Source organism: Achroia grisella, unplaced genomic scaffold (assembly GCF_030625045.1).
Source record: "Achroia grisella isolate CSIRO2021 unplaced genomic scaffold, CSIRO_AGI_Agris_v1 utg640, whole genome shotgun sequence".
Lineage (NCBI taxonomy): Eukaryota > Metazoa > Arthropoda > Insecta > Lepidoptera > Pyralidae > Achroia > Achroia grisella.
This window is the reverse complement of record NW_026712977.1, coordinates 3,599,718-3,888,075: the sequence shown is the minus strand read 5'-3', so window position 1 is coordinate 3,888,075 and position 288,358 is coordinate 3,599,718. Positions and strand designations below refer to the sequence as shown.

Genomic DNA, 288,358 nt, shown 5'->3' with positions numbered 1-288,358 from the left:
ACTTGTCGTAGTATCTATGGTAGTTTAATGTACTTTTTTTAATTTATTTTAATGCAAAATGAAATAATTTTTATGGATTTATTAGGTAACAAATATTTGGTAAACTCTTTCCAAAATATTTGGTATACCCTATATTTTCATTTGTTATATGTATCTTGCTTTGTATCAATATATAATATGTACGTAAGCTTTAATAAAATTACTCTAAAAAAGGTAATATAACTTTATTCAAGCTTTTAATTACTTGAAGAACTTTATTTTATAATCATTTCGGTCTATTATACCTGGCAGAAGTAAAAACATTCTGTAGTAGGAGATTATTTAAATATTTCTGTTGATATTATCAATAGTGTTTTATATACATTTAATTATAATTTATCTATAGTTAAAGCCAATTAAATAAAAAAGTAATTAGTATATTAAAATACAAAAACATTTAAACGCCTTCGGAAACACAATAGCAATAAACATATCTAGCCACCTTGAACTGAAGTAACCAAAATATAGATATTTTCACGAAATAATCAATAATACTATATTATCAATGATCGTATGACGGCGTAGGCAGACAGAATCGAGTGCCAAATATCTCTATTTTCTAGCAATAAGTTACATTACAATACTATTCTAATTTATTGATATTTATTTTTTAATTTTAATACTGCGATCCCGTTAATCTCATTATTGCAACAAAAATATGTTAATTTAATGAAAAGTATTATTTTTCAATCACATTATACTAATTAAAATTATGTTACGAACCAATTAATAAATCTGATTACCTCTTAAGAAGTTGTATCAGGAATATTTATTTATCCATCTGGTAAATATAAAAATAATCTTCATGTAATATATTTATTAATTGCGTATTTTTGAAGCCAACATAGCTTATTGGGTATTAGTAGTTTTATTAATAAACAACATAAACAAGGTATCGTTATATTCTTCTACTTTACAGTTGAAGAGTATATGTAACGAATTTGAGATAAAGCAAAAACTTTCGATAAATAGTTTATTTTATATATTTAACAGTAGCATTGTATGCGTTTTACGTCCATTTGTTGCCGCACACATATACATCCATTCTTAATATTTCCGTCCTAGGGTCACCTTATTGGTTTAATAGGTTATTTAGTATTCAAAATATGCGCATTTTAAACGAATTTCAATTGACTTTCAATTTCCTATATACTTACAATATAAAATAGATACTTATACATATGCACATAATACGTAGGTGTTATAAAGTTGCACATTAATATACTCATAGATATTAAATACTTACTTAATATGATAATATACGTATTTCATGAAATTGATAACCTAATAGCAGCTTGGTAATGTCAAATTCATTTTATAAAGCTGTTTACACAATTTACCTTTGCTTGCTGAATTTATTACGCCTTCACACTTCGCCTGCAAATTTAAGTATAACATAGATACAAGCGTATAATGGAAGACTGTTATTGGAAATTATACATATATAATATATTTATTATATTGTAAACTAAGTAATTTCCATATAAATATTATTATTGGACCAGGATAATTATAATTGGCTATAAATTTTGTATTGTTAAAATTTAAAATTAAAACAATCCTTAGTCGCGTATTGGCAGAGTGATCATGTACAGTCGGCAATGTAAAATCATGATATTTTAGTTCTCGATGTTACAGAAGTTTTACTATTGTTTACCTACGTCGTTAATATAATATTACACTGCCGGTTATCTGCGATTATTCATGATTATTGACGATAGTACATGTATCGATGTTACAGCGACTGAATGCGACGAAAGACTGCGACCATTGTCGATAATATTTAATTCTCGAGGGTTCCCAATTTTGAAAAGAATTAAAAGTATTCTATACTTCATGTTAAATTAATTCAATAATACAGTCATTTCTGAAAAAAAGTCTGAAATAAATCGTTCTTATACAAGACTTTTATTTAAGTATAAATTTTAATTTAAATTTAATTTAAAAATTAAATCACTTTGTTTTATATTTAGTAAAAATATATATTGTTTTTTGTTTAGTATAATGAATGGAACCCTTGGGATAAGAATCCGACTGATATATACATGCCGGATTTTTGAAGTATTTTTAAAAGTCTGTCAAATTATTATTAAATAGAAAAATGTGAATCAAATCCAATCCGGACCACTACAATATTCACAACATACCTACCTATTTTTAGGCCTATAGGAATAATATATTGAGAGTTAGGAATTTCTTATGTAGTAAATGTTTGCAATAGATGTTATGGCGATAATCTCCTTTTATAGTACAGTCACATGTAATAATTAATAATACTTCATGCTATTATATAAATAAAAGTATACGAGTGACAATTACAAAAAATATTTCCATAAATAGTGCGAACATAAATAAAAAATGCATATTATTCCAAGTGACTGTACATGCAACTATAAATGTTATAAAATTAATAATAAATTTTAATCTCTTTAGTAGTTAATAAAACTGTATTACGCATATTTCAAATAGGTACTAATAAAAATAATTGTTCAAGCAATAATTACTACTCCCTTACTTAAAGATCACTAAACTTGAAATTCCATTATATATTTGACGGCTAATGTTTAACTATCAGAAATAAGCTAATATATCGCAAGAGAATAGATATGTTTAGTGATTTTTAAGTAAGAGGGTCATCTCAGATAGCATGTTACAGTATTCAGAATAGTATCAAGCACAGCTCTAAATAATGCCCTATGTACCTTACTATGTATATTATATTATATCCTAACGGATTCTATTAACTGTACTTATCTCACAATACAATATATACTGAGTGTCTAATACAAGCGTTTTTTATTTCTTTCCATATTTTAAGCGAAGTAGACTAAGTACATAGTGCTCTCAACCGAAACAAAGTAGATGAGACAAAGACGAAGAGGATGATGGAGGGACGACGGTAAGATATGGCAGTGAAATTACTGAGTATTCCTCTAGATTGGTACGCATGAGGCCTGCTAATGAGGTACATGAAATGGTGTCCGTGGTGCTATTCATGAATGAGAATATAAACGACTAGTTGACCCGCTCAACTTCGTCTACGTCACATTTCCCGTTTTACAACACTTTTCATTGCACCTCCTTTTATTTGCCGTAGTGTTGTTACATCTCCTGTATCCTGGATAAATGGGCTAAAACAATTCAACACTAAAACCAACTTTCAAAATCGGTTCTGTAGGTACAGAGATTACTCTTTATAATATTAGAATAGATTATCAGGTGGGCCGTAAGCTTATTGGCCATTTCCAATAAAATCAATGCTGTCAAAAAAACATGAATATAAAATCCTAAAACACCTACTGGTGTAGATTTTATATAGTCGCCTTTTTGCCAACAAGACACGAGAAATTAATGGTTATGTAACAATATAATTCTCATCGATTGCGGGAAGGAGATTATTAGTGAACCCATTGCTACAAATACATATACGATACCAGCTCGATCTCCACGAGGTCTCCGTAGAAACCATAGTGATTAACTCCTAGAAAGTTTGTTATGATGAGCTAAGAGACCAATCAATGAGCAACATAGGTGTTTTCTATACCTACTTCAGAAGTAAGGAACTTCTTAAATTATCTGTACAAATAATATGAAATAAATAAATTACTAAATTAATGAATTAATATCATCCTCCAGTGGTGGGGTGCCAGCGTATACCATTAGCAAGGCTAGTGTACTTTTTCATTATCATAAAAAAATCCTCAGGGTGAAAACTTAGTACTCATGCATACCACAGACATAGAATTTTGTGATATTCATGGTGCTGTCTATGTCTATGGATACAAATAACTGCTATTAAAATTGGCATCAGAGCGATACATCAAAGTATTAGCTATTTTATTCGTTTAAGAGACGTCAATTGTACTACAAAACACTTGTACTAAATAAAAATACTAACGAAATCTGTTACATTCGTTCAATTTGGTTAGAACCTAGTATTTAAACATAGAATTTTGTACATTGCCTTAATTTAGAATATTATTTATTTATGCTTTTGTTGATGACGATTTCGATTCCTCGCACGGCAGAAATACTTATTTGTATTGATGAATATGTCATATATTCATAAGTCTGTATGTATTTATAAAAATAATGTATCTAAGTATTTCTATCAGTTGTCTAGTACCCACAGCTTAGCTTGGTACTAGAAGGCGCAGTGTGGATTGTCCAGGATTATATAATTTTGACCAATTTATAAATAAATGCTTTAAAAGTATACAAAAAATACCTCAAAAATATCGTATTTATTCTAGGATCCTCATACGGTTGATATCCCTGCTAAAAAATTACAAGTGCAAAAATATGGCTCCTATATGAGGAGAATCTAGGACGGATTAATAAGGATAGACATTTATAAAAATAGTAGATGAATTTAAAAGACGTTTCAGAATAAATTTTAATCTACTTAATTTAGGAACTGGAATAATTTTATCGCATACGTCCGACTGTGCCATGAATAGCCTCGGCTTAATATGGAAGCTATTGTCAATTAGTGACCCGAGCAGATTTACAGTGCATTTAAAATGCAAACTGATAGGTGACAGTGCAGTGGTATGAGGTAGATTCGAAATAGAAATAAGATTTATTCGTATTTATAAGTATTTGACTTGTAATAGTTTTTTTTTTATCTATTTACTAGATAATTTGATGACTAGAGAATATTTTGTAGTCTTAGTACAAAGTTGACTGCAGAAACTGAGCACAGGTCAAGCTGCCAAGATTGCTTTGTAAGATCTGTTTTGATTGAAGAGTAAGGCAGATAAATTATACATTATTGGTATTATATTATCCTAGTTATTCTAGTACTTTATTTTTTTTCATACTACTGATGGCTATTATAAAAACTTTATAGAAAAATATAAATTGCAAAATATAAAAAATTATATAAATATAAATTGTTGATGTCTCTGCGGTCGGTACTGACGACTGCAATGTGCTACGGTGTCGCCGATACCGCCGTACCATCCCCGGTGGCCAGTCCTCCTTCATGTTAATGGGGACCCGGGCCACAAACATCTTGAAACTCGCGTTATGACTAGACTCAAGCTGCGTCTAAGTTGTCGTGCTCCTTGGTGGCATAGTGTAGACGGAATTGGTATATTATCGTGGTCAGTGTTGCAATATGCAACCATAAGTTGGGTCCGGTGGGTGTAGTGCCCCAGTGGTTCCGATTGGCTCTCTTCGTGCGCCTCTTCTTTTGTCACACGATAAAGCCATCATCGTCTCGGTTACCAGTAGTAACGCATCTGTTGTATTATGGATGTCACTTGATGATGAATTATGTAACTAGGGTGATAAATTACGTAGTGATATTTTACACGCAATATGATGTTGAGGTTTTTTTTATTCTATTTTTTTTAAATAGAGTATATCGTATTTTTTGTGTATGCGTATCTTTAGTAATTTTTCAATAAACAGTTTTAAAAAAATATTATGTTTCTGTTCAACTTTTATATTAGTTATTTTCCTTTCCTAAAATAAGCTGTCCACAAAGAAGATAATTAACGTATAGACAATGGCTGCTCATTTTAAATGTGGACAGCTAATGAATGATTTGTCATTAAAAATAATACTGTATTTTTAACTAGAGATTCTCTGAAGATCTCAGATTAACATGATTAGAGTTAAGAAGAATGTTATGGAGAAGGGAAAGCATATAGAGAGTAGGCTGGTGCTTTTTAAAATATATTCTATATACAAGTTTAGATGCTTACGATATGGTGTTAATACAAACTACCAAACAGCGAGTGAACAAGTCGGTCGTGGGCGTATGTATATCTCTGAATGCGTTCATCGACCATACTGAGAGTGTTATAAGGGCAAGCTCGCCTTATTATAGTATTATGAGTACATACAACAGACGTGGGGAAAGATGATGGATGTAAATCATGATAGGAGAGAAAATACAGAAAACAGAATTATAGAAATTTTTATAAGTTATTATTTAACTTACCGTCTTATTATTGATCACGTCTTTCAATTGAAAATTAAGACTGTAATTTCAACCGACTGAACTTGAATTTGGAATATATGAAAGGGGTGTTGCTGGCAGCTTGTCCACCATTCTTTTTATATTATATAGTATTTTTGATATCTGTTTTATATATGTCTACATTCCTGCTTCGCTGTGAGTTCCCTTTTGGGTAATATACAGGTTTATTACTGATATTCTGATTTCCAATAAAATAGTTGTTGTGTTCTCGCTCCAGTCACAAGGGGAATGACTGTATTTGGTAACAATCAGTTGGCTTATGTAGCTAGTAGATAGCCATCGGAACTCTGGAACTAAACAATGTAACTCCATCGAGCACATCAAGTGCACTTGATGTCAATGGGAAATTGGTTGGCAAATCTGAAAATGCTTGATCATTGTCATTGTGACAAATTATAACATATATATTTTTTAACATATAAAATATAACACATAACGTTGTTTTAGAAACAAATTCTTATCTGATATCATTCTAGCTGTGTCCGCGACTGCGTCCGCGTGGCGTGTTTATTTGAATTGACCTTGACAAAATAAAGAAAAAAAAATAGTCTCACCCAAAATCTCTAAAGAAAAAAGTTTATTTGCTTCAAAGGATCTGTTTTACTTTATATTATGTATATGTTTGTGTGGAGAAATATAAATATATTATTATTATTACAGTTCTAGCTTCAAAAACAACGTATTTATTTTTACAAAGTTTGAATGTAATTTTTAAGCATCAGCCTAAAAAATAAATTTTAAGCTTTGGAGGTATCGTCATTTTTAAAACCAGAAGGTTTTAAAAACGAGGACCTCCATTCAATATTTTGTCTCCTCTTTAAACCCTTACAACCCTTTTTTCGCATTAAAAAGTAGCCTATGTCCTTATTATCCTTATATTATTGTCCTCCAGGGTCTAGGCTAAATGTTTTTCTGCAAAATCTTTATAATATTAGTAATGTAAAGTTTATTGCGGTGTTATTTGCGGATAGTGTTACACAAGGATTTCGTAACAAAATTGTATAGTAAAACACTTCTTCGACTTCGCCCGTTCATATATCTATCAATTATAACTACTGAAGGATCTATAGAACTATCGATTAAAAATTTGAGATAGTATTAAAATAAAACAATAAACAACTTTTTTAATAACGTATTTGTTAAGAAAACATATTAGTTTATTCTTTGTTTCATAAATTATTATAATAAAATATAATATATCATAACTATCCAATTCCATCTTTTATTTTACTCATATCGTTGAACACTTAACTACCCACACTTCACATAATTTAATCAAACATTAACCTTCTACTCTACTTCGAACAAGCAAACACGACCTTATTCAGTCCGAAATCTCCCAGGACTATTTCCGTACTCGATGGCCCGTTTTTGTTGAATGTCAGTCATCGTAGAGCCTTGCTCAACACTCAACAGTCTTTAAACTGTAACGGTGAAAGGCAGCTTGCGGTGGGGGCACACTGGCTCTTGCCAGTCTGCCGCGGACGTTCAACACCACACGACACCCAAGCTTTGACCACCAGAGTCAACGGCCGATGGCAAACTTTTACTTTCGCGCACTTTTTTGAATATCCATGTGTAGTGGGTGATGTGATGAATCTAAACGAGTGATTACATGTGCTAGTTGAGGACAATTACAATATGTTACTGTGTATTTCACTTATTGTTTGGATGGCTGCTCAAGCGCCGGCTACGGCTCAAGGTGAGTGGAACAATGGTTGTGCGAAAAATCGATTTGTAAGTGAGCGAATGTTAATCGAGAATGCTCAACGGACAGTTTCAACCTCGAATGTGGTATTTGTATCGCTTGTACTATTTGGAGCAATCGAATTGACATTTCTATTGTAACTTATAGTGTGCAACCGCCCTAAATTTTATCATTTACAATCAGATTGAAAAAAGTTATGACAGCATTACAGCTTATTGAATTGGTACAGAAAATCTTCGTCGTAACCTGATTAGTCAATCTCTCTGTAATCCGCAATAAATGTTAATATTTACGTGTATATTCCGAATACATGTTATTACTTATTCAGCAGGTTTAAACATATAGGAAAATAAAACACCGCTATACCTACTTAGTCATTTATTAAAATTCGAAAAGGATGTGTGACTCTGAGTCACCTTTGAAATTACAATGTAGGTATTTTATTTGGTATTCATTCATATTATTATTGCCACATTGTGTTTGTGCATAAAATGTCGCATACAAAAATGATAATATTTAAATTTAAATGTAAGTCAAATATAAAAATTATTTTTTTTATTTAAATCATAGATGCTATTAAATTAAATATATATCAAACCGTTGATATTATATACATCAGTATCAAATTATATTACCACATAACTTGAAACCAAGTATAGCCTAGAAAACTCCGATATATTAGTATCCTATATAACAATTAAATCCATGCTTTTGCGCATGGATTTAATATGTTCTGGGGTAAAAGTTATAAAAATTTATATTTTTCTATCACCAATCACAAAATAGCAATCATAACAATTATATTACGATATAATTGTTATGATTGCTACTATAAAAGTAATAAACATCCATATTCACAAATTATCGCGTTTATAATATTATTGAAAATACTACATGTATATTATAACTTAATTTACGTTTTATATCTACAACATAAAAGGTTAACCATATGACAAGTACATAGTAGCTACATATAAAATTTGCCTCATCTGAAAGTTTATTAATTAACATAAAGTCGTTAATAACAATTTCTTACGACTCTTTCACTTTTGAAAGCTTACTTATCAGACTTGCAAAATGAATATGATCAATAAGTTATCTAACTTATTCGATATCCGATAGGTAAGTTATAAATTTTATATTTATACGCAGACAATACTTATTTAATATTTTATGGTGATATTTTTATATATTTTTTAATTTCATTTAATTAAGAACATGTTATTTTATATGTACACGCCACTTCAGGTACGGATGAACTTATATAACATTTTATTTGTGAATCAATAGAAATAAATCAGGCAAAAAATTTTAAACGAAGCTTAAACAACAACACAACAATCAGTGAATACCGCACTTAATTTAGTTATGCCGTTTCTGATGTTAAAGCGAACAAATGCATGGTTTAAAAATCATTGTATTCAGTCCTCATACAATGGTCATATTCATAATGATAGTTTTTTATCATTACCATATATCTAACAGAAAATGATCGATAATATTTTTATTTTTCGTAATTGTAACATTTATTAATTTTTAACTAGTACATTTTGTAGGATTGAATTTCTCAAAAAAAAAATGTACGTTCAATGTATTAATGAATAAATAAATTACATATATAACTAAATTGATGTATTCATTACGACCTAATTAAATATTTAAACGTTCACTCTTTACCCCATTCGCATAAATTTATAGATGTATGTGTATAACATATCGTATTAAATATATTGACAATGACAATTATAAAAAGATCTCATAATTATAAAATTTTAATATGTAACGTACGTAGTTATAAACTTTTTGTACGTGCTAGCATATAAATAAACCTAAAATTTATAATTCGAACATATTCCGAAATTAAAGGCTGGCTGGCAGGTTGAGCATGACCTGAATTAATAATAGGATGCATTTGTAACCATTCATTACTATTTTATACGATGAAACTGAGGTTAAATATCTATATAATAAAATACATGTTTAAATAACCTTAGCTAACGAGCCTATTGCAAAATTACAACGAAAAACTGGAAATAAGTGCGTTAAAAACACCTTTTGATACCTACTCTAATTAGCTAACTTCATTGTCTGCTAATGACTGCGATACTAGTTACTGATGCGGTTAAATAAAATACATAACTTGTCAAGCGTAAACCACCAGGATTTCTACGTCGTTATAGTAAATTTTAACAGCATTAGGTACCAACCATTTCCAGTATTACCAAAAAACTTTGTGTTAAATTTATGATATATCATAGTAGGAAAATATTTAAAGAATAATACTTACGTATTTTTAAAGTTTCGTATTTATTATATACCTATTATTTTACAGTTAACTGTTTTTACACCATTTACCCACTATTACAATGTTTAAATCTCGAATTTGTTATCGCAACGATAATTATATTTTTAATTATGAATAATGTAATGTCAAGAAATAGTTTATCACATTCGTAAATCCTCGAAATGTACTTGATTGGTCAAATACTAAATTGATTTTGAGTGATAAAGTAAAAAAAATATTATTAGTTAATTATTTACATGTAATTTTTAAAAATATGTAATAATACGCTTATTAGGTATATAAGAGACAAAATGTAAAATTTGATAATGATTATAAGCAAATACCTTTTTAAAAATTTCTTAACGATATATGAAGTAGATATAACAATTTTAGTGGTAGATATATTTGTATATATTTTACTTGGAATCACTTATTAACTACCATAATTCATGTTATTTAATATTATAAATACTAAACTGTACATCCAAATGGTTATTTTAGCCTACTAATGTGAAATTTAACGTTAAAATGTATTTTATTATAAATCGGACACAGATTATGTTTTATTAAAAAAGCGGATGAAATAAAAAGATATTAATAGTTGTTAACTAACCAATAATTATTATTAAATATTTCGAAAATAGACACTATAACGTTTCAGAAATTCGATAATAAACGCTTTTAATAATAACTTTGCATTGAAAATAAAAGAAGTAGCTAGGGTGAATAGTGTTTATAGTGAAACTGTGGTGTCTTACATACAGTGAAAAGAGGGAACGCCGCAGGAACCGGTTACTTATTTAGATCTTATGTCAGTGGAACAAGGCTCATACTAGGTTATGTAGTTGATTTTGAGCACGATTAATCGAGATTAATCGATGCGCTCAACTTTTTATCAAATGAGAGTGAATTTCGATTTAGTCATTGTTATATTGGATGTTTGATAATCTCTTATTGTATTTATACAATAGCATAGACTAAATGAGTAACAAACCATCGAAAGTGAACTCCTAAATGTTTTGATAACGGCCGACATGTTTATGATTTATCGAATAATTGATAATTAATATTTATAGTAAAAGCAGCTTGATAATCATTTTAAATAAATCCGTCAACAACAACTTATTGTCCAATCAATTGGAATTTAAAATATATACATTATTGTATATTTTGTGGACTATTTATCTACTTGGATGGATTAAACAGAATAACTAATGAATAGAATAGTGAACTGAAAAATAGATAGTGACGGGTAATAAACAGTTTAATTCAGTAATTTATGTATATCATCTCCAGACGACAGCAAAATAACGTCAAGACAGAACACTAGGTACCATTGAGGAATTAATTATTATTTTTATCCGGATAATAAAAGGTAAAGTTTTTATCTAGTAAATGTTGTATAAATCTGTGATGATGTGGTGTAGAAATAAATTAGTGAAGAAAAATTTAAAAAAATATTAAGAAAATGTAAACCTAATCAAAGTTATACTCTTTATTTATAATTAGTATGACAAATAGCAGACGGCCACTTGACGGTAAATGTTAACTGTAACCTGTATACATGTACAAGGATATACGAGGAGACAAATAATAGTAACCTTAAAAAAATTTGAGTTTTGGCTTTCGTTTCGTAACTTTTTATAAAATAAGATTTCGTCATTACAAAGCCATAGGTCACTTAGAGAAAGTTACTACATTATAATAGAGAAACACGTAGTTGGCCAACTGTGGACATTCTTAGAAGATAATCGATTTTCATCAAAATGCTAATGTCTTTTTTAGTATCGATTCTAAAATAATATCTACCAAATAAGATTAGTGATTGGGAAGCCATCTTATGCAAGAGTATGCAATTTAATGGCCGCTTGCAATCTGCTATAAGCTTTTATTGCCGTAACCGAAATTTATAAGCATTAAATGGATAAAGTTGTAAGTGTTATTTCATTGTATTTTTTCTTACACCATTCAAAATACAATAAGTACCTAATAAATATACATATATTCAGGGAATATTTATTTGTATAATACTATCAAACTCATCAGACGTCGTTCTCTTCCAATAGTGTAATATATCTTACCTGTGGTGTAAAAGTACAGTTACCAAATGTACCAAATAAATGTCCCGCTCGTACAAATTCATTTCGGAATAGTCGCGAACCTGATGGCCTTTTTATTTTTTATTGTACGTTGCACGTTGTACATCAATTCTTTTTTTATGTTCCTATAGCGTCGTGCTCAGGACGACCGTTGCTAGGACGTTTGTTTTTAGTTAGGTTCCGCTTTCAACAAAAAAATGCCGCAACTTTTACTGAATATATTTCAAAATTCTACTTTGCCTACACAAAATCTGACAACGTTATTTAGGAGTGTAATATGTACAATACATATATTATACTCTTTATATATGTATGCACCTATTATTATTATACTATAATTATTAGATAAAATGTTAGTACAAATATTATCTGACTATATTCAATAATAAATACGTTGTTTGTGGAATAAATTATTCATACTATCCCGGGTTATGTAAATAATTTTAAATGTCTACCTACTGTCGCTTTAATTATGCAAATGCTCCGCCACTAACTTCCACTCGTAATACTTTATCCATTTATGTAATTATTTTCGTAAATAAATTATAAAGCATTCCGAATTAAATAAAGTAACAAAGTTGAAGCAGACTAAATCACTTTATATTAAAAACATTATTATACCTTTGTAAAAACTCGTCTGCGTGGGTACCTCAGTCTCACCTATTTCATCTGCCAGCCAACTTGTTTTGTAAGCTATGTTCGGTTGCAGAATTAAATGTGCCAGCGAAATTACAGGATAAGAGGTATGACATCGTATACCTCCGAAATGCAATGTATGAGTGGTGTCATGAGCTACACATGGTACGCATGATGATGGTAGTTCTGTTCATGAACGTGGTGACGTTTACCATTTACTCTCAGGTGAGCAATCAGTTTATTTGTCATTCTAATTGAATTATTAAATTATCTTTTTAATAAATAATATTGTGAATTATTTTTTACCTAAAGACTGTTATTAATACGGATTTAAAAACACCAAAATAACACCCCAAACGAACCAGGGCAGACCGTACTGGCGAACATTGGCCAGACGGGCTAACCCCAAATAAATGGGACTAAGGCCAAACAAAAGAAGATTTTTTTCAACATTCACAGAAAATATTATATATTCTTAGTTATTACACATGATGAGAATCTAAACTAAACAAAACACGTGACTATATAGACTGAAACAGGTTGCGTCATTTCAGACGGCACATAATGCATATCACGGATATATGCATATGTTCAGTGCTACGCTACGATATAATAATTTGAGGTAACTCCGCCGAGAACTGTTGGAACTATTTTCAAAGTTAATAAAATATATACGAGCTCTATATAATTTAGGTTTATGCCACCAATGTATCAAAAACTAAAAATTATACCTTTGCAGTGTTTATGGATACTTTTATTTTTACGTGAAACAGAATTTATATGCTGTATGAAGAATTGCCCAAAAGTAACTTAACATTATTTAAAAAAATGTAATTTACATTTATAGAATATCCATATATTTGATAGAATTGACGGGACATATTATTAAACATAAATTGATGAAAAGATTTTCGTGCACCGTTTCGACTCTTAATAATTTTGAATTCTAAATACTATAATTAAATATAAAAATAACTGTTTCGACTTTATTACGATTATTTAAATTATAAATAAAATAACGAAATAATGAGAATGATAATTGTAATGAAGATGATAGTAATAATTGTGAAAATATTATAATGATAAATTTTACATTTTCGTATATCGAATAGGTAGGTACCTACTAGAGTATACCGGAATTAATTATTTTTAATATAATTAAGAGAAGTTGAAAGGCATATTACAGCGCTGCCTGTTGATATCACTGTGCATTACTTATATGAATACATATTGGTATATAACTGTCTATAGTTCAAATAAATAACTTACTTATAGAGTTAAAGTGCATTGATACACAAGTGCATGACTTTAATATACGAAATTGATCCGTTGCAAAATGTTTATGCTTATTACAACATTAGTCGTACCTACCGACCATAATGATATTTTGAAAGGTCACGGAAGATGTAAAACTGTATACTGACCGTATTTGTACAGAGAATTTTAGCGCAATCTATTATAAAATTTTTAGTATCTTCTTCAGTAATTATACCTTAATTCAATTTTAATCCACTTTGAATTATATTTTACAATACAGTTTATAAAGAGAAGTAGACATGACAGACAGTGATTGTTTTTAATATTCTATTATAAATTTAAAACTTACTAACTTTAAGTCTTAGTATTTAGCTATTACATATTGATTACAAATATTTAAAATAAGTAGGATAATAGTTATTACGTCTTCAGAAAATGAAAAATTTTTTTATCTGTTTTTCTAATACAAGAATATATATATAAAGATATAATGAAGCTGCGAGTACATGATACATTTCTGATTAGCCAGTACAGCATATAACAAATCATAATATTAGAAATGTATCTATAGGGCTAGAGGCTAATAAATCGTGTTAAATCACAAATGAACGATCCGATGGCGGCATATGAGAGAAAGTTTGCTTACAGATTAAGGTTGTGAGATGTGATTTATAAACACTTTATAATTACGTACCGGTTTCAACGTTGCCACTCACATAATTGCTAATATGTATTTAATAAAATGTATTAAAGCACCCAAACTTAAATATTTTTTATACAGTACATTTCGATGTACTATATAAAAAATACTTAAGTTTGGAATATCATTAGTAGTGACATTAATGCAAGTATTCTGCAGAGTACACTTTCTTTCTGCCATATAGTTACCTGTTACATCCCTAATTAGTGATCACTATAAATAATCAATCTACCTTAAATATAGAAATATTGAATGTTCTCTTCAATTATGATCATATTGACATGTTCACACAATGAACTATTTGCTGAAACGTTCGACGGCCCACATGCTGACGTCACCTGTCCAACCGGTTTCGAACACACTGACACTTTGCCTTTTCCATATAAATGACAACATTTTTAATAATTAAAATCGTAGTTAAATATAAAACGAAATAAGAATAAATTCATAATTTGTGGGCCTTTCCGAATAATAATGTCAAATTCCAAATTATGCTTAATCTATCTTTACAATTTTGATTATTTTAATGGTTTGTCAAAATCAAACCATTAGAATAATCGCAATTATTCGAAGTAGATGTAGAACTTCAAACATTAAATATTAAATATAGTTAGGTCCAACCGAATAAGAAATCCAGACAAACCAAATTGAATTAAGTTCGTAGTAGAAAACGTCAAAACTTTCTGGCGAAACTTCGGATTTGTCATTTGGTAGCAACTGAAACAGATCACTGTCTAACCCACTTATTTAAATTAACAATTACATCGCTAAAGGTAGGCTTTAAAAGGTATAAAAAATGTAACATGCACTTGAAATTTCGGAAAATATCACAAACCTTTTCGTTGCTAATCGAGTTACAGTAGTCACGAACACTCGTGAGGTAATTTTTTTATTAATAATGTTAAGAGAGACCCAATTCTTATAGTCGTGAATTGGCTAAAAATCTCAATTCAATTTTTTATTCAATTGTAGTTTACGTGACCGTACAAAATTCAAAGAATGGGAAGTCTCATAGCCTACTAACAAGAGTAAAGTAAAAAAAGTAGGTACAAAGTGATTGTTATGATTGCCATAAAATTTAGAATACGACCGAGTGAATAACATTTTAAAAAGTTAAAATTAATTTCATATGTAAACTTAAAAGACATGGTGGTATTATATATATATATATAAGTCTTAAATCGAGAAGATATCCCACTTGCAACCGTAGTCTTTATTGTTCGCAGTGCTAGCGCTACAATTTATTCAATCGCATCTTTTATACTGTATACAATATCGTAACATATGTATATTATATACTGTAGAAATAAAAAAAGAAGAGAATTCAAAACTGAAGAAGAGTGCAAATGAACAAATCCTATCCATTTTATTTTTATTTTACTTCAATTTAAACTATTAGGTAATTATGATTCACGATTGTAGAGTTATAGATTTACGACGTCTTCTCTATACACATAATGTTGGTATAATATTTGTATCAGTGAGAACAAATACAATGGGGCGTTGTAATCGACATGTATAGTAAACTGTATTCTCCAATTTCAAAAGTAAGTACCGCAACAGATTGCTTTAAGTTCCGCAATGGTCCAAAATGTGTGAATGATATCCAGCAAATATATATAACGATATAACTACCACAGTAAATCTTTAACAGAGAAATATTGCATAATAACTAATCCTATCTCTGGAAATGTAAGTTGTTGTTGTACTTTATATTCGCACTATAAGCAGTCTGTAAGCTTTCTAGACCATACAACCATTGCTTTATGAAAATATGATATTTCTCGTATGACGTTTTATTGATGGATGAATACGCAATATTGGTATATGCTCCTATTCAATTTTAGTGGGTATAATCATCGTATTAACAAAATAGTAGGAATATTAAAATACAGGTATTTGTTATAGGTGTTTTCATCACCAGAGAGTGAATAAGAATTGAAAAATGCAATAATTTTGGTGTAAGTTAGATTAGAACTGACGACTTTGGGATTTAAGATATCAAACAATTAAGCCATGATTTGTAATAAGCTTATAATTATAAAAACAGACAGTACATGATGACATTATAATTATCTGTATTATGTGGTCATGTGGATTTGAATCAGGTTACAAAATGACTCTGTAGGCGGCCCTCGTGTTTTGTGAACTGGCCACGACTCCACGAGCAATGACGATATACTTGTAGATCTTTATCTGCGGCCGGTATTGTGCCCAACAAGGTACTATAATGAGGCCTTTTGCAAACGCGCTCGACCCTATGAAAAGCGGTGGACGTTTTCTTGTTACAACACACTTAAAATGTCTGCATTTATGAATCGTTACTAACGTGAATGTTTATATCAGCTAATATACTCACAGGAAATGAACATGTATCAGCTTGTATTTGTCTATTTACTACATATATACATACGTTTTCAAGAGATAGGACACGTATTTTATTACTAGGAAAGTAAACTCTGGAATCACTGCAATTGCGACTGAGCCTTTTACTTATTTAAAGGTAAGTTTCCAGAATACATAATTAGACCTAAAATACATATAATTATCATGGTTCTATATATAAAAGTCACAAAGTTACCAACGAGTTATTGCGTTAGTATTTTATAATGAAATTGGCTACTACTACGCATAGTCTTGTTCATGTGTGAAAATTAATCTAATCATTTGAAATTTCACGAATTATTTCACAACGATGACTCTTTTGAGATTATTTAGCCCTGTATTCTATATTTATCGAAGGTGCCTTTTATTCTAAATGGACCTTCTTCAACCTTCTTTCAGACATTACATAATTTCTAATGAATGTAGTAAATCTCTATTACACAACTCTCAGGTGATTTTGAATATAAATTTTATTTACAAATAATAATGGCTAACTTTCTTGTCCGTTCTCGCATGTAAAAGTTTTTTGTTATAGTAAAATAAAAATAAATACTATGTATACTAAAAAAAATCTGTTTTTTTATTAATTTAGTCATTAATCAGTTTACAACTGTTTTCGATTACGGCATAAATAGCAAATAGCATATTTCTTTTATTTTAGATAGTAAATATTATGGCATTTTGCCAATATAAACTAATAGACAGATCACAAGCAATCTTATCTATCCTGAATCTATAATACCTATAAGTGAATTTAAACTATATCTATTTATACTAGCAAGCTTATTTCTCCGTTAATCATTTTCCAATAGATAATGCACAGCGATTTTAGTTACTCTATCTAGTTTAGCCTCTTTTGTAAATAACATCATTCTATAGTAATAATATTTTAAATATTTATGAGTACTTTTGTTGAACTACTTTATTTACATACTTTAAACATTGTATTACAATATTTTAGATGTTTTTATACAATACATGTATTTTGTTATAACAATTTCTTACATACACAAAATGGTAAACATGCATATGGCCATTTGATGGTAAACAGTTAACATAGCCCATGGACAGGACTGAAACACTAAAGCTGCCACTTAAGAAACGTTATGAAACCTTTCTTGACATTGGTAGTACACAGATGGTAGAAAAATTTCTGGCAATAGGGTCTAGTACTTTTACTGCAACAGTGTAACACATAAATCGACCACTATTGCAGTAGACTAAATAACCCCACACTACCTACCTACCTACTTCGTGAAAAAAGTAAAAGCATTATATTGTCATGAATAAAAAACTGAGCGGCCTGAGAGAAACTCTATGTGTTTCTCACATAGATAATGTGTAAGTTATTTACTTAGAACACATAGAGTTTCCCTCTGGACTCTATGTAACGCGTCTAAAAAGGATAGTGAAGGTAGATTCCCAGCGCCAAGCCCCGCTCACAATGAGGCGAAGCCTTAAAATGGTCGTTAGTTTGCTACCAGTCGACCTTCGACCACTCACCAGGGTCGCGCGGACTGCCAGCCATTTACAAATGTGTAATATCAAGCGCCTATAATTATGTTAGTTTAATTACCAATATAGTTATATACCTCATAATTGATAATATTCCATAATGAACATTTTATTTGACTTCTATAAAACTGAAGGCCAAACTCAAATTGAAAATGGGATCGAAGGAGTAAACACTTTTGGATAGAGAATGTAAAATTTATAATCGTTATCTGTTTCATTTTTGCGGACATAATATGTAACAAATAGAGGATAAAGTTTACAATCTAATAACCATTTAATAATTGCTAGGAAAAGACTTCGATATCTGTTCAATCACTACTATATCGCATACAGAAGTAAATTTAAAAACCGATCCAAAACGAGCGCAGGTTTAGTATTAACAGAATCAGTCAACTAAAACTTAATTGTCTTGTATTGTTCGTGTAAGTCTATAACAGGATAACAAGTTAGACAAATATTGCCTACCATTCATTCATCGGTTATATAGTAACTACTATATAATAATTCAAACTGAAACAGCCTCTGTATTTTGCTGGTATTGTAGATGGCGGTATAATGATGGTATGAGATGCAATAAAAAATCTATCGAAGTGTACAATTGAAGTTAGTGGAACAGTTCGTCTGATCAATGTCAAGAGTTTATAAAGCTACACTTAAAGTATGCACCTAACCTTATATTATGACTATAATGACCACAGTAGGTACAGTACTGTTGCGCTCGAATGTATTGATTCTTTATAAATTAAGTTAATACGATGGAATAGCGCTCATAAATAGAAACTAGAGTATTTGGTAGTTGTTTTTTTTTCTGTACTATTTACACACAAGATTTGTGTACAATTCACATAGAGCCTTATTATTATATTGTATATAATATATTGTAATAATATTGTCTCTAATATATTCATTTAAACTAAGCAAACTTTGTATTGTGGGTACTAGACAACTGCTAGAAAATATCCAATAAATAAAGACAATCATCAAATATAAAATTTGAAATAGTATATATTTTTGTATATATATATATATATATGTATACTAACTAGTATGAAAAACCTTACAAAACATTCGGCAGTTAAATAAAACCAGTGGTGGCCCCGGGGTCGAGCGAAAGGCGGCCGTCCAACGTGAGTGCCAGGAAAAAATCTGAACACAAATTGGCAGTGTCCAACCGCACTTTCGGTTTCAAATAGGTAGTTTTTGCGCAAATTCAGAGTTTCGAGTTTCTAGTAGATTGGCTGAAACCGAATATGCTTATTAGTAGCCAATATTTACTTAATCGCCATTGCCGTATTAATATTACCATTGAAATGTTGACTATAATTAACAGTCTATTACAATAATGAGTATCATAATGGACTGATATTAAGTGCTTTATTATTTGTAATCAGATTTAAAGCCATAAAAATATGACAAGTTATTTTTAGCATATTATTTTTTAAGCATACACTACTTACAGTAATCACAGAGTAGTTACCGACAAAACTTTCCAAAACTAAAGACATAGTTTTTGGTCTTAGGTCCAAAGTACAACAATTGCCGACATGTTTCGTAATAATATATAATCTTCATTTATCAAATAATTTAATACCTGAATAAAACCTTAAATTTGATTTCACTAAACAGGTATGTAAATAGAAGTATTTTAAAGATATGCCTGTAAAAAAATCCTCTCGATTTAAGCAGAACAGAAATAGAATTTGTAATTGGATATCGATTTCCGATGTAGTTTCGGTCAGGCACTAGAAATTGCGAGCGAAAAATAAATAGAGTTCAGTATTTACTTATCTAATTGAGGTATTTCTAAGATTCACGGTGACACAGGTGTATACTTTTACTTTGTGATGTAGGAGTACTTAGAATTAAGTAAACACAGGACATAATATTGATATTTGTTTAAGTTTACTTGCATTATTTACCTGTAGGTAGTAGGTACCTACTGGTAGGTCAATATTGGTGCTCAACAATATGAAATTATTATTAGATTGTAACTTTGACAAATATAGAAGGTATATGTTTATTACCTATATGTTTATTCCCAAGGAGAAAACCTTGTCGATTGAAAGTAATCAACAAATTCTGTCCAAAATTACGGAGTAGGTATATTGAATTAAAGACAAATAAAAAAATTTAGTAGAAAATTTTTCTTCTAGTAATATCGCTAGAAAATATAATTATAAATCAGAATGTTTGCTAGACCCATCTTATTGATCCAACCGATTGATTGAATAATAGAGTCGTGTGTAGATACTGTTAGCTGTTCTTAATTGAATAATGTTTGTTGATGAATATTATTATTTTGTATAAACAACTTAATATAATAAAATCACGGTAAACAATAAAACTTCATCAGATGACTTAAAAATATAATGATTTCAGTCTCGTCTGACTAACAGTCGGTAATTGATGCTGGATAACGGTTATATGACCGTTTACCATTTTGCGTTATTAACACCTGCGCAGTTCACTACGCGAAAAGATATTTATAACTGTGATTTCTGTTTTTTGTTTATGAATGCGTATGATCCGAAATGTTTGATTTCTATTTGCATTTTTTTGGTAATTGGAATGGTAAACGATCTTCTGGCTCGCCTGATGGTGTGAGTGCCGACTGTCGCATGTATTTATACGATATATGAATATCATAACAACACTACGGAGATTACATCGCATGTGACGGTTCCCGCATGCATGCGATGTCTGAGGACAAAGGTGGGCTTTTGTATTCATCTATAATATTACTAACACATATCTCCTCCTTCAAACCGAAGTACAGTAGACAGAGCATCTTAGTAGCGGAAACTAGATGAGACAAAGGTTCTTCTGCAAATAATTCGTAACAAGGTCTACCTCGATAATTTTATATTAGTATTAAACGAATAAAATACTGCAAGGAAACAGATTCTCCTATAAATTCTAATTTGAGTGCATTATATGGTTTGCTACATCTATGCAAACAGACGAGATCCTCCGTGATTCATGAATACACAGCGTGCAAGCAGCAGTAGGTAACTAATTTATGCGCCTGCATGGTTTGTGCAGTGAAGTATAGAGCTTCAGGGTAGCTACTAATGTTTCTCGCTTGAAACCTCTTTAAGGGGATTGGTTTACATAAGAATGCTATTTTTATATAAAATACACTACAGTTTTTATATTTACTTATTTTATATTGTTCCTTTACATTGCTGTTATTAAATATTTAAGGAATGAATACGAACTCATTTTACAGTGTGATAATAGTCAAGATGGACTAAAAACAAAGCAGAGATAATTAGCATTGTCTCTATATTTAAGTCCATGTTGATTTAATAACGATTGAGAAATTATAAGAAAAATATTTAAAATTCACAGTGCACAAGAAAACATAGAGATCGTCACTTGCTATCTGTGAAGAAAATTACATTTGAGCTTGTGTACTATCTTTAGAAACTTTTGCATTAATAATATTAGAAGATAACATAATGATCTCGTAGATTAACAGGCAAATCGTTTAGAACAAAATCTCATATGTTGGATCATCACTCCAGTTAAGTACCTACACACACTTATGTGATTCATGCTATGACACAAGTGTCTGCAAGATTATTTGGTGACACAGTTTTCTTTTCACTTCCTGATGTAAATATATTATGTACTTATAGTTAAAATACGAAAATAAATTATACCATTTATATGACATGTATATATTCTATCATACTTTTACAATCTGACTCTTTAAGTGATTGATGAGCCATATTTTGAGTAAGCTTCTTCCGTCTTTCATACTTAGCAATAATAAAGATCCAATATTCCTACTTCCAAATAATCCGAAACGTCGGGCCTATTATACTAAAATCCAATTAAATATGTAAGATATTTAAATGTATTAGGCTTTCTTGATTTCAAATAAAATCCTAGAACTGCCAGTACTCCTAACTGGAGACACAAACGCATTTATTATTTAAAAAAGTAATCTCTACTAACTCCGAAACCTTCTTACTTGTGTAATCTGCTAATTAAAATTAACTTTTGTAATAATTACAAGTGCCAGGAGTTAAGACGTGGAACAGACAGCGGCTAATTCAGAAGAAGTTTTGATTCCATTATCTTGAAAACTTGTAACAGAATCCAAAATCATGTGCCTAGATCTTCACGATAAGTTTCTAATAGAACAGATGAATAAGTATTAGGATTGTGTTCATTAATATGTACATATTATATGATATTATAACTCTTCGGAGTAAGTTTTTGTTCCTGCGGCTTTTTATTTTTACATCATCGTTAATCATTAACTTATTCTTCGATGATTAACTTTCACCAGTAAAACTATGAGAAATGGTGTGGTTACCTTCTACCATTATTATTATTACCATATATTCAAATCTTAATCGATAAAACATACAAAATTGTTTAATATTTTTTAAATGTTATATAATAGCAGTTTATGATTTTATCGACAATTTCTAAGTAAATAAAAATAGACATCTAAATTGTTTGCCACGCAAGTCATTATTTATTGTAAATTAAGAGAAATTCAACAAATATAATAAATGTTCAAACATATAACTCATAAATGTTCTCTACCATAAACTGGTTTAGATTTTATAATAATATCGGCAGTATAAAAAGCCCTTTCTAAAATTTCTTTCCGTTACCTTTTACGGTTTCGTATTTAGTTACTTTTTAGTATAAGATGTCCAGAAGTTAATGCGAACATTTATTTAGTAGACTTGGATAGAATAACAGTGAGTCCCATGAAATGTTGTCATAACAGAAATAAATGTCACTTACATCACTTCTTTTCGCACTGAAATATTATAGGGGTTCAGGTTGATCTGGTACCGATATATCTAAATGTTCCACATTTGGATAAAATAACTACTATTGCTATTATTAGAAATTTTGGTACAATACTGTGTGTATATAATTTGGCAGTTAGTCGTTTTCGTGTGTCAATGTTCTCAAAGCCTGCAATTTGTTTGGGTATAAATAAATACCAGCCTACAGTCTGTTACGCTCATCTTCCGCCAACGCGATGCGAATTCCTAAATGTAATGCTTGTTGTTGAAACTTAATACGTACAATGTTAAGTTCAATTTAGCATAACAAAACATACGTTCAACTTGAACTTGAGTTGAACACATACTTGTTGTATTAATTGATTAATACGTTTCGCTTTTGTTGTAACACTTTACGTCATAGAACTCATTCTTATCAGGCAATCACTTTTAGTATATAAAACTTATTGTAATCTTACCATCTATATAGCATTGTCTTAGATATCCGGTGTAGATATGGGTTATTATACAGCTGCTTTTCGCACCAGTCTTTAAACTGAAATTTTGTAATCTATATATAATACATGGATATCTACATCCCATATTGACGTCTTTAATATAAGCACACTAGAATTAATTGCACAACTTTGTTTATAATAATTGGGAAGAACATTGTGTTAAACACTTATAAAAAAATAACATCAAATGAAAACACCGTATCGATGGATATTTTTCTAAAATACTTATATAATAGTGAATGAAATAATTTATAGTAATAATTATTAACTTGATAACTACATGCCAATTATAAAGTTCAGAAGCGACACCTTGGATATCGTAAATAATTAAATTTAAGAGTTAGATTGGCACAGCTATTTATTGTTCTATCAAATATTACAGATTATTCCAGTAATTCTCAGAAGTCCCATTTCTGCTATAGTTATACAAGTACCTACTACTACCTATAAATATAATAATAATATATACATTACAATGGGTGCTAATTAGTATGATTTATTTATAAAACATTTACAACTTTTTCCTCATACTCTGAATCGAAAAAGTGTAAGAACATTGTTTTAGACATGAATACAATACCTAAATCATAGTTTACTCCGTCATGTCTAAGAATATTGCAAACAAGTACTATAACTGGTTTCACATGATAATTGACACAACGTCCGTGACATTTTCTTAATAACTCGTCAAATTTTATACGCAACAGTCAGTACAATTTAAAATGTGCATCCGAATTAATAGTCTAATAAATTGAACTTTTGTACAATTTGTTTTCGTTCAACAGATGCACATAATGCATCTTTCTCTGACGGCCTCGGTGGTCTTGTGGTTTAGCACACCGCCTTACTTCTGAAGGTCACGGGTTTGATTCCTCGTACGGTACAAACATTTGTATTCATGATTATGAATGTGTTTATAATAAAATATCTATGTAATTATATCAGTTGTATTATAACACATGCAAAAATTATTCCGTGATATAATTTATTTTAACATTAAAGACGAACATTAGCATTAATTTACTAATGATGTACTAATGTGTCCATACTAGGTACTACATATTCTGGTATCCCAACTTAGTATAGACTTTTGTAATAGCACTAGTAATGACTCTTATTCAGCCTAAAGACTGAATGCTAAAAAGCAAGTGTGAGGTAAATTTACGTAATGTTAGTAAGAAAGTACAAAAGACGTATTGGTAGAAGTAATATTTTATAGACAAACTGGATTTAGTTGGTGTAACCTATTTAAATTTTCCTTCTTTTCTCATGCACTGGTGCCTGTAATGTAGTCTGCGTATTCTGTAGTCCGTAGTCTGTAGTCTACTTTATTCGTTATCTGCAATTCAGTGAATTTTATTGCACATCCTGTCAACTCCTGTTCGCAATAGTTCGTTGATAAAGTTTCAGTGAATCTCCTTAATGTTCATTGTTTACACTGAACGGATACTGTTGTATTCATACATAGTAAATTATATTCCGTTACAAGTTAATAATATAGATTTAATATTGATATATTTTTAGCATTTAGCTAAATCCAATAAAGGAAAATATGTAGTTCTGTCGTACCTGGTATTTTGCTATTAAACTATTCTAACTTTATTGGTATTCTATTAATTTATATACACGTTTCAGGAAATATAGAGCACATATATACAGAAGTGTCGAAAAATGTAAACACGTAAATATGTCTTTTGTTATATTAGTTATCAAATACTAGCGGGCCCAGCGTACTTCGCGGGCTAATTGCAATTTCAAACAATTCAGGAATGAATTGAAATATATACAGCAATTTTCATGTCGATACGATCGAGCCGTTTAAAAGGAATTATGTGACCAATAATGTAATAATGTATTTATTAATAATGATGATATAGAGTCTTAATTCAACCAAACAAACTATAGCTATATTATTCTGTTCTTTATATATATCTAGGTACATGTTATTTACACTATTTAGCCCTATACAAGGCCCGCGTAGGTGGTGGTCTTGTTTGGAGGGTGCTAAAATAATTCCTGCAAACTGAGTCATCACAATACGGATAGCATCCTTTAAAACGTGTTCCTACAATATCACACTCCACTTTCAGCACTGACCTAGTTTCTAGGTTCTCAGTTGTTTTTATGAGGTCATGCAACAATTTTTTAAGGTTTTAATTGTCACAATTATTTGCTTGTTAATTGCAGAAACATATGAACTACAGTGTTAGACTGAAGCTATAATTAGAGCAACAAGTCCAAGATAAAGTGTTGTCTAAATATTGTGACTAATGACCCAAAAACCTTAGTATCTATGTCACATGGGTATGTGTGTGTATTTTTGTAATAGTCCAATCGTTTTGAACGCTCATAGATTCGGTTATTCACTCTCAGCAAATAGTTGTAATTTTGTTGAGACCGGGTTAACTGGATAATTAGTTTAGACACTCTAATTCAACATTTATCTATTGAATTAGAATGTCTAAACTGATCATGCATTACAAATATGGAATATAACATTTCCAACAACACTGATCTGATTTTTTTGATAATAAACAAATCTTTTGCGCCTTTGGATTAATCAAGAATGATTAAAATTGAATTAAAAATTTAATAAGATATTTTATAATCTAAATACTATATGAGAACTTGAAATGAATATATACCCACTGTATATACATAGGTAATACCTAAAGTCGAAGAAAGAACCTTTGACATTTTAAGATCGATTGAAAATAATTTTTTAATACTTGAAACAAAACTTTGTATTCGTTTTTACTAAAAAAGCCTGTAGTTTACGAACATATGAAGTTTCGTATACTTATAGTTTCTATAGAGAAGGAGCATATGCATAAAACACATTTAATCAATAAAATCAAAACATTACACACACTACCATGTATTAGAATGTAAAAATATATAACATAGCACAGATTACAAATAGAAAAACAATCAGTACTTAAAAAGTATCTAACTCGTTCCATTCTATGAAAATTGTACTACAAGCTATTGAGTGTTTAGTTGTTTAGTTCGTTTTATTTGTCACAATGGTAACTATAAAAGGACTTACAAACATGCTCACTAAAACTGCCAATGCGTGACTGTCAGATTTTGAAAGCCTCGGCTAGGCCTCGAGACATCAGAGGCAATCTATCATAGATCATAATGTACGTGACAGAGATAATGTTCAACGATTATTATATTCTTTATATGTGCAAATATAGGGCTGTCTCTAAAATGATACTCTCGCAATATTTTTTAACATAATTTTTAAAATACAATATCAATATATCATACCTAGACGACACCAGATCATTTTTTTATTGTACACAATTAATTGAAAGCTTTTCTTGTGCGCTTTTCACAGAACATTGATAGGTAATATTATTCCAAACTGTGCGGCAGAATAAGAAAAATGAATACTTTAGGGTAATTGATAAAAATACTCCCAATAAACTCGTAATTATTTAATTGAAATGAGCGTACAATCGACACGGGTGTAACCTAATACAGAATAATCGCGACTGGCTATGACCGAGCGGCAGCGGACGCTGCACGGTGCAGCAAAGCGATGCGTTACAAAACTTGTTAGACAACTCTCAGGTAAGTACATCACAGAAAGTCCGGCCAACCGCATACTACGGGTTTCGCTCGAGTATGCTCATGAATTAAATTAATGTTGTACTATAATGATTGTATGTGTATATAAGTATAGTGTATGTATATAATAAGAGTATAAATGTATATATATTTATATTATTATAGTTATATATGTAAATATATTTTAATAAAATATAAAATGTATTAATCTGTAAATATGAACTTTAAGTCACCTACAGCACTCCCCCCCAGAGGCCGTGTCTACGGACGATAGAAATCTGGAAACCTGACACGTCTCCCTGATTTAGTTGTACGTGTAAAATTTGGAGCTGTGTTATGAGATTGGGTGGGTTCTGTAGGAGATATGTTCTGTGGAGGAGTTATATCAGACAGTATAAAGGCCGGTTTAAGACGGTCGATGGATACTGTCACGTTATTACCTCGGACACGAATTTTATAAAATTTTGGGTTACGCTCAAGAACTTCATATGGACCACTATAAGCAAACTGGAGTGCACCGCGTAACGACTCTTCCCTGAGGAATACGTGGCTACATGTGGCAAGGTCCTTGAAAATGAATGTTTTGAGTGTAGAATGGTGCTGAGTAGGAACTGGACGAATAGAATCTGCGAACGATTTAATTCGAGCTGAGAAATCGGTGATGTCAGTTGTGTAGTTGCTGACTTGGTCACCAAAGAATTCGCCCGGTAGTCTGAGTGGTTCACCATACACCAGTTCTGCTGATGAAGACTTAAGGTCTTCTTTAAACGAACTTCTTATGCCCAGGAGTACTAATGGTAACGATTCAGTCCAGTTTGGATCAGCGTGGCAGGTTATTGCGGCTTTCAGTTGTCGATGAAAACGCTCAACCAAACCGTTACACTGGGGATGATAAGCAGTTGTCCTACGATGCTTAAAACCAATGGACCTGGCCAACTGTTGGAACAGCGCCGACTCAAATTGCCTACCTTGGTCTGTAACGATATCGGTAGGGCAACCGAATCGGGCTATCCAATTGGATATAAATGCTTTGGCCACTGTTTCTGCGGTCATGTCAGGTAAAGGAACAGCTTCCGGCCATCGCGTGAAGCGATCGACGGCTGTCAAACAGTACCTGTAAATACCGGAAAGAGGTAGGGGTCCGACTAGGTCTATATGGACGTATTTAAATCTAGCAGAAGGCAAGTCGTGTGTACCTAAAGGAGATGAAACGTGCCGGGTTACCTTCGTGCGCTGGCAGGCTAAACATGCCTTAGCCCATTCACGGCATTCTTTCCGCATGGTGGGCCAGACGTAACGTTGAGCAATAAGTTTGGCTGTAGCATTTGCACCTGGATGACTCAGCGAATGCATACAGTCAAAGATTTGCCTACGGAGGTTTCTGGGGACGAATGGCCTGGGTGTCGGTGTACTGATATCACAATACAGTTCGGCACGACTCCCAGGTATATTCATTTTGCTAAGACGAAGGGATGATTCGCCCTGGAGACATTCCGCGAGTTCAGTATCTGTTGTCTGTTCCTGAGCTAGTAATTCAAAATCGACTGGTTTTTGCAATTCACCAACACGGGACAGAGTATCTGCAACGACGTTATCTTTCCCTGAGATATGTTGGATATCGCTGGTGAATTGCGAAATAAAGTCGAGATGCCTATACTGACGGGGTGTGCAGTTACTTTTCCGCTGATGGAATGCATAACAGAGTGGTTTATGGTCAGTATAAACAGTGAAGTGTGTAGCCTCTAACATATAGCGAAAGTACTTAATGCTCTCATAAACAGCAAGGAGCTCCCGGTCATACGGAGAGTATTTTCTTTGTGACGGGCTTAATTTGCGGGAGAAGAATGCTAGAGGTTGCCAATGTCCGTTCTTTAGCTGTTGTAAAACACCACCTATTGCAGTGTCAGATGCATCAGTGACTAGTCCTAACTTAGCCTGAGAGTCAGGATGTGCTAACAGCGTTGCCGTGCAGAGACTATTTTTGCAATCTGTGAATGCTTGTAATGAATCTCCCTTCAAGGCAATGGGGTGCGAAGCTTTGATGGACCCTGTAAGAAGAGCGTTAAGAGGAGCTTGAATTTTGGCGGCATTAGGTATGAAGCGTCTGTAATAATTGATCATACCCAAAAACCGCCTGAGTTCTCTCACCGTCTTAGGCGTGGGGAAGTCAGAGATCGCCTGTACCTTACCTTCCAGGGGCCTGGTACCTGTTTCAGATATACTGTAACCTAGAAATGTTACTTCTTTAGCACCAAAAATGCATTTAGAAGTATTTATTAGCACTCCGTAGTCTCTCATTCGGGCTAGAATTTGGTGTAGGTGTTTTTCATGTTCTTCTTCTGTTCTAGAAAATATCAAGAAGTCATCTAGAAAAGGATAACAAAATTCTAGGTCACGGGTCATCTCATCAACAAATCTCTGGAAAGTTTGGCCTGCATTTCGCAACCCAAATGTCATGAAAGGAAATTCATACAGTCCGAAAGGCGTAGTAATAGCGGTTTTTGATATATCCTCTTCAGCCACCGGGATCTGATTATAGGCTTTTACCAGATCTATGGTTGAGAAGTACCTACACCCTGATAAGTTATGGGAAAAGTCGTGAATGTGGCGGATGGGATATTTATCAGGGACAGTTCTGGCGTTGAGCAACCTATAATCGCCGCAAGGACGCCATCCGTTGTCTTTTTTAGATACAAGGTGTAAAGGAGAGGCCCATGGACTGTCAGATGGACGTGCAGTACCATTACCTAACATTATCTTAAATTCCTGCTTGGCAATTTTAAGTTTGTCAGGGGCGAGTCGGCGAGGTTGGCACGAAACTGGGGGACCTGGTGTGGTACGGATGTGGTGTTTAGTGTGGTGTTTAACGAAACCCGGGGTACCAGCTGGGCGTGTAATTTCTGGGTATTGAGCTAATATAGATAGATACTTACAGAAACTACCGTTCGTCATACCAGTCAATATTTTAACACTAGACACTAAACTGTTACGTTTTGCAACATTAGCTACTGTGCTGGTGTTAGTTATGCTATCGAGAAGTCTACGGTTCCCAATATCGACAATGAGTTTATAATGATTTAAAAAATCAACTCCGATTATAGCCTTTGTAACATTGGCAACAATAAATCGCCAAGGAAAATCGCGGCGTAACCCTAAATTCAAATTTAGCTGAATGTAACCGTAGGTATCGATAACAGAACCATTAGCAGCACTAAGTTTGTATTCCGTTATAACACGACGTTCACGAATCACTGATATTGGATAAACACAAACGTCACTTCCAGTATCCACCAAAAATTCCATATTGGATCCGTGATCGGTGATGAACAGACGGCCGACGGAGCTCTGGCAATCATTCGCGGCCATCACTGACTGCCTAGGTCGTTTCCCGTTTTGAAGTCGCATGGCTTGATACATTTCTTCGCCTGCGTACCGAATTGTTTGTGGTACCAACAGATTGGAAACTTTCTGTAACTGGAATTTGATCTGCGTGATGTCGATCGGTGTCGTTGATCACCTTGACGTCTATCCTTCGGTCGGGGCGTATGGTTAATTTGAGCACTAAGGGCACTAACTTGTCTCGTCAGTGCGGCTACCTGCTTGGTTAACTCCTCGATTGGTGAAGGTGCAGGCGCTGTAGCTGCTGCCACCTGGTGTGAAACTGGTGCTATGTCGTGAATACGGTCGGCGAGCTCAGCCAAGGCGTCCAAGGATAGGGTAGGCTGCGACGCGATGATCGGTTGCATTCCCGCAGGTAGTCTGCTAGACCAAATCGTCCTGACAAAATCTTCAGGAACCTGGGGTCCAGCCAGATGTTGCAAGTGCCGAAGGAACTGCGATGGTTTACGGTTTCCAAGTTCTTCGTGCATCAACAGCTGCTTCACCTTATTCTCGCGTGAAACCGACAGTCGTTTTATCAGCTCCGCTTTCAGACGCTGGTAGTCTGGAGGTCCGACGAGTATGTCTTCTACCTCCGACGCGTATTGCCTGTCCAGATTACCAAGAATGTGGAAGAATTTGGTCGCGTCTTCAGTTATACCGCATGCTAAAAATTGACATTCCACCTGCGCAAACCAAATTGCTGGTTTTTCGGCCCAGAATGGCGGTATTCTCACTTGGGGCGGATAAAATTTACTCGTCTTTAAACTATGTCGACGTTTTGTATTAATATTTTGTTTCTGGGATTCTCCCGAATCACTGCCACTGCTCATTTTAATGTCTTGTGTTCTCGGGGTCACCACTTTAGGGTAATTGATAAAAATACTCCCAATAAACTCGTAATTATTTAATTGAAATGAGCGTACAATCGACACGGGTGTAACCTAATACAGAATAATCGCGACTGGCTATGACCGAGCGGCAGCGGACGCTGCACGGTGCAGCAAAGCGATGCGTTACAAAACTTGTTAGACAACTCTCAGGTAAGTACATCACAGAAAGTCCGGCCAACCGCATACTACGGGTTTCGCTCGAGTATGCTCATGAATTAAATTAATGTTGTACTATAATGATTGTATGTGTATATAAGTATAGTGTATGTATATAATAAGAGTATAAATGTATATATATTTATATTATTATAGTTATATATGTAAATATATTTTAATAAAATATAAAATGTATTAATCTGTAAATATGAACTTTAAGTCACCTACAATGAATATAGAATAAAACCTACAATAGGGTTTGAAGTGCTTGTAAACAATTCTATTGAAACGAAGATTATTTCTCTTTATATTGATATTTCTTTGTCCATTTCAAAAATATATACATGCGTACACAGGTAAGAAACCAGAGCTTTACTATGGATTTCATCTAAAATATTTGTGAACAATATTTTTTTTAATGGAAATACGTGTCTTCCCATTTAATTCATTGTTATTTTAGTATCATAGAAATGTTAGAACGTAATGTAAGTAATAAATAATATGTTTAATATAAATTAATAAATATAATGTTATTTTTATGTTCTATTTGTTACGAATTCATCTGGTCAAGTCACGCTCGTATTACTCGGTACACGAGTTACTTTGTAGATAGAGAGTATCTACGCACTTACCACTTGCAACAATTCTATCAGCATTACTTTGGAGAGACAGTTACAGCGTAACGGACTTGAGATACTCCTTCACATTTCGCTCTAATAATGACGCTCTATCCATCCCGAACTGAGTAACATAATAATACACTGTCCTGCTCCTTGTACAAGCTATAACGTCTACCGGGGGACATATAAGGGTAAACAAAATGAAATTCCACCTGTGTGGTATTATGATTAGATAAATCGTATCGCACATGTCTAAGGGAATCAAGTATGAGCTAAATATGAATATATCAAAGGAAAAGGCTATAGGCACTCAATGTATGTTCGAAACGCATCGAACAACAAGATGCTAAATTCTTCGGTGAGTATATTGTCATTAAAATTCTTAAGATATTAATTTCATTCTTTGAATGCATTAATATAAACTAGCTGTGTCCGCGAACTCCGTGTGCTTGTGTATATTTGCAGCGATAATGATAAGTGTATCGATTATTATATTTATTAATTGAATTTATAATTTGAATAATATAATAAAAATATTCAAGCAAATGATTAAAAATAATAATAACACTGGACGATTCATACAGCGCCATCTAGTCCCATGCGAAGTAGAACTTATATTATGGGTAACATACACATTGTAGAATAGAATACATACTTAGATATATATTTTTATTCAATACATACATAATACAAAAAGCACTAAGACCAAGACAGGTTATATCATTCTTTTGGGAGATATTTTTAGCATGCCATTTTGAAGCCTGTTATGTTAAAATATCATCACAATTGTAAAATTTTAAACAAACAGACGGTTTTCGTCTCACGTCAAACTCATAGTCGCATCTTGATTTTATACTTTTTCTTACATATTAAGAACATAAAATTAGCTTTAAATAATATTTAATCATTTATTTTTACCCATAATTTAATCATTTATGTCATTTACTGTAATTCATTATTATTGTTCTTAAAATAATTTAGGTAGTTATAACTAATCTCTATGCACACAATCCTCTTCAAATATTCAAATCATCGTTTAAAATTAGTTCAAGTAGTAATATATTATAATAAATTGTATACTAATCGCAATTAACTCACCCGTTGTCATATTGTTTCTAATTTAAATACTTGAAATCACGTTGGTTGATATTACAGGCTGTGGGGTCATAACAATTTAGTACTCCCGATTGGCAAGGTATGAGTGATATCACGGCCATCACATGATAACTTGATGTTCATGGTACTATTCATGTATATAGGCGATGGTCACCGCTTAGCATCAAGTGGGCCTTAAGCCTGTATGGTATAGTCAATCATTACCTCATTTATTTTTTCATAATAATTATTTAGACAGTGAGTTGAGTTGTTTGGCAACCCTATATTATGAATAAAGTTGCCCACGCGCATACCATTTTCGCTAGCTTCCTCAACGGGTATGACAAAAATGCACATTCGTGTGTTAAGTGGCGACCAAATTCGGAATGTTCATTTGATATTAAGAAAACGAGGTTTGTTTGCAATGTACAGTTTCAGTTTGTTGCTTCATAGATTTTATTAAGTGATATCACAAAGAGGGAGGTGCTCAATTAGAAACGATTATATGTATTTATGAAATAAATTGTAATACAATTTCTTTTACATAAGATCAGAGTAAAAACCAACAGAAAAATGTGTATGTGTGTGTAAGATAATCAATACTATTATAAAAAGAACCATAGAAGAAATAAGCATCAAATAATTAAATTAGCTATTCTTTAAAATTTTAAATACATTACAAGATTATTTATTTTTATTAATTAATAACTAGCGACACGTCCCGGCTTTTTTAATTTCTCGGGTTATTCTATACTATAACACATAAACCTTCCTATTAAATAACTCTATCTATTACTGAAAACTGCATTTTAAAATCCGTTGCGTAATTTAAAATATTTATGAGAACAAACGACGGTGGTGATTGCTGTTTTATATAAAGATGTTTGGTATATAAGGCGAGAGATTATATATTGTATGAAATAGATAAATACGGATCCAGTTTGCTGCAAGTGTATGGTTGGCGCCATTTTAGCTGCCCACTAAGGTATGGGGAACTGAATATAATACGTGGGTGAACATGTTACATTGCACTCGGTATAAATGGAACCTTGACTTTATAAAATATAGACTTTACATCAATTTAAACAATATAAATTATTAGGCATGGTAATAGTCAGAAACTTTTGAGGGTTATCCTGGAAGTTCCGGAGTATTTTTCAATACAATACACGTATAATCAAGTAACTGTTTCCAAGTTATAGGTATCTAGTTTATTATTCAACTCGTAATGATGTAAAGATAGGTTAGTTGCGCAGTACTAAATTAGTATAAAGGCTAGGCTATACATTTGCGTTTGTAAAAATTCAATATAAGTTGGTGTATCTCAAATTCATAGCATAAAAGAGAATCGTAATATTATTGTACGAACTACGGCAGTGAATATACGAGTATGTACAACAAAGAGATAACAAAGATGCATTCATAAAAAAATAAACGCACTAAGGGAACATAATAGAGTTAAAAATGTTTATTGTGTTAACGTTAATTATTATTTTCGTATAAACATTATTTCTTTTGTCCTGCCTTTAAATGTACGTAATACTAGATTTGCGTATACGATGAGTATATTTAAACCCAACGTTCAGCAGGCGGTCTACCACGGTCTTTCGAATTAATTGTTAGTTTATTATCGATGTTTTGATCATATATCAGTAAAGCTAGTCAGAAATATAAATTAGGACACAATGTCTTGATGTCAGACAAATTTGCTCTCAAAACCTTTCGATCTATGTCCGGGTAATTAGACTAGGATGCTCTCAAACTATTCTTAACTTAAAGTTCAGCTTAATTTTTCAAAGTTGGAATAATAAACACCTTCGTAGAATTGTCTATAACATGTGGCGATTCGTCACACCATTTATTTGAGAAATGGTCAAACAGCCACATGTGCTGGTTACAATTTTTTGTAAAAATTCCAAGACAAAGAAACCAACATCCTGCTATGAATGAAAGATACCGACGAAGCAAGAAGGTTTTTATATTTTAATTCTGTATTAATACTCTTATAATATTATGAATGCGAAAATTTGACTGTACGTTTGTTACTCTTTTACAACTAAACGTCTAAACGATATTAATGAAATATTGGCGTAAAGATGTTTATGTCCGTTTTCATTATGCAACCTGCATAATGAGAACGGACATAAACAATCTATTATTTTATTATTATTATTTCAAAAACACCGACATAAATAAATATTTACTTATGTATTATAAAGAGGAGATATTTGTATATTTGCAGTTTTGTAAATTTCTATCGAATTAACTGCTGGACTGATTTTAAATATCAAATACTTCTTCTATTGAAAGGATACATTAACCCAAAGTAATAGACTATTTTTATTTCTATAAAAAATAGAAATGCCTACTAAAACTTCAATAATGAATTTCAAGATATATAAAAAATCTATCCATACGAAACTGCGTCCCAGTTTCGTATGGATTAGTTTAGCCGGGTAGTTTAATTATAAAACAAATTCTACAATTGATTCGATTGTTGATTGAATTTGAAAAGCGTTTCAAAATATAATACTAAGTTAAAAACACGTTCTCAGGAAGAAAATAAAACATATCCAGTTTGCGAACTTTCATTTGATCACGGTACGGTGTTCAATAACTGTATGCTATTCATAAACAATGCACCCCTTTCCTGCTACCGTTACTGCTTCCTGTAGGGGTAAACACGAGGGGAACTTGACTCTAATTTGCGAGTGCATGCAATTCTTGCACGTTATTAGTATTTATTATTACTCATATAAACCTATAGGACCAAAATATCATGGAACTGATTGTATTCTCGATACGAAACTTTCGTTCATATTACTTGTATACGTTACAATGTTGCAACAACACTTAAATTAACGAGGTATTACGGCAATACTTTGTACTATTATTCAGTATACACTAAAGAGTATAATTTAAAATATTTTTTTATTAATTGCCAATTCAAAGTTAAACTAATGAGCAAAACTTTTAACATTAGACAATACCTACTATGACTCATAAGGCAAATCTAAGTTGTGAATATAGAAAGTTGACAATTTATACAGTGACAATATATAAATCAGTGAAACGCAGAATAGAATTTATTCTGTTAATTTAATTAAAACAAAAATCATCAATTCACTTTATTGATAATGTAACTAGTATCTATTTTTTTACTGTCTTACTTCCAAACAACTACTTCTTGCAAACCGGTAGCTCGATAGTTTTTACAGTTAGTTAGTTAGTTAGTCAGTATTTTTAACAATTTCTGACTACTTTGAGTATGTCCATAAATAGTAGATGTTATTTATATCAATACTGTCATTATTATGGAATAAGGATTGGAAAGTATCATTATATATTAATTATTAATCCTTTTTCTTATACTCCATACTTAATTGTTTCAATAGAGCTAGATTTCTAAAGAGAACATACACAATACAAGTTTACGACCAATATAAAAAACTTCCTGTGTTAAAAAATCCTAAACCTTCAGGCCATATGACCCAAGTGGCCAATAAATCAATCGGCAAGTGATCCTTTAACAACATCTGTAAAACAGGCGCATGCGCCGGTGACTGGGGTGGCCACAGTGTTAAGGATTGCAGGATTTGTATAAACAATAGAACATGCTGTACATTTGCGACTCATAGTTTGTTTACTTAGAAACAATGCTAGGAAGAACAAAAATCTATGTGTGAATTAGATATACTGTTAACATTATATTACAATACAATAAACATACAACCGTTACTGCTATTGAATTAAATTATTTTTGATGCCTTATATAGAAATAGAATAGAATAGAAAATAATTTATACAAGTAAACTTACATTGAAGCACTTTTGAATAGTTCATTCGGAAAGAGAGCTTTGATAAGAATCTTGCGTGATGCTCTTTTAAATAATTTGATTGTTATTTTGCATTTTTAAGTTGAAGTATGTGAATACAATGCAACTAGCACTATTTCATTTAAATATATACTCAAATAGAGAAAGTATTGTACACATGTACAATACTTTTAGTAATCTTTAACGTACATATATAGACGTACATTATTTGAGTAAGTAGAAAAATATGGCTAGGAAACAATATTTCGATGACAATTTAATTCCAGAGTTACTTCAAGCCTGCATATTAAAACAGATAGTAACTTAATTCATATTTGTCAAGACGGCTTTTCGAGCCAGGAATGGTTTTAAAAGGACGATAAGGTAAACCGTCTGCTTCGCAGTATAAAATACGCCCGGGATTAAATTTTTATACAACTATATTCTATTTATTTAAAGAAGTTGCTATTACTTATATCGTATTTAGTGACAATTGTTTTGAGGTAATCAGGAAGTCTTCTTCAGAGCGAGTGCGGCGTATTTATCATAACATCTCAACATACACTGGCTTAAAAAATTCCCGTAAATAGTTCTAAGATATTAGTGTAACGTAAGTTTTAAAACTAAAGTAATGAAATAAAAATTGTGCTCTCAAGACAATAAAAGCGAGCTAATCTAGACTGGTGACATAAGTACAGCAGCTGACGAACAGTCGCTGTTGTCCAAAAAATAGGTTACTGAGTTTACAGGCGACCTAATTAGTCTGAAATGGTTACAGAATAGGGCCAACTGTTTAATTGCTTTACTTGACCTTGCAACGGGGTCTAGCACTAGCACTATGTTTATATAATTCAAAATGTAATTATTTTTTATCACTCATTTAACTTTAGTTTGGTTTTTAATATACATGCGGTATCAATTCCTGTGTTAACTAAAAATAAGTTTAGCTATAAAGATTTACTAGGATAAAATTTTCTTTCCATTGCTAGAACTAAATCTTATCACGGATAGGTAGGTACTGCCACCCGGTCTCCGTGGAAATCACTGTAGACAATTCCTAGCTAACTGGCACGGTGGACTAAGTAACCTAATTTAATTCTCAACCTTTCATTCTAGATTTTCTACAAACCCAGTGGTGTTTTTTACAGAGCCAGTAATTCGGACGGGAAAGCCATTTTAATTATTAAATGAAAAGATTTCATTACAACTAAAATCACTTTCATTCGAATGAAGAAAATAGCATTAAAGGAGAGGAAAAATAATAGAAAAATAAATAATTTAAATAATTATAAGTAAACCGCGAATAAAACAACGCTCACGGCACGAGACAGCAGCATTCGTAGAAAAAAACCGCATCATAATCGGTCTACTTTTTTAGGAGCTGTGATGCTACAGACAGACACACAGACACGTAGATACATTAAAATTATACCACTGCTCTTTTTACGTCGTTTTACTCTTTAACGAATGAGGCGGTAAAATTATAACTCACTAGTGTCTTCATAAGCATTAGTATTTTGTAAAAATAAATAGTAATTAAAAGTACACAAAGAAATATGTCACTCAAGAAAATCCAAAGTTCAAACATTAAAGAAAATTAAAGTAATGTGAGACCCTTTCTATGAAGCTTTCTTTGGGTTTGATTGGCAGACTTCTCAATTTCATGTCCATTCGTACACATACGTAGTTGTTAACTTATGTAGTGACTGTACTAAATTATATATTTTTAATGTAACTCCATTACTGTCTACTAACAAGCTGTCTATAATCTTGATGGTATGCGGGAACCCTTGCTTATATACATAAATAAAACCACGGACATTACGTTATGAAATAAAAATCTGAAATAAGTGAGATAGAGATAGTTTTTGCTATTTTGAAAGTACTTATACCTGAATTCTTAAACAAAAGTGTAGCTTTCACACATAAATAAAAATGTATCTGCGCTTTATCTCCAGTTGATGACACAAATTTATGCCAGGCACGCCACTACTCGTGTTGGGTACTCGTGACGGGCGATGTCTGGTGTTATTTTATCTGTACAGCTACTGTTGTCTTTTTTTTAATAACAACAATGTCAATAGCTTTAAAATAAACATCTTTTGACGACCTTGTGGTCTACTTATTCAGTGCATTGTTTTACTATTCACGGGTAGCGGTTTCGACAGATGAATACCTATATTTGTATTCAGTTAATAGTTATTACCATGGACAATTCACACAACGCCACCTAATCCTAAGCTTAGCAGAGCTTCTGTTGTGGGTACTAGACAACTGATAGAAATACTTAACTGTATTTTTTGTATGTACATGCGTAAATATACATAGGAATATCTAAACCAGTACATAAAATTATAATCATAAATACGAATTGTTTATAAGTATTGTGGGATGAATCGAATCCGCGATTGTCAGAAGTAAAGTAGTATGTTAAACTGCTCGACTACTAAAGCCATCTATGGTCTAATTGTTATATCCAAGTATACTATAGCTATTTACAAAATAATATGTAATGTCCATTAATGGTCTAGTAAGTACATAGATAATAAGCTGTTCTTTGTTCGTGGCTAGACAGCGCTCTGTGAATTATCCAGGGTTATTTATTTATTTAGACGTGTTTCTGTCGCGTCGTGCTATGGGTGATTACTGTAATAGTTCTATCAATAATCCATGGGATGACAGAGTAAGATATAATCAGGCATTCTGTCTCATTCTCTGAAGCACTGTACACTAGCGAAAACACTATATAATTTACTTTATAAACCAGCAGACCTAGAAAGCGCCCGGCTTTAAATTTAGCGCCAGTAAAAAGAATCTGCATCGTTTTTTTAGATGGAATATGCTCGTAATTCAACTAAAAGCAACTGGATTTTTCAAGCTCTGAAATGAAATAGGTTAGACGAGGTTTATTCCACGGAATATTTATTACAGGAGAGGCAACTTCGAATAGAGCTAAATATTTATATTTTTTTCTATTCATACAATTTTTTTATACCTTTTTTAATTGGATGTTAAAATTCAATAATACTGTTTACATTTCTGACCAGTCAGACATTAAAATATGGTAATATACGTTCTTGAAGGCTATTGGGTGCGTTCCATTGCGTAACCCATTGTGAAGATTTTTCCCATAGTTATGAGTTGCAATTTAACCGTTGATCATTTTATTGTTTTACGTTAAGTGCCCACAGAGTACTAATTATTTTTTAGGAAGTAGATATAAATAATGACTTCCATACAAAAGATTCAATTATAATATTTAAGTGGCAATTCCATGGTTAGACTATGGTTTAGCCTTAATATGTAGTAATGGTGATATACGAGTATTAAAAGATTTACTCGTATACTTTATACTGTGTATGTGCAAAATAAAGTACCTACTGCGTAATGCAGTGGCGATGGCGTTTTTAGTATATTAAAAGTAGGTATCGAATATCTAACTCTAAATAACAATTATTAAATTAGAATTCATAACAATGGAACATTATGTCCCTCCGATCGATCCTTTTCTAATGGAACTGAAATTAAGACAGTTTGAGCCGAGGTTTAAACCCCTAGTGGTGCTCTCGTAGCAAAGTCGTATCTGTCAGACGGTAAGCCTGCGGCCGCTTCATATATGCTTCTACGGATTAGGAGAGCCTATCAGTGTAGGTTACCATTTGCGCCCGGCGTAGGTGTTAGGTCCAGTTACGGCCAATTACAGTACATTACAGTAGTTTAAAAAATAAATATTGTAATTTAGAAATACAAATTGATTTATAAACTAGTTGAGCCCGCGACTTCGTACCCATATAGCTTTTGTTTTATATGTATAGGTAATATAAAATAAACGGAGTATGCAGAAAAATGAATAAGATAGATATTCTACTGATAGTTCTACTGAACTGTTTATAAAAAATATTAGGTATAATGACTAGGCTATAAATGGTCATAACAATATTTTTTTTATTATTTGCTTCCTTTCAGTCTTCCGCTCATATGGATCGCTAAGCGCGTAACTTATAAATATGTATGTGAATGAGTACATATACAACCATTAAAGGGTGTTAATGGATTTAAGCCTGTATAAATAATAGTATTCAGCCCCGATTTCATCAATTTGAATTTTATCTCTCGCTTCACAATATGAATTACTAGCTGACCCGAGCAACTTTGTCTGTGTCACATTTTCCCGGATTTTGCAACATTTTTCATTGCTGCTAGGTTAGTACTGGTCGTAGTGGGTTGTTTTATCGCCTGTATATATTACTGCATATAAATGCAGTAAATAGTAATAAAAGAAGGCTTAGATTAATAAATAATAATACTCTATATTAAAAACTCGGTTATTTTGAAATCCGATAAATAGCAGGAGATTACTCCGAGCGTTCAAATTCAGAGAGAAAAATTCTTGGTGGATTGGAATTTACAAATTCTGAGCTTTACACTATGTCAGGTTGGTCTCCACACTGATAATCTTGAATTATGATTTCCCTTGATAACCATTGGTAAAACCAATGGTCAAGTCTTGGTAAATTTGTCACGACGGGCTTTCTTTATATAATCGTCTACATGTGTGACCTGTCAGTGTAAACTGCTAGCGCAAAGGGGTGCATCATTCCAAGTTTTACCTCTTTCTAATATTACGATAAAGTAGTTGTTGGTCGCAACTTAAATTGCTTTTCAAATGACACAATCTATCTTCGTATCAAATTTCATTAAGATTGGATAACTTTTTGTACATAAAAAGGAAGTGCCAGACAGACACACTTCCGAATTTATAATAATACACGTAGTATGGACTTATTATTTGTATGCATACATAAATCATAATGTAGAAAATGTACTATTCGATTCTATTTTTGCTGTGCAATACATATGTATGAGTTAATAGTTTATTTTATATAGTAACATGTATTATATGGCCAAATAATAAAAAGCTACATTTGTAGGATATCGTTTTCTACACAGGGATACGATCAATGATCTAGGTACATGTTTTTGTCGACAAAATAGCCCGAGTTTATCTGTCGGCACGTTTAGCGATAAATAAAAATGGTTTCTCCGTATTATTCATTATTTTTGAACAGTGCCTATATTTTATTATATTTTCCTATTTTTCCTTATAAATTCAATCACGAACTGAGGCACCATTTTAGAGGTTTCCTTTGATTTTCTTTGAAGCCAGAAAATATATAATCATAAATGTTATGTTAAATGTATGAAAGAGAAATGGTGTTGTGGCGCGTCGTAGTTGCTAAGCAGACTTACGCCGAAAGACCAAAATTTCTAATTTGGCAGAAAACCTAAAAAAGTAAATCAATTTATATTTCTCAGAGAATTTCTGGTGATGGATGATAACAAGCCAGCCCGAGAGATAGCACCAACGCCACGTTGATTCAAATTAATAATAATATTTCAGGACAATTAACACATCGCCCTCTAATCCTAAACTAAGCAGAGCTTGTGTTATGGGTACATACATAAATATATTTTTTTTTTTTATAAATATAATATAATATACATAGGAAACAAACAAGACAGATATAAAGAATCTTACTTATAAATACAAATGTTTGTGCCGTGCGAGGAATCGAACCCGCGACTATCGTATCATGTCGTAAAGCATTGTGCGAAACCGCTAGATCACTCAGATTGTCAAATGCCCCTATAAACCACATCTGAACTAATGTCTACAAAAAGTCATGAAGTTTATTATTAGCTATTTTGTTGAATGTTATAATACCGTCCAGTACCTAGAAATGGAACTCATCCTGAGTGTTTTATCGTTTTATTATAATGGTTTAATATAAATTTGTTATAAACACTATTATAAGAAACACTAAATAATAAAATTGATAATTTATAATGAATACTAAATAATTTATTATAAATTATCAATCTTATTATTTACAGTCTATATCCTCTTAAAAAGTCTTTGCTACGAGTTATTTTTGTTTCCATTTTATTTCAAGCCGCAACAGTTGCTATATTGTTTTGCTCAATGATTGATTAGTATTCACCATGAATATAATTTCACTCTTTGTCCTTGGAGACATATATGGAGCCGGAGTTATTTGTTTATAACGCAACCTCGTTTACAAAGGGAAGGTATTTAAAGTATATATATATATATATATATAAACACCTCTTTGGGCACTTTGTTGATCACGCCACAACCTAAACACTTGCCGATTCCACCTTTTGCTCTGAATAACTTGACTCCTATCGCGTATATCTCAGGCGGTATGGCAACGTCGCATTCTATTTTGCGATGTGGCCATATATATTCGTCGATAGTACGATATACTCGACACTTTTTTTACTAATAATTCGTGACTGACTGGCTCCGAACGGCTAAATTTTTGGTATACACAAAGACTTTTTGGCTCTGAATATATTTCAAAAATCAATTAATTATGTTGATCACTTTATATACTCGTCCTTACTGCAATACTTACTTTCATCCGAATATATACAGATACCGTAACGGTCTATCAATTATGAATTTATTAATTTACTAATGTAGATATTTTATATTCGCAATGCTCCATACATAGTAACTCCACCGTTGCAGGGGGAGCACCGTACACCGCACCCCGCGCACACAAACAAATTAGATATTTTTTGAATACACAAAGACTTTTTGGCTCTGTATATATATTTCAAAAATCAATTAATTGTGTTGATCACTTTATATACTGGTCCTTACTGCGATACTTATTTTAATCCGAATATATATAGATACCGTAACGGTCTATCAATTATGAATTTATTAATTTACTAATCTAGATATTTTATATTCGTAATGCTCCATACATGCAAGCTCCAGCAACGGTGGAGGCAGGGGGGAGCACCGTACACCGCACCCCGCGCACACAAACAAATTAGAATAAATTAAATTCATAAGATTATTTATATATTTCGACTGCCTCGGTGGTCACACCGCTTTACATCCGATGGTCGCGGGTTCGATTTCTCGCACGGTGCAAACATTTGTACTCATCGGTCATCGATTGTTTTCATCGGTCTGGGTGTTTTATATGTATATTATATATGTATTTACAAAATAAAAATATCTATTTATATCAGTTCAGTATCAGTCTGTGTTAATTGTCCAGGGCTATTTATTATATTTTTATAAACGGTTATCTTTTTCCATCGCACCGCTCGCTATCGACAGTGAATTCATAGAAATGTCACTCTAAAAACAAAAATAGTTTTGTGTTTTGTATTTCAAATACTAAATGCAAAATAGGTATTTTCAAAATACTTTTTCAAAATAAAGTACCTTTTGAATTTTTGTCTAAACCTCAGATATTTTATTTATTTTAGGTATATCAATCATTACATAGTGTAGTATAAAACAAAGTCGATGTCGCATCTAACAGTACATAAATAAAGAAAGAAGACTTTTTGGCTCTGATACCGTAACGGCCTATCAATTATGAATTTATTATACCTAATCTAGATATTTTATATTCGCAATGCTACATACATTGTAATATCCGCCTCCATTCATTGTAACGGTGGAGGGACTAAATAGTTGAATAAAACTGAATAAGCACTTGCTCCACTCTATAGGTACTGCGTCGTCGTCGTATGCTGTTCATTTTTTTACTCGTTTTGGCGCCAAGAGAGGGTCACATAGTCGTGGTCAAGTTAAGAACTTATAATTTAATTTTGATAACAATAGATACAAGTAAAAAGTAGGCATTATATTAATGTACGTAAGTACTGAACTTAAAAATATTTATTCTTTATTGTACATTTGAAAAACTTAACACTTAAGGACTTGTACATATACACGTACATACTGCCATTTTCTCTTAAAGACATCCAGAGAAGCACTATTTATCAAATACGCGGGGTGCACCGACCTTTGACCTTATAACAACTGATTCGCGCGTAACGAATTACATTGCTACTTTTTGGTATTTTATAGTGGATATGTCACTATAAAATATTATTATTTCTTTAGATTATGACATAATAACATAGTTTACATGATTTTAAGGGAAACATACGATAAAAAAAATTCTCGTAAAATGTAAAAGATAAAAAATGGTTATTGTTGGTTATCCTTAAGAGATAGACATATACCATCATGGACTTTTTTGTTGACCTTATTTTGATACATCTCTAAGCACTAGACAATACGCATTTTCATTAAACAGTATTGTATTTTTTTTATTTCTTTAACTTTAATGCACAAACAAATTTGTACATGTGGCGGACTTAATATTTTGCCGCGTTATTTACCAGGCAACCATGAGTGGTGCAGCGAAAGATTATTGGCGGTGCACTAATATAAATAAGAAATGTCAAAAAAAGATATATAAATACAAAGCAAAATATACATTTCTATAAAAAAATAACAATATACATACATAAATATATAACCCATAAATGTATAAATAAATACATAATGATCCGATAATCAAATTATAAGTACAGTCTCAAATTGAAAGTAAGAAAAACAGAAAATATAGAGAGAACTATAGGGATATAACAGAAAGATGTGAAAAAAGGAGAAGGACAGTAAAAAAGTTACAAATTTAAATAATGTTGCCGCAATTTCTGTTTAAATGAATTTATTACATTATTATATATATTAGGCATACGACTAGCCTTATGACTGTTACTTTTTTTTTAATCTATACATCTATACATGTAAATAAAATTGGAGTGTCTGTTTGTAATATTGAAATAACCGTTTTTTACTACTTGCATATGAATATAAATACGGTACATACACCAAAATAACATATTTTACAAGTTTTGTCTGTCTGTCTGTCTGTTTGTTCCGGCTAATCTCTGAAATAGCTGGACCGATTTTGACGGGACTTTTTTTGGCAAGTAGCTGATGTAATAAGGAGTAACTTACGCTACTGTTATTTTAGAAAAATAAAATAAAATTTCACGCGGACGAAGTCGCTGGGGCCAGCTAGTCTATAGATATACCAAGATTTAATATTTAAGTTGCTATTATGTTGGTGACAAAATTATACTGTAATGTTACTACTACGTTATCCTACACAATTTGTATTATTTTGGATGAATAAATAAATAAATAATAATCTATACATCTATACATTTAATAAAAATTGGAGTGTCTGTTTGTAATATTGAAATAACCGTTTTTTACTACATGCATATGAATATATATAAGGTACATATACCAAAATAACAATTTTTATAATTTTTGTCTGTCTGTCTGTCGGTCTGTTTGTTCCGGCTAATCTCTGAAATGGCTGGACCGATTTTGACGGTACTTTTTTTGGCAGGTAGCTGATTTATAAGGAGTAACTTAGGCTACTTTTATTTTAGAAAAATAAAGTTAAATTCCACGCGGACGAAGTCGCTGTTCCCAGCTTGTTTTTAATAAAAACGGTTTATTTGATAGAAAAAACATCTTTTTTGTGGTACTTGAGAATGTTGAAGCATGTTGTTTGTAATATTGAAATAACCGTTTTTTACTACTTGCATATGAATATAAATACGGTACATATACTAAAATTTATTTTTATACAATTTTTGTCTGTCTGTCTGTCTGTTTGTTCCGGCTAATCTCTGAAATAGCTGGACCGATTTTAATGGGATCTTTTTTGACAGGTAGCTGATGTAATAAGGAGTAACTTAGGCTACTTTTATTTTAGAAAAATAAAGTTAACAACCACGCGGACGAAGTCGCGGGAATAGCTAGTGTATAATATATTAGAGATACCTACGTGTTTTTTTTTTATTGATGACTAGCTGTACACGGGATTTCGTCCGTGTGTAATTTAACTTTATTTTACTAAAATATAAGAAGTTACATTCCACGCGAACGAAGTCGCGTGTACAGCTAGTTGTCGGTAGTCTAGCGATTTAGCTAGTACACCGCTTTGATTCCTGCTTGGTGGTCGAGGGTTCGATTCCTCGCACGCTGCAAACATTTGTATTCATGAGTATGATTGTTTGTAACGGTCTGGGTGTTTTCTATGTATAGATAATATATATTAATTTACGAAAAAAATCTTTGTATTTGTATCAGTTATCTGGTACCCATAACACAATGTTCAGCTAGCTTAACTTGGGTCTAGATGAAGCTGTGTGAATTGTCCTGAGATTACTATTATTACTATAATAAATCTTTTCAAATCAGCCGATGTTTATTTTTGCCATAATACGTGCTGTTACCATGTGATAATATTACGTAGTTACTGTTTGATAATGTGATAATATTACGTACTTATTACTGTTTTAAATGTGATGTGTTCATTATTTATATTTCCTTTGAATTAAAGACAAGTGTATATATATATATATACGCGCACTTAGTTGTACACTTTGTTGATCCAGCCACGACCCGTAGATACATTTGCTGGTTCCACTGTCTATCTCTTTCTACCACTATAACGGTATCGTGGCGGAACGGCAACATGTTGCCGTTCCGCGTTCCCGCGTGTTCCCTAGATAAAGTATTCGTCGATAGTACCTGTACTCGATATATATTTTTTCAACAATTTCCTGCAATAGTGACTCCGTATCAGCAAATTTTTTTAAATGCACAAAAACTTTTTGGCTCTGAATATATTTAAAAAATCATTTACTTGTGTGTTGATGAATTTATATACTAGTACATGAAGTACCTAAAATACTTGTTTTGATTCGAATAGGTAGCGATATTATGAATTTATTGTACGTAATCTAAAGATTTTGACGAAATAAGAGTAATTAGTTATCTATCTATCTGTTAACCTTGACTTCATACTGGCACCAGTATTATCAGATGATGAACATACTCTTCGAAAACTTACAGCAGAAATATCGTGTTTGGACTCATTAGATTGGTCTCGATGAATAGAGTTTAAAAAACTTAAAATAAATGGTAAATTAGAAATAACGTATAAAAACACTCTACGCAAAATTCAACCACTTTAAAACTTAATAATAATAATTAGGAAAAGATCAAAGCTATAAGTGCACTGAAAGTAATTGATGGCTTCCACACAATATTTTCAGTACTAAACAACTCTGTTTGTTCAGTAAAAGTGTAAATACACTGGTAACCTTTAATCATATTTTATATGCAAACATTACATATACAAACCCTAAAGTTTTATTTCAAGTAAATAACTAGTTTATTAGCATACAACGTTATAATTTAATTTTCTCATTGCTTTCTTGATTTAATTGATTGATTTTAGAAACATGAAAGCGTAGCGGTTTTTGTATTGATTGCCGCATGCATTCTTATGTAAAATGTGAATACTATAACTATCAGATGGCAATTGTAAGTAGCTTTGACGTAGTCTAGTGTTTTGAGTAGTCATGCTCACTAAAATGTCCAGACTTGTGGCGGCGTGGTGGGCCGGGTCATTGGGCTCCCTAAAATATGGTCGAGCGCAGTGATGGCTGGCTCATCCGTCATACTCGTGAACGGGTGCTGCTTGTAGGGACTGGTCTGCTCTAATCACTATGACTGATTTTCTCTTATTAATTGTTTAACCAGTTGGTTATATATTCAATATTTTTTCTATTTGAGTATTTAATTGAATTAGTGCTAATTGTTGGTTTGTATTCACACACTTAAACTTAAAAATGTAAAGTAATAATAAAATTATTTAAAAGAGCAACACGCAAGTTTCTTGCTCGTTCTTCTTGTGATGAGACAGCTTTCCGAACGAGCGGTAGATTAAAAAATGTAATGACTATTCAAAAGTGCTTCAATGTAAGTTTATTTGAATAAATGATTTTCTATTTCTATTTCAGAATGGCCAGTAGTTTTCAAGAAATAAGTCTTTGAAATTGTACGTGTAACTTATATATATACTAGTTTTTTCACCACAGCAAACAACACCAATATGGCCTATTTAGTAGTGTACCTGTTTACCAATTTACCACATAGATACTCCGAGTTCGAATCCTACACTTTTTTTTCATTATTTATTTTTTTGTTTTTTTTTTATTTTATATTTTAATAATTAATTTATGATTATATACGATTATGAATTTATAATAAAAACGTAGTTAAGTATTAAATTAATTTTACTAGTTAGGAGTGTACCTGTGTACCAACTTACCACACAGACACCCCGGGTTCGATTCCCACCATTGACTATTGTTATTTACTCCTTTTTGTTTTTTTTTAATTTAATATTTTAATAATTAAATTAATTTATACGAGAAAAACGTAGTTAAGTATTAAATTAATTTTACTAGTTAGGAGTGTACCTGTGTACCAACTTACCACACAGACATCCCGGGTTCGATTCCCACCATTGACTATTGTTATTTACTTCTTTTTGTTTTTTTTTTATTTATTATTTGAAAAATTAAATTAATTTATACGAGAAAAACGTAGTTAAGTATTAAATTAATTTTACTAGTTAGGAGTGTACCTGTGTACCAACTTACCACACAGACACCCCGGGTTCGATTCCCACCATTGACTTTTTTTTTTTTTTTTTTTTAAAGTAATATTTAAAATTAACTATTTTAATAATTAAATGAATTTAATCGATAAAAACGTTGTTTAATATTAAATAAATTTTAAGTGACATTAACTATTATAGCATGCACAAAAAATATTTTGTAATAATAAAGAAAATACATTTGAAATGTTGTTGTGTTCATTATTTATAAGATCTTACTATAATTGTTAGCTGCTTTACAATTTAGAAAGTATAATAGTTAATGTAAATTAAAATTAATTTAATACTTGACAACTTTTTGTTCGATTAAATTCATTTAATTATTAAAATAGTTAATTTAAAATATAACATAAAGTCAGAACAAAAAAAATTCTATGGCGGGAATCGAACCTTGAGCGTCCGTTTGGTAAGTTGATTTGAAATTCAAAGGCTTATTTCTTCGAAATTACTGGTCATTTTGTAATAATACTTAGGGTTCGCATACCCTTATCGGATAATACTAATACACGGAGTTTCGTCACAATAAAATATCTAGGTTAGGTATAATAAATTCATAATTAATAGACCGTTACGGTATCTGTATATATTCGGATCAAAACAAGTACTATGAAATAAGAAAGAGTATATAAATTGATTAACACAAGTAAATGATTTTTGAAATATATTCAGAGCCAAAAAGTCTTCTTTCTTTATTTATGTACTTGTTAGATGCGACAGCGACTTTTTTTATACTATACTATACTATACTATGTAATGATTGATATACCTAAAATAAATAAAATATCTGAGGTTTGGACAAAAACTCAAAGGGTAATTTATTTTGAAAAAGTATTTTGAAAATACCTATTTTGCTTTTAGTGTTATAGTACTTTAACTGTTATGTTTTAAGTAACAATGTTTAATTATAATTAATACTACTGCACCAACATTCCGATCGTGCAAAAAAATTTGCTGTTTCATTATTTTTTAGTTCAATTAGTGGTCTACCTAAGTCCTGGGCTAAGGGGGGAAAGTCATGACGCCCCCATGACTCCCATGACCTCCATGACGCTCCCCCTGGATCCGCCGTTGCGTCTTCTTTTTATTCGCTCAGTAACGTTGTTACAAAAGAAAAGATTCCCGTCCAAAAAATAACAAGTATTGAGGTTTGATCTGGAGTCACGTTACTCCAGACTGATTTCTATAAATATTTAGATTAGATAGACTATTATTCTTGAAATACTAGCTAGACATTATTAAGTTACTGTAGCCATAATGTAGTAGCCCAAACGTGCCAATGAGGAAGCCCTTGGCAAATGCTGCATCCTGATTGGCCCGTTTGAATTGGATCAAGAAGTGGTCGTATGCCAAAAAGGTGGATTTGTATAAAATCGTGTATAAATCGCTTAATTATTATTATTACTCGTCTTGACAGTTGTGGCTCAAAACGGATCAACATTTATATATGGTCATCTGGCATTAGATCAACAAAAGGCCTCCGGATCAACAAGTGAAAAAGGATCAACAAAAAACTACCTATACGGCACGTCTGAGCCACAAAGTGCCCAAGGGGATATTTATATATATATATATATATATATATATATATATATATATATATATATATATATGAGATTAATAAGATTTGTTTCTTGTTGATATATATATATGTATAGATATCAACAAGAAACGAATCTTAGGGTTAGTGCGCTGTCAGTATTAAAATTTGATACATTTAAGGCGAATACTTTTTAGGCCACAATAGTTCTTAATTTAGAACTGTGTTTGGTATCTTCTATCTTTTAATTTTAAGTATTGTTTTTTAGTTCTTTTAATACTAAATATGTAAAAAATATTTAAATGTATGGATGGATGTTTGTTACTATATCACGCAAAAACAGCTGCATGGATTTTGGATAGAACTTTACAGTAATATCACTTATACATTATAGCTACCTTTTAAAAATGTTTGTGTAAGTTTAGGCGAAATAGAACAATAATAAGTATGCGTAATGAGTACATTGCATAGTGATAAATTATATATGGAGTTCTTTCCTTAAGCAACAAATAAACTTAATCTTTTATGCTAATTTGTAGTTAAAAAGATAGTAGATGAGTTAGATAGTTATGATGATGAGAAGCGACGCGTTAGGGTATTATGCATTTAAGAATTGTCAGGCGATCCTAACTAACATAAGAAAGCAAAAGTTCTGCCGTGTGTCATACAGTCATTGATTTGCAACAAATATATCTTTGGCCTACTATTGTATCACGAGAAAGAGAATAAACCATTTTTAAATCAAACAAAAAGCAGACAGCTCACTAGTTATAGTTAGTTAAATATAATCCTCGCACATAACCACATTTTCTGAAAATTCACTTGTCCATCTACAGTTATACGGATAGGTAGGTACGCAAATTGCTCTCGAACGGTCTACGTAATCACCTAATCGTGTATTGTTCGACAGATGTGAACGAACTCATAAAACCGGTAGGTATTAGCTGAATCAGGAACGCCGTCTGTTTATCACGTATCAAAGATAGACGTGGCTATTTATATTAATGAAAATGTCTTGAACTAGTTCTTTGTTTTCATAATTAAAAAAAAATCTTAGTGTTATAAGTGGGAGAGTTCTAAAAGTTTGGTACAAAGAATTCATAATGTTTTTCACTGTTTAACATTTAGATATTACCTAGTTGCTACTAAAATATATATAATTATGTAGATATAGTAATTTAGTAGAAGAAAATTTTGTATTAGTAGTGCTACAATACATAGGATTAAAATAATATCGAGTAGCCTTAAAAAATAATAATCATCTACAAATTAGGGACAACTCTGCCTACTTAAAATACCTAAATATATGTATAAATATATATATATATATAAAATACTGTTACTATTATAACCTTATTTTTACGATACATAATTACATGTCAATAAAATTACACAATCATCATCTCTGTAATAGAAATAAGATGTTATTTGAACAGTTAATAAAATGTATACTAATATAATATAATATTATCTGTGCTAATATTATAATTGCGAAAGAGTCTACCTGTTTGTTTGTTTATTATATGACTAAAGCTGAACGGAACTGATATGGAGACAGGTAATATCACGATAACGGGCATATATATATAAAACATATACATACACATACATATATAAAAATAACAACATGTTTAGGTTGAAAATGATATACATATATCTGTGTAAAAGTTGTACACTTTCACAAAATATAACATAGAATTTCTTATTGTTAAATGAATAAAACTGTCAGTTCAGATCTCGGATTTGAAGGTACGAACGACCTCAGTGGTTTCCTGGTAGCCGAAGGTCTGCAAGTGTGTCACAGCACCGGTGTCTCGTGTAGGCGATTGTACCTACTCGTATCGTGTGAACAGCAGATACCCGTGGCTTACTAGCCTCGACCAACACACACATTCTTGACCACTTTAGACGGTGGAACAAGACATAAGCGAAACCATGAAATTGAAAGTATCTCTTAGAAGCTAACAATATTAACCTACTTTATATGTCACCTAAATTAATAATCTGTAAATCGTTTTAAATAAGTTCATTGGTAACCAACATGTATATTTTGAATATCATAATATAATATAAGAAATGAATATTACTATAAAGTATTCAATAAATTTCCCTTCTAATTAAAATTAAATAATATTACAAAGTATTTAAAGTACCATAAAGAATATAATAAAAAAATATTGCTAGAAAATTGGGAACATAAACTCTATTTATTAGTGTTTTCTAGTGTTTGCGTTGGGTTAGCGTATACAACTCTTATTTTTATTCTTTGTGTATTAGCATATTTGATATTATTAAATTTTCAATTAACGTTGCGTATAAAATCGCTTTTGGCCGCAACTCGGACCGCATCAGAAAGTGGGGCACGCATGTCTCCCTGCATGGGTTTTTGTGTTTAGAACAATCGGTCACCGTTACTCCGACCTCAGTTGGTACACGGTGGCCTCAACCCGTACTGAATTTGTAAACATGTGCGATGCACGTGGAACAACGAGGTATGCAAATATTCTTCTACGGACTTCAAAATGAATGAGGTTCTCATTTCAAATGCATTTCTATACGTACAATACGAAGATACATAAAATGCGGAGTCTTGCTATTCTGAATAGATTTTGTTGAATAAGTCAAAATATTTCTACTTTAAAATGGCGGTATTTCCTAATTAGTTTCGTAATGTAGACTACGCGATATATCCTTGTAAATGGATTTGGACAATACCTCTTCATCATTAGGGGTTTTACGCGTATTTTCGCATTATTTTTTTTTTGTTAAAATCTTTCTTAATTACAGAATATACTATGACTCATGGGCTTCCCCTAATGCATCGATATGGTAACAAACTTATTATAGCAAAAGAAATAATCAAATTCAGTATAAAATTCGTGTGACGTCATTTAGATGAAACCACTGAGCAAATAACAAGAGTTTATACCTTCCTTATAAGAATAGAACCAAAATTGAATCTACATATGTAGCAACTTGTAATAATTCAATAAAAGAACGGCTTGCACAGTTTCACACGAATCTTGATTTATTCTATGTGAGGCGGACTAGTACATGCGGAAAGCCTTAAAATAGTATCCGTTTAAACAAGTGCTTGTAAATATACCATTCAATAAAACAATTACAACAGAATAGTTTTGTTCCTAGTGACACGAGCTTGGATAAAACAATTAAATAAATAAATACTTAAATAACTTTGAACAATTAACACAGCGCCATCTAGCCCCAGGGTAAGCAAAGCTTGTATTATGGATACCTACTAGACAACTAACATAAGTATCTACTTAGATATAAATACTTAAACCAGCGAGGCCGTCTCTGAATTGCACTGAATATTCAAAATTTGAATAGCTAAATGTGCAAATAACTCTCTCAGATAGGTACGTCTGAATAGGTACTAAATGACGAAGCTTGTACAGTTAACGAACTGCAGCAAGTTGCAGTGCGGGCCATTGCCTTTGAACGCTCCCGAAATCTCGCTTCCGTGTAGAGACTTATGTCGGCTGAAAGCAGTGGAAATTCATCGCATTTTATATTTTAAACTACATTAGATTACCTGCCTCTTTTTAAATTGATATTAAGATCCCCTATTTTAGACAAATTATTCTAAATTATAAAATCTTTTGTATTTGATTACTTAGTCCTCATTTAAACTCACTAAACGATAATAAAATTACCATTAAGTTCTTAGTACTAAATAATGATGTAATGGTTATCATGTATTCCGCGATTTTACACATTATTTAAAGATACTATATTACATAAAAACTACTTAATTATTAGTCATTTATAATAATAATTCGAAGCTCCATTTCAATATCATTCATGTAGGATTCTTATGCAGTTATGCCCGCAGATTTATATACATATGTACATTAGTAGCTACGTTACCGCTTTGTCTGCTTTTTTAAATTAAAACACAATCTATATTCTCTTTCCTCATAATACAATATTAACTACGATATATTGAGTTGGCAAATTTTATAAAGATATTATTCAAATTTTATTCACTCTACGTAAAAAGTAACAAATCAGACTGACAAACTTATGCATTTATAATATTAGACTGCATTATTTATTATTAACCAGGCAGCAGTTTCAGTCGAGAAGTACTACAAGATACTTAACTGTTTCACGTATTAAAGTGAACCTAAAAGTAAAGTATTTTCGTATTTAATTTTAAGTCCTGAGATGTTATGACAGCCCATTTACCCTATGCTTCGTTAATACCTAGTCTTCCTTTTTGCTACAGCGACGTTGTGGTTTTGTTTGTATGGAAAGACAAGCTTGTAAAGCTTTTACGAAAATGTCGTTCAATTTCCTAGGAAATAGTTGGCATTTGACATGCAAGTAAATCGAAAATGTTTCATGCAGAGCAGAGCTATTGCTTCGCTGCCAACATATTGTGAAAGCGCTTTTTGTGGTATAAAACCGCTTTCAAGCTGTCTGTACCGTAGTGGTCAGCCAGAGCAAAGATGTGAACCTTTTGTGCACAGGAAAATGATAAATTATTTACCATACTCTATTTATTTGTACTATGTATTTGAATTCGTGGATATTGGAGTAGAAAAGAATTTTAGTATAATAAATTAAAATAAGTATATTGTTTTTATATCTACATTCTTCTATGTAAACACATATAACATAATACCTTTTTTCTAAGCGCCCATCTTTATATTAAAAAATAGTTACGGTACATACATGAAGTCTTATTACCATGTTTTGGATACGTGCACCATGAAAAATGTATTCTTTAATGTATACCTCTACATAATGGATTGAATTGACCTCGTTCTTTTAATTAAGATCTACGAGATAATATTGTATTAATAAATAGTCTTGTTGAGTAAAAAAAACACATAACAATGTTGTACAACCGCGAGTTTAGACGAAGGTCTTACTCATATAAAGGCGAAAGTACTATTATGAACATTTGTATTCGTGATATATTTTTTTTATTAAATATTATTCTGATCTGTCTCAGTTTCATTCTAATTCATATCGATGAAAACGAAATACACATATTGTGAGAAGAATTTTTAAGGGAAACGGCGTCACATCACGATAATACTGTGTACTGAAAAACGTTTTACGAAATTAGCTTTAGAAAAAGCAGACCGATTTTGACTCTCTTCTTTTTTGAAGTAGTAAATATACAGTACTATTAAGAAGCGTTAGAGAAATTCCTACGTCGACTCCACAAAAATAATAACAAGATAAATACTAAGTTAATAACCAACGTACAAATATTACCGGTATTGAACAGATACCACCTTAATGTAATATTTGACGAAAGAACACTTGGTGATTTTTTACATTAAATTCTCTCTTAAAAATCTCATGTTTATTATACATTTTGCCTGTTCGCGAACTTAAACACAAATTTATTAAATTTGATTAAACTGCCAGTCTGTGGCGATACGATAGTGGTAATTTTTTTTTGTTAACCCACACAAATGCCAGCATAAGGGCTTTTCTATGTCTGTCTGGTTAGGTGATAATATATAAATTCTGTTATTTATCTCAGTGCAACACAATGAATTGACGCCAGTGTAGATCTGGTTGTAAACTGGTTTCCACTGCATGAAGGCCGCCGCTCTAACCTCAATTTGTTCGTGATGCTGCGGCTGTATCTTTTTCCTGCTCACAATAGCCCGTTTACTCTCATTTTTCCACTCTACTGGTCATTAATCAATAATTTTGTAGCAATCATATTCTGTAGATTCATTGTGGATCATAAGTTTTACTTAGTGTTGCTTTTAGTACTTGTTACTATAATTGTTACTGTTAATATAATTATGTATATTTTATACTTATGTAAAATTTTATGGGTTCTGCTAAGTAAGTCTGTTTTCTGTAATATAATTTATAACATTTGCTTATACTGTTGATAGTGTACAGAAAATTTGAGGTCTACATAATTCGCGAATTAAAAAAAATCTCAATATTGTGATTATGTTTTTTTATATCGATATTATATATTTTTTTATTATTAAAATCCTAAGACAGAAGTCACGAGCGGTAGCGGTTTCACGTTACTTGATTGAGTAATTGAATGAATGAATGAATGAATGACTGAAACTCTTTATTGTTCCTCTCACAGAAAATACAGTTACATATACAATTATGTATAAAATGATAAAAACACTATAATACACAAGACTCAGCGATAACAACGGGCGGCCTTATCGCTAAAAAGTTTCCAGGTACTTGTCCCAGTTAAGGCTATATTGAAGTGACACGATATTCGTCACGCTTGATCACCGTAAACCGTACGTGACTATTTTAGCCTGGTTTTTTACAACTCAATTTATTGAGTACATGCGATATTGATATCGTAATTATCGAAGCTCTCTCTCATCTTCTTTTACCGTTAATATGTTCTACGGTTGTTGTTTTGAAAATTTATTACAAATGTAGATGTGTAATAATTTTTATTACTTATGATTAAAATTATTCATACATATTATTAATTAATAATATTTCTATATTATAACAAAATAACATAGGAGGAAAATAATAGGAAAAATCTTCACATTTAAAAACGTTCCTAATTAATATCTTTATCCAAATATTAATAAATAACCCTGGACAATTAGCACAACGCCATGTTGGACTAGCCCACTGTTACTAGACAACTGATATAAATATAACACTTAGATATATATACAGTTAGTATACATAGAAAACACCCCGACCGAAACTAACAATCTTATCTATGAATACAAATGTTTGCACCATGCGATGAAACGAACCTGCGCCCTCGGAAGTAGAGCTAAGTGTTTAGGTGCTAGACCACCGAGGCCGTCAGATTTATTTTAGAAATTATTATTATAATCATTTTTTATTATAAACTGATATGATATTATATGAAAGAATTTATATATTTTTAGAATAATAATCACTAATCGCTAATGTAATGTCACTTATACTGTATTGTAGTTCCTACAGAGTTACTTTGCTGTTGAAAATTGAATATTAACTTATGAATAGGCATTGTGTTATTGTTGTTTTGTACTTACCGTTTCCGAAGTTAAGCTAACTTTACAAGCAGACTCCTTCCTATCCAGATAGAACCCCTAAAAGATAAAATTTAAACAAGTCATTCATACATACCTATATTATTCTAAATTTTATTTTACCACCAAGATATACAACTAGTAATATATGTAATTTTTGCCATGATCTAGCGGTTTACCATACTACTTTACTTCCAACTGTCGCGATTTGATTCCTCGCACGATGTAAACATTTATATATTTTACTGTACTTATGATATATGTGATTATATATATACTTATGATAGATGTTGACTTTATAATCATAAGAAAAAAATTCTTTTTTTAATTAAAGAAAACTTATTAAACTAGGCTGATGAAATCTATCAATTGAATGTATTACATGCCTATAATTTACTATGAATTCTTTGTGTGTTATTATTGATGTTATTATTTTTATAATGAAAATAGATATAAAATAGAGATACTTTTTCAGTGTATATTTTAAACATGTCGTATTTTTTCATGCCTGTGGTCAGATAAAGCCAGACGCCATTGATAGATATTGCTCTATTTTTTAAAATTTGTAAACACGTGCCGTCCATTCCGCAGTTGCTAACCAAACATAGCTGGATTTGTAACTCTAAAATTGTTTTTAGCAAAAGGGTTTACAAACGTATCTATTAACTGTATTTGGGAAGGGGAAGGAAGATTTTTAGTGATGGGGTAGGGGCCCACTGATATACCATGTTAGATCTTTCTGAGGTCCTCTGTGGAAACCGTTTTAATTATTTCCTGATGAATTTTCCACGACCCCCAGGCGGGCATTATCATCTAGTGAAAAATAAATGCTTCAATTGAGAATTATTAGTGAGAGCGTTGCATAATTAAGCGCATGGTCGCTCCACATGGAACTGTCGTAGTTTCATAAGTTTTCTATATCGACGTAACCGCTGCACTGGAATTGGTCGCGCTTGTTATTTCACGTGCGTTCGCGCATTGTGAAATGTCTTCGTATTGTTATCTAAGCGACCGCTTTGTATTATTATGGAGTTGTTGTACAGATAAAAGAAATTGGAAACATTACGTTCAAGGCCTGTTTTACACGAATTTTAAATGGTATTAAATGCAATAAAGTCCAAAATTGTTTGTCGCGTACATGAGTTAGGAATAGAAAGAAATTAAGCATTGTAATTAGTTTCTCCTAGTCTATTCGGGAAGGTGTTGATACAAATCAGTAACTAACGTTTATGAGCAATATCACAGATAACATAATATTACATAATAATACTAATTTATCAATCATTATTATAGATGCCTATGACAGTTGCGATAATGTCACATAATTTTCCTATAATACATTACATAGGCATATTATTTCAACATTTACAAGAACTTTTGTTAAAAATTTATCATCGACTCTTTACTCTGACATTGCTACAAAATCTACCGTGACTTTTTGATGGACGTAATAAAATTAAGAAAATAGAAGTATACAATAATTAATATATATTTATATAGTTTTCAAAAATAACAAAATTAAAACAGAAACTTATGTATTAAAAATATTATGACATCCATATTGATACAGTTCCCTCATAATCTATTAATCTGGTATGGAATGTAAGAACTAATAATAGAAGTGTATACATATCGAAGGTACACGTTATAGACGAGCTTGATAAAATAAAGCAATGTAAAGAAAGAAATAGATTTCTACAAATTGGAGCGTAGTTCATTGTATTTGCAGTGGGCGACAGGTATTAAAAAAGTCTTCCAACAAATGAATTCAACGCGCTTACTTATGATAATCAATGTACAACTAAACATAAGTCGAGTTGCGACACATCGAACTACATAAGATACATACACGTTGAACTATGGATTCAGCAAAATATACTACGAATATAAACCTTGTCGTTGTATATTCAAACTTAGTAAAAGTCATTAAATAAAATAGTTACGGGAATAATGTCTGGGAGTATTTACCAATGATTATAAGAAATAACATTACGATTATCTTCATTATTACGTATATTCTACTACGTATAGTTACGCGTATTAAAATGATATAATTACATTGTTATTACGCAATTATGAAAAACCACAAATCTTTTTGTGGGTTTTGACCAACTTCCCAAAGCCACAGTTCTCAAACCATTGTGTGGACATGAGAAATCCACCTTGTATCCGTATCACCATTCAAAATTTAGAATTGCATAACACCGAGCATAGAATGGGTTTCGTAATGAATATTTTAAATAATATAAACAAAATGTCAGTTCGTCCTTCACTCGGCATATCTGACCGGAGTTCACTACAGCACTACAATATTCGGATATTGCAATATTGCCTTGTAGCAACGAGATATAACAATCAAATGTTCTCGTGCATTCGTCTCACACTAATTTGGTGGAACGAAATTAATTTTCGAAAGAAGTATCAAATTATTAACATGGGAGTCCATTTGTAATGGTAGTATAATACTAAACTATACAATTGAAATATCGGGACTTCCTACTATAGACAACAATTTCTAAAAAAATACTTTTTTTAACTATCCATACAACAGACTTAATAGACATTGAAGTATCCTGTAACTAGATATCATATCTAGGCTTTCTCATTTCGAAGAACTGAAATGTATTCGAATTTAAGTATTCATTATAATATGTATAGCAATGTCTCCCTTTTCAAAACTACAATTGGCTTTGTTAAAGTATAATGTATACGTATAAAGGATAACGCTACTTGAATTGAATAAAATAGCCAGAGCTACAAGACGTCAGGATCAACATTATCTGGTATTTCACTAGAATACCTAACTACGACTACTTGGAATGTAGATACCTCCGTAGTAAAAGATTTAGTTCAACATTTTCGAGAAAATTCTGAGACGAGAATGTCTTTGGCGCAGTTTGCATGGAATATGCAAATAACAGTTGTCGTTTGTACGGACGGTTGGAGGTAAATATTAGAATTTCCGCGTTGCGGTTACCTCTTTCACTAGGTAGATAGTTTTATTATAAAATGCTTGTATTCTATAAATTCTCCAGTTACTAATTAAATTATCAGGGTCTGTGTTGTTCAATATCGACTTTGATGTAACTATATATAAGGACATAAAATTCGGAATGACTCTATAATAAAATTTCATTGTTTCATTTCAAAGACAAATACACAAATATACAAACGAGGCTCTACAGAAGAATGTAGAATTTCACCAGTTTCCGATTAATGTGTATGTTAATTAAAATTATTACCAATAATATTAATACCGAGGACGTACATAAACCTTATGCACACACAAACCTGTCAATAACAATGCTCCAAACGTTAGATGAAAAGCGACAGATAACTGCATTTCCAATGATACTATGCCTGCACAAAGAGCGCTTTGTGCATAGTCTCTTCAAAGCTGTCTCGTTATATCACCTGTCAATATAAAAGCCTATGTTAAACGCATGTATCTGTTCAATTCTCGTTACACCAACTGTCGTATCGTGAATTACTTTACCGTTTTAATTATCGTACTATATCATATAATTTTCTATTCTAAATTTATTTCCTATTTCTATATATTACTTACATAAAAAAATATATAGATTCTATAACTTGCTGAGTGGTTACGAAAAGTGCAATATAAGCCGCTATTACTTGGTAGGTATATCATTAATCATCTTATCTGAGAATACTATTTTATATATTTTTATTATGGACATTTTGGTTTTTTTAAGTATAAGCATGTTTAGATACAAAATTACATCAATTCTTATTGTAATTATCTCTAGTACTTGTTACTATGTTCCAGTAGTATGGCCAATTTAACACATTATGCACGTGTAACCATACATTATATTACCTAACTGTGGTAAGCGTGACCACGAATTTGTATTCCATTTCACCACTACAATTGTTATACTTTGAGCGATTGGAACTAAACCAGCAATATGACATACGCGTTGCGATATAGTCGTCTACACATTATGCAATTATTGATACCCAACACACTAGTTTCCGCATTTCTTTTGGCGTAGAATACCTGTTACGATATTCAATAAAGACAACTATTTCACGTTCACATTATATTATCAAATGTGATTTACAATACCGATTTGTATGCAGTAAAATTACTAGGAACAGAGTCATCAGGAATGACATCAATGGATACCTCGGAATATCATAATGTAACGTGTGACGTCTATTATCGTGGCCCGACAGCTTCTTTGCCATTTCCATTACATAAAAAAAATTATATTTAGACGACTAAATGAAAGCCATACTTATTATTCAAGAAGTAAATAAAATAGTATCATAATAATATCTACATTTTTCTATATGGTTACATTCTATACCTATGTACATAAATTAAAGATTTATGAATAACTAATGACTCGGCCTAACTTCGTCCATTTTGAGTGTTACACACGATATATAGACTGTATGCACCTCAAATGTACTTTACTTTAAAATAATGTGAGAACTTTTGAAATATGTGCAGCAGTTCCGGAGATTACAGTGTAAAATTTCCTACTCTCTGCAATGTTAGTGAACATTTAACACAAGTTGAAACAATACCGTAATGCCACTGAAATAATTTTGAATAATATTGCACGGTAATTATTGAATGAGTAACAATATTATGTAGGTAAGGCGTGCATACATGGATGGTTTATATGAACTATGCACATAATAATATATATATATATATATATATAATTTATTTCTAGTAATGTATTCATAAAATTTTAGATTGATTAATTGGATTGAATTTGGTTGATATTTTTATATAATTGGAATTACCTCTCCAACGAAGGCTAAAAAGTTATGCAGCCGGTAACTTCACTGTCATATGGCTCCCTATAACATATAAAGTAAATAGATGAGACAGAGGTACCCACTTAAACGAAAGTCTATTTAGTAAAACTTGAGATAATTACATTAATTTAATTAGACGTAGTGTCAAAACGTTTTCTTCTACGAGTTTCTCTAAATGTTTTTCTAAGAAATCACGATTATATATAAGGCGACGCGTCGCGTAGTTAGGTCGCCTAATTTACTGAGTTTCATGTGTCCAATTAGTGCATTATTAGTAAGGGTAACCTATGTAGTTAGTAATGGCCTGTATGATAGAATGTAGTATATAACTCTCAATTAACAATAAGGGCGACTAGTACCCAACTAGTCGCTCTTATTGTTAATTGAAAATTGAAAAAAAGTAAGTGTTGTAAATTAGGTCAGTAATAAATAATACGAGTAAGAAATTGTTCTGGCTCATTATTATTACTTTTTACCTAGTATAAGCATAGTCTACCGAGGACGGGATACAACTAATAGAAACAACGAGCCTTATTACTTGTTGTTTAATGATAATGTGATGCTGCATTACGTCCTCCGGTACCCCGGTAGCGTATATGGTTAGCGCTAGTGGAGACATAATTATATTATCGACCATTAAAATTAAAACACGGACTATAACAGGAGTTATGTCTACGTTCATATTTAAAGTACTGTTTTTTTTACAGTAGAGCGTCGTTGTGGCCACCCCGCAGTCCCGCCGAACGCTCGTGTGTCCTTGCCGACCCAAGACATCGTCCCAGGGACAGTAGCCAAGTACGAGTGTGATGATGGATATGAGCTTTTCGGAGCCCACCAGAGAGAATGCACGCTGAGAGGCGAGTGGACTACAGAGCCACCATTTTGTGGTCAGTACATATGTTTGTCCTATCTTTGAAGAGCTTAGTTCTGTAGCGGCTTAACACACCATCTTCTAATGATGATTACAATTAGACGTATTAGATTTATTTGTCTGTTTGTATAAAAAAAGTTGTATCGAGTGTATCCATTAGTAGTCTAGTCCAAGCTCTGTTTAGTTTGGTGCTAAAATGTTCTGTAATACCATTAAACTTCAGATAGCACTGTTAAACCCAGTGTAAATAAGTAATACCCTCTCAGATAATGTGCGAAATGGGAAGATTTCCTAAATAAATAGTCGGCAGGCAATAGAAATTGTTATTTTAGATTGATCCTTAATTACTTAAGATACAAGCCTTGAAGTAAAGTGGATTGTATCTAACAATTAACAAAACTAATCGACGATTATTACAGATACCAGAAATAGGAATAATTTTTGAATGATTTTTATTCTAAAATACTATTTCGTAGCAAAGGACAAATAAAAGTCTATACCATACTTCTTATGTCATACTGCGTTTCTCAAATACTCACTAGCCGTTTTTAAAATCATCTTTGTTTCCAGGCACGAACGTGGCCTTTCGAAAACCAGCGAACCAATCCACCACCGTACGAGGTGGAGGTGCAGGCAACGGTAACGATGGTGAGAAGACAACTGAACACGATGGCAAGAGGTGTACAGAAACACAACGAGAAGCTTCACCTTGGTGGCAAGTGGATCTGCTCAGGCATTACGCAGTCAAAGTAGTCAGAGTCACGACTAGAGGATGTTGTGGTGAGTTTTGAAAGACCCTTACCTTAACCATTATATTACATTATAGTACATTCCTGCGCTTCAAGTATATACCACAAAAGACCTAAAAACACTTAATTTATCCTACCTCTTATATTGATTTTCCCTAGACTCAGATATTCCACCTGCCAAGCTACAAAGTTACGAGCAAAAAGTTTGTACCAAAAAGGATCAAGTCAAGTCGCAGATAGCGGATATTGTAGAAAGCATTGCAGAATCGGTATTTAATATTAGATACAGACTGAAATACCGATATGAAAGATACTTGATTCAGACTTAATAAATACGGAAATGACAAATATACACTTTAAATAAAATAAATATGAAATTAAAGAAACACGCACACACAATGCATACTCATATATAGATGCTTACCACTTTGTCTCTTAGCCTGTTCTTAGTTTTTTTAAGTTTAACTTTAATAAATTGCTTGAGCGATAAGATTGGCTTATATCGTTCACTCTATTAAATGTAATTCTTGTATTACATACTTTGTGCAAGAGTGAATAAATAAATAATGACAAATAAACAAAACATATCAGTCTTAATAACGACAAAAGTTAGACAGTTTTAGATAATTTGCCATGCAAGCGCTATCCTAACCGATTTGTGTCCAATTGTGCATCAATATTAAACTGGCATTTTTTTTAATATGTCCATTAATTAAAGTAAAGTATTGATCAGCTCATTACAGATAGAATTTGTGAATATTTTAAAAAAAGCACTTGTTTAATATTCCTCGCATCCGTGCACAATTGGTCACAAATTGGTCACATTTTGCAACAGCCGTCTTCGGCCGACATTGTCGCTTTGTTACTGCAATGATTGCTAAATATTGTTGTTAGCATTGTAGGTGGCAAATGAATATTCCACGATATTTTATGAGCAGATGTCAACCTCTTTTCTAAATAATATTTTCTATTATGTATAGTGATAATTTGACAAATAATACAACAGAGAGAAATATAAAGAGTTTTTTTTTTGCTACAACATACTACAACTACAAACCAGCATCGATTTTATTTAACTTTTCAATTGCCACTACTGACATCAAAGTGAATCCGTGCCAAATTAAAAGGCTCGACATGACATGTCCAATTAGTAGGTACAGAATTTATTGACATATCTCTTCTTTATTTATGCATCAAAACGAAATTTACAAAACGACTATTTTTAAAAGCATTTCACCTATATTTTTTCCAATAATAAAAAAAGATGCACCCGTTTTAGTTATATATCCTTTTTGATCAAGTTACAGTTGGTTTTTTTAAGTGATTTTACGATAGTGTTAATTAATTATTATCTGTATTAATTATTCTGTATCATTATTAACTTAACTTTTTTAATTACAGGGCATCAACCACTTCAAGATCTGGAGATTCGGGTGGGTAACAGTAGCTCAGACCTGCAACGAAACCCACTGTGTGCCTGGTTTCCCGGCACAATCGGTAAGTACCTAGGTACTATGTTTTATTTATATACAGTAAATCATTTTAGTATTTATTTATTGGACTAGAAAATGTAATACCACATAATAAATACGATCAACATTTGAAGTATAAATTTGTAATAAAAAAATGAACATCGTAATCGTTTTTCTTTGTAGCAATAAAATTAATAACAAGAATATTTTTTTATAAATAACTAAGAAACACCGACTAGTTTGAATCAATAAACACAAGATCAATTTGCAAACGTTTTTAACTATAAAGGCTTTATTTTTATTTCTACTTTGACGTCAAAGTAGAGAGAAAAATAAAATATGTTACAAATTGAAGTGTATATTCCCGCTTTCTCTTACTCAGCGAAGCCTAAAATGTATCAACGTACCTACTCGTAAATGTTAAAATATTTCAGTTACTGGTCTAAAAACGAATCTCTTAATTGGGACAACTACCGCTTTATTTTGGTCGTATTTTACTGTTGTTAACAGTGAAATTCTAGTTTTAGTAGCTGTAGCCGAGTATTCATTCAGTTCAAGCAGATTTAAAATAAAACACAAAGAGCATAAAACTGTTCATTTATATCACGTCCAGTGTTCTAAATAATTGTTCGAATTAATATTAAATGCTAATTTTCACCATCGTACTACCTGCCTGGACTAAAATGTCATCCTGCTTATATGGATTAATGATCATCCTCCACCATGCTATAATCCAAAATCTTTTTGCCTCGCATATCCACATTGTGGAATCACCTTCCAGCCATGATACGATATTAAAACCTTCAATAGAGCCGATTCAGACGGTTCAGCAACGACGCTATGCTATAAAAAAAATATACAGATTTAAGATCGTACGATATGCTGTAATAGGTATTGTATAGATCATATAAATAGTACTTAATGACACTGCTAACTTTTTTAGTTAATTTTTGCTACAAAGTAAATTTAAATGACTGAGAGAATCATGTAATTACTAAAATCTTATACGTGTAAAAATTAACAGATGTGTATTAAAATTCATGTAAATTATTGTAATGAAAATGAATACTGTACAGTAGACAACTCTTAGCAATAGCTCTTAGAAAATTAAAGAATGTTCGAACAATGCTTGGTACTAATCTATTAACACAGAGAAAATTGTATGACATGGAAAAGACCAGGTATCTTGGTCTGTGTTTAAACAAATAAGACTGTTGATTTTTTATTTATTATTTTAACTGGAATAACAAGCAGTGATAAAATAGACATGTTGAATGCACATGTTTTGAGAAATAATTCTTACTCACGTGTTAAATGTAAACATTGTGGAACTTATCGACAATTCATGGTGTATAAAGTAGGTCACTGAAGGGTTTCAATACCTATATTATTGTAATCGTCCTACTTTAAAAAAAATAGGTCAAAACAAAGGCGATGAAAGAAAAACCGCAATCTTTATGGAGCAAGTTCTTGTTAACTTATTCATAGACAACAAATTTGATTTTACAGTCTATCTATAAATCTTTTATGTTTTGAGTATCTATTATTTTCACACTCAATAATACTGTAATACTAATATCGGATGCTTGTAATGATTACAATCTCAATTTTAGTAGCTGATTTGATAAATTACCTACTAAATAGGTCAGGACCAGTTTCTACTATTATAAACTGGAATTTTGTATAGGTAATCATAGCATCTCTATGTTTACGTTTATGTTTTGTTAATAAATATAAAACAGCAATAAATTAAAATACTTTATCCTGTCATATACCACTATACAATGTTGCGAACATTAATAATTGTATCATAACAACAGTTAAGCTATTAGAAATTTTGCCAATAAACAATTATTTACCAGCAGAATTAAAAATGTACAAAAACAGTTTAAGTTTCCGTCATAAAACAATAATTGCAAATGTATTTATTTATTTGCACCACTATCATTGCAATCCTAAGCTCAATGCAATAGTCTATAATATTATATTATAACATATGTTAGGTATATCCAATACTATAATGTAACATATAACGTAATAACAAAGTTTAATGTAATTGAAGAAATTGGAGATAATTATGTCAGGAATATTGTAAAAATAATATGACCTACTTCAGTATTCGTTTTCCAAACTGTAATCTTGTATGAATCATAATAATTCCTAAATATAACTATTTCGATTAGAATTCTCTTATTAAAATCGCTGGAAAACATTACAAATCTCTGTATAGCAATTACCAGCTTGTAGCACAAACACGCAACCTCCTTTTTATAAGTCGATTTACAACATGTATTTATGTATCTCGTCGCTGCGTATAGCCCCAACTAGGGTCCCCGCTTTCCACTGGTTCCCATGATCACATGGTATACAAAGTGTGCAAGAGTCTGTGAATACAGCAACATGTTTTCCACTTTCTTTACGTCGTTGATAACTCTCACATATTTCTCACATTTTATTTCATATCCAACGAATTCAAATTTATATATGTCTATATGTATCTTAATAAATATTTTTATGGGGTTATATTTTATTTCATAAAATAATGTGGATGGGGTATATAGGGGTTGAAACTGTATGTAGATGAATTGGTTGGTAACTGCTATAAATAATAGTCGATTGCATTATGTATGCATCATTTAGCGCATCCATTAGTACAGAACTGCTGCACCTCTTTGACTAATTTTGATTTTTTTAACGCTGTAAGCATAATGTTTCCATGAAAACTAAACAGGTATAAAAGTATAACAAAAATGGACGGAAAGATAGGGACGAGGTTTCGGTAGTCTTGATTAATTTTGGTTTATATCGGTGTTATCCATAACTATATAGGAGAGTTACACAGAAATATAAATTATAACATTTTATGGATCTCTACTCAGTGTGAGTGGTATTGATATATTTCAAGTCATAAATAATGTAAATATATCAGGATATCCGGACAATTTACAAATATGTATTATATTTGTACATTACTTATAAGAACAAGTTGGTACTTCTCATCGACAATATACTTACAGTTATTTACTGAAGCACTCAGTATTGTTAACACGAAAGTATATTTATAGCAATGGACGCACGGATCATAGGAGATAATTAACTATTGGTGTACAGGATATGATATTATCTTATTCTGTAGAGAACTAGTTAGCAAGAATTGATACATTATATTAATAGAATATTCAATAGCAATTCAAGTATTTACTTCCAAACATTTACAAGATGGGAATATAAAAGAAATGTTTTTAGAGTATCATCTATTTTAAAAGAAGTATAAAAGTATCGTAAACAATAAATAGATAATATCAATAATTTTATTTTTATATTTCTTAATATTTACTATTTATTTACGCAAGAGGCGCTCTAGGAAGCTATCTAGGGCCCTCACTAATACTATTCCACTATTGCCACTAGTTTTAAGACCGTGCGTGTACATAATTTTACTCATACTTTAACTGTTCTTCGAATTTAGATGAAATTTGACCAGCAGCAGACTGGAATCCGCCACTGTATATCATAAGCCACAAATAATAGGTGGAAGGATATAAAAATATATTCTAACATTAGCTACGAATGAAAATAATGGAACATATATTTAATATTATTCTGCAACTTGTTATCAATTTCCATTTAGGTTGTTCCATTAGTTGAAAACATTGATATACACCCAAAAAGTTTCACATTCTACATGTATTCCATCCAATAGACTACTAGTGTACTAATTACAGTAATAACACCGAAATTATCCATTCACTCATTAATAAAAACATAAAGTGTGATATCCGCCATTAACCGGCAGTGGACAGCGCATCAAACGATTATATCGCGAAAGTTAAATTCAACTTGCACTTTCTAAACACGCCGCTCGTTTTCTATGATCGTTGTCAACAATTGATAATTCAAAACATTCCCACACCTAATAAAAGTGTTCGTGGTGTTAATAAGTTAGTTATGCGGACCAACTGTTACACCGTCGCGTAACGATGTTGTAATTATAATTGTTGCATCTCACGCTTGTGCCCGCGAACGACTCGACAAAGGTGTCGCGTTTGAGTAACGCTGTGATTATACCGTTTTTATTTCAAATTTACACATAATTATGTGTTTGTCTAAGTTTGTGTTTTACTACAACTAATTAATACTTTTATCAGTTAGATCTGCAATGTTATACAACGCTGGTTATATAGGTAATTATTGGAGTCAGTAGACCAAAATTGTATTATCTGTCGGAATCTGGAGCTGAATATAAAAACTTGACTCGGGCACTTGACTTGATTTATAAATATATATACATTCATGTATGTAACAACTTTATGTTAATACTGTATTATATAATTTAAAAAACTTATAATAAAATAAGGCTAGGAGTTACTCTAAAATTTAGAGACTATATGGTAATAAATGTTGATATATTAAATTTAATTTTACTTTAAATTTCGATTTATAAGTTATGTACATGTAATTTTAATTAAGTTGAGATCAATAAATATAATGTGTGCTGTTCATTCTCAGCTTGTTACTTCGTAAAAGTCAATATGGAAAAAAGCCTAGTACACCGGATAAAACAGAAACAAAATTGTTGTTGATCAACATAGTAATAATCGAGCATCCGGGTTCCAGCCCCGGATGTCACCATCTGAGAGGATATTATATTAAGTCATACATATATAATATCCTGCGATATATCCTCCTACGTGGTGACATCCGGCCCCAGATACGAACAACAATAATTAGATGCAATGTTAATGACAACAAAATCGTATACTTAATTGCTATCGATGTTGCAATGCTTAGCAAAGAATAAATTCGCAAATGTTAGCTTACCACACCTCTTTAGTGTTACAATTATTAAAAATTAATTTAATAACCATATAGACATATATAATTAGTTTTGTGAACCTACTACGAAACAGAACTGTTTTTCAAAGTGAGAATATTTTAATTTAATAAAATGTTACGTCATATCTTTATAAGATAAAAAATATTGGTTATCATATATTGTGTAAAGGGAGGACGACACATTTATTAGTGTGGCATGATAGGAGATAAACTCATGCACGCTATGCAGTTATGAGAAAAATGCAATAACAATAATGTATAATTCTCGTGTAGGAAGCTGTTGTAAGTTATATTGCATATAAGACGGCACGTTCTATAAACATGATTAGTGATGTTTCTTAGTCCTAGTGAAGGATCTTTTACTTTGCTGTAAAAAAACAGTTATGTAAATATTGCTGAAAGCAAACTTATACACTTATTATATATTTTATAGACAGATGTCAGGTGCACTTGTAACCGTTGGAAATCTGAAATTGACATGATACTAAGTAGCTATGAAAATACCTAGAAGTTAAAATTATTTATTGCGTAAGTATACTACTTACGTATCGATTTAAGTCAATTTTAATGGCTGCATACTTTGCACTGCTGTTACGCCAGACATAGTAACAACCTGAAATCTTTCAATTCTATATGAACGAAATAATTTTTCAAAAGCAATTGTGCAACAATCTGCAAAAAAATAAAACAAATACATAAAATATAAAGGGTTCAATGTTGATATTAATATTACCATACGTCAAACTATACATATAAATTCCTAGAGGTACAATATATAAAAATCCACTACAAAGTGAATATAACTAAGCTCACTGATAATATCTTAGCTATATGTAGCAACAAAGGTTTAGGTTAATAAGCCTTACTGGTCTTACATACATGTATCGGTTTTTTTAATCCGGGATTTGACCAGAGTAAGGCGTATTTATTCCTTTGAACGTCGTAGCCTAAGACATTTCAATGACTTCTAAGAACAATAATAAAGCAGTTTAATATCGTTTGACGACTTGTTCTAAAATGCTAATTAGTTCCATTGTCAAGCATCATGAAAATAATCCTTGTTCTGAATTCGTTCTGAATATTTTTATGTGTACATAATACGGTGCTTCACTAGTAGGTTAGTAGGTACTTAGCAGATTTTTTTTTATTTTAATATTCAGCTAAGGATTCGTTTACATTAATTACAATGTTGTTTATAACTTATTTTTAAACATATAATTGATTATGATTATAATGTGAATGATAATATATGGTTGCTTGATACAGATGAAGGAGTGACGAAAACATTTACATGCGCCAGGCCGTTAATAGGGCAGCACGTGTTCCTGCAGCTGGTCGGCGTGGAGGGCTCACTGTCACTCTGCGAAGTTGAGGTTTTCACCACTGAAGGTTAGTACTCCCAACATATTGCAGTCATCATTATATTCCTTCGCAATGGCAACGCATTACGAATACTACGGGCGTTACAAAAGGCGTGATATCCGCGGCTTACCTATATGGCAATCTAGTTACAAAATATATATTTGAAGGCACTCTTTTGTTATAGGTAATTAAACAAACAAGATTTGTATGCCATTGAATTAATAAGCCGGCTAAACTAAAAAATATCTACCAATACGAAGGTTTTTAATTGGGTTAATAATATTAATAAAGCATAAAAATTCACACAGCACGATTCACATAGTACACAACTAAATACAGCTTGAACTTAGTATTTAACAACTGATAAAAATATTTTTAATAAATATTTAAGCAAAATGTTTAATTAAATTAGGAACTATTAAATTCATTCATCTATTTCTACAGCCAAAAATATACTTTCTGAGGTATAATCACACATTTTAATAGTGACTTTTTCCCCAAGAATTCTCAAACGACCGTTGCGCGCCCACCAGTGCACCAGCCGACATCGAACTAGCAGCTTTCTCCAGAAATTGTTATGAATTCAACGTAGCCAAGGGAGGCTCTTTCGAGGATGCTCGCAAACAGTGTCAGTCCCACGGGGGTGATTTAATTCACGGTTTTCAGGTAACAATCAATTTACATGACTATATAATTAATTCTAATAATGCAGCATATGTTTCAAAGTTGCTAGAATTTGAGCAAAACGTAAAATGCTTAGGCACCAGCTACATTATCTCAGCTACGTCTACCGCATAGCAGCTTGCTTTGTAACCTTTATATTACGTTTAATAAGGTATTATGAGAATTTGAGAAATGACAGTGAAATTGTAGGGTAAGTACAAAAATAACTCTACATATGCCACAAAGACATGTGCGGATTTAATACCCACGATGCTATTTGTAATAATACATTGCAGACGATTCAGTTTCCATAAGATGGCCAATTATTAAGAATCCAATTACGAAAACAAAAAGTTTGCCTAGCAATATTTATTTGTACTATAATGAAATAATAAAAAATAAATGTTTAAGTTTTGAAATCCATTAAGCTACCTTAATTTTAATACAATACATGGGAAAATAATCTCCCATGAATAGTATACCTAGTGATATATATACAGCATCATTGAATGTGGAAAGCCGACTTTCCTCTCATTGTGATCTGATGAATGTTTTGCATAACAATAGGAACTGTATATCACAATGGACGGTGCTAATTGGAATATATTATATATACAAGTACAATGACAGTATCATGTTTTTATGTGAATAAATAATTGTTATAGGGTGCCACGTCAAGTTTTCTGATACAAGAACTAGAGAGGCGTAAAGCACAATTGAAGACACAACTGGTGTGGATTGGAGCGCAGAAAGAACCAGGCATTACTTCCAGGACTTGGAAATGGGTTAATGGTAAGCCATATCGTAAATAACCAACTCCTACTCTATTTTCATAAGATTTCATGATTTTTTTTATTTAATTAATTACGATCCTCATCAATGGATTTTTAACTAACATAAAAAAGCATTATTAGTGTACTTTTAATATGTGATACCTCAGAAGTATTCATTCGGATAATCGATAGAATGATTCTTTTTTTATTGAGCTTCTCATGTGGCCCCGTAAGAAGTTGATCAAGATTTTCAGTTATTCTTAATAATGCGACTAGAGTCCGTTTTTTCGTGACATTAACTGTCTTGTAATTTATTTATTATATATCTCTATAATACTCTACCAATTGTGTGCCAATTTCTCTACCCAGAGATGCAAGTATCCGTGAATGCGGAATGTTCACTATGCTTCAAACAACATACAGCTATGATGACCGAATTGCCGCGTGAATTTTCATAATCCGTGATTCATTTGCGCGTAAAATGGCAAAAAGCTTCGTGTTGTTGGTTTATACAATGTTCAAAGTGGTTATTTTACTCTGTTTTTATAAATCTATCCGTATTAAAAGTGTACTATTTGCTAGTAAATGTAAAACTAAGATAGTTTCTTGAGAGTCACCAACATATTAATATACTTGCCTTACTACATTTTTTTTAAAATAAGCTGATAAAGTTTTATTAAATTTGTAAGTTCATATATTAAAACATTTTTCAGGTGATTAAATAGAGAACAGAATGTTATGTTAATTCTATATAACTTCTGTAAAATCGGTTTGGTATTGATGAGCCAGTCAGTGACGATTTTAATAGGTATAATAATATAATTTAATTTAATGTACCAGGCGACGTGGTCTCCAAACCAACCTGGGGCAAGGACCAACCAAACAATTACAACGGCGAACAAAACTGCGTAGTGCTGGACGGTGGAAGGGCGTGGCTGTGGAATGACGTTGGCTGCAAACTGGACTATCTCCACTGGATCTGCCAGTACCGTGAGTGTCACCTTCATAGGTACATATCGTCCTTATTCTGATTGCCACGTGCGAATTTGCCATGCTGTGTAGTTGGGGATTCTCCATATATTTTTCTAAAATACTTCACTGGTGGCTACCCTTATTTTAATCACCAAGCACTCTGTTTCGTAAAATATGTTTAGGATAAAGGGTGATAAGGCAGTGAGTAGAATAAGGGAGCATGACTCGAAGTTTTTGGAGTGGCAACACATGGTATTTTCATATATTTATCATTTTTATAAATCATTATGTCATGTTAGGTTCAGCCTAATTTTTAATTTTTTAATTTTTAAGTTAATTAAAATCAGTTATTGTATTAAGAAGTAATAATTAAAAATGTATTATTACTGAATTCTTCTCTTTACGGAACTATAATTTACTGTAGGAATTTTGTTTCAAACTTTAACAATCTAAATACGGTCTTGTTATAATGTGTTTTTAATTTTCTGTGAAATATTTTCATAAATACTTAATCTAGTACTTACGCAATTTGCTAAACTATATTGTTTTCTACAATTTTCTTCACTAAGATTTATAATTGCCCTGCGAGAAATTATTATTACTTGAGCGTATCTTTCATTTTATTAACGAGCTAACTCATCGGAACAATTTTGTACATTTCGCTTGTTATTTCTGCCTTCATAGAACAATGTTTTACGATCTAGTCTAAGTATTAGGTATTAATTCAAATATTTTTAGAAATGGCAACACATCGCTGCAACACACATTGCCATTAGAATTTAATTCGATGTTTTTCATTAAAGAAGATTTACTATTCTTAGAAAGACGACTTAGTCTATTTATTCTTTGTAACATGAAAAACATATTCCATAATCCTTCTTATGGGATAAGTTCGCCATCATCTTAATTAAGAGCCTTTGTCTTTTAGTTTCTTTACTGTAGGCACTGTAACGTAGTACAAAGAAACATAAGCTACTTTTGTTTTAACGAAAGAACGAATGTTAACTAAACCAAACTATACGCATTCTAATATTGAATAAAGCCAACTCAAACGTGCTGGCTTTCTACGCGTATTAGACACGTCAGTACTCTCACGAATTTGCTGTGAGCAGATCATTAGCATTTAGCATTTATAATTTATTAATTATAAATTCTAAATGCTAACGATATGAAACGCGACAACATTTCTCTATGTAAATTAAAGGTAAATCGCCCTTAATGCTTATTGGTATTGCATCACTAAACTTGTTGAAGAAACACAATTTGAGCTGGTATAACGAAATATGTATTTATTTATTTATTTATTCTTTTGCACACAAAATTGTATACATGGCGGACTTAATGCCTGATGGCATTCTCTACCAGTCAACCGACGCGTTGATCAGAGATAGTATAGCGGTGCAATTTTACAAGTATTAAATAGCTTAATTCAGAAAAAATAAATATATATATATATATAAACGTACAAATATACTTCTAAAATTATATAATTACATAAAAAAAAGCGAAATATATATAAGCTTAATAATTATCATACAATTTAAATATAATATTAAACTATAATAAATATACAATATATATGATTTCATGACATATATCTTGAGACAGTGGTTTGTGTGAATATTGATACAAGAATTTCGAGTAGTGTTCACGCAAGGATCTCTTTAAGGAAAATTTGGTTTGACATCTTCTGAGGCCAACAGGAAGTGCATTCTAAAGATTAATAGCAGAAATAGTGAAGGATTGGGATGAGAAGTTAGAACGATGAGAAGGAGTATACAGCAAGAGATTAGAAGATGAGCGAAGATCACGAGAGTGTGATGAACTTAGAAATAGAAATCTATCTTTGAGATACCGAGGAGCTAGTGGATCGTATAGGACAGAAAAGAGTTGACAGAGAATTCTAACACTCCTGCGCTGGCGGATAGAAAGCCATTTCAGCTCAGAGCGGAAGTGTGAGATATGGTCATACTTACGAAGACCAAATATGAAGCGTATGCAATTATTGAGTAAACGACCCATTTTATTTAGAAGGTCTTGGTTAAGATTCGGATAGCACACATCACCATAGTCAATTATAGGCAATATCAGTGACTGCATGTATCTATGTGGATAACATTTAAACACGGATTAAAACCAAATACGGGGAACTACGTTAGACGGATAATGTATAAGTTATAATTATAAAGCGAAATGATTTGTTTGTATCCAATACAAATGCAAAAGCAACAATAATATTAAACGAATTTTTTTAATTTTCTTAATTTCTTAATTATTTTACAATTAAATAATTGCGTTATCGGTGAAAATAGTTTCGTAACCTATTATAACTCGATATATCCGTGGTCTATAGTTAGTGTAGTATGAATATATGTAGGTATGTGATCTAATTGACGTAATATGTATAAGATGGTGGACAGAAATGTTATACATTTTAAATGACGAAGCGAGTACTTCGTCTATTCCTTGGGTTTTCACTTTACTACACGAACTTTCCGGATTAATCTTATCAGAAATTATCTTATCCTAGCTGGCGTCTAAAGTTTTTAATTCCAAGAGCTTCTTTTATTAACTGTCGTAATCTTTTATGCCAATATAATATTTTAATAATGAAACATTAATTTCTATTAATCTCTCTCTTTCCTGTCGATAAGGTATACTTACATACATATGTAGATGTTTGTGGGAAGTACTTAAATGTAGCAAACTTTAGTATAAGTTCCTTTTACAATCCTAAAAGCCAATATACTTAATATCAGACACACATAATAACTACGTACCTACTACATTTTGAATTTAGAATGCAGTGTAGATACTGTGTAACAATAAAAGAAGTGATTACCAGCACTTCTTTTGTTTCTAAATAAAATCTATGTTTCATTGCTTACCTACAGTTGTTTATTTATTATGTTGCAACACCATTCCCTTCATACTTCTGAAATGGGAGCGTGTCATGGTCGTATAAACTTTACCAACACTGCCAAAGCGAAATATAAACAAAAAAAGCATATCGATTGATTTACAGATTGCTGGCATGTACTGATATGGTACGAATATATCGATACATTCTCAGCGTTGCGACTGTACTCGGTTTCGAGATATAATAACAATTTTACACCATTCGCCTTTCAATATAAGATGTATTCTTGTTCAACAGTGCCCTCGTCTTGCGGGAGTCCAGATAAACTTCTAAACACTACCATCGAGGGTACAAATTACCACGTGGGTTCTTCAATACAGTACAAGTGTCCTGAGGGTCATATGTTGTTGGGAGATGAGTCGAGGGAGTGCAAATCTGATGGATTTTGGTCGGGGTCAGCACCCAGCTGTAAATGTAAGTAAAAGTAAACCATCTTCTGTAGAATAAACTTATATTACATCATTAAGTAATGACACAATTTTATAACTTTACCAACAGAGATATATACAACGCTTAGATGTGTAAATAAGTTAATAGTATACGGAACTACTAGAAATAATCTATCATATTTATTGTTACCTAACCAATATTGGCTACATAATTCACTGTTTGTGAGAGTATGGTATATGGTGTTGAAACTGCCGTATTCACTATTATTTTGTATATTTATGGTCGTAGGTACAATATCAGTCAGACACCTACTAGGTATAAGTACAATTTAAATAAAAGTACGTGAACGTACTTCTGTAGTGCGCATCAAAAATATATTTAATATAATATTATGATTTATTAAGAAACAAAAACGATTAAATAATAAACAGTTTCGCTTAAATGGTGTTCTTGACCTGATGTCATTATGAAATACTTTTTACAGATGTAAACTGTGGTAGCATAACTCCGATACAAGATGGCGATCTCACCTTAGTGAATAGTCGAACGACACACGGCGCCAAAGCTCTGTACACGTGCAGAGAAAATTATACGTTAGTTGGAGAACCGGAGAGAGTATGTGGCAACGAAGGTTTATGGACTGGGGAGCCGCCAAAATGTTTGTTCGACTGGTGTCCGGACCCACCACCTGTAGCAGGAGCCGTTGTCGCAGTTGGTGGTCACAAGGCAGGCGATCTCGCCACTTATGCGTGTCAAAATGGATTCATACTCTTCGGATCACCGGTAAGTTATTTGAAAACTCCAAATAGGTAACCTATTTGGGTTAACATTATGATGAGACGCAACAAACCGTTTTAGTAGCATATAGTAAAAACTTCGATCTTCCCTTCATAGTGATTTGTAGGTGGCGCGTGCCTTTAAACCATTTTATACAATTTCGTGAGAGCAATAACCAAAAATATAATTGAAATTTTAGAATCAACACAGACAATCCTCTCCTCAATAAATATTCAACAAAAGTGTAACATTGTTATTTGGTTTCATTTTTTATGTAATTGGAATAGCAAACAACAAGCCGATCTGATTGAAAGTGTTAACCATCGCACAGGTATTTACATAAATAGAATCACGAACTTTGCAAAATATATTGTGACCGTCATAGTTTTGCCATTCCTGATATAAAAACAAAAACCGACGTCTAAATTGCGCTGTGTTACACAAGAAATCGACTACATAAGATCGTTCTCATTCCTGATGATTATATTGACATGCCTTCTTACCTTGTAACTTCTCTGCTATATCATATCTGTTGCTTCATTTATCCTGGAAACACTGAATACAATGTAAGCTGTTAGCGGTAAATAAATATAAAGATATTTCAAACAATAGGTGCAGACTACAGACCACTTTCACTTGTAATTCTGTCCCGTGACCTTCGTGAACGCTGCACGAGATCTGTTAATTTCTACAAGGTCGCTTTTTATGCGCCTTTTTTTATCTCAAGATTTATTTTACTTTTCAAGTATTTATTATTACAATTAACTATTTATAAATAATTAAACTGTTTGTAGAATTCTTAAATTTGAATATACTAACTACTATATGTATACTAAACATTAAAATATGATTAAATAACTCTTTAATTTATTAATATTCAACAGATATTAAAGAAAAATAAAATATTGTTTTGAGAAGCCAGACGTTTGTACTCAATAGAATACTAAAACTTTTGCTTTTTTTCTAAAACTAATTAATTTCTAACATAGTTTAATTAACATTACAGAGTGTAACGTGCACACTCGGAGGGCTGTGGTCAGGCACACCTCCATCTTGCAAATACGTAGACTGCGGGACACCAGCTCAAGTCCACAAGGGGTCCTTCAGGCTTCTAAATGGTACCACGACTTACGGCTCGGTGGTGCAGTTCAGCTGCGAAACTGATTACTGGCTAGATGGCGCTGAATCCCTCACTTGTAACCGCGACGGAAAATGGTCACACGACATACCTTCCTGCGAATGTGAGTTTTATAATTTATATATATATATTGTATCAATATAATAAAATATATATTCAATTCGGTAGAACCGCTGACACTTTGGGATACCCAGCTTATGTAAGATGATCACACACTTCAGTCTTTGTGAAAAGATCCGGCTATATGCAAGTAGTGCTTGGTCTATACCTACTACTATACCAAGAACTACTTACGTATAGTCGGATCGTCATTGTAAAAGACATATTTATAAACTACTTGATTTCGTAACAAACAACACTTATTAATTTTTTTGAACAGCTATTAACCTTCTTTTGTTTATTAACTAATTGTAATTAAACGAATATAAAATTTCAAATTAAGACAAAAGTATTCAAAATTAAGGATTTATTTTATCAGATCAGTTACATTTTTATTCTACATATATAATATAGATAGTATTATTAGTGTTATAGCAAGGTTGATATAGTTTCAAGGATTGAACCTTTTTGGTCAAGAAAACAAAAAAAATGAATGTGAAATTTATTTTCAATTATATCTTTTTGACCAATCCTGCATAATTAATTAAATGCTTTATTATCTTTGTATTAATTTAGTATTTCGTATATATTTATTTCATGTTCCGTGCAGAGTTATTATAATCATCACATCACGCCGTAACTTCTTTACGATTATAATCGATTTAATTTATCTTTTGTAAGTAACTTTTCCATGTACAATTTTAATATATTTTCCAATGAGTTTCTAGGTTTTACAGAACGAATAATATCAAGAAAATTGTGCAGACAATTGGAAATTTTTCAGAGAACTTAAGGACTGTTTTAACAGTTCGCTTTAGCTAGACGACTTTAACTATTCCGCTTTTGTCAGTTTGCATATTTGCTGACAATTCGCGCATTCAATAAGACAGCACGTCTATCGGAACAGCTAGTTTTCAATAGTTTCAACCGATCGTTGGACATAAAATGTCTTTTTAATTCATGTATCTTCTTTGATTTATAGTAACAAAAATGATGTCAGGATGTACTTGTTTACAGTGATATCTTGCCTGGACCCTGAAGTACCAGCTGGTGGTTACATGGAGGGGTACGACTATAATGTCCACTCTACGGTCTACTTCCACTGCGAGAAAGGTCACAAACTGATAGGTCATCAGAGGCTGACTTGTCAACAAGATGGGGAGTGGTCAGGCGACTATCCACTATGCGAATGTAAGTATTTGATATCCTAACTACGAACTTTGTTATCCTACCATGCCGTAGCTTAAACAATCATCATAAAATTTGGAACATGTATGTGATTAAGAAGCATTTACGATCTAGATCTAGTTCTCAGCCTGCTTCGCACGGTAAAAACATTTATTCATTAATATAATTGATTTAATTTATTTAAGTGTTTTCTATGTATGTTGTATTTAAAAAAAAATATTCAGTTTTTCTACCAGTTGTCCAGTACCCATAACACAAGCTCTGCTTATCTTGGGACTAGAAGGCGCCGTGTGAATTGGCCTGTGTTATTATTATTGCTTAGGCTACTTTAGACTATAGTTACATAGAAGAACTCACGATTAAATCTAACGTGTATTATATAACTACCTGAAACCTGCGAACTAGTCGCTTTTTTTTAAATAAAAGTGCTCACGACGACGGACTCTGCTACAAAACATATCTTCATTATTATTATATAGTAAATTTCAATAAGATGGGATGTGAAAATTTTAAAAATACATTTTTGCATATATAATATTAGTAGGCATGGCATGATTTTGCCGTGATTGATGATTCTTATGACATAACGATGTTAATACGTATCATACAAGTAAGAATGAAAATAATACTGAATACTGGGGTATCTTATTTGCTTCAGGCATGGTGATCAATCTATTAAGTCTGGCTACGAGATTTTTTACTTAGAGTTTTTTTAATATATCATATCGATCACAATTGAATAGTTTATTAGTAGTAGACATAATTGATCGATGTGACAAATAATTATTCTATCGAGTGATAAACTCGATTTTAATGAAATATAGAAATGTGGTCTTTTAATCTTATATTTTAAGATGGAAGACGGATGTTATAACGCCATTCTCTATATGTATAATTGATTTATGGATCAGATTGAAAAATATATGATTTTTATATAAATACTTACTAAGGCCACTAATGTGAAACTGTGTTTGTTCGTCTCTCCTATCTACTACTATATATCTTATGAAACTGCTTCTTACCTGCGATTTTGTCCGCTTTTTTGAGATAAAAGGTAATCTATATCCATCAAAGTGATACAATCGATTTTCACGCCAAATTACATTAACAGCCGTTTACTCATGAAGAGACAATAAACATGTAGACAGACACACTTCTGCATTTATAAAATTGGTATAGATACGATTGTATGTATACTTATTAGAAGAATAGGTGCTTTTGTCTCAGCGCTAAACGCTTAGGAAACTGTATATGAAAGATGAGATAAGACTGTGAATTCAGTGGTTCGAAACTAACTAAACTTAGGTATACAACAACAAAGGAACCAGTGATTATAGTTGTAATTTGTAATATCCGTGATATTCGTCAAACAAAATTTTTGATTCAATTTATTTATCAAATTACAATATTTTTAAAACAGATGTGGATTGTGGGAAACTACCTCCATTACCATACGGAACGGCGGAGTTATTGAATGCAACCACCCATCTTGGCAGCATCATACAGTACTCCTGTACTACCAATTACCGTCTCGTGGGCCCCGTGAGAAGGGTCTGTACAGAGGACCACCAGTGGAGTGAGAGCTCACCAAGATGCGAGGGTAACATACATTAAAAAAACCATCGAATAAGACCACAATTTTATAAAGTATTTACATGAGTGATAATCTAACCTTTAATGTCAGTTCTCATTCCAATCCATAATTATTCAGTCAAAAAACGAAGACTTTCATATTTTTGCAGACGTACCGTTATAGCATATTTACAATATTTTCCAGAAATTCGCTGTCCCGATCCCGTAGTAGCCGAGAACAGCATTGTGTCGGTCACAGGCAATGATAGAATGCACGGACGCACCCTTATAAGGACTTCAGTCAGTACCAATTCCGGCAACACTTATCGTATCGGAGCTCTTGTCAAGTACAGATGCGAGAGAGGCTACAAAGTTGTTGGGGAGAGTCTCTCCACCTGCGAAGATGGTCAATGGAGCGGAGTCACGCCTCGATGTCAATGTAAATATTTTTCAGTCAATTAGCATTATGGTACAGTGGTTTACTATTTTAACTATTAAACAAAGGTCTTTCAAATTCAAATTCGAATTCAAAAATCATTTATATATTATCTGCTTATGAACGTCAAATGTATTGTATGTATTGTATTTTTGAGAGTTAATAACATATTATGTTTAACAGATGTGGACTGCGGTAATCCTGGTCGCCTGGAGAACGGCAAGGTGACGCTGGCTACCAATGCAACATACTACGGTGCCACAGCCCTATATGAATGCGAGGAACATTGGCAGTTGAACGGTGTCTCTAGGCGACTTTGTCAGGATAATGGCACGTGGAGTTCTGAAGCGCCAGTCTGTAATGGTTAGTGTACTTATTTCATTTCTCAAAGCCAGAACCTCTCCTTGTACTATGTTCTGAAAATTTATTCTCCTACATATTCATTTATTTTATCTCACATATTCATAATTTTATTTCTTATGTTTGTTTGATATTTTGTTCTAGCTGATTTTTGCATTTTAGACAATTTCACTTTCTTTATTGTATACAATTTATCTCGGCCATATTGTATAATATTCAAAATGCAAATTCATACAAAGGCATTTCATAATTAGTTTTAGACTCAAATTTTTCTTTGTACGTAATGTAAAAATTTATTATTTAATTTAGCCAAATTTATTAGGTATATAATAAATGTAAAAATGATTTATGTATAACCATGTTATTCTAAAAAAAATACGTAAAATTGTTTCGTAACTTTTTTCCCTTAACTTTGAAAATTATTATTTATTTTTCAGAAATCACGTGCGTGGATCCTTCTATCCAAATCAAGGGAAGCACAGGCCTTATAGTAGTGACATCAACACTCAGCATAGGTGGTGAGGCACACTACCGCTGTGAGCGAGGTTACAGCCTGAAAGGAAACCAAACGAGGACTTGCTTGCCTCGCGGACAGTGGAATGGCGCACCACCTGTATGCATTCGTAAGTTATATGAAAAATCTTTATAACAAACAAATAATTATAAACCTGAACAAATCACATAACGCTATATATTACCCATAACACAAACTCTGCTTGACGTGGGTTGTTAAACAGACGTGAGATGTTTTCTAGTACCCATAAGGGAAAGAAAAATAAAATTCTATCAGTTGTCAGTATACCCCCATACAACTAATAGAAATTTATTTTTTAACTGATTCTAATACAATGTCTGTGAATCCATATATATGCTATATATAGTAAATTACATACAGTTTAGTTTTTATAAACAAGTGATCATGGATTAATGCTCCTGTTTATGCACCCTATACGGTAGCGAAGTAGTCCTCTATACTGATAGGATGACAAATAACTTAATTATGTTCTTTCATGACTATACGGCTCAACGAATCATGAAATTTGATGTGTAGGTAGATTGTATTAAGAGGATGGACATATGCGTCCATAATTACAAAAGAAGTCGCGAGATAGAGCTCTTTTATTATTTATTACTGTTACCCGTTACTTCGTTTGCTAATCGGATGCTGATGCTATCATGTATTCATCCTCTATTTCACACCCTTCTTAATTATTTTTAGAGATAATAGACAGCGTATATTCGTCGTCGTATTCTATCTTCGTCTATCTATTCTGATGTCTAATTTCATTATTAGCCGTTCAACCGTAAAGAGATAACCAGTCAGTCACACTTTAGATTTTATAATATTATTATGAAGTATAAATAATAACTAGAAGTGTACTTATCTGTGATTTAAATGTATTATTAATGTTCACAGCTATCGACTGCAAATCTCCAGGCCAGATCGACAATGGACGCATAATAATATCAAACAGTTCAACTCTCTTTGGTAGCTCTATAGAATATCACTGTCTACCTCAATACCAGAGAGTCGGGCCTTTCCTTCGCAAGTGTCTGGATGATGGTAGATGGTCCGGTGAAGAGCCAAGCTGCGAACTGGCTACAAATGAAGCGGCTGAGAGTGGCACTCTGCCACTGAGCGTCGGGGTCGGATGTGGAGTGGTTCTGTTCTTACTCTTGTTATTGGGAATCATCTATTTAAGACTGTAAGTAATATATTGCTTTCATGGCTTTGGTAAATACAATTTAGTTTTTACAGACATCTTTGTTTTTTGGAATCCCATCGCATGAAAAAATGATGTTTGGAATCCCATCGCATGAAAAAATGATAACTAATTGATTACTATTTTTCAGGCGAAAAGCAACACCAGTTAAAAACACTGAAAACATTGAAGGCGCAGAGCGGAAAGAGGACGCGAATGCTGCCGTAATGAGTTATGCGACGCTTCACGACACAAACGGCCGCCATATTTACGACCACGTGACTGACAATGTATACGACTCGCCGTATAGCGAGAGAATAGCCGACAACGCCGAGTATGGCCGGAGGAGCGACACGGATTCCGCCTACGAACCAGAGCCAACAGGGCCGAACGCTGTCGTCACGATCAACGGCGTTGCTGTCCGTTGATTACAGTGCAATTGTTTTGGTGCAGTGAATAAACATTGAGTCATACTGCTTAAGGAATAACGAGCCTGTTATTTTTTTTCATTCTAAGCGTGTACATAGGTGACCATACAATATGGTGTATTAGAGACAATAAATTATGTCCTGTGTCATAAACCTTATTGATGTTATATTTAGGTTCCTGTGAATTGAGTCAATATTGCAATTTGCACTCGTTACTAAATTTGTCACAGCGGTTACCATTTTGTCTTAAACTCCAATGTTCAAACTGACAAATATGAGTAGTATTAAGTGTAGATTTTTTAATTGGTTAAGTGTTTAAATTAAGACATGTCGACGGTAATGATGCATCCCACATCACATCACCAACACTTACTAGGTATTGAACCAAAGATGTAAATGAGTTGGAATTGTACTTTTTAGATATGTGTATTTAATACTTGAGGTTGCAATTCTTTGCTTTAATAATTACATTAAATTATATAATTTTTTTAGTTTCCGATCAAGAATTATTAATTAACGATATTTTATTAAATAGCAAAAAGAATTGCAGCCTTAGTCAATAATGCTTTTAATTCATAATAAAAATATTACATGTTCTGAATTGAGAGTAAATGTTGTAGTTTAAGAAAAAACATATATACCTACAATGTATTTATTTTGTTCGGTGTAGCTTTCTAATTTTTTATTTAATGTAGTAATTGATACCAAATCTGCTACTGCTTCGCTATTAATATCAATAAGCAAATATAAATATTGTTCCTTTTTTATTGTTCTACTGGCACATTTATTTATACATATATCTTATTTTTACACGTTTCTTCTAACTTTATCTTCTCTTTATGCCAATTATATTTTACTTCTTCGCTTTTTTTTACATATTTATTTATACATTCTACTTTTGACTGCTTCGGTTTAAATTCCAATATGTAACAATATTATGTATGAATTTTCTTTATTCATATTTTTATACACTTACATTTTTTAAATATTTTCAATCAAACAGATTCTGGATATAGTTTACATACGTATTTAATTTAGGTAACTTATTTATAATTTAATCGATTTGTGATTTTAAGTACCTATTAGGGTCGAATATGAAATTTTATAAAATATTATTCTTATCACCCATATTATTATCATGAAATTAACAATGAAATATCAACATTACATGTTTACTTAATTTTTGGGTCGGCAACGCGCACGTATTTCAGGCGTTTAGGCTACGGTAAACATTTACCATCAGATGGGCCGTATGCTTGATTGCCACCATCGTAGTATAAAAAAATACTATATTTAATGTATGTAATTAATATGGTACGAAGAGGACAATATTACTTATAATACCTGAAATAACATTATATCTATAACAACAAAATCCTTTGCATTTCATTGAGAAAATAAGTATATGCATAATATTAACTGATATTTTTATTTGATTTATTAAATAAGGTGATATCGTTCCATTTTATCTATGCTTTGGTTTGTAAATATAATTAGAAACTATTTAGCTACTTAATATTAGATATATTTTTACCAGGTTTCACTGCCAAAATTTTATAACTATCATGTTTATTCAAATACTATATACCAACATCTAACAGATATATTAGGATAATCATTGTGTTTATACTGAAAGTATTGATGTGTGTAAATGAGTTATAGTGATTACAAATCTACTGACTGTATGTATTTTAGAAACTAAATTGCATTTCGTAAATTATAAATCCGATTAATATCAGTATACAAAAAAATTTGTAGATAAAACAAATTATAATTGAAATAGTTATATTTATCAATCATGACGATTTTAACTCATAACCAGTATATAACAAAATTAGAAATAATTTACATATATCTATTATTTTCAATAACAAAAATATTAATGTATGTTTCGTATGTGCCTTAATTATTCTTGAGTCTGTCATTTGTATTTCCTTGTTAAAATTAAGTTATGTATATAAATAATTAGCGTAGTAGTTCTGATTTTCAAATGCAGCGAACATTAAAATGTGATTATAATAAAAATGTATTATGTTCAATGTCTAGAACAATATATTATAGAATATTATTATTTTGTTATACTTTTGTATATGTACAATATAAAACTTATACTTATCACTTTCGTTAAATAAATGTCTCAAATGTAATGGTATTTTTTAACAGACCTTTCAGATTGAGTGGCTCAGAATTATAGAGTTTAAAACTTAGTCTCTGAACCAACTATTCTTGGTAGATATCAACCATAAATAATTGGTTGATATCTGTGATCGTTTAACGATGGTCAAAATCACCGATACATTTACTTTCTTTCGATTTCATAAGTTACAGAATAAGGTATGAGGAAGTAAATGTACAATATATAGTCCAACTAATGTAATATTACTAATAAAGAAAACAGTATTTTCCCAACTTCATTTATTGTATAAAATTGACATAAGACACCGAAAGACAAAATAACATGATACAAGTTTTGACTCGCTTTACAGTGATATATATATATATATATTTACAAATTTAATAAATACATTGTTATCTATTATTTTTTTAATCTGTAGCAACTTGAACGATATGCACTGCGTTTAGCAGGATCAAGTAAAATAAATATTCTGAATAATAATTAATATTTTTAATAGACGTCTATGTAATTTATCCATGATATTAATCTTGATTAAGTTTTAACAAAAGTAGGCCCCATACATAGTATCTACTTATTTATACTTAGTAGATTGGTTTAGGACATATATCGTATTTAATATACCTACAAGTTTTGGATGTATTCGAGCTTAGTTATTACAATAAATAGACTTGTATTAAATTTTACTATAATATTTCAACTATTTCACATTAAACTAATTTATGAATACGATATAGGCCATGGACATTTTATAGATTACGTTCAACACTATCGATATTTACGCAGTATAAATTTATAGTTAACTAATTTAATTTACACAATTTAAATTATATATACGAGATACCTATATATGAGTCAACATCAATTACGTTCTACCTAGCTAATGCTTCCAATAATGTAATAGAATAATTCTTATATTTTTATTATTGTTCTCGTCCCATTAGTGAGACGAATGAGACATCATTCGTCTCATTAGGTATATATTATTGTTCTCGTCCAATAACTACCGATCACAAATTCATCATTCTTTTAAACAGTACAATATATTTATACACATATCTAGTTAATTGTAAATAATATATAAAAAAGAGCTTAGATGTTAAATTAAAAAGTGTAATTTGTGGGATCACACTTTAGACAAAAATATATTTGGGTTTGGTCTCATATCTTCAAATAGTATATATATATATTCTATATCCATTTATATTTTAACAGATAGACATGATTATGAGTAATCATATCTATCACTTTCTCTCTATTTATTGAGGGACTCGGTTACAATATTGGCAATGTTTTTGGAAACGTACATATGTAAGTATTATAAACGTATGTATTTTTCAATATATCGATGTTATTTATGTGATACCAACAATAAAAAAAATTACCGCTAATTCATTGTAATACGACACCATAATATTTATGAGAGCTGTTACAGTAAAAAATCGAATACTTTCAACTTAAACCTTCGATAATGGCGTAAAAGATAAAACTATCGAACAAAGTGGAAACCATGGGATACCACGATTCAAGATATTTTTAACAATTCATTTAACACATCTGATATCAACTATGTGATGCGGCTTTGTTGTGATCTCGCATCGCATTCGCTTTTTAAATCAGACTATAGATATAATACAGATTATAATGCAGTGAAGTTAATAAAGAACAGAGACTATAAATTAGTTCGTAACAATAGAGTCGTAAAGGACTGTAGTAATAGCTGAATACATATATAAAAAGGATCTAATGTTCTATTAGATATCTATACAACGTAATAATTACATATAATCTTACTAAATTCATCAAGATTAGGCCACAAAATGCGCTTATTCTTATATCTATAACGCTTTATTTAGGTAATAAACTTTTATAGTCTTCTCTTATAATATAAGGGAAGACTATAGCAGGCTTATACGAACCTAGCTTTCCTATATCAAATTATTTATTTCCAAAGTTATCAATTTTATATGCAATGAATGGATAACTAACAACATAAAATAACTGAAACAAACTAATGGGAATAGAAAACAAATATCTAAAAAAAGGTATAAGAACAAAAAGAAACGAACAAATAAATTAATGAAGAAGTTTATTTTAACTCTTACGTGTCGAAATAAATAAAAACTTTATTGAACATAATTTTAGGACCGCTAAGTCAAGCAGACAACAAAATTACAAAATACTTTACTTTACAAAATAGTTTACGAAGATCATTCCACATCTATATAAAAATTAACATCGCATTATAAATCTAAGTAATATTTGATCAAAAGCATGCATTTGTTGACGTTCATTTGAGATTATAACTCAATAATTTACAAGGCCTAATATATGTAGTAACTCCATTATTTAGCACATAAGGTAACAACGCATTTACCCCTGCAACAAACGAGGTAAATCATGTTTTAACATCACACGCCACCGTCTGGTGTGCATTGTGCTTAACTATTTAGGAAATATTGTGACTGTCGTAGGATTTCTAGGAAAGGTATGTTAAGATAGCATTCCGAAAACAGAAACAGTTAGTCTACAAGATAAAACAATGCTGTTAATTTGCACAGATTTATGTGCAAGTGAGTAAGTACGCACCCGCACGCTAGTACAAGTGCGTACTCACACGCTGTCACTATGTTTGGAATGCTGCCTTAATTTTTATTTCATAGTCTTCTAATATGCGACCTATATAAAGTTAACTACAACGCATAGGTACTAGACAAATACAATTAAACCTATTGGGGCATTTACATTTGCAGTGAGGAACAAATCATGGGCACATTGAGTTATTGAATAAAATATACTTATACGTAATAATATATATATATTTTTTAACCTCTAAGGACCTATAAATAAATAATAGAACTCCATTTCTAGGCCTCAATATATTAAGATTCGGTTGTAAATATTAATATCAACTAGTTTCTGCTCGTGAATTAGCATAAACAAAACATCATTATGTTCGCAATCCAATGAATATTTAGGGGATTTATGGGACAAACTTTAAGAATGGCAAGCACACTTATAAGCCACGTGATTGGAAGTCATAACGTCGTCGTCTGTAACGTTATGAATCATATGAAGAAATCCATGGAAACCATGATACGGTATTCATGGTTCTCCTCATACTATGCCACTCCTCTTAACTAAGCAGATTAAAGTCTGCTATGTTTTTAATTGACTTACAATGCTCTTATATAAGTACAATTACATTCAAATACGTTAACACGTTTCGTTACCTATACGTTATTAAATAATATCTTTGCATTTTAAATATGATATTCCTTCTCAAAAATGCAATTTTCATACTGTTGTCAATATATTTTTTAAAAATTAGCTGGTTACAATAATAGTGTTATAATCAGGGTTCGAAAGTCCAGATATTATTTATATATTTTGATGATTCTCTTCAATCAAAAAGCTTTAACCAGGTCAAAGTACATTAATGTACATGCATATGATGAGAAATCATAAGACTTAGGTTTGGTTTAAAGTTTCCCGTGCTAAAACGAATCTACTAACGTACAAACAGAAAATAAATTGTTTAGTATAACCTATAACTATCCTTCAAGACATTTCATATAATTATTTCATCATTCCATAATACATTGCAATTATTATATAACAAGTCTTCTAGTTTCCAATTATATTAATTTTCATAACAATTGTCAATTGATTGAACATAAAATATAATTCAAAATTAATCCATTATTTGGTCAGAGGTCTATATATGAAAAAAAAAACGAATATTGGCAATCTTGGATCTACTTTTTACTAATAAAGGCATTTCAAATTGTTAATCAAATAGAATCAATGTACAAGATTATGGCAACCAACTGCTATTCTTTGAAATTACTTCAATAGTAAGTATTGTTGTCCATTGTTTCAAGTCTCTATTTATAAAAATCATGTTATTTAGCGAATAATGACTAATTTGACATCACGTCAAACATGAGGTCAAATCCACACAAAATATTGATTTTTACAAATTAAATACAGACCGAACATATTCATTCATAAATATACAATACAGGGGAACTGTCCAAAAGTAAATAATTTATCGCGCACGAGACACAAGATACACGGTACAAATTTTTTTCAAGTCAAGTTGTAAAAATATATTGCTATTATAGAAATAACAAAATTAATAATTCATCATAATTTATTGTTAAATATATTAATTAGTAAAATATGATAATAATTGTGTCTTATTACATTAATCCTTACTAACATAAAAGCCGAACTTAACTTTGCCTGTCTGTCTAGCTTTCACACCTATACAATTGAATCTATTTAAATGAAATTTGGTACACAAATATTCTAGACCCTGAGAAGGGACACATATTGGCTTTCAATCATTGAATGAGAAAAAAATGTTGTAATGGGTTGAAAGGGGAGATGAAAGATTGTATGTAAGAATCTTAATTTTCAAAGCTAGAAGCTTGAAAATTATATTTTAGGATGTTGATTAAATATAAATAAATAAAAAAGGATTGTAATTAATTGAAAGGGGTGATGATAGATTTTTAAAACTACAAGCTTGAAAATGATGTTTTATGCCGTTGATTAAATATAAATAAATATGACATTCAAAGTTTGTATAAATGCTATCCTTAAGGGGGTAATATAAAACAGGGGACGAAAGTTTGTATGGAAAATCGTCATTATTGAAGCTAGTACTTTGAAACTTTCTTCTTTGTATTTTTGGGTTAGATTATTGAATATTTTATTTTTATTTGGTCAAGGTAACTATAACACGCGGACGAAGTAGAAGGATGTAATGAATATTCAATTATTATCATATTCTTCTCATTTGAGTAGAATATATGACAATTTATATAAATGTTTAAAAATATAAACCTTTATATGTACATGTATAAATAATGTGCGTGATGTAAAAATCTATAATATGAACATCCATTGCATTTTGCATGCATATGTAAACTTCATTCTATAACATGGCCCCGATATTAAGAACGTACAAAGCAATATTGTTCTAACAGGAAACATAATAACTTAAGTTTATTAAATGATTCCATAGTGACGTAAAAATCCATATCACATTTCCAATTCGTTCACGCATGAAGCTTATGAAAAACTATACATAAGACATAAATATATATTAGTAATTCGAGATATATATAACTACACGAAATGGCGGACGGCGAGCCCGGTACAAAGGTTCCATATTAACTAGACTACATTACATTAACCATTTAGGAATACATCAAAATATCAACACAAAGGAAACCACGAGAATATGAATATTTTTTTAAACACAATAAATATATTCTCATTATTTGGCAATACGAAAGAGTCCATCTCTAATGATCATCGTCCATAAGTACAGTTGACGAGATAAATAAGTACATAATACTTTATATTAAACGAAGGCACGTTAAATGAAGAATCGGAATAACACCACTAATTACTATACTATAAATACAAACTTCATTATAATATATAGCGTGCACAGTCAGTGGCAACTTATTATAGTAGTAGTATATAAAAATAACTATTCAAATTATATGCACTTTATATGTGTTGCTCTTTTAAATGTTACCGCTCTGATCAAAAATGAAATGTATTTAAAGAAAAAATTTAAAAATTTAAAGTAAAAATAAATTATTTTTACTTATCATCTTATATTGTATGTATAAGTAGAAATTAATTAGAATTATTTCAAATATGTTTCCTTGTAGACTAGTGTATATATTAATTTGATTTGATTCAATATGTATCTGACTGTACATCAATAAATTGTAGAATAAATTGTTAAAACTCTGTATGGCCTAGTTTTTCACTTTGACAGTTTGCTGATCACTCGGATCAGCGCACCGTTTTCATCCTTTAAGCGCTGGTTCTCCGCTTGCAGCAATTGTTGGCACTGAAAATTATAAAAAGTAAATTAGCATAGCATTATAACTAAATTAGCATTAAACTCTGTAACTGACAAAAGGTACAAACATCAATTCTATATTTATTTAGTACAAAAATATAAAATAAATAACATACATTTCATACACTGTTACAAGTCAATACCAATGATAAAGGGATTTAAACAACTAAGAGTCTACTTAAGGGATAAACACGTAATAATCTGATAAACACATAATTTGTTTATAAGTTTTGAAATCACACTAAATTACCAACAAGCCATGAAAAAACATTTTCACAATATCCTATCTAACGAAAAAAAAAACGCTTGTATCGGCGGAAATAAATAAGGAATTTGTGCAGATAAATGTTTTTTTATTCCGTGCTCTGTGCTGCCAATAAATAAAATGAATACCTTTGAAAACCAATTTGATTTATGTTATATTTTTTATAAATTGTTCAATTAGAAAACCAATAATAGTAACATATATACACTTATGTAAATCTTATACTATTAATGAGGAGTTATATTATCACTCTTTAGTTCAAACGATTTTTTATTATTTTAGTTTAATATTTATTGAATAATAAATTTCGCAGAAAAATTCAGCTTAATGCCGTATGGCAATCTATAACAGCTAACCCTATGGTAGGCAGGTATGTGATTAATTTATTTACTAATTTATATAAATAACTATACAAGAGATTTCAATATTTTATAAATAATACAAACCAAAAATTTTATAGACAATTTTGTGAATTCAATATACATATATGTATATTAAATTGCAGAAGTTAATATACATGCTAAATAAGATAAATATACTGAACTAACACGATGCCATATATTTGAAGGTATGAATCTGATATGTTAACAAGTAATTAAATAGTGAATCTTTATTAATTGACTTAATGGGTGCTTTACATAGGTCTACTTATTTATTTCCAAGGAAAATTGGAGTAACAGCTGCCTGAAAGATGCGAGGGAGTTGAGAGAAAGAAATTATGGTATGAACGAATATTACGGGAATGGGAGTTACTGATGAACTAAATTCTATCTTTCAAATGAGTGACAAAGGAAGGGTTATTAATGATAGAAAACGAAGTCTTTGCGGTTATGGATTTACAAACATAGTTTATAGTTGTGAGCGAAAATTGGAAACGTGGTCATACTTTAGTAGTCCGAAAATAAACCTAATACAGTTAATTGAACGCTTCAACTTATTAAACTGATTTTACGAAATGTTAGTAAGAAAAACTTTGGCATAACAGAAATGTGGAAGAATAAAGGATACGACGAGAGGCAATTTAGTTGAAGGCGGGACACAGAATTTAAGGTGATATAGAGCACGGAATACACTTTCAACCCTTCAGCACACCTCAACCACTTGCATGTCTCACCAAAATGTTGGTTCTACGATAAGACCGAGAATTTCAAGCTAGGAACAGAATGGAGTAATGCTGTTCTCAAGAAGCACATAAAAATTGCCGTTACTCTACATGTGTATTTTAATAATTATGATACATTCAATATCAAAACAGATTAAAAAAACATCAATACATAATAAATAACATAATAGTAATTCGCAAAAAATGCTGCGTATTTTAATTTTTTAAAGATCATAACAAACATTTATTTATTATTTATTATTAAATACTATTTGAGAATTTGAAACTTAAAAAATTAAGACAATACTTTCCATAAACTCCTCATTGACGTCAATTTTAATATTTATCAGCACAAATACCATCTTTAACGCCGCCATCAAAATTACAAATTGAAATACTATCAAAAGCAATCACAATTATGTACATATTGAGCAATGCGGTGGTGTTAGGTAAATATCCAAATAACTCGTCTTTATGAAACTAATAATCTACATATTATTATGTTCTTGTTACTTGTTGTGTGTGAAATGTAAGTGATTATTGTAAATATTAAAAAGTAATTCATCATAATTCAATATATTTATGAAACTGTAGCGTCGAGGGTCTATTTCAGGACTGTTTTAGAAAATTAATAATATATATTCAGTAAACACTAGTAATATATATTCGAAAACACCATTTCTTTTAGTAACAATTTAAAATAAGACATCGGTAATTTAAAACGTATTACGAATAAATTATGGTAACTAGTGGTAACGACACATCAGTAGTTATAATGTAGTATATATAGCACCACTTTATGTACTGATAACTGCATTCATTGACTATAGCTGGTATCATAGTCTTTAAAAAACAGTCTTCGGGAAATACTAACCCACGAGTAGTGCCATTGGCCATTCATTATTATAATATTCTGTGACACGAATTGCACTACTAACAGATGGGAAAATAACAACTAATTAATAGCAAATTTTAAATTTCCTATAATCCTATTTTTATGTAGAAGTCGGGCTCATATGGAAATACTACATAATTTTCTAGATTTTCCTATATTTGTGTATGAATAGGTTTTGTGGAATACTTAATATTTAGTACCTCCCTGGCTTATGTTGTATAGTATAAATAAGTATATTACGTTTGTATTGTATGTTTATAAGAATGAAATATATTAAGACAACAAGTCATTACTACAGAGACCGTCTTTAGGCCTGTATTCCTGTGTGCGTTATTTTTATTAATATCATATCTATTGTGAACATACATGCATCACACGATAGCTAATGTTTTAAATATGTCGTGTTACTACCAGATACGTTTTTAATATAATTATTTATTTTATATGTTATTAAAAAAACTTTGTATCACACTACTTTCTATTGACTATAACACTAGTTTAACTTTAAAATCGCGATAAAATAAATGTATTTGTTAGGCAACTACGAATTAGAAAAAGCGTGATTACGTATGATAGAAATGTCTATATCAAAGTTATATATTTATTTCCTAATACGATACGGAGCCCGTTTGAATTAAAATAAAAAATATAACATACATTAAGGTACGTTTAGATTCCATATGTGTGCTAATTTCGTATCAAAATTGTTCTGTCATTTAAACGTGATTATTAATGAACAGGCAATTAAACATATTATTAAACAATCACATTTGTATTTGCCTAATTAAACAAAATATTCTAAGTCTAAGCAAAGCGTCTGCGCATTGCTTAGTATTGTTTACATTAAAGTATAATACGCAAACTTAAATACGCCATAGCATTTTCCATAGTATCTGCAAATATCTAGTTTATATCGTCCAATATTTAAATTGTATGTTCACATTTAACGATACATAGACTAAAATATCTGGTAACACACGACTTTAAACGTTCCTACCGAACCATCACTTCACTTCACGTATAATGTTTCTCAAAATCATTGAACTCGGCCTAGTACTCTTGCGTATTTAAAACAGGAATAAGTTATTTACATCTCGCACGTACTGTACAAGTGCGAATGAGATGTAAAATTAATATGAATCCTATTTTATATTGCAGCTTGTTAATAGTGTAGTAGGACCGTATGCAAGTTAAACACTTGTAAAATCATGCTCGACATAGCACACAGTTAATGTTATTGTATTGGAGTCGTAACAAAAGTGACTGCTTTTTATGTACGCTTGTATTGACGAGTGGCACCTTACTGGAGTTACAATGAGCATATAGCAATATAATATTGTCAAGTATGTAACAATATTATATAGATTCTGTACCTTATATACAATGATGCCATTTGTAAATTGTTATTAAATTTTTAGAATACCAATAAAGAAATAGAAGAAATATTTGTTTGTTTGCATACTAAATGAAAGGTTACCATTAGAAACCTACATTATCGTTAACATAGGCTATAGAATCTTTCTATTAAAAAATTTGAAGGCCCTATGCAAACTACGATAACGTAACACAACGTGTGAAACATTAACAAAATCATATTGACTAGTAGTATTGTACTACCGTTTACTAGAGAACAGATATTTGATACCCATGATAAAAAATTGTGATACCCTATGTGAAGTCGCTATAATCCAACTTCATGTTTCCAATTCTTTAATGGATATTTACTTTTAGTTTAATTTCCATTATTATTTATTGCACCGTTTTGCTAATTTTAATCCAAATGTTCTGATATGGACAGTAAGATTAGAACTATCTAATATAAAAATATTCTACATTTTACGCCAACTGTTATATCTATTAAGTTATTTTGACAATAACACCAGAATCGAGAAATTGTTAAGGAAGGCTTTCTGTCTTTGCTTTAGGTTCCAGCCTTAAGGGTCACGCTTCATTAACGAGTAATTTAGATATCAACATTATATCGAGATTATAATCTACTTGTGTGTTTTATAATCACGTCACTACATCATTCACAAAACACTAACAAGGAATTCTTAATATTATCAGCTAATCTATCGTTTTGATGATTCTAGTAAACTCAAAAATTTGTTTGGTTTACTTTGCAGTCCAAACATTGCAAGAAATTTTAACAAGAAAATATTTTATATCAATGTTTTTTTATAATAAGGCATAAATTGTCTTATTCATATTCATTAAAACATCTTACAAACCTATTTCAATGCTATATATTTATCAAACCGAAAGACAACAGCTAGACTAAAACAGTGTTTATATAAACAGGCAATATACTAGTCGTTCTCACATTATAACTCCAGTAAATAAAAATGTTTAGCTATGTATGCTATACCTAAGTGCTTAATATTTCCGCTTATGGAAAAGCACACTAATGCACTCGGTCAATAAAAACGCTACATGGCTCGCAGGGTTCTACTACCTGCTGATCGTTTCCATTCACATTTTTATTAAGGACATCTAAGCCGTATTATTCAGAAAAAAAGTAATTTAATTTAATTAAATACAATAAAGCCAAGAAGCGTAACTAATCTGTATAATAATTTTAATAATAAAAACAAGTAGCCGTTACTAAGAAGCTGTTTAAAGTTAGTAAAAACCACACGATTTTAATTGTGGTGAAGACCACAAACCCATTAAAATGAATGAAAATTAATAGATTTCTTTGCAATGTATAACAATAACATGGTGTTAAAAATTATATCTAAACAGACAGAATGGGTAACAAAACGATCAGTAGATGTAGCCCGAGCAAGCCGCACGGCACCGCCACTGAGCCAACGCTCAATCATTATGCAGATTTACCTATTTAGCGCCAGAGTTGGTCAATTTGCTGACGACCCGCGTTAGAGCGCGATTCTCAGCTCTCAGCCTTTCGTTCTCGGCTTTTAACTTTTGCAATTGCTACAAAACGAACACCAACATTACATACAACTCATGTTTTAAGTATGGCGACGATTGTAGCGCCATCTCGAGGGCCGCCATTTGCTTTATATCAAACTTAAGCTTATTCCATTAAGGCTATTCTAAATTTTATATTATCTAGTATCAACTATTTATTGTAAATATACATTGTGTTGTGTGGAGGTAAACAGTGTTCGTAGCAAGTGAATATTTGGCAATTAATGGATTAGTGGGCATATGTACCTTTAGTTCCTCCTCCATTTCCGATAATTTCCTCTCCATAGCTCTCTTTTCTCGCTTTTCTATTTCTGACAACGAGTTCTGACTCTGGAATTTAAAAACAATCGATTTTTATCCAACAGTATTACAGTACAAGGAAGTACAAAAATGTAGGTACTGATAGAAAACTTAAACTGTTCTGGTAAATGGTGTACTGATCTAGGTAAGGAATGAACTATTAGCACTCAATTGACTTAATAAAAAAAAACAAAGTCATGGGTTCAACAAATGTATTATGTAACACATTAACGGGAAGGGAGGGGTGAACGAAGTGTGAGACTGTGTGTCAAGGGATGTACATTTGATAAGGGATGTAATTGTGATGAGAAAGCTTTCCGAATGAGCGGTAGATTAAAAAAATGTAATGACTATTCAAAAGTGCTTCAATGTAAGTATTTGAATAAATGATTTTCTATTCTATTTTATTATATTCTAAAGTTATTTATTATTACGTAACGTTACCTTTTAGTACTATTCTATCATTAATATATTTAAAATATTTTCTAATACGCAGTTTATAATTTTTTTACATGTAAAATACTAAAATTTATCACGTCACACTAAAGAGAACGAGTCATAAGTGTTGCTAGCTGTGGTAAGGACGAGGTGGGAGTAAAGAATCATTAAATATTTGTGACGTAATTTATTTCTACCGACTGTATATTAATGCTAAATGACAACCATCGTCATATTGCATTACTAAGATATCTCTCCAAATTAGGAGATGTGATTTGAAATCATAAATTACTTCTCCTACGCACAACAACACGCATACGGGTCGAATTATGTATTAAAATATCTGTGAACTCAAACATTAACATAGAAAGGTTAGCGAAACTTGAAATAGGGTGTCCATGATTAAGGATATATAGAAAAAGGAACACGATAAAAATAATTATAGCACACGAAATTGGTTACGCCAAGACTGAGATATCTAAAAACCACGACGTTTACAGCTCAATTCGCATGATGAGCAACAAATTAGCAAGATCATACACGACGTAAGTACACAAACAATTTGAAAGTCAGTATAACTCGCGCCAATCTGTCAACAGCCCGAGATAATTAGTGTTCGCAGTGGGCGCGCATTACTCAAATGTTGTAGGCAAAATTACGTTGGAAAACGCACTGAATTATTGTCACCGTAGTTCATGGCAAGAAGTTCCATCACAAGGTTTTAAAAAATATCTAATGTAGTATAAATACTCGTTTTAAATGAAATCAAAGTTTATTGATTAACATTATCAATGCTGATTCTCTAACCTTTCATATTAATTAACTTTTTATGATATTTAAAGTAAGTAAATAATAAAAAGAAACATAATGTCTTTGTTATTTAGAATTCTTTATTCTTTGTCACGATTTCGCTTACTGTTAGGTTTAATATTAAAAATAAATAAAATAATTCAGATAATTTGATTAGAATAATTACGAATACAATACAACAAATATATATAAAATAGATTATAACGCGTTGAGAAAATATCGTTAACAATATATTGAATAGGCAAATATAACGCTTATGTGTAGAACTATAATTTAACTGAACAGCAATGATTTCGCATTTGCAGTATAAATTATATCATGATTAAAGGCAAAATAACAATCTGAATATCAAAAGTGTTACATTTGGATATTTAGATTTGAAATCTAGTTCACCATAAGCATTTTAATTACCTATACATATATATTATTAAATGACATTTGCGTGAGCAAGAAGTAATTTATAAGATAAAATATTAGGCAAAATAAATATCAACATAGTTTTTGAACCCAATTATAAGAAAAATTTAATAAATTGTATCATAGAAAACGAAGCGCAAAATATAATAGATAAATTACATGAAAAAGCAATTGCATATGAAATACACTTAAAATTAAAAAGCAATAACTCTACTCAAGTAATAATACTCATAATATACCAAAAGTATTAAATCAATCAAAATAATATTTTTTTATTGAATTTCATATGTTGATATAGGTTGTTTCAAGAATGAACAAAATTTACTACAACGTGAAAGAATTTATCGCTTAAAAAAGATCCGCAAGCATTGTAACTTTTCTATAGGTTTAAATTGTATTGGCTTAGGTCATATTGGTATTATTGTTAACAATTAAATTAACACTATCTAAGTGTATATATAGAAACTTAGACACTTATTATTAATTGCCATAATCTTATGGACTGTATATAAGAGTATGGTAATTAATAATATGTGTCTAAGTTTCTAATTGTTAAACGAAACGTTTGTAAAAATAAGAGTGTCAGTCACTGGATTACTGTAATTGTAAATATATATATCGTTGTGTAGTTATAATTCGGTCCATAGGTGTTCTCATTTCAAATAAATATTAATATATATACTAGCTGTTCCCGCGACTTGATCCGCGTGGTATTTAACTTTATTTTTCCAAAATAAAAGTACCCTAAGGTAACCCTTGTTATATCAGCTACCTGCCAAAAAAAAGTTCCGTCAAAATCAGTCCAGCCATTTCAGACGTTAGCCGGAACAAACAGATCGACAGACAGACAGACAAAAATTATAAAAAAAATATTTTGGTATATGTATCGTATATATAATTCATATGCATGTAGCAAAAAACGGTTATTTCAATATTACAAACAGACACTCCAATTTTATTTATATGTATAGGTGTATATATATATATTTATATATCTTTACACATATTACTTTTTTACATATAAAATTTTTTTTAGATATATGTCTGCTAAAATGAAGTCTATCAAGTTGAATATAATTATTCATATTCTCAAATTAACTAACCTTTTCATTATTGGCATTGAATATACTTACACGCAGCCAAGGACGCCTACGAGCACCCGTCGTAGACGACTACTGAACTTGGCTTCATTTATTATAATTTATAATTATATTTCTTCACATTTATAACTATACTAATCTATACGTTACGACGTACCTATCCACATGATCATAATCTTGACCTTTTTAGATAAATCAATACCATTTTCAACTATATATTATATATATTGATTTACCATTTTCATTTCAAAATTATTTAAAACTTTCAAATGTGCCAAACGTGACTATTATTTCATCAAAAGACAAACTCCAATTTATACAAATTCTCCCATCGTATGTTTACGATAATCTCAAGAATTACTAAAAGTATGTTCATGCAGTTTTTATACATCAACAATAACTTCTGAGGATGTTTAAGTGTATAATTCGTTTGTTTTCGTCATTAACGTTTTGTATAAATTAGTTGAAGTACCCATGTACAACCGGAGGATTTTGCTATTATAATACAATACAATACAATGAAATATAAAAATAAATACGAACTGTTGAAAAATATCTCAAGGTCTTGAAATATTTTATTAGATGAACTATTTTACTTTCGTCATAAAAATCGGACAATGAATATCCAAGTAAATTGTGGTATTGTTGAAATTAAATTTTATACACTTAATTTAAATTATGAGACTGGTAGTAATAATCCTTTAAATTTATAGCAATGCTATAATTTAGAAATAAGTAATGTCATACGACATGGCATGTTTTACCTAAAGTTTAATTAACAAATAGAATTGTTCCAAAAGAAGAAGAAAAAAACCGGAATTGTTTTATTGCTCCACAGTTAAGGTTCTTATAGTCAGTGAAGGTTTAATTCAATGAAGCTCCAAATAAAGATACATCATAAAGAAATTAAATTTATTTTTTTGCGTGTGCCACACCGAACACATCTATATTTCAATTGTAGCATCGTAAAAATCATAAATTCTACATCTTAATACTGCGCCGCCAATTTTGTTTAGTGACATTTACATATATTTCGCAGAAACGAATTGTGACACGCGTCACAAAATTATTAATATATTGTCCATAGAAATCATGAAAGGCCAATGTTCGTAAACAGAGATATTTACATTTTTTCAGTACCATTTTCTTCTTTTTAGAGCTATATTTTAAAGGTATAATATTTTGTATAAATATAAAACAACCTAGATAATCCATACTAACTGCTACTCTTATTGAAATTTGATACGACGACGATATTGCAAGTTCACGCTCCTTTATTATATATATAATAATTTTGATAATTCATAAATTAACTACTCTATTTTGATTTTATATAGTTATTCCTAAGGTAAAGGTTAAGAAGACCATTTAATCTACATTTAGAAAGTAAATTTACTGTTTATTCAATTACATTTTATTATTAACTTAAGTCTTGTGTGCACAGAAATATCTTAAATATCTATAACACTAGATATTTAAGATGATATTTATATTTTAGCAGTCCTATTAATCGTGATTGATGTTTGCGAGAGACTATTCTTATACAAAAGGAAAGGTTATCATAAGGAATAGTAGAGTAAAAGAAAACAACAGGCAAAAAGACGCTGTAGAGGGCTGTGTAGGACAGATTGAAAAATAGCAAAATTATTATTATTGAGAGACCGGTACCTAAAATATCTGTGAGTGTATTTGTATGTTAGTGTCATAACAATAATCCTATAATAGAATAATGTATGGATATCTAATGACAAGTATTGAAATTCTAGTAACGATAATAATAAAATAAACTAAGTAACCCGCAACTCAAAAATATCGTTATATATTACACTCACCCATCACAACAAAGCATTCCGACAAAGAAAATTACATCATAATTAGTTCATTCGTTTAGGATTTCATCATTGTCACACAGACAGACAGATACGTCAACTTATAACATCTTTTTAAGTCAAGGGTTAAAAAAATAAGACATGTGTTGTACATACCACTTGTGTGAGCCTGGTAATAGTTGCGCGAGCGTCGCGCAACTGTTGTTCGGAGGTACTCAGCAATGCCCTTAGGCGGCGTACCTCGCTGGAGGAGGCTTCGTACAAAGCTTTGTAGTCACGTTCATCCCCTTCCTCTGTGCGCTCACTACCAGACTGGAAATCAATAAAGAAATATAATTAGAATTTGATTGATCAACAACGGTATGGCGGTTTAACTCGTTCAACAACTTATTATACCATAATCATATTTAATTAACACACAACAATAGGTATGCCCGTGTGAATATTATCTGTCCTGACTCTGTGATTCAAAACATTATTAATATGTACCGTTTAGCTGTTTTTTTTAACTATGTTATTCATTCTTCATTTAGAAACTACTCTACGGGTCTCTTATAAGAATTGTCTACGAGCGCTCCGCTAGCCTTAATACGGCACTCGCGAAGATTCTATTCTATTCTTAAAGAAAGTTACTCTCAACACGTAAGTAAGTATAAGTTATGAATCTTTCAACTCAATTAATTAAATATGTTATAAATAATTCAACGTTAAAATAAATACGTAATTAATTACATTGTTGTGAGAAATTTATATGTACTAACCACAAAGCGTGAAAACAATAGTAACGTAGAACAGATTCAACACAAATCATAACATAAATAGCAAATATAAATTTAACAAGAAATATAAGTAACAGGCACCTGTGTTGCCGTCAATGTATAAACTACAATTCATATTATATATATATATATATATATATATACATATAAATTGTAGTTAATACATTGACGGCAACACACCTGTATATTAGTAATTATCCGTTGAATTCATGTAGTTCACTAATTGGTTCCATATTTTCATTTCAATTCGTTTTAGGTATGAATATAGCATTTTTTCTATTTTTACTAAACACACACATATAGGAAAGAAGTTACATTAAATAAATCTTCGAAATCACATAGGTATACTTTGAAAGAGCAGAACCTCAATATTTCGTAAATACTGCGGCAGTGTGATAAATAGTTGTACTAAATAAACTACAGTTTATATAAACTAGTAAAGTAAATGTTATGGTATAGCTTCTATATAAAATAAATACAAAAAGATTTTCGTCAAGATCATGCAATGCGGATATCTATAAACCAAAACGTGAAGTGCACCAGATTGTCTCTACCTACCTCGTTTTCAGGTAGACAAGAAAATGGCATTCTATAGTCTTTTCTCTACGGACAATAAAGATACCTCATTTACCTAATGAATAACAATGAACTCATTGAGACTAAACGGTTAGAAAGTATATAGTAAAGTAAGTCAAAATATAGTAAAGTAAAATTTTTATACTACATGAAGTAAACAACGGCCAAAAGCCAATGTTTCAAAAAACTGTTAGTAATTCCAACGAATAACGTACACAATATCCATCTGAGGCCAAAGAGTTTAGGCTCAGAGACCTCGCGTTGAGACCGCCGGTTGTATCAAGCGACGTGAGTGAACGCGACCGCTCTTTATCCAAATTTTTGTTCGCCCGTAACTTCCTCTCGGGTCTTACTGGCGGAACGTCGGGAAAAACCTCCACCTCCGCCTGTGGCTCCTGCACCTTAGCTGGGGGTACCGGCTTCGGTTTAAAGTTCTTTTGGCTAGCCAACAATTTTTTGTCCAACTTCTTTAACACTGGTGTCATCAAATTTAAAGAACCTAACGTAGCACCACTCAGGTACACTCCGCCGTAACCCGAACTTGTCCCACCGTATATACCTAAATTTGATGATGCCCTTCCGAAACCAGCGCTGTATGGATTATAGTTCCTATACGAGCTAGGACTGTGACTATAGCTGCTAGAGTAATTATTCGAGTACGGGTTGTATTGACTACCGAACATGCTGCCCAACATGCTGGGTGAAGATCCATAGTGCGTAGTGAGGCTTCGCGGACGCGAACTATACCTATCCTGTTTACGACTCATCCTCATTCACATATCACTGTCACGTTTCTATTAAAGCGCGTCGAACGAACGGCGCGATACATGCAAACACACTGACTGTTTCCCGAGTTTTAATTCTAGTGAAAATATTGTCGGCGCCTACGCACAACACGGGGCCTGTGCGAGCGAGACGCCGTGACGGACCGTAACGGTCACTTGAGATAGCGATATCCACAAGCGCACGTGAGCCATCACCTGTAAATACGCGTAGATACAGCACCAGCAATATTCCTGTAGCCGCTATCCCCCGGACCACACATTTCTATTTTATTACAAACTACACCGCCGTCGATAATCCATCAGTCAGCGGTTACCTTCAAAATTGGCAAGAGAACCGAAGGCCGCCACTAATGAGCGAGTCCGCCCAAGTAGTACAGGTACGCACGCCATGTTCTAAATTTATGCGAACGAATCTATTACCATCATGCGTAATATTAAACATAAATAAAGATATGATATGGAGCAGTACTCGTACACAGCATAAATACCGTGGGCGGGCTTTGCTTCTTAACAGCGGAAATATTAGTACATTGAAGATATCTATGTTCATGTCGTGCTCTGTATTATGTCCAAAAGTAAAACAAATAATATTCAATCTATCTGATCATATGTTGTCGATACCCACAATCTACCAAATACTTCTTTTGATTAATCTACTCGTAACTCACTGCGCCATCGCAATCCGCGCCTATTAGAGAAAGTCTTACATTTGTATAATATAATCTATTCAATTTTATACTGTCTATAATATTAGTCTCTTTTCTACATAGTTTCACTAATTGTGTAATTCTTTCATGTGTACACGTCAGTTTTCAATCACATACTGACTGACTGAGGAAAATTGGACTGAAACGCCGAATAAACACGATGCGCTAAATTACAGAAGAAAGCTTTTTGTTTCCGTGCTAAAAATACATTCTATTTTCAAGTTTACGCGGCATTAAGAGGCGCTGACCCAAATACTCGATGTTTGGATCGTTCTAATATATTTAACTGGAATTTTGAACCGCACCGGCGCGGGCGCCGCCTCTATCGGTAACGAAGCTTTAAAGGTTTCGTAAAGAAAGCTAGTGTATTTCGTAATACATTATTTCGACATCCGGGAAATGTATGAGCGAATCCATGAGATAAACAGATCGTTAATAAAATCGTCTGAAATGTCGGTGGCGAAACGTCCAGTGTTCCGTGTTCAACGAGCGGTCCAGTTCAGTCGCGCGTCACTCTGGTGCGTCGACCTGCAATCATTTTTCACGATTTCGTCAGTTCTGACAATTTGCGTCGCGGTTGTCTCGCACTAACACTGATGCCTCGTTATTATACCGGTAGTTTTGGATGCTATATAGCCATGACGTCACACGGCCATGTGTGCAGTGGGCTATGACACTCGTCATCGACAGATACATATGCTAAAAATAATAAGGTATCCACATTCAAACTTCACTGGTGCCCCATCGTTCATAAGAGAGTAAAAATAATTGATATATAATAATGAATATGAAAAAAATCTTCGTCTGCGCTTTGTTATTTAGACTTTTAGAAGAATCAAATGCAAATTTATTGTTGCACCATACATTTTATGAACAGGTACAGATTGAAAAACGAAAATAGACGGACATAATCAAGATCAATTTAAATTCAGATTCCATGGAATGTTGGCATTTGGTGATTTGCTATCTCCAATCTCTTTCTGCTCTGTCCGTAATGTAAATATCTCATTCCAACAATACTCTGCTTCTTTTAAACCATTCTCTACAAAGGTTAAGACTCTTTTCAGATTATTTCTACTAAATATAAATTTTAAGGTATTTACAAAAAAAAGAAAAGCAACTTAGAACTCTAGTTCTTTGTAGAGAACACGGATATCGGCGACGAAACGCCAATTTTCTGTACAACAACAGTTATTAGCTTTGAAGTATATATTAGAAGAAGAAGTATGTAAATATACGTAACACATTACAAGATCATTTATTTCTTATTTGGAAATAGTCTGGTGAAGATAACGTTGGTGAAATGTTCGTATAGTAACCGTTTTTAAAAGTAGTAGTTTTAGTGCCAGCACTAGATCACTTTCGTCGTTATCCGACCTTGCCAGCAGACTCGTAAATAAATGACTTGTCTGTCAGTCACCATCACTGATTCACTTATGATTTCGCACGTAGGCAGTTATTCGCGTACTAACTTCTTTACATATAAAGATGCAAAATCTTAAAAATGAAATTTGCACAGAATATGTTACTATATATATATATACATATATATAACATCAAATTGTCTATAGCCTAAAGAAATAATAGAAAAATATCAGCCGAAGAAGAAAGTATATTTTTTATGTTTATTCTTACTATTTTAAAATAAACGACCTCTTATTGTAAATTAATTGATTTATTAATTCAATAATAAACGCGTCGAAAAATGCTTTTCATCTTTGCTTGTCATCTATACTACTCACGCGAAACCGGCTCATTCGGCTAATTAGGATATAAATTGCTACAGAAGAATAGGTGACGGTTTCCATGCGAATATTATCGTTCTTCTAGTCAGATTGTGACGGTTCGCCTGGTATTCATTTTAGTTAACACCATATATTTTATAGAATTATGATAAAAGAAAATAATAACAATAATTATTTAAAGATTAAGACTTATAAGTTATATAATGGAAATAAAGCAAACAAAACAAAAGAAAGAAATAGTTATTAGTAAGTAATTCTAATGTAATTATCATTCTGATAAACTCCATGATAATTAGGGGGTTGACTGTGACGGTTCGCCTGGTATTCATTTTAGTTAACACCATATATTTTATAAAATTATGATAAAAGAAAATAATAATAATAATTGTTTAAAACAAACAAAACGAAAGAAAGAAATAGTTATTAGTAGATAATTTTAATGTAATTATCATTCTGATAAACTCCATGATAATTAGGGGGTCGACTGTGACGGTTCGCCTAAGTACTCATTTTAGTTTTACGTCATATTTTGCATAAAATGGGCGATAAAAGGAAATAACAATAAAAATGTACATATTAAAAATATTCACTTCAAAAATTGTATTTGATAACTAAACATAGAATAAATTAGCATATATTCCGTTATTTAATTGACAAAATAATTGTAGTAGAAGCATCGTCTTATTTGATAAATAAAATACATAAAATAAGTTATATGTAAAATAGTACAAAATATTAAATAAAATCAATATTGTGTACTTAGCTTTCAACACCAGAAAAAGGATAGTTCGCTATAACTATCTATAGGTATAACATGTGTATCAAAATAAAGCCATTAAAAATTGTTAAATGCATATATGTAAACATGGTTACTAGCAGAAAAGACAATAGGGCGGCATCCTTTTGTGTTCGTCAAAAAGAAGGCCGACAAACACACTATCTACAGATATTACACGTGTGTTAAAAACAAAACTATTAAGAACTGTTAAATATTTTTCTGTAAACATATTTACTAGCAAATAGGACAATAGAACGGCATCCTTTGTGTTTAACAAAAGAAAGCCGACATGCATGCATAGGATGTTCCAATTTACTACGTTGTAAGAGATCATGATTTAAATAGATAAATAGAAAACGACTTCTAAGGAATTAATTGTATTGAAACATTAGTTCAGGTTTTGATAATAGAAAGGAATTTATTAGAATTTCATAAAAACACAGTATGTAAAATAATAGTATCAACAGAATGAGCGGTTATATATGAATACTAACGTTTATCTAATTATAATGATTTATTAAGTAAATTATAAATTACATTTTTATTTTTATTACAGACTTTAATATTAATTACATATTATATATGTGTTTGCGATTTATTATAATGTTATATCAGCATTAAATTAATAAACAAGTAAATATATTATGTAAACTCGGTAAATGGTTGTTTATATTTTATATAAGAAAAATATTTGTAAAACAAAATAAAATTTAGGATAAAGAAAAGTGTTACAAAATAAATTTAAAAATCATACTGTATAATTAGTGTGAAATGCCTAAGAACGAAGTTCTCACGTTGAGTTATGTTTAGATATATATATTTGGCAAAAACAAAGTCGATAGAAGGTTGTTAAGAAGGATGAAGAATCAAAAGAAAGGTTAGTCGTCGGCGAGCTTCCGTAGGAGTAACAAGTGTATATTTAACTTTTTTACTATTCGTAAATGAGGAGATTTTAGTAAGTGATTTTAATACTTTAATATCCGTTCTTGTCAACATATTGGTAAGTCATTTTAATTCTTTCACTTTATTTATTGTGCTCATAATATACTGTATGTCTGTTTTCATTTGACTGTATTATTGGGATATGTTAGATAAACTGCCAAGTTAATTAGGAAATGTACATGTGTTTATTTATTTTATGATTTGCGTGGAATTAATATGTTGACGAATACATTGATTTAGTTTAATTACTTATAATATAAAATTTAACGAGCATGGTTTATTTGTGTCTTTCTTATATTACGATAATAGTCTCAATTTGTACCTAAATCTGAGTTATATTGATTTATTTTCTTTAGTTAGGTTAAAAGGTTAGGAGTTTAATATTAAATGTGTATATTTACTCGTTAGATGCTAATGAATGTAATTCTGTTTTTTAACAGTTGTTGATAACTCTGATATTTTATATGAGAATTATATTAATAATAAATTTACTACGACTAAACTAAAAGTAAATTAAGGAAGTTATAGTAAAACCCTATTATACTTATAATGATGGCTAATAATAGTTCAGTTACTTATCAAAAATAAATATTTCATTCACTTATTTCAACTATTTATTACTTATTTCAAATATTTCATTATTCACACTAAATGTCTTGCTGTGTGGTGTTCCTTGTTTGGGATAGTAAATTACGTTTACTATTTCGAATATGTAGATATTGCATGGTTAATATTTAGTACATGTCTATATTACATTACACGGAAGATGTAGTGAGAGGAAGATCCTTGAGTCTTATATATATTTTTGCTGAAGGCTTTATTAGAAGGAGGCAAATGTTTGTATCGATGAATAAACTATTGAAGTAACATTTTCCAATAATTTATGATGATCAAATGTGAACCGTAAATCTCTATGGAGACTTTAGCAAGTAAGTGAAGTTATAATAAATAGGTTGTGGAAGTTTTTATCAGGAGGAGAGAGAGGCTCAGATCGATGAATTTATGATGAAGTCACATGTTCCATCATTTGAGGAGAGATGGGTCAAAGCTCGCAATGAAGGTTTTAGACCACGATCCCTGTGGAGATTTCTACAACCAGTAGGGACTTAACTTAGTTGATAACACTGTGGTTATCTAGGACACACACCCTAAGTTTTACCGTATGCATGTTGTATGGCCAGTGTATCAATATAGCGATATGTTGCTACTCTGGATATGCAGCATTGTGTGGGTAAAGTTTAGGACGCATTACATTTATTATATTACAACTTATTATACACTGCACAAATTAAATAGATAATTAATAAATGAATTAACCCATACGAAGATTATATACATTCCACAAAAGATGTCGCTTGGGGGTTCTGGTTACTGAAGGCTTCACTGGAAGGAGGAAAATACTTGTATCGATGATTGAACTATTGAAGTGACATTTTCCAATAGTTTTTGATGATATATTATGATCCGTAAATCTCTATGGAGGCTTTAGTAAGGAAATATAATTTCTGTAATAGTTGTGGAAGTTTTCATCAGGAGGAGAGAGAGGCTCAGATCGATGAATTTATGATGAAGTCACATGTTCCATCATTTGAGGAGAGATGGGTCAAAGCTCGTAATGAAGGTTTTAGACCACGATCCCTGTGGAGATTTCTACAACCAATAGGGATTTCTGTTTAGTTGATAACTGAGTGGTTATCTAGGACACACACCCTAAGTTTTATCGTATGCATGTTGTATGGCTGGTGTATCAATATAGAGATATATTGCTACTCTGGATATGCATCATTGTGTGAGTAAAGTTTAGGACGCATTATATTTATTATATTACAACTTATTATACATTGCACAAATTAAATAAGTAATTAATAGACGAATTAACCATTGAATATAATTATATTAACCAGCAGAAGCAATAGCAATGCGATTCACTATGACTTCCTTATAGATATATCTTGCATTTCATAAATAAAGGAATTGCTAAATTATAATATAGAATTATTATATTGAAGTATAAGAATGCATTTATTAGATCACCACATTGAGATTAGTAATATTAAGTGTATATGCACTTAATGTTGTAACAACCTTTATGTTAAATATATTTTATATGAATAGCATAAATTAATAATTAGGGTTGTAAGAGATTACATTAATATATATGTAACTGTGAATATTGTAGGCATTGGGGGGTTTATTAGATGAATTCTGGGAGGTTCCCAGAAGTAGTGAAGGTGAGTGTTAATGCATTCTAAAAGAGCTCTTTAAACCTACACCCGAGTCACAAGTCTCGGGCACCACTTGTGGTTCTCTCCCTGAATCATCAGTGGCCGGTATGAAGGCTAATCGTCATCATAACTAGTGGGTTTAATAAACATGTACATATAAAAGTATAATTGCTAATTAAGCCAGTATTATAATAAACTATATTGTTTCTTATTTAATAAAACTACAATGTAATAATATATAAAATAACTATAAATAAGACATGGGATCTTAACATCTCCAGTCATTTCTATCAATCAACCATTGGGCAATCGGAATCCCATGTGGGCGATGCATTATCAAAATTATTATATAATTTTGAATATATTGAAATACAAGACCAACCATATACATATAGATATCGGTAATAATAATATTACATTTTATTCTACAATCAATTCTAAGGAACATCGGTTCTTTATTAATTAATATATTTAATATTATTCTTCTTGTTCCAGTCAATTCAATAAAATAAAGGTTTATTTTAAGGTCTTTGGCCTTAATAATAAATACTAATTACTAGAGCGTAAATATTCAGTATAATAATATTAGGACTCTTAGTCCTTTAATTTATATATACATATTAATATAATATGTATATATAAATTAAAGGACTTACTTCACTATGTCATTAATCAAATTCTACTGATTAATGACATAGTGAAATAATCATAATAATATAAATAATAGTGACAGAGGTCTGTGACCTGGATGATTGTTATGTATAGACAACCACTAGGTGGATAGTCGATATGATAGAGGACCGGAGTCCTGGATATAAAAGCCAAGGCTTGGTAATTGATAAAATGTTTAGCCATAAAATGGATAGTCATAAAATATATTTTCATTGAGGACCGAAGCCATAGATGTGATTATGTGTATGTATTTATATTTATATATGTATGTATATATACACATATAATATGTATATATAAATTAAAGGACTAAGAGTCCTAATATTATTATACTGAATATTTACGCTCTAGTAATTAGTATTTATTATTAAGGCCAAAGACCTTAAAATAAACCTTTATTTTATTGAATTGACTGGAACAAGAAGAATAATATTAAATATATTAATTAATAAAGAACCGATGTTCCTTAGAATTGATTGTAGAATAAAATGTAATATTATTATTACCGATATCTATATGTATATGGTTGGTCTTGTATTTCAATATATTCAAAATTATATAATAATTTTGATAATGCATCGCCCACATGGGATTCCGATTGCCCAATGGTTGATTGATAGAAATGACTGGAGATGTTAAGATCCCATGTCTTATTTATAGTTATTTTATATATTATTACATTGTAGTTTTATTAAATAAGAAACAATATAGTTTATTATAATACTGGCTTAATTAGCAATTATACTTTTATATGTACATGTTTATTAAACCCACTAGTTATGATGACGATTAGCCTTCATACCGGCCACTGATGATTCAGGGAGAGAACCACAAGTGGTGCCCGAGACTTGTGACTCGGGTGTAGGTTTAAAGAGCTCTTTTAGAATGCATTAACACTCACCTTCACTACTTCTGGGAACCTCCCAGAATTCATCTAATAAACCCCCCAATGCCTACAATATTCACAGTTACATATATATTAATGTAATCTCTTACAACCCTAATTATTAATTTATGCTATTCATATAAAATATATTTAACATAAAGGTTGTTACAACATTAAGTGCATATACACTTAATATTACTAATCTCAATGTGGTGATCTAATAAATGCATTCTTATACTTCAATATAATAATTCTATATTATAATTTAGCAATTCCTTTATTTATGAAATGCAAGATATATCTATAAGGAAGTCATAGTGAATCGCATTGCTATTGCTTCTGCTGGTTAATATAATTATATTCAATGGTTAATTCGTCTATTAATTACTTATTTAATTTGTGCAATGTATAATAAGTTGTAATATAATAAATATAATGCGTCCTAAACTTTACTCACACAATGATGCATATCCAGAGTAGCAATATATCTCTATATTGATACACCAGCCATACAACATGCATACGATAAAACTTAGGGTGTGTGTCCTAGATAACCACTCAGTTATCAACTAAACAGAAATCCCTATTGGTTGTAGAAATCTCCACAGGGATCGTGGTCTAAAACCTTCATTACGAGCTTTGACCCATCTCTCCTCAAATGATGGAACATGTGACTTCATCATAAATTCATCGATCTGAGCCTCTCTCTCCTCCTGATGAAAACTTCCACAACTATTACAGAAATTATATTTCCTTACTAAAGCCTCCATAGAGATTTACGGATCATAATATATCATCAAAAACTATTGGAAAATGTCACTTCAATAGTTCAATCATCGATACAAGTATTTTCCTCCTTCCAGTGAAGCCTTCAGTAACCAGAACCCCCCAAGCGACATCTTTTGTGGAATGTATATAATCTTCGTATGGGTTAATTCATTTATTAATTATCTATTTAATTTGTGCAGTGTATAATAAGTTGTAATATAATAAATGTAATGCGTCCTAAACTTTACCCACACAATGCTGCATATCCAGAGTAGCAACATATCGCTATATTGATACACTGGCCATACAACATGCATACGGTAAAACTTAGGTGTGTGTCCTAGATAACCACAGTGTTATCAACTAAGTTAAGTCCCTACTGGTTGTAGAAATCTCCACAGGGATCGTGGTCTAAAACCTTCATTGCGAGCTTTGACCCATCTCTCCTCAAATGATGGAACATGTGACTTCATCATAAATTCATCGATCTGAGCCTCTCTCTCCTCCTGATAAAAACTTCCACAACCTATTTATTATAACTTCACTTACTTGCTAAAGTCTCCATAGAGATTTACGGTTCACATTTGATCATCATAAATTATTGGAAAATGTTACTTCAATAGTTTATTCATCGATACAAACATTTGCCTCCTTCTAATAAAGCCTTCAGCAAAAATATATATAAGACTCAAGGATCTTCCTCTCACTACATCTTCCGTGTAATGTAATATAGACATGTACTAAATATTAACCATGCAATATCTACATATTCGAAATAGTAAACGTAATTTACTATCCCAAACAAGGAACACCACACAGCAAGACATTTAGTGTGAATAATGAAATATTTGAAATAAGTAATAAATAGTTGAAATAAGTGAATGAAATATTTATTTTTGATAAGTAACTGAACTATTATTAGCCATCATTATAAGTATAATAGGGTTTTACTATAACTTCCTTAATTTACTTTTAGTTTAGTCGTAGTAAATTTATTATTAATATAATTCTCATATAAAATATCAGAGTTATCAACAACTGTTAAAAAACAGAATTACATTCATTAGCATCTAACGAGTAAATATACACATTTAATATTAAACTCCTAACCTTTTAACCTAACTAAAGAAAATAAATCAATATAACTCAGATTTAGGTACAAATTGAGACTATTATCGTAATATAAGAAAGACACAAATAAACCATGCTCGTTAAATTTTATATTATAAGTAATTAAACTAAATCAATGTATTCGTCAACATATTAATTCCACGCAAATCATAAAATAAATAAACACATGTACATTTCCTAATTAACTTGGCAGTTTATCTAACATATCCCAATAATACAGTCAAATGAAAACAGACATACAGTATATTATGAGCACAATAAATAAAGTGAAAGAATTAAAATGACTTACCAATATGTTGACAAGAACGGATATTAAAGTATTAAAATCACTTACTAAAATCTCCTCATTTACGAATAGTAAAAAAGTTAAATATACACTTGTTACTCCTACGGAAGCTCGCCGACGACTAACCTTTCTTTTGATTCTTCATCCTTCTTAACAACCTTCTATCGACTTTGTTTTTGCCAAATATATATATCTAAACATAACTCAACGTGAGAACTTCGTTCTTAGGCATTTCACACTAATTATACAGTATGATTTTTAAATTTATTTTGTAACACTTTTCTTTATCCTAAATTTTATTTTGTTTTACAAATATTTTTCTTATATAAAATATAAACAACCATTTACCGAGTTTACATAATATATTTACTTGTTTATTAATTTAATGCTGATATAACATTATAATAAATCGCAAACACATATATAATATGTAATTAATATTAAAGTCTGTAATAAAAATAAAAATGTAATTTATAATTTACTTAATAAATCATTATAATTAGATAAACGTTAGTATTCATATATAACCGCTCATTCTGTTGATACTATTATTTTACATACTGTGTTTTTATGAAATTCTAATAAATTCCTTTCTATTATCAAAACCTGAACTAATGTTTCAATACAATTAATTCCTTAGAAGTCGTTTTCTATTTATCTATTTAAATCATGATCTCTTACAACGTAGTAAATTGGAACATCCTATGCATGCATGTCGGCTTTCTTTTGTTAAACACAAAGGATGCCGTTCTATTGTCCTATTTGCTAGTAAATATGTTTACAGAAAAATATTTAACAGTTCTTAATAGTTTTGTTTTTAACACACGTGTAATATCTGTAGATAGTGTGTTTGTCGGCCTTCTTTTTGACGAACACAAAAGGATGCCGCCCTATTGTCTTTTCTGCTAGTAACCATGTTTACATATATGCATTTAACAATTTTTAATGGCTTTATTTTGATACACATGTTATACCTATAGATAGTTATAGCGAACTATCCTTTTTCTGGTGTTGAAAGCTAAGTACACAATATTGATTTTATTTAATATTTTGTACTATTTTACATATAACTTATTTTATGTATTTTATTTATCAAATAAGACGATGCTTCTACTACAATTATTTTGTCAATTAAATAACGGAATATATGCTAATTTATTCTATGTTTAGTTATCAAATACAATTTTTGAAGTGAATATTTTTAATATGTACATTTTTATTGTTATTTCCTTTTATCGCCCATTTTATGCAAAATATGACGTAAAACTAAAATGAGTACTTAGGCGAACCGTCACAAGATAAAATAGATCTTTCATGCATTTATATCTTAATGCATCTTTAATATCACTACTCTTGTTAACGTTACACGATATGTCATGCGATTTTTACGTAGTTTTAGATCCAGAATATTTAGGAACAATACTAAAATGAAATAGCTAAAATAGTCGGCAGATTTTTTTACATTTAGAACAAACGAAAACAGAACGGATATCCGTTACACTTTTGTTGTTTTTAAGCGGATACTAATAATTTTATTCCAATAAGAAAAATAAATACTTTCACATTGAATTTCATTCGTCATTAATCCTATATCTCATATTAGATTATATATATATACAATATTTAACATTAAGTATTATTATTAAAAGCTGACCGTTTGTGTGTTTTTAAATTTCTCACAACTAAACCACATTCCTATTACATAGACTATCTTTTTTGACCTCAAAAAATTGATTATTAACGGTTAGAATTGCATAATTTAAACCGAAATATTAATAGAACAACACTATTGGGTTAGAAGTCAGAAATGAATTATGCCTGCGTAAAGGTATTCTTGTAACACCAGACATATTGTAAAATATATTGATGAACAAGTTTATTGCGAACAGAATATACCTAAGAGGCGTTCGGCTAGCCAAGATTTTGTAAGCTTCTGCTCTGATATATTCGTAACAATGTTACAGGTGCAGGTTTAATTTTGTATATCGTAATATAGGTATAGCATTACAGTATGGATATATTAGTCATAACAGGGTAGAAATAAGATTTAATAAATATATTAAAACTTTATAAGGGTATTTAATGTGCATACTAATAATATATTAATGACCTTAGAAGCCTAGCGAATTATTAATTCGCTAATTATGCTCGCTTGTTTTATTTCTCTCTAAACGTGTATCTAAAGCTGCAATAGTAGGCTACCATATTCAGCTGGGCAGGGAGTGAAACATGAGCGGTGAAGCTGAGTGTTAACCACCACCACTCATTGGACTCGGCTCCGTTACGGTGAATTCATGGAATACTAAAAAGTTCATCTTTCTCTATAGTGAACATAATACTTATTCTTTTGAAAATACATCAGATCTCGCTCTAAAATCAGAAACGGCTAAACGAATTTCGGTGCGGTTAACTAACGCAATGTGGTAAAGTGGATTTAAATTTAATGTTTTAATTTAATCGTTTTAGTATTCTAAACTTATTGGAATACTACGGCACTCGGGCATTAAGTCGCAGGCTAAACTAGTAAACTAATAAAAGTAGAGTAAATGTAGTAAACAGTACGATACTATATAGTACATTCGTTATTGACCTAATAATCAGCAGTGAATTTTGCGTTTATTTATATTATCTACTTTCTGAATAGAGCGACCACACGCAGTAGAACGAAGTTAATAGGCCACTTGCTAATAGGTCGTCTTATTAAATATACTTGCAATATTCCGCAGCTATTCCCCGGGAATTATGATAAAAAGTAGGGTATTTTTATACGCTTATCAGGGAAATATACTACACGAGAATCTTTTATTTTTTAATTTCAAACGTTCACGTGATTCTGTAATAATCACTATACATATCAATCTCTTTCAAATTTATAAGTATAATATTGGAAGTATGATAATACCCATAATTCGTAATTATAGATATGTTGAAACGACCTACTACCTTATTATATCGTATCGAAGTTTTTATACATTACTTAAATTCAGATAGTAATCAGCAATCTAGGACGCTATTCAAAGAAATCTTCTATTTCGGACTTTTTAAATAGCGGTAGTGAAGTAATATCAACATATTAATATCAGAACACACACGACATGACGTAACTCAAAAATACGGTTTAAATGAAATAACATATTTTTGAAGTCAATTGATAAAAGCCACACAATGCACCTGCATTTATGACCTTATAAAATCTGATGCAGGACTGGGGCCACTGGTCACTGAAACTCGATTTCAATGTATACACGGACACACGTTCATCTGGCACGTCTCTGTGATGCTAAAATTAAACCTTACAACACAACACACAAACATTACACCATATTGTACCAAAATAATTGCTTCTTACTTGTATTTTACGGTTCCATAATACGCAATGTCATTGTCGCGTGTTCTATATATATTTATCAGGAAATGACTACATAAATCATCTAGAGGATTTGCGTACATTTCATACTTGAGTTTCGGTAACAGATACGTATGTGTGAAATGCGTTATTAAAGATCTCTTTCGTAGTTAAGGATAGCTTTCTCTCTGCAATGACTGAAGGGATTGGATTTGTTTTATCTTTCATTATGATCTATAATGAAAGATAAAACAATCTTGAAAGACTCCGATAATATTAAAAGACTATTAAGTACATTGGGAAACAAGATATTTCAATACAATAGGTAGATATAGATGAACGCAGAGATACGTCTAACTATTTGTGTATTGTAAGAATTACATTGTAAGAAAATCCTTGAAGTATATAGAAATAATGAAATAAGAAAGAAAAAAAATTCTTTACTATTAAGTCTAACGGTTAACGATGAAATAAGAAAATTATTAAAATTCGTATTTATACTATTACGTTTACCATGACTAATTTTATATAAATAAAGTTATTTACCGACCTAAAATAAAATAATGATAAATTACTTACTATATTATATCCACCACAAAATTGTCCTAACTAGAATAATATTAATGTGAGTCTGTTTGTGTTATGCGAAGTGTATTGCCGACTGTAAGTGTTGGGAACGATGGACGATGATGGCTCGATATCTGTCATATATTATTATTCCACAGTTGAAATATGTAAGTGTACACAGACAGTGTGGAATGTGAGCCTAAAGAATTTGCAGTAGATGTATTACACTTATATAATTTAATATGAATACTAATTTTACTGTGATACATGCTACAATGGTATTGATTTTAATATCGTTCATGATATAAGAGCATCGTGAACATAGCACCATCAAGCACCACAGCAGTTCTACTCTGAAAATGAATCGAAATCCTATATCATACTATAGCACCCTCTATACTATTCAATTATACACTAGTAATGTATTAATTCCATATTCGTTCCATATACGCCACGAATGAAGTAACTGACACTGCTAATAATTTAATAGGTTTAGTCTGGACAATGTTTCAAAATAACAGTGCAAATTATATAGAAAGCATTTATATGACACCAGAAACAGGAAAGCAAAGTGGCCTATATATTTTGCTATAACAGACTCGGTTTATACGAATTTATATTACGGTTACGTTACGAGAAACTACAGGTTTACGAGGTTACAGTTACTATGCAACAAACAGAGAAAGCTTTTTTTAATGTTGTCATAATATTATTGGCAGTTCAATGTGTAATATAACGTTTAACATTGTAGAACCAAAATAACATAAAAATTAGTCAAGATCCGACGCAAAATATCATTACATATAATATATTGATTAAAAAAACAATAGCATCAATATTGTCGCAAAGATCAAAATGGGTCGCATGATAATAATATACTGACGTGTACAGTCGGCACCAAAGGCATGTAAGAAAACATACGTACTCAAAATCTAAAATATTTGAGCCATGTCACAAATTAATTTGTATTTATTTGCTGACTCAGCATTTTCAGGTGTTTCAACGTTTTGTTGTAATATTTATTTTCGTAGAAATAAATTAAAAATATATTAAAAACGTAAACGTCCACCAGAGGAGTTACTTGCTTTAAGGGATAGCCTAATATTGATACGGAACTTAGTTTGATGTAATCACGTGTAAATTATATTGACAGATGAAATATATTTTACTACAGTAATTACATATACATACAATCATATTTACATATATACGAGTATATATATCATGAATCAAAAAGACTCCTTACATACATTTTTTTAGGTCAACTAGCAGTTTCAGATTATACCTTATAATGACTAACTACTAAATGCTGTAATTATAATATGCTGCCTAAAGTAGGTTTTATGTCCTGACATATGTATTAACTGTGTATTGTAAAATGAAATTTACAATACCCTTGTAAGGAAACTCAGTTTAAAATACTAAACAATATATAAGATAAAACACTATATCATATACATCTTTGACTCATAATATGAATCATACATGTAACGCGCCCGGCGGTCGAAGACTTCATTCCTTTAAATTGCACAATTATCATTTTAATGTGCTATCATATTATAAGGGCGTTCCGAGAATATAATTAATATTTTAAATTCACACGACTAATGAAATGTGACGAGTCCAGCAATAAGTATCACCTACTTCGAATAATCACGTAATCGATCCTCGCACAATATAAACATTTGAATTTATGACTAGCTAGTGCGCTTAACTTTGTCTGCGTTACATTTTCTGCAATATTTTTTAAATACAACTCCGCTTGTTTTTATTTTAGCGTGATGTTATATATGTGTCTATTCCTTGATGTAAGAATTTTCAAAAATTCAATCATTATTACAGGAAATTACTCTGAAGATTCACGAACAAACTCAAAAAAGAGTCAACAAAGAAGACTCACACATTTTACATCATTATAATATTAGTATGGATTATGTCTGTTTATATTGATCTGGTTACTAGGTGTGAATTGAAAAATAAAATGCGCAGTTATCTAGTAGGTACTCATAGAACTAAGAAATATAATAATTGATTACCCGCCATGTATTCACCCGGATGTACATATATTTGTGGATTTTCAATGTGTTAATATAATATATAGCCAATGTCATTCTGGAATATGGTATCGTCACAACAGTGAAACTATTTGCAAAAACACTGAAATATATAATTTTAATAATTTTATATCTCAATTCAAGACAAGACAATTCAATCAGCGCCATCTAGTGCCAAACTAAGTAGACAAAAACAAAAATAACATATACAAACCAAGTACAAAACATACATATGTATGTTTTGTCATACCCATAGTCATACCCATGTATACAAATGTTTGTCCCATGCAAGGAATCGAACCCGCAACCATTAGAAATAGGGCGCTGTGCTAAACCGTCCGACCTCCGTGGGCGTCACAAATTATTTTTTTAAGTTTATCAATCACAATAAATGAGTTTTGTATATGAGTGTACAACGTTCGCATCTGCTCCACATGTCACGTTCATTGTACATTAATTAGAGGCTTTGACGAATATGTTGTTGGCCCGCATCCGTATTGGTGAGGCGACCACGACATAATATTTCTAATTTCGATTTGATAATCTATTTTCAGATACTACATGGATTAACATTAATTTAAACAATTACAGACACACTGTAATCATATCAAAAACACACATCACATTAACGACATGATTTTTTTTTATTTTACACAAACTTTTCTATCAATCATTAATGTTATAAAGTTGGACACGCAATGTTAGTGAGGAGACAAGTATCTGTATAAGCCGAGAGCGAGCGAGTATAGAGTATAAAAGATAATTTCTCCTATAACTGCTGATATTGGTAAACTCACGTTGAGTACGTACGACTATATTGAACCATATACTACATGAAGCAATAAAACAGTATGAATAGTATGGGTTTGAGTAATTGATTCACATTTAGAATCACTCTACATTAAGAGACTATAAAGTTTATCGATTTCCTGATAGTATGGGGATTATAAAACAATTTATTGCTTGCTATGGAGCTAATAGTTATCCTTACAACTAGGACTACAAAGCAACTTTCTCGAATAGAAACCGTGGTAATTTCTGGTGAATTCACCATGGCGGACTGACAGACGTAACTTCATGCTATCTGCTGTATGCCATTAACGCAAACATCACACTTAATTTTCTATAAATTAACTTAGGTAGAAATATAAATCTGTTGTGCCAAAAACTCATTCTGAGTTCAGCAATCGAATTGAAAATCTACAAGGACAGATCGAAGGGAACACATTAATTCTGCAGTCGCATTATAACATCATCGTTGTGAGGACAAAGCCTTACTGCAGCTAAAAGTATACGTCCATTGTTGCTTACGTCAATGCAACGTACACATACATCTTCGGTGCGCTAAAATGACGCCGAGTAAATTTTATATATATCGTATCCTATACCGTAGTTAATTTGGTAATAAATATATATTTTCATATCCCATCTCGTCGGCATTCACCAAAGCCGTAAGGATGTAAAAAATTTTAAAAATAGACTAAATTTATTTTGTCTATTATATGTACACGAATATAGTTGCTTTGTGCAAATACTGAATAAAATGCGCCACCTATGTTTTTAATTCCTTCAATCTATTTGTAAGTCACAAACTTAAGAGCAACTAACTAAAACTGTAAAGTAACCATATAACGTTCAATAAGATATTCGACAGCTGAAATTGATCATTTTAGGACTTTTATATCAATTTATTTAAACGTATTAATTTACAATATTTTTTTTTTGTTGAAACTTAAATAAGGAAATATTGACCAACAGATGATGCTTCTTTTTTAAACTCACACAAATTTTCGTCGTCTTTAAAGTTGAAATGTTAAAGACTATTTCCTAAACTTTGTAATTTTATACTACTATACTACTAAACTACTACACAGCAGTATCTTATCGACTAGCACTATAAATAGTTTAAATAAAGACATTATTTATATGCAAGTTCTGGCAAAAAGCAGCATTTTAATGTCATTAATATTAGTAAGCTGCAACAGGTGTTCATGTAAGGATCAGGCATTATTATCGAATTATTAAATTTATTACATAATTCCAGCCTGTGTAGAGCGATGTTGTCATATAGATTGATCATAACCAGAATAGCTGGAACTTCTTACTACTTTCTAGATAATCTAGTCTTTCCTTTATATACAATTACCACGGAGTATGAATTTATTTCGACGAAAAAGAGTGACAGCATAGAGTATTTTCATTTCGAAATCATAATAATTTAAAAGTAAACATAAATAATTTATTATTATTTGAAAATAAAAAAAAGTATCATCCATTTTTATAATGACTTCCGACTTGCACAGTTCTTTTCATACGCAAAAGCGTGAATTTCGTAAAAAAGTTTTATGTGGGAAAAAGACGGCGGTTATAAATCGCAGTGTACGTACGCATCTAATTATAGGTACCTATGAGAAAACATATATTTTCGGTATTCACGTTTACCGGCGACGTATTAATGGAGTGGACTTTCGTAGTCTTTAAAACGTCCACAGACGCCCCTGTTTCACACTCAATAATTTCAATAATTTAACTTTTTATTATACTACAGAAATATGAGCCAACATACATATGGGCCGCACGAAGTAATAAATTGACTCGTATAGTCCAAAGCTTAATATAATAATAATAAATAATGATGGGCATTGATTGAGTAACCAATATCTAAAATTAAATATCTAATTATCTTTTTAATATTGTAAATGCGTAAGTTTGTGAATATGGATCGATCTCTGTTACTCTTTCACGCAAAAACTACGGAACGGATTTTGATGAAACTTTAAAGTAATATAGCATACATATTAGAATAACACATGGAATATAAATTTCATGCGGGTGAAATGGTTAGTAATATATAAATTAAAACTTAAATATTAATAGTCACTAATGCCCGTTAGCCCTCAGCAAAGCCATTCTATAACGTACCAAAAACCTTTTTTATCGATATTCCTTGACAATAGAAACACAGAAAACAGTAGAAAATAAACGATTCTCGTAAAATACTTATAAAAATAATTTTACATACGAAATGGTAAAAGTACACTAACGGTGTATTATATATGTTCGTATATTCATTAAAAGACGAGCTACGCAATAAAAAAATTAATTACTGTACGAATTAAATTCGCGGTTAACGACCTTAATGTAATTGCCAACTATCTTGATGTTTAGTTTTAATTATATAAATACTCTCGTCGGAACTTGTAATATTTACATTAACTTATCTGAATAAGCATAAGTAAGAAAATCAACTACTCGATGTATATGATTTTATTTATAGTAATTGCACTTAATATTACTATTTTCCTAGTTTCTTGTATCACTGTATATATTTTAGTCTAAAGAATTTAAAAAATATATAAAACAAAACTGAGTCCTATAACAAACCCACTTTTTTACAATCTGTGCTATTAAAAAATGATGGAGTCAGAAAAAAATGATGGAGATTCAGAAAGACATAAAATGATTTGAGTTTCTGTTATATTTACGTAATTCACCATATGGAACGTATATATATATATAATGGCAATGTATTGACGCTATTATTCTTTGATTAAACTAAAAGAGAATTTGATTGAAGACATTGTGAACTCAAAATACAAAGCGTGTCACGAAGGATAGGCAGTTCGGAGCAGATGCTCTGATTTATAGACATTTATTTTTAATTCACAGTTCATTGTGACGGAAATATTGGCTAGCATTTATATATCTTCTACTGTTGTACAGTAAAATATTATTCTTATTATATTACACCTAACAACTGTTAAAAATCGTATGCGCGTGAATTTTAAGTGTACGTAAGTTTTTATAAGTTTAGCGTATTCCATACTCTAAAGCGCTTAATATAGGACTCCTGTCAGTGAAAATGCACTATCCGAATGGAAAATGAAAACTTTCGAATACCTGAACTAAGTCCAGACAATTGCATAAAAATATTTTGAATCTATGTTGGGATTCAGAATTGGTAAATATATGACTACTGCTAACAATAATATACAGCTAAATTGACAACCTTGACCTTTTGAAAATCACTCAAAAAAATTCTATTAAATAAATACAAGAGATTGTAACAATACATTATGTATTATGTTACGTATAATGAACAAAATAATCATCATATACAAAAATTACAATATCATAAAAATAGCGTTCATATGTGTACGCTACACACAAGTATTACTGCTAACCACCAGGTGGGCAGTTCGCTTGTTTGCCGATCCAATTACATAAACAAAAATACACCTTACTGATGACAGTACAATATGAATCACATCATATAACCAAAAATGCACATAATTAGATAATTATAAAACAACTATATGTGTAGGTTGAAAAGATGGAGTTATTGTGTAGATTATAATCTAAACTGACCTGAAGAGATTCAGGCTCGCCGTCGCCTTCTCCGCCCCCGCCGCGGTCGTTCACGATGTCCTAAAAAAATAATGGGATTTATTAACAAAACTATAGTATATTACAATCATTATTATATTAATACGTAAAGTAAACAAAGCACTCCTTTTTCCCAAAATTGAAGCAGTATGGAATATCGTACAGTTATGGTTTATACGAAGGCTAGGTTATTTCGATATTAATTCCATACAAGAACTCGCAACTAAATATTATTGAGATGGTTTTATGTTTTTGAGCCCTCTTAGGGCAAAACAATTGACAACAAAGTACAAACAGTAGTGTCATATATTTAACTATCTGACTAACCCGCCCAACTTTTTCATTGCAGCTTCACTCCTATTGGTCGTAGAGTAATATTATTGTATATAGACTCCATCGATAAATGACCTATCAAACGAGTACAAGAATTTTTAAAAACTAATATATATGTGAAATTATATCGAACATACAATGTCACAAATTTTGCCTTTTTACAATATTTGTATAGATTCCATGTCTGTGATTATTACATCTTTTTATATGCTAAATTCACCATGATTACGTAAACTTACTACAATATTATGCAGACGAGACAAGTGTAGTCAGTGTTCCATAGCAGTATTCACATGAAACCATTTTTAAACAGTGATAATAAAAATCATCTCTGTTGTTGTCGTTTATATTTCGATTACACACACCCATTTTTATACAAATGGGTGTGTGTAATCGAAATATAAATGCGTGAAAGCTCAAAATGTTATATGATACGTAAAAATAATTTAATCACGGACGTATGTACACCTGCATGAAGGTATTATTGTATTACCTACATTATACACCGACTGCCTACTTGATTCCAATATACATATGCTCGCATAAAATGAAAATATCAATCGTTTTCACGTGCAACGAAATCTACAGTAACTGCATGGCGAAATATCGCTGAAACTGGCACACGAAAATATTAGTCAGTATTGGCCTTTACACGTACGTTGTATCACACCAGAAAGAATGTGCATGTAAATGTAGACAAAGAGAAGGAGAAAGACCGCTTGTGCCGCCAGGTGCTGCATTTCCGCATCTTTCAATGGTTAGTGCTCTAAAAATTTCAACTCTACCATGTATTTAACACATACACGCGTATATACTATTTTGTTTATAGTCTGTACCATATTGTCTTTGACAGTAGAACTTTCATAATGTTCAAATTGAGAATTTAAATTAATATGTTTCAATTTCGACCATTGGACGACTACCAGTATACATGTGTACATAAACTGATAAGCATTCATATTGGCATAAGGATGCATGCATTGGCATAATGGCAAAATAAACTACGTGGTCATTTCTTTATAACTATCTTAACACTGTTGTCCGTATCTTTCAGCTTTACCGAACATTATGGAGCATCTGCAGATGACAATCTAAATAGGTATAGGAAATTATGGAGCGGCTGAAGGCCAAGACTATCCACTATCCTCCCTGATGGACCGTATGTCGAACGCACCACCACACCGCCCGTAGAGAATAAGTTCTGCTATATAACTAGCATGCTACCAATATAGTAGGCACTTTGTATTATTATCTTAACTACAGGTATTCATTGTAACCTATACACCTATAAACGTAACGGACGGACAAGTGTATAGTTTAACCAGTAGCGATAGACACAATTAATCTAGTCCGCTTGATTGAGACACAGTGCCTTTGCCTACTTTATAAGTAAATTAATTTATATCACACATTTACACATGACATCAATAGGGCAGATCGATTGGATCCCGCTAACCTGATGCAATAACAGGTAACCTCAGCAGCTATCTTTGTATTAATAGATTGTCTTATCGGGAGTATTCCTTCGTTGATATTAAATTTAGTTCAAAAACCGTTGTCAAAAAAAAAGTATTACCTCCATATCAACATGTCCGACGCCAGTAGAGCGCCGCTTCGGTCGCCGACGACGCTGTATAACATTAAGCGCCGCTTGAGTACTTGCTGGCGACGCGTTACTTGACGTTTTACTTTCGGTACTACTCTCCCGTTCTTTTTCATCTTCACCTGGAACAATATATTTTCTTATATTACTTAAAAAAAATATATATAATACAAACATTAATTAGCAAATAAAATCTTCCTAATATTATAAATTCGGAAGTTTGTGAGTTTGGATGGATGAATGGATAATGTATACTTACTTATTATTATCACTCCTTCAGACAAAAATTACTGAATGGATTTTCACAAAACTATACATCAGAATAACACATACGTTACAAATTTCACGCCGCGTTCTCAGCTAATTTGAATAGTATAGAATAGAAATGACTTTTGAATAGTCACATTATCTTTTTTTAATCTACCGCTCATTCGGAAACCTATCACATAAGAAGAATGAGCACGAAACTTGTGTATTACTCTTGGTATGGTAATATTACCTTTCTCCTTGTCTTCTTTAGGGGGAGTGGACGTCGTGTTCGCAGTAGAACCCGCGGGCGGACGTCGTAGCGGCAGCGTTACGGTCGTTTCCGTGGCGTTCGCTGTCGTGGTCACCGGCGCCGTCGTCGTAGTACTTATGACCGGGTTCGTGGTCGTAACGGAGCGTGGCGACGACCGACCCGCATCCTCCAGCTCAAACTATTTGGTGATTTTCAATAGTTATAATTTCTCGGCATTAAAAGTGACAAATACTATACAACATACAGACTCGACTCACTAATTGCTTCCTAATTATTTTTCATACATCATTCATAACACATATAATGTGAATAACGATTTCATAATATATACAAGTTAAATTAATGAATGCCTAGTGTATGAGAACATATAAGTGAGTATACAAATAGACAACACAGCAGAACAACAGATAAATTATAACGAACACATCGTAGCTACCATGGATAGAGTAACACTTCCATAATTTCTTGAGCAAGCATATTTCTCTCTATATTAACTTTTTTTTATACAAATCGTTATAGTTGTTTCTAAAATACCTATGTATTATATTCATAAATATACAAGTATTGCACATTCAATATTAATATGATCTGACTTTACCAATAAGCATTCTATGGTAGCTACAATATAGTAAGAATAATATATGAATATAATAAAATTCAAATGAACAACAAAAATATTTAAAACAATTATAAAAATAATATCATTAATAATACAAATACGTGTTCCGAGAAAAGAAACATTTCTCAATGTAAATCAATGGTCGCCAAACTGCGCATGTGGCCTGGCTGGTAAATGTGAGACCCGAGACAAAACAAATAACTTCAATAGTCGACTATGTACCAAAACATTTCATGTACTACATTAACGATATTCCTGAATTTTACTCTACATAAATTAGTTGATTGTTTTTTTAGTCACAACTAATAAATGTCGAGTAAAAATTCCGAATACATATAGAGCTAGACGTTAAAGGTATACCAAGCCGCAAGACAGTAACTGACCCACTTTTATCTAGAAATGAAGTTTGACTACAAATTAATTTTGACTTTTTGAACAAGATCAATCAGGGTTTACATAATGGGAAAAGATTTGTTGAATAAATTAAAGAACATATTCATCTATGACAGACTGTAACAACCAGAAGGGCATGATAAGCCAGTTTAAATGTAACTCTTAATTTGTATATGATTACCATAAAAATTAATAATTTCATATTAAAAATATTTATAACACAATTTTATTTTGAAATTGTCTCGAACAAATTTTTCAATTTCATTCTTTGGGAAAGTTGTAAAACCTGATGATTATCACTGACTGTAGGTTCGGAATATCCTTTTTCTAGTAGGAACCATTCATAACTTAAGTCACACGTGGGGGCCGATAAAGTGTGACGATGTGTGACAAGAACAAATCTAATATATTAAAAACAGAAATAACACCTATTGTCGAACATCTTAAATAAATATCTAAAAATCTAATAAAAATGCAAAATGTGTGACGTCACCCTAGGTCACCCTCATCCTATAGATCGTCACCCTATAGATGTGACCAGCTATGACAGGACGAGGCATAGGAGTAAAAAAATAATTAAATACGTATGACCGTAACTAATGCATGGCCCCAAATAAATGCCCTTATTGTAATCCAGCAGTGACATCCACTTAACCCTATATGGCCCTGGGCCAGAGAAGTGTGACGACCGCTGATGTAAATCATTAGTTTACTTAGTAACGTAATCACGGATATTTTAGTACAGTTAATACACAACGAGGCGTCGACAACAAACACACAGCAACACATAAAGCAGTTAGAACGTGCGCGAAGCATAAACAAATTAGCGAGTCTAGGTTCAATGAACAATCGATGAATATAATTACGAACAAGATTTCAATAGGTGAATTTATTTTCGGTATGATTTTTATAACTTAATCTTACAACATAAAGAAACTGGACAACGTATACGGTGACCCCGTAGTTAGTAGTTTCTTTATGTATCTCTTTATTACTAGTCCCAAACAAAGCAGATCTCATATGAAGAGTACTAAAGAACTGATAGACATACATAATTACATATACATTCTACATATAATAACGAAACATCTTATAAAAAATGTACACAATGTTATACGTATAATAAATATAGCCGAGGTCAATAAAATATTTATATAATAATTTTGTCTGATCTGAAATTTAGTCTGGTATGAAAGGGTGTATAACAGATAGATAATTACAATCTTCTTGTAATTGTGCATTTGCTTCATTCCAATAAAAAATATACTAATAACCAATTTTTATTCCAAATATTACCCGGTCTCAGCTATTATATAATATATGGTACAGATAACAACACCTATATCAATACATTTTTTTATATATTGCAGGAATCGAACCCACAACGATTGGAAATAATGCAGAATGCTAAATCATTGAGATCAGTCGTCTAGTCGTCAATAAAACAAAATCCCGAACATAGAAACATAAATGCAATATTGAATTCTAATTATTTAACTAAGACAAAAGAAGGATTCAAATCAAGACGCATCTTATTTTTATTCCATGAGAAAAGACACTATTGAATTCTAATTTAAAAAAAAAAACGAAAACGAAACGAACGAAAACTATTAATTAATTATATTAATTCATACTGAGATATAATTATAAATATCGAATTCACTCACATTGAATCTTCGGGGTAGTTCTTCCATCATTCGGGAATTAACGGAGCCCATATTCATGAGGCCGACACGTAGCAATCTCGCGAACCGTCTGATTAAGGGCTCCGATCGAATTGCAAATAGTCGAACAACCACGAAGAAAACAAAGTAATGCCCAGATGAATAATTATAATTCAGTCGAACGATGGCTATAAATATTTCTTGCAAAGGTTGTATTACAGTGTTGTTACTGTGGCAAAATCACTATCCAAGCGCCTTAACAATCAATCTAACGGATATTGAGTAATTTTATACTTTAAAAATATCTTCACTTAGAATTCAAGTGAAAATGAGCAGTACTTTTTATAAAATATAAAACATATGATATTTGTGTACTGAAGAATCTACAATGTTACTAATATCATTCCAATTTCTTTTCGTACAGACCTACACACAGTAATAATATCGAACAAAACTACAAAGCTTTATGTTTTTGTTACAAAAATAAACAAAACCTCCAATTTTAAAACTTCTAGTAATCCTGAAAAATACAGGTGATCTCGACGGCGTCTTTGAAAATAGCTCGAAAATAGAGCTCATGGCTAATGCGGCAAAGTGAAAAGATGATGAAATGAAAAGACAACAAAATGTGTTATTTTGAAAATGTTGATAAGTTTACCACATAGAATAATTTAGGATATACACCCGCAGTGTTTACAATAAGAAATATTATCTCTTATGTATTCAATTTATTTTCAGTTCAATATAAAACATAGCTTAATATCCTATATATTAGCATAAATATAACTAGCTAGCGTAAATTCCAAAATTCATATTTTTTTATTTATATTTTATTATTATTAAGCGTGCTAAATTGATACATCATTTAGTCTAACTTCCTCATATACATTTTAATATTATTTCTACATATACATTTTAATAATATTTAAACTAAAAAATTTTTGGCTTATTCATAAACTTGGTATGTAATGTACATAAAACTCCCGATCTTAACTGTCAAATTTAAAAAGATTCAAGTGCATTTTTTTTTTAAATAAAGGTTTTTAGGTGAAGGTAAGTAGGTAGGTACAAAGTCGTACAATACGCGCTCTCTTTTTAGGATATTAGTGGAGATTAAAGTGATTGTTATTATAATCATTCATTTAATTAAACGAACAACAAACTTCAACGCTCCATTCATTGGGCAATTATCCTATAGTAAAAGAAAAGTAGGTTGTCGGTCAAAACACGTCGAAAGAAAGAAAGCAGAAAATTGCATGCGACAACGAATAAAAATAAAGGGTCCATGTACACGTAGACGAAACATAGTTGGCCAAAAGTACCAGTAAGGAGCGACTATACCTCACTGTATGAAACATGAAAATGCGACTGTGTCGATGGTATCAATGAATGAATTATTCAAGCTCTTTCAGTTAATTTATCGTTGAAAATAATCATAAAATCTTATATTTATTAATATGAATGAATTGTACTTTTAAATTTACCTATAATATTATAATCTTTATTCTTTCTGTTTGCCACATTTTATAAATAAATCTGGTTTACTAATTATCTCAATTCGACTCTCTAACCACATGCGTCACCATATTTCGTAGATTAAAATCTCGTACAAATTTGTACAAGAATGAAAATGTCATCGTACCAAAAACCAAAAATTTCGTACTCGTATTTTTTGATACCTCGTAAGTTTTGGTATCCATAATTATGACCGACAATTGAATACATATACAGATGTATAGCGAACTTAGTAGAATATGCCACGCATAATATCTCTATACGCATTCCAATACCACGCAGTAAAGTATTAAATCTCCGTATCCAGCAACTTTACTGGCATATCCTGTTATTGCTTTGATACAGCAATGTATGCTATTTTATAACTATCATTATCTTAGGAGTGGGAAGGCATATGAATTACCATGTATCTACGATGACACAATATTATTAAGATAAGTTCATGACACTTCATATTTACAACGGATAGGTACTTTATGAGTTTACATTTACCACCTAATGAGTCATCCAAGACTTTAATTGATATTCCTGTCAGCAAAAAAACAAAATGAATATTACGTAATCTCATGTCATCATGATTACTAGTAAAAATATTAATCATTATTATTTTACTTAATTTAATTGTGAATATGTTTAGATTACTAATAAAGACTACAATGCATAAATTGTATAATTATAATGAATAAACTTATAGAAATATCTTGTAAAGTACGATTTTATCAACGGTATATAGTTATATAGTATAAGTTACGAATTGAAAATGTTATACAATGATAATTACTGAAATAGAAAATACAGACGTATACTGCTTGCATGATGAAAAATGATATCCGCCTATTTCCACCCACATATGCATCAAGTTTATGGGTATGGTATTGTTAGTAAAAAGGAATAGAGTTACCATTGTTATAATATACTTTACGTGTGCATTTCCAGATAGCTTCATTGCAATATTTGTTTAACCTAATTCCATTCTCATAATATCAACTGATGCTCCGCCAACAGTTAACACCTAGAGAATCACCAATTCATCATCATATAAAAAAAACTATTTATTTTTAACCTAGCGCTTTACATCGACACAGTCGCAGTTATTACTTCGATTAATTAAGGAGTCCCCACACGCCCGTTCTAAAATATTAAATAAAGTTTTGCAATTTGAGAAAAGTTCTAATTTTCCTATTAAGTCCCCTCGCTGACGTGAGGTAAATGCAGTTGTACATTCTACAAATAGGACACATAATCACATGACCCGTCCTATAAGTTCCCCAAGGATAGTATGTTAAAAATATTTTAGAAAATGCTAAGCACTCATTCCAATCTCAACGGGTTTACGACTACGGGAACAGTTTTAGCATAAGATAATTAATTCAATAGTGACGTCGATACAACTCGCCAATATTTATAGAAACAGCAAACTTTTGTAATACTGTAATAACTTCGTTAACTTCTGAAATATGATTGCAAAACAAATTTCTATAACAGTATATAAATTAGTAGTGTGGGGACACTTTACCGCGAAACGTGTACAAGGCCCGCCTCACATGCCAGTCAACCCTGGTTATAGTGACTGATCAACACCTAAAGCGTACTTCGAGTACTTCTAGTTCTCGGAACGGACCGATGCGTATAATATTGAACCGAGAATTGGTCAAACCATGCCGATAGTCTGATGCTACGGTACATTCAATCACAATTGTCCATCGGTACAATGTTATGTATTTACTATATTTCTCGATGAACATGTAAAAAGCAAGCTACATTTTCATTAGATACTCAAACAAATATATTTTTTCTTGAAAACATTACATTATAATCCGAACTTTTATCAAAACAATAGGACCTACGTATTATAAAAATGAGTATTATTATTTTTATGTTATATATATTTCATTAACATGTTTTTATATCGCTTGCTTTATTAATGAATTATTGTTGTATTAAAACGGTCTAAAATTAGTATATGAATATTTCAAAGGTTCGAGTGCACCGATAGTCAACCGCATTGAGGGGGTACCGAGCGAGGACCTTGTTGGTGGGGTCGAGCCGCAGCCGCCACGAGGGGCGTCTCTCGCTGTTGGCGGCGATGGTAGCGGTCGCAGTCGCGCACGCCAGTGCAAGTGTAACCGCAACATCACCGCCAGCTGCGCGCGCCTACGCGACAGTCCATATTCAAAGTGCGCGTTAACAATACAATTGCAGTTCATGATACGTTAAACAATGTCGCTTAGTTAATTCCATTTTTAAATTGTTATAACATAAAACAAAGATTTATTATATAATAATTGAAATGGCAAACAATCCAACAGCCTACCTGATGGTAACTGATAGCCTATATATATGAATAGCACCGCAGAAATAATTTTATTCAATCATACTTTGCCATTCTAAATGACTAAGATGTAATGGACCTTATTCTATAACTACATTACCTAATTTACAGCATAAATAAAACAAGTTGTTCTGAACGTGACAAAAACTAAGTCAGAATAGACTTAGTCTCTCCTATTACTACATACCACCAGATGTCATTTTTGGCTATTTTATTATATTTCAAAAATTAACATTTCTTTTAAATGTCTGTTAAAATAAATTTAGACTATAAAAAGATAATCATAAAGAAAATAGTACTCCTGGATTAATTTTTATGACGCATGATGAACTGCAAGATAAGTTAACTAGATTGTTAACACACTTTTATTACAAAATTCTATCTCTTTCAAGACTTGTTTGTAAAGAAATATTAAAGTGCATAAGTTATTTTTCAAAACATTGCATTAAAAATAAATGTATATGAGAATTTTTAATTAATACCGAATACATAATTGCTATCAATTTCTTTTTATTTCAATTAAATAGGAAAAGTTATGGTATAAAAAACACGATAAAACGTTTTTAATTTTCGAATTGATACTGTTTAGGTAATTGAAATTTCACTATATTTTAGATTGTTATTTGACACAACAGTATATAATTAATTTTGGGTGTAGTTTACTAGATAATATATTTTACAACATATAAATAGAATTATATATTTTAAAATCTATATTATACGTTTAAAGAAGGTGTACTCATTATATACCCTGGATTAAACAAGAATACGAAAAAAATCATTAGCAATTCAATATATAAATATTATGTCAAATACAAACTCATAAAATAAAAAGTGAACTTGAAATAAATAAATTATGAATATAAATTAATAATTAATACAAACAAGTCGACACGGCCGGTGAATGGTGGATAAATCGACAACACAAAACTCATATTCAAACACAACGTATGTACAAATCTGGAGAGTGAAGCCACACAGCCAGACTTTTCGTTATGGCTGGTGTGTACATGACATTAGAGTCGAAAATCATAAACAATGTGTTATTACGTGAAATGTAGTATTTTTATTCACTCCTTGTAAATATAATTTATATATTAGCTTAAATTATTAACATACTTATATAGCATATTATAATTACTGCTATCAATTGAAAAAGTAACCGATGACTATGATAGGTACTTAATCCTCAACCATTAATTGGTCACTGTATAATAAGAATAATACATACTGAACCATTGTCCGCTATGGCAGGTGTTAAGGCATCTTCCTTCTTCATGCTGGCTGGGGAGGGACTCTCCGTAGTTCCATTACCAGTCTTCTTCTTTACTAACTGCTCGGCAGACTTAATTTCATCGAGCGTCACGCCCTGCGTGGAGCGCCTCGTCTCGCGAACGCGTTTTGCGTGTGCTTTCCTTTGTGTTTCACTCTCTTCATCTCGAACAGGAGGTACGAAAGACCTGCGAGAAAACAAATAATATTATAAATTGCGTCAAAATGCTTACACAATTCAACGTACGCACTCTTACCACAGACAATTCAAATTTTTATAAGTTCTAAATCATCCAAATATTAATCATATTTGTAACTACAACATTAAAACATGCACAGTAAAGGTATACTAGTAACAAATCAGTCTCATGCGCCAAAAAAACGTAATACGCCAAAACTGTAACTGAGCAAAATAAATATATGAAGCGTGCTGGATTTAAGTACATACACACAAATTAAGTAAATTTCTTTGGACATCATGACCGTTTAGATCAATATCTATTACAGATATTACTGTAATTATTATAAAGTGTTAAAAAATGGCATTATTGCTATTAAAGTAACAATCCTAACGGCTTAGAGAAAGTATATATTTCATTTCATAATATCATATCCATGTATTAATAATTGATTTTACTAATATACATCAGTCTTATTAATTACAATAAACATAACAAAAGCAAAAAAAAATTACACACTCTAAAAGTTATATCATAGGTTATTTGTATTTACAAGATTCAATCATCTGAAGCATTTAGTAATAAAAAAATAGATTCCATGTCCAAACAAATTTATCAAAAGAACTTATGCGTGTGGGTACTTGAAGAAATTCTTGAATATGTTCCCGGGGGAGAGTTTCGTCTGCGTGGTCGAGCTGGGCGTAGAATTGCTACTGTTGGACTCCACACTCTCGGAACTGTATATAATTATCAATAATAACATACTCATTGGCAATACTTTAAGTCTCATATCCTAGTCCCATACAAATAATACTAAATAGAAACCTTGTGGATATGTATAAAGATAAGAGAATATTCATATTTCATATTGACATTTATATCAATTTATTTATATCTGTGACACAGAAAACAATCCTAGGATAATTTATATCGAATTGAAATATACAAATATTTATACAGACATGTAAATAAATATTAGTACATAAATACAAATATTTCTATCGTGCGAGGAGTCAAACCCCCATCCGATGTAAGGCGCTGTGCTAAACCGTTAAACTACATATATTTAGATACATTGTAAACATAAATATCAGTAAGAGGAATTACCAAGATTGTTTTGCAAAATGTCACTTAAAGAAAAACTACATAAATATGGCTTGCCTTTTTTAACTCAATACACCAAAAATAGCAAAACAGTCAATTACGGATCATGTATTAAATGTAACAAATATATTTAGCACTAGGTTCATTTAACGTAAGTCGTCTTAAATGTTCACATCTAATATTAATAAAATACCCTCCGAGTACCCTAACGGCAAAAGATAAAATAGGTACCACTATTGGACCAAACTACGATTACTATCTAACAAATATAGTCTGTTACTGATGCTAATTAAATAAATATAAAATCTAAGTTAAAACTAATTTATAAAACTCTATGAACTATATAATCACTATGTGTACTAAACTAACAAAACAAACAACAATACATATCGACTCGAAAAATTAAACCATATTTATTTTATTTATTACTTATACATTTTTATGTATAAATAATAAATGCACAAGATAGTACTGTACTATTAAATTTCAAACAATTCACAATTACATTTCTAGAAATTCTTGAAGCTAAATGTATACGATATTGTTCCACAAGTGAATGCACAATATTAAAACTAAATGATGCACTGGTGCCTATCAATTTCTAATATAGAAACCGAGTGACGTTTGCTCTTGAAGAATTACTATTATGTCACAGCACAATTCGTTCTTAGAATCCGTGCAGATTGTATGTTTATCAATTTTTTGCTGACATAATGTGCAATAGAACAGATGCAATTATTATGAATTTATTATGCATCGTTGTCATTGATTACTATATATGTAAAAGGATCATATCCTCTTTTAAGTAACATAACACAACGCATATTACTGAATAACTTAATTTAATATTTTCCTCTACAAAATATATAAATTATATTGACTTTGTATTGTTGTAATTGTAACACATTATACTAGAAAATATATTATATTATATATATTTTCAGAAATAGGATAAATTCTAAAGTGTAAGGATTAGAATAACGGAAAAAGTATCTCATATGGCATTCTCTATTGGGTTACACGAGGATTTAATTAATATTGCAGAATTATTAAATTGATTTCAACAAAACTTTCTAATTATACTGAGTACGTGATCCTGAAATTCAAGTATAACATAAATGGTTTTCATTACTTTAACTGATTAATCTACTATGCACCAACAATTTCTGAGTTCTCTGTTATGAAAAATTCTAGAAATAAGAGTATCTATAGCATTTCTATATTTGAACAAGCACAATATATTTCTTACTCGTACAATTCTAAGGCTTAAGTAATACTACGGAGACAAAGCTACGACAGTTTGCTGTAGTTTATTACGAAAAAAACGTTATAATTATATTCACAGAAGATTCTTAAATTAAATGGAATTTAACTATATGCTCAACAATACGCTTCTAATTAAAACTCATTAGTTTATAAGGTATATTAAGGATATTTTACCTTAACTAAGGATATTTTATACAGAAGAATCATATGAACTTTGACAGCTAAAAAAATATCACCAAAGGATTCAGGCTTTGCTACAAGATACAGTAAATAAATACGTTTTCTTATAATAACTCAATATAAAAAGACAATTTATATTGGATATAGAAAACGACGTAATGCAGAGGTTTACAGTCTCATATTACACCCAAAAGATCGTGAATTAAAATCTGACTGACATCAAAACAATGAGTTTTGGTGTTAGCCAGATTTTAACACTTTCAATTTGTATTCTTAACTAACTCTCCAGTGTAGGAAAAGATACATAAAATGTAATAAGGGAGACGGCGATAGGCTCGCTGCCGTTGTTGCCGTTGCACGTTGGATTGAAATAAACCACAAACAATTGACCACAATATCGACAGCTGACAATACCTCTAGCTACCTCATCTAGGATAACAGTCGTAATAGGTTGCCTGTTTTTATAATACAAATTGCGTATAATATTAAAAAGAATATAAATACCTTCTGACTGTGGTTTGTGTGGTTGTGTTGTTTGGTTTGGTGTGACCCGCGGTAGTGGCTGGTACCGACCACGTGTTCGCTTCCCGATCTCTTCGTTCTGACGGACTTATCCTGTATATACATTATACCAAAATTAATTCTTGTTATAGTATCTACATGTAGAAATATGTACGTATTTATTTTAAGATAAATTATAAAAATATATTGTTACATCATATTTCTAAGTCATATGATTTTATATAGTAACAAAAGAGACCACAATTAAAAGTACAAATAAAAATATATAACTAAGTATTCGTATATGTTATAAATAAATATTATATTTAATATTACCAAATAATTAAAGTACAAATAATCTGAAACGTACTGTATAAATAAACAATTACAAAAACAATAATCTTGAAATGGTTCTGGAGATCCACACATTCTATTGAATATTAAAAAAAACTATAATGTCATCTAACTAGATACAACATATATTACACATATTAAATAAGAAAGCATATATAGCAGACATTAATAGAAGATAATTAGATATGTATATGATGTGAAAATTATATTTGATTTTGTTACACAGGTTCTGGACGTTGGTTTCGGGATATTTTAATTTTATATTTTCGTTTTCATTCTAATTAGAATATTTAATCTAATTTGAATATACTGAAGAAATCTTTGTATCTGAAAAGAATATCAGTGGCCATAAAATAGCGAATTGTTGCAAAATAAATCCGCAACTTATATTTTTGTATTGTAACTACACACGATATAAGCACCCAATGTTCAAACAAAAAAAAACAAACTCAAATAGTTTTTAAATTGACTTCAAACACATTTAAAAAACGTTTTTATTTATCAATTAGTATAAATTATTAGAAATCATTGAGTATTTATATGAGCAGCACTACTGATATCACGTCTTGTAATACCAGCGGTAATCCTGATGCGATATCTAGAGGATAAAGACGTATGAAATCATATCATCAGGAGCAAGACCCGTACCCTGTATTGCCACCACCATATCTTACACTTCAAACCGAAATGTGCTCGGTTGTATATAAATGAAATGCGTGAGATTGAAGTACCTACGTTAACGACTTCATATAATTATTGTATATTACGTTGTATATAATAGAATTGCAACCCTTTTTAGGTTAAAATATAAAATCCCCCGAAACCGGCATCCTTAGGCGTCAACAGCACCTGGTCTGTACATCTTCGTTAGTACTCTCTGAAGTATTGTTAGTCTCCTGATTTTTTATCCTGAGCTCGATGGCGGCGAGCGTGGACTTCAGCGGCGGTATTGACGGGCACGACGACGCCTTAATGCGTGCGGTGACGTCACGGTACCGTTGATAGAAACTGTTCACACACAAGCATGCTTATGGACACGTGCGTTTGGTCGAGGACGGGATCTTTTAGTGCCAATCAGACATAGATTCAGAAGTCACATTATTACAATATTTCATATAAATGTAACATATTTTGTGTTATTGTTAGCAAACCATTTTATTAATACTTTCGTAATATCCGCTAAACTTTTTCTATATTAACTTCATGTACGAATCCAAGAGAAAAGTGGCACTTTAAAGTTTACTTAAGTCCATAATAGTCAAATAAGATAGATAATATATCGACCCACGCACTTTATACACAGTATGTGGCACGATATACATGACTTCAATTATAGTATCAATATGTTAACATCACTCAGTTTACAGTATTGATAGAATACTACTAAACATGTAAACTAATTAAGTATATTTCATTGTATATTAATATTCTATTTATATTTATTATTTAAAAATTACTTTTATAACAACTAAATATTTTAAAATTATAATATATATAAGTGCCAAATTAACCATACTAAAACCAAGTACACAAATGTCACAATTTTGTATTATATAGCATAAAATAAATGTTACTCGTATAATCAAATGATTCCAACTAAATTGAACGCTCAAGTTTATTTCACATAAAATGTATGTGCAAATAAGTATCGAGGTCAGTTAAAAACAGCTTTACAGATCGCATTTGAGTACTGAAGGCGGGTTTGCTATCAATAAACAGTTGCCACATCAAAGTAAGTGGTTTAGTAGTACCGACACATTTAGTCTTCATGCAAATTGAGATAGTTGTGCCGTCTATCTGTATGTCCGTGCCAAATAGTCAATCGTTACAGACTATGAATGAATTATTGAACTATAGGGGCGGGGCCACCTCTTTACTTACAATGATTACTCTTTACTTAGATTAATTTTCACTATGGACACGCAATAAGTCTTGCAAACTTTGTAAATAACATATGAATATGTACAAATAATAAAAAATGACATTCACATGACATTTCTCATGAATACTACACATCGATATAGCAAAATGTAAATTTTAATTTGTACAGACAAAAAACAAATCTATTCTGTTAGTAAATCTGTCCTCCCTTGAAACACCTAGCTCATCTACTAAACCGGACGAACATAACAAGCTTCATTCATGTTTGTATAATATATAAGACTATAAACGATCAAGCGACAAGAACTTTTACACTCTAACACTCTTAATTCAAGCCGCTTTAACGTTTACGTACTTTATTATATGTAATTTTTCCGCATTATGGGTTACAATGCATTGCGTGCATTTTAAGTCCTGTCTGTATATACTACTACTATGTTTCATAAAACAAAAAGTCAAAAAATAGTATCATTACCGTCGCTTACGTACCCGGCCACATACTTTTATAGTTATGTTGTATTTTTACTACTAGGAATTTTATTATATATTTTTGTATACCGAACGATTTAGTGTCTAATAAATAATGTGACAAACAACAACAATTACAACATTCAATCTCCTATTAATACATTTTGATATAAATGCAGTGTAACTGGTGCTCTCGCACTTTGAGTACTAACAACGTAAGAGAGCCCCACTCCGGTCGGCGACCCATAGGATAAGAAACCGTAGGAAATAAGAAACAACAAGAAATATAATCCACATTTAGAAAAACGAAGATCTTATATTGTACCCCAAAATTTTGTGGTCTAAAACTTTTATACCCCACAATTATGTGGCACAATTCCATTACGGGTCTTTTCGAAATAAATACTATATACATGATAACTGTATGCCCAATAAATGCAGAAAACACTACATTTTAATATATAATACAAAACTATGAGTAATCGCGACTATCTATTGACGCCATCCCAATAATTGAATATATTGATTCACTAACTGATGTTTCAGCTGCCTGTCAGCGTTTGAAGGCCGCGATTTATCAAAAAAGCATATTAATAACCTCACAAGACTCGTTGAATTTCTGAAAGCAACATCACATATGTAGTTTTTCTTTTTGTCTTATCTATTGGTGATTAACTTTTTTCAGATTTGATTGCTTTTTGTCATTTTGAGATTGTAAATTTAGACACACTCATTGACGTGGTCCCCATTATATATACATTATGTGTGATAAATTGTAGCTACTCGTGATATTTTCAGCTTGATACGCGTACTATGCGCGGATAAAGTATGTCGTATATATATTTATAACAAGTATACACAAAGTTAACTGTTACCATGAAAATAAACCTAATTGGATTATTTTTAACGAATATTATTATAACCATAACTATTATATTTCGTGGAAAAATAAATCCCTTTTTCAGTATATCACAGTATTATTTAATGGCACTCTTTATCCACATAAGTAGTATAGATACAAAGTTAGCAGTTGTTAAAATGTTATCGCATGAAATATCTTCAGATTGTTACATGTAACTGATTAAATAATGATTTGTTTTTAGTCTTCGAATAATGCCAGCAATGTATTCGTAATTAAAATACTAATTATATTCATATAAAGTCGACTAAACGTGTTGAGGAAAAAATTAAAACTTGGGAATTATATATAATATGCCGGCACTAGACTTACTGCAACATAGAACGATAAATTTATGCCATGCATCATCGCATGCTGTAGAGCAATTGATGAATAGAAGTTTGTAATTTAAATAATAAGAGCCACACCACCACCACGTGTACTCACGTCTTATCATTTTCGAAACTGTGAGTTCTTCTTAAAATAGTCTCATTATCAACAGAGCTATTTGCCGTTTTATTATCTCCTGCAAAGTAAAACATTCAATATTTAGACACACATATATAGTAACACAATTGGGTTAAAATAAACATATTTAGCCACAACATATATTAATTATAAATTTACAATTAGTAAACCTAGATCCATGCCTGGAAGATACTCTGAAATTTTGCACTCTTCACTTTACATTGCAATTTGTATGAGCTATCCCAATATTATTTTGAAATTGCATTTTTTTTTTGCAGAACCGACACTATAGTGTAACTAATAGGAAGTACAAATTTGCAGAGCAATAATTAAAGTCCCATGTTACTTTGGAGCCATATTTGCGGATTATATTTAATTTTGATAATATTAATTAATCTTATATCCTGATCTCACTTTGTCACGCAAGACATCATCACAGAAAGATATGAAAATATAGTCACATCCTCTCTTAGATTTCCTATATAACATCTTAAAAATTATGAAAATGAACATTAGATGTAATGGCTACTTTTGCATATTGTTTTTTTTTTTGTTCAAGCTTGTATCAACACAAATATGGCCCAACTATGATTCCCAATAATGATTAACAACAAAATGGCAGTCGAAGTTAATTGTTACATTCCTGTGCAGTTAAATGTTAAGTGCGAGAGTACTTACTAGGTGTTTCTTGTTGCTTATTACGGAAGGAAGCCGACCGACGCCATGACGGCGCCTCTTCTGTGTTTACGTTTTCTGCTTGTTCGGTAACGTCTGGCGATGGCGCCCGGCCCTTAGGTGGTTTGCCGTCTGCCAACTTTGTTATGATTTCGGGCGCGGCTGGCGGCTTGTCTGCATAATGAGATGTGATGGCGATGGGATGAGACATACAGTCCTTGTAGAGCATTGAACTTGTGTTGGATTCACATTACAGCCTTAACATATACGTCCCTTTATGTAAACTTGTTACTATACCAATATGGGCGACACGACTACCCCACATACATTTGGAAACTACTATATAGAAACGAGCGATATTAAATCTACAAATAATGCAGAAGCAAGTTCTAATACGTTATTATATCGAAACCAAATATAAATTTTAATAACCCACAATACCGAAAGTTGTTAAATGACATAGTACTGCAAAACTACTAATTCAAAAATAATCTTTTGTATGAAAGATAAATAAAATAGAAAATATTAATTGAACTACTTTTCAATTTGCGTGAATCATTTATAACACTCGTTCAAAGCAACACAATCCATGTTCTTTAGGGAACTGTTAGGTTAAGAAATTATAATACCAGTCTTACGGTAGTTTGTTAATGATACAGTTAGATCTGAAGTGGTTATCAACAATGAACATATAAGGTTGCTTGCAATAATACGTAAACTACATCTTGTTATCGTAACAATTTTTTAATAATGTGTAAATATAATCAATAATATGTCAATAATTGTATGACAGAGTATTAAAGAGTTTACATATTATTTATTATAGACAAATCTATATTTTACAAATATATTTAGAACTATGAGGCACCTTTAAATATATTCGAAAAAATTACGAATTCAGAATTTCCCGTTAAACGTATGTAATTCCCGTAGAAACATAGTAACCATTTTTCATCATATACCTACCTTGAATGTGGCTAAAGTGGCTAAGCTGGCGTTGATCAGTAACATTTTTAATAATTAATTTTCTAATATGAATACAAACCATTAACAATAGTGTCCGGCTGTCCAGTGATTTCTAGTTCAACTCGCTTAACGTCGTGCTTTGGTGGACTACGCTTGCGTTTGTTATTATTGTTGTTGTTATTGTTGACACGGCGCGGTAACTTCAGCGTCGCATCAGCTAACCACGACGATATATTAGGGTCTACTAGGTCCATGCAGGTTTGTCCCTGATGTGAAAGAGAATTTTTTTTAATTAATTAAGTGTAGCAATTCAATACAATATGTATTGGAGGAAAGGAAATTCAGTAACTAATGCTTACGCACTAAACTTATTACATAAATAACTTATAACATAAAACATGAAAAAAATATACACAGAATTTTATAGTTACATCTTTAACTTGTCTCTTTATAAATCCAAATTTCTTATTTGGAAGTGATTTAGTAATTTATTGTATAACATAACCTGTGAAACTCATAAAAAAATATAGAATGAATATGATCTACAATACCTAGTATTCATTCAATATTAGCTATTGTAGAATATACTTTAGAGCCTAATTCTTAATGAGAATTCGGGAAACAAATGAGAGTGCACTCAGTAGTAGGCATCCAAACAATTCTTGTAACATGAGATATGTATATTTTTACAATACAGAAAACTCAAACAGTTTTATATATAGTATTATATTGACATATGATGTATTTATAATAGTTTCTACTTTCCTTAGCAATCAGCTTGTAGTTATCATGTATAATTATTATGGTCGAAGTCGGTTTATTCACAATAATATATATTAATAATACATTCCAAACTCCAAAAACAAGCCTTCTCAATCCTGGGTACTGAATCTAACTGGCCTATTTCAATGGACTCATGTGTACAGCATTATAAAATCCCAGAGAATGTAGGTATGTGGGTTCATAATCCAGATCAGATATAGCCCTATTAAAAAAAAGCCTAAGCTGTATTACTAGTCGAGTCCATAGGAAACAAATAAATCTTTATTTTTCATAACATGAATACATTCATAATATGAAAAAATAAAGGAAGAACTAAAAATGGGTCTGTAGTTAATTGATGTGTGATTGAAGTGGCAGAGAGTGTTATACAAGCAAATTCTCTCTTCGTCTTCAAAAAGATTTCGGAAAGAAAGACTGTCTAGAACTGCAATAAGTTCTATATTAGAATGTGTATCTAAAGCGTAAATCCATGAAATGCTAAGAAGTTTGTTTCACACAACAACCCAGGACAATTCATCACAACACAGCACCAAAGTTCTAAACTAAATTGATCTTGTATTACGAGTACTAGACAACTGATAGAATTACTTAAATAAATACATAGAAAACATCCAGACCAATACAAAGAAACTAACTCAAGAATTTTTGAATAGTATGAGGATTTAAATACGTGACCATTTAAAATATAGCTAATAGTTAGCCATGTTCGTGCTAACCACGGAAAACCTCAATTATATATATTTAGTATAACAGTAAACTATGATTAATAACCTAATGAGTAAAGAACTAACCGAGTAGTTTTTTAGGTGCGGGTCAGCACCATACTTGAGTAATAGGGCAGCAGCATCCTTTTGTCCCCAAAGTGCAGCTGCATGCAATGGCGTCCAGCCTTCGTAATCCACACTGTCGGGCTCTGCATTGCATTCATTAAGAAGGGTTTTCGCTACCTGTGGAGGTTGAAATTATTGATGAAGACCAATCTTCGCAATAATAAAATTGTCTATTTGAATAGATATATAACAGAAAATATATAACAATAATAATAATAAATTTTGTTGTAAGAACAGATAGAATAAATTTCTAAATGCATGTTTATTTAAAAAACGATTGTGAATAAAGATATGACGATATTTTTTAATTAATATTCTTACATCGATATAACCCTTGGCGGCTGCGACGTGTAGTGGCGTTCCCCCCGTTTTCGGGTCCCGTACCTCCACATAGCCGTTAGCTGCCCAATTCTTTGCGTCGCTCAATAGGGTGTCCACTTCTGCGTTACGTGATTTCTCGCAATCGATACCTGAAAAACATTATTTTTACATTTATATGTAAGTTTTACATATATAATGCTGTATTGTCAGTTAAATAATAAGAAGAACACATAAATCAGGTCTACCACGGAGTGACTAATTTTAGTTTGGTTTTCTCTTACATTGAATATAGTTCAGTTTGCAAATAACATATCGATTATCCAAATGTATGTAACAATACTATATTCAATGTATGTATAATATCTTCTTCTTCAATTCTTCTTCAATACAACATGATACAAAAGGAGGATATAATGTTACAAACAATTATAATAATTTGCATTGTGGGACGAATCTATTCCTCAACCATCGTTGTACAGCAATATACTAAACAGCAAGATCACAGAGTACTAGCAACCAAAATATAAATGTAGTAGGCATATTTAGATAGTTAAAAAAACAGGGATACCTTTCTCGTCAATGATTTTTTGAAGCAGCTCGTCCATAGCCTCAATGTCGACCAAATCAACTGGCAATTCACCATCATAATTCACGGCGGCTACATCGGCCCCATTTTCCAGAAGATACCTGTAAATTCGGAATTAAAAATATCAGTAAACATTTAATGATAGACTGAAAAAGTTGCTTATAATTCAAACATCAAACTACATCATTTATCATCAGACCCAATAACTAGTAGTGTAATGATAAAATTGTTTATTACGGTAAATATGTGACGGTATCTACCATACCATCAAATCGTTAAAGCTTAAAATACGCGTAAATATGTTTAAAACAATATGAGGTAGTTTTATACTGGCGCTTTTAGTTTCAGAACCGAAACCTTTTTAATTTTTTTTCGAACTATTATTACGCTGTTGGCCGATGCTGTATAGCTTCACTGGATGAAAAATGACGAGTGCAGAAGTCACTCTAAACTTACGGAAGGACTTATAAAGCGGCTGAAAGTTAACCCCTGCCTTACTGAGACCGAGTGCGCTTTGATACAGCCTGGTAGAAATGCAAATGAATGAAAAGCATTTCATGTATTTTCAACCATTTTATTATTCCATTATACTAATCTTAAAACTTTGATTTTGAGATTTGATGAGATAATGCAAATGAAAGTGAGCCAGAAATATAAAATAATATTAAGGTCAATAACCTTATCAACTAATCAGCACTTTAGTGAAGACATGCGTCAACATAATGTAGGTACATATAGGCAGGACCTTCCTGATGAATGGGTCGTACTGACTCAGTGTTGTTTATTACCGAAGTAGCCACCTCATGTGGAGCAACATATCGCGTAATTACTCATATTATAGAAATTTAATATTAGAACGAGTAAATGCATTAAACAATGATATTGGAAGGTCTGGAATGTTCTTTGTTTATCTATTCAAACACACATAGAATGTTATTAATTGACGGCAACCGACCCCTGCTAACTCCTTTTATATTTTACATTTCTATATCTACTACATTGTAATATTATAGGTGGCTATCGTTGTCAAAACTTGTAAGTGATTTGGTGACCAAAGAACAATAATGTTCTCTGGTGCTCTTGTTCTATGGGGCATGTCATGAAAGATAAGGAAGCGGAAAGGGTGCCCGACATCTCCCTCTCTGCTAATCCAATTCGGCGGAGGAGGGGTATGAGTTATATAAACTCATACCCCTCGCTCAGCTAGAACGGTAGCCACAGGGGTGGTCGCAGGCTCATCGAATCCCACGGAAGGTACTCGCGTACCATGAGTCTCGCATTTGTAATAATACAAAAAAGATGGGGAATAAGCGGGCCAGCGTCATCGGGGTTGTGGAAGACTGCTCGCCAATTCCCGTAAAAGGTACAGAGAAGGATCTCCTTGGGCTTTTTAGCCGGTAAGAGTCTAACCGTTTAACTTCCTGGGCGTGTCGATGTCGATGTAAAAAAAGTGAATACACAATAAGTTTATACTACAGCTATATTATTTGTATGTAAAAATTCTCTTTCTTCTACACAAATTAATTTATTATTTCCTTAATCGCTAGGGCTTCCTGTACCAATTTTCTCGTGATTAATATTTAGCGAAACAAAATCCTGGAAGTAATTCAAAGGGGCTTCTAAAATCAATTATAACCTTATAGGCATGACAACACAAATAACATGTTCCAAGAATACGCTATAGGACCAAGCATACTAGTGAATATCCTAACGATTACAAAAATAATCGTTCGATTTTAGAAAGCAATACACCAAAATTATCTAAATGGATTTCTTTTTAAATAGTATGTGCTTTTGAAATTATTACAAAGTATACCATACCCATATTCTGAAAAGAATATTTGAATCGATACGGTGGAGATGGCAGTAGGTGCAATGTTGTGACGGTATACCATTTATAATTACCTTGCTATACTGAGGAATCCACATGACGCAGTAGCATGCAGCGGGGTCCAGCCCTCATTATCTCTTCTGTTCACATCGGCACCGTGACTTATTAGGAACTCGACCATATCCAAGTTGTCATCGATACACGCCTGGAAATTATCAATTTACATATTAACTTAAAATATTATATTGGAACCCAGCGACGTATCCTAAATATTCCCTAATGTTCCTTGTTTATATCATTACTATAAATAAAGTCGAATATTATCTTATTATATTATTTATTAGTAGAGACAATATTATATTAGTAGAGACAATATTTTGGTTCATAAAAAGGTTTATTAAATACAGTCCTACTATATATTTATACTTTTGTTTATAAAATAAAACCGTAAAACCGTGACAAGGTACAAAACTGTTTGCATGTCTGTTTGTGTGTTAATGTTTCACTTAAAAATGGCTAGAGAAATTAAGATAAAAATTTCAGTAAATATGTTGTCAAATATGATTTAACAAACAAGCAAAAGAAAGTTGGCTTAAAATATAATAATCTTTGTTAAAGTACACACAATTTAAATTTTTATTAATTCGTTAATCAAATAATAGGTGGCGTCTTATAGACTATAGCTTTATTTTTGTTTTCGTTTGACCAATTTATGGCGATCTACAAATGTAGACACGTATGAAATCGCTGGCATCATCGTAAATATTATATATAAAACGCAAGGTTAGAAAATTTTACAGATTTTATACCCGTGTTTCTGTTTACAGAACTATGATTTTGTAGCTTTTCTAAGTGATAAAGTACTACTTAGTACGACAACAAATCTTGTTCTTAATTCATACTGAAATGTAACAAATATTTTATAATGCAAGTGTTAAGTGTGAACGCAGCAGCAAAGAATAAAGAAAATCCATAAAAAGCTAATAATAAAAACCTAAACTTCACTCATATTTTTCGCTAAGTAATCGGATATAAAAAGCTGGACCGTCCAAGCAATATTAAAAAATAATAATAAGTTCGCCGCGTAGCCTAATAAACAAAACCTTTGTGATTAATGACATTATTGTGTTAGATATATTCATCGAGATAGACTTTCTGGAAAATTACATACGTGGTATATTACTGTGTACCTACTTCAACTATCAAGCACCTTGCTTTGTATGCAGTGCTTCGGTAGAAGGATGAAAATAAAGGAGGCATGAGTTTAGTCCTAGAATGGCAAGGCATGAGTGGTATCACAAGTACCTATTACATAATAATTTGTCCAAAGGGCTGTCTATTATATAGGCATCGATTAGAGCTTAACCTCAAGTAGGCCAACAGCTTGTTTGCCAGTCTAATTACATAAAAAAGTAAACCCTTTCTTTAAAAACAGAACCATTATATACTGGACAATTACTCGGAATTTATGTGGAAGACTGAAAGAACATCCGCCACATTGTATCAATATCTCGCACAGATACTAAATAGTACTTACAATGTATATAATTATGACCTTTCAACCTGCTGTCACGGAGTTTGATCTCTTTATTAGTTTATCATGTTATAAATACCTTGCTAAACTATCGCTATGATAATCAGGTTAAACGGCAATAGATATAGCCCTGTTTGTTTACACAGTTAGCGTTAATGGTATATATTGAAGCCAATTTGTTAAATTTATATTATATCGAGGCATACAATATAAATTTAACAAATTGGCTTCATTATATACCATTTGGCAATATATAATTAGAAATAATCGAGAGTGAAAGATTGCACGAAGACATTGATAAAAATGAACACCTATGAATCAATTTTTACCGTCAAGCATTTAGCATGCTGTATTCCGACTTACAACGTGCAAATTAGCAGAAAATTACTTTGTCAAGTCTTTACAGTACTATTAGAATTATGAGTATGGAGACAGTATATGATGCTATAATTTACCTTTTATTAACAGATCTGCCGTAACCCTGTTTGTTATTAGTAGTCATATAAAAAACTAATGCAATACAGTTACGCATACAATAGTAACACGAGTACATCGAATGCATTGTGCAACAGTTTGGAACCACTGCAGGGTCAGTGCCACTATGCCACAGGCGGCCGCGCGTGTCCGACTTCATAGACGGCATTATAAGCATTCATGTCTTGTGGTAACACTATCTTAATACAAAATAACGCAAGCAGAACTTGAAGAAATGCATTTGTCTACACATATAATAAAAGTATAACTGATCAATTCGTACATTGAAAATATATAAGAAATAAATATTTATATGGGTTTTATCAACCCAATAGAAACCAAAATCATGATTATTATAATGTTTTGTTTGTGCTAATAAATAAATAAATAATAAATTTTGTGTATGTTTTATCCCAATTGCTTCACAAACAAAAAAGTTTTACGGATACAAAGTCGCACGCCCAGCTAGTAAGATAATATAACGATAAATCAAAAACATGATTTTATGATTATAAAATTCGTAAACATTATTGTTACAAAGACAATGGATCGTATCATATATATATAATTCTAAATATTTAAGCTATAATTCGATTAACTTTATCAATGGTCATGCCAGGCAACTTTTAACTACGCAGTGAGAATCTAAAACAAAAACCTCTTACGATAAATGATTAAAATGATATCAAAAAATAATTTGTCATCGCAGAAGCAAAACTTAAAACTATTTTCAATGCTTCATTACGGCAAACAACAGGATAATTTACTATATGAGAAATATTGAATAAGATCGGTATTCCTGAGAAGCTATGTATTGTCTAAGACGACGACTTAAGACAACTAAACCATACCTATTTACAAATTTATTTAATAGATGAAGCCTGTTTGGAATACTGTCAACAGTGATTGGTGATAAGTAAAAAATCACTGTAGGAAGTCGAAGATATCCCAAGATTGGATAGCACTCAAATTTATCTCAGAATGATTCGGATCTATTTAAAAATTCGCCTTAATGAACCAAAGTAGCGTATATATGAATTACTATCAAAATTTTCTAATTCGCAGAAGATGATAACCTGGCATAATATTCGCTGAATATATCATCGCTCTATAACTTAGTTTCAACTGCTGCTTACAATGATACAATTGAAGAAAATTCAGCGAATTCGATGTAGTGGCTAGTGTTAGCGTACACTGGACAAAGGTTTTATTTACATTACATTTTATAACAAAGTATACATACTATATAAAGACAAATTCATAAAATAGCTAGCAATGATATGGAGCATAAACACTCAACAAAAAAGCTATGCCACAAATTGATTTTTACTTCCAGAGAAGAGTTTCTTCTTGACGGACGCCGTTCAGCAATGATGCTCTACTTTGAAATATAGCTTAAAAAAAATGAAGTCTAGTTATAAACGCTCAGCAATTATATTAATAGGATTTTCAACGATCTAATATGAAATTTACTATTAATTTATACCTATATTTCAAGTGCACAATTTTAGATTATATTAACAAACAAAGAAGTGATCCTTATTAATTAAATTAATTAATACAATTTATACGTAAAGACAAACAGGTTTTATAATAACCTATTAGAAGAAAACAAGCTGCAATCCCGTACGTTACATAGTTCTCGTGGGAATTCCCGAAAATCCTTCATCATATAAGGCAAGTATGTATATTAAATTTGTAACTTTGTGTAACTTACCAATTTGATATTTCATGACAAGTCAATAATTGTAATGTCAATATAAATCCTTACTAATATTACAAATGCGAAAGTAACTCTGTCTGTATATATATCTGTCTGTCTGTCTCACTTTAACACCAAAACTGCTCAACCGATTTAAATAAAATTTGGTATACAAATAGTCTAGACCCAGAAAAAGGACATGTTTAAGGGCTAATGTTTAATATGAAAAAGGGTTGTAAGGGGTTGAAATGAGAGATGGAAGTTTGTATGTAAGTATCTTCATTTTTAATGCTGGAAACTTATTTTTAGGCTGTAGATTAAATATAAACAAATATGACATTCGATGTTTGAAAAAATTTTCACCTTAAGGGGTAAAATAAAATATGAAATTTATTAAGGAAAATCTACATTTTTAAAGCTAGAACGATGAAACTTTTTCTTTGGTATTTTGGATTAAATTGTTATTAAAATGTTATCCCAGATCAATATACCACGCGGACGTAGACGCGAGCACAACTAGTCGTATATAGTGAAATATTAACACATATAATAGTTCTTGTGTCCGAGTACGTGATAGTCATTCTGTTACTTTATTCTAAAACCAACGACGCGTAGCTTCATCATAAACGCAACTACTGCTATATTTATGCATTCATGACACCGGACATGGAAACCCACTTGAATTAATATTCGCCATAGTTTTATATTTTAAGTCCAGATAAACTACACAAGACAGAACCTGGTCATAATTATTTCGTATGTCATATAATAACCAAACATCATATTGCAATATACAAAGATACCAATTCATTAGAACTAAGCAAGAAATTTGAGTGCTAATAATATTTATCTTATCCCAAAGTAAGCCAGTTTATATTATGGACAGTGTCTAGTGACATGAATAAATATTTATACAGTGATAAATAGAAAATAACTAGATCAAAATATACTAAAGAATTAAAATACTTTGTATTGTGCGGGTATGAAACCGAACAATCATTAGAAAGATCTTGATTGAACATGATGATCATGACTACTCCACCTCTTTTATCGTTTACATTTTATTCCAACATCTAAACTGCAACTGTTTCCATTTCAACAAACTCAGCGGTAAAATTCTGCGGTAATACGTAAAAACTTTTCAGCCTACCGCCAGTTAATTGAAAGTGTCAAAGGCAAAATGGAAAATATGTTTTACATGTCAAAGTATTTGTAAATTTTACAAACACTTTGAAATTTAAAACATTTTCCTAGCACTACAAAAAAGCAGCAACTAATAAATAGTACAGCCACTTGTTCGTAATAAAACGTACTCGTATCAATATATCTAAATTATACTATGATTGTTATCTACTACATCTATTTTTATGTATACCTATCAATCAGCTATGTATTATTATAATATATAACCCGATATCTAAATAATACAATATTGCCAGTATTGTAAGTAGAATTTTGTCTGATAAAGAATGAGAATAATCGAAAAATAAAAAACATTACATACATAATATATGACTGTAGATACATTTATTTTAATAAATCTGAATATTAATAAATGCATTACATTATTCTTGGATTTAATTACACATCAAATTTCTACTAATATATTACGTGTCGTGGTCAAAGGCACTGCGATCCATCAAAATCATAGAGAAGATGCATTTTACTGGGTTTATGTACTCGAATTTAAAGTGATAAGAGTGGACCCTACTGCTGTCGCTCAGGTAAATATTGCTTTTGTGTCGGTTATTCCATCACATGCGAATTATTCAGAAATATAAATAATTTCGAACTCTTGACCTTCTGGTCTAAAAAGGAATAGCAAACCATTAGATAACACGGTAACGGCTTACCTGATGATAAGCGGTAATTATCTTAAAATATGAGCAACATTACGTAGCTATTCCAGAAGACAAAGGTGTTATATCTCTTATCCTGAAATTCCACGGCTAATCACATCCTACCATTGTAACACAACTCATAAAGCAAGCTACTTCACTGCTAAGATAGATGAAACCAAAGGCTTTTTATAGCCTGTCTCTGGCTAAAGACGACAAGAAAAACTGGAGAGGCTGGAGGTGTTGGCTTTAAATATTATTAAAACTAAAACTCAACACATTACAAAAATTACCAACAAAATTAAATTCGAATCTGCGAAAACATCATGAATTGTAACATAAATACAATAAACAGCCTAATTGACAACTTTCTCCTTTTTGACATTCCATATTCATTCGGTTAATATTAAAGTCATGTAGGTATTTTCAAGTCTTAAAATGTCGAGATTTTATTACAATTGAGTAAATAAATATCTCTTTATTTGTAATAATACTGAAATATAAATATACTGTGCAAAAACGTAAAAGGGTAAACATCGGGCAGAGAAAACCATCTGATATACTTACGTATCGATGTATAGATAGCTTTCTCTGACTGAATAATGTAATAGGAATTTAGATATGTTTTTAATCTCCTAATTCATACGCTCAGTTCAGAAAAGATAACTATTTTGATAATAAATATATGTTGAACCTACATAATTCTTAGTACATTAGTGACACATAAAATTATAAATATACATATAGATTGCTCTGCCTATATCACAAAAAACGTAATGTGAAATAATTAATACTCAGTTCATTCATATAGATTAGAGATGATAACAATAATAATCGCTGAAGTCGTATAAATATAATTACACAGAATTATATGCAACATATTTCGTAATTACAATAAATATGACAATACCGTTTTCACAAAATAATGATTAATCAGCAATACACCTAAACTGCCTCAATACAATTTCTATATTATTAACAAACGTAGTTATTGTATATCAAATGTTGATGTGCATCAATGTATATCACAGAGCCTACTAAAATGTATTAATCCCTAATAAAATACATACAATAATAAGCCGATAAGGGGCTGAGAGATACTAAAAATCCCAATTATAAAATTAGAAGAAGGAAGAACTAATAACCGTTACCAAATAATAGACAACAAGATAATAATATTTAATAGTTGTGTACATATTTATTAAATTTATAGTGTCATCACCACTGTACGACGTCAAAAGGTCCCTCGTCATAGGTGTATTGAGGTTACGAGTCATGACAAAATGACGATCACCGCAACTTTGCTGTAAAGCCATGACTCATTTGCCTGTCTATCAGCGCTTGATAACTTATACTATGAAACAACGCTGCTCGGAATTCGGAATTTTTGCATACCTATCACTGTATTTTAGGAGTCATTTTGAAATAATCATAAATATTAATTAAATAAATAAACAGCAACCACGGTACCTACTGTAATATTTTATGACGGCCAATTTAAAACTGCAAATTTTAAAGTATACACTATACTGCCCATCTGACTACGAAAACTTATAAAGCAGTATGTAACATTACCGCATTAATCTCAAGAACCGCTAAAACGAAATTAAAAAGAATAACTTGCCAAATAGTTTTAGAAAAAAAACAGCATAATTATTAAGAAAAATAGATATATCTGTAGACCACAAATATAAAATGTACAAAAATGAGAGACAAGTGTTCAATGTTCCGAGCTAATCAAGAAAAAGTCGCATACGCAACCTATGACGTAACTAATATCAAAAAATATCGCACCACTGTCTCCGGAATGACCTCGAAAGAAATCTCTCGCCCATGTCTAAAATTACGCGCGCTTCTGTCATTCAGCAATACATCATTCCCTAGGAAAATATGTAGGTCGGTCAATGACAGCAGCGGATCTAGACAGTAGAGTGTATTTAGGCAGTACGACAATAATTGGGACGTGTACGTTTTGAGCGCCGGTTAAAGTTTTTGGGTCGCGGACACCGTGGCGCCCGCAATTACCTCGACTCAAAACTTTTTACAGAAAAATCTGCCCATACATTGTAAGGCCGACAAAAAACAGCAGTTCATATCTAGAAGCAACAAGTCATCGACCTAATTTTCTGAACTATTTAATGAGATGGCTATCGCCAGCTATAAATACTGTTATAAAACAACATAAAACAAAACATCCGCGATCAAACGCTGCCAAAATAATAACTCACAGCATATCATGATGGTAAAACCAGAGACTGAAGTGTTTACAATTACAATAAATATAAAGACAACAATTAATATTCATTTATATATTTTAATAAACATAATCTATTCTATTTTAATAAAACAGAATATTTAATAATTTTACATAAATATATAATAATTTTACATATGCACAGGATAGTATCATATTAATTTATAATTATTAGCATTTACCAAGATTGTATCAAATAATATATTGAAATAGACTCGCCCATTCGATGTTCGAAACTACCTGACAATTCAAAACTATGCCTATGAGAAAACGAGAAAGAGAGAAGAAACGAGTATAATTGTTCCTACAGAAGGATAAAATTTTAAGATATAACCACGCTTGTCAAAATCACGTTATCGCTCTATTTGAATACTTTCCAAGTCTCTAATCTCACAAATTGAGATTTCTTTGACGTGGACATTCAGGGACGTCCTGGGACGTTTGTCGATCAAACGGGCGATAATAATAGATTAACACAAGTAATTGAACATACAATGTTGTTACACACCGATTAGTAAGAAACATTGAATGTGAATATCATATGCGGATCAGTTTATACATTAATTACTATCAAAGTGCATAATCATGCTATTAAGTATTAAACGACACAAAAATGATACGATTTTAATTCATCGTTATTCGTTAATAATTAGTAGTATTATAGTATTGTGAATGAATATTATATACGGTATGTAAAGTAGAACAAACAATACGCAGTGTTAAAATTTAAACACTACTTTGCGCATTGTCGATCAACGTCCATTCAGAGATCATTGACACATATGCCCGTGATAACGATAAACTTAACATGATGAATGAACCAACATATGTCGTGAATGGAATATGACGATGTAAGTAAGGGGTGACGGCTCTGACTCGTTCGAAACTGATCTAAGGTACCTAACCGCACTTTATAAATAGGACACATGCAGTCGATCCAGATGCGGCATGCATTCGACAGATATAAAAATATATAGTAGTCGATAAAATGATCAGTGCGGCCCTGGCTGGAGCTATGATGTAAACACTCCCGAATGTACACTTAACATGGGCTACACTCCCCGTTTTGTTTGCGTGCTCATATTCCGTGAATAGGAAGGCTCAATTTCATGTATACAGACGGCGTAAAACTAGTTCACAGTTATTAGTACTTTGGAAGGTAGGGCTAATTGAATATTTTCGTAAGTTTCAACACGACCTACTAATTAAAGTCAATGGTATGTGTAGACTAATATTCCAATATATTGTATTACATGCTAATTTCATTCTAAGTATTTCTAAATCATAATATCCACAGTAATAAATAACCCACTGCAATTCAAATAGTCACAACTTAAGCAGAGCAATTGATACTAACTACTGTTAGAAAAACATTTTTTTTTATAAACGCAATATACTAATAAATGTAAAAGTATGATCCGAGGACCCGCGACCTTTGGGATATGTTTAAAACACCCAGGCCGTTAAAGTTAGGAAACGATAAATCTACACTGCCTAAATGATTATTAACAGTAACAATAACTGCCACAACAAAGGATGCTGGACTAAAGTTGATATTTAGTAAGCATTGGAATTAGGTATAATTGCACTACAAATTAACTAGGATCAAGGATTTAGTCCAGTGTAGAAACCAAACGTATACGATAAAATATAAGGCCGCTGACGTATAAGTCTTGTACGTTACAAATTTCCCGCTTTTCCGATCCGGCCCCCGCAGTGTTAAACACAGCTCTTTATTTTTAAACGCAAGGCTATTTATAATTAAATCCGAGTTTTTGACAAGGTCTACATAATTGTCATTGGTCAATCCAAAAGCTATAAATCAAACAGGAGCTAAGACGTTTGTTTTTTCAAATAATATTATATATAGACTTTAATACGAATACAACAGCTGCTTCTGACGACTAATATAGCAGTGTTATGTATAAAAGTTAAATTGTATTGTACATTTAATGACAAGCTTTAAACAAAATACCTTATTTTAAGACTTTAATCGAATATACATGACATAGATCGTTACATGTTATGTAGTTGCCGAGAATGTTCCCAGAGTCCAAATTTCTTGATTACTAACTATATATATATATTAAACGATAATGAGAGTTACGACAACATAGCTGAATTCACTGCCAACAGTCCACCCAGAGTTGTAAATCGGTAATTTACTACGTAGCATAATAGAAAATTTTCATTAACAGCATTTAGGTATAGAATTAAAAAGTAATAAATAAAAAATAAAAGGAATTATTGTAATTTAAAATAATTTCCTTCTGTAACAAACATTATATTACAAGAAAATAAAGTATCACCATCAGGTATATTAAAAATACGATGGAATCAGTCAGGGTGTACGATATCTAATATAAAAATAAGTAATCGTTTAAAGTTTTAAACTAAAAAATATATTTAGAGTAAAATGTACTCAGTTGTGTGTTTTAATTACAACTGTGTAATCGATCCACAACTAATCATATTCCATACATTACGACAGAAGGTTACGCACTAGGATCTCTGAACCTCACTAGTTGTTCAACTGTATGCCTAAACATAGTCACAACGCCGTGTATGACTATGTATAAACTAACAGTCGAACAGTGTGTATAGGGATTGTAAATAAATCGAAAATATACTCATATTTTTAAACATCACTCTGTGTGGGCTCAGTGTTTAAAATATAAATATATAGCAAGTTATGGAAAAGGCTATACACGGAGCTTGGCTACGTGATAAAATTCGAAATGGGGAAATTCACAGTAGACCTAAACTAACCAAAATAGTCTAAAGCAATAACAAGGAAAATGTGAAAGCAATATTTTTTATTCTATTACTAGACTTGTGATATGTTTACTTTAAGGCTAAATATTAACAAGAGAAGTATATATTGTTACCACGTCTAGAGAAATTTTAAAGAGTACTTTTTGTTAAAGATAAAAATACTAACTATTCCATAAATCTTAATTAAGTTACAGACTGATAGTCCTAGAAGTCATATTTGAAATAGACTACTGTTCTATTCTATGTAGGTTTAACATTAAGCTTCGATTATAAACACTCAAAAGAATTTTACACACAAGTCGAGTTAAAACGGAAGTTTCTATTAGCGCTTGGGCTATACGTTTGGCACGAGACGCGTTTTAAAAAACGTATAGGCGAAATTTTTGTAACGATGACAAAAAAAGTGTCTGTGCAACATTGAGTAGATATATTGAAATATATGATTATCTTCATAAATACGAACGACTATTTTGAAATTGATTAATAACAGTCAGTTACTGGTAACCATATCAAAAACAGTAACACCATTTCCTTATTTTTTGGCATTCCAAGAAGATTGTTCGTCATAGATTTTATCAATCAATCAAACTAATTAAGAATAGAATAGAAATAATCTTTATTCAAATAAACTTAATATAAGCACTATTGAATAGTCAAGTTTTTTTATTCTACCGCTTATTCGGAATTCAGATTCATCACAAGAAGAATAAGCAAGAAACTTGTGTGTTGCTCAAGAAATAAAGAATAATATGTGGATTGATCTACTTGATGAGTTGATTGTGGACTGGACAGTTTGTTGGTATCTCGTGAAAATTATCAGTAGGGTTGGGTGCTCGGGGCCGCCTGGTTACCGACTTCTATGACATTAAAATTGAATCACCGTAGCAAGCAACAAACTGACACTGCCAACTAAACATTGAAATACTAGTATAGATAAATATATATAGTAGTATATGGCGGATATTGACTCAGTCTTTAATGAAAATGAAAGTAACAATATCCCTAATACTTATTGTTTAGTGATATGACTGTATCACCAAACAGTAACAGATCAGGCTAATATGCTAGTATAATTTCACAATTGTACAAGCATATAGGCAGTAAGCAATGCCGTGTACATATGTACTCCCCTGGCACACGCACATACGATACGTACACACTAGTCGCCGCTAGTAGAATTAAGAAACAAACAGACGTTAGATTTGCCAAGAATGTTCTGAAAAGTTAAAAAAAACCCCATGTTTGGATAGTGTCGCAGTTAGTACCTGGCGAATTAACAATGCTAGTCTAAGTGATACAATTATACCAATATCCTTTTATCATCCCTAAAACAACTCAGTACAAAATTTCCAATGGTATAAATTATAAAATACAGTTACCACCAGAATAACTAATAACTAATCGCAGCAGGTCACAATTCTCACTGCATCTCTCTCTCTGTATACCTCCTAAATATCGAGATAATTATGGGCACTGTCATTATTAATGGACCATTGTCCCTTAAATATAATATACAAAATAGGCGCTAAGGATACTGCTCAATCAACAGGCACTCTCGCATGGATGGTGTACTGGGTAACTCTCCGTAAGCACTAAAATTTTCGGAACGGCGAGTCGGCGAAAGTACCATAAAGTTCCTGCTATTACTTCAGGTTACTATTATAGATTACCTTAAATTTACGTGCAAACAGCTAGTGTAAATTGCAGAAACTGGAGTTTACTCACTTCCATCAAAAAAAAGGATAAGACAAAATATTTAACAAAAAATAGTTTGTCATTTATGCCTCGAAACACTTTATGTATGTAATCAAAGGTGATTGACATTTAATAGCTGCATACCCCGTACAAGATCTGGCATGAAGATATGAATTGACTACGAACAGATCAGTATACATGATGAGACCGGCCTACTATTTCACGTGCGCAAGCGCGCTTACAACTCTGTTGGATATCGTGTTCCAATGCGTCATAGACTAGCATGTGATGCAATCCCCGCAGACGTAAATTGGATAAGAATATGTGATGGTTTGTAGGTTTATAGGGCCATGGCGGTCGTTTCCTCGGTAGAACCGTGTTTATATCTAATCGTATACAACTGACCTTCTCGAAAGTAGGGAGTGTATTTAAAGAGTGTGGAAGCATTTTGGCAGATGTTATATTCAGTAGTCATTAAGAGGAAATGGTAGATCGCATAACGTCATGTATGTTTCAGCAAAAATAATACGTCAACTTTTATTTTACAAGAGCATATCTGCATTAATGATTTCTAAATAAATATGTCATTTAATTGAAAGATTTAAAGTTCCAAGCCGCAACAAAGTTTTAAACGTTAGGACTCAAACTGTAAGTAGTGGATAAACTTGTATAATTGGAAACGCAAGACCTGGATAGCAAAAGTTCGACTTGAAGTTATTTGTATATTTAATGTTCAGGCTAATTATACTATTCTTCTTCAAAATAGGGTTAACTAGGGAAATTAACTATGTTGCAATATAAGATATTTAAATGATCATATTTGTTTAAAACTTATATTGCAACATAGTTAATTTCATAGTAACTTATATGATTAGAAAGATATTGTATATTGTTTTGTACATTTACATAATATATGATTAGAAAGATTCTTCTATAAAGATTGATGATCCCTTTCCACCATGACGTAGATATCTACAAGCGATAGGTTAAGAGCAAAGAAACAATATCGTTGCTAACCAATAATGATATTGTTTCCTGACTAACGGACAATAGTGTTTACAGAAACGTCAAGATATAGTGTCAATATTTTACGAAACTGGTATAATGGCGTTTATTTTCATTTCGCTAGAAATAATCGGTACACATGTAACTAACTGTACAGTTAGGTGGGTTGTCACTGATCTTCACTTTTATAAGTTCAATAAATATGCTTTATTCTAAGTTGTTTTTAATTCCTATTTGACTTTATGTCCATTATCTACTATGTTAAGATCATCTTCCTCGGGCCTCGGGTCTTCGTCTGACAAAGTCTGACTTTGTATTTTTTCTGTACAACAAACTTCTGTCGATCAATGGTCTAATCGCTTCACAATACCGACGTCGATAAAATAGAATACTATTTTATGAAAGGCAATTAATATTAACTACAGAGTATGTGTCTAAAAATTTTTATATGAAAAATAAGCTAGAACTCACTTAATGGAGTATTAAGTTAATAAATATAAATCCTATAATTTATTTAGTCAAAAATATAAGTGATAAGACAATACGGTCACTAAACTGTGTTAAAGCTAGTAATAGACTAAAATCGATTCTCTACAGACGACCATTAGGATTTTCCATGACTGTGACGTTTTTACATGACATTGCCTGGAAATTTTCAGCTAATCTCAAACCAAACCTTAGACATGTAACAAATAAGTCAAGTAACGCATCTTCGCTACCGTATGTACCACTACCAAGTCAGAACTTAAATTAGAAGTTGCTGTTTTAAGTGCACAAGGATATTTAGGGAAAAGTGAGTATTTAAAATCTAATAATATAAGATTATCTATTCTTAATGGTTATAATACAAAACTAGGCGAATATATATATATTTTTGACCCTAGTCTACATTCGATTAGGCTAGCTACTTCTCGTAAATTCTCGAAGACTACCTCAAAACTAAACTGGACTTACTTTTCTCTTTTTCTATATAGTTTGCCCCCCACTGGCCCCCACCAACCATATATTAATTGCTTTTCTCAATAAAACTTTCCTGCAAGCTAGATCTGATTACTAGAGAATCAGTTGCACAGTTGTTATCAAGATACTTATTTAGAGGTTCGCTAATGTATTAACAAGTTTCGTGACAAATTATACACAACATGTTAACTTAATATTATATGATACATATATAACAAATTAGGTATATTATGCAACCCCAACGAAGTCAGAAATATAAATTATTATATCAAATATTGCCATAAATGTAAAAAACTTAATCGCTCCAAATTTGTCATATAAGATTTTATGTATTTGAAAGGCGTTTAACTTTAGTCAGGAAAGTTATTTGCTATCAAAACATGTAAAGCAATTTGTAAACAAAACAGGGTTAAACAATTTATTATAAGTAAAAAAACTGAACGGATTCGTAAGTTTTTGCTACACCCGATAAACCAATTTCTTCATTATATCAGTTTCCATTTTCGGTCTCACATAATATAGACTTTTCGATCTGACATATTTCGTACAGATAAAATGTCTTATTTATATTATTTTTTATAAATAAATTTGAAGACTAACGGCCTTATCTGGTTTACCGCGACTAACCGGTTACGACCCGAAAGTTGACCAAGGCTGCCTTAGACAAATTTCATGTACAGCATATTGCAGCGTAGGAGGCAATACACGGACCTCTTATAATTGTACAATAATAACTATACTATACTTCATAATGCCATTTCCTGTAAAATGAATTTAACGATTTGGAATAGTAGCTAATATCACGAGTTTATAACCGTTTTTTTAAAGATAAAAGCCTAGACTACAAAAGCCTGCGTCTATACTCCCTTAACATTTTATCTTCATGTCAAATTTCAGTAAAATCTATACAGTCGTTAAGACATTAAAAGTTGCATATATATATATATATATATATATATATATATATATATATATATATATATATATATATATATATATATATACACATTAATTATATTAGTATGGTTTTAAGTATTTCACAATTTATGCGGCAGTTTCCTATTAAATACCTTTATTAAAGTTTATTAACCCATATATTATTTTTTATTTATTACCTATAATTATATCGTCACGATTTTTAACCCTGATCGAGGAGTCATAGGCATTGCTAATTTAATAAATAAACTATTAAATTAAAATACATTCAAAAGAGCTTAAATTAAGTTTATTTGAATAAATGATTTTCTATGCTATTCTATTCTACATGATAATAAAAAGGAAACTACTTGCGAGAAGAATTAAAAAAATATTATAAAAACACGTACGAAATATTTGTATCCCTTTATCAAACCCAAAACAACCGAATAGTTAAATATAACAATCGCTTTACTATGAACGGTGGGATCAGTAGTTTATCTTTAAAAATTAACAAACAGATTTACTTATTAGTACCAACTCATCTCGCATAAATTAAGATTATCGTTTATTACTATGACTACAGAACTAAAATGATAATTGTAACGACGAAATCCATTTATATTACTTGACCTATCATTTAATCAACTGGGAGAAAAGGTCCTCCGCCTAAAACATTGACTCGATGACATAACATCTCTAATTTATAAGATGGTACAGATCGTTACGTTTGTCATGCAATGCGGCGTACTCTTCAGCAATAATATATGCCTTGCCGAGGTAAGGAAGTAATGGATACGCCTGCAGATGATATACATGCGGTGTCTGTCAGATCTAATTCTGTACTGTGACGTTAGGTCGGTGGAACAATCGAAAGTTATTCTAACGCACGTGAGTTGCTTTGCCGCATTCTATCCGAATCGTTTCACGGAAGTATCTAAATCAATGGACTGATATAATGGTGTCAAGAGCTGAAATGCCGTTGGACGAATTAAAGCCCGTAAGAGGAAATTAATTCGTTTCAGTATCCGTAAAACATTTTTTCTCTTGTAGTAATGTGTGGTTTCCATACAGAGTTACCTTTTTGTTTGATATTCAATAAGAGTCCTAATATTTTATGCGGAAAAGAAGATCAAGTGATGTTTTCATCATTTACTAGATGATTGTAATCGAAATTATAGTTCAGTCAGTGGAGTATACTGTATCGCTTGAGTTGAGTGAACATTTCGTATGCCACCTGCTGCTGTGCTACACTGCTAATTCATTTACATGTTCCTATGTCATAGACACCTGTTGAATATGACGTAAATACTCAAACAATAATCTGACAAGTTACTGTTTCTAAAGCGGAGTAAGAGTAAGTCAACCGAACTCAAATACGATATATAAACCACGGGAAGAGGAGAAAAAAATAACTTGAAAATAAATTTAATGAAACCCTAATGCCTACTAATTTTCATAATCAAATACGGTTTATGAACACATATGTATTACAGTATATTACTGTTATACATATGTATTCATAAATTTACATAAATAAAACTATAACATTGACTAGTCTTATGGCGGAGGAAAATATGAGGAGGTTTTTGTTTATGTTATTTCTATATGTTAGTTAACAAATATATACATACATTATGTAGGTATAACAGTGTTCATAAACAACGAATACATACACGTAATATATAAATTAAATACATTTTATTAAAGTAATAAGGGAAACGTACCATTTAATATTGTTACAGTATTTTTTTTTTAATATATATGCTTGTCTTTGTTCTATATTGTCACTTTGAAATACTCTCTTTACTAACAGAGGCCGTCGTTTTAGTGCACGTAAAATTAACATACAGTCCTTAAGAATCAAGTCGTTAAAAAAGGTTAAATCTAAGATATAGCCAAGCAAACAGTCTGACAATTAAGTATATGAGAATCTTCGTAGTACATGTACGAGTATTTAGGTTTTGGTACGAGATTAGAGGACACCATCAACTTTATACTTTTATAAGAGATATTTATTATAGAGCATAAAATTACGAGTAGGTCAATTTTCACTGCAGACATACTTTTACATAATTTTATACCAGTTATGAGTTTCGTACAACTTATTTAGTAAATGAATATGCCCCGACCTCCCCATCCGCACGCGAACCTTTTGGTGTCAATATATGACAATGTACGAGGTTGGAGAGGCAATTTGTGCCAATATACGAGATTTTTGACCTTCGTACGAGGCAAAACCTTTTAAGGTTGGAGCTCTAGAAGTAATACATTTTATTACATCCTCAACTCCACTGGTCAGATGATATTCATCTGAAACTTCAATACATTTTATTTAATTCAGCTTTTACGTTAAATTTTTCACTTTCCATTAGTACATTTGTCATTATGTATTCTTTACGGCTATCTCCTGGACCTAACATAAATTTATGTAATAATGATTTTTATAAACTGCTTGTGAAAAAAATAAATATGTTTTTTTTATAAAACATTAATAATATATACAAACAGTGATACAATAGGTTAATAACAATGTTATTGTTAGTATGTCATTTTTAAAGAAAAATGCAAAATAATACTACTTCAGATGAAAATTACTGGCAAGAATGTCAATGGGCAATTTTTTTTATGTTATCATAATTATTAAAAATACATTCCACCTCCTGCCTCTACTAATTACAAACAAACAGGTGAATCGCCAAGATTACTAAAAGTGAAGGAACCACTTACTTCTTACATCAAATTTGTTTCTCCCTGCCTACCCCTTAAAGAATTTAGTGTGAAAATAGATAATAAATATATTAAAACAATCCTATCAGTGCACATAATTCTTACATTACAAGTAATATTTATATTACAAGTAACTATGAACAAGAATTACTGTAATGGTAACATACAAAAGAATTATCAAAGTAGATAACACCAAGAATAAGTAGATAATGATGAAGTAGAAGATCATTAACATGATGGTAGAATATTGATTAGGTTTGTATGAAAACATTTAAAAATCATAGGGCGAACAGAAAAAAAATAGTAATAGTATAAATATTTGTATCTATATTACTGTCAGAACACAGGGGTTAATGTTTAGTTTATAAAGGAAGGAAGGAAGGCCTCTAGCAAGGTGGACCGACAATCTGGTCAAGATCGCTGGAAGGCATTGGATGCGAGCATCGCAGGACCGATTGTAGTGGAGATCTTTGGGGAGCCCTATGTCCAGCAGTGGACGTCTTCCGGGCTGAGATGATGATGATGATGATGATAATTATAAAGAAAAGAATTACTCCGGGGTTTAAAGTTAGTATTTAAAAAAATATCTTTAATATCTATTCAACAATATAAAGTTGACTAAATAAAACATAGATTGACTGTAAGTAAAATGATGAGCACATAATGAGAGAGTGCCCAGGTTTGCCCCAACTAAAAGGGAACATTGAAAGAAAATAAACTAAACCTAAATAATGGGCAAAGCCTTCGTTTTAATAATAATCTCTTCATTTTCTTTTATATTTATTTAATATGGAATGTGTATTTAGGTCAATGCTGCAATGCAATTTAATACAGCAATAATCTCCTTATATTAATTCTGTTGTTGCTCTTTCCTTAAATAAAATTATTATTAAACCACAGTCTAGACATATATTATACTTACTTTTAAACTTAAAGTTTAACATAACAGAAGACAGACAACACTTTATAAATCGTTTTTGTGAATACTTAATATGTAAATTTATGTCTTATTAAGAATAATACTTTTGAGTATAAATATATTTATATATACATACATAAATGTATTTATACATTATATATGTGTATAAATAGAATGACAGTTTGAATATTTTGAAATTATTTAGGATAAAGCATTAGTAGAATATTATAATAGGATAAGTAATTTGAAAGTAGTGACATTCATAAACACAGTGATAATATAAAAAAAATAGTTAAAATAGATATTTCCACATTTTAAAATTGGTTAAAAGATTTGTTAGGATCGAGATCACTGAATTGAACTACATGAACCAAAGATATTATATCCCAAAAATTGTCTGAGAGCCTACTGTAATACAAAAATTTCAATCAGGAAGATGATTATAGGTTTTGTAATACCTGAAATTGAATAAACAAAAACAATTGATGCGGTGTGATAGTATGGCGAGATGCATCTTGCCAAACTAGGGGCAACAAACAAAGATGTATGACAGTAGACAAATATCTATAATTTACCATCTACCTGCTGCTTTTCAATTTACTCACGATTATGGTATTTTTAAATATGAGGAACTCTATAATATAAAACAAACATGTTATGGTCTTGTGATTTTCTTGATACTGTGAGTATAAGAGGGCAATGTAGTTAATCAAACAAAACAGGACTATCTAATTCAAATATCAGGAAGTATAATAACAAACAAGTCATTGTTTACAAAGGCTTACAGTATTCACTGCATTCCTTAGAGCAGACTATGATAAACTTAAATAAAACATTAATATGTCCAATAACTTTGTAACCCTACAACAATGCATATCCATTCATTAAATATATGCACTGGAACTATATGTAGTCAATCTACAAAGTATAAATTAAATTATATCTCAAACTGACACTAATGCAGTATCTATATATGGTACACTATCTCATTTCAAACTGATGCCATTGTTCTATGGATATGTAGGTAGGAAACATTGCCATTTTAATAGTTATAAATACTGATAAGTGGAATAAATAAACAGTAACAGATATCTCTGGATATTTTAAAACTAAGTTATATACATAACAATAGTTCACTCTATCTCTATCTATAATTATTTGTCTCAAAAATTCCTAAAGAGAAATTGAACTGCAATTCTTCAGAATAATTATATTTATCAGTAATATAAGGATGATTCCTAAGAAACTGACAAGCATAGTTTTGTATAAATTTGTGTGTAAGAATACTCACAATATATTTTCTATTTATATTTCTGGTGGACACCACCAAAATAATCTGAGACTAGTGATAGGCTTGCCCCTTATCATAGAAATGATACTGGATTCCAAATGAACTGATGAATAAATCACTAAAAACTTGAACGACTTATGAAACTTACATACAAACAACTTACAACAAACTTAATAAGAAAGAAGATAAAGAAGCAACTGAAATTGGAGATGTATGCTAAGTAACATCTCATGCTAGGGCCTTTGAATATTTAGATGTTGTTCTTAACTGATTTGAAAGATGAATCGGATCCCACACAGTTGTTACAATTAAATTACATTATGGCTATAAGACAGCTACAATGAAAAGATTTGATTCATTATATCAAAAATCAATAAAATAAGTTCTATAAATCTAAACTATGCATGTAAAACCCATTAAATATTGTTTGTTCTGACGTTAAAAACAATTATCCGGATTTTCAAATTTATGGAATATTACTGGATTTATTCATTCCTGATAATCAGGAGACAGCCATAATCAATCAGGTATACTTATTTAAAGGAGCTGAGAACTTTATGAATCTACAGAATAATATTTTCATATTTTGTGAAAGGACAGATGTATAAAGGCAAATTGTAAGGCATAATACCTCTTGTCATGTATGTAAATAGTGAATAGCTTGATTATTATTAGTAAGCGGATTTATATGAATGCGGATTTAATAAATATTAAATTGTTTTGCTTCCAAACAGAAGCAAGTTATATCTTTTACCTCCTATTATATAGATAATAAAATTAATGAGTTTTTAAGTAAGATACTTAAGTTGCTAATTTATAGTGCCATTTGTGAGGCCTTAGTAATGTGGACTAATGACACTGTCATATCTTATTCTTGAGGGTTACTTAAATAATATTCAATCTGGTTTTGGTAAATGTGAGTGTTGTCCGAAATTTAATATCCTCAGAAGTGCATATTACAGACACCATTGCTAGCAATGTATGATGTCAGATTTACCACCATCCGATTCTCCCTGGAACCCATTGTAATAAGTTCCTGGTAAATTTTACACAATGGTTTAACAAACCTGACCTCCACGTCTCTCCTCGCTCATCATATCATCACCAACTGGTGTCAGGCAGTGTAGACATTAGTGCTGCTAAAGGCATTTCAATGGTTTTCCAAAAAAAATTATACAATAAAAAATTTAGAAGGTCTAAGCAGTAACAGTAATTCAGGACTGTAGTGACAGTATAGCAACAGGTTTATATAAATTTGGACAACTGTCATAGTCATACATTGTCCATATTGTTACATTATTTTATAAACTAAAAATATGATGATATTGACATATATTAATAGTATTATTGATATATATATATAATATTGATAGGATAACAATATGATCTCTCATTTTACTCAGCTGGATTCAACACTATTGGTACCTGACACTAAATTCGTACAAAAATATAATAACACAATAGAGCACACAGATAAAACAAATGATCTACTAACCTGATGGAGAGCCGTCAATCCGTCCACGTTAGCCGTATTTATATCCGCGCCCATTTTCAGTAACCGTTGAACCTCGTCCTTGTCACCTGACGTACATGCCGCCAGAAAAACTATACCAGACGAGAATTGTATCCTGGAAGCCCGCTTCGGTGTCGGCGACTGTTTGTTGGTATCGGATTCCTCCCATCTCTTCAGCTGCTCGGCTCGCTTGAACAGCGCCGATGACGATCGCGTATCGGTCATTTTTGCTACTGACTACCCACTTGGCACTCAATATGGTTAATACGGACACTTATCACGGTGCATAGATTATTTTTTTACTACATACAGTACACAAACGCCGAGTCCATAACTTAATTGCCAAAAAAGGAAACATGAAAGAGGAAACGTTCCAGGGAGATTGAGATTACGCTGTTTTCATATGATCACTGTTCGCAACACTTGTTGATTTGTAGGTACTAATTTCACACACGAACACTTGTCCTATATACATGACATAACCAATAAGCTATACTTTTAGCGTGGCAGCCATTACGAGAATAAATTTTACAGCCAACTAAACTACACACCAAAAGTAAAAAGAAAAACTAGGCAACGAATGAGAATGACGGGAACAGAAAATAATCAGCGCACTCTAGCGGTGAAGTTTTTTACAATGTTGCCAGTATGTAATTTATACCATGCTTGTCTATGATTGAATATTTATGTGCCCCTAAACGAAAACAAACTTACAGAAAAAGCATTTATTAGTTTTAAATTGAAGTATATTGAATACTCGTGACTTAGGCAATTTTCTTTTAGAGCAATAGAAACATAACTGGACAGCAATTAACATCATTAGTTACAGTTTCATTAATGGAGTCATTATTACATTAATGAAGATTACATTTTATAAACATAAATTTGAAACTGACTAGTGATGTTTCAATATAACTTAGTCTACATTCAAGTACTTGATTGCAAGATAATGTTTATTGTAAAGAAATTAGTCACTTTCAAATTATAAAAGATTATCAAGAAACAATATTTTGTAATTAAAACTCCATATGTCATGATTTATATAATCTATATCAAATTTCATTATTTTTTTCAAATTTTTTTAATTAATTATATACGTCATATCTATTATGATATGACGTTTAATATATAACATATTAGCAACTGCGAACACACCATTTCTGTGTTTTTTTCACTGTCATATATGTTCACATTCATTTATTCTGAACAGGTTTATATTACTTTCATTACGTTAATTTGATTTTATTTAATTGACTACTATTTATTAGGTTTATAGGCCTTTTCTTGCATTTAAAACTCGGTGGTCTGGTGGTACTCTTGCATTAAGCGCACAGCGTCTTAATTCCGATGGTCGCGGGTTCGATTTCTCGCACGGCAAAAAGACTTGTATCCATAAGTACCTATGATTGTTCGTGCCTATGTATAAATATACATAGGCACGAACAATCATAGGTACATAGGTTAATAAATATGAATAAAGGAATGTGTGTATATGCGTACCAGTTATCTAGTATCCATAACCCAGCTTTAGCTATTTTAACTTGAGTCTAGATAGCGCTGTGTGAATACTTCTGAGATTATTTATTTATGATAGGTTTCTAGAACGAATCACTTTTTCCGAATTATCAAGGATATTATATATAATCATATTTAACATTTCTCATTAAAAAGACTGTCCTTTGTTCCAGGATCATTGCTGTAATAAATTCTGTCAAGACTTATTGCTCGTTTTATTATTTTCTCTGAGTGCATCTGCAGACATATGGTGCTGAATTTGGGTGCAACATTATATTCCATAAAAAAAAACGTAAAACGCTAGCGGTGGTTAAATATGATGAAACTGAACACCTAGTAATAAATTATGGTGATTATCGTACAATTTTCGCACCAAAAATCAATAAGGGTAGTCAAGGAAATAGTTCGTTACTCAAATTATTATAGACAGCCAATTTATGCAGAAAACTATAATTAATATGCATTTAATTAAATGTTTAGTTACGTAAACACTACACAAGGGTTATCTTTAAATTGCATAGTGATTTAAAGTATCTCGAAAATATTATTTAGTGACATAGATAAAAGAAATGAAGTTTTCATATTGTTTTGGACCAATGTATTATTTTATACGATAATATCGAAGTTGCAAGAGTCGCACTTATTGTTTATTTTTATTTGTATAATAAACGTGCGTGTGAATAAAGTATTATTATGGTTAAAAAAGAATCAGTATTTTTTGTTATAGCAACATTACCAATACGTCAAGTGATTTTGGTAATCTAGAACAAACTTATCGACGGCTAGAGCCCTCTAGCGGCCATCGGCTGTTCTATTAGTTCGAAGTGTGATGTGAGTCGGACAGAAATTATTCAAAATTCAAGATGGCCATGTGTCACTATGGTTTCTTGAAGTGTTGTCGTTAACTTTATTTGTTTTGTGTGAAAAAAGTGTTTTTCAACTATGGCTGACTTAAGTGTTGATATATCAAAGTTGCCTGACGAGATAAGAGATAAATTAGCCGAGTTGGACTTGGAGTTATCTGAAGGTAAGATTGCAGTAAAGTATACGCTTCTTGTAGATCGATATTTTGTTAATTTAGATTATTTTGCACACACGAGCTGCCTCTTATTTTTATTTACGCTTTGCTTATTAAGTTTATACGGCTTCATGAATAATTTCAGGAAGTTTGAAACAGGTTTTGCTGGTATTGACGTAATCACTGACAGCTGATGTGAAATTGGATGTAGTGTTTTGGATAGGTAAATAAAAGCCGTTTGTTGGTTGTATCGCAAGATGCGCTATCGTGTATCGTGTTCTGATAGCGATATTGAGGCTAGATGCTCACGGTCGAGTCGTTTCGTTGTTACACATCGCCAAACATGACGGAATGCAATTGAACAATCCAAGACTCGCCATCCTAACGGAAGGCATTTGGCGGCTACAACTTTGTATGACTTTATACTATACTTATAAACATATGCGATGTATCACGTCATAGAAAACATAATTCAATATGCCATTATGTATTATTATGTAGGTACTCAAGAAGTTTTATTAAACTTTGTTTTACTTACTTGTTTCCAATAGGAATTAACAGATTGTAAATATATGTAAATTATGTACTAATTTGAAACAATGATTTCTATTCAATGAATATGTATTGTATTTAGACATTATTCAATGTATAATGTAGGTAGTTAGAATAAATATATTTTTTTTTTCTATGTATCTGTAATACACCTACAGTAATTTCAGAATGGAACTTACTTACTTACTTACTTATTATAATTTAATTGTACTACTAAGAACCTAAAATTAAAGGTTTAAAAAATATAATACAATAAGTAACTAAAATATATTCTTAAAAGGAGTCCCTTTAGGCAAATATAAATTATACATTAAAAATTCTTTAAGTTAAATTAACAATTGATTGTTTCTTAATACTTTTTGTGCTGATTTACTACTTATGTCCTAATATTATATTGTACTTTTAATTAAATATATATATATGAGATGGAAATAAATATAAAGGTATATACTTTTTCATTTCTGGTTTGTATTATTTAGTAAGCAAATTTGGTAATTATTTGATTGAAATAAAGTTCTGTCAAATATAAAAGATTAAGGTTTGTTGTTTAATTATGCATTATTATATTTTATTAAGTAATGGGGTTTATTTTTAATTAACTGATTTAAAAATAAAAAAAGACTAGTAAAATACAAAACTTGTTGAATAATTCTACTCTTACCAACCTTTGATTTATGTTAGTTACAGTTTTTTTTAAATTTTATTTATAGACCTAAATGCCTTATAGCGAAGTGCTATAAGTGAGCAGAGAATAATGTCACTGAGACTCTCTATAAAGAATTATAAATATCAATATTAGATAGCACAGTAAACTCTGTGGAATAAAATAATTATCATTATATTATTTATAATGAAAATAAATATTACAATTTATTAGATATATTTCTGTTTTGAGGTATGAATAAATAAAAACCAATTACCTAATTTACATAATTTTCCTACAAAAATAGTTTTTTCATTTTTAAACATAACCTCATTCTATTAACTGTTCAATATATAAAAAAAATCCAGTTTATTTATCTAATTCCAATTAGCATGAACATAATTTTTATTGCTTCTGTACTACATTAATTAAAACTTTGCAAGTTCTTTCATCATATAACAATAAACATAAAAATATTGAAAAGCATAAAATCACAGAAATAGATCAAGGAAATTAATTTACATTAAATACTATGTGAAAAGAATAATACAATATCAAAATACTCTTGCATTAATCATTATTAGTCAACTTATTAACCACAGTTGAAAATAAATCTACACCATAGTATGCTGTAAAATGGGGTTGTGAGATATTGTTGTTTATATGTACTGTAGATACAACAGACTTACAGAGTTTGCACTTTGTACTTAAGACCTAAACAAAATTAGATGCATTAGTAGTTTGTTAATTTTTCTATAATAGCATTAGTATAATTTCTCCTCTAAAACCTTATAAATAAAATAGCAGTAGTCCTTGTAGTATATTTGACTCATTAAATTAGTTATATATCAATGCTATTTTATTGCATCAGTTTGTTTATCAGATTTTCTCTGATCATTGGACTTTCTAACTCATGATTCAAGATCCTTCAAATATTTATTATACTAATCTAGTAACTAATAACCGAAATCAGTGAATAGGGAAACATTTAATTTTGAATATAGAATTTGTATAACACAAACGAGTTTCTGATGTTTGTCAATACAAGTATATGTCAGAAAGTACGGAAATAATATAAATGCAACGTCGAAAGTGCAATAACATGTGTTTGGTATATGATATCGATATGCCGCTGAAATACTGCATCAGGATCACGTATTTTATTCGTGCAAAATTGTATTTGAAAAATATAGCTGACGCTAGTCTATTGCTAGTAGAAGCTCATGATAAAGCTGATACGAGTGTAACAAGTTGCAAGTACTTTCAACAAATTTAAAAGGGCGTATTTGAACATATTGAACTGTGGAAGAATAATCCCAAATGCAAAAAGTGGCATTTAAATTAGAAGTGACTCACGAAGCAATTTTGCATCGTTAAAATCGTTGAGAATGATTCAAAATAAATAAAAATGAATTCCATGTGAACTAAAGACGAGAGACGATGAACGCCGATTATGCATAACTGCTTGCCAAGGATAAGGGACAGGGGTTTTTACATCATTTAGTTACATGTAATAATAAATGGATCCACTATAATAATCCAAAATGGAGAAAATTATGGACATCATTTGGTGATGCTTTCATATAGCCAGCAAACCAAATAATCATGGAATAATGCTTATATTGTTTCTTTGGCGTAATATGAGCTCAAACCGAGCGAAACTATTATTGAAGTTTTCTTCCGAACACAATTAATGTCATTGAATCTAGCCATCATATTCGTGAAAAACACATCGATCACTTATTTAGGAGGCACGGTAAAAAAATGCATTCGTGGTAATGCTCGTTGCATTTTGAAAATCTTATTCATATCGAAATACTAAAGTAACCCCCTTTTTATTTTTATTTTTGTTATTATAATTATTATAATGTTTGTATTGTAATACTCTTATTTCTTATTCATACTCATTTTTCTTATTCATTTTCTTCGTATTTGTATTGTTTTGTTTTTATTTTAGTCCACTAGGCTCACTAAAAATAAAATTAAGTAAAAAATTTTCGGCACTCAATGTCTATCGTAAAAATTACTTTTATTTGTATATTTATATGTTTTTATAACGACTGTTTGTTGCCAAAATAAAGAGAAAAAAAAAAAAATATCGCTGTATTCAGCAACATTGTGCCTTTCTATATATCAAGTATGATTTGTCAAGTAATATTCGGTCTCCGAGCAGATCTCTGCTATGTATGAATATACCACAAATTGATTCGACACGTCCGAAGGATGAAGAGTTTTGTCTCACATCGCACCCGAATGCTGAGAGAAATGTGTATAAAAGGAATGGCTAGTGATCTAAATACTTTGCAAGAAATGTAATCCAAAACGTTTATCATAATGTGTAGACTAATGTGGACCAAAACGTGACAAGCAGCTCCAAAATTATGTACCATTAAAATAATAGTGTCTGTAACTCTGTAATTCTTGGACAAGTAATTACATAGAATTTAAATCAATCTAAAATTCATTTCCACTCTTCACCGTAAGGTAAAACCTAAGAATAATGACAAAAGAGAGATTAATCAATGATTTCATTTGATAACAGTAAAAAAGAAAAGGTTCTGTGCGGCAAGAAAAGGCTCTTAAAGCGGCGCGTTAAAAGTGGGAACTATTAAAATTATGCATGGCGAATATTTATTGGCGAGTTGTTGTTGGTCGGAATCATTTAATTTTTAATTATGCGAATTTTTTTTCTGCCTGCTTTTTAAAATAAGGAAATGCTTAATTTTTTAATTTTAATTTATGTATTTTCTGTTTAGAATATTCAAGTATGTATCTGTACATTAAATTGTAGTGGGGCGATGTCTGTACATAAGATATTAAAAAAATTAATACATTTCTTTATTAGACAAGAAGAAGCTAAGACAAAATTTTTTTGAATTTTTGTCTGTCTGTCAGTATATACGTCTATATAGGTATCACGCGAGAACCATGGCATGGAATAATATCTTGATGAGTGCGGGGCATAAATCTCTAACAGAAGTCAAAAGTTTTTTTTTAAACTTTAATGAGCAGTTAATATTTTTTTCTCATGAAATAATAATAGTACACATATTGTAAATATAAACAAATCAGTTTATATTTATAATATGATACTATTATTGTTTCATACTTTCGCGTTTTAATCGGAGTTTTAAGTTGTCCCGTTGAATATCATTTTGCTATTGAATCCCACGCTAAATACTGTATTATATTATTACGAATAATAATAAATCGTATTATATATATATTTATAAGTTTTATATTATAAGTCAATTCAACTAAATCTAATTTTATATTTTTAAAATGAGTATTTTTTAATATTCAGTAAACCAAAGAAGAGTTGTATTATATATCTGCAAAAATACATCGTCACAATTCTTAAAAAAACATAATTGATTTATTTTAAAAGCAATATAAAATAGTAAAAGTACAGAATAAAATTGACGGTAATAAATTAGATTAAGATTATTATTTAATCTTTATTTTTTACATTATTGTTTTTGCTATTATAAATAGCGATTGGCATTATTCATGCAAAATTTAACATTGCAATGAAATTGCTTCGGAAATGTATAGAATTAAATTGTATTGCAATGAATAATCAGAAATTATAATGCATACGGTACAGCGTTAATAGTTTACAAAATCTGTTTTCATGATACATTATACTTTATGTTGAGGCTGTACGCTTCAAATTTATTTGCAGTAAAATATAAACTTTGGACAATTGGAATATATCGAGGACGCGTATTGCACGTTTTGTACACAAAACCAAACTGTATTATTCGTGTAAACCAAACTGTTTGAAATAATTAATGCAGTGTTAAAACTAACTAATTATTTTGTCAACCAATTTCTGATATTTCACAACTGAAGTGATATAATTTGATCATAATACTTGTTAAAATAATACTAAAATTACCTGGGAATTTAACAACATTAACTATTTTAATTTATGTCTATAAAATATCAATTTATATAGGTACTTTAATGGAACGTATGGTGGTTTATTAGAGATCATCTGCGACTTCGTAAATGAACTTTAACATGTAACCTTGTGTGAAAGAATTATGTTATTAGTTTTCACAGGTTTTTTATATTTATGAATACCTGACTATTTGCAAAATGGATATATTAAAGGAGTTTGCTCGCATTTAGTACATTAGAGAGCGTGTTTATTCTCATCGTCGTAACTTTGGAATTTTATTTTGGATAATCCAATATACTTAGTGTAAAGGACGAAGCTTTTCGGTTTTAAATAACAAAACTGATAAAAGTCACCATTTAAGTTTATTTTATTTAGTACTGTAAATTACAATTTATCATTACTACACATGGTTTGAATACAAATTAAATTAATTTATTTATCCCTATTTTGGCTATAACGCTTTCCACATAATGAAATAAATCTATTTAGAATACAAAAATCTTAGAATCCCTCTAATTTTTTTCGCAGTGCATGCCAAGTTTTCGCTTTTATAATATTAGTATGATTGAAAGGATTCAGTATCATAGCATCTTTTGTAATAAAAATCAATATATCAACAGACATCGGCCATTTACCTTTTTATTAGACTAGAGACACACCTGGGCTATGCACGCGTGTAATTATACTAGTGTATTTTTTTTTTTACGATAAAATATTAATTTTATTTAATGGTATTTCTTTGGGATTCCTTCCTTACGGAAGCAATAAATAACTTTATCTTCTTTAAATTATAATACGTACTATAATAGAATTCTAGTCAAAACTGCGTTTTCTTTATTATATTTTTTATTTTATAAACATATAGTATTTAAAGTCAGCTGGCGTGTAATGTTAAAATGCAATCTGATATAATGCCGTACTGTGTTTGTAATCCATCGGCGATTTAGTATCTACTATTTATTGTATTTTGTAGCGAATAGCAACTGTTACGTGACTCATTTGTAGGACTGCCTTTCTATACAGGCATTGGGCCATATGGCGTGTGCGGTGTTCCATTTACCATTAATTTCACTGTTCTTCGATAAACAGCCATTATTACCTCCGGTTTCGAAAGCGACAATTCTAGAATTCTTATCTAATTATTAGAGTAGGTATGTTCTGATACAAGTAAACACGAGTAAGTACTCAAAACTTTTGTTTTGATACAAATTTTTAAATCGAATCAATCTTGTGATAGTTACTTAGTATCGAAACGAAGGTACCTACATGTTATCGCATCGACGAAAATGGTACGAATTTTGGGACGCAAAATGACATGAAATGAGATAGAATAGACGACCTAAAAAAAGTAATTGGAAACGCAAAAGGCATAAAATTAAGCAAGACTCGATATCTTAGTATCTAAAAATGGTATTTGATATATCAATTTGAAAGTATCGTTATGTGCAGTAAGTATCGATACTGTGGGGGTATTCATATGAAGATTATCGAAAAGTGATTAGAGTACTATATAGGTATCGATATACCTTGTAGGTATCTGAACATATCTATGCCGAAATAATGTTTGTGAGGAATTTGGTAATTGAAGCGAATTTATTTATTCAATTGATCACTAATAGAAGCTTTTATACGACTGAAATAGCAAACAAGTTGAGAGCCACCTGTTGAAAATTAACTATTGCCTGTTCACAGGGACACGAGAAATATATACTATTACATGGCTTATGCGTTGCTTAGCTTTACTATTAGTATGACTGTATGTAATCAATTTATCATTACATTTTCATCTCTTTTCATTGTCCTTAACATTATAACTGTTTGTATTTTAAGCTTCTGCGTTGAATGTAACAGATATCCATGCAGAAACATAAATATATTTATTAATAATTAAACCATTTTTACAATAAATTTAAACAATATAAATCCATTCATAAAAATAACTCCTTCGACAACCATAACATAAGTAGCTGTACAATATTTTTTAGTATACAGACACTGATCGTTTAGGATTTCATTATATTATTAGATGTGCTTGCGACATTGCACCTGTAATACATTTCGTAAACAGATTGGTATAAAACAAACAAAATTTCAAATAAAGCTTTATTTAATATATTTGTGAATATGACGCACAAATCTGATAAGCCGTTTTCGTGCTTAACGCGCACAAACTCACAGACAAAAATTCTAACAATCAGTGATTGAATAGTTTTAAAGCAACAACCTGGGTTTTTAAACTATAATATAAAAAAAAGATTTATTTTTAAATTATTTTTAAAATTATGTTTATTTAAATTACATTTTAAATAAAAGTATTTAAAAAAATATACGTATTAAAATATTTTTAATCATTATTTTCAGCAATTTTCACTTAATTAAATTATTATTGTATTAATTATTGTAACTATATATTACTACTTAATGTTTTTAAACTGATTTGTCCTGGTTATTCCAACTTCAAATCCAGAACTTTTCTTTATGTGGTTTTAAATCCTATTGATAAATATTTTCAAAAATAGATTTTCTCATATTTCTTTGATGTACAGACAGCGATCTACAAAGCTGGCGAATACAAATTGAATTTAGTTTTTTATCTACTACATTATACACCGTACATTTATAGCTCTATAATAGATCACAGTGCGAGTGTATTGTTTCTAATTTAAAATTGTAACTAAATATAAATTATGCTGCAACATCCAGACAGCGTGACAACACAGTTCAATTGTCAGATTTAATCTTGCTGACGCGTATAACAAGCTAATATTAATGAATATATGTATTATTTAGTTTATTTGTACTCGATAATGATTTAGTTAAAATTTGACAGTTTATTTACGTAATTAGATATGAGAAAAGTTGAGTCTTAATTATAAATATATATTGGACGAGTAATAAGTAAACCTATTGTTCTTAGAAGCAAACTTATTTAATTAAGTCGACTCTTTCAGTCACTCTAAATTCAAAACGTGCAGTAGAATTAAATGAAAACCATACTTAAACATAATCTACACTGATATTATAAAGAGAGCTGATTGAGACTGTTTTCATTGTAAATTATTTTAGAGTGAAATGGTGTGACTATATATACGTATACAATATATAATTGTATACTGTATATTTATGTACATATAATGCTCACAAAGTTACGAACACCGGTACGAATCTAGCGCAAACCACTAGTTTTATGTTTTTCGCATTATTTAACTAACTATCGGCCTCGGTTAGGTGCAACTGTAATTATTGTAGAGATCTCTCATTATTTAAAAAAATACATGCGAAATATAATAGGAAATAAAAAAAATTACTAAGTCGGTCAAGTATTTTCTGTCGATGTCTATTTATCTATAATTGTTTATAATATTAACTTAGTTAATTTTGTAAACTTTCCATCCAGTATGAACGTTGGTCCCTATTTTTATGACCTGTATAAACTTGGTAGACATAATTACGTTTTTATAAAACGAAACGTACCGCGGTATCCGTAGTTTCCGGTGACGTGTGCGCTGGCATTGAGCAAATCCTATTGTCCGGAATGTAGAACAATTCATATTTTTTATCTATTTATCTGAAATTGCACTGCTCAGTTGACTTTCGGTCGAGGACATCTGATCCCTCTTTTATAAGGCCATCACTAATTGTCATCATCACCTCTGGCTTTTCTGCCTACTGAATATAGATCTTCCTGTTAGACTGAATTGAACTTTCTTTGACTTTGGTTGAATATATTTGATCGGTAATTAATGTTTCAATTCTGAAGTTAGTACCAAATCAAAGTAAAGCAAAAAAAAAATCATGTCTATTATAATATATAATAGCTATACTAATTTTAATTCAATGTTGAAGATTGAAAGTGTATTTGGCGGAACATAAAATACAGTAATTAGCTGGATATCATTTGCAAACAAACATTGTATCTAGATTTGTACTAGTATAAATGTTTATAATACCGTTATTTAGTAATCTGTCCGTTTCAATATACATACGAGTATAACCTGTTGGTATGTTCCTCGAGTTTCTCGATTCCATCATTTCTGTGCACGCGCACTTAACGCCTTTTTATGCTAAGTATGACGCATCGCAAACCCGTTCGTCGAGACTATGTGACTAAGCGGCGGCGCGTGCTCCCATTACGTATAAAAACAAGAAATTGTTAATTGAAACCTATTGAAACAAACAAAATAAGCCATCTACTGCTTTTACCCGAGGTAGACTGTAAATGGTTGTCTACGTACCTCAGTCTTATCTATTTTAGCCGCCAAAAAGCTTGTTTTTTAAGCTGTTTAGAGTGCAGATTAGTGCAGATTATCGGTGAAATTATAAGATAAGATGCTTGTCATTATAATCCTCTGGAATAGCAACGTATGAGCTTTATTACCTCTGCTAGGTGACAACGTGATCTCTAGGACTGTTCATGTACATAGCGATAGTTTTCGCTCTCCATTAGGTGGCCCGCCAGATGATTATTCCTATTACTTAAAAATATCTTTTAACTTGACATACAGAGGGTTGCAATTTGACTGTATATTGCTTGATGCAAAAGTCTTACGCGATGTTTAAGAAAAGCAAGTATCTTGTTCTTGACTGAATCCGAATGTGGCGATTAATTTTTTTTTAATTTCATTCTATTCTACTAAATATTACTTTTATGGTGATCACGTACTAATTTCAATGTAATTTATATACGTTTTTCTTGTGTGAAAAGTTAAGTTTTTATCACAGAACAGACAATACTGTACTCTAGATACAATCATATATATTTCTGTATAGACAGGTCGTTCTCAGTATCGTATATAACATCGATTAAAGCGTCTAATATATAATATAATAATATTATATAATAATATAATATTATATACATATATAACTCGCGACTCTCCCCGGGGATCGCACGAGTCCAGTTATTGTAAGAATCTCTATTGTTTTTAGTGACATTCAAGTCTATGTTAGATGTTTGATAGGCAAAAGAACTTCAATTAAATTAATATTTTTTTAGTTAATCAATTGCGAACAAAAAGTTATATCTCTCCTCTTTATAATATTGGTTTGCATAAAAATTATAAAAATATAAATATAATGAATCAACTTACAAATATTTTTAATAATAATAAATAGTTATTGTTAACTGTTATAGAGGACAACGAAAAGATACCATCATGAAGGCCACCACTCTGTCAAGAGTGTACTACTAAGGAAGAAGAATTTGTTTTTACATATAAAGTACAAAACGTTAATAGCAGGAATATTGCAAAAAATCACCACTTCAAAGACTTAAAAAGTAATATTGACATTATCGATCACAGTCATCATGATTCTGAAATATTTCCATATTTTCACAATGATCACTGCCTGAAAGATTTCATTTGATTGCGCTGTATATGTAAGCCTGTGTGGACAAGCTCTGCGATGTCATTTTTCTCGTATGTAAAATGCGGGAATATAAACTGCGAATTAAATGTGTTCCCTTTGAACTAAGTCTTTCGTTTATTCTGTTTTCTGATTGACATACTCGTTTTAATTTAAATTCATTTTAATATTTGTAATATATCTACACAAATAAATAAAATTGAAATCTCGGGTTAATTTCATATTAATGGCTTTTCACTAAATGTATAAGAAAGTACATATATGTTACTTATATTACTTTATAAAAATATCTGTTTGTCCTGCTAAAATCTGAAATGGCTGGATCGATTTTGACACAACTGTCATTCCCAGATAACTAATGTTATATGGAGTAACTTACTGTCATTTTAAATATTTTATTTGAAGAAAGTTAAACAGTAACAGCTGGTTACCAATGTAAGCATTATTAGTATGGTGTAGTGGTAATGTTTAGACTCTGAACAAAACCATAGGATTGTTTTTTTAATGTCTAATTAAAACAGCAATGATATGTATAGACACAGAGATCTTATCGTTAATCGAAATACGTTAATGTAAACCTGCATACTTTGTATGCGTTGTAAAATACAGATAAACAAAATTAGCAATTTATTACAACGTTATCAGAATATGCACGTAAGAATAGACAATTGTAAACAGAATATATCATATTGTCAAAGTATTTTATTTCCTCTGTAGTATTAATGTCCAAGTGAGTCATTTGGATTACCTGAGACACAACAGTGAAGTTTTTCTTACATTTAGTGGTGCATAACTATTTAGTATTTTAGAAATAATTAATGAAAACGATACTTTAAAAGTGGACTCTATTCGATTATTATTAGTGAAAGTACTAAAAGTAATGATGTGGATTGGATTTTAGAGAAATACCACTTATTATATTTTACATACCTATAGTTACATACTTATAGTATTGCATGGCAGAATTATCCGTCCGACACTAAAAACTCTACCACAAATACTTTTGTTGTAGGTTAATATGTAAATGTAACTAATAGGTAGTGATCGATGATGTATACATATGAGTCAATGTTTGCATCACTCGATCATCAATACTATTGTACTAATATCATCAATTAGTTGCTGTTACAGTTGCTTTTTCCTTGCATAGAATTTTGATTGCCTTTACCGATATTGTTAATTTAAAACAGAGCTTGATTGCTGTTTTTTTACAAAGGAAAAGTGCATCCAATTGTTACGAAATGTAACTAACACGTAGCATTCAGAATGAAAAACGATGATGCGCGCTTTTGTTTCCGTCAATCATTGTGTTACATGCAGGTAACATTGCGACTAAAATTTAGTTTCACGAAAACAACTTTGCGTTTTTTAATTCGATTTTTCCAATTCAGCAGAATTTTTTGTTACAATTCCGCTGTACAAGTTCTCTTTTAATCAAACTGGCCGAGAGTTAAAATTGTATATCAAATTTCAAAAAGTTGTTTTTAATTGAAACACGGGCAAATAGAAAAAATTGAAAACCTATTTCTCTGTTTAGTTTACAGCGGTTAACGTGTAATGTGAACTTGATAGGTCCCGCTATAGCAATTTTGGAAAGTAAATTGTGCATTGATAGGTTTGTCAGTCAGACCAGACCTCTTATATAGATTTGTATATATGCATGTAGTTAGGTTATTTTTTAAGATTACAAATGTAATCTGAGCTGATGTACTTAGTAATTACATTTTTACATTTATTAATGTCGTCGCGATTATCTGATAATATTTTTACAACTTTATACGGGAATTTATTGAAAGTATATTTTCCGATTTTCGCTACAATTATTTTGCTATCATTAGGTTCAGTGTTTCCATATTATACTATGAATGTAGCGACCTTTATTTATTGACAGTATTTTTGCAGTGAAGTTATTTTTAATTTATATCCTGTAAGATTTTTTAACCACAAGAAATGCTACTTTTATCCATCAATTTCCTGTAACATTTGAGTTCGTCGCTGTCCCATACCATACGGCGCGATAATTACAATACTTTCTTTGTATTGGTATAAGTAATTTTCGCCTTCGGTTTCCCTTTTGCGTCGCGCAGTGCAAACATACTCTCACTACAAACTGTTATTTTGACGCACTTCCTAATGATTTTACACTTGCCTGTCAATAATATTGCGTAAAGTTTCACAAATGTTAACGTTAACTTGTGTATATTGATTTTTGTTTTGTTTATATGTGTATATTGGTTTGCGGTTTTTATTTACGTTTAAGAAGTTCTCTTTTATATGATATTTTTGGTGGTTAATATTCTAAATTCTGCTGAGTTTTCTGTATTTAAATAGGGTAATATTTTATTATGCGATACAGTTCTGATTCAGTTTAAGGTGTGAAGTGTATGTGCCTGAAATTATACGCTACGGTGATATAATATCGTTAAATACATAAAGTTTTTTGTATAGTGATTGTGTTTATATTATATATGCAAGGATTACCACGATCGGTGAGGTTAGCTTTTTCTGCTTTCTTTTCTAAGTTGTACCAATTGTATTATAAATAGTTTTCTAGTAGGATTGTACTCTTTGCAGGTGTGGTGAAATATTGTATTACTCACTAAGTTTAATAGGTTCATACATAAGATACGAATGCGTCTGCCTTTTGTCTACCAATGAAGGGCGGGGCGTTAACCTTTTGTCCACTGCGTTGTGTGAGTTGAATTAATGTACTTCGTAAAAATTGCATTGCCACTGTGTTCAAACGCTAGAACCACATTAAGTTTTTTTTAATATTATTTCAATACATTTCCGCTGTTGAATGTCAATGGTCACATCGACATTCAACACGTCTGATGTCGTTATGATACTCACATAGACGATGGCATATATGTACTGTATTATACACATTTGTGTCTCCTATAAATGTTTGTTGTAACTCTACACGAGATGGTATGTTTATTTATACTTTTTATTTAATTATTATGAAGATTTGTATAGATTCAAACCACGAAACGACCTTCAAGTGTGAGATACATTTAGAGAAGGAAATAGTTACTGTATAGTGTCTTTTTTTAATTAATGACAATGGGTTGGTGCATCCGCCTGTGTTAATGTTTTACGCTGGCGAAGATAATAAGATGAACATTATGTCAGATAAATTGGCTCAGAATGAAATAAACACAAGGAATTTTCAACAATGATTTCTAGGGGGATCAACTTTACTAATAATCCCCTTTCCCCCTACTGATACAGTTGGAGAGGAAAGGGTATTGTTAGTAAAAGTAACCTAAGATTATTGGATAGTAATTCCAAAGAGAATAAAACGATCTCCACGTACGCAAATAAATGATTAGGAATATCTGCCTTGGATATTTTTATACTGATATGCTTATAATATGTGAATTTATACAGCGATAGATATACTTTATATTTAGTATTGAGAATCTCATCGCTCGTTCCCATCATATTAATTTTGTTACACATGTGTTTGTGACATGTTTCGCGCATGCATTTTGAAAACAGTTGATGTTAATTGTGTGTGTCGTTGGTACAAACGCTTTACATGTAGTATGTGTAATTTGTCTATGTGTGTCGTCCAGATTATATTTAATATCATCGACATTGACTGCTTGGATTTAGCGTCGTGAGCTCTACATGTTTTATACGTGGAAATATTTAAAATACATATAAATATTAGCATCGACGGTTGAACTTAGATACGATCATATAGTATTAGTATATTAGATATAGTTATCGAATATACTAATACTATATGATCTACTATATATACTAATATTTATATATGAACACTATATGTATATAAGAATATATGTTCTTATATGTTTTTTGATAATATTATTTATTTATATATACGCTGGTTAATATTGTTAGTCTCTGAAGCACACAGATTTGTGGGCGACGCCCACAATGGCGTCTCTTGTGACTATTAGGTACATGAACTAATAATAAATTACATCCCGGTATTCTCCTATTTAATATTAGTACTATTACGGAGTAGGCAAAGGAAACGACTGCCTACTCAATAATAGTACCTACCAATATGAAATATTTATATAAATGCTTTCACATATCTTTATATGATGTTTATGAGAGAATCCATTCACCAGTGAAACTACTAGTGAATAAATATTACAATTACTTATTTAATAGCTGTAGCATTGACATGCGTGATACTACATACTTATAGTGCGATCTGACAACTACCAATGGTAGTCGCTCCAACATCTTCCTTATCAGTAATTACTCTGATTGCTTATTAACTCTACGTCCTAATCGCGATACGTGTTTCATCTCTAATGAATTGTCTGCAATCTCAGTGCAATTTAACAATGGTATTCAATACTATAGAGCTACTGTCTATATCTATGTTTGGATTTGAAGTTCTGTCTGCATACGCATAAATATATTACAGGTTAAGCTTTAAACAAACTTCTACCGCCCTCGTAGGTTTCCATTTGACAGTCGTTTGTTTGTAAAAAGTGTAAACGGAACATTTTTCATTAATTTTTTCCTGTTGTCGTCGCAACTTTGTACGCTACTAGCTCTTTGTTTCTAAAATAGCGTGTATTTTTTATTTTTTAAATAACTTAACTTTTTGTAAATCGTACTAAGTTTTACGGGAAGCTGTTACCACACATCTATGAAAACCACATTAAAATTGCTTAAATCGTTTTTATGATTACCGAGCACAGACATTAATTTTTAATAATATATGGCTCGTGTAATAATTTATTTATTCTTCAAAATCTGCTTACTGGATTATAAACGGAAATATATATGTAGTAACTTGTGCTATGGATATTAAATAATGATAGAAATTTGAAATACTATTTATAAAAGTGGCAACCCCAGTGATATAGCAATTTAGCACACCGCTTTATCGCGGGTTCTATTCCTATCACAGTGCAAACATTTGTATGATGTATGTTTGTATTGTATATTTTCTATGTATCTCGGGACTATATGTGACGTTGTGTGAGCTGTTCTGGTTTATTATTGTATACATACATAATAGACATATAAAATAATCCAAAACAATGTAAACATAAAACTTTGTTTATGGTAATTGAACCCGCGTACACAGGATCCCAGGCAGTTTGTTACACCGCAAGACTACCGACATAGTATAGTATTATATATATATATATATATATATATATATATATATATATATATATATGTATTATGCGCACTATCCAGTATGGTAAGAGCGTAACTGTTCGTATTTGACGATCGGAGGGGACCGGACAATCGTGTCAATGAGTTAATGTTCAATTAGGTCGAGTGACAGGCACGCTTCCATGTACCAAGCGCGTTTCATGCACTGCAATAATCACTCTTTCTATTTGTCTTTGTATATTACAGCTATTCTTAAGTACCACATAGCTTTAGCAAGTTCTGCACAGACTAGTTATGTTGCTATTTTAGTGGCAATTATGAAATAATGCTAATTCACATCATATAAAATGATTAAGTATGCACAATAAAAATTAAAAACTAAATGCCCATATATATAATATAGCCGCTAATCTACAAATCTCTTAACAGAACTTCGTATATTATGGCTAGAAAGTTTACAAATACGTTAGTTCTCTAAAAAAAAAACCCATAGTAAACGGTACATTAGTTTTGGAGCTATGATGTTACAGTGAGACACAGATTTAAAATGCCTCACTCTTTGCGTCGGTGTTTAAAAATGGCATAAAACATACTTTATATCTTCAGAATATAATAAAATAAAAAGCAAACAAAATGTGGTATATACAAATTAAGTATAATATAAAAAAATATTAATTAATTATGCTGGATCCATGCATAATTAATTATGTGGACACTATATTTGAAGAATGGATATAAAAATAAATGCGATAATGTGTTGGGCTATCCGTTTGTTACCTTTTTACGGTGGATCTTTATGAAATTTGGGATCAAGATAGAATACAAATGTTTGTACTGAGGAATCAAACCCGCGACCATCGTAAGTAAGGCGGCGTGTTGAACTGTTAAACCACAGAGGCCGTTAATATTTCTATTATAAATCCGTGTACTATAAAGAGGAATTATATTTTCCTTTTATAATATGATGTATATATTTTACTAATCTTATACCAAACTGTAAGCTATTTCAGCATACATCTAAAATTGGTGCATCAAAACAACACAGCGGCTCACAACAGTGTTTTTAATCTCTTGGGACGTCCGTGTATGTGTTTTGCGACCAACTTAATTCTGTGCATTCGTCCGACCCTCCGCGCCTACTCTAACTAAATACGAACTTGTGTGATACAGCGGTCTATTATTATCGTTGGAATTGAAAATGATTTTCACACATTTCAGTATTAACCATATTTCAGCATATTTGCTGGTGATACACAGAAATACACTTTAGTGGCATAATTGTTTATATCCTTCTAAAACTGTGAATGCGAAAATGTGATTTTATGTCAGTTATTATAATTTTTCACGACTGTGTGAATGAGAGGAACTTTATGAAATTTGATGTCAGGATAGATGTAACACGTGGACAGTTAAGCTATATTTATCTAAAAAATCAGCTATCGCTATTTATTATTCAATCTACATATCAATAATCTATAAATATAGTTTGAGTGCCTGTATGTAATATTGAAGTAGCCGTATTTTCCTACATGCATATGGATATAAATACGGTACATACACCTGAACATTTTTTTAGAGTAAATTAGGCTACTTTTATTTTAGAAAAATGAAGTTAAATTCCACGCGGACGAAGTCGTGGGAATAGCCAGTAAATAAATATAATTACTTGTAGTTAATAAAATATCAGCTTACGCACGGTACAATAAGCTTTTAGCTCCGTAAATTTCCTTTTGGTATTACGTTTCCGATACCAAGTCTAAAATGTTTATTTGTTTAAATACTTTTAAACATTTATAAACATTTTAGACGACACACACATTAATATCGAGTAGTGCACTCGCTTGCGCTAACTGTACTATATACACTGGCTGGGCAACAGTTGAAAATGACAGTAACTATGTCAGGTCAATTAACACATCGTGATGAATTCATCGGGGAATAGCAGTGATGATTTCAGGGGGGTTCGCGTGGAGGGCGACCTGACAGGGTGCGGTACATTGCTTCTTACCTATTGCCTCGGGTTACTTGTTTCTATAGTTAACAATTTTCTCTTCCCCTATACCAACGTATTTGACATGAAATGACATGAAGACATGAAAGTTTGAGGATGATTTGATGAATGCGTATTTGAATGATTGTTACTCAATCACGCTTAAGTGACTAAACGGGTTCAAAAGAAATTTGGTGGTCAAATAGACCATATTCCAAATGTAGATAGGTTGTTTTTACAGTAGATACTTTATCAGCGCCTTGAGATTAAGCTAGGAATTTCAGATTAATGTAATACAGAACCATCGCTAGATTCGTGAATAACACAGACATTACTACTGTACGCATTGAATATTTTCCACGTTACTGTCTGCTTTTATATATCATAATAGCCAACTGAGCGGAAAACTCAATATCAAATACCAGAAACATTTTACGCTCCCTAGAAATAGATTATTATTACCTACCTTAAGAATGTCCTACATGTTTTTAATATTATAAATGGGAAATTCTCAGTGAAACTCTATGAAAGGAATAAAAAAGTTTTATTAGAATATGTGGCCAATTTATGTAATATGTGATCATTATGAGGAATTTATGCGATATTTCCAAGTAATGAGATTAAATATTGGTCTTGTCGCAACCATATTAGCTGTGCCTAAATAAAAATATATTGTACATGTTTCTACGTAAATTATTATTTTTATATCAAGAAAAATAGATTTGAGAACTATAACAATTACTATTATACAAAAACTATGTTCCTAAATACAAAACTAGAAAATTCTACTATATTAAAGACGTTGCCTATAAACGCAAAAAGAAAATTTGAGGTACATTATTTATTCTTTGTCTATTGCCAATGTTGCAGACGGTTAAAGAAACTTTAAGTGCGATTTCCTCAAAACTATTTTTCTCAACTGATTAGAGATATATAGGTACTGTACCGAAGGGTAGTGATAGGTACATCATAATATGCTAAAAATGCTCATTCGACAAAATTTGAATGTCTGACACAATTATTTTGGTAGTTGGTTCCAACCTCGGACACTATAAATAAATATTGGTATTCTATGTTTTGGTCAGTGATTTATCTCTATTTTTATAATTTAGTTTTTAACAGAACGTAATACAAAGGATTGATCTTGGGAATAGAATTTCCATGAAAATTATCCATTAATATATATTTAATAATAATATAATATTAATATTTCAGGACAATTAACACAGCGCCATCTAGTCCCAAGCTAAGCAGAGCTTGTGTTCTGGGTACTAGACAACTGATATAAATACATGAATACATATTTTTTTTGTAAATAACACATATTATACATAGAAAATACCCAGACCGATACAAACAATCGTACTCCTGAATACAAATGTTTGTGCCGTGCGAGGAATTGAACCCGCGACCATCGGTCGTAAAGCGGTCGTGCCGTAGTGCTAGACCGCTAGACCACCGAGGTAGTCAATATTTTTAAAGTGATACACTAGAATTATATTGTATATAGATATTTTCATTATTGTTATATTATCCGAGTATTTATGAAACATAATATTCAATTATCTATTTTATTCGTTATCTGGTACCAATAATATTAGCTTTTATTGGGATTAAGTAACAATGTGTATGTGCAACATTTAAAAGTAATGTTTTGTTGCATGACGGTATTCGCCAACACAAATATGTACATGCCTTTTTTGTTCAATCCCCACTTCACCAAGGGATTAATCGTCACGGCTAATTATTACGAGCATGCACGATTTTTCAACACGGAACATTTTTCACTATTTCCCATGAAAGTGCAGAACATGATATATAAGTCTACTTTTATTTCGAATCAGTTTATACGTGAGTAAGTAATAAACATCCGAACATACTATACACTCTATATGTTCAATAGCAATAAAAAGCAGTAGATTACGTATGTTCAAAAACGCGATGCAATTTGAGCTATGTAAATTCGGGCAGAGTATACATTTCCTTTCAAGTCAATATACAATTTTGAATAGCTTATGCTCGTACTATTTTATATAAAATCACAAACTGCAAGCAACAAGTTACTATACTGACAGATAAGGTAATCTAATCGCAAGTTAACACCGATGAATAACATAGTTAATGGGAGCAGAGTATATGATACTAGTGTTGTCTCTTATTTTTTACTAATTAGAGTCTATACCTTAATATATTTAGAGGCCTTTCTCTGTGCATTACATATCTTTCGAGAAATTTCTATACTTCGATACTGGTTTATCAATAAAAACCGAATTCAATATATTACAGTATTACTATCTATTTGTGTGCTTAAGTAAGATATGAAATATTATATTTAACATCATATAGATTTTATTACTAACTTAATTGCGAGGAGTATATATAAAATTAATAAAACACATTATCAATACAATAGTAAAATATTTTTTTAATCAAAATTATTGTAGACTTTGATAGATAGATATCAATGTACTACATATTTGCAAAAAGATAGATAGCCAAACACGATTGAAAATAAAAAAAAACATACACAACAGATAATATTCTATAGTAAACATACAAATGAAAAAATTACTGATACCACACTTAAATTTGTTAACGCACCTTCTATTCATACAATCGCTTCGATAAGTGCACAAGTGGCATTTGAGCACTCTGCCTCTAAATTGAAGAAGAGACTATCAAATATTATATTTAAACTGACATCGCCTCGTTGTGCAGCGCTAAATTGCTTGATAAACAAGATGCAATTGGATATTTATTATAGTAGTTTAATTTTCTTGTTTGCAGTTAAATCAAAACAAAGTTTGTTGTTCTTAGTAAGAATTTAACAACAACAAGAATCGTACAATTGTCTTGTATTGAATGACGGCTAATTAAATATTTATCTACAATAATGTAAAAATACAGTCTCTATAAATATATGTTATTTACACAAGATAATATGTTAGCTATATTTGGCTACTGTCTACGTTTAAAGTAATAAAATTATTGTTTCAAATTGGTATATACCTAACAAATTTATAAAGCATGAATTATTCAAAGTTTGCATTGAGTATTCAAAGTTTATATTGATATAACGATTATTTATTTTTTATTCTACTGAGCTAGAGTATCTTTACTTAAAAGGTGGTGGGTGGTGGAACGATAACACCTACTACCCAATAAATAGGGTTTATTTCCGTATGATACCCACTTATGTATTATTATTTTCTTTAGAGCCAAGAGATTCTATAAAAAGGGAGGAATATTGTATTTGTAATATAAAAAAATATTTATATATATTAAACCCATATATAACATGCAATACAAATACTAGATATTTGATTGATAAATTTTGCTAAAAGTAACTGACATAATAAAGAAGTCACTGTACTGAACAGTTAGCTAATTATAAAATATTATAAAATACTGAATATTATCAACTATTGTACGAGTATGTGATTTCTGACAGATTAAATTAAAACTGCTTCCACGTATTACTGTGCAGTAGTTTGGTTAAATTTCATATCCGCAATCGCATAATCATTTGTTAATTACAAGAATGCTTATTTTCAACATCCGTAGTTGAGGGTCATAGTTGTAAGTATTTTTGTTGGATATCGGCAACAGAAGCAACATCCGCGCGTACATTTTACAGTTATACAGTGGGTATTGTGTATTAGAATTAGAATAGTAGTAGTCATGTTTTTGTAGTCTATGTGTCTATGTATCAGACCGCCACGATAATCGTAATGTTTTTCATTTTTTTCATGTTCTCCTACCCATGCCAATCTTGGCAATATAAAAAAATGGTATATTGTATTTGACTTTTTTAATTACATTTTAATCGTTCAAAAATACATTTATTCTTACTACACTTCAACTTCAAAGGCACTTCAAAAAGGACAACTAAAAAGTCGGTTGATAATACCTAATTATTTGCTGTGTTGTATTTATTTGCTCTTATATTATTTTCTATGCTTAAATAGTCTCATACCTATTTCTATTCTATTCATTTATACAGCTACTGTCTAGTATTATAAATAGAAGAAAAGAAAAAAAATATCACACACTATTCTTCATTTTGACGCACAATTATATTTTGAAAAACATTTAAGAACCTTAATTCATATTTTTAAAATATTTATATAACAGTGAGTCACTAGGCCGGGTGGTGTAAATGGTTGTCTATTTAAATAATTACATGGTAATAGTAATTACGTCTATAGTAATATATATGTATTCATAATTTTGTGCTAATAATCACATTAAAATCTCCGGTATACCTCCTACTCTTGTAATACCAATAACTACGAGTGTAAACTATTCAGAACATATTTCAGAACTCCGAATATCGCCAGCAGTTTTCCAATAACTTCGCTCAGCTATTAGTTCCCTTTTCAACAATGCTGTTAGTGCTGCAGATTTTTTACCGGCATACATTGAAGTTGTATGGAATCGTGTTCGAACAGATCGAGTTGTTTTAGCAATTAAAAAATATGAAGTTCGGACAATTATACATTCCTGTTTTTTATAGTTACCTAGCTAATTAATGTTCGCTTTTGTTTACCGAAGTTTTTAATTAATTGAGTCCTGAAATAATTCCTAAGGATAGGTCCGGAAAACATAAATGGCCTTAAAACGAAGAACTACTCACCAAATAATCCTATTTTCGAAATAATAATTTCGGTGTACTATTACTAATAAGTCAATCACATATATTCAAGAACAATATTCGACCGAACTTTTCATTGCTAGGCTCGATTCAATTAATTAACACATATTGAAAATTGATTTAAATGTCAGTTATAATTCGAATGAAAACATGAAATCTTTGAAGTTCTTTCAATGTTTCATTATGCTCTCAATTTTGTTGTAGGAATAAAAGTGAGTCATATACAATAGGCATCATATTTAGAATCTTATCTCGTGTTATCTCGATGTATGTGAAACAAATAGTTGGTTATCGTTGACTAATTTGTGAATAGTAAATATGATGGACTGCACCTAATGATAAGCGGTTACTATCAGGGGGGTTTAGAAGAGTCTCCGTTACCGATATGGATATATAAATTTTGTAACACGATTGTACACTATTGATTTTTGGCTTTTTAAGCGAAATTCGACTGAACGGTATTCTTACTAGATTTTTATTCAAAGTCCTAGAGACTACGGAATTTATGTTGATATATGTATAGGCCATTAATAAAAACTATTATAATTGATGTTTTAGTGGAGTTATCTCCACTATGATATCATTAAATAGCAAATTAGTAAATTGAAATCTCATAATCTATGTCTCGTTTTATCAGTAGAACAAACATAATGTCTACTGCTTCTTTAGCCCTGTGGCAGACTACTAATTCAACTTTCTCACAACTAATCTGTTAATTAATATTGGTAATTAACCTAGCTCAATTGCTCTCCTTCAATTTTCTGATTACGAACTTTAAAGGAGTTTTAAGACTTCATGTCAGAAACTTTAAAACCTGCGGGTTGTATAAAATACAATCACGTTACACGATTTTCTTTGAACGAAGACAAATCCGAAATAATATCCGGATTGATGGCAACTCAAGCTAGAAAAGCTTAGAGTAAAAAATATTCTTTCTTTTCTGCTCAGTCGTGCTAAAAGGCGTTGAAATTGTCGTGTCGACGAGTGCATGGGGCGTTCCCGTGTGATACAGAGCGTTTATTCTAGTGTTCAGACTTAATTAAACATAGAGAGCAGATTAGTTTGAAATTAATGAGTGAGTATGCATATAAACCATATCATCATCATCAACCAATAACTGGCATACAGTTATTGATTGTCGACTATTGAAGTATATCATTCTTTATATACTCTATGCTGGTCCATCGAATTTAATTTTGTATTATTTTTTGTCTAATCAATGTTAACTGTTGTTTGATCGTAAAGCTTAAAATTTTACGGTTTATTTCATGCCTTTAGATGAGTTTGAGATTCAGATAATAAATTTTGCATTTATATATAGTAGACCTACAGTAGTTCACCATGTCTAAAATGATAATGAATTTGCGAAACACAGAACATGTATCTAAATTACATATGGCAGACTATTTTGAGCATGTTTGATAACATTGAGTTATTTATGATTGTAAAACCGCTCATGTTACTTACTGCAGTATTGATAAATAACATCTGTTTATCATTTGTCAACTACATATGTAATGTTACATGCCGTAAAAGTATTATATAGGATGGAATATTTATTTAAAATTATGACTGTAAACAATGAGTTTCTAAACAAACCAATTACTTTTAACATATTGAATTCGGATTTGTCTGCAACGTGATACATTAAAAAAATACTACTCGTGCAATTTTACTAAAGGAAATATTCTTTTACTATTTAGAATAAACGTAAATTGTATTTACGTTTTTCTAAATTAACAAGAATCTATCCAACCAAATATTCAAATAGACTTAATATATTTTTAGAGAATTGATAGACACGATATATATATTCTGATATTACTGTTGTTTAATTTCTTTTTTCTACTCTTTCGATTTACCATTTTGTATTATATGAAATATTGCATTTTGTATATCTACAACTTTTAGTCCATCCTGTATACAGCACTTGAGATATATGAACTGTGCCCCCTGGTTATAACGCTGATAATCTTGTATAATTAATTAATAAATTAATTAATGATTTATATGTCCGAGTGTCACTATTTAGAACTGTCAGTCTTCATTCCGACCGTTGTTAATCAAAGAAGTGTTATTAATCCTAGTGAATTATTTATTGGCCACAGGGAAAATAATATTGATTGCAATTAGTTAAACTGTTTAAAATGTTATTTTAAATAGATGATGTGAATTAAAAATCAAAACATTAATAGATACGTATTCATTGACGTATAGGTTGAATTTGTGTCCGGTATGAGTGAAATCTTTAGAATTGGAAATTAATCACGAGGTAATTATGGAATTAATTGTATTATATTTCGATTAATGGTAAGTAATTATGTAATCTTTTATTATATATAATTATCATCACAACCGGGTCATTAACGACTTTTACTTATAGCAATTAATAGTGAAGGTGACGTTATTTTTTTATTTATTGGTGTACTAAAATTTTATTACTTGCTATTGATTTTCATTTTCAAATCGTCACATTTTGTTGTAGCGTATATGTAGATCTTAATATATTGAGTATGAATTCACTATCTTGTCGGTTTCTTGTTTAAGTATAATCCTTATTATTACTGGTATTAAAAAAATTAAGAATGAGGTTATCTGCTACCTTTTTGGCGCCCTAACAGTTATACTAATTTTAAAGAAAATTTTAGTATATACATATATGTAATAAGCCTTTTACCAGGTCACGGTACAAAATCACCCCGTTGAATCGTAAAATGTATATGTAAAAGTTATATCTTGTTTATTATATTTATTAATTCGTTACGAAACTATAGTACTAACTTTGTACATAAATAAACCGCGATAATATCCGTCAAGGTCGTAATAACATGAGTATTATCTTCAGTTTTTAATTGTCTTGATTCATCCGCTATTGATTATTAAAACGTAGTTAATTATATAGTCGCTATTGTGTTTTGTGCATAAATTGATAGACATTCCTCCATTTATAGTAATATATTAATTACAAATAAAAGTATTGTCCACGACTATATATCTAAGTTGGTAATATAAAAGGAAAGAATTGAAAAGATGAACTCAAAAATACCTAACTGATTTTGTAAATGAAATATTTCGAGTATAGAAAGCTATCGAGCTACGGGGATGTATTTTATTCTCACAAAAGCAGAGATCCCTACTATAATTGCACCCGTATGAATCCGAAGCGGGTCGTTAGTAGGTAATAATGTACAGGTATCTGCGTCATGTGCACTGACATGAATAGAGAGACGATGCAAGTACTTCAATGTATATCAGAACCAAGCGTCTCTTTACTCAACTCCTTGCTTTGACGTTACAAAGTCTATGTACCTATGGAGAACATCTTGCACTAATGTATGCACATATGATGATTGCGAGAAGCTACCTATTCATATTAATTCTGAAATTTTTAATATAAATCTTGTCTCATATAACTCAGAATAAATAATCCTGGACAATTAACACAGCATAAGCAGAGGTTGTATTATGGGTACTAGACAATTGATATAAATATATACATAATATATTCATGGTAAATACTCGGAGCGAAATAAAAAATCATAGTCATGAATACAAATGTTAGCACCATGCGTGGAATCGAACCCGCGACCATCGGAGATAAAGCGGTGTGTTAAATCGCTGGACCACTGGAGCCATTAAAATATGATATATATTATCATCTGAATTAAAATATAATTTTAATTGGAATCAATTAGGTGTAGAATGATCAATGTTGGAAGCGTGAAGTACACACTACATACACTTGCGAAATCTATTTATAAGTGTATCTATGATTAATACGAGGGTCAAACTGAAAGTTCTTAGAAAATCAAAAACTGATTAAATTAGCAAGTTATTACCTTTATTTTATCTTTTCAAAATAGCGTCCATTCACGTCAATACATCGCTGCATCCGATAGAACCACTGAGAAAAGCACTTTGCCCACTCGTCCTTAGGCGTCTCTTTGACGGCCTTCTAAAACGTAGCCACCGAATCCTCGGCGTCCATAAAACGTTTTCCTCGAAATAAAAATTGCAAGATACGAGGTCGGAGCTATAAGGCGAATGACCCAGTGGTTCTACGTCTGAGGTCGCCAAATAATCGATCATTTGCCTGGCGGTGTGGGACGAAGCATTGTCGTGGTGAAGGAGGATCCTACTGCGAGGTCGTTTCTCACGCACTTTTTTCAAAACACGTGGCAAACAATTGTTACCACTCTGCAGTAACTGTTTTTCGATCCTCTAAAACAATTGTCGCGTAATGACCTGTTCTTCCAAAGAACGAGGCCACCATCTTTTTTCCTATGCTTCGACCTCCCTTCACTTCAGTTGGCAACTCCTCAGAAGGAAACACCCACTGAGCTGACTGTCTTTTAGTTTCAGTAAATCCAGCTTTCGTCTCCCATAACTATGTTAAACACAGAATTTGAGTCACCTCCGTTAAATCTTTCATGCATTTCACGGCACCAATCAACCCGACGGAGTTTTTGAGCCTCAGTAAAATTATAAGGTATCCACCGGGCACAAGGCTTCCTGACCGCCAAATGTTCATGGAGGATTTTGTGCACTTGACTCATACCAATCTTTAAGCTTGCCCCGATCTGCTAATAGGTCACTCTTTTGTCAGTCTCTATCATACGCCGCACAACACGGATGTTATCTTCGGTTGTCGCCGTAGAAGGCCGTCCCTCACGCAAATCATCGGTGAGATTAGTGCGACCATGTTTAAACTCATTAAACCAGTTGTAAACAGTGGCACGAGACGGGGCTTCATCGTGGAAGTCCAATAGTAGTCTATCATAACTTTCTTGTTGACTTAGATGACATCGAAAGTCATAAAAAATCATCACACGAAAATTTTCTCGTGTTAAGTTCATGATAACGTTACACAGACTATTTTCAATTTGCCATCTAAGTCGGGGCACGAGACGGGGCTTCATCGTGGAAGTCCAATAGTAGTCTATCATAACTTTCTTGTTGACTTAGATGACATCGAAAGTCATAAAAAATCATCACACGAAAATTTTCTCGTGTTAAGTTCATGATAACGTTACACAGACTATTTTCAATTTGCCGCCAAACCGTAAAACACATGACATACGAATAAATTATATACTCAGTACTATTCGTAAAGAGTTCCATTTTCAAAATTTTAACAATTTTTTTATTATATTGCTCTCAAGTAGCCAGTTCTAAAAACTTTCAGTGTAGCCCTCGTATATGAACTGTTTTAAAAAGACCACCGTAGTTCATACGCGTAATCATTTATTATTGAACTATTAGGTGGTATGACTACTTCTATTGTCACCAGTTTTAAAATAGTTTGAATATATATCATTTCCAAATAAAAGTAAGGAGGCTCTGATTGCTCGTTCAATTTGACCAATTATTCAGCAAATTTTGCAAATCCTTTTTGTTTATTACCTCAGCCTTGTTTAAGTTTTTTATTAAAAATGAATGAATTTATTTTTAAACATAACCGAGTGTCAATTAATAGACCATAACTAATATCTACCATTCATATTTTCAGCATGTTAGCTGGACAAGTATAAAAATACTTGTTGGGTATTAATTTAGATTATATAATTATTTACTAAATATTTTTTATTGAGTTATTAATGAATACTAGTATTAATACTGTGCCCTCATACTATGTCTTCTGGTTTTTTTTTTTGGCTATGAATTTAATAAACTCAACCTTTTTCTTTGTTGCAGGTGATATCACACAAAAGGGATATGAGAAAAAGCGGACAAGACTTCTCACTCCGTACATTCCTCAACAACAGCCCCAAGGTAAAGAAAACAAAACACCTCTACATGTTACAAATTTCGCTGCTAACACTGATGCCTGTACTAATATATTAGGTGTCACCTGTATGACCGCAAGTACTGGTTTCCCATCAGAATCGCAATTAAACGCTGACTTCATGCGTCCAATTTAATAATTTTCCAGTACTTACGAGTCCAAGGTCGCGACAGAAGCGTCGTTGGGGTCAAGTGTCAATTGGTCGCCGTCGATGGACACTGGACATTCGCAAAATGATCGGGATACACTAGCCGTAGCCCCCGTTCTGAAACAAGGGTCAAACGGAGAGGCCATCTTGAATCTGGATCCCCGATTGTTCAAATTCGGCACACAAGTGCATTGAACCCGATAGTTGTTCCTAATCATGCATCAATGTTATGGCTGCTAGTAATATAAATAAGCTGGAATGAATCGATCATGTGATTCTATTTTTAAAAAGAATCATTAAACATTTTTTTTCGCCCGAGTGGCTCAAATTATTGATATAATGAGGTCGACCTTCACCGCTTTGGTACAAAAAGTGTCAGTTAATGTAACTGGCAATGCGTTGATCAGTGTCCATCGGTTACGATTTAACGGATTATTTTCAACCTATTTACCTTTAGTTATTATTTCATTTTGGTTTAGTTAGTCGGTTATCCACACGCACTCAACCACACTTTATTACTAGTAATTACAGTCGTAATGGCACGTAACGTACACGGGACACATGGCTCTTTGAATAGCTTTTTTTCTGCTTTGCGTGCAATTCCGCGTACAAAAAGTGTAACCATTTAGAGGCCTTGGCCCGAGGTGGAACGTGATGAGGTGCTTATGAAATTAAAGTAAGAGATATTTAGCGCGAGATGTTAGCGTTTGTTATTTCTCATTTAGTAAAATAGCAGACTATATAATCTATCTACATAACTTGAAATTGTATGATAATAATCGGGGTCAGCAAGTTTCGAGTTCTCAAACAACATAAAATGAAACGCGTTTTGTAGTTATACAATTAGTTAATTGTATTTAAATAGTGATGAGTACGTTTAAGGCGAAGGTAAAATTATTATCTGTGTAGTGAATTACTGGGTTAACTATCGCTTATATAATACAAAATACAATTGTGTAATGTAAATACATAATATTCCCAAATGTTGTTTATTATGGATGGAAAATCCATATGAATGGTACTACTTTTATTTTTATATTAAATATTATGATACATTTGATAACCTGTTAATCTTAAAAATTATGTTTCTAATTTCCAATGTTACTAAAAATAAATATTATTAATATTGGTAGTCAATAATTTTAAGTAATGAGTAGAATACTAATTATGCGTAATAATTCAAGTATATAAAAAACTTCTATTGGAATGACCAAAGTAGCCTCTTTTCTTACACCTCGAGCGGCTTAGGGTATTTTACCGTGATATTCCATTAATATGTGTACACTACCTCGAAGCTCACGCTGTAAGAGGAAGATATTAGCTAACTACTTCAACGTTAACCGAGCGGTTTGGTTATTGGCTTTTTACTACAGGAGAAATTTATTAAATTTTCGTAAGATTTTCTCGACCTAGCTGGAATAGTTCATCTTAATTATTTTGAACGAAGGATTTTCCATAAACTTCAGGTTTTCGGAATTCTTACTTATTAATTTGTCGTCTAGTAAGTTGTAATTTTTTAAAATTATTTAATTTTGTGCCAGTTAAGTGATGTTCTTTAGAAATATGAATAGTGTTAGTAGAGATCTACAATTTTTTTAATTTCTCAATAAAATACGGGATAAGTTTTATGTGATTCTCTTTCTTTATTCTTTTGGTCTATACCTAATTAATTCTTTTGTCTGCTTTTGAACTGTTCAAACTAAGTTTTTTTTTGTTTTAGATATAATTTTTGCATATTTGATATGCGCAGTCTATGAACTATAGATATTAAGTACGTCTCGTTGTATTTAGGTCGATAAATTTTAGCCTGTCTGGTAGTATATGAAGTAACTCACTGTAGTGCTGGCGACGTTCGAAAACAGTGCATGTGAAAAGATATACTTAAAAGTAGATCCGATCCAAATAAAATGAAAATATTATTATTATAGAATCATACGCGAACTCTTCGGTTGTATTGTTATATTTCTGCGTGCGAAGTGCAGATAATAAATTAGCCTTCAGTTGTCTAAAATAATAATGAGTTTTATGAACTATCGTAATATTGAACTAGACAGAATGTTTCAACAATAAAAATGAGAAATTATTGAATAGTTACGATCAGTGTAATGTGTTTTCTGCTTCTCTGTCCGTCCGGCTTGAAGATAATATTTAATATAACTGTAAGTATGTACTCATATGTACTCAGCCCTCCAATTAGACATGAGCACGTTTTGTTGATATAAGTATGCGAGTAATACTTTTCCACTCAGACGATATTACTGATTTTCTTCATATGATGGACTTATCATAAATAAAAGTATATACTTTTTTTTAAGCTTTGGAATGAACTTAAAGGAATGTAATAGCTAATTTTTCTAACGTATATTACCAATTATTATTATTATCAGACACGAACACACAACATGACTTTATGATCTAGATGTGTGTATCAATTTAACAAAATCCTGGTAGAATGTTGGGGAGAAGAAATAAAATAGTATTAACACGAATGTTTTTATTGGGTTCATCAGCAAGTATTGAAATGACCCTGGTTTCTATAAATAATGGGTTAACCGTAATTTGCACCGTAATTTGCCCACCATATCATGTTTGTTTATCTAACAAATTTGCCGAGCAGCCGCGTACAAATGAAAATACTTCATACAGGAAAATAATTGTTGGCAATTTCATGTTTATTATCAATAGAATACGAAATGAGATAAACCGATTATATTTTTATGATGAATACCAAATTCAATTTTAGTAAAATGTAAAAACAATTTTTATTTCCTAATTGGAGTTATTATTCGTGTTGAAAAAATTCGGTATGTTACATATTCCTGGAAATAATCCACATAGTACACACATTGATGTGAACACATTTTGATGAATACAATGATAGGTATGATTAGACGTATTTATTTAATTACATGAATAACCTTAATAATTAATTGTTACATTGTTTTTAGCAAACAATGGTCGCTGTACTATGTATTACTAGTTTTATGTTTCTCTGCTATTTAGATACCACTGTCATATTTACATCTCGAAGCATAACAACGTGTATAACAACTTTTATATACTAATATATTTGAATTCGATTGTAGCTAGAAAAATCTGATATACGAGAAAGAGGCAGTTCTTATCATTACAACCAATTATCAGTATCCCTTGGTGGAAAAATATTTTTAGTGCAACAAATCGATGTACTTTATGTAATCGTACAATGTTTTATATTTATTTTATATAATATGTGTCTTGGCAACAATATAATTATTCCAAATGGGATGTTAAAACGTATTTCAGTACAATTCGTTATCTAGTCCCAAGCTAACCAGATCTTGTGTTATGGTTACTAGATAACTGTAAGAAAAACTTAGATATATAGTTTTTGTAAATTCATACATAATATACATTGAAAACATCCAGACCGATACAAATAATCATACTAATGAATATAAATGTTTGTAGAAAAAAGGTTGCGTTAGAGGAATCGAACTCGCGACCATCGTTATTAAGGCGGTAAGCTAAACCACTAGACCACCGAGGCCGTAATATAAAAATACTTAACGCAACGTCGATACTGAGTATAGTTTATCTCTGCACACTTTCCCTCAGGCGATGCCACAACCTGTTTGCCACTCTACTTACAACAATAATTTACTTATAAAAAGTACAATTACAAAAATCTGATACAGCAATATTATTACGCTGCAAAACTGTTATCGTCGCTACAAGATTATTAAATGCGCTATATATTATAAAACAGTTAAATAAATAGGATTTCTCAATTTAATAGTACCAAAGTCTAATATACTCGTACTGTTAAATTTTAGGAATCCAATACACTGGCAGCATGATTTGACTAGTATCCGACATATTAGAAATCTTGTGTATGTCAGGATTCTACAATCGGCTCTTGCAGTACTACGAGTAGATATCGCATATTCTGATGCAATCCAATTCTGTAGTTTAGGAATTTGGTATTTTAGTTATGCGGTGTTTTGCAATTGTAGCAGAATTGGAATTTGCATTTAGTCCTTAGTATAGCTACAAGGAGTGGATATCGGAATGGACGGTATAATACTGCAATCTAAACTTTAAATTCCTAATTAGTGTTCGGATTGTTGTATTAATAATGTATCCATTAAGGATAAAATTTTACAAGAAAATCAATAATACTGTAGCTACACAAGCAATAAATACGTTAAGTCTCGTCTCACAAATATGTCTGCTTGATTCTCAAATCAATTTAAGAAGCAAACTTTTCTAAATGAAGTCTCGACACAACCCCAGATATACTGTCTGATATCTCCAACAACAAAATTTAGTTTTAGAACTTGAGTAGACAGTAAGCAACTTTGTTTAAACATATTTATGCGTATTGATTAATACGCATAAATGTGTTTAAACAAAGTTGAAGATGACCTTCAAGCTTTATGATCCTGCATAACACGTCAATCTCTTTTTAATGTAATTATCGAATAGATCAGAGAAGTTCAAATTCAATAAGGTTGCATTTTTTTATTACACAGTGCCTATGACTACAAACTACAATATTAGGCTTATTTTGGCATTATTGAAGAAAAAATACGCCCAACATCTAAGAAAAGAATAAACGAATACAAGTAGGTACATATGTTTAATACATAATCGAATTTATTACAGTTTATGCGAAAACTGCAATTACTCGCCGCAATTATGAATATTTTCAAGTGTGTAATGTAATGAAATGGAGTGAAAAGAAAAATAAATAAACTTTAGCTGCTATGGAATCACTAAAATTCTTACGCAAGGATATTAATTACTGCTTGCGTTCTAATTAGTAAATAGTGTTCGTGTTGCGGGCAAATTTTTGGAAATCGATATTACCTCATATTCTGTTGGTTAGTGCGAGACTATTTAATACATTTATTTCTTTTACATTTCTCTATATTTAGTATATATTGTAATTATATAAGAATATCATTTGATTTTGAATCTATTTTACTTGATTTCGATGCAGTTGTGTTAATAGTATTGATCATACCCGGGCTGACTTTGATATAAAAAGGACATTATGTTAGTTACTTTCTTCTAAAGAATATTAGGATTAAATAATGTTGTTTGAACTATTCGTCTTGCAAATAGAATAAGCCTTTTATTCATAAAAACGCTCCTCATAATTTTACGTAGTTCCTTAGGATATTTCACTCTCTTATGTGCTTAGGCTATGCAAGTCTCTTTTTTATGATTTGTGAAAGTTCAGCCTAAAAAAGCTTATTGATTGAGGTATTGATTGATATTTCTTTTGATGCAGTCAACCGGGAATTTTTATTTTTGATGCCCTGAATGTAGTCTTAGAAGAGAACTTTTAGAAAGAAAGAAAGAGAAAGAAAGAAAAACGGTTTTACGGTTTATTTTAAATTATACTTATAAGACCGTTTGTTTTGAGTGACTGTCAACGTACAGCCAAAATATATGAAAATCTGAAAATAGGAACATACAGAGATTACTTGACTTCCACTATGAGATTTTCGGAAATTTCAATTCACTACCCCGCATACATTACAACAACATGTTATAAATAAAAGATTTTCGGTCCCATATTTGTAAACTTTAAACAAACCATGGAAAGCAATTTTGCATTCATTATTCGTTGTTCAAAGCGACTATTACTTTCTAATATATTTTTAATCCTACGTATATCCCTAGACTTACCTAGACTAGAGATTAATTTGTTTGTTTGATATCGGAAGTTCAAAACTGGAATAAAATTGATATGTCGTCGACATACAGTTCATTATTATCTAAATCGGTCTGTATATTTGGCAATTCTGGTTTTGATTGTCTGTGTAGTATGTATGGGTTGTTGTTACTAAATTACGCCGAGTTTGGACTCGCAAAGTTCACTGGAATGTCACGACGTTAATGTGAGTAGGTTAGTTGACGTTTTAGGGGTCGAGTCAGTGAACTTGATTTTGACCAAAAGTTTAGCCCTTACCTACATTTGAAGGTCGTCACACTTGTTATAAAATTTTAGTAAAGTTCATCAGATTTTTGGGTCATTTGTATAAAATCCTTAATTGAGTAATACATTTATAGCTGCCAGTAATATTAACATAACGTAATAGTAATTACATCTTAATATGTTTTGTTATTATCTTTTTAGTGGATGTAAAGTAACACTAATTATTGTGATATCTGTAATTCTAAGTATAATACTTGGATTCTAATTAAAGAGTTTTAATGCATTATAATCTTTGTAAATCGAAACTGTTTAGGTGTATTGTCGTTTTTTATAACTACTTCGAATTACGAGTATGACCTCTCGCTCGTCATCTGTCTGACCTTGTCGCGCGTGGAGAAATTTAAACTGCAGTTTATTATCCTAAAGCAACGACCCTGAGGTTCAAATTGAAATATAACGTAAAAGTTAATCGTGAAGGTTAATTTGTATTTTGTACGAGATGAACTGGTGAACTTCGAATTACTTATATATTTTATTACAATATTAGCTATTGGGTATTACGCCAAATCAATCTTCAAGCTCTAATACATTTGGATTATTAATAAATAATAACTGTAATTTTAAAAAAAGGAACCTAATAACGAATTATCTTTTGCTAAAAGTAATTGTTTTTGTCCACCACTAACGACAATCCATATTAAAAAATAAATACAAATTGGCGACTCCTATACAGTATTATCAATATTTTATTTTATATTTTGTCGGCGAATTAATACCCTATAATTGTTGGATATAAATGATTCTTTTTGAACCCTGAATTTTATATACACATTTGATTAAAAGATTGTCACAGTTAAATATTTACGAATATACACTAAAAATATAACCTGTAATAATATCAAGATGATCTTGTGTCGATTGCAAAGAAAAAAATAATTAAATTAGGTTTAGAATATATCAGTATCAGCATGGTACTTCCTTTCTGAAGTTCATTGCTTTTTGACTTTTTACCTTGCTGTCTAGACGAAGGTTACACACTGTTGCATTTTCGCCCTGTCATCTCGACATATCGATCGGGCGTTCCAATCCCCCTACTTCACTACAATTTTGGGGCCTGCATTACGCCACCAGATAACGTCCTCACCTCGACTGTTATCAGCCGCTGAGGTCATTGATCCCGCTTGATACCCAGCCCAAACACTACACCGGTTAAGACACCCCTACACAACTATTATTATTTAGTTTTATTTTTTATGTATTCCTCTTTTTTTATTTTCGTTTCGACATTTGACCCTTTAGTACAATGTAATATTTAGGCATGGAATTTATTTATACAAACGTAAACTTATAAATACTTGTTTTTAAGTACTTGGAGTAAAAGTTATTAGTTAATAGAGTATAATTGATACATAATAGTTAAAAATGTAATGAAATTGCTAATAAAGTTTTAGATAAATTATGTAGGAGATACCATGTAAGGACAAACGTATAATATGACTTACCCAGGAAAAAGTACTAGTGTCTACACACTTTCTGTGTGGGTCAGGTATAGGAAAAGAAAAAGAAATAATGATGAAATGCTTTCGAGTCCAAGTTGAAGTCATTAGAGTCGACCGAATTAGCCTTAAATTATATGTACATTTCAAATATTAGTGTAATTCATAAATATAATACTTCGTTCTGAATGCTGGAGGCATTTAGAACGAAGTATTATTAGTTAACAATTTTGTGACCACAAAATTTCACCATCAGTGAATAAGGACTATACGCGCGGCGAATGCGGCGAGTATTATTGATAACAGAAAAAGACCATACTTTATTTGGATCCCATATTCCACGAAAACCACCTAGAAACACATAGTTCTACTTGTAGTTGAAGGGATAAATAGACAATTGTTATTTTGTTTTATAAATGATGAATGCATGAAGTCGACATCTTTGTATCTTTTATTAAATACGCCATCTTCAAGCAATTTGTATAAATGCTTCTTTTTGAGGTTTTAGTTGGTTCTGGCGTATGGTAGTGAAATTATAGAGTACAAGGCATGACACTTTTCCTCAGGAGAGGTAATATATTAGGTGTCTCAATAGGCTATGATTATCTCTTTTTATCATCGACCGTCAGTATGTCTACTACTCACAGTCGAACACAAATATGGTAAACGTACAAGGGATGTTCTAAATGCAGCAGGTAGCCAGCCACCTCGAGGTCCTCGCGGTGAAGGCGGATGCAGTCGACAGCATACCAGGAACAGACGGACTCATCGTCGTGTCACGCACAATGAGAAGAGATACCATTCAGGTATTCATTGCTAGCTGCACCTGATAGTTTTGTTATACCCATTCGAGTGATTGAGGGGTTAATATTTTTAAATATTAGTGAACTTATACTTTACATTTGAAACCTTCATAATGTATGTATTTGTCACAGTGCTGGGCTAATGTCCAGACTCTTTTCACTGTTGAAATCAAGTTGAGAAGCCTAATGACTGGATTTTAGGATAACTTTAGTTTTTAATATAATATACTATTGATATATCTTAAAAGCATAAACTTCAACTTATATAGTACCCATTATTGTAGTTCGTTCACAATAACTCTAATGTTATATTGAAACATAAACTAAATCCCATCTCGAATCGGTCTAACAGATTTATGGTCTATTCTATGACTCTGCAACTACATAACTCTACAATTGGTTATACGATTCTGCAATTGAAAATGTTTAATTCTCAAGTGTTATTACCGTTCATATTTCTTTTCTCTAAAAATATAGAACACTTTAAAGTAATGTTGCAATATTCAGAGTACATCGCTGTTTCGCTTTTCTGTTCAGATTTATAGTAAATAATTTACAAATTTAAATCTGGTCAGTAACAAACTTTTGTCCAATATTAATTTCCCCAAATGTCTGTTGAAGAGAAATATCATTAACCTAGTTACAGTCGTTCGTCCTCAGGAGGCCACACATATCAATAATGTCACAGTATGTGATTTTTATGTCTATATACAGCGGTTATCGCTGTTCTGCTTGTACTGTCAGTTTGTTTGCCACACTGTATCTATAAAGTGTTATTTAAAAACATAGAATGCCAACAAATAAGAAATAGGTCTTGTAAAAAGACGTCTAGCTATCTTTATCTCACCAATTTCAGCCGACTACCAGTATGTTTTTTCAGTTTTAGGGTGAGATATGGCAGTAAAAGTACAGAGTATCGTGATGACAACTTAGTCCTTCGGAATAGATATTCATCAGAGTTACTACGGGTGTGGCTTGATGATGTGACTTATATGGTTTTTTTATGATTGAAACTTACCGTCAGCTTGTATGCCAATCTAGTGATTAAAATAATATAGATAGAAAAAAATGTAGAGTGCGAAGTTGCAGAGTTTCGTATAATAAGACCCAGTAGTTAGTCTACATTTTGCACGGCCAGTAGCTAGCATGAATAAAGATGGATAACGATCGATGTACCTTTTTTAGGTGCTACAGGTGACAAAGCCCTCATACGACGCATAAAGTGATTTACTTCTATAACTTATTGACTAAACTGTTTTAGTTCGTAATTTTTTTTAATAATTATCTTAATAGCTGATTATAGAAAATGAATCTTAACATGATTTCTATAAGATGGCTACTATAATCAACCAGGGCTGTACACCAAATCGATAGTATATTTTATTTAGTAGTAGCTTCTTTAAAGAAATATTGATTTAAACGTTTATTATATTTAATGTGTTGGTTTAACTTGTACATCGTAGTAGTATTTTTATTTTTATTAAGGTTTTGTTAGTAGTTCGTATCTGTAACTAGTATTAGTAGTTTGTTACATTCAAAACTCATTTAATGCTTATGTGTACAGTTATATGGTATGACTAAGACTGAATTTCGAACATGAAACACAACATTATGAAATTATTTTAACATTTATACTGTAGGTGCTACAGAAATCCAAAATAATGGTAAGCCCGTTTCACCAAACTTTACCGGCTTATCGACTGGATAATCATAGCTTTAAAAACGATATAAATTCTTCACAAAATACGTTGTAGGTGACAACAATAGTATTTTATAATCTACATCTGTTAAGGTATTTGTGGTTATAATTTATAATATTTGAAATGATGGGAGAAATTACAAATTAATATATGTACTACGTTACTATTAGCGGCAGCATATATTCAAACATGAAGTTTAAGTGAAAAATACCGATTCATTAAAATTAGTCATTGCTGTTACAGGTTTCTCTGTATAAATGAGTGTTTTTAAATAACAAAACAGTGGTTTGATATTATCTTTTTATATAGATATTACTTTGTCTTCTGTTGGCGTATTGTACTTCGTGTCCCTAGTTGTCTAGTGACAGTGATAAATACCTTCTTACCTCATACACAGCTTAGTCCACAGAATGTATTTTAAATTATAATTACACAATTATACAAACAAATTTCAATTACTTAATAATTTGTTCCTCTCGTGATGTTTACGCTATTATGCATTGCGTGCTTGGAGTATTTTAAAATATTATTGTTATGCCGACTCGATTGTGCCGGCTTCTCTGAGGTAAGTGGTAAATTAGCCTTCTCCACTGCGGTCCTGAGTGCATAAATTTTAAATATCTAACGAGCTGTTAACTGTGGTATTCCTGGCGCATAATTTACAGTCCTTGCTCACGCTCTGCAGGTAATATGCCGTTTAATTTTTAATGAATCTAGACTTAATACTTTCCCAAAATAAATCTAATCATTCTATCTATGATTTATAATTTTCTCTCAAGATGTTCTAGAATGAAAGCAATTGCAAATATATTATTATATAAATAAACATTTTTAACATGAAATTTTAATTCCGGATATGTAAAAGTAATAATAAAAATACAACTTGCGTGGGTTTAACAAACAAAGCGATCTAATAATACTCTTGTTTTTAGACTGTTAAAATTATGTAGTAAAATGATATCGTAATACACTTGCCTATGTATATGGGCCACGAGATGATCTAAAAAAAGTCCATCACAAAGTACAGATGCCAACAAAACAGTGTTTCGCTTTAATACGAGAGAGATTTCTATAAGAAAACGTCGTACTTGTTTCAGTTTTCCCATTCTGTAAGAGATCGAGCACAAATGGATATGTTTTTTGTTTTAAATATAAATGAAGACGGATTCAAACAATGAACAACTAAAATATATTTGAATAGCGAAATATAGTCTGTTCAAGAAATAATTAAACAATAGATACTACAAATACATAGTTTAAGTTTTCTTTCACAAAAATAAAGCTACAACAATTTTTTTGTCTTTAGGTAGCAATAAGAATATTTAAATATTACGGCTAAATGAAGCAAAGTAAAGGATCAGATTTTGACAAACTGCATCAACTACAAGTAATAATTCATTCATATCTTGCTTTTTTCCAGTCGTTTTGTTTGTAGACTGTACAGCGATAAATACTCAGACGATATTTCGTAACGTGGCACTTCCACGTCGAAATGCGATTGGGAATAATGGATGAATGTTTACTGTTAATTCTAGATGCTTGTTACTGTGTCATAATTTTGTAATACTTTGTATAAACATATAACAAAAAGAAATTTTGAAGAAATGCATTATTGGTACTATAATTAACATACCACGTAGTTATATAGTAGTTAAATAAAGTAAGAAAATATATTAAATTAGAAGTCCATAAAAGATGCGCTTTTGAAAATTTTATGTTAATTCTTAGGGGTACATATGCAAAACCTTTATTTACGTCTATTTTATTCCTTTATAATCTTCTTGTCTCATTATTTAACAGTAGTTAAATACATATATGTGTAGTGATGAATTTTGTTTATAACATCTATCTTCATCTATGAAAAGCTGTTAAAATCCATCACATTTTTTCACATCTATTTCTGTCATATCGATTTCCCAGAGGTAAACTGAAATGCAATTTTTGCCCTCTACTCAACTCCAGTCCGGAATATAAATAGGTGAAAATAATTTACGGAAGAGCGACTACTTACTTACTGGCTGATCTCGCGACTTTATATCGGTATTACTAATTAGTTCGTAAATGGATTAGAAATTTAGTGTGGTTTTTACATTAAATTTTAGTGAAGCCGTCTTATGAATGCCATAGTGAAATAAATATGAGATTACCGCGCATAAACGGCCAAACAGACAAACATTGTTTTGGGTTCTATTATGTTGATATAGTCCTCCAATAATATTATACTTTTCTCATATATCTTCCATGTATATTGTACAGACAGTGTGACATTTTTATTATACGTATATATAAATAGATTTAGTGCGGGTAAAAAGAGATTTTTCTGCACCAACTTGTTATATCAGAGGATAGTACAATAAATAATGCACCAGCATGCGGCACGCCTCGGGAATTTAAAAATATAGCGTGATGGATTTTATTTAATACAAAGGGGATGACATTACTTTTTTCCTTAAAATAGAAGTGCATATTTCTATCATACTTATTTTGTAATGTATCAAAAATTATTATCCGTAATGAAATGTTTAGTCATCATATGTTTTTTATGAGTCTAGACAGACACGTGATTTTGCAGTACAAATGTCAGCATAAAATTGCAGTTATAGTTCATAATGAGTTTCAAGTTACTCACAACACTTGATAAATGTTCGGCGCGCGTGAAAGTTGCAGAGTTCAATTCCAAGTAAATTCTGACTTGGCTTTCAATGAAATTTATTGGTTCCGATAAACACGTCAGCAATTGTATTATCATTAATGCGATAAAAGTCTGTACGTTGCAGTCTACTATAAGCAAGTAATAGTCGGTATGTGCAGGTACGTTGTTTGCCTTTAATAAGGTCGAAGGTTCAACTATTTCTTAGATATACTCCAATATATTAATTTGGAAACGAAATTTACGCACAAATAACCTGTAGAGCAGAGCCAATTTAGAGCTTGGCTCTAGAGGTTCTGTTGTGCACACAGTTTGTCCTTTGTCTGGTGTCTCATAATACAGGTACTACCTTAATTTGAAATCCAAGCAATTAGTGCGATTGCCACTTATTATTATCACAATAGTAACACATATAGTTAAAACTATGTACTCTTTTTAACGAAAATTTCACTGGCTACGGAAGTTTGTTAATTTAGGAGAGCAGATTTTTTTTTTTTAAGTTTTAATAATGTGTTTATTTAATTAATAAATAAAATAACACATCATGCATTTGACACAGATATACACATATACACTTAGTTTCTGACAAGAATACCTTAATAATATTTAAACTTTAAATATATATAAATTACAGTTTGTATTTCTGCACTGAGCGGACCACTGTTTGTTATAAATAGATAAATTCGGAAAATTGTAGATAAAGTCTCTGTTAATTTATATAAATTTATTGTGAAAGCTTAATAAGTTATTTCTAGAAAGACATAAGGGTTTTTAATCAGTATTTTCTCCTATTCCCGCAGTGCTCTCGGACTGGTTGTGACACGGGGACATTTCAATTTAGTTTTACCGTCGTAGTTATTGAAAAGCCGCTGTAAACTCCTTTGAAATATTACATTCATTTTATTATAATAACTAACTAAAAGCTACTAGCTATTATAATAAAACTAATACAATTGAAGTATAATAAATAGAAACAGTACTACTAATTTGTTTTATATATGATAATATGAGAGAAATTTTAAAAGCCTTTTAGGGTATGCTACCACCGTCGTAGTATGAAAAGTAAAATAAAATAGTCTAAATTAAGAAATGACGTTTAAATCAATGTGTAATAGTGTAGAATAAGAAAAGTTGTCTCAAATGTACTGAGTAAGTAAACTTTTAGTTCTCGTGCAGAACTTGTCGCCTAACCGCTTCTAAAGGTTAAATGCTTCGCCGAATTCACTTGATTCAGTAAAATTTTGTATAGAATTTACTTTATAAATTTTCAGTTCTGTCTCAGTGGTTTTCCTCTATTGGAGTATGTACCATTATTTAATATTCATCTGCCCCAGAAGGTGCATTTGTATTAAATTGTCTGCAGGGATGCCTCTACTTCACTAGTCGTTCTGCTCCCAAGCATCTGCGCTTGCATGGGTGCATTTCGATTTAAAGGGTTGGCATATGGCAATCACTATACGGGATATAGAATTACGGGGTAGCAACGTCTTAATCCGCAATACGAATGCATGAATAAGCACGTTACAGTGCACTATCAGACGTTCAAGTAGCTCGAATCTCTACTCGATGTTTGTAACGCAACTTTGTAGGTATGTACTATTTTATATATATAACACACTATAAATAATAAAAATTAATTATTTTAGATTATATTTAATATACGTGAACTGTCATCGTTACACTACAGTATGTAATTAACGATAATTATATAGAAAAGAGACAATTAAAAAGTTATGTCATAGACACTCGATTGTTGTTACCGATAGTAATCGTTTGTTTTGGTATTTCAAGTTAAATAACCACACAGTCAGCACTTCACTCTTTCTGATAATGTTCAAAACCAGGTACATTTTTAATGACACATTCTAACATAATTTTGAAGGGAATTAATTTTATTTACTTTTTTTTATATTTTCAGTTTAATTGTTAGCGATTTTTAAATAGTATGTTCGGCACTCTGCTACTAATAACTGTAATGGATTACTAATAAAACGAAGTGTTAGCACAGACTGTCAAGGTTAAATCTTATAGCTAATAGTGCTACAAAACTAACAATGAAACGTTCATAGAAATTTTTGGTACTTTGCCAGTGTTTTTGTTGTAAACCGACATTAGAAAGTCATCGCCCTAATGTCGTAAACAAATTCTGCATCGGTATGTTAATCGTGAATTTAGTATTGATTAGTTTTTTTTTTATTTTAACTTACGTTACGTACATATTAGCTGGGACCCGGGACTATATGTGTTATTTAAAATAAAATATAACTTATGTCAGTTCTAGTGTTATAATTTGTCTTCTTCAAGTATAACTAAGTCGAATTGTTTGGAACGGTAGTCGTGAAAGATAAGAAATAGACAGACAGGCAGGTAAACTTCGTATTTGTAATACTAGCATGGATGGCTTTAATAACAATTCCTTAAATTTGGTATAAATGGAGTACTCAAGATATTTTTATTTTATCCTGCTTAATAATTGCTCATATACGGTCGGTCGGTCGGTCATAATCGGTCATATAGATGAAGTCATAGGTATATGACAATAGATTTTGAATTGTTTTATAAATTATTCATAATAGTAATTATATGTTGTAATTATTGATAATAGTAATTATATGTATAATTATTTAAAAATAAATATTTGGTTGTATTTTTTATTAAGTGAGCAGAATACGTACATCATACATATGTGCATCGGCATTCACAGTAGAAAACCTACTGTCAAACATCGAAACGAGAATTCCATTCAAATGTATGATACAATTATAAATCAATTACATATAACTCCATTCTTATTCTTCAAGTCTCTATTATTTTAACTTATCCCATGGGTCGAGAAATCTGAAGGTACGTAAGTATGTACCTATTTATATAGAGCTTCTTACCTTACGCGTACATTATTTAGAAAATTGTGTATGTAAAATATTACTGTAAATTTTATTTAATGATTGGTCAGACACAATAGATGGACAACAAATAATCTCGCTAAGTTTGTTCGTCCGATTCTAGTACATAATTTTTTTTGTCATTTTGTGGGTCAGTAGAGCGCACCTGCCATATGATGACACAGACACGACGGCGGAAAGATCGCTTTGGTATATTTTCCAACCAATACCATCTGTATAATATAGCTGCCTCATGAGCACAAAAAGTTTTAATTTAATTTATTTTAATTTGAATATATAGTGTTGAGTGAGAGCTTAAAAGTGGTTGTCGTAGCTGGAAAGCTTAGCAAAATATGATAATTACAGTATATATTTAGGTAATAGAGCTTAGAGAGCATTGTGGTCTAATTCTTTACATCTCTGAATAACATTTATGACATCGTAAGCTTATATCAAGCCTACACAAAAAATGTGTTAATTTATTTTATAAGTATCCACGTCGGTTAAAAAACACCGATATTAAGCAAAACATCAATTCAGTAATGGCAGTAGGGGGGAGAAGCTCATGCCACGTTTGATAGAAATGTGAACAAGGCAATCTACTTTGACCACAACTTTGACTGTTGACAATGTCTCTGACCCCCTTTTACGATAACAGCCATGACGGTATAAGTTTATTTATCCTTACTAATATTATAAATGCGAAAATAACTCTGTCTGTCTGTCTCACTTTCACGCCAAAACTACTGAATCGATTTTAATGAAATTTAGGACATAGGTTACATCTTATTGCAAGAAAAGTGTTGTAAGGTGTTGTAAGGGTAGATGATAGTTTGTATGGAAGTATCGTCATTTTTAAAGCTGTAACCTTGAAACTTATTTTTTAGGTTGATTAAATACAAATAAAAATGATATTTACAACTTGTAAAAATGTTAGTCTTAAGGGGGTAAAATAAAATGAATGATAAAAGGAATGAAAATTTGTATGGAAAATAGACATTTTTGAAGTTAGAATGTTAAACATATTTTAGTTAGATTATTTAATATTTTTTTCTTTATTTGGTTAAAATCACAATAACACGCGGACGAAGTCGCGTGTAATCGCTAGTAAACTATTTAAAACTAATAAACATTAGTTTAATATTCCGGCACGGTTATCACTTGACACGTACAATGTAATGGAAGTTCTGTTGACATGTGGAAATTGAAAATTGTAAACAAGTGTCAGAATGCCGTGGTCTACAATTATAGTCACCATTTCAGGCATTTATTGTACACTGCTGAACACAGGCCACACCGTTGTCAACAAAGTGTCATTTAAAATGTGTATAAAATAATAGCTTGCCGTTTTTATGTGGGTACCATTGAACAATTTTTGTCGTCATGTTCCTGTTGTTGATTGCTAGCTATTAGAATTATATACACGTGTGTTAGGCTGTGTTTATACTAAACTGCAGACAGTGTATGCCGATCGATTGTCAGCCACAAATTGTTGAAATACCGCATTGTAGTTTTCAATCCTTTCTGCTTGACATGGAAATTTCACTACAAGCAGTGCATTATAAATATATGCAGCAGCGTTCCACAACTACCTATTTGAACCAGAATATTTTTGTCCACGTAGTTGCATACTATTTTGAAGTAATTTACAATAAATTATATTAATATATTTTTATTCATGTATTAAACAAATAAAGATATTATTGTATTTTTCAGCTCATAGCCCTTTAAAATAAGATTGTATATGGTTACAAAAATACAGACATTCTATTTGTTTCATTATTAAATTATGGAGATTCTAGTTACCATTACCATCTACAATAGCTTATTTGTCATAAAAGAACAAACTGCCCAATCCCAAGCACTATCCGTTCACGAGTGTGACGGATGGGCCAGCTACATTGTACATAACATTCAATGATGGTTTGCAATAGGACGCAAATTTTACTAACCCAATATAAACGTGCTCTTATACCACTATTTTCCCGTTTACGTATCCCTGACGACTGTGGTCACGTCTCACAGCACATAGCATGCGGGTGTTACAGTCGTAAAATATTTCACTTTCAAACATTTCGCCTACAATCCATTGAATATTACTATTTATTTATTTATATATTACTGGACGTGTCATGTGGTGCAGCCCTCGTGAAATTGGGTAATACGTCTCTTACCCTTTCGTGTATTAAATCTATGTACCAAATTTAATTTGCATTCGTTCAGCCTTATTCTCTAACTATTATTCGAATTTTTATTTTAGTAGGATTATTTCTACCATGTGTATTACTTGTTTTAAATAACCTATACGCATCATCTTTGTAAGCTCTATTTTAGTTAAAGAATGAATTGTAGCTGTAAAAGTACACGATATAGAGACATTATACCTTAGTTCCTTAGAATTGTACATGATACAGGGCGCTACATGTGCCGTTGTTCTTTTTATTCATATATATACGCGCCGGTTGCTATTTGCCATCAGCAAGCAGTCAGCTAAATAAAATATATATGCACACATTATAGCGATCATATATTACCATAACAGCGCTTCGGTATCAAGGTTCCTGCATAATTTTTAAGTTAAGATCACACTCTTTGTGCCAGGAGGCAAGAGTGTTATCATTTATCACGTATTTAGTTGACTGTCAGCTTAATAAAGTGTTAGAAACGCATTTATATGATATCGTAGTTATGTTTTAAATTATTTCGTTCTATAAAATGATATCTATTATTTACATGATATCTTTTTTTTAACGTGATACGCACATGATGTTGTGTCTTACCTGATGGTAAGTGATCACCGCTACCCAAGACAACCTGGATTATATACAGGTTATGACAGTATAGGTGTGTAGACGAACTTTTAGGAAGAAAATAAAAAGTAGCTAGTGATAGGAGACAAGGGTTAGGGAAGACGAAAGGGGGAACACTTACCACTGATTACTAAATGCGGTAATCCCTAAGTGCTATCACTTTCAGGTTTTGTTCGGCGTATAAATTTTATTCCGTCTAAACTTTAATGTTTCATTACTTTACTCCAGATAATTATGATTAGACTCATAATTTAAGTTCGTAAGTTTTGTCAAGTGTCTGTCCAATGTCAGATCTGATCATTCAGATTTATAACTTCGGAATAGCCTACCTTGTCCTTTTAAGTTATATATTATATATTCATTCTAAATTTGAATAGAACTGATATCAGATCTATTGCGCGGTAAATTAAATTGGAATCGTTTTTTAAATTGGATGAGTAAAGTGTTCCGTTCCTGCTATATATTTATACTGTATAATAGCAAAAAATACGACTAAAGTACTAATCGTAACCATGGCTACAATAAATGCTATTGGTGTGTAATTGCAAGCATACTTTAATTAAGGTCATTGCACACAGTGGGCGCTAGTTTTACGCCTGTACTTAGTAATTTGGTATTGAGGACGAGATGTTCGTGTGATTGATGCATAACGTCGGTGCCATAATGTTTGTTATGTGGCCATAAAACGCCAGGGCAGTAAAATATTTATCTAGTCATACATTTAACTAGCTTAGTGGTAAAAAAATTAAAGAAAGCAAAAATAATAAATACACATCTTAATGATTACTAATGTTATTTAGATATATGTTTTGAATAATTATTCATTGTATTTTTCTGAAAGTATTTGCTCTATGTGGAAGTATATCTAATCAAATAATGTTTATTCATATAGGACATTTTGGACTCTTATCTACGCAAAAAATTTTATCACTATTCTTACGGATAGTAGTTCGCCTAGGCACTTCAGTTGAGAACAACTGGAAGGAATATCTAGTGGTACATTTTTTTATGTTAGTATTATTATATTTAGTCAATAAATTGTGAATAGGCACTGTTCAAGACCACTGTTTGTTTTTTTTATTAGATTTCAGATTCGATTCGCTTTTAAAGTTTATAAATCAGTACACAAATCGTTTATGTTCGATAGCTCGTTTCAAAGCCACATAATCAGTAACGTGCGTAAAAAATCACTAGAGAAACAACGTTATATCACGCAAACTTGACTTGTTGATTTAAGTAGTGAGCTGTGAAACGAGGCGTTTAATCATTAAGATCATATGTCTGTAACATTATTTACGGGTCCCACTGCTGTATACGGATAATTCATTTCCATATCCGATCCGGAAGGTGCTCTATATATACCATAGTCTTACACGGGTCTTACCATACCTGTCAAAAAGATTTAGTGGTTTTATAAAATAATTGTATATTTATATAATAAAGAAGTCACATGTCTACTGTATGAATTTATTTACCAACCGTTGAAAAGCTATTTAATTTTTTTATGGAAATACAGTAAAAAGTTCCACTCTCCACTTTAGTTGTACATAGCGTGGCGGTTGTATCTGCTCGTATCTCCGCCGCGCTATATACATATGTCGACTGTAGCTTTTGTTGTCGCGACTATATCGACTATGGCTTAAATACGTGAAAGTATTTATTATATAAGTCCGTCATATGTACACATTATTTTCGTGCATTGAAGTTAAATAAATTAATATATTTTTAGTTATATATATATCTTCACACTATTTCTTTCCTAATTATTATTAGACAAACCTATGAATCATATTTATGAAAAGCTTGTAATAAAACCTGAGTATATTAGTCTTGCTAATCTATCTAAAAATAATAAATAAATAAACAAAGACTATAATTCATAGGATATTTTTTTATATAATAGATAAACTTAAAAGGTTATATAATATATTGCATATTAACGAGTAACATAGATATTTTAATTTACGTCACGTACTTCACATATTTACTAAACAGTCTTTGCATGATTCATTATCGAAGTAACGGTTCACAAGTTAAATAAATAATGTATCGATTATATATTGTAAATTATTGACTACGTGTGCCTCATAAAATATCGATATATTGTAAACCGATGTACTTGTGGTAAACGTAACAGTGTACTGCCTATATTTCGTCTAGCGTATTGGAATTTAGCCTAGCAGCGATTAATTAAGCTCCGGTATTTCTCCACCCTGAAAATTTGGCACCGAATATTCCAAATAGCACAAAGTTATGCAGTTTAGTTAAAGTTGAGTGAATCCCCTGGGAGATGATAAAATAGTTACTACGTAACCCGTAACCACGATATTGAACGTGCTGCACCCATGTATGATTGTAAAATAATATCATGTAAATGGACGGCCTCGGGTGTCTAGTGGTTTAGCACACTGCCTTCTATCCAATGGTGGCGGTTTACATTTTGCGCACGGTAGAAACAATTGCATTAATGGTATTATTGTTTGTATTGCAATGGATATTTTCCGTATATTATCTAATGTATGTATTTAAAAAAAAACTGTTTCTGCAGCTGTCTAGTATCCATAATACAAGCTCTAACCTTGTGGCTAAATCGCGTTGTGTGATTGTTGTACTGGGTTATTGTTCTATTACTATTAAGTTCCGATAGCTATGTTCAAGCGTAGTTTAGCTGATTGGCTGTGTTACTAATCGGCATCTTATAAAATATATTGGTGGTAGAAAGAGAGAAGAATGAGAAAAGAATAGAAGTAAGCGATAGAAGTAGGAAATCCTATCTTGTTACTTTCGTAATTGAAAATGAGTTGCAGCCACATGCTGATTCCCCTTATCTAGAAGAAAACTGATACGTGTAAACCAAATCCATAAAAAACCGACACCAATTATTGTTGTTAATGCATCCGTAGTTAATTTATGTCATAATTAAATTCTAATAACTAGGTCGGACCCATTTAACTGTTTCATATACACGGTTATGCGATCATTACAAATGTACACCAAGCGGTTTTAGCAACGCCGACATAATAAAAAAAATGCTCAACTAACTCCGTCTTGGTTTCATCAAATGGTATTAACTGTTTGCGGAAACTTTTATTTACACATCTATAGTTTTATGTATAATTAAATTGCAGTGCAGTAACTGAACGTTAAACTTCGAAAACACTCGAATGCCAGTAGCAAATTAATTAGGTTCCAACTTGTTGTTTGCCAGCCTCATGCGCTACCGTGTTATGTAGGTTTGAATCATGATAAAACAGCAGATCACCAGAACAGAGGATCAAAATGTGAGATTTCCACACAGTAACTGAATATAAAAACTACACTAAAGCAGCATGCACTTAGACGGAGCCTTTTAATTGCTGAAATCAACAAAAAAATTTGTGCGTAATAACAACCCTATTATTTCTCTCCTATTACACGTAAATTATCTCCTATTACACGTAAATTATCTCAGAAATATATTCATACTTAATATCTAATGTAAGTTGCAAGTTTATATTCAATTCTAGGATGGCAATGCATGAGAACACTGTGGTCGTCACGATGTATCCTGTGATTCCCTTTGTGCTGTTCTTGTGTAAACACACGACGGCTGCCGCTTTCCATCAGGTAGACCGGCAGCTTGTTTGTCATTCTAGTTACACTAATTGTGTACATATCAACATACAGTCCCCGACTGTGTACGTCCATAGGCCTTAATGAATAACTTATATAAATATACAATGTACCAGTACAAAGAGACGTTTTGTACATTTTTACTAACACGCACTATTCGTGAGATTCTGAAATCACGGTTGTCTCATAATTAATTTAATCATGACTAATCTTTTATCGTAATCAGTATGATCTATATTCTTGGGAATATAGTGAACTTTCCATAATTAAGTTTATTAAAACTTCGACAGTTCTTTAGAACTGTCACCCACACAATTTACGCACGGAATATAAAAGTATTGAAAGGATTCCACGTTTATTCCGCGAAACTTTATCTAACTTTATCTTCCTAGAACAGATCAGAGTTTATACGCTAGATTGGTTTATATAAAACCCATGTAGTGCTTATTCTTTGGTAGTATATTAAATCTATGGAAACGAAGTCATGGTTTGGTTCTTTTATTTTATAGAATAGATGCGTAATTGTAAACGCTGGTGTAACCAACCGTTTGAATTTGTTGCTATATATTTATTAGTTAGGTACTAAAATCTCAAAAAAGACAAATATATTATAACTCTAGTGTGAAACATGTAGCGTGGTAACTGGGAGATATATGTAATAATAACACTCCTGCGAGCAGAAAACGTACAAAAAAGTATGTTAAAAAGTCCACAACAAAAGGCAGTCTTATCTCTAGAAACAAACGTGCAAACTCAGACGGACACTGGAACTTATTTGTATATGTATTTTTATGAAAACATTTCAAAACTGACTAACACTCAAAAACTGTTAGTGTTTTCCGACGTAAATGGTCATATATCTGGTATTTTTTTCATGGAACCACATGAAAATAATAGACATCACTATTTGAGTTTCAGATTACTTGCCAATCCGTTTTCCATCAAAGTAAGAAGACTACCTGTAGATGTCTAAAGATTTTAATCTTTGGACATCTATAGGTAGTCTTAATTTAGTTTTATATATGCATAAGTTGAATTATTAAACCTCATAACATATATTTACTGATAATTATTTTGTATTAAGTCTGCGTATATGTGATGTATCTGGAAAAAATACAAATACTATAATATCTGTCCCTTTTAACCTTGTAAGTGATTCGGTCACGTAAGAACTTCGATTAGTTTTTTTATTAACTTTTTACTCGTTTTATATAAAGGTGTTGTTGTTTTTTGCGTCCTACTTAAACATTGTGAACCTCAGAGCTGTAGCGGTTGATCACAGTGCCTCAACACAGATGGCCGCGGCTTCGATTTTCATTCAGATGCGGACTTTATTTCTATCTGTTGTCAAGCACAAATAGTATGCTTGGTAAGGGACTGAATGGTGCAGTGTGAATTGTACTGAGTTATTATTATAGTGGTATGGCTTGACTGCATTGATATGCTGGGGGGTAACATTCGTGTTTGTGTTAGTATATGCATGTTTTGAGGTAGATGCCATGTTATACTAGTAATTATTCTCCTTCGATATTCCTAGCTCACTTAATTGTTATTGTTAAGTGAACGAACTTAACAAATATTATAAAAATCCTTTTTCTCTCCTATTGTGTAAATACACTTTGAGTAAATTTTATTGATGGATCCAATGAGCCTTCCAAATATTTCTTAGAGTGAATGGGACGGTAAGGTAATTAGGGATTACGATTTTTGGGGTCCCGTCGTGTCCTATTTGAGGCACTCAAAGTTTTATGTCATACGAATCTTACCTGTTTGTTCATCCATAATTTTCTGAATTCGCAGCTAACAACTGTATCTACAGAACTGTTTTCTCGTATAATATCTTGGTAGATATCCGAGATACCTTCTCATTGTTTTTCATAAATCTTGGAGCAAATATAATAGAAGTTGATTATATTTTTACTTTATTTTCATATAGGATATAACTATAACGTATTATTGTAAATATGTATAGAAGAGGTATAACATCTTAGTTCTCTTGAATAGCAACCATGACGGGTACTGCTGGCGTGACGTGACGTGATATCGGTGGTGCAGTTCATGTCTGTAGGCTACGGTTGCCACTTAGATGAACGTAAAAGTGAAAGAAAATGTTTTTTTATACATTTAGCTTATATTAAAATATATTATTAGCTTAATAAATAAAGTTTATTATTTAATTTTTGTACATAGAATCATAAATGATATAAATCCCGTAGTATTAAATAAATTTGTTGCAATAATTAACCATACGGAACTCTCACAGTACGTGTTCTAATCTTGCTTTTTTTTTTTTTCATTTCCATTAAACAATGTAGCACCGGGCCTAACCAAGGGTGATGAAACAGTGAAATCGGAGCATTCTTTTTACAATAGAATTTATTTATTTTTGTATGAGTTCGAGTTCCACTAGCTGGTCTATTGATACCAACTTACTTTTACACATTAAAGGCACTACCTGAAAGCTAATATAAATGATAGTTAATTATACAATCACCTCTAATAATCTCTGAGTGAACTGAACTGTGCAGCTATGATCAGTACCTACTATATATATTTGTTTAAATAAATATAACACTTACTTAGTGATTGGGATTACTAACATCAAATGCATAGTCACATCTCAGTGTAGGTGTTAGCGGTACTCATATTAGCTATGCTAATAGCTCGTGACTTTGTACTTATATAACTTTTCTAACGATAACAATTATTCTTTTGAGTTCTGTCTATTAGATATATATAATATTATCAACCTAATGATAGGTTCATAGTCTTCCACTAATAGCTTTTCTCATATATCTTCAAGGATAGACATATATATTGCTATGTGTTCTTGATTAAAGCAAACATGTAAACTTTGGTGATCAATAAATATTGTTATTACTTATTATATCATAAGTAATAGAGTAATAAGTACTCTATGCCCTTTACTAAGAATACGAAGGTTTTCTTCATCTCGAAAACTAGGCTGGAATATGTCTAGTTCTGGAAGTTCCTGAGGATTGATTGAGCTATTAGATCGCCAAGTAATTACAAACAAACTCATCTTATAATGTTATTAGTAAGTATGATTGCGTAGGTACTTTTTAATATACATGTATGAGATTATATACAGTGCTATGTACCAAGCCTAATACAAGCTTTGCGTAGCGTGCTACTAGACGTTGCGTTGTGTAATCTGTCCCGGTTTATTATATGAATGATTAAGTCTCTATTTATAATTAATAAAGTAATTATAGGCGGAACGTTGATTAAATTAATTCTATAAGACTGTTAAGTTAGTCAATTATAATTTTATAAATTTGGATCTACTTCCAAATGCTTTCAGTAGGACTGAAGTTTTCAATTAGAATGCATTTTGCTTTAGGTTTAAATCCAGAATCAGATAATCAAATCCGTAGTGATTTTTCAAATACCATTGTATGGCTAAGAAAAGAATAGGACACTAATAGACCTGCACAGAAAATTCCAGCGAACCGGACCAATCACGTCAACGCCAATAGGAAAATATAATTCTCTTCAAGTTCCTTTCTTTTGAATATTAAATTTCTATTTAATGGAATGCAGACCATTATACGTGAACAATATGAAATAATGTGCCGTATAAACCAATAATATGATTAATTATCGTATTCGAATACAATTGGCGGGATTTATAATAATATGCTGGTATGGGTATTCATTTTTGGTAAAAAATTAATATATTCATTTACATTGAACCGATAAGGCTGCATTTAATGTAGTGTTATCGAAGTGTAAATTAATATTCACTGGAATATATGCTATTAATGTAGTCCTATTTTCACGTTATCTTAATTATATAATTTTTCTTTTTTATCAATTTTTATGTAGTACCTAATAATATAATACACATAATTATAATGTTATTTTTTTTTATACATAACTCACTTAATAATGGTACTGCTAACTCATTTTGTCTTACTAAATGTACGGACTGTCAATCGCTTATCGCACTTAGAATAGATAGATAGACAGATAAATTGTTTATTTGATTGTAAAATATTCTAATATCTTGAGCAATGCTCTTACTTTTTCATTTTATAAGAACATTTTACAAAATATTAGAATACAACAAAATAAAATGTAATCAGTTAAGTCGATCTTAAATTATGTCGTGGCCATGGGAAATGGAGATTCATTTTATATATATATTGCGCTTAGAAAGTAAGGACTATGTTTAACGACAGTTATTAATAATCTCGTTTAAGATATAAGAGAATATAAAGATTTGCTTAAAGAAAACATAGTTTTGACATTGAGCATTGTTTAAATTTTTAATATTATATAATAATTATTGTTTATATTACTATTTTGCAATCATATTTTTTATAGAAGATTATATGTTAATTGCACACAAAAGATAACTAGTCAATTTGACTGAACTGAGAATATGTGCTTTGTATAATATATTGTTTATGCAAACTAATATTAGTATAAAAGTTCTGATAGCTACGAACAATGAGGTATCTTATGTTAGTTTAATAAAAATAATGTTATAATATATTATATGTATGTTTGACAAAATGGTGGACTGGCCACTGTTTTGTCAAACATAAAAGCTCTTTATAGCAGCATAAAACAATAAAGAACTGGCTACACTAGCTGTGCTATATGCTTCCTATATCACTACGCCAACCACATAGTATAATTATGAGTAAATTTTACAATAGTAGAGTCATAAGAATTTAATAGTAAATTTACTTTTGATTATGTAATTACATGATCAAAGATATTCTAGACAATAATTTCCAATATCAAAGAGTGGAATCGAGCCATATTTCTTAAAAAAACATGATCTAACCTGATCTCGTACTAATGTCTCAAAATATCATCAGGGATTAGAGCCGACATTTCTGTAGCGAAAGAAATATGCATGGAGACCTAGTGAATAATGTTCATCCTCACTCTTCAAGTTTAAACGGCGACCATTTAAACTTCTGATATAAGTCATATAATATATACAGATAACAATATCGAGTGAAAACTATCGAAATTCACAGATAACGAATTTATTTTATTATTATCCAAGAATTCAATATTATTGAATATTTTATGTATCATTACATAAAATATTCAATAATATTAAAGAATTAAGAATTAGAAGATTTACGTTTGAATATGTTCAACACATTATTTATATATATATATATATATATATATATATATATATATATATATATATATATATATATATATATATATATATATATAATATTCAGTAGTTGAGTCTACACTTAAGAAAAAATAATATATATTAAAATCTATTAAAAGTATGTAGTATATTTATATGTAGAATATGTAGAATAATGCTAATATATATGAGAATATACAGAATGCTAATGATATAATGCTTAATCAGTGTCTATCACAGAATCTGTAATGATATAATGATCTGTACGATAAAGGGATTGTGGCAACATAATTAATATTTGTTAAGATATAGAACATAACGAATTGGTAGTACGTACATATACGTTATGTTACTCTCAAAGCTTTCCAGGAAATGCTACAAGTTACGCCAATTCGAGTATTAAACCAATCATTTCAAGACAAATAAACTGGTTACACGGAGCTTCGAGTAATGCAGTACGCTTGACATCTTTTGTGCACTGTCTAGCTATTGGTATTTCATGGCTTTAACGTGGGGAGGTCGGTAGTTAGAGATCGATGCCATTGAACCATTTAGACGTATACACAACTATTGTTTATCGAGGGTTGTAATTTGTCTGCTTCATTCACATCGATACTCGAGAGATTTTTATTTATGTTTTGATATTAACTTGTTTTCAACATTTATTGTATAATACGTGACACTATTATGATTAGCATGTCATCATTTAATATTGTATTTAGTATCAAGATTGCCTATTTCATTATTAAAGTTTTGTGGCCTATTTGCCTCTTACATACATTGATATCTGTCATTCTCATGTTACTTTATAAGTATTAGTTTCAACACAGACCTCCATTTTTGTTGTCAGTCCCTTATTTACAATATTTTTTCTTTAATGCTTAGAAAAGTGTCCTTGTATATTTTTTCTTCGTTGGTCATTTAAAAGCAAGGCAGACGTAAATAGAATCAATTAATATTATACTTAAACCTTTTTATTCAAGGTATACGTTTAATTTATACAGATCTTAAAAAATATACGTTAGATTTTTAAGATTGATTATAGAACACTTGGTGAAAAGCTTAATATTCTTATATGTATATAGGTACATATTATCATCCACCATGTTATTAAATATCTACCATATACTCTTCCGCGTGCATGTGGTTTATTATACGAGTATGTACTAACTATTTTATTACAACGGCTTTAGTTCTTTACCGTTCCAGTGACGTCCAATCCGTGCCCTATCGCGTATAAAATACGACTCCGTTAGCAGATTTGGTCGTAAACGGCTATAAATGCATCTGAGATGCAGTTAAATCGGCTAGGCCATTGGTAGTTTCGCAAGAGGCTCGAGGTCCGGTTAGTAGGTTGCTTTGTGTAAACACATCTACTGTTTACGCGACAGAGGCAAGGAATAAGTAGGGACAGCTTTTGACTGAAAGATGTTTTACAAATAAACGTCTCTCAAACAAGCCGTAAGATTCATTTTTTTAGTTTGGTTATTTGCTTTTTAGGTTTTGTATATATTAATGTGTTATTATGAGAGTTGTACATCTTTTTTTTATATATACTTATAAGTGTGTTACGATAAGTCTGTCACCTCATATGTCAGTTTCTCAAGATTCTATATTAATATTTTCGTCAAGGTGTACGGTAGACTCGAACGAAACCTTATGTGAATAACAAAACAAAAAAATATTGATTTCGAATCCACAACATAAGCAAAATTCGGATTATGGAGTATTTCGTTAAATTCTAATGACACTGACAAACAAACCACAGTCGCCATCATTTCACTAGCATTTTCTTCGGTTGTTGACGTTTCGCGAAAATATTATTTTTGACAATTTTTTATGATACAAGAGTATGTATTTTTTCTTTAAACCTGTAATTGGCCTATTGCGAGACAAATTTGCCAATTTTTTTTATTAATAAAATTAATAAAAAAATTTACGATCTGGATACAAGCCAATTTTAGCCTAACTTAAACTTTAAGCTTAAAGTTTTACAAAAAAATTATTTCTATAAAAACTTTTGCACTTTTTATTTACTATATTTATTAAACACAATAAACGAAGCTTTACAAATCTATGCCTTGCTTACTTTTAATATTCCATGAGAACCGATGACTACAGAAATATCTACCCACATTTCACCCGAGCGAAGCCGGGTTTTCATCTAGTATATTTATAATCCTGTAAAATAGCCGCAGAAATGTTGGAACTACTGTTTATTCAATTAACAAACTGAGGTTTAAGAAGCACAATAAAATCAAAATCACCTAAAATATCAAATTAAATTCTTGTGTACGGTCGATTCGAAATGTAAATATTTGTAAATTAATATAAACACTTCAGAAATGTAATTATACTTCGGATAATGTCATAAAAGGGCAAATAAATGTGTTTTCGACGGAATTCAGTTTTAATCTTTAATTCGATCACATCAATGTCGGATGTTGGAGTGAAATCCTTATTCAGATTGGCAGGTGCTCTACTCTCTATTATGAAATCCTATTTCTAGTCATTGGGAATTGCACATACTAGTGCTGTCAATAATTGTTCAAAAGGGCTGTCCATTGCGAATTCTACTAGTTGATTGACTGCGTAACGATGGTGAAGCATTCCCGTCCACTCATGTCCAATACACTTCAATTTGCTCCGACTACAGGTGTAAGCAATTGGCGGAGATATTCTCTCTTCGCACAATTTCAACATTAATTGCGTTCCGTGCCGTCAGTGTCGTCACCACAAAACGTACATGACACAATTGTTAAAAATAGATATGAATAAATGATGATTGCGATTCTCATGTCGCTCGCCCGATACATCTTGTGGAATTTTAGAAAATGTACGAGTATACATATATAACTATATATAACTGACAATGTATTTTTGTATTAATTCGGTTTAAATAAAAAGTATAATAAATTATTTGAATAATATGACACTATAAATTTCTTCGTATGTAGCCCAGGCGGGCATTTTTATACAAAAAATGCATATAAAATAAAATTAATATCATCACTGACATTGGTCACTGTACAATAATAACGACCTCTTAAGATTATCATTACTTCATTAAATCTTACGATGTATATAATGTTTGTTTATATTTCATTCTATAACAATAAAAGTAGGATGCAACTGATTTATCTCATAAGAAGTTACGTCATTCAAGTAGTCCTACAGACTTTCCATAACTGGAGAGATAATCTGACGGAAGAGTCAAAACTCTTCGGAACTGTGTACGCTTGAGACTAATAAGTTATGAAAGTCGCTTAGCATGAACGTCTTTAGCACTCTTTTCTTGCATAACTCTCTTAAGGGATCTGGCGTTAAGATGTTCGTAGCTCGGTAGTATTCTAAACCAAGTTCTAAGTCTCTTAATTGATAGTCACAGATAGTGGAGTTGCAGAGCTGCACTGGAGTGTCATCCCATTAGTTAATTGAGACGTTTTGTTATATAGCAAATAGAACATTACCTCAAGTAGCAACTGATGAAAGACGCTTTGTGCCCAAGGCGTACCTATTCACTATATTAATTCTACCATGCAACGACTTCCTTGCATGCGTTAATCCGGTTTGATGGCGGATATATATATATATATATATATATATATATGTATATAATGCAGTATATATTGAAGTCACATTATTTATACATTATTTGATATTGCAATGAGTAATCTTCAATGTACAAGTGACTATAAAGTTTTATAACGCTGTAGTAAGCATTAATTAAGAAATGACTACACGTTTTATGAGATCTTAAGAGCCTTACTTAAATATAATATATTGTTACTGGCCCAAAAAGAAAGGATACAGGGTCTAGACCACTACATATCCGAATGCCAAAGAAAACACACATGTTTTGCTTTCTGCGTATCAGATTGTAACTGTATGTGTTTAAATATTTATTTTCAACATTTGTTTAAACACATAAATTTTAATTCTAAATAATAGGTAGGTTTTACCGACAGGGATGCTTACTGCATCTTTAATAATTCTGTCTGTCAGTGTTCAAGGCTAGTCGGCCGTTACCTGCTTTGAACTAATGTTTAATTTAACCAACCGAGTTACGAGGCGACCAACAACCGGTTTTATCTTGAAGGGTGGTGTTAGTCAGTCATTTTTTGTATTCCACTCATTTTGTTGCTATGCTCTTGGTTATAAAGTCGTTAGATTGTTAGTAGAAACAATGTGACTTACGTTGAATTTAGGTTTATTACATACTACTAAAACCCTTCCATTTAGCTATTAGTGCACTTGGCGCTTCCATATTGGTACTAGCATTAGAGTAATTCTATTAATATTGAATTTCTAACACTTTGAGGCGGGACCGCTCATATGGAGACATGTTACATGTAGGTATATCGCCACTGTACGTACTATGCACACCGATACTACTCCACAGATTAAATGTTGCAGCACTGTATTATACCTAATTTCGTAATTAAAAGTTTCTTCATAAAATTATTGTTAAAAAGTATCTATAAAATCGGCATTTTCTTTTTCTCTTTTGGTGTTGGAAGTGATTGGCTATCAATGAATAGCTTCTGTAACAAGGCAAGTGTGAGGAAAGTTATTAGGCAGTGACACGCCTCATTTGCATATAAATTGAGGTACTTCGGTCACCTATCTCTATGTCTGATATCGGGAAAATAAAGCACGCTCGGTAGACCAGAATAGAAATTGTTCAAAGCGAAAGATTATGCCAGAATCTATGCATGTTCCGCTCTTCTATGGCGATATTTGTAGAAAGGGTACTATATTTAATGGAACCATGTAGTTTTTAGTTTATAGAAATACGACAGTAACGATGTACATTTAGAAGGATTCCAGTAGGTATATTAAATTGTATAAAAATTAATATTTGTTTGCTTGAAGTTACCTACATCCTACATACTACAATACAGCAGGTGTACTCGTCGACTTGTAGCCTATAATATTATGTATAATAGGCGTTATGGATACCATATTAGCGGATGTCGATATCCGTGCACCATACTAAAAACTACTTATAATTAGGACTCGCCTGCTGTGACGATACAAAACAAGCTAGTAAGGTTTCTTTATCTTTTTTTATTACAGTAGTTAACTGACTAAAACGCAACTCGTCTGTACCGTATAAATATCATTATTATATAATAATTTTTCGCTGCATGAAAAGTTTATGTATACTATGCAATAAACATTTACGCAAATGCAATACACTTTAAAAAAAATTGGATATTAAAATATAAAAGTTTAATTGGTTTCCTAGATCCGCAATTAAAAATAATATACTGATACTGATGAAGTTTGGTAACGAGACTTTTACAGTACGGTGTTGTCCAATTATTACTAACTTATTAATCTGTCCGATACTATGAGTTTATTTTTATAACTTATTAAAAAAATACACTAATGATTCTAAATTTAACAAGTTTCACCACAGACACATTTTCCAAAACATCTTTTGAGGTCTCCTAAAAATATGTCTCAATATTTTCAAAACCATTGCGAATATGTGCAATAGTACATTTACCACATGTACTATTGCAAATATTGTGTTCTTAACTTAATAATACGGGAGATTTTATATTTTAAAGTCACTGCAAATGAGTTATCGTAGCTAGTCGGTTTCGTATAAAGAAGCAATCTTTTGTTATGTGTCCTATAAAAGGAAGTATAAAAATTCTTTCGCCTTTTTAGGAACATTAATATGATTCTGTAGTCATTTTTCACGATTACAACACTTATTTGCCAGGACCAGGTTATTGCTAGTTTGTAATATTAATCCACTTTACTTATATGATAATGAAGAAAACGTTTATGATCAACAATAGAAACAGTTAGTTTAGAATAAGGAAAAATAAATTTTTTTTCTTCGTTTCATAATAGCATTTTTAGTAGATAAAGTCGGTTAATTCGGCAGTATTTGTTATGTGCGTATTTACTATATCTTTCTCAAACACAAAATTGTACGGTTTTCGATAATTCCTTTTGCAATCTATATTGATACGTTATAAATTTGGTTCAAGCTGGTTTGATTTTCCCACTTTATGTATTTATATATTGTATTTGCAAATCTTAAGCGCTAGTAGTCTTAATTAAACGGTGGTTGACAAATGAGCTGTGAGCAGATCTTCAGATCTATTCCGAACGAGGAATAGAGTAAATACGGAGCGGAGTCGACGTAAAGTTTAGCAGGAACTTGTGGTTTAACATGACACTCTAGAAACTGGAATTCTCGTTAAGATATCTGCATCTGAAGTTTTGTAATTATCAATTTTAAAATATTTGACTTAATCTAGTTGGTGTTTGTGAAAACACAAAAATAACACCATGACATATAATAATAATGTACATAATGTTTTTTCTTATTAGTAATTAAGTCTTTTAATTTTATATATTAAATGACAAACACATTTTCATTTAATGTTAGACATGAACACCAACATAAGTATACAACATGAATAAACTGCCTAAAAGAAAAAAAACCGTTTAGTATATTGAGTTTTTCTATATTGAATCTGTATATTGAACTGGAAATACAAAAAAGAACTATTAATACAAAAAACTTAACACTCAAAGGCAGCTTACATGTCCATGAATGTATTAATATTTATTTATCATTTGATATTTTTACCATGGTACCATAGTAAATGGCAAAATACATACAGAACTGCATAATATTAAATTTATTATTTCAGTCATTTTTGCTCCATGATGTTTAAACCCACTTTTATATGAAACGTAACATTTCAATTCGTATAAACCGCCGACGTAAATGTACTAATCCTTTAATATTAAGCTTTCAACACGAGAAACCTATTTAACTCGGTGGGTTATGCAAAGTGAATCCTATTATGATTCATGTAAAGGACAGATGCACCCTAAAGGATAGTGGTAACTCATTTATAGTCATGAAATTCATGGACATCACAGAATACGTACTGTTTCGCTCATGGCATCGCTAGTATGTTGTTTACCGATATCACAGAGAAAGGTATACGTGCAGAGTGTAAGTTTGAACATTGGGTCAATGTAGGAACTGGCATTAGTGAAACGTAAACGTATCGTGAACATGGCTGTCTGGATTAGATGCTGATATGTGCAGTAACAATTATTCCTAGTTCGTATTTTTACGCAAGAAGCTTTCCTTCTGTATACTATATTTAATCCTCAGTTCTATTTGTCCAAACAGCAGCATAATCATAATTTCCTAGATGATCGGAGTTTACCAACGCTGTGTTACCAATTCAATAAAACGTTGTTTATTTTATTTTATTTTTATTTATTTATTAAAACTTTAATGCACAATTAAAAAAAAATAAAGTTGCAAATAGCGGACTATTATATATATATGTATAATAACCCTGAACAATTCACGCCGCATCATCTAACAGCTGGCTAAGCTTGTGTTACGGGTATTAAAAACTCATACACACTTTTTTTGTACTACTTAGACTAATACAAACAAATATACTCGTAAATGTTTGTACCGTACAAAGTATCAAACCCGCGACCAAAGATAATATGTCAGTGGGCTATTCGCTAGACCACCCAATCCGTCATATAATATATGTATGTATATCTGATTATATGCTTTCGAGATGCGGTGTTGGCGCAAAATGTTAGGAATATCATGGACGGAGCGCTGCACTAATGCATCTGTTTTGGAACAACTGGGTATCAGAACCCGTCTCTCTACTGTGTGCTTCAAGCGTCTGCTAACTTTTTTCGGCCACGTGGCCCGCCGAAAACCAGATAATTTGGAAAAAAATATAATGTTAGGCCACGTGGACGGTAGAAGGGGCAGAGGTAGGGCACCTGCACGTTGAACTGATCCTGTACGAGAAGCAGTCAAACAAAATATACAGTCGGCGGTCCATTTAGCACAAGATAGAAATGCCTGGAGAGTATTGGTTGGAAGGAGCATTCCTGGTGGTCACGACCCTCAGTCTTGAGGAACCGACAAAGAAGAAGAAGATCTGATTATAATTATTTATTATTTGATGGTGATTAGAATCACCTTTAAAAATATAGGTGTATAATATCCATAAGAAATACTGCTTACTGATATTATAAACGAGAAAGTTACTGACTATGGAATAATGGATGTCTGTTACTCTGAACGGATTTTAAAGAATCTTTAAAGTAATATAGCTTTTGCATCCGAATAACACAAAGGCTATTTAAAAAATATTAGGTTTATTGGGCAAAATATAATGATAAATGTCAAGTCAATATACCTATCTATCTGTCTACTGGAAAATCGTGGAATGCTAAGCTATAATAAATAAATAAATGTGATGATATGAAGTTACACGGGTAAACTAGTATTTCCGTAATATTACGTCGCGTCTACAATTTGAATCCCTATTATGTTGTGTCGATAAAGTCTTGGGAAGCAAGACAGCCGCCGTCGAAGAAAGACGGCGCTTGAAAATTGACTTATAAATATGCACTTTGAAAAGTGTTTATTGTAACGCCTTATTCACAATATATAATGTTGTGATACTATATACTACTTTAGATATATGTATATAAGAATATATTTATTGTTACTGTAATCAGTGTCCGCTAAGATAATTTTGACCATCTAAAGCATGAAAGACAAAGTCAAACCCTACATAATTTATTCAAATAGAACATTGTTTATTTTCAAACGTCAATTGTTTTTATTACTATTCCTCATGTTCAGATTAGATAGCTACATATACCAATTAGTTGAGAAGAATACTTTGATATTAATGAAGATTTTATTGTTCCTATAGTTTTTTTAATATATGATTAACGTTGCTTTGCCATCTTCTTTTTTCTCGAATTCTGGTATTGGATAATGTACCTGTGAATTTTTAAAGAAGTTTTCATACTAACTATAATAAGATACAGATTTATTGCCCTATTACCCAGTGGGGCTAGACACCGAAGATTTATTAATACTAAATCAGGTTAAATCTATAGATATTTCATCAAGAAATTTTCACAAAGCGACAGATCTGACCTTCGAAGCTTTTTATCAAATGTATATAAAAATAAAGGTAAAAGAAACAAGGCATCGTACTGCTGATCCTCAAGCCGAGAACAATATGCAACCAAAATTAAACTACTTGTCTTTTAATTTTCAATCAATGTCACAATCAATAACCACTTCTTCATGGAAAGAATGATCTTAAACTATAAAAGCGATTAAAAAACAAATATAGCAATAACAAACAGTTGCAATTGATGTACGTAAAAAGTTTTGTGAAATTAAACCTAAATATCTTGTGACGATTGTTAATTGGCATTTTTATTACTACAAATAAGTACCCATTTGTATTTAAATAACAGATATGTCGGTAGCATTGAGAAACCACTTAGTTTAAGAGTATTAAAACACTATATTGACATTTAATATTATGCAAGAACATTTTTAATAGACACCATTGATTGCCAATACTCTTACTCATATTTAGCTCCGAATGTAATGTATGAAATTTAATCTTTTTTGTTATCAAATAATTTAGATTACTAATTTACACACATATTATTATTTACATGCCTCATAACAAGACCGCTCTTAGATTCCCTGTTCACAATTAACAGTCAGTCTAAATTTGTTTAATTAATACATTGCTAATTCAATGTACTGGTTGTTAAAAGTTTGCAACATTGCTAAACGGTGTTACTAATTTCATATACGAAACTCGGTAGTTTCAGTTCTATTTTAAATAGAACCATTTGTAGCGAATTTCGAATTTTGAATTGCCTGTACTGTACTGTAAAATCATAAATGAGTGCATGTTAAAATTATAACTAACGACTATCCAAGTCCCACGTACATTATGAGACGTGTGAAGTGCATACTGATTTTACCCGTGTGAAACAACTTTATTTTGTACTAAATTGCCATAATTGAATGTAATAAATTGAAAATGAAGACCAGTTGTGCATAAATATATATTTTTAAACTGTTTTGTAATAAATTATGATTATGTGGAAAGTACTTATACACCATGTACACTAGGGTCCACTTTCGGTCCACACCTTTACTTCTGTAAAATATTATCTATGGAACCTGTGTCTTTAAAATATTTTAATTTTATTATCAATCATCATCATCATCATCGCAGCCCGGAAGACGTCCACTGCTGGACATAGGCCTCCTCCAAAGATCTCCACTTATAACCCCATTATCAATAATCAAACATAATTAATTAATGATCATCTTAGTTATCTACTGTTTTAAAAACTACCGTTACTCACTAATTAATACTAAGAAATTAAAAATATTGTAACAAAGAAAAGCTTTACGCGTTACCTAGCAACTAAAAACTTCGTTAGGGTTTGTAAGGGGTTTAGTTTTATATTCAAGGATATGATATTTCCTTTGTCTCTTCATGTTTCTAAGATACTCCTTTATTATCCGCGTCTAGCTTTGCAGCCCTTAGCTTTTTATTAATACCCATTAACAAGCGGCACAACGGCTTAGCTGTCGGGTCACTAAACATGCTTGACATTTGATGACTCCGGTCAGCTAAAAAACACAAAACAAATGTGCATATGTTTGTCTATGTCATTTGGTACAGTAGGAAACATTTCAATTACTTCGTGTTGATGCCTTTATTTTGTATTTCTAAGTAATTAAATATTAGTAATAATACTTATATGTAATATTATCTAGCACTTGCATATGTGCTTGTGTGCCATTAGTACATAGATTTCTTAAAAACAGTTGTGTCTAATCTATCCGATCTGTACCATGAATTTTAAACAAAAGTTTTCATCAGAATATTTTACTTTTAAAATATTTGTTACTTTTTAATATATTACTTAAGCTTAACTGTTTTAACTTTAAATTCACCAAATTCACAAAGATTATCCAGATTATTCTGAGTATGCTTTTTATTAAAATTAAGCCGTACAGAAACACAGCACTTTTAAAAGCGAATACATATTTGTTTTATCTCAATATTTAATTCATAAAACCAACAATTTTATTGGTTTCATAGGGAGATAATATTTTGTACATATTGAAGTAAACATCATGAATGTATATTTTCACACCTACTATCATTATAGTTTATGCCCCGCCACTACCGTATTTTCAGTGATAATTAATCCGCTCTCGGACACGTCCATTAAGCTTATGTCGATACGAACAAAGGCTAAAATTGAAATTGCCGAAGCGTGGAGATTCGCACCAAATAGATGTGATAATCCATTCAACGTGTTTTGGGCCGTATTGGTCATTGCTGAGCTCAGGTAAAGGTATTGAAAATCCACTCGCCCTCCTGACTAAAAATGCCTTTCTATTAGCTAATAGCGAAATCAAATAGGTTTAATTGATATTTAGTACAATTGGCTTTTGTTATTGTACATAATTTCATTGCTACGTATATATATTACATAGTCACAAATTCTTTTGACTGTTTTTAGTAACAAGAGATTGTCAGCATTTGTCGTATATTGATGATTTATACGTAACGTACTAAATAACCGTTAACAATATTTTTTTGTAATTGGCGACATTATAATGCCAACCTGTTGATGACCCTTGACAGGCATCACGTTATTTTGTGCCATCCGTGGTACATGCGTTATCATTTCGGGATACTAAGACATGATATCTCATATCCTTTAAATGTGAAAATAATCTATTGTCGACGTATAAAAGTAGTAATTGTGATTTTCGCAAATCACTAAATTGAATATGTGTTGTTTAGTACACGAGTATATAGTATTTATATAACCGTGTACTTAAAAGTGATTAACTAAAGGACTTTCTTTTGCACTTTTTGTTGGTATACGTTGGTGTGTAATGTTATCTGTGGTACGGGCTTCCTATTAAATGATTTACATTTTGAGTCAATAAAAACATAATGAATTTCGGGAAACATATCTGTGTAAAATGTTTTTAAACATTGCTCTCCTATTTGCTAATAGTTAGGATATGTTTACTGTCAATTATAAAAATAATTCGAAAATTATGAATCCCATATATATTATTTATATATTTAATAAAATAATTATATATATAAAATTAATTAAACATTTTCCTTTTTAATTGCTATCTTCCACGTCGTTGCCCTGTCGTGTTCAACTTCAAAGTAATTGTTTTTCCAGGAGCCTACAGAATTTCCATTGTCGACAGAAATCTTGATATCCACCACCATCTTCCCACTCACTGCCACTAAACGCGTTTGCGTTTGATTAAAATTCATCTTTAAAACTAAAGAATCCTTCTAATTAATAGCATAATCACTCGTTCATGTAATATTGTAGAATTACTTTGTAGAATTACTTAATTAAATTGAAATTTTCTATTTATACGAATTGAACCGAAGTTGGCAATCTGAAAATAATTTGTATAATAGCAGAAAAAACTTTCAGTTCCATAATTTAATGTTCTGTTTTGTAAGGCTCAGTTAATTCATGTTTCAGTACCCATATTTTAGCAGCTGTTCGTGTAAATAACAAACTTTTAATATGTAATTGTAGCTGCACAGTTAATCCTATGGGGTTTAACTGTGCCACAATATAAATAAGTTAGTAGTAATACCATTTTTTTTATGTTGTAACATGTACGATCTATATCATTGGTAATAGCTTAATATCCACTAGAGTGCGAAAACACTGACTGCCTTTATTTATGGACAGCACATCCGTCCCAGCGTTTTTAAATAATTAATAATAACACAACCTATTTGTCACATAAACATAACATACTCGTTTTTATTTAAACACAAATCACAATCCGATCTTTTATTATAAAAATATATCTAGCAAATTATTTTCTAATACAGTTTCCTACAGTGTGCTTGTTCGTAACGTGGACCATCAAGTTGTTCGAATTACGAAAATTCTTTTGGCAGACTCCGCAAGAATATTTGTAGACTTCAAGTATACCCGCATGCTTCTTTGCAATGTGACGCGATAGGTTGACACCAGAAACAAATACTTTATAACACTGTTTACACCGTGCTCCGTCGTCGTGTACGTATAGCAGATGGCTCTGCAATGCCGTCATAGAATTGAATTTTTTTTCGCACTGGTTGCAAGCAATGTTTTGCGGGTGTATAGTCGCTATGTGATTAGCCAGGCCGCGGCTAGACGTGAACGAGCGGCGGCAAATATCGCACCAATTGATCCTTTCCTGTGGGTGTTTGTATTTGAAGTGATTGCGAAGAGCCAATGCGGAGATGAACATCTTCCCACACTCAGAACAAGGTGCTTCGGCCTGGCTACAGGATTCGCTATGTTGGGTCAGCAATTCGGCCGTTGCGAAGTTTCTGTAACAAGCGTGGCAGCGATGCACGTAACGATGCTTGTAACGCATATGCTTTTGTAGACTAATAATCGAGGGGTATGTTTTGTCGCACGATATACATCGCACTACGATGTCATTGGAGGGGTGTTTGAGCATCGAGTGGGCGTGCAAAGTGCTAGTCGTCTTGTACAGCTTGCCACAGTGCTGGCATTCATGTCCGCTCTTCTTAATTCCTCTGTCACCTTCAAATATATCACGTAACACCGTCATGGTACCACACAAATATTCGGCCTCCGGATCTAAACGCTCCACGTCCACCTTCACCTCCGCCTCGTTAATATTGCAGCACATAGTTATTTATAATAAAAAAAAAATAAAATAAATACAGTTACAGAGCCAACAATGGATGTTGATAATGTCATTGAAAAAAAAAGACGGCGATAATTTTTTTTATAAGCGGCCGTCGGCAGTTGTAATGCTATAAAAGTTTGAATTATTAAATTTTATTGATGAACGTTATACAGTCGTACGTCCGGCAAATATTTCGAATGTAATCTGAATAAATACCACCTAATTGTACGTCTATAAAATATTCAATATTGTACAGCGTGTTTGTTTTCTATGCACATATTATATATGCCCATTTTTTATATTTATTTATTCCTGTCTATACATCAAAAACTATTTTTACATTTTTGTATATTTATTATTTTCAAATAAATTCAGCAATTGAGGTTTCATATTGAATTACCAATCATCAAGTTCCTAACAATCAGGTATGTATAGGAAAATCATATACTGAATATAATATGTACGGCGTGAATAATTAGGTGTGTATTAAGATATGGTGGTTTGGTGTTATCTGGAATTTATACGTGTTTCTTTGTTATCATTTTTCTATAGCTTCCTAAACTGTTCTATTTATCATCATTTATTAGGCTTTGTGGATAAAGTGTGGTTGTAAGTGTGTTGATCAACTTTTGTGATCTTGAGAAAGCTTATAGAGGTAAATAATTATTATTTTATAATAATCACGTTTAATCACCATTTTATGGCTGCCGTCATTAACAACTACTAACGTACCATTTCTTAGCTAGTTCCGAATAATTTATTAGGAACAAACAATGGTGATTATACGTGTAAACAAATTTGGAATCGAATAAAATCGATAAATCACTCATTAAATTTTAATATGAACTCTAACACATACATCACTGATAGTTCTGTTGGCGGGAAAATTGATTCCAAATTTGAAAACCTGGGTTCCTATACCAATTCGTGGTGTCATCGTGTGGTCACGTGTCGTGTGGTTGTTTATCGGGTCGCAGTTAAATCGGCTGCGGCGCTTCGCTCTCCACCTGGAAGGACGAACAGACGGTTAACGCGGAACGAGAGCCGCTACCATTCGGGTGAGTCATTACATTATAAAGAAACTAAAGCTGCCCACGCCTCGGTCTTTGGTGTGTCATACTTGTGGTCTATGTCTATGGTATTTAATATGGCCTCTTTGGGAATCAAGCAACCATCAGTCGTGTTGTTACTTCCAGCTTTTAAGGTCTTTGTTCAAATATTTTATATATGTCTAACTACACTCGCGAGGAACCAAGTCGACTCAAGTGCTACCTCTACATTCAAATATTGTTCGAAATAAAAATATACAACATTTAAATAAAAATAATATGTCACTTGAAAGCTTGAAATCTACGCTTTAAAAAAAAACATCAACACCTTAGATTAAAACAAGTACCAACATGTTCATTTGCGCTATTAGGGCGTATGGGAATAATTACTCACTACGCTACCTGCGAGTTGCGCCACCCTGTACCCCTATAAAACCCCCATGACCCTTCAACCCTTATCAATCATTTATCAACAGTTGACCGATACATATCTCAGCAATCTGCATTTATTTTTTTCAAGAAACCATGGATACACCTCAAGGAGCCGTTCAAATTGTTGCCTTATTGCAATAAGGATCCAGTCAGCGAGTAGTCGCTTCCCAGCTTCACTTGAGTCAGTCTGCTGTATCCCGAGTGTACAGACGATATCAAGAGACTGGAAAGCGACTACTCGCTGACTGAATTCTTATTGCAATAAGGCAACAACTTGAATGATTCCTTGAGGTGTGGTATCCATGGTTTATTGAAAACAATGTATGCAGGTTGCGGAGATATATACCGGTCAAATGTTGATAAATGACTGATAAGGGTGGATGGGTCACGGGGGTTTCTATAGGGATACAGGATGCGCAACTCGCAGGTAGCATATTGAGTAATTTGTCCCATACTTGCGCAAATAAACATGTTGGTACTTGTTTTATTCTATGGTGTTGATGTTTTTTTTAATGCTTAGGTTTCAAGCTTTCAAATGACATATTATTTCTATTTAAATGTTGTATACTTTTATTTAGAACAATGTTTGAATGCAGAGGTAGCGCTTGAGTCGATTTGGTTACTCGCGAGTGTATTATTTATTTTATTATTGTTACTATATGGGTTTTTATGTATATATGTATGTAAATGAAACATCTGGGAATTGTATGTGTAGTGCACGATATAATTAACAAGAGAGTTTTTGTAAAAAAAGGGTAAAATTTGTTGATAGTATTTGTGAACATCAATTTACAAATAGTATCAACAAATAGCAATTTTGACAAAGCACATTGCGTTAAAAAATGTATCAGACGAAAATGTGATTTATGTCTTTTTTTATCAATGTATTTTACTGGCAATTATGTATTTTAACTCCCTGTAAAGGTAATTTGCCCTGATAGATAAACTAACCTCTACTCTTACGAACATGGGTGTATTACACTATATCCTTAATATTGTCAAAATATTAATAGAAATTCGTTAATGGTGTGATAGTTTTCGTTGGAAGCCCTCGTGCAATAAATTCCAACATTATGTTCTAGTTCTCATTATGATGTTTCATCTTTTTTTAACAAATTCTATTTCATCGTATAAGCTAGGGGTATTGTTTTTGTAGTATATAAAATATACATGGAAATTATTAATTTGTTTAAGACTTTTAACTTTTACATATATTATCACATCAAAAAAAAAATATTTGTACAGTATATATATACAGCTAGAGTGTAAATATTTGTTATGTGATATTTTAGTCTACGATATCATATGTCGTATATATTTTGATATATTTACAAGATTAATATTATTAAATTAACATCTTTTTGAAACTGGTGGTACTTTAGTAGTAATCTTGAATTTTAGTATCCTATCAAAAATATTTAAAAGTAATTATTAATCTTGTAAATCGTAAGGGTTCTATAATATATATTCATTTATAACTCTACTTGTAATTAAATTATTATAGCAAAAAGATTTTCAATTTTTTTTTGGGCTTTTCAATTATGTATTACAAATAATTTTTAAATTGTATAAAAATATATTTATGTATGTATTTACAGGAAATATATATTTAATTATTCATATAATTTCTCTAGTAAATAAGTGCTAGTACTAGTTAGTTTGGCACTATGTAACATGTCTAGAATTATGTATTAATAATAATAAAATATATATATATATCTACGCTTTATTGTTCTTTGAAAATATATATCTATTAACCTAATGAGCCTGTGACCTGTATCTAACACGAAGTGGATGTGGTGTTTTATATGCTAACAACTCAATATGATCGTCTGTTCTTTGAACGGATTTAGTAATTTACTCAAGTGGAGAGTAGTTTAGCAGCTTAACAAGTACTTGAACTTCAGACGTAGATGGGGATCAACGAGACAAGTACTTGTCTCTGTATGAAAAGGAAACTTATAATATGTGTCGGCTGATCTTCAAGCAAATAAAATAGGGATCGTCTCGACACCGCTCAATCGCATTTCCTTTTACAAATTGTATAACTCTGTTTGTGTACTTGAAGTATTGAAACAATGAGCAATACTTACAGTTAAATCCTGTACCTATTTGTAGATATCTATTTCAGCGTTAATTAAATTAGGAATTTATCCCTGACCTCAAAAAATGTATAGTTATTAATCGTGTTAATAAAATGTTATAGCTAAACATTGCTACAATACTAATTGACTACAACTTTAACTCAGTCCAGTCCGCGTTTTACATTTGATGTAAATTGAACTTGTAATATAATAATAAAAATACGGTTCGTTACAAGTATTTACAATTGCAAGGCAACCTTACTCAGATTTAATATTGCACACAATTATAAGATAATGTTCCTGGAGGTGTGGTCGTATCTGCCCTAGTGTGGAAAGTGAGCTCTTACGGCAATCAATAGATTTTATCTTGTGAAATTAGTACCAACTAATAACTGTTCTATACTGCAGCGACTGGTCCTGTAGCTATCTAATTTCGCATTACTTTTAATAAACGTAGGAGTTTCTTTTAATCAACAGTATTTTCTGCCCTTAACTTAAAAACAGTTTGAAATTAGTTGCGTTTTTATTGATTACTTTAGGAAACCTTACCAAATCTATCGTCTAATTAGAAACATCTTAAACTGACATCGACTTGACGTACAGCAAAAAATATGTTTTCTGCTCTTTTCATATGAGAGTCTGTTTTGGATTTTAATGTTTATCCATAGAATACTTTCCTTCCACGGTACATATTTTACTTTAAACAGATATGTTAAAATCGCTCATTTAGATAGATTATTCGTTATAATATTGATTTTGACAAATATCATACGTAATAAATTCGTTAATAAATTATTTTATCTCTCATGTTTTAGTTTGAATTACATAATTATATATCCAATTTAATTCTGTTTACCCTACGTGCTAGCAGATAGGTAAACACACAACTTCCGCTTCTGCACATTCATAAATCCTATACATACAGCCCCCTGTGATCGCCTAATCCACCCTGTCAGTGCCTGAGATTCAAGCTGAGTGCATTTTCAGTGAGAGTTAAATAGTTTCTCATAGTTTTACGACACGTTAACCATATATTTATTCAACAACAATAGTATTAAAGTAATTATAATTGTAAGTAATTATTTAAACAATAGAATTTCTTTACGATTATAAAGAATCATAAAAAGAATTTTATGGAAGTTATAATAAACAGAATACCTATAATAATAACAAATATATTTTGTTCCTGAAAAACAAAGCAACCAGCAATCAATACATTTTTTATGCTACAAACAAAGGAAGTAAGCCTTATAAATTGGAAAACAATTAAGAAAATCCATTCAGTTGAGGCGTTAATGTCGCCTCACGTATTCTAAAAATACCGTTCAACAGAGTATTTATTTTTGGTAGCCGGTAAAATGTTCAATTACCATCGGCTTACAATTTCCGTATTAATCTGCGACGGTGCCCCGGTTTCAGAAATGCGCCAACATCTTTGCAGACGCGCTGTAACTAGCATCCATTATGCACACGTTGCATGCGGTCACAGCGCCAAACAATGAACTTCGTGCCGGTACCTTTATACCGCTTTATACTCGTACCAACATGACAACGTAGCAACAACGTACATTGTTCTTATAAACCAAATTCATAAAGCAGAAGGAACTCTTTTTGTTTATTTAATTAAACAGAATTAGAGAGATTTTCAAGAGACTAGACCTCAAGAGACTTAGGGCCTCTTTTATTATTTTGTGTAATAATGTCATTTATGTCATGTTTATACAAATCCAGTAGAGATAGGATACTACCTCCGTTTACCTAATGAATTTAATTGTTAATGGTATTATCCTTGCCTAAAAATATCTCATTAATTGAAATTGACGCAGAAACTTTCTTAAATCACAATTAGAATCACAAATTACAATCTAAGTTGAGGTAGAGACGCTATCTCTGAAGTTACTTGTAATAAACTCTTAATTTTTTTTGATAATTTCGATATTTAGGTAATAAAAGAATAATTTAATAATTACAAATCTATATAGTCTGAACCGTTTTACTATTGATAATTCAGTTAGGTAGAAAAATCTTTTCATGTCTGACTGATAGTCACGACTTTAATATTTCGTAATCGAAATTAAAGAATAAATATTGTACAATTAGTAAGCTTCTAATTGTTTGTGTGTAAAAAATTAAAAGTGGACAAAATATTACTATGACGAATACTCCAAAAAAGGAGCTGTGAACAACACGTGGACATATTTAATATATTTCTGGGGACACCAAAATAAAAACAATATTCAATTTGTTCATTTCTCAAATAGGAAGTGCATTAAAGAGCCGCAATACGGGGAGTGGAACTCGCAATCCAAAGGTTCTCCGCCGCTCAACAAATCCGCTTGCATAAAATAATTAAATTTTTTACATACTGTTGTGCTTTAGGAGTTATACGAAATTCATTTAATGGAAAAGTTTTTGTTCTGTTATTGTACTGATATAACTTATAATCAATCTCATATTTTTAGTAGTTAATGAGGAAACAGTTCACAAAGTGGCATACAAATTATATTTATACGACTTGTAAATTAGGATTGATCATATTAGTGTATACGTTCAATTTTTTCAGTTTAGCAATAATATCTATTTCACGCGGTGAATTATAGAGGGTTAGACAGAAACGGCCCAAATGCTGATCTATCCTTCAGGTAAATAAAACATGAGATGTTATATAAAATCGATGGAAAACTTGAGTTACGAAAATGTTTTCAAAACTTATTTCATCATACTCGTACGTTGTAGGATCGCAAGCAATAATAAAAGTAAACTATGTTTACCAATACTTTAAGTTTATAACTATTATGTTCTGTCCTATACTGTTATCGGATAGCTGTAGTATTCTACTAATGCAAAATATTCTAACAAATTAATTACTTTTTAATTTTATAAATTCCTACACTCTGTTTAGGCGACAATTAGAATCTATGGTGGACATAATTATTCGTGATAATTGAATGTATCAGTTATTATATATTAAAATATAATTTAACTACGTTATAGTTTTCTTTTAAAAATTCCTATAATAAAATACATTCAATTAATGGTAGCAATCTCCCACTGCTCTAAACATGAAAAACTTTACAATGAAAAATCCTTTACCACACGAGTGAATAGAAAGAAAAATGTAGTAGTAAAAAATTTGTATTATCTATATTTTCACGATACAATCATAATGAGAGATATATAGTAATCAACAAAGTTATAGGCGGACAACAAATTATCTTGTACACTCATCCGAGAACGTGATATTCAGTACCACCCAACCGTTTTACCGATATCGACCAAACCCAAATCGGCTATCAAGTAACTGTAATAGGTATGTGTAATAGTAAAAAATAAACACAGTGAACGCACTTAGTGCAGCAATATGCCTAGTGTTTGGATATATAACAGGAACGCTACTACTTATTGATTGAACGATTTGAAACCACTTTTATTGTACCGTCAACAACAGCAGTCTGAAATAATTCTTGTTGCTCGGCGCACTTAAAGTTTGCACTTTAAAGACTGTTCAAATACTAGGTATATATTTCACAATTATCTATTATGTAATTGGTTAACAGGCCAAAATTTCGTAGTCGAATCAACATTAAATAGTTTTATTGCACTATCATACATGTGAAGTAATGTAAATTGTAACTACATATCATTATCCATATATAGACTAACCCGGCAGTTTATGAAGCTTTTCCTACAATTTTAATATCAATAAGAATATAATATCTTGTCTAGCAACGCAGTATTTATGACACAAGAATATTACTATGTCTTCATACCATACCTCAATAATCTCTGCATATAACATTTTCACTCACTCTGCATATATATTAAAGTTACCATAGGAACGAGAGATAACGAGTTCATGTTGGCGAAGCCACCGTAAACAGCTAGTTACTGAAAAGTTCTTCTAACTTCTAGTTCTATTATATCAAGTGGAATTGTTATATGTGAATACGGGTACGCTTGTTTAATGATAACACTTTTATTTCGTACGTGTATTCAAAAATATTTAACAGGATATGTTGTTTTATCAGTTTAACAGTGTTTTATCTATACAACCATTGTTTGATACACGGACAATAAATTGTTACCATATTTCTCATTTTTATTAGCATCTCTCTATGTTTTTCGCTATCTAATATGTAGATTATTTTAATAAATGCTCATTACTTGTGTAATAATTCGCTCATTTCAAACCGTCGTAACAAACTATATTGGCAAATAAAAATAAAAAAAGGATAACCAAATGCTTTCTTGTATAATGATGTAAGAAATAATTTAAATACGTTATATTATGGAAGGAACTATAGGCAAATACGAAAACACTATTTCCGCTAGTTCCAGTAGATGCCATTTGCTCTCTTTGGGGAAATATAAGGCGGGAGGAAGAACATATATCGATATACCATTGAATAGTAGGCACTGAGAGAGATTTTGAAATGATACGGAGCGCGCATTTCCTCTTAATACAAGATATATGTATCTATGGCATTAAGTCAGTTCAGATCAGTTCAGTGAAGAAGTTACAGACGTTGTTATAACAAACTTCAATGAAGGTTTTTAACAATTTCAACCAAGTTTATACTTCACAGTTCAAAAAGTTTGCTGCGTTTTGTGATTGTTGAGTGATTTACAACAAGTGCTAACTTAAATTTACAACACTCTATACGATAAACAAATTTTTATTAAATATAGTTACGAATTATTTGGGCTAAATAAGTTTTCAAATAAAAAAAATATCCCTTTGTAATAATGTTAGAAAGGGATATTTTAGAACACGTTCTTGGTATTAGATTGATTTAATTAATTATAAATCATATGTCGCTGTATGTTATTAATTATATTGTATCGTACTCATCGTTAACATTTTTATTCCTAGCTAAACTATCATAATAAATGTAGAATACAACCTAATAATTATTAGTTACAATCGAAACGAGAACCTGCTCCTTCGACAGTCGGTAAAAAAGGCCTATTTTTATTCACATATAATAAACCCAGCCATGAGATATTAAAGGCTACCCGTCACCGAATTGACATTGTGTGGTGTAATAATAAAATTTATGTAACAAATGTCGGCCATATGTCGTGCAATGCTAGGAGAAATGCTCTAAGTCGTCACGCGACGCAAAGAACGCAATCGATGGTTTTCTTTTAGAAACGTTGTTTTTGTATCTGATAAGCATGAGGCAGTCTGGGTGCTCTATGATACGGAACAGCATGGGAAAACATAGTCGATCCATAGATACGGGTACTAACTATAATTTTTGTCTTTCTGTTCAAAATCATTGTTACAAAATCTTACTAAGTACATGACACATATAAAACAACAGATAGTAATGTTCGTATTTCATGCAATTTAATTAGGTGTCAGTAATAACGTAATTATTCTTGTGACTAAATATTGTATTCATAGAATATATACACTAAAATACTAGAACGTACCTGATATTTATTGTGCGTTAATACATTATTATCATATTCTATAATACATAATTACTGTTAGGTAACTTTAGCAATCACAAGGTCCTATGAGATAAATTTATCAATTGATTGATCTTAAAAGGAACTGCTTCCATAATGAACTTGTCAATATTTGACACTAGTGCAAGCCTGCAAATTTGCATGCCGGCTATTCAAAGTCGAGGGGTTTGTAAATTGAGTTGAGTCATAGCACTATAACGCAGTATATGAACCTAAAGTTATTAAGTGGCTCAACAGTTCTAGGATGTCATCTATATCTCTGGTTTCAAACAAATCAAAGCTTTGTATATACATTTCTAGTAATTAGTATTAGTTATTAGTTCGCAGCCACACAAGACATAGTCTGAATTCTAAAACAATTAGATGCAGTTAATAGTTCAAGACGGAACTTTGTCTAGAAGTAACAGTCTCCGCCTACATATTGAGTTCAGAGATGCTTTTAATTGAATTCTAATACGGAGATATCGTTGACAAACGTATATCGGGGTATACCTAATGTATTTACGCTTTATCTTTTCCTCCAAAAAATTACATTATGTCAAATCTTCGGTCGGCTTTTTCTCGGAAAGGTATTTATATCTTCTTCACCTTTGCTTGGACTAGATTTATTAAGCATTAATTTGCGTATTCTCTCTTTTAGTGGTCAGGTCCCGGTCAGGTTAGGTAGAAAAATCATGCTAACATATTCTATATTTATTCATTCACTTCCATAACATATCACATACATGCACACTTCGATCCGAAGACGTGCGTGTTCTACCCTTTTGTAGTGGATATTATTGTGTAAGGTTATCTGACATGATGTCCACTCCACTGTATTCTTTTAATTTATATCATGTTACATTTTAAGTAGCATTGTGTACTGTACAATACACCCGCGTTAGTCCTGCATTAGACTAGGATTTTAACAATTGATATTTTAGTCAAATATTAAGGAGTTCATGGGATACATATATATGTATCCCATGAACTCCTTAATATTTGACATAGACTATATAATGTTTTATACATGTTTATGAACAGCGTGTTTTTATGAAAATATTGTTACGAAGATATTCTAATTATAGAGCCAATTATAATTAATGAACGTGTAGGACGGCACGGAAGTACACTAGGAGTAATCTTTCCCTAGATAAATCAGTATATTTCCATAGAAGTTTACTGAATGTATAAGCTCGATACAAGCAATCTATATTAGTTTCCTTAGCTTATAAGTTGTACATTAATTATATACATTTACAGATCGACAAGCTCAGAGAAGTCAAGCAAAGGTAATAGAAATATCCGTCTCCGGGAGCGTCAAACAAAGTAAATAGAAAGACAAATCTTGTCGCTCTATTCAACTAATTGCAAATTGCACAACTGTTTACAAGTAGTGGATCCATGCTAACCACTTATCTGTAAAGTGAAAAAAAAAATGCTAACTTTACAATAACAACTTTAAGGGCGTAAGTTTACAGCAATATCAATTAAACTTGTTGCATTCACAATACAAACTATATACGTTTGCAATAAAATGAGGGCGCAATCCTCTTAGCTCTTTGAAGTCTCGATTTACAAGTTAATATTCTCTCATAACAATAACAAGTTGAGCATCTCATCTTTCTAGCTGAAGTAGACGGTCTGAATCCAATATAGACTCAGTTGCACCCACTCGCGTTATATCGACGGACGCGATCACGGAGATTAAATTGTAGTAGGGATTTTGTCGCTATTTTGAAAAATAAGCTGCCAATATTTTTAGAGCACTTCGTACCTGTCTATACGACAGTTAAATCCGGTAAACCTGATATTTTGTTTTTAATTATATTTCTTTTGATTTATTTATATTTTAGGCTTTTTATTTACGTATAGTATTATAATAATAATGATTTATATGTACTTTTCTATTTTTGTTTCTGAATTTTGTTTTCTTTTAAAATAGTATTTTATTATAATCAAATCTAAAGAATACAAGTATGGAGGATACGTGTATTCTTTAGATTTGATTCTTCATTTTTATTTCATATACAGATATAATAAATAATAACTTATATTACAGGACAGGCTGGTTATTCGTGTTAAATATTTCAAATCAATCATCTTCAATTCGGATATCATAAATATATTCTACCCTATCTTATCTACTCTATTTGCCTATAAGTAATGTTGCAAGTATAGAGCTTTAGACAGCTTTCTGAAAACTTATTTAGTTACTTTTGTTTTTTTATATATTAATATCTTCTAACACGGGATAGCTAATAGAGGTGTATTGGTGTAATAGAGGCGGTTCGTGTATGGGGTAAGATTAATATTAATATGTGAAGCAAAAACGTTTTATCACTATTTACTAAAACACAGACAGATGTGTATAAAATTTGGGACAATTAAAGTTTAGAGGAGTCTTTGTTTTTTTATAATAAATTTTACACTACATATAATTGTTAAAATAATAGATCAATTGTAATAATAATCACTTTAATATTGTCCAAAATAATTTGATGAGGTTGATTTAAACAACTTTTAAAAATTTTTAACTGACTGATTTTAACTAATTTACATAGATTAGTGTTTGTTATAATTAAACATAATAATAATTAAAATCTAATATTGGGAACCATAATACAAATTCTAAAAATAAATTGAATTTGTAAATTTTATAATAGACGAATTTAAACTTATTTTTAATACGTTATTTACTATTATGTAAGTATTATCGACTCCTGAGAAACCGTATAAAAATATATAGATTACGACTACTATTAGTATGTAACCTAGGTCGCTTTTTATAGGGTTTTCCGATCTGCCTTGTCATGATTACTTTGTGCTTTATTAATCTAGGCGGGTTGAAAAAGCGCACCAGTATTGATATTTGTCCTTGTGTCTGTGGCTGTTTATGAGTAACGTCCAAACAAGTGCTGCGAACAATGATCGTGCCATACTTTCTTGTTATGACATCACTCGTGTTTCCATGTAAAGTGGATTTTAACAACACACGTTCACACAGTATTACAAGGTTACGCAAATTTGAATCTATCAATTGTACAGTTACAGATTTTAATACAATTGCGCGTTTTCTGAAAACTAGAATCCGAAATAACAAGTATAATATGTAGATATTAAATTCAATTGTATTGCACAATATTTTTAAATATGAAGTATGAAAATGATTTAGTTAAAATTATTAAAAGATAATCTTAAAACGGATTAGTGAAAGAGGAAAATAGGAACGTAAGCAAAAATTTGTACTTAGAAAATGCTTTAGTATTTTGCAATAAGCTAAGGGGATGTTATTTTAATTAAAAACCTGAATATTGAGACTTATCTCTTTGTATGGATGACACTTTCTTTTATCTTAGTTTTAACTGCATCATATTTAAATATTACTACAAGCGTTGGAGTGCAGTGTTACATGCGAACAATCTAGTCCTAGTAATAAAGTTACTGTTAATACTATATATAATTATGTTATATGATTATTAATATAATAATATGTAAAGAGTATAAAATATGCGAGTATGCTTTGATAGTGATATTACACATTTTAGAGCGTTTATTTACGTGAGTGTATAGGGTAGGGCTTTAAATCCTACTGATGTGACTTTAAAATCTTTTAAAGCGACCTGTTAAAGCTACTTTGTGAAGCGAACCTAAGACTATCGTGTAAAGACGGAACAACGGATAGGCAATAAGAATACAAGTACACAATATAAGAAAATAATATGTGCAATATTTTCTCTTCATTCAGTTATATTGTAAAAGCTATTTATTGCTCGCAAAACATCCCTTTGACACCTAAACCTCTCCAATATGCCACCTGTTATGATCTTTTTATCAGTCGTCTAAAGGTTTCCGACTTCAATAACAATAGCGGGATTCCATACAAGGCTGGACTTGAATTTCATAGATACTCGTATTTCCAAATTTACGATCGTTGAAGTGAAATTAAATATGAAGTTTTTGTAATATTAATGGATATGTAGGTGTGATTAGTGATATAATTGAATGTGACATTGCTTATAACATAGGCCACGGTGGTCTGGCAATTTATCACGCCGCCTTACTCACTATGGTCGCGGGTTCAATTCTTTGCACGATACAAACATTTATATTTATAATTATGATTCTTTCTATTGAATATAAGAATGTTTTCTATGTATTTAGGTATTTCTAACAATTGCTTAGTATCCGTGTACTAACGTTCCGCTAGTTTGAGGATATATGAAATTTGATACAATTAAATTAATTTTAAATATTAGAAAATAAATATTTGTAGATGGAATTCTATTCTTTTAATTAGTTTGTAAAACGTTAGCGACAATATTGATAAACAAACAATTATAGATACAATCGTAAATAGCGACAGGAAGGGAATTTCAGCTTGGTTGTGACAGGTGACAGCTTTGGCTACAGTCATAGTGTCAATTATAACAATTATCGGCATCTCGTCATTTATTCGTTCCATTGGACCTAAAAATAAAAGTTCAATAGAATTTTATAATTGACCCCTTATTAGTCCAAACTGACAGTATAAATGATTATATAAAAGGTTCTGCAAAAAGTATGTGTGTATAACTATGTCTTATTATTACTGTATTATTACTTTTTATTATAAAATCACTAGATTTTATAATAAAAAGTAATAACAGAATTTGAGAGAATTTTTTAAGTACGCTAATATTAAATTTATTAGAGAATTTTACGGAATATAACAAGCTTTGGAAAGCCTTTCACAGGAGAAGTTTATCGTAGTAATATATTTTATATTTCACATGTGAAAACTGTTCGAAATTTAGTCTCTAGTGTAATCAAATAGAGCTGTATATTATATGTATAAAATCATAGCGCCATTTTTTATCATTATCTGCTGCAGTATAGTAGTACTTAAAGCATGTAATCTAAACTACTAAGAATACAGAACTAATGCAAAGGTAATCTAACATGGACTATATATTACAGAAGTGAGGCAGGAGGCAGTACAGCAAGCGCTCGCCGAAATGCAGAACCGGCCAAAGCCCTCGCTGCCGATGCCTTCGAAGCGGACGTCAATGATGGCTAAAAGCCCCGACAGAGAGCGTCATGACCTCTGTAAGTATTATTATATAGAAGATTATCTAGAATAAATAGTAAATTCTAATAATATGATATATTTTTTATATTAATGAGAAAATTCAAACATAGTACGTTTATTAAATTTAGCGTAAATAGTTATAAAAATATTAGTGCAAATATGAACATAAGCTTTGAAACAACAAAATGTGCTTCAGTCTTTGTAAGTCGAGTATTCTCGACTACAATAATGAATGTGAACTGGCGAAGATGCAAAAATCGTATTAAAGTATTAGCTTAATGTAAAGAAGTCTTGTTATTTATTATTTTACAGTTAAGTACATAAAAGTAAGTTAATTACATAAAAAACGCTGAATATACTTTGAAAAGTCTAATTTAAAATTTTGCTACACATTAAAGCAAAGCACTAAAAATACTCTTGACTAATTTCAGAAATAATCTTTATTCAAATAAATTTAATATAAGCGCTTTTGAATAATCATGTAATAGTCTTTTCATTCTACCTTTTATTCGAAAAGCAGACTCATCACAAGAAAAACGAGCAGGTTTACAAACATTAAAAAAAAAAACTAACGTATTTCTTTAGGTAACGCAATATTCAGGAGTAGATTACTTTCGTGCACAGAGCAAGTGACAAAAATTTGAAATACAATTGTATATCAACGTTTAGACCTATTCATTCATAACGGGAAATATGTAGGAAAACATTGATGGGTTAATTATGTAACGCTATATGGTCATATTATCTGACCATTCATATCTGCCTGTGATATATTTTATGGATATCAATTTCATTTCGAATGTTTAATGTTGAAAATGAGAACAAAATTTGATGTTCGATAAACCGTATTAACTCAAAAATAATATATATTTGGAAATCAACGTTAAAATCATGCGATATGTAAATCCGTGGTCATTAAAAGCATAAGCTGTATTTCGAATATAAAAGGCCGCCGGCTACTTTTTATCCCCGTAATTCAAAATATATTTATCTTCCAAGCGGACGAAGTCACAGGCTCAAACTACAAACATTCGTGAAAATCCATCTGGAAACTTCTGTGAATTTATAACAATGTTTTGTCTAAGCCAGTCGTTAGTTTCTATTTTTATATCTCGTTAAAATATATCCTTTTTACTTACATGCATTAGTGACATTACCTTTGAAGTAGATAAAGATTCCTTGTAGTTGAAAACATTATCTGTACATTTTACTACAAAATGTACGTACAACGCTTAACATTCTTACGGGAATCGATAAATCAATACTTGAAATACTGATACTGAGGCACTCAATAGAGGGTTCTATATATTCACTCAAAGTTAAACACCGAATTTAGTCAAACAAGTCTTTGTAGGACTTTTAGCACACTCTAGTGTAATTTTGGCTCGTAGGTCTTTTATTTTTTTATCGAGTCAAAGGAAATCATGTACACAACAGTATTGCAGAGGTGATCACCCCTCACAAACTCCAACCAAACGATAACTGTACCTATAGTTGATATATCTACACAGTAATTACGCTGTGTATGTAATAAAATGACCTCTATACACAAATAATTATTTTCTAAAATAATCTATATGCCATCAGTATGTAGTATCTCTTGCCTTGATATTTTCGTCTTTTTTTATATTCGAGACTATAATCCTAAAATGAGTGAAACGAAAATGTAAAGGCCAAAATATGCCTCTGTTTCGGCACAGGTAATAAGAGAGTTCCACATTAAAGACTTATTTATTTTATCGGCAGACAGATTTATTGTCTACGTAACACTTACACAATAAATCTGTCTATACTGCAAAAACGTATAAATGAAAATGTACTTGAACCTCGAAAACCGTCGACGTGAAATCTTTTGTACGTCTCTACAGATTCGAAATATTTACAACTTATAATAATCTTACAATTATGTACTATCGTAAAGGAATCATATTTTAGGATGTCCTTTTTCGTTATATGAAATGTGTGACCAAATTTAACACTAATATATATATATATATATATATATAACCTTGTTGTGTAATATATACTAGAATACGGTGTGAATACGATAAAGAAGTACCGTGTTAATTGTTCAGTACAGTTTGTCCTATGTCCAGATAGAGATTTCTTTTTTAAGACTCTAGTTTTAACCCATAATGTCACCCGTATGTTAGGAATTATAATCTAGTAATAGTAAAAGTATGTTCAGGGAGTCTAATAACAACGCATTGCACGAATTATAATAGGATTTGCTTTGAATAACCCGTCGTCGAAAATGTACTAGACCGTTAATATTTCGTTCTAAGCGCTAGGGGATTCACGACGGGATGCACAAAGTAAACCATATTGCGATTTCGTATACGGCAATGTTATTAGACGTCCAAAACTAGAAATGTCGCGTAACATGAACATAAGTATTACAAAAATAGCCAGATCCAAAGAACTATTAAATGTGATATTCCATATTTTTCAGTGAACATTGTTAATTTTATTTTTTTTCGTGTAAACTATAAATAATTTCTTTATGATGTAGTAGTTGTCTATAAGTCTTAGTATAATTTGTTATTAATAAGTATTTTTTTTAAACTAGCATCGAAAGTAATTTCGACATTATATATAGACAATATAATATATAATATTATAGACAACTACTACATCATAAAAAAACATCCTAACATATTTCTTTTATTGGTAATAGCTATACCAACCAAATTTTGCATTTGTAATATACGAATAACACATGCTTTATTTCATAAATAAACATACGATACCATAATTGCACCCATAGGTAGTCGAGACAGGTATCTAATTATAGAGTATGTAGTATTGATTTAAAATAATAATTGTATAATAGTAATACACTTGTCGCAAACAGACGAATTTGAAATCTCTACAATTGTATATAGGGTTGTAAGTATGATAATATTAAAGTGTTACTTAAACACTTAATACTATTTAAATAATATGATGGGACCTAATAGCAGTATAGAATATGTAATTCATCAGACTTGTAATTAAAGTAAACTTGATATACCATTTTCCACAACACGTATCCATTTTCCAAGGCTTAGGCACCGAACTGAAGGTACATCGCATCAATGTTCAATTATCTCTCCCTCGCCTTCGCATAGTTGAAGTGCATTTCTGAGCACTTAATACGAACTACATTTCGTGGCTCCCACTGGTTCTTACAACTATAATTAGTTCATATTTTCGAAATGAATGGTATTGTCTGCATTGACTTATGGAGAGTGCCAATTTGTAATTGTTTTGTGTGTATGTGAGTACTCTTAACAGTACACAGAACTCTTAAGCACTATACGTAGAAAAATCTTTCAATAAAAGTAAATTGTGTGAAGTGGATTAGACTATATGTATATGTTACTGTTAATCGTCGGTCAGAAGAAGTGTATTAATTATTCAAATTAAATAAATCTAAAATTGTTTATAGTGTTAATTAATTATAAAAAAATTAAAAGTTCTATTTCTAATTTCATGTTCTATTATTTTTTATTAAAAAATAGTATTACTGTACAACTTTCCTGTGCATAGCACTTTATCACTAACGGAAAATTAAAAGCGTTTTCATAGAAATGCATTCTCTTCGCTTCCCTATTGCATCGGTCTCGCGATAAATCACAAAAGCGACAGAAATAAACTATTTCGAAACTTTCCTAACGAAGTAGTGAATAGGAGTTTGATATAAGGTATATGCAGTTTAAAATAGGAATGATAATACATCAAATATTATTTATATATATATCTTATAACTCCTGTTTAATGATAACGTAATATATAAAAATGTACGCGAAAAAACCGAAATTATTTGCCCCGAAAAAGAAACTTAAAATGGAAATTATGAAATGTTTTTCCGCCTTATATACAATAAATTTGTGAGCATACGTTATATTATTAAGCAATCTCTTTCGGATGCTCATAATTTTAAATTTATAAATTTGATAGATGATTTTTCTTAAAACTAAACATGTATGTGACATACCTGTTTAGTTTTAAGTCACGATTATTATCCACTTTTGTGCAGTCAGACGCATTTTCAACTGTCAATGTTCTGGTGAAATAATGCAATATATTAAGAATGTATATTAATTGATATGTTGTACTTTCGTCGAGTGAGAGTCTTGTAATAGAGTTCGCACAATAGTTTAAGTGTTTCAATTGGCTGTACTGCCAAATTAACTAATCGATACTCTACATAGAGCTATTACATTTATAACAACATTGGGGTGAGGGCCTGCCCAGTGATATACAATCTATGGCGTATGCGTAATTAACCCTTCGGTTCTATATGGTTACATTTATGTCTGTTTTTTATAAATAAAGATATATATTATAATTATTTATTCTTGTGAATATTGACCATCGTGATGACACAGTATACAGCAGAAAGATACAAATTTTGATTGAATAAATAAAAGTATAAAAATGGAAAAAAATAAATATTGACCATCTTCTAAGAGGTAAAAACAACTGTCCCTTTTTATTCATAAAATCGCTGGATGTAATAAACCTATTTTTGCTATTGAAGTGTTTTGTTCTTTTCTTTCGAGCTGTTTACTCAATTTAATAGAAAATTTGCAACCACTCTAATAGTTAGTGTTTAAAAGGGTTTGTATTTCACTTTTATAAATAAGGAGGTATATTTTTTACCACGTGAATTAGAAAAAACTCTAATCTAGGATATATTTTCAGAGACTAAATGCGGAAATCGGAGTCCAATTTACAATTACATCTAGAATTTAATAGATTTAATGAAATCTGTTCAGACATTCAAACTTTTGAACAACTTTATAAACTTTCTCATTATAATATTAGTTTGGAAGTTCGGAATCTCCTGCAATCTATTATTTAGTAATAGTAAGGTATTGCCATGAAATTCTTAAGATTTGATCTCAAATATTTTAAATCTATTATAATTACCTATTACAGTCTTACCTATTACAGACATAATGTACCTTCCTAAATATCCAATAGGCGTTGTTATTATTGTTTATTGCTTTGATAAATCTACCATTCCCAAATTAGTAGTGTATTAATTTTGAATGATTTGCAGAATTTATATTGCTATCCGTACCGGTCTAGTCAGCTTGATTCGGCAGCCGATTAGTTTGCTATGATGCGTATAATCTGGGGAGCGCTTTATTCACAAGCCAGCAAACCGATCGTTCAACTTATTACTACTACTGTATTAGGACTGAATGTCTGTGTTGCAACTAATAATTAATTCCAAGTAAACTGTTTCATGTATCCTTTATCCTGTACTGACTCATGTACAGACATCTACGCCACAAAGAGCATTTGCAGGTTCAGTCGAGTGTGCTTATCTCTTATAGAGCATTATATGGATTTGATCGGGTTTGCTTTGGGTACCTGGTTCCAATTGATTGGGTTGTGGTTTTAGCAGCAGTACTGTATATTAAATTGGCATTCACGTTCCATGAGAACATGAATATGAGCAAAGGTAAAGTCTGTTATGTCTCTATAAATTTCATGTAACAGACACAAGTTAATCTCACATATTTAATGGGACACATTTCGTATTTGGTAGTTGAAGAAAATCCAATACATACAAATACCTTTGTGTACTTAAAAGATCCTTTGTAGTCGATTTTTATCCTAAATATAAATAACGAGGTTTTAGTCTTTATCTTTACTTGTTTGACCGCACTAAGTAGATTTTTTAGGTATTAACCATGGTTATATATATGCAAAAATCCTTTGAGTTAACAAGGCTTATCTATCTATGCTACATAAGTAGACGTACAAAAGAAACAGGAAGCTATTCTTTAATTATTTCTATATATTATACATACAATTTTTTGGTAAAAATATTTCTTAAAGATTTTGTGATGTTTTTACTTTGCTTACAACAACGTTCTTACAGGTTAAGATCCAAGTGTCAATTTTTATAAAATGTAATTTTATATTGTGAATCGTTTTAAAAATGTTGACGACTGTACCTTCCGTTTTGTTTGTATACGACATGACTTTAGTTCAGTAGCATTATGATTCAACAAACAAGACCATTCAACAGTACATTCTGCGTTTATTAGGACTTGGTTAGTGAATTGAGTTCGTGATTTGTGAATTCTTTATTTCTAATACAAACCCTACTGTTCCTACTTCATTCTGAGAGGCTCGAGGCTACATATATTGTGAAAAGGCGAGAGTACTTTTGGGAATAGGAAGCCTACAGTAATACAAGAATAATATTTATTACTTGTTTTGTTTTTCGGTGTAAAAGTTAGAACTAGAACGTCAGGTGTGGTAAAACAAAGAATTTGGTCTTAATTACTTTAATAATAAATATATCGTGTAAGTACTTCAAATTTAGTCAGACTTAATGCTAGCTTAGACTTAATTATAGCTTTAAAGCAATTAGAATGTTAACATTTCTGATATTTTTTCTATTGATAACTAATACTAACTAGATGATTTTCATTAATATAAAGATTAAAAATGTATCATTGTTTTAAGCTTGTTTTATATACCCTTTCTTTATAAATAAGTAAGTATAAAAATCAAAGAAAATACTTTTGTCGTACTATTAGAAAAATAAATAAATCAACAATTCAATTACTCATGTATTACACCTTAAATAGTGTTTCAACGAGCTTTTTCTGCTTCCAAACCATCTCATTTAAATAATGTACTTATTAGATATCTTACTTATGTATTTTATATCTATGTTTTTGTCATTAGTTACTTATATAATTTAAGGTACACGGTGTCATATATTATAATTATATATGTCATATACATGAATTTATGGAAGTTAATCTTCCTTAAATTCATTTTATTCACTCTTCACGGGTTCATCAGAGGATTAATATAGTTTTGTGGTTTCAGCATCGAGTTCAGACGAAGATTCGTGCGCAGGTGAGTCAGAGCTGCCTCCTCCACCGGAGTTAGGCTCGCCTCCAGCACGTCGGCCCGCTGCTCCTCACCCCAGGGTGCATCCCCACCCGCTGCCACAACCCCATCAAAGGGAGAAGAAACACGCACCCAGGGAGAGGACTGAGATAGACTTGTCAGAAATCACACACCTACCGCCATGTGAGTCAAGTAAAGAATACGCTTCATGCATTTATCGCTTTTTTTTCAAAACAGAGAAAGATGGGAGTTCTATTTTGTACTAGTGGTGCCCGCTACTTTGTCCGCGTGAATATTTGTAGACGTCATGAATTAATGATATTATCAATGATAAAAAAAAACAACGCACATGTACAAGGCCATCTATTATTTTATTAATAAGTTAATTAAAAATAGTAGGTGATGTGTTTTGAAATTAATACAAAACGTACTCAATTACCCCATTCTATGGTTTCTTTACGCTTTACGTTGGCTCACATCTAATTACATAAACTGTAAAAAATAAATCTCTCAAACCATTTTCGCATAGTCACGACTTTTTTATATGTAAAGATAAAAATATTTCGGAATATCCTGGACAATGGTGGGCAACTATGTCGACAAGTCATTTTGCATTCGATTAAACCTTTTATTCCTGGCTGTTTGCATTCTAATTTAATTACAATGTAAATCGGAGTATATTTTATGAAATGTAATATAGAACATTAAATGTGTTCCATAATATATTTTTCAGGAATTCTTACAAATGTTTTTTGATAGTGAATTTAAATAAAAATGATTATTACCGTGGATAATATAAAGAGTAGTTAGAAATTAAATTCAGGTATTAATACAATACAATAATTGTATGTTGTACTTTCATAGACTGAGAAATCGTGTTATGTAAAAAAACTATCTAAGCCAAAAATTAATCAATATATAAACATTATTTCATAAAAAAAATATTGCAAACTTGACATTCTTTCATCGCAACTTGATGCGCCCATGGGGCTCATAGTGTTCTTATAAATTATTATTATATCATATCAACATTTACTGTAACATTATGGAATGCCAATAATTAGTCCATTTTTGTTTCTCAATAATTTTAATAATCCTGTTTTAGGTAATCAAATTAAACATTTATTCATCAAAATGAATAAGAATTCATTAAATATATCTACTTACTGCCATTAATATCTTTATGACCTCTTGAGATACTTCTGAGGTTATTTATTCTGTAGCATTACTACGATCGCCGCTGCTAGTAAGTGCATTGAAGAAAATGTAGTAACATATCCTTTAAGATGTTGCAGTGTAATACATTGCTTCGCCTCCTGATGAATGCGGGTTTGATCTCCGCGCAATACAAACATTTGTATTACAAGGGTATGTCTATTTGAATTGATCTAGATGTTTTCTTTTCAACTTTATATGGTACTCGTATATTCATCAAGTTGTTTAGTAAGAGCTTATAATATAAGCTCTGCTTAGTTTGGTACTTTCGTATTACCAGAATTATATAATATATTATTTATATGTTTATGACAAAATTGTTGCTTATTCTCATAGCAAGAACATAAACAACTTTTAATTTCAATGGAGTAATGAACACAAATGGAGTTTCATAGTTAGTGTTATATTTGTTTTATTTTAGTATTGTCTAACAATCGGACAAAGTTGGAAACTAGACGCTGTTTGTAGAATGAACGGCAACCCCAGAAAGTTTAATTTAATTGGAAACAGTAAATTAACCCAATTGCAGGTGAATTCAATCTAAGTCACTTTTGTTGCGATCAGTTCAAAAACTGACTTCCGCGGCATCTTGTTTATTACTTACTTTAGCTCACTTTTGTAGACAATACGTTATACTATCATGGTTTATATTATGACTTCATTTATTCATCAAAGTGAATGAGTCTACAATTTTAAATGAAATGATTCGATATTAGATATTTAATCAGAAATGAGATCGTTTTGATTAATATTTTATTTAACAGGAAAATTGCATTATATAAATATATTATTTTATAAATCAAAAAGTATAAAAAATGAGTCTTTTTTATCGATAGAGAAACAAATTAAATAATATACATTGTATCCAAATAGTTTCGTTGGTTATTTTACGAGAAATAAAACATTTAGTATATTTCTATAGATAATATTATCTATATTTGTGTGGCATGTCGTACAATTTAGGTACTTGGGTCGGCTATCTCCATCTATCTCTGTGGTAAAAAGATTCTATTAGCTTGATGAAATAATTATTCAGTAGCCTGACCTTATGAACCAGATATCCAACCAGACGTAACCCACACCTCGTCCGGCGGCCGCAGAGGGGGTGTCACGCTGATAGCTGACCGAGTGCAGTGCTACTCGCAGCCCGAGGACACCGGAACTGGCACAGGAAGGTGGAAGGTAGGAAGTATCATATATTTGTTTATAACCTAATTAAACAGAAGGACGCGGTATTTGTCACCAATTGCAAACTAGTGTATGCCAAATATAACTCGTTAAAAATGAAACATGAATATAAATCATTAAACAGGTCTCAGCCAAAATTCAGCAATTACTAAACACCCTGAAGCGGCCAAAACGCCGCCCACTGCCGGAGTTCTACGAAGACGATGACATAGAACTGGAGATCGCTGCAAACCCTAAAGACCCAAATGCGCCGAAACCAGAGGGCGGCACTATGACGCCCGCGGTTGGGGAGCAACTGGTGGTCCCTGCTGGTTTACCCAGGAATCTTGAAGGAGCTTTACAGAGATACGGCACAGCATCATTCAAAGCTAATGTCGCCACGGTCCTAGATCCCAATGGGAAACTTAGTAATTCACTGACTTATGGTAAGATGTTTACTTGTATTGTTCTCGTGGTGATAAGGATCATCAAGCTTCATTAAAGCTGTATGAAAAGGTTTTATTACTGATACATTGTTTTTAATCGTATTTGTAGTGGAATAACTGTTATAAAAATAAAACGTTGTTATACTTTTTATCAGCCATATCCCGTTTACACAAAGTTTCACCGACAATTATAGTTAAATTACCGTCCGGGTGCTTTGAAAATAATATAGATTGCCATATCATTTTTATTATACTATTTTTATTGGAAAATAGGGTGGCGGGCTAATCGATTGATGACGAATGATAACGGCCATTTTTATTGGTATATGCTACTGCAGTACCTATAGTACTTGCATGCAGTTCTATTTCTGACAACAAATTTAATATGCCTCCGTGCTAAGCAATTTTACTGTTACATCCCACTCTGTCATATCAATCTGAAGTACTGCCATTATCCTAACGATCAATTGTCGTCTCGTTGGTGGGCCCTAGTCTCTTTGTAATAAGAGGATTTAGCCGCCTATCGTTTCGCGTATTCCATCCCTTCCCACGTACTCCGCTCCTTCATCCTCTCTTACGTCTGACTAAAGATAAACAGTTGTAACACACTTGGACTCTTACTCATTCACCACACTATAGTATTATAACGACAGATATAGGTATTTATAACTCAATTAGATGCTGTTGAGTTTCCTATGATCGATGAAGTTTTAGTACTATTGTGATGTACATGTCTTATGACAGAATTTTATAATAATATCGTATAGAACATGATACATACTACTATACATTAACAGGTAAACTCCTAAGCCGCTCGCTCAAAATAGCACACGCATTGCTCAACAAAACCTTCACATCTAAGACTAGCAGTGGTGGTCCATTGACTGGTGATAGTTCCATCAAACCTGGCGACAGGGTCGCTTTGGTCTATCCCAACAATGATCCGATCAACTTCATGTGCGCTTTCTACGGGTGCCTCCAAGCTGGGGTGGTACCTGTGCCTATAGAAGTGCCCTTAACCAGACGCGACGCAGGCTTACAACAAGTAGGGTTCTTGTTGGGCTCATGTGGAATACAGTACGCTCTCACTTCGGAAGCGTGCATGAAAGGTGAGTAATTCTATTTGTATTTATTTACTATTATAACAAAACGTTATATTTATAAAATCATCATTGTTTCCTACACTACAATGAGCCTGTATATATGTATGTATCCTCTTACAGTTATTATTAACTAGCGCCTTTTTACGTAACTGCCGCAGAAACGAAAGTGACATCTGTAAAGTGTATGTATGTATGTCTGTATTACTCTTAGTTTGTACACGGATTTTAATGAATGTCAATAGAGTATACTTATTTGTGCAATCCTGGTGTTAATTAGCGTTATTGGTTATGACGATAGGTCAATATCAGATCCTAAATAAAGGCCCCAACCTGATACAAAGTTATAATACTATTACTCTCCATAAACTTATAATAATAAACTGGTAAAATAAAATGACTCAAAGCGTTTTAAATTAAAGGGATTCGTAAATAGTTGTCAGCGCTATAGCCATTACAGAATCACCTGTATACTAATATTAAATGCGGAAAAATTTGGTCAGTTGTATGCGGAATCTCAGAAGATTGGAAGTAATCATTCTTTCAGTTTTGAATAGCTCATTTATCAGGGAAGGTTATACGCTATATAACATTACGAGGATGTTTGAATAAAATATGAATGATAGTTTTGCTTACTTTATAGTATACAGCATAATAATGTGGTTTTCCTGTTATTCCGTAATAATTATTCTCTTCTCTACGATCTAAATTTTTTAACAAATAATTTTATAATCGTTTAAATATTACAAGTTTCAGCCTAGTAAAAATGAATACATTTTTTTATATTGCCGTCAGAATTGAATGTAAAATTCATATAAAATTGTGTGCCTAATTTTATAAATTCTGTGACTGCGTCATGTAACCTCGATTTCCATGAGACTATTGTGGTCAATCTTTGTCTTGTTATAGTTTTTTAGCATAACCGGAATAAAAGGTGAATAGTTTGTTACTTTAAATAAATAATACATGAATATCTCCCGAATATACTTTAATATTTATGTTCAGTCTGTGCTTTATCCATTTTATTTTATTGAATAGTTTTGTTAGTTCAGATAGAAGGTTGAAAAGCCGTCCCAGATTTTGCCAAGTTGTAGGTTTCGCAATAGCAACCGTCAATTGGTTCAGAGATAACTGTAAAACCTATTTTATTTAGTAACATATTCTACACTTTTACATTATTTAACTCTGTAAACTGCATAGATTATACTGTCAAGTGTATACATTTATACTCGTATGCTCGGCCGTACAATCTGTACATTGCATTTTTACTTTTAATACCAAGGGATTATGATCACTTCAAAATTTGATTGCCTCCGCTATCCGCGTTGATTGCCTTTCCAATTACAGAATGGAAGGATTAAAACTATTTCCCATTTTATTTTTTACGAACACGTTTTGTACGCTTTAAATGTACGAAATTACAGCCTAAAACTTTAAGAGATTGACTTAAAAGAATATTGTTCCCTCAATGCTCGCCCATAATGTACAGATGAGTATATATAGCAGGACTGTATTCAATTAGTGGCTGAGATGACAATGACGATGATTCAATTAACTTAGTAAATTAATTCCAACAGGTGTTTGTGGACTTCAATACCGCAACTTAATTGATACAATGACAGTGATGGACACCACATAACTTCACACATGTAGATATTTGATTCAAACTAATATATAATTCAGTTTCCTGCTATGTTCTGGACGTTGACATAATTCTGTCTTTAGTCTGAATATAATTTGATAGACCGAAGTCAGTCTAGATATGGTGAGGGGGGAAAAGGGGAGACGACTGACCTCTTGTTATGAACGCTGTAATTACTTAGTCGCTTGGAATAGATGATGACATATTGTATTATCGTTAATAGAAACACATCATATGCTAAATTAATTTTGGGCGTTCGTGTTAACTTGAGAATATCGTTGGTAACTGCTTCCAATTCTATTATTCATATTCTAAGTAAATCTTAAAATATGTTAAAACTCTCCCCAATTTTGAGTGTCATATATATATATATATATATATATATTACTTAAGCTTGTTATTTTATATCATCAAATTATATGTAATATCAAAGTTCTCAACCTATTTTAGAAAATTTTAGAAAAGAGCAATAGTCGAGTTTTACGTATTCTCCCGTTTCTCTTAGGACGACACAATCCGCTTTACATAATAGACGCGGCGTGGAAATAAAAACATATTAAATAAATTGCGATTTTTAATACCGTTCATAGAAAATTCTAGCATCGTCTGCATAAAATCTTAATAGACGCTTGCTGCGTAAACAAAGAAGTTTACTTTGTTTTCTTTGTTGCTATTTAAAAATATATATGTTCTTTTTCCTCAATATTGCTTAGGACTACCGAAAACGTCTTCGGGTGATGTGGTCTCATTCCGTGGGTGGCCGTCCCTGCAATGGGTGTCCACCGAAAAGTTGCAAAGACCTCCCCGTGACTGGATTCCTCCGCCGCGCCCCGCTGAAGACAGCCCCGCTCACATCGAGCACACATCCGCAGCTGATGGATCCGCCATGGGTGTTATTGTTACCAGGTCAGTACCCATAAAATTTATCATCCATCTTTACCTAATATACAAGTCGCCGCCGCTGTTTGTTCTCTTATATCCTTTTAATTACGTAACGGATTTGTATGCAGTTTTCAGTAATATATTGAGTGATTCAAGAGGAAGGTTCATATGTATAATACATGCGTGTTATAGTATAGAACAAGCCGAAGAATTAAAAGATTTGTAATGCATGAGATATGTATAATTGTATATAGGTACATATGTCTGTCTCTCCTATTTCTATCATCACACATTGTCACACTAAACATTATTAAGCTACAAACCTAATAATACAGAACTTTTTATATTAGTGTATAGATAATATATAACTTAATTCCATTATTTTTAATCCGGGACGAGTCGTTCTTTTATAATTAGGTATCATAAAAGAATGGATGAATGAATATTTATTTGCATGTTGAATAATTATAATAAACTATTCTATTTTTATTAATAAATGACTTATTTTGTCTAAAACTAAAGCTTGGTGTTACACATAATAACGTATATATATCTGAAATTTCGTTTGGGTAATAAAAAAATGTAATGTTTATGTTAATTGAATACTTTACTGTAATATTAAAGACAAATGTTTAATTATTGTGCCAATAATAACTTGATATTTTAGTATAATCAATAAAATAGGATGGAAATAATCAACTTCCACTTTATACAATACTGTTGTATTCAAATGTTCATCAGGCGGTAGCAATTAAATTAGTAAAATAACAATATTATTATTTCAAATTTAATCACTCTAATTTCTTGTGCGTGTGCATTAAATATGCCAGACAATTAAATTATTGCTGTAATAAAAAGTATATATGTACATAATTACACCATAATTTATAACAGGAAAAGATGAGAATCTATTGAATAAATGCTCATTATATTTTTTATATAAATACTTGTTATATTTTAAAACATTAAGTACGTACCATATATATACATATAAAATATATTATGTATCTTTTGTAAAGCGCGAATATATAATACATTTGAGTCGTTTCTGTATGGAAAGCAATTAGTACGGATAATATCAGTCTGCAAGCTTAATCTAAGCTACTTAATGTACTATAGATGCTATCCTGAACGCAGATTGTCGCCTAGTTTGATTGAAATCTTAGGAAATGATAATTTCTGTGAATTTATGCGGAATTAGTAGCATATTGACAGTTAATATGGCTACAAATGCCAGTGCAATCGCAAATTAGGTACAGATGATACATGTATACATTTAGTGTTCCGATTTCGGGCTAATGTAACACTATTTAACATGTATTAGTCTACAACTTGTGTGTATGCGTGTTCGAGAATTATTGAATGTATGTGTCCGTTTTCAAATAAGATTGTTATTTTAACACATGATTTTCATGTGGCAGTAGATTTTTTTCATAATAAGAGTTAAACCTTTTTTTTTATACACTTGCATTGAAGCAGCGATCGATAGTCGAATAGTATTGAAAATACTAGACGAAGACAATTTGTTCCCGTAATTATTTTAAAAACTGCTGATGTCGTAATTAATTTTTAATAAAATTCAAATCGTAGTAGATTCTATCACAATATTATCTTGTTTCTGAGTCTCTAAACATATTTTCTTTCATTTTTAATTTTTAATACCAATGCTCGAATACACATTTGCAATATCAGTGTATCGTAATAAGTTTTCAGCAAACACAACTGAAGTTGTTGAGAGTTTATTTTTATTTCGTAAACTTTTCAGTGTCTCTATGTGGACATGTAGCGCCCTCTAAACCGAATAAAACGGCGACTGTTGAAAGTTAAACTGTCATTCTGAAATCTGTAGCGAGTAGTACTAACACAACCTTTACACAGATGTCGCTGTTTTGAATTTAAACATATCACAATTTATTTTATATTCACGTTAAATAATGTTTCTGATCGTATACTTTATTAAATTTTTTTATGTCTACACGGTCGCATTCCGTATGAAATTCATCGTTTTATTCTAGTGAGAATATTACACATTTTTTATAAATATGTACTGGGAAAGTCAGAACGCTGAAAAGCATGTAGAGAATACAATAGTAATCTTTATTCCGTGGAACTGGAACGTTACTTAGTATTAACGCCACTTTTACATAGATGTCGCTGTTTAATTTAATTACCTGAGAAATGAAGCTTTGCACACGCTTGTGAATTTAAAGTATTTTAAGTAATTTAAAATTACTACTAATAAATTAGAATACTAGCGTCCATTAGAAATATCTACGTAAAATATTTTTGTAGTCTTTCATAGTACTAGTACTCAGAATCAGATTTATAAAAAATATTTCATATAATATGTTCGTTTTACCAAACAGGAACAAAGTAAAAAACTCTGCTTGACTATTCCTACAAAAACAATTTTTTTAGTATCATATGCATGGAATTTCTATTTTATTTCATAAAATTTGTATTTATGTAAATTTTGAGTGATAAACAATTGTTTGAGAAAAGTTTCGCAAAATTTTCTTATAAAAATGGTGCGCGCAAGTAATTTGTGCACATCGCTTATATAGTTATAATTATTATTTATATATAATACTAAAACGTACTAAAAATTGGTAAACTGTCTTCTACAACCATAACTGATGTCTGTCTGAAGAAATGGGTCTAAATCTAAAAAGTGCCTCCACTTGTCTTAACTATGTATATTTTGTAACGTCTTATCCTGTTTAGTATTGAAATATAAATATGTATAACAAATTTGATCGTTGCGTAAAGCAACCGAAAACTACAGTTTCAGGTCGTCAGATTCCTCCTGAGGAGATAATTCATGCGACATTTTATACATATTTTTTTAAGATATATTTAAATGATTGTTGAATAATTTCTCTAATTTTGTATATAATGTCTATATGTATTTGTTACAACTTGCTAGTGAAGTAATGAAGGGTTCAGGAATAAAGCAAAATAAAAAATCTTTGATATTTATAAACATTAAAATTAAGAAATATTTCAAATAATTAATTGCAACCGTCTCGACTAAATTACGGTTTGCTGTGGTACTGACAACCTCGATTCAGCAAAGACTGTCTCCGCAGATCCGCAATGCTAGCCCATTGTCGTATGCTATCTGTAGCATGCAACTACACAGAGGGCGAGCACATGGTTTGTGTACTGGATTTTAAGCGAGAGACGGGATTATGGCACGCCGTACTGGCCAGCGTACTCAACGGGATGCACGTGATATTCATACCTTACGCACTGATGAAAGTAAGCCCAGCGTCCTGGATGCATATGATCACCAAATACAGGTACGTATCATCATAATTTATACTCTCTGTAAAAAATATACCGTTTTAATGCTTTTTACTTTTATCCGTCATTTGTCTATTATTTGTGTATTTCTCACAGGTTCTGATATCGTAAATTAAATAATTTTCATAAACGCAAGTAACTGGTTTTTCAGGCGTCCATATGCTACAGTAATCATATACTATCAGATGGGCCGTATGCTTGGTTGTCATCAAACTAGTATAAAAAAAATATTCTGGTATAACTTGAACTATGTAATTGTTATAAAAATTAAGATTAATAATTGATAATAAATTAAGGAGAGAAATATTTGTCCTTATATTAATGAATTTGTCCCTTACAAAAACATCGTACAAACCCACTTAATATTACATTATTGGTAACATTTTGCAAATTCATAAAATAATTTGAAAAAATATATACATTTCGATAGCTAAAGTAGTTGAATAATTTTATAAACTATTATAATTATTTATATCAATATTAACGCCCTTCAGATATTCCAACCCTCCAATATGTGACACATCCTTTATTTCCGTGTTGTGACAGCCGTAGAATTGCAGGAAATAAGTCTCTGGTAGTGCCTACTTACGACTACATTTAGTGGAAATGTTTATTATGCGACGTGGTTCGACCGACAGATGACATTTTCAATTCTGTACAAGAATTGCAATGACATTTTTAAGTATTATATTTGATATTTTCACAATGAAAATTTTGGAACAGAAAGATGCCAATGTTTTTGTATATAGCTTAATAGAGCACATAGTCACTATTTTATATAATTGAATAATGTAAATACCTATTTTTTGTGTGAGACAAAGAGCCATACACCCCCAATTTCTTTCTTGCTTCGTAACATCTATGATTATTCTTTGATAGATTAGATCTATTAGTGGTTGTTCAATATATTGCACGCGGGAAATGGAGACTTAATTGAAATACGCTTGAATAGTCTAGACTATACAAGTAATTCGTGAAATGAAGAGGTCGTCGGCGCGCCCCCCGCCATATTGTAACTTTTCAGTCACCTGTAAATAGATGTATACTAGCTGTGCCCGCGGTTTCACCCGCGTTAAATTTGAGTATATACATTGAAATAAAAAATATAGCCTATATATTACTCTGATGCATAAGCTATATAGTATATGTAAAGTTTCATCAGAATCCGTTAAATAGTTTTTGCGTGAAAGAGTAACAAATATTCATAATCACAAACTTTCGCGTTTATAATATTATTAAGATAGTCACAAAGGAAATACCAAACCGGAAGCTGGCTTTCTGGGGATGGTATGAAAACTGAACAAATTTCCCCATAAATATAATTGATAAAAATATTAAATACTTCATTTCCACTGCGCAGTTACGTGATAAGTGTAATATGAAAAATTTTTAAATGTATTATTTAAACTTTATTGTCTTAATGAAAGTTATTTATCTTAATGAGAATTCAACGTGGTTTTCGGATCAGTATACCATTTACGTCAATACTTATATAAATAGAATATTAGACACTTATTGGATTCTGTGACTGTTATCAATATTAAACGATGTCAGTATTCACTTTATGTCGCCAAAAGGTTCCAAACGATGGTGTAGTGTAGACACCAATGAAATTTCTAACTTGAAAATTTTACCTTAAATTACATTCTATTTTGTTTGTTTCTCTGTAATCTCGGGCTGTTAATTATGTTCCATACTGTGTCTTTAATAGTAGTGAATTAGTTCCTGCCTGCAGGCGACAGAACGTACGAACTCTATTTAAAAGTAAATGTAAAACCGTTCTATAACAAACAATTTTAACTGCAGTTGAAAATGTACTAATGTTTTAAAGCAACTATTTCTAAACGCGCCAACCCTGACAATATACAACTCTGTGAAATCGCTTAAACTAAATAGAAAAGTATTACTAAGCTTTCAGAGTTTCCAACCAGATTTCATTTACGTGTGTTGCACGAAGTAGTTACAAATAGCTGTTGAAATGTTGTTAATGCTACGTACGGGAAAACTTTTAAAATGTAGCTGTGTAATCGTATTTTGCCACTAATCAACGCGTTTGCAGTTTCGATCGATTAGTTAGTGAAAATATTTGCTGCGAAGTAGTCTTAATATTGCATTTAAACTTAATATAAGTTATTATTTTTAATACATTTTTGGCTGATCTCTCACGTACCGACAACTAAGAATCGGTGTAAGAATATTATTCTAAAGTTAGATAATTGAATGCTACAGTGAGTGCGTTTCTAATAATATAAGTAATTAAAATATTATATAGTATATCTATAATTTGGATTGAATATAGACATAGTCTTCTCATTGTGATTACTCGTGGATAGACCCTTTGTTAATATTGTTAAGATTAAAAATATAATGTAATTTATCGAACAAAACTTTATTACAATAATTTCTTATATGCGACTTATTGCACTAGCTGAATATATAAATATACGTACGTTATTCATCTCTATAGAGCATCAATTGCAATCGTGAAGTCCCGTGACCTTCATTGGGGTTTGCTAGCAACCCGCGACCATAAGGAGATCTCGCTAGGTTCGCTCAGGATGCTGTTGGTCGCCGACGGTGCTAACCCGTGGTCTTTGTCATCATGTGACCAGTTTCTGTCCGTATTCCAAACTAAAGGTAAATCTTATTTCACTTTATAATCAACATCTATACGAATATATATAAGGCTAATTGTTTTTTGTTGTGTTTTTAATTTTCAGGACTAGGTTTTTAAGTATAAATATTAGTAAACATACGGAATAATGGTTTCCAAAGAAGCCTTTTATAAAAATAGTTTGAAATATTAATAAATATTCATACATTACTTTTAGTTATTGTTAATAACTAAAAGTTAATATATGACTTACAGATTACTCTACTACTACTACATAATCCAATAATTTGCAAAAATATCATTTTATTTTATACTCCCGTTGTAAAGGAAAAAATTGGTCTCATTTTTTCCATTATAGTATACATGTGTCTATACCCTCCATTACAGTATGATGCGCACGATTCTGCTGAAATCTGTTGGAGCAATCAGTTTATTATTAATCAATTAAATTTCGTACTCTGAAAATTTTAACACTTATCCGCCGCATTAATCTTTAGTCTGTCTCACTTCACCCTCGTTATGTCAGGTGTCCGTGGCGATGCGATCTGCCCCTGCGCTTGTAGTAGTGAATCTCTGACGGTCTGCGTAAGGCGCGCCGGTCGCGGCGGTTCCTCTGCTGGACGCGGTGTTCTCTCAATGTCAGGCCTATCTTATGGTGTAGTGAGAGTTGACGCTGAAAACTCCCTAACATCACTTACATTGCAAGACTGCGGACAAGTAATGCCTTCATGTGAGTATTGTTGCAACGGCTTTCTCCGGGACCAATCAAATATATCTACGTTTTCTGCTACTTCATATAGTAAGAGAATATGTATCCATTGCTGACGAAAGAAGCATTAAGTCTTGTTTTTTATATTTATTAATTTTCTAATTGAAAAGGTTTAATGGATAGTCCTATATCAATTTTGCCAGCAAAAAAATATTTTTTATAACTAGAAATCTCTTAAAAACGTACTACTCTTCTTCCAACAGGCGTCATAGTAGTAGTGAAAATGGAGGGTCCTGCCTTCCTATGTAAGACGGATGAGGTGGGTGAAATCTGTGTGCTCTCTGGTGCCACTGGTTCAGGATATTGGGGCCTTCCGGGTCTGACCAATACAGTATTCAGAGTTAGGCCTTTGGATTCTGATGGTGAGCCAATAGGCGAAGAACATTACGTTAGAAGCGGTTTGCTTGGTTTTTTGGGACCGGGCGGTAAGTTTTATATTTTCATATATCCAGTAATACTAAATATATAAAATTATTCATTACATTTATGGCAAAATGGAAATAGCATTATCAGATATTATTTTCCTCGTTAGGTTTGGTGTTTGTATGTGGATCCCGGGATGGTTTGATGACAGTAACAGGACGCAAACACAATATGGATGATATAATCGCTACGGTTCTAGCGGTGGAACCTATGAAGTTTATATACAGGGGACGTATAGCTGTGTTCTCAGTAAGGGTACTCCGTGATGAGAGGATCTGCATTGTGGCAGAACAAAGGCCCGATTGTGGGGAAGAAGAAGTGAGTGTGGTTTCTAGTCTAAGTTCTCTATTACAATTGCAACACTTGTTTATTGTATCTTAAATGTCCACATATAAACACATGTTCATTAAAACTTGAAGTAAATTTATTTTCTTCTTAAAAATATGCGGAAGAAAAAATTCTTCACAGTTAGCACTTTTCATATGTTGACATTCCTGAGGTCTTAGAATGATCCTGTAACATCAGAATTTACGCTAAATACTTAAACTTTTTTTTTCATTTTAGACCCTTGTATTATTCCGTTCTTGTCTATGACCATCATAGACAATTATAGTACTTACAATTCAGTCGGCAAGTGTCGGTGCCACTATAGGTTGAACCTAAAATGTATATTTTCTTCCACAGTCATTCCAATGGATGTCACGCGTGCTTCAAGCGGTCGATTCGATCCACCAAGTGGGCATCTACTGTCTTGCTCTCGTTCAGCCAAACTATTTACCCAAAACTCCACTGGGGGGTATACATTTGAGCGAGTGCAAAAGACGATTCTTAGAAGGCACATTGCATCCGGCGAATGTGCTTATGTGTCCTCACACATGTGTTACCAACCTACCAAAACCAAGGGAGATACATTCCGGTACTGTAATCGTAATTAGGAATTATTATTTAGAGCTGAGCGAATCGCGAGCTGTGCGCATTGTTACAGTCAAACTTTTTTGTACTATACATAACATACTTTTGTTTCTAGATGTGGGTCCAGCCTCTGTAATTGTTGGTAACCTGGTGCAGGGCAACCGCTTGGCTTCCGCTCAGGGTCGCGATATGGGATACACGGATGACTCTGATGCCGCTAGAAAAGTAAGGAAATTGTACATTACAACTCTCTAAAGTTATCGATTTTATGTAAGACTAATATAACCTATTACTTTTTGCAGTATCAGTTTATATCCCAAATTTTACGGTGGCGAGCTCAAAGCACGTCGGATCACGTCATATTTACATTGCTCAACTCAAAAGGGACCGTTTCCAAAGTGCTCACATGTGCCGAACTACACAAAAAAGCTGAAAGAATTGGCAACTTGCTCCTAGAGAAGGGACGAGTAAATACTGGAGATCACGTCGCCTTAATATTCCCTCCCGGCCTTGATCTCATATGTGCGTTCTATGGTTGTCTGTACGTCGGTGCAGTGCCAGTTACCATCCGTCCTCCTCACCCACAGAACCTGCATACCACGCTTCCGACAGTCAAAATGATCGTTGACGTGAGCAAAGCTACACTAATTCTCTCGAATCAATCTGTGATAAAGCTACTCCGTTCCAAAGAGGCAAGTAATGTGCTAGACAGCAAAGCGTGGCCCATCACGCTAGATACTGACGATATGCCTAAGAAAAAATTGCCTATTCTTTATAGAGCACCCACAGCAGAAATGCTCGCATATCTAGACTTCAGCGTATCCACTACTGGTATGCTCGCAGGCATAAAGATGTCACATGCGGCAGTCACTTCACTCTGCCGTTCCATGAAGATAGCGTGTGAACTTTACCCATCTCGCCATATTGCTCTTTGCCTGGACCCATACTGTGGCCTAGGGTTCGCCTTGTGGTGCTTAAGCAGCATTTATTCCGGCCACCATTCTATCCTAATTCCACCCTCTGAAGTAGAAATCAATCCGGGGTTGTGGCTTAGTGCCGTCTCTCAGTATAAAGTTCGTGACACGTTCTGTTCTTATGGAGTAATGGAACTGTGCACTAAAGGTTTAGGCAGCTCTGTCAATCAGCTCAAATCGAAAGGCATCAACTTAGCCTGCGTGAGAACTTGTGTAGTCGTCGCCGAAGAGCGACCTCGTATAAACTTGTCAAATTCGTTTTCTAAGTTGTTCTCGGCTCTTGGTCTAAGCCCAAGAGCCGTTTCCACATCTTTTGGATGTCGCGTGAACATTGCTATTTGCCTACAAGGCGCTTCTAGTCCCGAACCATCTACGGTATACGTTGATCTTCGTGCATTGCGGAACGATCGCGTCTCGCTGGTCGAACGCGGCAGCCCTCATTCACTTTGCCTAATGGAATCAGGGAAGCTTCTGCCCGGAGTAAAAGTCATAACGGCCAATCCTGAAACAAAGGGTCAATGTGGAGACTCACATCTGGGAGAGATATGGGTGCAGTCACCTCATAATGCGAGCGGATATTTCACTATATACGGTGACGAGAGTGACTACGCTGACCATTTTAGTGCTCAATTAGTTACGGGAAACACAGGGGAGGTGTACGCAAGAACGGGTTATCTCGGGTTTTTGAGGAGGACTGAGATAAGTACGACGGCTTCGAGTAGTGACGACACGTCGCTGATGTTGCGAGACAGTGATACTGAATCGCTGGCATCTGCTTGCGGTAGCACTAGTGGGCTGTGTGGCGGTGACACGCACGATACACATGACGCAGTGTTCGTGGTAGGGGCACTCGATGAGACCATCATGCTGCGCGGCATGAGATACCATCCCATTGATATTGAGAATTCAGTGATGAGGTGCCACAAGAAAATCGCAGAATGGTAAGTGAACTTTTTTTATTTACCTAAATTGGTAAACAAGCTGAGGAAATAACACTTACGTTGTATTTTAGATTAAAGACTATTGAACTCACAGTGATCACAGGTTTTCCACTGATGGTTCCGCTGAAACTGATTTGGAAATCAGTTCAGAAAGACTACATGTAACAATTTCCTTCCACAGCGCCGTTTTCACTTGGACGAATTTACTAGTGGTGGTTGTAGAGTTGGACGGTAACGACAGCGAAGCCCTCAACTTAGTACCACTTGTCACCAATACGGTTTTGGAGGAACACCACCTAATCGTTGGCGTGGTCGTCGTGGTGGATCCGGGCGTCGTGCCAATCAACTCTCGTGGTGAGAAACAACGTATGCACCTCCGCGACGGTTTCCTATCAGACCAAATAGATGCCATTTATATAGCTTACAACATGTAATCAGGTTTTGAACTAGCGCACAATATCTAACGTGACCCGTGGACATGGAATGTACAGTCGTCAGCAATAACTGAAGGCACAGTTGGCCTTTGTTCACATATTAAACCGTAATCGCTGACTGTACAAAGTAGATCTCAATTAAATGTAGTACAGATCGAGTAAAACAGTGTGCTGCACTAAACACGAATGTTTTATATTGTAGGGTCAGTATATACTTTCTAGTTATTAGTCATCATCGATTAATTTGTATCTTTAATCTATATATTTCCAATGCTATATAATCTCCATGCGTGTGATCATAATATACACGCGCAGATACATTCGAGACGAACAGTTGGAAATAGTTTTAAGACTGTGAAAGCTAATATTTTATTTCTAAGCGTAATATAGACATCGTTTTCTAATCGAAATTAATCTGCACATTTTGACTCGTTCCACAATTGAGACAAGACTGACTTAAGAATCAAGGTATATTGATTTAACATTAAGGACCCATGTTTCAAAATTAGCATGTGGATGGGTCGGTCAGTTCGCGTTAGACATTGACAAAGGAGATCACCAAAATGTTTAGTATTTTACACTAATTATAACTATTATAATAAATATGAAGATTATGTAACATTTCCGTAAAATGAAAACGCACAGATATATTTCAATATTTAATCGGCCGACTTAACTGGGCACCACGCTTAGTTCGTTAAATCACGCCCTCGTTTTCTAATCTGAATATTTAAATTTCCATATGCTTCTATGAGGAAATGTATAATTAAAATATTTTCTGGCTACAAAACCTAAATTAAAGAAAGTTAATGTGACTTTTGCAATGACTGCTGTTGGATTATTATTTTTATTACATAATCAGTAATATATACCAACTTGAATTTGAATAGGATTAAATAAAGTATAGAATTCGCGCCGATGCGGTGATCGAGGTCCGTGAGTTAACTGAAATAAATACATTAAATAACCATTTTTTTTTCTATTTAATTTGCTATTCTACATATTAATTTCATAGGTATACAGTATACAATTATTAATGAGATTTACTATAATTTGGCGTTTTACTTGATAACTTTATTTTCTTACGTCTACATTAATTTAGTGTCAAATCATTAGTCACATTGCTATATGATCACAGTAATCTCTTGGCTTCGGCCCGTCGACGAAGTATAACGTGTTTTATAATATAAATCAAGTAATTTCTATGCTAGTATATATAAATGTATTACATCGGTAATTTAATATAGTGTTAGTGTTTATAATTATCGGTGATTAATGGTATGCATTTAATGTCTTAGTTTTTGTTCCATACGGTCGACAATAAATATTGGGCAGGCTCCGTTCACTGATCTATGTGTGTGTAATATGCCAATAGTGATCTTGAATGTATTCTATTTGACGGGAACGTCTTATTGAACGCGTAGGTCAAACATTCTTATGTTCTTACATTGATTATTGTTTTAAATAAAATCCCACCACGAACGAATAGACGTTCATAATCTTATATCTATTAATAAAAAAGAATATAACGGTTTAAAAAAAACCACATACCCCGCCTTGCTCTCGTAGAGTAGTCAGAAATTAAAGATCGCCAGTTGTTCAACAGATCCATTCTACTCGGTGTATTCATCGTATGTATTATTATCAACAATTTTTATTCATACTGGAAAAGAAATATGTCAATGCCAATTACAATAGTTTATTTGAGATCAGTGCTCAAAAAAATTGTTTGATCAGAAAAACAAAACAAATATTTATCTTTAAAAATGTTCACTTTTACGTTAAAATGCACTTAAATTAATTTTGATCATGCGAGTCTCTACTATGTCTCTACACGCTTACAATACTAGGCTTACCTCAAAATCTCAGTTCCTGTTAACATTTTTCACTTTTCACATTAAGCAGTTATCGTGATCACAACAAAGGAGGTGGTCATAACCTCATTTGTTATTTGTTTGTTCCTCATCCCTTGATAATAAATCGCAAGATATTGCTAGTGTTGCGGTATAGACCGTAAGACTAATAATGTCTATTTTTTACTGTTAATATTTTTGATATTCACATTTAGACATGATGATACACATTTCCGAATAATAATTTAAAATGTTATCATGTGACAATCATGCAAGTTGGCTTTATAAACAATTCAAATCAACACAATTATAGTGAGGGTATAGTGGTTTTCGAAAATGTACAAAGTAAATGAGATGAAAAAATGACATAGACACAGAATATCACCTCACGATACAGGAGTAATTCTCTTGTGTGTCATCTATATGTAATAAAAAGTTATTCTCCAGCGTACTTGTTTCAAAATGGATGATACGATTTTTGGAATAACTAATACCAGTATGGACCTTCATAATGTCATTTTGCATGATGTCTATGTTTTTATTTCTAACTAAAAATTTGGGAGGTAAGTATGCGGTTACAAGCAGCAGGTACTCGAAAGGTAGGTAGGTAAGCGATCACAATGTTATAATATTTTAGTGATTAGCAAAATTCTCCGTCGAGACTTCTAGGTCTTTTCTATTGATATATTTGTGCTAAATAAATAAAATTGCTGCAAAATGTTCAACGATATCGACTTGTACTAAATAGGCAGTAATTCTAATTATTATAATGGTAACACTTAATATAAATGCTACATTTTTAAAATGTTAATTTTTATTAGGTTATTGCTTTATACTGCCATATTAAAAAGTATTTGAAAAATACAAAATTAACTATCTACATTGATTCATGGTAATAAGTGTAACTAAATATGATTTGACCATGTTTATTGTTGTGTAAAATATTTGCTTTGACATTTAGGTAGTGACATTTTATTTCAATATTATAATCCTTATTTACAGACGTAGTTAATAATTTTATTGTGTTACATCTTGGATAATTATATTTAATGAATACATACTAGTAGTCCAAATCATAAAATACATGGCAGGATTGTTTTCTTTTTGCTTGAAAGTTGGGAAATGTATCTATAGTCAAATTATTGAGTATTTGTCAGGATTCTTTACCTCGTCAGCTAGTGTCAATTACAACTTTGTTGATACAGCCTTAATTAAAAAATATAATTTTTTCCAGTACATCTATACGAGATCTTGTAATATTAATTAATATTACAAGATCTCGTGTGATCGACAGTGTGTATAAATATTATCTATGCTGTAATATTCATTTATTGTATTTTCACAAGTAGCTCAAAAAATATATTAAAAGTATAATATGTTAATATAATTTACAAGTATATTAAAAGCAAAAACTTGCCAAAAAGTTACTAAAGTCATAGAGAGGCAAGTACATTATGAAAACAAGTAATATATAGTATCAGTGTAACTTAATAAATTGCAGTCATATCTAAATTGGTGATTCATCGTTTGATGATGTATCAACTTGATACGTCATCACACAAATATACTCAATAATTCGGTAATAGATAATTTGCCATCGGTATCACTTATATATTATTGGGATAAAAAGAATATGTACAACGTAATTGGTTAGTCGGAATTATATCGATCGAATATCAGTGAATCGATTTCATTTGGTACTGTGATTTTATGTTAAATGCCACCAATCATATTTTTTCTTTGTATTTCGGGCACAGATTATATTGATATTGTTTAAATATATTTAATTTTATGAATTAATGATATATAACCGATTACGATGTACTTGGTGCATATTGAAATGTATTGAAATAAGTAATATACAAACATTATGAATTCGATACATAGTGCGAGTTCAACGCTTATATTATATGATTTCATTCCAATAAGCTTATTAATTACAATTACAATAGGCGTAAAGAAATTATCTGATTAAATTTATTTGTCAACTATTTAGATTCTATTATTTTATTGATAGTATTTCTTTTTGTAATTATTTATTGCTAAATTGTAAATATATTTTTTGTTATTTAATTTTACGTTAAATGATTTCTGTATTCTAGCTTTTAAAATGTTGTTTTGACTATAATGAATAAATAAGAAATGTATTGACTAGCTGATTTTTGTACTAAATCAGAGAATCCTTTAGTTTGCGAAATATAACCTATATAATTTTCGTGGTTATTACAAAGTGTAGTCATGTTAATGAATAAGTGTAAAAGTAGATAACTCAGTTCAATGAACAAACTTATATTAATTTGTAATATTTCATTATTGTAACTTAGCATATTGGTTTTGTAAAGTTGGCAGTAAACAACTTGAATAAAATTTATAATCACTCTTGCACAGATGCCGATATTGTTACTGGGCAGGTTACGTGCCATTGAAATCATATTTAAGTTATTTGCTGTTATCTATACAAAACATGTTTATTTTATGTACAGTTCGCAACAAAAGTGTCTGCATCGTATTAGCATTAGTTTGTGCTGATCGAGATGATTATACTTTTATTGGTTACTGCGCATAATCTATAGATACAGAAGATACTCTTGTTTGCACTATTATTAACCTAACTCGATTATTTCAATGCGATATACATACAAATCGCACTTTCATATATTATGTTTTAATCGACTGTATTTCATTCTAAGGGAGATTACTCAATAGCATATATTTAGTATTAATACATTTTTATCTCAAATATATCTTGACATGTTAAATGTGTAGTTGTTGGTAGTATTTTAATGTTCAAAAATAAATGTCATTTGATGTTCTCAAGTTCTGAAAATTAATGTTAATTGATGTTTAAATATTCTCAAAATAAAAATAACTCTAATATATAATCTGTCTGATTCAATATTTAACGATATAATAAAATCTACATGTTCAAATTGTTGTTTATTTTTTTTTATACCATATTGTTACTTAAATAGAAACGTCTACGACTATTTGAATAAAATAGACTAAAACGGCCTACACACGACATTAAAATCAGGGACAATATCGGAAAATGTAGGGAAGCAACCTAAATCACTTCCTAGATAGCCTCTATGTAGGGAAATCAGAGCCAATTTCTTAGGGTTGCCACTCATTATCAAGTTCAGACTAGACGGTCCGTGCCGACAACGCCGTTCGATTGTCGCAGTCCTACGCACGGCACGCATCGCCCTCTAGATATTTTTATTCCCATTGAATTTACTTTTTGTTTTATTCCATAGTTATACTACTATGGCTTAGTTATACTACTACTGATTAAATTAATAATGCCATCGATTTTAATAGTCTACGCAGTCGCATTACTTTTTTCGTAATTTTGGACCCGACGATCCGTGCCGAAAAAAACCGTACGATGTGCGTATTGGTCTTTTTGGAAATGTGCCAATCGAAAAGTATCACGGACGCGGTCCGTCCGTTTTGAACCTAATAATGTGAACCTACCCTTATAGTAGCCTTCACGCAAACTATTTTACCATCGCCACAACTGCTCCATTGTTGCCCCAATTTTATTGTCGTGAGTGTTACTGTTACAATATTTGTCTTTTTATTGTTACTACAGTTTTTGTTATTAAGTAGGTATTATATTTTTATATTATTATATTGGCCGTTGAATAAATTAATTAGGAAATTAGTACATCCATAAAAGCCATTCACTTTAAGGGTATGCGCAGCGACATTATATTTTCCGGAAATAGTAAATATCTGCGTAGTTATTATTTCTGGCGCCTGTTATGGGAACGAATGACTGTGTATGACTTTGCCAGAGTACGTATAGTTTACCTAAAAAGTAGCCTCATCTGCGCAGACTCTTAGAAGTATTTGCCAAACGGCATTACATATGTCACTATACTATAACTCCAGCTCAATTGTTCTTAAGAAAATTATAATCTATTCTAAAAAGCTCAAATTTGATAAATTTTAATCAATAATTAATTATTTAAACTACTGTAATTGTATAATCTCCTTTAGAATTATAAGTCTAATTATGTAAGTCGCACAAAATTATTGACTGAAGAATTAAATTTGTATTCAGCAAAATATTGTAACACTATTGTAAAGACTCTGCGAAAAGGGTCAAACAGACAGTAACCGCTTGATCGATTTGTGATTTATTTTTTGAAATAATAAACAATTATGGTTTTAAACATTTATTTATTTCTAAACATCGAGATTTTTGAATGAACAAACATTATAATCATTGAAACGTCTACTTTAATAACAAACTACATTGTTTTCTACACACATTTTATATTATAATACTATGCCTGATGGCAAACATTTAAACGCACAATACATCAATAAGAGAAGGAATATATTCTAAATGAATCCCTACACCAAACTGCCTAGCCGCTTTAGTGATACTTGACTAAATCCAATTGGGCAATAACTTTATTCTTTGCTAACGTGTCAGTGACACTATCATACAGTTACTAAAGCGGCTAGTCAGCGTAGCAAGAGACTATCAGATTACAATTATTGCCTATAATTGGCATTACACTAAACTACAATAATCAACGAATACTTGAATATAATGTAAGTATACCATCAACGCACCTATGTCGTAAGCCAACGTATCAGTAAAAGAAGGAATATATTCTAAATGAATCTCAGCACCAAACTGCCTAGCCGCTTTAATAATAGTTGACAAAATGCCGATAACTTGGTCTTGTGCTAACGAATAGCACTATCATACCAGTACTAAAGCGGCTGTTCAGCGTAGCAAGAGATTACCAGATTATAATTCTTGCCTTTAATTGTCATTACACTAAACTACTATCATCAATGAATACTTAAATATATTCTAATTTATGAAAACCACTTTACCGCCATCCCAGCACACGACCGTACCAAATACATTTATGAGAGTAACGTACCCCTAAAAGAAGGAATATATTCTAAATGAATCCCTACACCAAACTGCCTAGCCGCTATAATAATAGTTGATAAAGTGCCCTATAATTACGTCTTGCACCGACGCGTAAGGAGCATCAACACAATATTACTAAACGGCTGTTCAGCGTAGCAAGAGATTACCAGATTATAATTATTGCCTATAATTGGCATTACACTAAACTACTATAATCAATAAATACTTAAATATATACTATTCTGTGAATACCGCAATACTGTCATTCCTACTCAAGACCATGCCAAATACATTTAGGAGAGTAACGTACCCCTAAAAGAAGGAATATACTCTAAATGAATCCCTACACCAAACTGCCTAGCCGCTATAATAATAGTTGATAAAGTGCCCTATAATTACGTCCTACGCCGACGCGTAAGGAGCATCAACACATTATTACTAAACGGCTGTTCAGCGTAGCAAGATTACCAGATTATAATTATTGCCTATAAATGGCATTACACTAAACTACTATAATCAAAGAATACTTAAATATATACTAATTTGGGAATACTGCCAATACCGACATTCCTACTGAAGACCATGTCAAATACATTTCCGTAAACTACTTACCTACCTGTAAAACAAGGTTATATTCTAAATGAATCCTTACACCAAATTGCCTAATTGGCATTACAATAAACTATAATAATCAATGAATAATTAATATACTCTAAGTAGG

At 31.4% G+C, this 288,358-nt stretch overlaps 4 protein-coding genes across 15 annotated transcripts; 2 read left to right on the top strand and 2 right to left on the bottom strand.

The window, feature by feature from the left end:
• The first annotated feature begins 7,252 nt into the window (after positions 1-7,252).
• Positions 7,253-86,384, top strand: LOC131849118 (sushi, von Willebrand factor type A, EGF and pentraxin domain-containing protein 1). 3 transcript variants are annotated; one of them, XM_059199111.1, is made up of 18 exons: positions 7,253-7,733; positions 63,888-64,064; positions 64,619-64,828; positions 66,199-66,294; positions 72,372-72,494; positions 72,970-73,133; positions 73,796-73,922; positions 74,744-74,893; positions 78,033-78,209; positions 78,670-78,968; positions 79,969-80,203; positions 81,217-81,390; positions 82,808-82,987; positions 83,165-83,398; positions 83,579-83,758; positions 84,193-84,378; positions 85,173-85,461; positions 85,610-86,384. In XM_059199111.1, the coding sequence occupies exons 1-18, from the start codon at positions 7,673-7,675 to the stop codon at positions 85,884-85,886; spliced, it is 3,339 nt and encodes a 1,112-aa protein (XP_059055094.1). In that variant the 5' UTR covers positions 7,253-7,672; the 3' UTR covers positions 85,887-86,384. The 3 variants fall into 3 exon arrangements, with proteins under 3 accessions (XP_059055094.1, XP_059055093.1, XP_059055095.1); XM_059199110.1 differs by having other exon boundaries at positions 63,885-64,064; XM_059199112.1 differs by lacking the exons at positions 7,253-7,733; positions 63,888-64,064; positions 64,619-64,828; ... (2 more) ...; positions 72,970-73,133; positions 73,796-73,922 and having other exon boundaries at positions 74,762-74,912.
• A 7,265-nt stretch (positions 86,385-93,649) lies between these two features.
• On the bottom strand, positions 93,650-172,364 carry LOC131849224 (protein phosphatase 1 regulatory subunit 12A-like). Of its 5 annotated transcripts, XM_059199246.1 has the most exons (19): positions 171,766-172,364; positions 150,253-150,383; positions 148,330-148,448; positions 147,762-147,910; positions 147,402-147,557; positions 145,907-146,093; positions 144,865-145,035; positions 144,166-144,244; positions 141,321-141,479; positions 140,121-140,231; positions 137,708-137,803; positions 136,847-137,075; positions 129,072-129,270; positions 128,546-128,694; positions 126,619-126,678; positions 104,160-104,315; positions 99,356-99,439; positions 99,014-99,112; positions 93,820-93,901 (listed from the first exon to the last, which is right to left on the bottom strand). In XM_059199246.1, exons 1-18 carry the CDS (start codon positions 172,006-172,008, stop codon positions 99,014-99,016), a joined length of 2,577 nt encoding a protein of 858 aa, XP_059055229.1. In that variant the 5' UTR covers positions 172,009-172,364; the 3' UTR covers positions 93,820-93,901. The 5 variants fall into 5 exon arrangements, with proteins under 5 accessions (XP_059055230.1, XP_059055229.1, XP_059055231.1 ...); XM_059199247.1 differs by lacking the exon at positions 99,014-99,112 and having other exon boundaries at positions 93,650-93,901; XM_059199248.1 differs by lacking the exon at positions 137,708-137,803.
• A 1,804-nt stretch (positions 172,365-174,168) lies between these two features.
• LOC131849359 (disco-interacting protein 2) lies at positions 174,169-285,157 on the top strand. Of its 6 annotated transcripts, none has more exons than XM_059199427.1 (18): positions 174,169-174,325; positions 202,245-202,322; positions 244,071-244,151; positions 257,075-257,203; positions 264,033-264,239; positions 266,341-266,453; positions 266,584-266,884; positions 267,682-267,993; positions 270,340-270,532; positions 273,598-273,810; positions 276,282-276,451; positions 276,955-277,158; positions 277,401-277,622; positions 277,730-277,938; positions 278,305-278,536; positions 278,648-278,757; positions 278,835-280,447; positions 280,629-285,157. In XM_059199427.1, the coding sequence occupies exons 1-18, from the start codon at positions 174,241-174,243 to the stop codon at positions 280,879-280,881; spliced, it is 4,725 nt and encodes a 1,574-aa protein (XP_059055410.1). In that variant the 5' UTR covers positions 174,169-174,240; the 3' UTR covers positions 280,882-285,157. The 6 variants fall into 6 exon arrangements, with proteins under 6 accessions (XP_059055410.1, XP_059055407.1, XP_059055406.1 ...); XM_059199424.1 differs by lacking the exon at positions 244,071-244,151 and adding an exon at positions 210,601-210,714; XM_059199423.1 differs by having other exon boundaries at positions 278,305-278,757.
• LOC131849361 (histone-lysine N-methyltransferase PRDM16-like) lies at positions 242,207-243,156 on the bottom strand. Its single transcript, XM_059199428.1, has one exon. The coding sequence runs from the start codon at positions 243,091-243,093 to the stop codon at positions 242,263-242,265; it is 831 nt and encodes a 276-aa protein (XP_059055411.1). The 5' UTR covers positions 243,094-243,156; the 3' UTR covers positions 242,207-242,262.
• Positions 285,158-288,358: the final 3,201 nt, after the last annotated feature.

Bases quoted from the DNA above. Each gene is read 5' to 3' on its own strand.
- LOC131849224 (XM_059199246.1), bottom strand. From the start codon at position 172,008: ATGACCGATACGCGATCGTCATCGGCGCTGTTCAAGCGAGCCGAGCAG. The intron at 147,558-147,761 runs GTAAGAATATTA...CAACCTCCACAG, and splicing joins CCGCCAAGGGTTATATCGAT to GTAGCGAAAACCCTTCTTAA. The intron at 146,094-147,401 runs GTTAGTTCTTTA...CTTTCACATCAG, and splicing joins CGCACCTAAAAAACTACTCG to GGACAAACCTGCATGGACCT.
- LOC131849361 (XM_059199428.1), bottom strand. From the start codon at position 243,093: ATGTGCTGCAATATTAACGAGGCGGAGGTGAAGGTGGACGTGGAGCGT.
- LOC131849359 (XM_059199422.1), top strand. From the start codon at position 174,241: ATGGCTGACTTAAGTGTTGATATATCAAAGTTGCCTGACGAGATAAGA. The intron at 266,885-267,681 runs GTAAGATGTTTA...ATACATTAACAG, and splicing joins TAGTAATTCACTGACTTATG to GTAAACTCCTAAGCCGCTCG. The intron at 277,939-278,304 runs GTGAGTGTGGTT...TTTCTTCCACAG, and splicing joins CCGATTGTGGGGAAGAAGAA to TCATTCCAATGGATGTCACG.
- LOC131849118 (XM_059199110.1), top strand. From the start codon at position 7,673: ATGTTACTGTGTATTTCACTTATTGTTTGGATGGCTGCTCAAGCGCCG. The intron at 66,295-72,371 runs GTAAGTACCTAG...TGCTTGATACAG, and splicing joins CTGGTTTCCCGGCACAATCG to ATGAAGGAGTGACGAAAACA. The intron at 80,204-81,216 runs GTGAGTTTTATA...ACTTGTTTACAG, and splicing joins CGACATACCTTCCTGCGAAT to TGATATCTTGCCTGGACCCT.